The sequence below is a fragment of the Dromiciops gliroides genome, chromosome 5 (genome assembly GCF_019393635.1).
Source record: "Dromiciops gliroides isolate mDroGli1 chromosome 5, mDroGli1.pri, whole genome shotgun sequence".
NCBI lineage: Eukaryota > Metazoa > Chordata > Mammalia > Microbiotheria > Microbiotheriidae > Dromiciops > Dromiciops gliroides.
Window position 1 is genome coordinate 86952688 of NC_057865.1, and position 288358 is coordinate 87241045.

The 288358-nt window shown below is 38.4% G+C and overlaps 2 protein-coding genes across 7 annotated transcripts in view; one reads left to right on the forward strand and one right to left on the reverse strand.

Moving 5' to 3' along the window:
- The window catches only part of SHH (sonic hedgehog signaling molecule), a 12629-nt gene extending 11450 nt beyond the window's left edge, over positions 1–1179 (forward strand). Inside the window, exon 3 of the mRNA XM_043967321.1 lies at positions 308–1179. Coding sequence (XP_043823256.1) covers positions 308–1179 — 872 coding nt within the window. The remainder of the gene's footprint in view (positions 1–307) is intronic.
- A 40746-nt stretch (positions 1180–41925) lies between these two features.
- On the reverse strand, positions 41926–227524 carry RBM33 (RNA binding motif protein 33). Of its 6 annotated transcripts, none has more exons than XM_043965515.1 (19): positions 227222–227523; positions 204690–204768; positions 189396–189444; positions 187224–187300; positions 185207–185516; positions 181400–181516; positions 171386–171557; positions 168195–168403; positions 164548–164899; positions 147493–147551; positions 121714–121846; positions 120596–120939; positions 119359–119721; positions 117002–117298; positions 112490–113131; positions 81255–81464; positions 74410–74598; positions 49375–49463; positions 41926–48846 (listed from the first exon to the last, which is right to left on the reverse strand). In XM_043965515.1, exons 1-19 carry the CDS (start codon positions 227268–227270, stop codon positions 48798–48800), a joined length of 3789 nt encoding a protein of 1262 aa, XP_043821450.1. In that variant the 5' UTR covers positions 227271–227523; the 3' UTR covers positions 41926–48797. The 6 variants fall into 6 exon arrangements, with proteins under 6 accessions (XP_043821450.1, XP_043821451.1, XP_043821448.1 ...); XM_043965516.1 differs by having other exon boundaries at positions 41926–42481; positions 81255–81467; XM_043965513.1 differs by having other exon boundaries at positions 81255–81467.
- Positions 227525–288358: the final 60834 nt, after the last annotated feature.

The following is a 288358-nucleotide window of genomic DNA, read 5'->3' on the forward strand; positions in this document are numbered from 1 at the left end:
GGCAGGTAGGAGTCCCGGGGGGGGGGGGGAGGGAGGGAATGTGACACCGCCCCCCCCCCCAGTCTGAAGCAAATTCACTTTCTGGATACCTCCCTTGGTCTCCCCAGAGGATGATAAGGATTTGTTCTGGGTGTTCTGCCCCTGCCATCTCAGACTACTGGTCTGGCATCACCAGGACTCTCCGGTCCCCCGACACCACCCCATTCCTTTCTCCCTCCGCCGCCCTACCTCTCCCGCGCTGCTGCCTTCATCTCCGTACTAACCTCCTCCTTCCCCCTTTCTCTCTCCTCCCCGCTCCCACCTGCAGAGAACTCAGTGGCCGCCAAGTCGGGCGGCTGCTTCCCGGGCTCGGCCACGGTGCACCTGGAGCAGGGCGGCACGAAGCTGGTGAAGGACCTGAGCCCCGGGGATCGGGTGCTGGCTGCCGACGACCAGGGCCGCCTGCTCTACAGCGACTTCTTGGCCTTCTTGGACCGGGAGGACGGCGCCAAGAAGGTGTTCTACGTGATCGAGACCCGGGAGCCCCGCGAGCGCCTGCTGCTCACCGCCGCCCACCTGCTCTTCGTTGCCCCGCACAACGACTCGGATCCCGAGCCGCTGCCTCCGGGGGAGCCGGAGCTGCAGGCGTCGGGGCAGCCGTCGGGCTGGGCTTGGCAGAGGCCGCCGCCCGGGGTCGCGGCCGGCCGCCAGTCGCTCTTCGCCAGCCGGATCCGACCCGGACAACGGGTCTACGTGGTGGAGGAGCGAGGCGGGGACCGGAGGCTGCTGCCCGCCGCCGTGCACAGCGTGTCCCTGCGCGAAGAGGCCACGGGGGTTTACGCGCCGCTCACCGCGCAGGGCACCATCCTCATCAACCGCGTGCTGGCCTCTTGCTACGCCGTCATAGAGGAGCACAGCTGGGCGCACTGGGCGTTCGCCCCCTTCCGCCTGGCCCACGCCCTGCTGGCAGTGCTCTCCCCGGCTGGCAGGGACTGCGGCGGGGGCGGGGGCGGCCCCGGTGGGGGCGGCGGCGGCCGCCTCCTCCTCCCCGCAGCCTCGCCAGATGTGCCCGACGCTCCAGATGCCGGCACCACGACGGCAGGCATCCACTGGTACTCGCAGCTGCTCTACCAAATAGGCACCTGGCTGTTGGACAGTGACGCGCTGCACCCCCTGGGGATGGCAGTCAAGTCCAGCTGAAACAGAGGGGGATCCTGGGCGGAAGGGGGTCGGGGAGGGCAAGGGTGGGGGTAACAACAACAAAAAGAAATTATGAGAGCACGGAATGAGACTTTTAATTATAATAATAATTAATAATAATAATAATGATAATAAAGTAGGACAGTCCAAAGTAGACTTTAAGGAAATACAGACCCCGGGAAGTTTTGTTGTTGTGTTTAGTTTTTATATATATATTATATATATTTTAATTTTGTTGTGTTTTTTTGTTATTGTTTTATTTTTGTTATTATTTTTTCCTCCTCTCCTGGCTATTTATTTGTTTGGTATTTGAATAGATGTTTTAAATAATATGAACCGGACCTTCAAGAGCCTTAAATAGTTTTTTTTTCTTTGATAACTTATTATTATCATGTGAATTGTACTCACAGGGGGGAAAGATTATTTTGTGAGGCCAAGCAAAACTGCTCAGAGTCTATTTTTCTACATGTCCCTCGTGTCCTGACTTTCAGAAAGCAAAATTCTGTACTTTCCACTCCTCCTTTGCATCGCTCCTGCTTTCCAGCAAGTGTAAAGGAAGACATGCTTCGTGGGGGTCCACAAATTATATTTTTGTACGCAGAATTGTAAATTAGATTTTTTGAGAGATCAATACTTAACAGAATTACATTTTGTTTTTTTTGAAATAGTGTAAAATACGAGAATATATTATTTTAATTTAACTAGTTTCCACTGTAACAGCCATCTCCTGTATTGTCTTTTTTTTTTTTTTTTTGGTTTAATATTTGCGTTGTCAGCACCATTATGGCCACATTCTTGGAAGTCAAGACTGTTACACACACTTTTTTTTTTTTTGCAAACTGCAAGAACTTTGTTATTTTTAACTTCAAAGAATTTATTAGAAAATAATATTTTTTAAAAAAGCGCACATGGTAATGAGCCCACAAAGATGGAGCCTGTAGTTTGTACAGAGAAAAAAAAAGGATGTTTTGCATTAATAAATTGAGAAATAACTACTGTAAATTTACTAAAATGTATTTTTAAAATATTTTGTAATAGTTTTAATAGTTTTATAGAAATAAAATGTGCCATGCACAATCTGGTTAGTATATAATAACTAAGAGTTATTGTTGCAGCCCATTTTTTTTTTCTTTTTGGCTTCTTTGGGAAACCCAATGCTGAAAGGAGTCCCCTGATATTATATTTAGATGTGTTGCTTATACTGTGAATTCAGATAAACTTAAGTAGGTAACCAAATACATCAAATCAACTTGTTTAGTCTCTCTCTGGAGAAACCTCAATCTGTTTGTATTTATTTTGTGAAGTTGCTTCTACACTCCCCATGATTGGGTGAGATTTAGAGGTGGTGGTGTTTGTGGAGGGGGGTTTTCCCCTTGATAAAAACAAAACAAAAAACCCTAATTTGTCAAAGAGGAGTCAGCTCTGAAGGAACTTTCAGTGAACTTTCTCCCTTAATTTCCTTTTCTGTACTATGTAGTCAGCTCAGTTGACTCAGTCTTTGATGCCTAGAAGTAGGCCCCATGCTGTCCTTTGGATGCCAGGAAACATCTCATTGCACTTTCTCTGTCTCAGTTCTAGTGACCAGGCCCCATCATCGCCTATCTAAATCCTCAAGGCTGCATAGTTACAACCCTGCATGGAAAATGGCCTACTACTATCTAATTCTCCCAGCCAGTGTCCTTTAGAAATCTCCCAGCATTTCTGAACCAGAGGGAGAACAAATGAGCACATCCACTTCTCTGGCTGGTCTTTCTTGAAAGATTGATTCTGAAAGGGTCTGCATCTTCCCCGACTATTCTGCCATTTGTGGCAGATTCAGGAGGGATACATGCTGCTAGTCTTTCCAAGTTCTGTTGTGGACATTGATGGTGGCACAAAGCTAGCCCTTCCATCAGTCCTTTGTATATGCAATCTGACCCAAATTCTGGATGGCATGGTTCCCAAGGGGTTCTGCTGCAGACTGCTGGAAGCAGTTGGCAATGTCTCCAAAACCTCCCCAAATTTCTATTCCTGGAACATCGAGGAGGTCTTTTGCTTGGTCCTAGTTAGCTGGGCCACTGGCTCAGGGTTTGAGGTTCAGTAGGGTAGGAGGCATCATACTGACCTGCATGCCTGTTAGCAGTCAGCATCTGTCCTTTTCCATTTGCAGAGTCAGACTATGAACCTACTTGAGTCTTGGCTATGGCTACGTTAGTGGCTTATAGTAAACTTTGTCTGGTGTATGTGGCCATACCCCTTTGCCTTAGTCTCTGAGCCCTTGGTCATCTGGTCTGTGACAGGCCGTGGAGTTGGAAACTTGAGTCTACTTTATGGATGAAGCCTGTCTGTTTCTTACCTTTTTGTTTAGGGCATCTTCAGGAGTTACTCCACTTGCTCAACTTTCCATTGTCCTTCACTGTACCCCATGTTCAAAGATGAGGATAGTCGAGTGAAAAGATGTTGGATTCTGAGCTGGAAGCCCTGGATTCAAACCCTAGCACTTTCCTGTAATAGTCATGTGACTGTAGGTAGACCTTTTCTCACCTATAAAATAAGGGGGTTGTATTAGATAACCTTTGAGTTTCCTTCCAGCTCTGAATCTACCATCCTATAATGGGATTTTGTTAACCAAAGGACACCATTTTTGATCCTCTAGGCACTTTGGCCTAGAGGTGATATCTGGGGTGATAACTGATCCATGCTATGAATTAGTGTAAGAGGACTATAGGTCTTCCCTTTCTCATGGGGCCATGTTGAGAAGAGGCATTGGTTGTACAATATCCTATATATTGAATATTAAAATATCATGGGTTAGGGCTAAATTGATCAGTGGGAACAAAGGCACTGGGCTGCCCATCCACAGTGAAAACAGGCTGGAGGCTCTATCTGTAGGAGGGAGACTGTCCCCAATTCTATTTCTGTAAAGAACTATTTCCTCTTGGAGATTATCATGTTTTAAAGGCAGAGTTTACAAACCCAGATGGGGCTTCAAGATTGAAATTAATGTGACTTACACTGACTCAGGACCTGGAGTTAGGCAAAAGAGCAAAACTGAGCTGTGTACATAGACCCAGCCAAGATGCCAGACTGGCAGAAACAGGGTTCTCTGAGCTCCATCCCTCAGTTCATCTCAAAAGGCTTCAGCTTGAGACATAGCAGTGCCCACAATCTCTGAGCACAGAATTCAGATGTGCCATGTGGGCAACAGACTCTCTTAGCCAGGCCTCCCTTGGTGAAGTGTTCTGGTAGCTTGCTTCCCTTAAACATCCTTTCTATTTTCCCTCCATCTTTTAATGATACCTCTAGAGCTTGGTGTGAAGAATCACTTTTCTTCATGGGCATTGAGAGGGCTTAGCAGGAGGGAGTCATGGGGCAGAGAAGCTGGACGAAGGGGAAAGAGGCCACCAGTTGGCTTCAACATGGCGCCATCCTCAAGGTGAGACAAGGTTCTCCATGCTCATGGTTGACAATGGCAATAGCTTGTATAAAATGTATGCATAGTGGTTGCTGCCGACCTAGCGAATGATTCAATACATATCTATTCCTGTTTAAAATATGTATAAGAATGTACTTGAAGCTATTACCCTTGTGCTCTGTTGTTTGAATAATTAAAGAAATTATAGAGACTTTCTGAAATGTCTGTTATGTGGCAGAACCCCCCCACCCCATATTGTCAGTTAAAATTGTCATTTTATTTCATAAAATTCCAATGGAAAAAGAAAAGGGAAAAAATTCCCAGTGTCAAATTCAATTTCCAAATCCCTTCAATGGATGGATAATCATCTAACTGAGGTGCAAAGTTGCAGGTGACTCAGTGAATTAGAAACAAGCCTGAGACCTAAAAACTTTTTTTGTGTGTGAAGGGGGTGGGGGAAGACACAGTGGAATGGGAAGCATCCCTCTCCTGGGTAAATCCCTTTACACACTTCACAATACCCATGTGTGAAATACTGGGCTGATGTGTCAAGAAAGCCAGTTAGTTGTGAATTTTGACACGGAAGAAACAAAGAGTCTATTCATACATCAGCAGAGAGTTACTGAAGCTAACTCTTCCTTTGGGTGGGTGTGGAAAAGTCTCAGCAGGTCAGGATTCACTGTTAATGCTGAAGAAATTGTCTTTATCCTTCTGTGTAAAAACATGAGTGTCCACTTAGGCTAAGAAGCCTACAGAGGTAACCCCAAAACACCTACCATATTTTGCTTCTTCAGTAATTAACACATATATTTGAGCACCTTCCCTAATCAAGATAATCTTCTAGTCCTGAATTCCTCTGGGCCCTGCTGGGTCTTCCCTATTGGTTAGTGTCAAGCTGAAGGTGGAGCAATGTGGACCAAGGTGAAGTGGTTTGAAATACCCCTATGATGTACTTTTCCAATGAGAGTCAAAAGGAAATGCTAACCCCTACTTGAACCTTGTCATTGCTTTAAACTGGAAAGGACCCCAAGTAGTTATCTCAGGTCTATGACAACTTTTGTTGTTTAGTTGTGCCCAACTTTTCAGGTTTTCTTGGCAAAGATACTGGAGTGGTTTGCCTTTTCCTCCTCCGGCTTATTTTACAAATGAGGAACTAAGGTAAACAGGATTAAGTGACTTGCCCAAGGTCAAACAGCTAGTAAGTGTCTGAGGCCAGATTTGAATTCAGGAAGATAAGACCTCCTGACTCCAGGTCTAGCACTCTGTCCACTGCCTAGATGCCCAACTTTGACAATTCTGTCTATAATCATTTTCACCTGGTGATTTACTTAACTAGGCAAATCTGAATGTAAATTGAGTTTCGGTAAAGCAAAAGAAAACAAAACACACACAGAGAAATGGAGAGGAAATGGAAGGACTGAGTCTAGTAGAGTTGAAACCACATTGGACCTTTAGTATCTGGAAAAACTTAGAGGGAAAAATCAAGGTTTATTCTAGAGATAATTCCTACATCCTGAGCAACTAAGAAATCTGGATTAGGAAATATCTTTCTTCTCCCTCCTTCCAAATTAGGGGTGGGGAACCCAAACACTGGCTTTCATCTCAGTATATAAACAATGCTCTGATCTTTTGGAAAAGCAAGTTATCTACTATGAGTGTATCATCTTTAGGGGGATAGCACCTGTTACTGGCTAGTAAAAAATACTGTTGGTTCACATCAAATGTCTTAGGAATGTGAAATCTAGAAAGTTCACAGTGTTGTGGCAAATTTTATTCCAGAGAACACGTTAAGATTCCCCAATGCAGTAGAGACCGAATGCCTTCAAAGAGTTTTGTTTCCTAGCCAAGGGCTCAGTGTGGTGGTCAATGGGTTCCCTGTGGCTGGGAAAGCTGTTACTTGGATGAGAAAACATGGAGTTCTGCCATTGGCCATCACCCAATTCCTTCTGCAAGAGAAGGGGATAACCCAGCTGGGGAATTGCCTTTTCTAGAGGTCAGAATATCAGCTAGAAGGCCTGTAATATACTTTGGGGAATGATTTCACCACAAGTGAGACCTATGGGCATGGAGACAGACTCGGTCATCTATAGAAATAAGCCCTAGGACTGCCTGTATGTATGTGTGTATGCATGTATGTGTCTTCATGTGTGTAGGTGTTTGTAGGTGTGTGTATGTATAGATGGATGGATGGATGGATGGATGGATGGATGGATGGATGGATGGATGGATGGATGGATGGATGGATGGATGGATGCTACAAAGGTCTTGTGTATCACATTCTAGCCAGAACCTTCAAATCTCAATTACCAACAGCTCCTTACCTAGCTTCCCCAAACTGGGTGTTTTCTTTTTGCACTCAGGGCTGCCTAACCTGTTCTCTTTTGCTGCTCTATTCTGCTCAATCGCTGCCTCCATGCAGATCTTTTTGTTGTGTGAAACCCTTTTCCCCAGAGGGCATGGAATATTTATTATTACTCATTCATTCACTCATTCATTCATTCAGTTAACAACTCTGGAGCCCCTACTATATGCAATGCACTGTTCTAGGCACAGTGGAGGGAAGAGGACACAAAAGTAGATAGCTTGTATCTATTTTGCAGATGCCATACTGTGGTTTCTGGGCATCCAATACTACCCCAGGCATTGTCTGTCAAATGTGGAGGTGGCAACTGCTAAGCTATTCCGAGTGACACCTGGAACACAAGAGCACTTTGCAAGCCCTGATTGGAGCAGGGAGACTGGGACTTTTCTTTGAAGTGGGCCTGTGGGGAGGCTAAGGGATGGACTAGATACAAAATAACACCCATGTATTACTGCCTGCTAAGTGCTGTGTATGGAAGGACCTAGCATCGGCTCTCTCAGCCCTCCAAAGGGTCCCAGAGACTCTAATGACATCTCCCCCCTCTCTGCTGCTGTTGCTGCAGCTGTCAGAATCCAAACGGTTCAAACAGCCACTGGTCACAGTAGGGGAGGAAATGCCTGCTTTGGCTGGATAAGGGTTTTCCAAACCTGAGGTCCATTCCTCTCTAATCTGGATGCTTTTCCAGCAAAGCAGGTGGTAGGGATGGGTGGCAGGCTGCCATAACAGGCTCCCCTGCTACCATTTCCTCTCCAAAAAGAAAAAAGTTTCATGCAGCCAAGAATCACTCTCCAGTTAGGCAAGGTTGAAAATGATAAAGAAGTCATCCCAAGGCCATGTGGGGACTCTCTTTCCCTGAGTGGAGTCCAAGCGCCCTCTAGTGGCTATCCAGGTCATCAGCAAGCCTGCAAGGGCACTCGTCCAAGGAAAGACCTGGCCAGCGAGACGCCTGGAATGGTCAATTAGAACTTTTAGCCCTCCCTAGAAAATGCAGACTTGGGCAGATCCCTTGCATTTTTATAGAGGCAAAACTTCATTTAATTGACATTCAAGCCTCAACAAATTCAGCTCACCAGACACAGTTTGAAACCATGGTCTCCGCTGTGTACTAGACACAGGGGAAGAAAGGTACCTTCACCTGCTTGGCACAGCAGGAGTGAGGGAGAGCAGGTTGTGAGGATGCCTTCCAGGTCTTCCGCACTTCAAGTTGGCAAAAACCTTTTCCTTGTGACAACCCATCGAGGTGGATAGTGCCAAGTCTGTTGTTCCTATTTGACAAATTGAGGAAACTGAGGTTCAGAGAGGGTGACTGTTGCAAAATCACACAATTAGTAAGTGGCGAATCTGAGACTCATAGCCCAACCTTCGGGTTCCAAAACAGTATATCCCACTACACAATACCACCAACTGATCATTTATATATGAGACCATTTTTATTTCCTAATAGAACAGTCCTGTCCTAGTGCCTAACTGATCATTCTTTCTGGTTAAGATATTAAGAGTTAGGGTTTTTAAAGCCCCTGGCATCTAAGAGGGAGGACCTTTAAGCATTAGTTAATTAAGTTACTCCTAAAGAGTCTTGAGGGCATCTAGATGGTTCCATAGTGTATAGAACACTGGGTCTGGAATCAGGAAGACTCATTTTTCTGAGTTCAAATCTGCCCTCAGACACTTAGTAGCTGTGTGACCCTGGGCAAGTCATTTCACCCTGTTTGCCTCCTTTTCCTCTTCTGTAAAATGGGCTGGAGAAGGAAATAGCAAACCATCCCAGCATCTTTGCCAAGAAAATCCCAAAAAGGGAGAGTCAGATACAACTGAACAACAAAAGATTCTGACCCTGGGGAAGCTAGGTGGCGCAGTGGATAGAGCACCAGCCCTGGAGTCAGAGGACCTGAGTTCAAATCTAGCCTTAGTCACTTGACACTTGCTAGCTGTGTGATCCTAGGCAAGTCACTTAACCCCAATTGCCTCACCAAAAAAAAAAAAAATATTCTAACCCTGAGTTAGTCAGCATGGAGTCATGTAGCATAGTGCTTGGCACATAGTGTATGCTTAATAAATGCTTGTGGAAGGATTGATAGAATAAGACTCAGAACCAGAAGGGTTTGATGGGGGGAAAGGGTAGAGAGAAAAATCTGGAACATGATGGGAGTGGATTTGAGTGATAATAGGGACTGACTAGTCCTTTTGACCCTAGCACACTTAAGGGGGAGGTAGAGTCAGCCAGAAAAGATCAAATGAAATAGGAATGACTTTTACCATGTGGTACTGAATTGAGATGGGTGTATTCAAAGCTAAACCCCACCCAATAATTCTTCTATTCTCCAGCGGTGTTGTTAACCTACAGAAGCCTGGTGAAACCTAAGGATCCCATCTCAGAATACTGTTTTTAAATGTAAACAATAAAATGGAGGATTACAAAGGAAACCAAAGGTTAGCAGAAATTAAAATGTAGTGGGATTTTTCTTCCCTTTCCAAGTTCACAGACCCCTGAAATCTCTCCACGGCCCCTTAGAGGTTTGCAGATAGGAGAGGAAGGGATTATTTAATAGAGGCCAGAAGATCATAGACTAGGGAGTAATTTTTAGCTCTGTAATGCCAATCACAGTATGAATTGAATTCCCAACTAGATGGGCCATCAAGGGATTCATTAGCTCAATAACATGTAGATCTGTCAATTAATGATTTCTATATAATAAAAATAGAAGGCTTAATAATAAGCCTAAATATCTAAATCGCACAATTATTCCTGTAAAGAGGATTACAGTGGATTATAATGAATACTTGTCCTCAACCCTGCCTGGCTATGGACACATGGATTTCTCAAATCCTTGAAGAATGAGGTTTGTTCAGAGCTCTGGACTTGGAGTTAGGATGACTTGGGTTCATATCCAGCCTCCAGATGCTCATTGGCTTCCTAGCTTCAGGCCCTGGGCAGGTCACTTAACCCTTCTCTGCCTCAGTTGCCTCATCTGTAAAATGAGACAGCCCGGGTTTGTTGTGGGGATCAAACAAGATCTGGAAATATTTGCTATTGTCGTTACTGTTATTATTAAGAAGAGGAGAACTAGGACAGTTGGGGGAGGGGGTAAGGAAAGATGAGGATGCAGCTCTAAAGGTAGTGGTTATTAACTAGGACACTACCAAGAAAAGTGGGGGCTCGGGAGGGCAGGGGATTTGTATCACTCTACTGATGGGGAGATGGCCCCCATTCTAGTGCCCATCCCCACCAAATAGAAGAGACCCCAAGGAAATCTTTTAACAGTAATGACAACTAACTTCTGAGAGATGTGCCCTGCCCTCAAAGGACCAACTCTAATAAACAGGGAAGAGGAATGCAGAATTGTGTTCATTTATCACTGATATTAAGGACATAGTAACAATCAGTCATGTTTAAATGGCATGGGCTCCTTACAACAACCCTGAGAGGTAGATGAAGTAGTGTTGTTCTCCTGATTTTACAGATGAAGAAACAGTGATCCCTAGAGGTTACGGAAAAGGTGACACCATTGGCAATGGTGGAAACCCTGGAACATATTCGTTCTGACTTGAAGGCAAGAAATGGCCCCTGTGGGGCAGCTAGGTGGTACAGTGGATAAAGCACTGACCCTGGATTCAGAAGGACCTGAGTTCAAACCCAGCCTCCAGACACTTGACACTGAGTGGCTGTATGACCCTGGGCAAGCCACTTAACCCTCATTGCCCCACAAAAGAAAAGAAAAAAGAAATGGTCCCTGCTCTCCAGGAGCTCACCATATAATGGGGAAGACAATATGGAACCATGTTGGATGGAAGAGTGCCTATTGGGAAGTAAGGTTTAAGAAGATCCAGGGGGCAGCTAGGTGGCGCAGTGGATAGAGCAACAGCCGTGGAGTCAGGAGTACCTGAGTTCAAATCCAGCCTCAGACACTTAACACTTACTAGCAGTGTGACCCTGGGCAAGTCATTTAACCCCAATTTCCAAAGAAGAAGAAGCAAAAATAAAAACAAAAATAAGAAAATAATAATGGGAGGAGTTAGGAAGGGGGGAAGTTTTAGGGAAAAAGATAATGAGTTAATTTTTGGACATGTTGGGTTTAAGATATCTACAGGAGGGGGGCAGCCAGGTGGCACAGTGGATAAAGCACCGGGCCTGGATTCAGGAGGACCTGAGTTCAAATCCGGTCTCAGACACTTGACACCCACTAGCTGTGTGACCCTGGGCAAGTCACTTAACCTTCATTGCCCAACAAAAACAAAAACAAAAAACAAAAAAGATATCTACAGGAGGGACAGGTAGGTGGTGCAGTGTATAGAGCACTGGCCCTGAAGTCAGGAAGACCTGAATTCAAATCCAGCCTCAGATACTTGATACTTACTAGCTGTGTGACCCTGGGCAAGTCACTTAACCCTCATTGCCTCATAAAAAAAAAAAGATGTCTACAGTACATCCATTTGGAAATATCTAAAAGGCAGTTGGAGATGTGAAATTGTAGGTCAGAAGAGAGGTTAGGGCTGGATAAACAGATCTGAGAATCATCTGCATAGAGATGCTAATTGAATTCATGGAAGCTCATGAGATCACCAAAAGAAACAGTATAGAGGGAAAGGAAAAGAAGGCCCAGGACAGAGCTTTGGAGGACATCTCTCAGGTTGTGACCTGGAAGAAGATCCATCAAGGGAGACTGAGAAGAAGGGACCAGACTGGTGGGAGGAGAGAGAAAAAGACAGAGACAGAGAGAAAGACAGAGAAAGAGACAGAGAGACACACAGAGACAGAGAAACACATAGAGAGAGACAGAAACACAGAAAGAGACACAGAAGCACAGACAGAGAAACACACAGAGACGCAGAGACAGAGACAAAGACAGAAACACAGAAAGAGCCACAGAAACACAGAGACAGAGACAGAAAGACAGAGAGAGACAAAGAGAGAGAGAGACACAGAGACCGAGAGAGAGAGACACAGAGACCGAGAGAGAGAGAGAGAGAGAGAGAGAGAGAGAGAGAGAGAGAGAGAGAGAGAGAGAGAGAGAGAGAGAGAGAAAGAGAGAGAGCAGTTTCACAAAAGCCTTAAGGGAAGAGAGTATTAAGGAGAACAGTGTAATAAAGTGTCAAAGGCAGAAGAGAGGTCAAGAACTTTGAAAAGCCATTGGATTTGTCAAAGACAATCACTGGTAACTCTGGAGAGAGGAGTTTCTATCAAAATTGTTTGAAATTGTATAGAACCATAGATGTACAGTATGGATGTATAGATTTGTAGATGAGAGGACTAAAATTTGGAGATGTTAACCAGACAGACACAGGAACAGTGAATGAAGTCCCTTGGGCTCAGTCTCCGTTCTTGCCAACTGTGTTGTCTCTTTTCCATAACACTACGCCGCCACTAAAAATAAATAAAAATAAACTTAAGCTTACAAAAACAAACAAAATTCTTTTAAGTGGTTTAAACGATGCCCTTCATGAACTAAGCCCACTATTAGTTTGCAAACCCTTTCTTCAGAAAAAGCAGACTTTAGCCATTCCCGGATTAAATTCTCACAGATCCCAAATAAACAATGCCAATACAACTCATCTGAAGCAGGTTCCTCTACCCTAAGCACCAGTGAGGACAAACTTTGCCTTCCCATGGATATTTTATCTCTTAAGAGATAAGACCAGAAGCAGGTACAGTATGTATATGTTGTTGTTGCTCATTTGTTTCTGTTGTATCCAATTCTCCATGGGCCCATTTGGGGTTTTCTGGGAAAATTTACTGGAGTGGTTTGTCATTTCCTTCTCCAGCTCATTTGACAGTTGAGGAAACTGAAGTAAACCGGGTTACATGACTTGCCCAGGTTCACACAGCTACTAAGTGTCTGAGGGCGGATTTGAACTCAGGAACACGAGTCTTTCTGACTCCAGGTCCAACACTCTATCTACCGTGTCGCCTAGCTGCCCTCAATGTATGCATAGACTTATGTATGTGTGTATATATGTATACACACACACACAAGTGCATTAGAAAGCTACAAAACAAAGTACCGTGTGGGGTCTAAAGTCATTGCCAGGGGAGAACTGATGAGATCGCCAAGAGAAACAGTGGAGAGGAAAAAGAGAAGAGGGCCCAGGGGAGATCTGGGGGAGAGAGGGCAGAGCAGGGAAGGGTAATGATAATATTGATGATGAAAAGTAACCATGTAGCTGCAATTAATTTATCACAGACAGAGAGGTTATGAGACCGTCTCCAGGTCACACAGCAATTTGGAAGAAGGCGTTCCAAATCCCAGCCTTCCCCTGCCCCCCTACTTTCCTCCTCCCAGTTCTAATTTAAGAGTAATCAGCCCAACCTCCTAGACAGTAAAATCCAAGGGACTCATTCCCTGACTGCTTCAATAAATGCTGCCAATCAGCCCAAGACTTCCCCCCAGACACCAGAAGAAGCAGCTTGGGCCCCTGTGGTACTCATCCTGTTGCCCCCCTCCTCCCTTCTTTGAAGTACCAGAAGCCTATTTATAGATCGGCTTTCTGGTGTAAGTCCTTAAAGACCCAGAGCACTCACCCTCCCTCCCCTCTGCGCACCCACCATCCCCCCCTCCACACACACACAAAGTCTTTTTAGGTCAGAGAAATGAATTTTAAAATACTTTCATTTGGTGAGCGTGCTGGGACCCAGTGCTACAAGTTTTCTTTATCTTCTTTGGTGGTAATAAATGCCACTGATAAACAGATCTCCCAAATTGTGGGTGACAGCGGACATCCTTTATGAGATGGGAAAGGTTTGAATTCCAATTTCCTGACCCAAGCCCCCAGACATCTCTCATTGACCCATTCTGACCCTTAGGACTATTATTATATTTAGAAGAAAGAGACCGTAGGGATTGCCTAGACCAAAACCATCATTTTACACATGAGGAAACTGAGGCTAAGAAAGGTTTAAAAGGACCTGTCCAAGGTCACTAAGAAGCACATTCATGCTTTTTCACACCTGTGCTTTAGAAATGGATGGTAGAGGCCTCTTGGGCAGGGATCCCTTTTGTGTGTCCTGGATCCCTTTATCAGGTGAAGGTGAAGTCTATGCATCCCTTCTCAACATTTTTTCTTTTTTCTTTTTCTTTTTTTCTTTTCTTTTCTTTTTTTGCAGGGCAATGAGGGTTAAGTGACTTGCCCAGGGTCACACAGCTAGTAATCGTCAAGTGTCTGAGGCCAGATTTGATCCTGAATCCAGGGCCGGTGCTTTATCCACTGCACCACCTGTCTGCCCACATCAACATTGTTTTTTAAATAATTGAAGGGAAAGCTAAATTTCTGTGAGATGTCGATGAAAATAGACCCCACCTATCCGTCTGTCTGTCTAGTTATCTATTTATCTATCTACCTATTTATCTGTCTCTGACTACCTATTTATCTCTGTCTATCCATCTATCTGTCTGTCTGTGTGTATGTATGTATATTTATCTGTCTGTCTATCTATCTGTCCATCTGTCTATAAAATTATCTATTTCTCTGTCTGTCTACCTATCTACTTATCTCTATCCATATGTCTGTGTGTGTATGTATATATGTATGTATGTGTGTGTATGTATGTACAGACTGGTGGCTGCCTATCTGCCTGTCAACCCATCTATCTGGCTATCTATTTATTTCTAAGTCTATATATCCACAGACATCTCCACCCCACCCCCAATCCCATGGACCTCAGGTTAAGAACCTCTGATTTGGCATGACCCTCCCATATAACAATTGAAGAAGAGGGGGCAGTTTATAGTTCTCATAACATCTGTCTTGCAGGGGAATTTCACAGTTGGTCCTGCCTAACTTTTCTGATTGGCCCTCCCCTCTTGGGCCCCAGCCAGCTCTATCCTGGCTCTCCATAGCAGGACAACTTTCCACAAAGCAGACTGGACAAATTCCTAGGATGCCAAAGCCCTTGGCAGGTTTTCCAGGGGAGGAAAGAGTCTCCCTCCTTCCCACTCCCTAGAAAAATACAGAAAAGTGTGAATTACCCTCTCCCCACAGGTGGGGAAGGTCCTATCTGGATTTAAAGATCAATTTAAGAACATGAGTCTACAATTTCAGGACATCAGTTGCTAAGTTCTCTCTTCAAACATTTAATAAATGTGTGACCTTTACCTTCTCCCAGCCTCAGTTTCTTCATTTGTAAAATGAGGGTAATAACAAGACCTACCTCACAGGGTTGATGTGATTGTCAAATGAGATAATACCTAAAGTGCTTTACAAACCTGAAAGCAATCAACATTTATTAAGCACCTACTATGTACAAGACATTGTGCTAAGTGCTGGGAATACAAAAAGAGGCAAAAGACAGTCCCTAACCTCAAGGAGCTTACAATCTAATGAAAGCACACATGCGCACATACACACACACACACACACACACACACACTCACACACTCACAAAGGCTCTTATTTATTATTATTTAGTTAGAATAACAAGTCTTCCAAGGAGAGTAAGTACCCTACCCATACTCCACCCCCCAACCTTCTTCAACTGTATCCAAACAGTTAAGATTTTTCTCATTGTAGACAGAGCCCTTCAATCCTCAGGAGAGGAATTACAGGGATTTGCCCTCTTTCTTAAGGAATAAATACCCCAATATCATAGCTTCCTGACATATCAGTGCTGGGAAGCACCTTCGAAATCATCCACTTCGACCTCTTTTTTTAACAGATGAGGAAATTGAGGCCCAAGCCCTTTAATGAAAGAAACTTTGAGAGAGGAAGGGGGTAGAGTTGGGGAAAGACCTAACCAAGCCTGAAAATGGGTGAAGGGATACCACAATCAATCAACTAAGAAGCCTTTATTAATACTTCCCATTTGCCAGCTACCGTGCTGAGGTCTGGGAATCCAAAGATAAGTATGAGACCTTCCCTGCTCTCAAGAAGCTTCCTGGGGGAGAAAGGAATTAAACATGTTCACAGATTAGTCAATAGAAGATATAGACAAAATAAATACAAAATTGTGACATTTAAAAGGTTCAAGACAAACTATGGGTTTCTGGGTGGTTGATCGTTTTATTAATAATGCTAGCATTTTATTAATAAAAGTTGTCAATGACACTCTCGAATGGCACATCAATGGTGAGCCATGGAAGCTTCTTGAGCTGGGGAGTGATGTCCAAACTGAGTTTTACAAACATCCGTTCTAGAGCTCTGGAGAGACTAAATCCAGGGAGACCAATCAGGAGGCTACTCAAATAGAATAGCCCAGGTGAGAAGAGATGAGGGTAGGGGGAGAGAAATGGTCAGATTGAGAGAATTCCCCAATTTGAAGGAAATTAGGGGGCTCAGGAGCCACCAGAAGATAAATTTGGCTATGTCAGCATCTTCCTGAAAGTACCGGTGCTGCTTAGTAACTTGTATCTTTGGCCTTTCTCTATATCCCACAAGGCCCAGCACACAGTAGGTGATTAATAAGTGTTTATTGACTAATAGGCAAGTATGGAACATGGAAAAACATCGTGGGCACCAAAGATTCAACTTTGAGCTTCAGCTCTTATCCTTCCTTTAACCCTCTAGGCAAGTCTGGCGATCTTTCTAAACCATAATTTATCTGTAAATTAGGACTGACAACCTTTTTACTAGCTAGCTTAGGGCTTGTTGTGAGGAAATCACCAAAGGAATATCAGGTGAGTGTGATTCTTTGGTCAGGGAATCCTTTAGACACAATAGCATCTGAGCAAGCTGGTGAATACATTGTTTCTACCCACCTTGCCTTGGGAAAGGGGAGGAAAGGAGACCTACTATGGGCTAAGGTTTCTCTATGCTGCAAACTGTGGAATGAGGAAAGGCCATAGCCCCCCAAATTCCTTACTGGTCAGTGGGTCAGTCTATAAGCATTTATTTAAGCCCCTACTATGCCAGGTTACAAAGAAAAGCAAAAGACTGTCCCTGAAGGGCCAGAAACATAAAAGTGGTCCCTTGAAGCCAGAGTCTGCGGCCAAAGAGATTAATGCTAAATTGGAAGACTACGGGCATCAAGATAAATAGTGAGAATCCCCACCAGGATCCAACAGAATTTAAGAAGCAAGTGAGGAGATGTGGTCTGGGTGTTGGGCTACAAGACTTGGTAGACAGATAAGGTTGAGAGTTTATGACCCACAGATTCCACACAATTTGCATCACTTAGTGTACTGCATGCAGGTGTGTGCCTACCTTCAAAAGCAGCTGGTGATACAGTGGATAGAGCCCTGAGTCTGGAATTAGAAGTCCTGAGTTCAAATTTTGCCTCAGACACTTATTACAAAAGTATGTGACCCTGAGCATATTACTTACCCTCTGTTTGCCTGAGTTTTCCCATCTGCAAAATGGGAGTAATAATAGCAACTACCTCACGAGGTTGTTGTGAATGCAAATGAGATAAGGTTTGCAAAACAGCTCTTAGCTGATGGAGTGCCTGACACATTGGAGGTGCTATAGAAATGCTTAGTCCTGTCCCTTTATGAGTAGGTTTACAGATTCAAAGCTAGGAAGGAATTTAAAAGCCCCTAAGAGAATTGCCCAAAGTCACCCAAGCAATAAGTGGTAAAGACAGGGCTAGGGGCCAGGTCTTCTGTTGCCCAAACAGAGGAGACCTTCTAAGTTTCTTCTAAATTAGCTTCTGGGGCAGTTTAGGGGGATAGAGCACTGGCCTTGGAGTCAGGAGGACATGAATTCAAATCCAGACTCAGACACTTATTAGCTGTGTGACCCTGGGCAAGTCACTTAACCCCAATTGCCTTAAAAAAAATCCAGGTCCATCTTCAGTTGTCTTTGATGTATATCTTGCCACTGGACCCAGATGGCTCTGGAGGAGAGAATGATGATTCATGACTTTGCAGTCCTCCCTCACTAATTCACTGCAAATCATGACATCACATCCTAATGTCATAGTCCTCTTTGAGAATGAAGGGACAAATAACAACAACAAATTAGCTCTAGGTGGATAGTTCCCACTTCACCCAAGACAGTGAAGGGTCTTGAGTTCATGTTCTAGGAGAAGCGGTGGAAGGAATCAGGCTGGAGAAGGGAGGCAGTTGGCAAGTCTCTAGTAAGTCGCTTGACTTGAGGATCTGAGTTTCAATTTCAGAAACAGAACTAATTTTGATTTACCTTAGAATCCTTTTGTTCCTCGCCACCCTTCACTTCCCCCCCCACCCCCCACCGCCCAGTACAACTCTGTTCAATGGGTTTTAAGTGTATTTCCTTGTACTTTCATTTAAGATGCAGCCAGGGTGAGGTGAAAAGAGAAAAACCTTGGGTTTAGATCCCAGCTCCACCATGGCTAGCTGTGGGGTTTTAAACAAGTAGCTCTCTGGGCCTCAGTCTCCTTAGGCATCACAGAGGTGTGTGTGGTGGTGGGGTGAGGGGCAATTAGATGACTTCTGAGGTCTTTCTCGGCCTTGGACTCTGTATGGGCAATAGATAAAACATGACCTCAGGGTGATAAGGCTGGTTTTGTAACAAACTTGTTGGGTTTTAGCCAAGAGAATGCCATTCTTTAGGAGGCTTCATACCTTATTTTGTCAGTTCCTCTTTAGAAATAGTCTTCAAGGGGCGGCTAGGTGGTGCAGTGGATAAAGCACCAGTCCTGGATGCAGGAGTACCTGAGTTCAAATCCAGCCTCAGATACTTGGCACTTATTAGCTGTGTGACCCTGGGCAAGTCACTTAACCCCCACTGCCCTGCAAAAAATAGTCTTCAGAGCTGGAAGTAAGAGTTTGTGTTTCAAATTGTTTTTTCTCAGTGGATACATTTAAAAATATTTTTTAATATCTTTTGTTCTTCCAGAGAGCCTAAGTAACAAATACTTTTTTAAAACAAGGAAGGGTAGCTAAACCAATTAATAATCTGAAAAAAATCTGAATATATTCGTATATAAACATATATGTGTATATGTATATATATAATTTAATTTTTATTTTATTTTATTTTTTGCAGAGCAATGAGGTTAACCCTTATTAACACTTAACATGACTTGCCCAGGGTCACACAGCTAGTTAAGTGTCAAGTGTCTGAGGATGGATTTGAAGTCAGGTCCTCCTGAATCCAGGGCTGGTGCTTTATGCACTTAGCACACACACACACAGAGTGTGCTATACCTGTGGTCCTCCCATCTCTCAGAAGAGTTAGGGGATGGAGCAAGGTGAGGATTTGTCTTCTCAAACCTCTTCTTTGGGGTCAAGCTTGTTCTTAATAGTTTTTCAACATTCTTTTTCTATGCGTGGTGATGGTGGTTTTTCCATTTATATTATGGTAGTCATTGGGTATGCCCTTTTCTTGGCTCTACTTATTTCACTCTGCATCAGTTCATGTAAATCTTTCCCTGTTTCTCTTCCTTCATGACACATTTCTTTGATGACTTGGTTTATTGGGTCCAGGGTTTTTTTTTTTATTGTTTGTGATATGTTCTTGCCTTAGGGTCTGCACCTCTCCACTGCCCTCTGGGCAAAACTGATATTGTAATTCTTGAATACTGACAGTGTTGGCAGAATACTGATTTTTTTGTTTGTTTGTGAGGCAATTGGATTTAAGTGACTTGCCAAGAGTCACACAGCTAGTAAGTGTCAAGTGTCTGAGGCCAGATTTGAACTCAGGTCCTCCTGACTCCAGGGCCAGTGTTTTATCCACTGTGCCACCTAGCTGCCCCCAGAATACTGATTTTTAAAAGAAGGGCTTTTTGCCATTATTTTTTTCAACAGTCATGTGGGTGAGAAAACCTGGGTTCCAGCTAATAGCCATGTACTGATATTTGTCAAATTACAATAGGAACCTTGCTTTCCCCACCTGAGAAATGGGGATAATAAAGTTTTTGCTCTCTGCCTCCCGTGACTTCTGTGAGAATGAAAGGAAACAATACATGTACTGTGAAGTTTCATTTAGGATCCCTTTTCTGTTCTTTGCACATAAAAATGGACATATTTGGTTTTTATTAAGTACATAACAAGAAACAATGACAATCTTTTTCAGTTTATTATTCTACAATTTTTGTTGTTTAGTAGTTTCTTAGTTGTATCTGACTCTTCGTGACCCCTTAGGGGGGTTTTCTTGGCAAAGATACTGGAGTGGTTTGCCATTTTTTTCTCCAGCTTATTTGACAGATAAGGAAACTGAGGCAAAAAGGGTCAAGTGACTTGCTCGGGGTCACAGAGTTAGTAAGTGTCTGAGGCCAGATTTGAACTCAAGAAAAGAAGTCTTCCTGACTCCAGGCCCAGCACTCTATCCACTATGCCACCTAGCTGCCCCTCTACAGTGTTTTTAACCTTTGTATCACTCACACACACAGTAGGAACCTAATACTTATTGACTGATGACACAGCTATATCTAAGATCTTGCCCGGAGTGAGACCCTCCAGAGATTCTCCGAAGATTTTAGATGGAGTGTGAGGGAGGGGAGAACTGATGAGGCTCAAAATTCCAATTGCTCATTAGACTAATCTACCCCAAACCTCTTTAGTTTTATGTCATTAAAGTTGTTCATTTTAACTTGTGTGTGCCTATTTCTTGTTTGGTCACAAATGCTTCCCCTATCCATAGATCTTCCTTGCTCCTAGACTTTGTTTATGATACGAGCTTGGATATCCAGGTCATGCATCCATTGGGACTTACCTTCTTGGCTACCTTTTCGCTTGCTTATTGTAGTCCTTGTGGAGATTGTCCTGTTGGTTGTGCTTGCTTCACTCTGTATCAGTTCACGTAAGTCTTCATGTTTCCTGAATTCCTCATAGTAATTCTTAATGTATAATAATATTCCATTGGGGGCAGTTAGGTGGCACAGGAGATAGAGTTCTGGGCCTAGAGTCAGGAAGACTCCTCTTCTTGAGTTCAAATCAGGCCTCAGACACTTAGCAGCTGTGTGATCCTGAGCTAGTCACTTAACCCTGTTTGCCTCATTTCCTCATGGGTCAAATGAGCTGGAGAAGGAAATGGCAAACCACTTCAGTATCTTTGCACAAAGAGTAGGAAATGACTGAAACGAATGAATGGCAAATAGTATCCCATTACATTTATATGCCAGTTTATTCAGTGGGTACCCACTCTTATTGCAGTTCTTTGCTACTACAAAATGTGTTGGTTTGAACATTCTGGTATATATGAGGACAGAGTTTCTCTTGATAACACGGGTAGTAAGTCACCAAGCCACTGCTCAAAGCCTAGGTCTCCAAATACACCATTACATCGCCATGCATCCTAGAAGACTGGACATAAATCCTATCTTCTTTCCCCCTTGGGCCCAAGTTTCCTTATCTGTAATATGAGATTAATAATAGGTATAATGTCCTATTACTATTATTTCTCAAAGGACTCCAGAAAAAAATCAATGGCACAAAATGACTTGCTTCTTCATATCTCAAAGCACTCTGAAAATTAAAACATCACTCTACCAATGTAGGCTATTCATTTTTCTCATTATTTTGTTTTGCTGGGGTAGGAGACAGTCACCTGAAGCCTGAAACAACCCAACAAGACTCTGACAGGACAAATTTCTGAACATCAGTCAAGTTGGGTAAAACAGGAATCTACGCTCCTTTCTTCCTTCCCTTTATCAGGAGAAAGACAATGCATGGAGGTTGGTGTCAGGTGTTTCTGCTTCAGGGTTTTCCTTCCCAGCATCTGCTCTTAATAGGATGATAGGCAATGGAGGAAACAGTAGAATTCACACATCTGAGACAATTACACAGGGATCTGTTGGAGCCTTGGCTATCCCATTTAGAAATTGTTTGATCAAGAATTTAGAAAAAAGAAATGATTTAATTCTAAATTAAGATACAGGTGACAGTATGGACCAGACAAACCCATAGCATGCCCGAATCACAGAAGGTAGGGGAATTGTAGTTAGAGAGTAGTTAGAAACAACCACCTGATCTGTGATGTGAATGTGCTTCCACTCCCCCCACCTTCCTTGCTTTTTTTTTTTTTTTTTTTTTTTTTTTTTTTGCTACTGGGATAGGATCTAATCCTTCCAAAAGCATCAACACTTAAACAGGCATGTCACTGCTAATATCTGCCAGCTACTGTCCAATAATGGTTATTAGATTCAATCAACTGTTGTTAATTTATGATAGCTATTGTCTTCATTGGTTGCTGTTAGCACATCAAATTTCCTTTTGTAAAGAGCTGGGACAGTGATATATTTGTTTATTATTTTGTCCCTAAAGCTATTTACTAATGGTTGTTTTTTAAACACCTTTTGATGTGCTAAAGGTCCCCACTGGGGAAAGTTAGACAAAGCAACTATTACATTGAGAATATAATTGTCAATATTGACAAAGTTCATTCCTCTCTCTCTCTCTCTGGGATCTCACACAGCACTTTGTTTTATAACTTGTGTGCATTCATGTAATATTAGTGTTTTAAGGTTATCTGTAATGGTATCTTTTTATTTATGATTTCTTTAATAATAGAAAAGAATTGGAAACAAGATAAATACTCATCCATTGAAGAATAACTAAATAAGTTTTGAAATACCAATGTAATAAAATATTATCTGTGTGATGATAAATTATGAATACCTTTAATACAAAAAAACCCATGAGAAGACCTACATGAACTTAGGCAAAATGGCATGATAAGAACCATGAAAACAATATAGGTATATATATGGAGAGCAGTCAATTAATTGAATGAATAACCCAATTTCATTCAAATCAACTAGCAAAACTCATCTTTTTTTCTAATATATATATATATATATATACATATACATATATATATATATTTTTTAGTGAGGCAATTGGGGTTAAGTGACTTGCCCAGGGTCACACAGCTAGCGTTAAGTGTCTTAGGTCGGATTTGAACTCAGGTACTCCTGACTATAGAGCCGGTGCTCTATCCACTGTGCCACCTAGCTGCCCCTAATATATATAATTTTTATTGGCATTATTTGGTTTCTCTGCCATGGTCTCTTACCCCAAAAGTGTAAACTCCATGAGGGTAAGCACGGTGTCTTATCTAAACTTTAGATCTCAGGGGGCAGCTAGGTGGTGAAGTAGAAAAAGCACTGGCCTTGAATTCAGAAGGACCTGAGTTCAAATCCAGCCTCAGGCACTTTACACTTATTAGCTGTGTGACCCTGGGTGAGTCACTTAACCCTCATTGCCCTGCAAAAAAAAAAAAAAAGTAATCAACTTTAGATCTTTCAGTACCTAGCACAGTGCTCTGCATATAGTAAGTACTTAATATGCTTATCCAATGAATGAAAGATTTAATGATTAAATAACTGAATTTGTTGACCTCTGACATGTTAGCTAATTGAGTGACATTAAACACATGAATCCAGCAGGCACTAAAATATGGTGTCTATTCTCACTCAGGAAACATTCTGCTTTAATAAAAATGACAATTTGCCCAGGGATGTTAAACTAAGCTACTGGCACCCACCAGTACACCACCATGGATTTATCAGGTTAATTTGCTGTTCCCTATCCCATAGGGAGAATGGGCAGATTCATTTTGATGAGGACAGCCAAGAAGGAAAGATCCAATTCCTAAGGCAATGGCAGAACAGAGCAGGTATGGTGGGGTCTCTCAGAGCCCTTCATAATCTGCCCCAGTCCCCCACCTTTCCAGTCTTCTTTTACCTTACACTCTTCTCTCTCTCTCTCTCTCTCTCTGTTTCTCACCTTCCTGGCTTCCTTCAAATCCCAGCCAAAATCCCACTTTTTGCAGGAAACCTTTCCTCATGCCCCCCCCCTCCCTTTTTAGGAAGGGAAGGATATTTTTTTAGGTTATACATGTGAAATTATGTAAAACATTACCATATTAGATATTTTGTGCAAGAAAACTCAAATAAAAGAAAAAATTAAAGAAATGAAGTGAAAAGTAGCACACTTCAGTCTGTGTTCCATCAATATCGGTTCTTTCTCTGTAGGTGAATAGTACGCTTCATCATTAGTTCTTTGGGATTGTCTTGGATCTTTGTATTACTGAGAATAGTGGTCATTCACAGTTCTTCATCAAACAATATTGCTGTCACTATGCACAACATTCTCCTTTGCTCACTTCACTATACATCAGTTTATACAAGTCTTTCTAGGACTTTCTGAAATCATCCTGCTTGTCATTTCTTTTTTTGTTGTTTTGTTTTGGTTTTGGTTTGTGAGGCAATTGGGGTTAAGTGACTTGCCCAGGGTCACACAGCTAGTAAGTGTTAAGTGTCTGAGGTCAGATTTGAACTCAGGTACTCCTGAATCCAGGGCCAGTGCTCTATCCACTGTGCCACCTAGCTGCCCCCTGCTTGTCATTTCTTACAGCACGATAATATTCCATCACTATCACATACCACAGCTTGTTCAGCCATTGCCCAAATGATGGGCATTCCTTCGATTTCCAATTCTTAGCCACTACAAAAAGAGCTGTTACAAATATTTTTAGGGGCAACTAGGTGGCACAGTGAATAGAGCACTGACCCTAGATTCAGGAGGACCTGAGTTCAAATCTGACCTCAGACACTTGACACTTAGTAGCTGTGTGGCCCTGGGCAAGTCACTTAACCCCAATTGCCTCACCAAATATATATATATATATATACACATTTTTATACAAATAGGTTTTTTTCTCTCTTTTTTTGCGGGAGAGGGATGTCTTCAGGATGATATAGTGGGAAAATGGGGTACGAGTTGGGGTTGGGGTTCTTGGGAATTCCTCTTTAAAGAATTACACCCTCTTGCACACAAAACGTAGTTAGAACAAGGTGATAGTTTATTTAGGAGCAAGGGAAGGGAAGGGTGGGGGGAGGGAAACCATGAAAGAAATCCTTAGACTTTTCATGGGGAGATTTGGCATAAAGCACATGGCTCAGAGGTACCAAATCTCCTCGAACAGGAGACTGGAAGGTACTTTATAGAGGACTGATGGGGGTGGACCATCTGCCTGTGGAAAGTTCCTTTAATGAAGGTGGACCATCCCCCACTGGTGGTAGCTGGGGGAATTGGGTGAGGAGTGGAGGACCATCCCCCACTGGTAGTGACTAGAGGAATTGGGTGAGGGGTGGCTACGGATCCCTCTTCAGGACACAAAGGCCGAAGCCACACCCAAACTTATCTCCCCAGGATAAGGGAGACCAGAATGAAGGGTAGGAATCCCAAGCTAGCTCAGTCCGATTTGGTTCCTCTAGGCGTTATCTGTCCTCTGGTTTAGTTTCTCAAGGAGAAGATTCCTCGGTGTGCCCCAGAGAAATTCTGGAGTGCTCTGCGCCCCATGACAAGGATATAAACCTAGCAGTGGTATTGCTGAATCAAAGGGTATGTACAGTTTTATAGCCCTTTGGGCAATTCCAAATTGCTCTCCAGAATGGTTGGATCAGTTTACAACTTCACCAACAGTGGATTAGTGTCCCAGCTTTCCTACATCTCTTCCAACATCCAATTTTTTTTCCTTTTTTGTTATATTTGCCACTCCAATAGGTGTGAGGTGATAACCTCAGAGTTGTTTTCATTTGAATTTCTCTGATCAATAATGATCTAGAGCATTTTTTCATATGATTATAAATAGCTTTGATTTCTTTGTCTGAAAAATGTCTGTTCCTATCCTTTGGCCATTTATTAGTTGAGAAATGACTTGTATTTTTATAAATTTGACTCACTTGAGAAATGAGACCTTTATCAGAGATACTTGTTTCAAATTCTACTGCCTTCCCTCTGTTGATTGTTGTTGTGGTGGTGGTTGTTATTTGTCCTTTGTTTTCAAAGAAGACCAAAGACTTCATCGGGTGATGTCTTGATTCCTACATGAATTGGATTTAAGTGAGGTATAGTTGCACAAAGTCATCAGCTTCCCACTCTCTTCCAGAGTCCTCGAAGTCCAGTGGCAAAGGTCCTGATTAACTCCAATTGTATATAGCTTGTTTGTACATCCATCTCCCCCATTAGACTATGAGCTCCTTGAGGGCAGGGACTATCTTTTGCCTTAACAATGTGCCTGGTACCTAGTAGTCAGCTGATTTTGATTGCCTGCCAGTCTGGGAACAGCATCAAGGGACTGGGTACTTGTGGTGAGGGGAGGGGAGGTGAAGCTATGAACACAAAAATAGGAATTGGAGAGGGTGCTGAAAACAAACTAACATTAAACTTTTCACTTGAGTCAGCTTTGCCCTCACCCTCCATCTAGGATAAAGGTGACTAGTTGGAGGAAATCCCCTTCTTTATTCTTTTCACACACACCCCCCCAAGTCTACCCCCACCCCATCTAGCTTCCTTGAATCCACAGGACTGCAGTCAACCAAAGGAGAATACAATGGTAGAGTTGGAAGGGTCCCTTCTTAGTACCAACAGCTCATTCCAAAGGGAACAAGCCCTAAGTGAGAGCCTATTATGTGCCAGACACTATGCTAAGCACTTTTTAAATATTAGCAACAACCAACACTTATACGGTGCCTACTATGCTCCAGGTATTGTGTTAAGAGCCTCATAAGGATTAATAATAGCTTACATTTATATAGTGCCTACTGTGTTCCAGGCACTGTGTTAAGTGCTTTATAAATATTATTAATAAGAACTAACATTTATATAGGACCTACTATGCTCCAGGTACTGAAAGAAGTTTCTGACTATTATTTCATTTGATTCTATTATTATCCCTATTTTACAGATAAGGAAGGGCAGCTAGGTGGTGCAGTGGATAGAGTGCTGGGCCTCATCTTCCTGAGTTCAAATCTGGCCTCGGACACTTCATAGCTGTGTGACCTTGGGTAAACCATTTAACCATATTTGCTTCAGTTTCCTCATCTGTAAAATGAGCTGGGGAAGGAAATGGCAATATCTTTGCCGAGAAAACCCTAAATGGGGTCACGAAGAGTCAGACATGACTGGAAAACAACTGAACAGCAACAGACAAGGAAACTGAGGCACAGAGAGGTCAAGTGATTTGCCCAGGGTCACACAGCTAGGAAGTTTGGGAGGCAGGATTTGATCCTCACAATTCTGGGAGGTAAAAAAGGTTAAAAGAAATGTAGCTGAGGGGTAGCTAGGTGATGCAGTGAATAAAGCACTGGCCCTAGATTCAGGAGGACCTGAGTTCAAATTTGACCTCAGACACACTTGACACTTACTAGTTGTGTGACCTTGGGCAAGTCACTTAACCCTCACTGCACCAAAAAGAAAGAAAGAAAGAAAGAAAGAAAGAAAGAAAGAAAGAAAGAAAGAAAGAAAGAAAGAAAGAAAGAAAGAAAGAAAGAAAGAAAGAAATGTAGCCGAGGCAACTTAACCAAGGTCACACTGGCAGGAAATGGCTGAGGCAGAATTCATTTCCCAATCCAGTATTCATTTCCCAATCCAGTATTCATTTCCCAATCCAGTCTTCCTTTTGGTCTTAAATCTCCACTGAGAAAATGATCCTGCCTCTTTTTCCTTCTCAGGCTCGTCTGACCCCAGGGCTTCCCTGTGCCAGTACGTTTAATATTTAATGTTCCCTCCTCTGCCCCCAGCCCAGCCCTCCCCAGTTCTCTCCCTTCACTTTGCACTTGGTCACCCCCTTGCACTGTGTTCCGTGAAGAGGCCAGGTCTTGTCACCAGCCCCGGGGGAAGAGCTTTGGGATCCTTAGCTAAATATCTGGACCCCTCAAATAGACTTTGCTTCTTCTCAATGTCCTATTTATCCCAATGGAGAGGAAAGCTGAGATGGGCAGGTAACTCCTTCTGTTCTGCCCACCTCTGGAAGAATATCAGTCCAGAGTACTTCCTTTCTGTGAGCCTGGTGTCAAACTGGGCTCCAACAAGGGGCAGAGTATGTATCTGTGAAATGATTAGACTGTGGTTTGTCTCCCTCCCCTCCCCACTGGGCTCGAAGCCAAAGGAGGAAAACACTGTGGCTCGGCATCTAGGGCCATCCTCCCGAGTTGTGGTTCAAGGGAGGGGTAAAGTTTCACCCCAAGCCCAGAAATCCCCCCCTGCCAGCCTTCAGAGGTCCTCCTTCCACTTGGTCACTGGTCACTGCTTCAATTTCCTTCTTTGTTTCAGAGCACCATCTGCTGGAAAGATTTAAAATCATAATTTCAGAGTCCTCCTGGAAAAAGGAATCATAAAATCCCAGGATTTTAGAGCTGAACGGCCCTTCTAAATCATCTTTCCAACTTCATTTTTTCCTACATAGGATTAAACCAGAGGCCCCCAAAAGGGTGTTTTACCCAAGGTCTCATAGATGGCAAGCAACAGGGTGAGAATTCAAACTCAGATCTTCTGACTCATCTTCCAAAGCTCTGTTCCCTGCTGTGTGCCGCCTGACTCCAGCAGCTTCTCAGGGAAAACAGCCTCAAACATCAGATCCTTCTTGGTAATTCAGTCTATGGCCAGGTCAGAAGCATGGGTCACATCATTATGGTAACCTAAGGTGCTAAGCTGAGGCACCAAAGTTGCTAGTATGAAGTTAATTTGGACTCATTTCAAGAAAACGAATGTAAGCAGAAAATGATGGCTGGGTGGACAAGGGATTGGGGAGGTAGGGGTGGGGGAGGAGCAGGGGAGAGAGGGCCCAGCAACCCGGGTGAATAGAAGCCACACACACACACAAACACAAACACAAACAGGGTAGTAACTAGCAAGAAGTAAAATAGATGATATCTAAGGTCCCTTCAGATTTAAATAAAATGCAAGGACAGCTAGGTGGTACAGTGGATAGAGCACTGGCCCTGGAGTCAGAAGGACATGAGTCCAAATCTCACTTCAGCTACTTACAAGCTGCCTGACCCTGAGCAAGTCACTTAACCCCAATTGCCTTAAACATCGGGGCCATCTCCAGTCATCCTGATGTATATCTTGTCCCTGGATCCAGATGGCTCTGGAGGAGAGATCGAGGTTGCTGACCTTGCACAGCCCTCCCTCACTTAAATCCAATTCACTGAAAGTCATGACATCACCCCAATGTAATGGTCCTCTTTGAGAACTAAGGACAAACAATACAAAATAAAACCCATAAAAATGAGGTCCAGCAATATCTGGAAAAAAAACAGGAAGAAAATATTATATATTAGATGCTGCAAATGGAGAAAATATTTGCAGAAGACAAAACATTAAGGTAAAGATTTCTATTAAGGTAAAAGGTTTCTATGGCCTGTTATTATTGTCACTGATAATAATAATAACAGATAGAATTTACATAGTGCTCCAAGGTCTGCAAAGGACTCTACATATGTATTATCTCACTTGATCCTCATAATAACACTGTGAGGGTGATGCCATAATCATCCCATTTTACAAATGAGAAAACCTAGGCTGAGAGATTAAGAGACTTGCCTACATAGCCAGGAAGTGTGTTGGGCAGGATTCAAATTGAGGTCTTCCTGAGCCTAGGTCCAGAACTCTATTCACTATGGGATAGCTTCGTGAGGCACACAGAGGTTTGCCTAGAATTACAGCTAGCAAGTGTCAGGGGTGGGATTTGAACCTAGGTCTTCCTGATTCCAAGTATCTGTAGAAGATCATTGCTCTCAAGCTGGAAGGCCCCAAAGAATCCATCTAGTCCAGTTCACTTATATTATAGAAGAGGAATCTTTGTTTTTTTGTTTGTTTATTTTGTTTGTTTGCTTTTTGCAGGGCAATGAGGGTTAAGTGACTTGTCCAGGGTCACACAGCTAGTAAGTGTCAAGTGTCTGAGGCCAGATTTGAACTCAGTTCCTCCTGAATCCAGGGCAGGTGCTTTATCCACTGCTCCATCTAGCTGCACCACCCCCAGAAGAGGAATCTTAAATCATACTGTGTTACTCTGTGATTTTGATTTTGATTCCCTTGATGGCACATCCAAAAGGAGTTACTAAAGAAATCTAGAGAAGCCAGGAGGTTGCTGTAGTGAAAACGGCAATTTTCTTAGAGTCAGGACTCACAACCTCTCTGTGCCTCAGTTTCCTCATCTATAAAATGAGAGGGTTGGCTTTGATGGCCTCTTCAGTCCCTACCTGCTGGTGTTCTTATCTTGGCCAGGGATGTCAGGAAGTTCAAATCAGGCAATCAAAGCAAAAATACTTGCAAAGGACAAATGTACAGGAGGTTATTTCTTTTGAAGCTGAAGAGAAGGAGGAGGAGGAAGAGGATGTGGTCATTGTTGTCTGGGGAGCCTCACCTGGGTCAGCTTCCTCCCCTTCACCCTCAACCCCAGTGACAATACTCTCCTTTTCTGTCTCAGAGGGTACAGGTAAAATCTGTGTGGTCCCAAATGACCTAAGCTTCGTGTTAGCTCCTGGGGTCAGCTCGCCCACCTTTGGATGGTAGGCTCTCCCTTGAAGGATGGGTACCTTTGGAGAGCCTGGAAAAAATGGATGGACTCCAGGGGACTGATGACTTCAGGTGGCAACTCAGCATGATGGGAAAAGATTGTCGGTGTGGGATTCAAGAGGGCTCATTTGGCATCCCGGTCTTGTCACAGAGTTGTGAGGAGCTGGTGTGGCTGTGTACATAACAGCTTTGGCGCGCTGCTGCTCAGAGTTGATTCGAATGTTTCTTCAAATGCCTGGCTGATACAGCGAGTCACCACGAGCCAGAGACTGGTGCCATGATGTGCCAGGCATGAGCCACGACCACCTTGACCATCACTTCCCCCTAGATGTAAATGAAGACAGACCAGAAGCATCAACCCAAGAGCCTTGGGAAAGGAACTGCCTCCTAGACCACCTGTCCTGCTTCCAGGACAGCCCCTGAAGCCATCCTCCAAGGAACCAGCTCCTGTGGCGAAGGGGCCAGCCCTCCCTGCCAAATGCCAGCCAACTGCAGGCCATAAGACAGGCAAGCCAGCCTCGTTGAAGAAGCAAGGTATGCCAGAGGAGAGAAAGGAGGCAGCATGTGCCAGGCAAGTCACACCACCACTGCCAGCACCACCTTGACCATCATCTCCCCTCAGACCTTGTTGGAGAAGCCCAGGATCCCAAGAGCCTTGGGAATAGCTGCATCATCATCATCCTGGGAGGCAGCCCCTTTGGAGATGTGGTTGGGAGGCTGGTCCTTCAGGTGCTGCAGCCACAGTTATTGAAGACCCAGAGAAGGAAGTTCTTGTCACCACAGTCCTTGGAGATGGCTCAGTCTAGAAACTGACATTAGAGGAATAACACAAAAGAAGAGGCACGACCCTCTATTTGCTGCTACACCCTAAGGACCATGGGACTCTCACCTGAAACTTCCCAGGTGTGCTGTCTCCCCTACTGGACTGTGAGCTCCTGGAGAGCAGGGATGGTCTTGATTTTCTATCCGTATTCTCAGTGCTTAGCACATAGTGAGTATTTGATAAATGCTTTATTTATTCCTTCCTACCTACATTTTCTCCCTTACCATGAGACGATATCTTCATATTTCAAGAGGAAACACTGGGTTGAAGGACTTTAGAGAATATCAGGGCCGTTGAGATCATTTATTTCAACCCCTTCCCTCATTTTACAGATGATTCCAAATGCATTGCTCTCTCCACATCACCATGGTATCTCTGTAGGTTTATTTGTGAGGGGAAAGAGTCAAGTTTACAACAGGTACATGGGGTATAAGTAAATTGGGGTGCTAACAGACTATCCATCCCGTGGATGACTAAATCAGGGTGTCCTTGGAAGCTGCACCTGATAACTCCTCAGAGAGACTGGGCTGATTCAGATTTTGGTGGTGTGTTTTGTAAACATGAAAGACGCCTGATATGCCATTTCAGGAGCCCAGAGATGTCAAGAATCCAAAGTCTGCTAGCTGTGTGACCTCAGGCAAGTCACTTAACCCTCATTGCCCCACCAAAAAAAAAAAGAATCCAAAGTCTGCCCTAGCATCCCTTGGCCTTATCACAAGGCATGAGCTGATACCCTTGCCAGGACCTGGCAGCCCTCTAAAGTGTGGCCCACTCCAACCTGAAGGAGGCCTCTATCCCCAGCTCCCAGTTCTCTGGATTTATCCACTGGTGGGTCAATAATAAAAACCATTCCTACCCCTCCTCAATCCTATCTATTGGCAATAGCTGCCAATGCCAGCCTAGCCTTGGCACTCTATCCATTTTATCATAGGACTTGGGAGATATCAATTATAACTGCCTTCATCTCCAGAGAGTCAGCATGGTAGAGCAGATAGCAAGCTGACCACAAAGTCATTAAGATGATCATGTCCTCCTCCATACACTAGCTCAATGATCCTGGGCAAGGACCCTTAACAATCTGTGTTGATAGAAGATTCTTCCTTTGAGTCCCCCACGTTCTCATTTATCCATCTTAGCTTGTTTGTGCCTAGTTGTTGGCATGTGTCACCTCCCTCAGACTGTGAGCTCAGGAGCAGGGATTGTCTTTTCCCTTTCTTTGTACCCCCACGACTCAGCACAGTTTCTGGCACATAGCGGGTGCTTATAAATGTCTGTTGACTGGTACAATTGGGTCACGTATGTAGTTCCACATCCCCTTCCCCCTACCATGTTTGTAGTGGCAAACATTTGCATTTCAATAAAAGGCAGTATCTGTACTTCCATAGGCTATCACCAGTCAGTTAATAAAACCCATCACCAATCAGACTCCCACAATTTACAAACAAATCCCATTTCCTTACTTTCTGTAAGGCTGTGGATCAGATGAGGTCCAATGTCCCTGGAGCAGGCAGCAAGGTGAAGTAAAAACTGCACTGAATTTAAATCCACTGAGCTCTGAGTGTAGATTGGTGCATGTGGTTTTTTGTTGTTGTTTTTTTTCACTTTATGTTTCTTGCATTTTTTTGCAACATGGCTAACATGAAAATATGTTCTGCATGATTTCACACGGATAAGCGATATATTGCTTGCCTTTTCAATAGGTAGTAGGGAGGGACATAATACAGAACTCAAAATTTTTTAAAAAAGGAATGTTAAAAGTAAATGTTGTGTTTTTTTTTTAATTTAAATCCAGAATTGGGTTCAAATCCCCAGCCCTGCTTTTAATACCTGGGTGACCTTCCATATAAAACAAATGCTATTTGGAGATGATATGAACGAGGAGGGCCACTTCGGGAAGGGGTCCATACTCTAAAATTTAATCAACAAGCATTTGTTAAGTGCCTACTATGCACCAAACACTGAGATAAGCATTAGATTTCATTCCCAAAAGTGTTGGGAGGAAAGATTTCTACTCCCTTCTCTTGGCAATTGATTTCTCAGTCATGGTCTCCTTGCCCTCCCCAAATGGGGAGCACACTTCCACCATCTAAAGAAAGACCCATGGGGGCACTTCAAGAAGGGTGTGAGTGGGGAAGAGGATAGAGTTTAACTGGGCTGATATGGTTCGGTGATCTTCTCTCTTCCCTCATCGGCCAGGAAGGCACCAAGGCAGGTGCCAGGCAAGGATTTCGAGAGAGGCACTGCCACTCCCAGGCTGCCAAGATCATCAGGGCCCCCTGCAGCCCCATTTGCAAATCCCACCCCCCAGTATAAAGAGGCCCAACAGCTGAATGCTTCAGGGCCCCAATAAGCTGCTGGTGCCCATTCCCACACGCATTTCCTTCTCCCAAGTTGGAAAAGCTTCGTGCAAGTAGGAGGATCAGAAGGGTAAGAGGAGAGAGGCAGTGCTGGTCAGCTCCGGGAGGCATGGAGGCTGGAGGCTCACGGACTCAGCCTATGCCAAGAAACCCGAGGCAGATGGAGCCTGGCTAAAAGAGTCAGGACTTTCCTCGGAGGCCCTTCATCAGCTGCATTCACCCTGTGAGGAGGTACTTCACCTCTGTGGAGTGGAGGCAATTACTTCTCACCAATTAGGCTCAATCAGGGCACTATAAACAGCTGGTGGTATGTAGCCGTTATCCTCATTTACAACCCTGATGGCCTTTTAGCCTTCACGAGTCTGGAAGCCGACTCCAAGTTCTTCCCCTCCCCCTTGTCAATCGGGAGAATCATAAAAATGTATGAGGGCCTGGAGAAAGACAGGGTGGGGAGGCTCTGGTGGGGACAGAAGAGGGGGCCAGGAAGGGGACTGGCATCTTGAAATGAGGACAAGAGAGATCTACCACCAGCTGTTCAAAGCTCCATGATTGAGGGTCTAATTGATTGCGGGTGATTATGTCCCCACTGGGGGAAGGTGAAGTGGGCCCTCTGTCTGGGTGCCCCTGATTATGGCCTGTGGAGCCAAAGACCAAGACGGGTGACAGGTTCAATTGGATCTTAATTTTTTAATGGCTGATAGATGTGTTTTTTCAGGCTTTGAGAGCTGAGAAACATCTGGGGTGGAGTGGGAATGGGAGGGGGGAGGGAGAAAAAGAAAGAGGGAAGGAAAAAGGGAGGAGGGAGAAAGGGAGGTGAAGGGTCCGTTTGTCCCCAAGGTTTCAGCGTGACCCTGCAAAGAATGGACCTGGGAGTTGGTGCAATGGGAGGAAGATGCCCGGCTGCCCCCATGGTACCGTAGATGGGGCATTTGGCTTTGGGGAATGGTGACTCCAGTGGAAGTATGTCAGTCTTTCAAAACCCAGTGCCAACACCACCCCCTGTGGGAAGTCTCCTCAAAACACCCCAAGAAACCTTGAACGATCTCTCAGAACCTGCTCAACACTTAAATCTGTAACACTCAAGGGGTACTTACCTTAGACTGCCTCTTATGGCTAATGATTTCCTTATGTTTGTAACTGGGGGTGCTGGGTGGCCTGCATAGGTATATGTGTGTGTATACCAATATATGACACCACCTGTATGTGTACACATGCATGGATATGCATACACATAGACAGAGGTAGCTGTGCATCCACAGCCTGAGTCCAGAAGAATAAATCCCATTCAGTGGAACAAAGGACACCTTTTGCAATATAATATTGTAAAGTTTTCCAGCCCTAGTTTCCCCTATTCTGTATCCCCTCCCCAGACTGAGGCATACTTGTATTCTATATTTAAAAGCAATAGAATGTTGTACATAACGGAGTTGAAATATCATGTGCAATCATCTTTTTTAATTATATTGTGTTAAGTAAAATGCTTGTTCTAGTCCATAAATTAAAATAAAATGAAAAAAAAAAGAAGAAAAATAGTGACGACTCCTGTTTACATAGCCCTTTCCTGTTTTCAAAGCTCTTTCCTCTCAATAACTCTCTGCGGTGGGTAGTACAAGTGTGATTAACACCATTTTACAGACGAAGAAACCAAGGTTTTCAGTCTTGCCCATGGTCACACTTATTAGCTGAGAGAGATTCCAATCTTGGTCTATCGACCTCAATTCCCAATGCTCTGCCTCAGCATGTCTCTCTGAATAATCTATAGGCTCTAAATATTTCCCACAATAGCCCTAGGAGAAAGGTAGACTACAGCTCCTCCAAAGGTAAAGAACTGGAATCTCTAGGAGCAATCAAATCGCAGCCACGTGTACGTGGCCACAGCTGTTGAGTGGAGGCCCTGGACACAGAGAGATCTCTTATTTGGCCGTCCCAGGATCTCTCCACGAAAGGGCCCACCTCCAGGGGAAACAGATGACTTCTTAAACTGGGATTTAAGCCCAATGTAATACAGAGTTGTAGACTTTGGGGCTAGCCTGTATTAAATCAGAGCCACAGAAATGAGAGCTGGAAGGAGTTTTAATCCAACCCTTCATCTTACAGAGGAGGAAAATTATCTATTGGCTTGATTTGGGTTTGTTTCTGTCAAGGGTGTCTCAGGCCTTTGACTAATCCTTCACCAATTATTTATTAATTGCCTACTATGTCACGAACCCATGCTAATCACTGGAGATACAAAGACCAAAAAAAAAAAGAAGAAGAAGAAAAAGAAAAAGGAAAGAAGAAACAATCCCTAACCTTAAAAGTCACTTACATTCTAATGGGAGAGCTCACACATACATCTGTAAGTTTATACATATACTTAACATAAATACATAAATGTAATTTGAGGGGTGGGGTGAGGAAGGGGGAAGCCAGGAGCAGCTAGGCTCCAGAAAGGCTCCCTGCAGATTTCTAGATCTTTCCCACAGTACTGGGACTGGGTCATTGGCTGTAATAGTTTCCTGCCTGGACCTCTCAGTGCCCTCCCTCCGAGTTTACCTTCAATTTACCCTGCATATGTCTTGTTTGTACACGGCTGTTTGCATGTTGTCTTCTCTATTAGATCGTACACCACTTGAGGGCAGGAACTGCTACTGCCTTTATTTGTATTCCCAGTGCACAGTTACTAGCACATAGTAGGCACTTAATAAATGCTTGTTAACTTGCTGTTGACCTGCCTCTGAAATCTCAGTGAATAGATGGGAGGTGGGGAGTCTGGAACAGGGAATGGGAACCATCCTCCCCGGTCCTGCCTCATCACTGGTCCCAGAATCCAACCTCTGGATTCTCTGTGCTCCCAACCGATGCCACAGCCACCTGTTTCCCGAGTTTATCCTGAATTCTCCCTTCTCATCTCTGCCTGTTCATATCCTTCTCTGCCACCAAGGTCTACCTAACTCAGGGGCTTTCTCCATAAATCCTTTCTTTTTCTTGGCAGGCTTGCCATGATCTCTCCCTGGTCAGATTCATTGAGAATCCTTTGTCCAGCTCTCCTTCCATACAATCACATTCTTCTTGTTTGGGGCTTGTGTTTCTCCTTCCCCAGCGCCGCCCCCCCCCCACCCGGCCCACACTCTTTCATCTCTTAATACCTCTAAGACTTAGAGCAATCTAGTCCAAAATCCCTCTTTTAGTGATGGGAAACTGGGGCCCAGGGTGGCTAAATAATAATTTGACCAGGGTCACACAAGAATTGTCAGGAAAAAAAAATTGAACTCAGGTCCACTGACTCTGACTCTGACTCTGCTGTGTGAAGGGGGTGATTAATAAATATTTGTTGAATTTTTGGTGGTGAGCTCCAATACCTTTGGTCTCCAAGCTGTAGCTGATGCTCGATCCTGCTATCTTCTGACTTCCCATGGACTCTGTACCTGTCAATCCTGGGCCAGATGGTGGCAGATTCAGAACATAGTTAGTCTGGTTTTGTTTTGTTCTGGAAAATAGACTTTATTATTAGAAATATCTGTTCATTGATTGAAGAAACAAAAACAACTTGCTTGATTCATGGTTTAATAATGTTTACATTTGATTGGGGACCCAGCAAATGAAGAGTGTGGTCCAGTTTGGGGGGGGCTCTGGGTTCTCTTCAAGTCCCTGTTCCTAACCTAGGCAACTGGCCCATCAAATATGATTGAAACTTTTGATATGCTAGCCCATGCTAATGGTGCTCGAGGGGGCAGAGATGTATATGACCTGACTCCTTTTCTCAAAAAGGAGGGAGGAGCAATGGTCTGAGGGGCCAGCCATTACCTATTCTAACACAGCCATGGGAGGATCATAGGTTAGAAAGTCCAGCACCTTGGAGATACAAGGGGTCCAAACTCCTTTATTTTAAACAGGAAGAAACTGAAGGCTGGAAAGGGTACCTGATTCGCCCAACATTTCACCTATAGTCAGCATCAGTGGCAAAATTCAAACTCAGTTCCCGTGACTCCACCACACCCTCAAGTGACTCCAAAGAGAATACCTACATAGTGAATGTCTGAAACCAATAGTCATTGTAATAATATAGCAACAGAAAGAAGCAATGAACACACACCAGCAATTATTATGTGGCCCTCTTTGAGCAAAGGCTACTTTACATGAAAAGTTTTGTGGCTTTTTAAAAAAAAATTGTATGTCTGTCTCTCATGTATGTATGACTCTCAGACATTTTATGCATTTTTTGTTATTTGGAACAGAATTTTACCTTATATTATTCTCCCTGAATGTCTGTTATTGCTATATAGAAATGCCATTGATTTTGATGCATTTATTTTTAGCCTATTCCTACTAACTCTATTGCCTTTTTTTCTTCTGATTTTCTAGAGGTTTTCTAAGTAAGCCATCATCAGCAAAAAGGAATGATTTTTTTACTTCTCTTTGGGATATTTATGTCTTGTGTTGCTATCCCTAGCATTTCTAGAACTACATCAAATAGTAGCAGGCAAAGGGATGATCTTTGCTTTACTCTTCTATGTATTGGGATATCTTCTAGTGTTTCCTTATTGGAAATACTGATTTTTTTGTTTGTTTCATCTATATACTTTTTGTCATATTCCCGCACTTTATATATATATATTAGCATACACGAGTGTACTTTGTCAAAGGTTTTTTTTTAAACCATTTTAAAAAATATTTAGGTATATTTGATGTATTTTGACATATTTAGGGTGGTTTTGTTCTCAATAGGATTAATTATGTCAGTTGTTTTCCTAATGTCAAATCACTTTTGTATCCCTAGTAGAACTCTAATTTGGTCATAGTAAATAACTTTTCAGATTTATTTTTGTAACCTTTTTGCTAGAATTCTATTTAAAAATATTGCATTAGGGGGCAGCTGGGTGGTACAGTGGCTAAAGAAAGCACGGGCCCTGGATTCAGGAGGACCTGAGTTCAGATCCAGCCTCAAACACTTGACACTTACTAGCTATGTGACCCTGGGCAAGTCACTTAACCCTCATTGCCCCACAAACAAAAAAACAACAACAAAAAATACTGCGTTAATGCTCATTAGTGACACTAGGCCAGTCTCTCCCTCTCTCTCCTTTCTCTCTGTCTCTCTCTTTCCCTCCTTCCCCCCCAACCCTTCCTTCCCTAGTTTGGGTATTAAGATTATGTTTCTCTTAGAAAAGGAGTTCAGTAAAACACTGTCTTCCTCAACTTTTGAGGTAATTTGTATAGCATAGGTATCAATTGTTCTTTTAGGTGGTACAGTGGATAGGCTTGGAGTCAAGAGGACCTGAGTTCAAATCTAGCCTCAGACACTTCCTAGCTGTGTGATCCTGGGGGAAAGCACTTAACCCAGTCTGCCTCAGTTTCCTCATCTGTAAAATGAGCTGGAAAAGGAAATTTCAAACCCCTCCAGTATCTCTGCCAAGAAAACCCTACAGGGGGCTATAAAGAGTTCAGTATGTTTGAAATGACTCAACAACAACAATACTCCATCCACTATCCTCACTGCCTTCCTGGTTACCCAGAGCTTCTCACCACATTGTCCCATTCTCTTGACTTTTCCCTTTCCAACCGGCCCCTATCATGATTTGCCTTGTCACAGGCTTGATTTTTTCATGGTCCTGCTAGGCAACAGGACCCTGGAACAAAACTGAAAGAACTCTTAGAGGGGCAGCTAGGTGGCACAGTGGATAGAGCACCAGCCCTGGAGTCAGGAGTACCTGGGTTCAAATCCGGCCTCAGACACTTAACACTTACTGGCTGTGTGACCCTGGGCAAGTCACTTGACCCCAATTGCCTCACTAAAAAAAAAAAAAAGAAAGAAAGAACTCTTAGAAATTAAATGGTCCAATATACTTGTTTTACAGATGGGGAAACAGGCTCAGAGTGGTTAAGTGATTTATCCAGGGTCACACAGCTAGCAATTAGCAGCACAGCTGGACCTAGGACCCTCTCTACATTTTCTCCAATGAGTACTCAACAGTCAATAATGATTAATGTCTTATGTCTCCCAGATTACATTTCTAGTTTGATAGATGTCTCTACTGGAGATACACGATACCTTCTCAGTGTCCATTATAGTGCCTTGTGCATAGTAGGGACTCAATAAATATTGATCAGCCCAAACATTCTGGTAAGGTGTTAACAATGAGTGTGAAGGCAAAGGACAGCAGGGACTACCCACGAGCAAAGGTCAGAAACTTCCAGACCCTGCTGTCTCCCTAGTTAGAATGTAGGTTTTTTGAGGACTCACAAGAGTCCTTATGTTTGTGTCTTAAGAAAAAAAAAAATTTCATTTGCTCCTCTCACAGTAACCCTGGGAAATAGGTGCTATTGTGATCCACATTTGACAAAAGAGGAAACTGAGGAAGACAGGTTAAGTGACTCCCAGGGTCACACAATACAGAGAAGTGCTATGGACTAGGGCAGAGTCAAATTCACCTCCCCATGATCCTGTGTCTCAAACCAGATTAAAATGTCATTGGGAAATGTTTAATAAAATTATTGTTGTTTGGCCTTTGTTCTCTAAGAGGACCGTGATATTGGGGTGATGTCAGTACTTGCAGTGAATTGAAGTGAGGCTAGGCTGTGCAAAGTCACCAGCTTCAGTTTTTCCTCCAGAGCCATATGGGTCCAGTAGCAAGATATACATCAGGATGACTGGAGATGGCCCTGGATGTCTAAGGCAATTGGGGTTAAGTCACTTGCCCAGTGTCACACAGCTAGTTAGTGGCCGAGGTGAGATTTGAACTCATATCCTCCCGACTCCAGGGCCAAGTACTCTATTCACTGTGCCATCTAGCTGCCCCCTTTTAATAAAGTAAATCAAAATACAACGCGGATACTGTTAATTTGTGGTTGTCTCAGTCAATGTGCAGCCACAGGGAAGTTTCTATTTGAGTCTGATACTACTGTCCTTGGGTACCAAACCCTGCCTCCAACCACTCCAACTTTCATTGCTGGGTATATCAAACAATTCCTAGTTGCATTCTTATGGGAAAATAAGTCTTTTAAGAAGTGAGGTAGCTTGGAAGAAGACAGAGTGAAAGAGGCTGGTTGATGTCCAACAGCATGACAGTAAAAACAATGCAAGAATTGTAAAGTAAATATGCATTTCCAATAAATAAATGGTCAGTCTGATTAATTTCTGAAATAGGATTCAATAAGACTTTTCAGTAATGCAAATTGTAGTTTGATAAAAGAGAAAGTGCATTCCTCACACCTCAGAATAAGCCATTAGCTTGTTTTGTTTTGTTTTTTTGGTGAGGCAATTTGGGGTTAAGTGACTTGCCCAGGGTCACACAGCTAGTAAGTGTCAAGTGTCTGAGGCCGGATTTGAACTCAGGTACTCCTGAATCCAGGGCCGGTGCTTTATCCGCTGTGCCATCTAGCTGCCCCAGCCATTAGCTTTTTATTTGGAATCTACCCTATAACCGCTACAAGGCTTTTAAATCCCCCCCACCCCAGGCAATGAGGGTTAAGCGACTTGCTGAGGGAATACTCCAGATTTGGTGTGACTGAGGAATGACTATCATTTCCCTTTTCCTGAAAGTTAAGTCTTCCTTAATGTGGCTTTGGTCTTTCTGCCTACTATATCGCACTCAAAATGAGTTTCTATTGTCATTTTTCAACTGTGTCTGACTCTTTGTGATCCCATTTGGGGATTTCTTGGCAGAGATACTGGCATGGTTTGCTATTTTTTTTTTCCCCTTGCTCATTTGACAGATGAGGAAACTGAAGCAAACAGGGTGAAGTGATTTGCCCAGGGTCACACAGCAAGTAAGGGTCTGAGGCCTGATTTGAACTCAAGAAGATGAGTCTTTCTGACGCCTGGCACTCTGGCCAATGCACCACCTAGATGCACCAACCTTAGTCTTTATGCACTGCTCATAATGAGTTTCTAAGTTCATTATAAAACCCCCCGTATCTTTTGTCAGGAAGAAAAATCTATCCACACTTCTTGTGAAGTTGATTTTTTGAATACAAGTGTAAGATTTTTAAACCCTATTAAAATTTTACCAAGTTAAATTTTGCCCAATGCTCTCTAAACCCTAGTTCCCTAAACTCTGGGTCATGACCCCATATGGGGTCATCTAACTGAATGTGGAGGTCGTGAAAAATTTGGCAACCATAAAAAGTTATGTATACCTATTTTCTACACCTATATATCCAGGATCACATAAAAATTTCTTGAGCAAAAAAAGGGTCACAAGTGGAAAAAGTTTAAGAAGCTCTGCTCTAATCCAAGGGCTGAGGGCCAAATTTAGCCAGCTTCTCGTTTTTTGTACAGCTATAAGTAAGGTTTTTCTCTATTCTTAGCTACAGCCAGAGTTAACCCATCAAGATCTTTTTGGATTTCGTCATCTCAAGTTAGCTATCCCTTCCAGCTTGGTACCATCTGCAAATATGATAAGATATGTGAATAGAGTGAGAAAATTAATCTAAACCTTTATTTTGCCTTTTAAAAAGGAAAAAAGAAAGCTGGTCTGTATATCAGTTAATGAAGATTCACTCAAATAACTTGAAGAGTTTAGGATGAATTCAGGAAGTTGCCTGTTAGGAAAAATGACACATTGCCACCATGTATATGCAATTGAACAAATACAGAAGCATATCATTGTACGTGTTCTCAGAGCATTTTTGGTGGCAATGTAAAATAAAACAACAGAAATGAAAAAATTTCAAACTGGAAAATGAACATTTTATTTACATGCCCATCAAGTAATAACATATTTCATCATACAAACAGTTTTCATCATGAAATCACAAATGATACACAACTGTACATTATTGGCTCTCCACTGTGTTGCTTTTTACATGCATTCCTTGATAGAGTTGGTACAATGGCTAACGCAAGGTGGAGAACATAGTTTAACAAGGTGACATGATTGTTCTCAAGGGAAGACATCATTTATTTCTGTAGGCTTTGTTTGGGAGAAAACACAAAATGGAGGAACCCAGAGGAAAAGTCAGGATCATGACAAACTCGTCTCTTTATTGGTAAACTTTCAATGAATGCCCTCCCAAAAACATAAACTTCACAGTCCATATCAGAATGGTACCTCTGACGTAAATGCTCCCATATCCCCAAATACAGTAATGTACACTGTACAGACATTACAGGTTTAGGAAGGATCACAGTCAGTGAAAGTAATAGAGTAAGGTCAAATAAGCCATCACATCCAGTGGCAACAATATGGCGCACTAATCCTATCCTGAACTCAACAAGAACCAGAGCTCCTACAAAAGGAGAGGAAATAAAAACAAAGAAAATGGGTGAGTCATTATATCTTCATTTTTATACCTCAGACAACAAGGTCCTTGCTAAAGGACCAACGAACAACCCTATAGAAAAAAAGGTAAAACTGCAAAATAAGAGAATTAAAATGTTACTCCCTCTATTCGGCGACCTAGAGAAATCAATTAAGAGCAGAAACCTGTCAAAGCAATTAAGTTTAGATGAAAACACTTAAATACTGCACGTCAAAATTAAAAGCATAATTTTTGTTCAAATAAAGGGTGGACTACGTGGGTAGTGGGGGGAAATTATTTGTAACTAAAAAGAAGCAAGAATGTAGGGTGAATGTGAAGCAGGCACATGAGGCAGATAGATACAGGGTGAGGAGGAAGACAGAAAGGGGGGGCAAGGAGAATGAAAAGTCAAAGTCAAAAACAGATTTTCAGAATGGAAAGACGGACTAGCAGAGTGAAATGGCTGGCTAGTTTCAGCAAAAAAAAGTGGGAAGATGGCAGGTAGGAAAAGGAGAAGCATGAGGAGGAAGGCACCTTACCAAACTAACCCAATGAATGTTAGTGATGGAGCAAGAATGATTACAGAAAAGCCCAGAATGGAAAAAGTAAAAACAAGCGGGAATAAGTCAGAATCCTTGCCTTTTCTTTGTTGTACCTGCAAATAAAGTAGGGGAGTTACAACTCTAGAAGTAAAAATCCTCAGAGGGGGAAAAAATTAAAAATTCTGCATCCCCACCTGTGAAAAGCAAAGCTGAATTATTAATACAAGTTGCTATTTTATTTCATCTAAAAAGACAAAACAAAATCCCTAACCACCAATTATTCCTATCCCCAAGTGAATTACATACATATATATATAAATATATATATATATATACACACATATATATTCTTAAGAAATTATTAGAGTAAACTATTTGCCTAAACAAATTATGTAAAGAAAGTGAAATCCGATCACAGGAATATATCTTAATTTTTTAAAATTAAAAATAATTTTTTTAAAAAGTCATATTAAATGACTACAAAACAGGTCTGCTTATAGAACATATTCAATGTGAAGTCTACATGATGAAAACATCATCCCTCTATGGGGTGTTGAGCTTAAGTGGGCCCATCACATTTTCCAAATGTTATTTTACTCTTACACAACTTGGTAAAAATAAATATCATCAAACCAAACCAAAATACTCAATGACCCCTTTCCATTTCATTTGGTGAGATGTGAAAGGAAAATTTAAGCCCTCGACAGAAAGCTCTGGAAGGCAACCAGGTGTCCCTCCTCCTATGCTCAAGAACATAAAATACTTCCCCACCCCAAGCAAGAGCATAGAAATGGAGAGTGGATACCATAACGCATCCTCTATAAAAAGCAGAGTGAAACAAATGATCCTTCCCAACCATATTATACCCTAAGAAGGTGGTATACATGAGGATCCAATATGAATCAGTGTTTTTGTTTTGTTTTTACACAATACATGGGCTTAAGTGGCTAATGTGTGTATTTTTAAGATTAAAAATTAAATAGGTCACAAAATACCTTACAGAAAATCCTTAGGATTTAATACTGACTTAAGGTTAGATACCTTTGGCGAATTCTTTAATATGTTAAAGAACGTTCAAGGTAACATTTCATTCACATTAAAAAAGGGGGGGGGGGGGGAGTTGAGAGATCACATCAGACAGTCTTCCTCTAAAATCAACCTGTACTAGTTGCAGTTTGGTTACTGTCTTGCCCCTATATAGTATCTCTGATCCTATTTCCCCTTCCTTTTCCCATCCCCAGAAGTTCTTTTGAACTATCGAACTCAGAGGGTCCTTTTTTGTTGTTGTTGTTTTAAAGTACCAAAAACACCCTCAAGTATTCTACTGCAAGAATTTTTTTTTTTAATTGTGCTTTGATGAATAAAAGCAAGAGTTTAATCTAAAAGTATCTGAAGCTAGAACTGAAACCTCTAAGAATAAAGGAAACGCTAGGCTGCTGGAGAAGATAATACAAAAACTACTGTGGAGGAGATATCAAGGATCAAAAATTAAGCCACTTACTTTTCACTTTTAATACACAGAACTCTCTTGGACTTATTTCTTATTAACATGTAGTGGAACAGCATGGAGTGGAGGATGGGGATGGGGATGGGGGTGGGTGAGGGTGAAGTACGGGGTCAGAAAACTAGCCATAAATAAAGCTAATGAGGTTTCTAATATACTCAAAAGCATAAAAAAAAGTGCTTCAGACAGAAAAAAAATGCAATCGTTTTCCCCAGTGCTAGAAAGATAACAAATGCCCCATCTATGCCAAAGCATTCGTGAACATGGTGAGCTTACCTTCCAATTCAACAAAACAAACAAACAAACAAACAAACAAACAACAACAACAACAAAAAAAAACTAAACCAAAGTGATATGGGAAACAAACTCTGAAACCCAATCTTTGTAAGACAAGCCTTCTGGGAAACAGAACAGCCCCAAGGTTGAAACCTCATTGATAATCCAAGCTGGGCCCCAAGTATAAGCACATTATTAAAGGCTGCAGTTAGAAACACTGTAGTGGTCAGTCAGCTGGAGCCCTTTGGCACAGGCTACATAGTAAAGTTCTAATTGGGACAGAATTGAGGACACTCATTCCATTTCTGTCTGTTACTTTAAAATACCAGTCTATATAGATTTCTCAATTTCCTTGGGTGTTCTTAGTAACCTGTTTTCTAGAGGTGTGACTTTTAAAAGACCTTTTATTCTGAATGCCTAAGATTTCACAGTTTTGTAAAATTTCTTTCTCCTGATCCCTATCCCCTCTCTATGAACCTTACCCGATGCCTTAAAATACTAACACTGTTCTCATGATCAAATTTGAATGTCTAAAAAAAAAAACACACCACAATTCAGCACCATGACCAGTAGAATGACAACCTACTGTCTCAACTCAGAATTGTGGGGGGGAAATAAATAAATAAAAGCAGAACAAGATGACATTCCATCTGAGCGTCACAAAAAAAAAATGAAAACCAACATAACGAGAACAACCTTCCCCATTCTTGTGCCCATAACTGGTTGAACCCAATAAAAACCAGTTACCTATAAATTTCATAAATGGTTTGTGCCCCAAGGGGAACACTCTTGCAAGTTTCTTTCAGAAAAAAGAGTGCCCCCTTCCCTCCCCTCCCCAACAGAAGACTAACCTAAGAATTTCCCAAGGCACATGGTCAAACCAATGCTATTGAACAGGTTTGCTTATTAGAGGTAAAGAACAGCACAGGACCAAAAACCACGGCAATGCCAAAAGAAAAGGAGGAAGAGGGGAATGGTTCCACATAATCACCTAGTGTATTGACTGAATGAGATCGACTGGTCTTAAATTCCTAGTTAGTTTTAAGCTTCTGGATTTTGTGAACAAATAATACACAGGTCAGGATAAAAGTATTGACTTACTACAGTCTTTATAAAAATCGAAGATACACACAAAAACACATCCACATTTATGGAACGGTATCCATTCAACTTTGATATGACAACACAAAAAACTAACAAATAGCTAAGAGGTTGCTGAGTAATATCCATCTTGAATAACATTTTAATTTTAAAAGGTCCATATTTACAGAGTACAGTTGGATGCAGCGGCTTGCATTCTGCATCTCCCTTTAAATGCATGATAAAGAAAGAACAAAGATAATGGTTGCCACAGATCTTCCAAGAGGGTTAAGCTTAGGGGAGCTGATTTAAACGGCAAGAATGGAAACTGACATCCCTTGCTGCTAATTTGGCTTCCCTTCTCCTCTTCCTTTGTGGGAGAAACCACAACCAGGAATTAAACCTCAATTCTGTTGCTCAAGTTACTTTATATCAGGAGAACTCATGTGCACTGGTTAGGTAGTGATCCTAACAAGTATCTCAATAAAAACCCAGATTTATCCTATCAGTTATCTCGTTTTGGGGGACCTCATCCTTAAGGAATAGCTCATTTATGGCTATGTGCATAATCACCTGTACATACAAGATAGCCCCCACCTAAAATACCCAGATAATGCAAAAAGTGGACTTGAAAAAAGTACAAAATATGTCAGTGCATTTCCTATTAAGTTTTATTTTCAATGGTGACTAGAAAGAAGCCTGCTTCTACACTACTTACTAACTCGGAGAGATAGCATCCAGATTTTTTTATTTCGAAGTCAAGTTGGAAAGAAAAAAACATTTTTTTCGACTTTCAGGAAACATTAAAACTGATCAAACTGTCCCCAGGGGAATCTCACCAAGTTCCCCAAAGTTCAGTCTCTAGTTCCCATCAAAATCAAGCTCGCTAAGATATAAGCCGACCCACTAAGGTGAGTGGACCGAAAGCTTTCAAGTTGCTCCTAGCTGACGTGCGCCTGCAATTAACACAGCTCTCGGGCAGGACTGAAGGGACAGGGCTTTCTTGAGTGTGAGCATCCATTGGAAAAAGGGTGTGCCTGAGATAGGAGTTGACAGCCTGTCTCAGGCCAGTAAAGCCATGCCTATGTATGGCCTTTCATATGGAAAATTATGGTGAAAGCAGCAATGACCCCTGCCAAGGCTAGGTTTGGGGAGTGGAGGCGGCCATTCGAATCAAATGAAACCCACATTAGCTAGGGAGGCAGAGAGTTCTATCCTAAATTCCCTTTCTTTGGAGAAATCCTAATTGGATCCCATTTGGGCTAGTGAGTCCCTATGCTTAGATGCAAATTTTTAGACAGTCATTAAAAAAAGAAAACAGACTACTTTCCAGTCTCAAACGTAACATGATGTTCTTTCAGAATCAACTTTATCGAAAGATTCATCAAGGTCTGAAATACCATAATCCCAGGTTTTAGCCTTAAAAAAATTTTTTTTGGTAACTTAATTTGAAAAGTAATACAAAATCTATGCTACGAGAAAATACATGACAAAGGCTAGGTGAACTTTGTCTCCTATAAGAAAGGATACAAGGTATAAAGGACCACTCATGTGGTTGACTCATGTTTAGGGGACTCTACAGTTTGACCCTTTTGCCAGATATCTAGTGAATGCATCAAAGTACACTAAGTTTCTTTCTGAATCTCTCATGTGATAAGGCCTATCAACATGCTCAGGGAGCTTTCAGTACAAAAGCTAATTTGAAAGTCCACAAATGCCCTAGGACTCTCTGCTCCAATAGTTTAGGTACCCACTGAAATATCTATCCCAAATGATAAATATCTTTCACAAAATATGGGAGCAAAGATGGAACTAAGGCACTTTCTTATTAACCTTAACAGACTGTGCTCCTTTGGAAAGAGTAAGTTTCTCATCAAAAGGAAACAGGCCAAATTTACTTAGTAAAAGCAATCTGAGCAGGGAACCCACAGTTTGGGTTGTATTGGTTACGCCTACACAACAATCACTGACTTGCTATCTCTTTATGTGGAATTACAAAGATACGATGATAATTAGAACAGTGATCACCAGTGTTATTCCCACATAGTGTTCAACCTTGGAAAAGAAGTGGCTCATATTAGTAGCAAACCAGTTTATGAGCCTGTGAGAGAAATTTTTAAATGATTCTTTTTAAGCCAACGGGAAAATTGGAGTTACACCTATTTAACTCTGGGGGAGAGAACTGGGAGAAAGTGGACATGAAGAAAGACAGGGAAGAAAGGTTTCCATTAGGAACTGAGAGAATGTGAGGCTGGGCTTGGACTTATTTACAAGAATGAGAACCTGTCTGTTTCATTGGTACAACTCTCAACCCAATAATACCTCTTATCTCCAAGCCATTTAGGCTACACAAATACCAGATTGATCCCCCGAATTTGATCTATGTTTGTCATACACCTTCTGAGGTCTTTCTAAGAAGATACATATGTGTGTTAAAGAAAATTATTTTCTGGCCTACAATGAAGATAAGAGCAACCATTATCAAATATTCTTTGCTAGTAAAAAAAAGTCTTTAGGATGGGGAAACGTGTTAATGTTCTTTCCTCAATCCAAGTCACTGTGATCACACAGTCAGATTTTGAAGAACAAAGTCTACATGCATTGTAAGCACTTGAAAAAAAAAAAACAAAACAAAAACAAAACAAAAAACCAAAACTATAGTTCCTTGTGGCTACAACAGGACAGGGAGCAAGTGGACACCAAACTCCTAATTGCTTCTGGGTCCTCTAAGTTCCGCTTTTCTTGGCATCCAGCGTACTTTTGGCAGCTCCAGATCACACAGTTAAGCAAGATTGTAGACTGCCAAGTTCTTGGCTCCTGATGTGACTGCTCCCATCGCCTCTCCTTGGGAAAATTCCACAGTAGTTTCTATAGCATAAGGGTCGGTTACTCTTAGTGGAAATCATTCAACAATCAGTGCCACATTTATGTGGGACAAATCTATCATATGCCTGTGGAAGGTTAAAGAAATGGTCAATTGTCAGTCAACTCTGAGTATCACCAGTAAAGTCACGGAGGCCAAAGAAAGCAATATTTTAATGGTGGGCCCTGTGTTAAGAAAACTTGAGAGATACAAAAACAAAACAAAACAAAAATCCAAATGTACAAAAAGAAAAAAACAGATCCAAGAAGTGCATTTCCATATTACAAAAACAGATTTCGTACATTCATACAAAAGGTTTCACTGACTGGTTTTGGTTTTTGTTTGTTTTTGTTTTAAAACAATGGGTGCCCTGTTCCCCTCATCCCACCTTGTGCATTTAAGAAATGATGATTCAATGAACAACTCACTGTCCCTTGCCCCTCCAAAATAAATGAAAAAACAAAAACTCAAATTGATACACAGCTTTACAAGAACACATCTATTGTGCAAAGCAAGGCAATGGATACAGAGCAGATCACATAAGGGTACGAGGTCTTCCCTCCCACCCTTAAACCACGGTAACTTCAGAGGCTCCACTTAAGAATACGATGGCTACCTGTGGAACTTCTGTTGAAATGCTAAAGCATGTGCTGGCTCCTTAAACTTCGCGATGGCTTTCCGTTGCTGGGGAAGCATCTGTAAACTCTACAAGAGAAAAAGAAAGAGGGAGGGAGGGAGAGGGAGAGAGAGTCATGACATCACCATTCTCACTGACAACAATGTGATGCTCTTAAGAAAAATATCTGATGGTTTAATTTTTAAGGCTAGCAAAACACTTCAAATGCACTGTCATGCATGATCTGAACCTTGCAACAAGCCTATGGGGCAGGTGCTATTTATTATTTTCACTTTACAATTGAGGAAACCAAGAAGTTAAGTGATTTACTCAGAATCACACACACACACACACACACATACATATACATATATACATACATATATGTGTGTATGTGTGTATGTCTAGGGCAGGATCTGATCCCAGCTCTTACCAAGTTCCAAGTGTAGCTTTCTCTCCACTGTGACATGGCTGTCTCTCATCACTGCACTGTTAACATCCAATTCAGGGAAGGCATAGGTATGTATGTGTGGGTACAGAAGGAACACTCCACAACTTGTTTTGAGATAACACAGTCTACCTTTATAGGCTCACTATGCATTTTTTTTTCATGCCTCGGTGTGTGTGTGTGTGTGAGGGTGGAGAAATCTGTGAATTCATTGGTCTAGGGAACTCCCAGATAAAGGAAACTCCTTCTACTAAGTCAATATCTGTACTTTTCCCACAACTTGTACTTTGAGAGAGCTGCTTGCCTACCTACTGCATGGGGAGGGCAAAGCCCCTGCTCTGGGTCACACAGCCAGCATATGTATATTTAAGGCAGAATATGAACCCAGATCTTCTTGAATACAAGTTCAGCATTCTATTGACCATGCCACGTTGCCTTTATTGGCAGCATCTAACTCAGGATACCTATGTGTGCATAGAGGAAAAACTGTAATGCCAGTTTCGAGTCAACACAGCTGACTTTAGAGGTTCACTGTTTTTTGAATTTTGTACATGGTTAGTTCTTTTGATGAAAGGGAATGATCAACGTCTGTTTTCATTTTGTTTAATTAATAAACCAAAATATGCTGTACTAAGTAGAGCAATTCCCCCTGGTTCTCTCTCTTGCTTCCCAGGATCTGACTGTTCATTCTATGCAGAAGATTCTCCATCTAGACATCTACCTCCACTCTCTCCTGAGAACTAAATCTGGGATCAGAGAATTGAGAGCTGAAAGATAGCATAGTTCAACCCCTTCAGACAAGGAAACTATAGCCCAGAGAAATGAAATGACTTAGATTCACAAAGGCATTAAGTATTTGTTAAACGTTTCCCAATTACATGGGGGGGAGAGGGGGAGGTGCAATTGGAGTTAAGTGACTTGCCCAAGGTCACACAGCTATTGTCTGCGACCAGATTTGATCTTGGGTCCTCCTGACTCCAGGATCATGCTCTAGCCACTGTGCCACTGAGCTACCCCACTCAGTTACATTTTAATTCAGTTGGGCCTCACTTGGAATCTTGCCTTTGAATGTGGTTGGCCCCCATTTGACACCTCTGAGCTAGGCAATTCTAAGACTATAAATTGTAGAAAAGGTGCTAACCTGCATTGTTAAAAGAGGCGTTTCCTTATCTGGGGATTCATTATTGTAATGAAATCACAGGTCCAGTCTCTATCCTCTCTTTTAAGGTTTGCACAGGTGCTATTATTACCTCCATTTTGTTTTTTTTTTCCCCTGATAGAATTATTTTATTTTTTTCCAGTTAACATGCAAAACCAGTTCTCAACATTTGCTTATACAAGCTTTCCAATTTCAGATTTTTCTCCTTCCCTCCCCTCCCTCCCCCTCCCCCAGACAGCAGGTAATCTGACATAGGTTATATATATCTATATATACACACAAATAACAACATTAAACCTATTTCTGCATCAGTCATGTTACAAGAGAAGACAGAGCAATGAGGAAAAACCTCAAAATAGAAAAACAACAGCACCAAAACCAAAAGAAATAGCATGGTTCAATCAGCACCTCTACTCCACAGTTCTTTTTTTTTTTCCTGGATTTGGAGATCCACTTCTATCATGGGTCCCCTGGAACTTTTCTGTACCATTGCACTGGTGAGAAGAATATAGTCCATCACAGTAGATCAACACACAATGTTGATGATACTGTGCACAATGTTCTTCTGTATTACCTCCATTTTACAGATGGAGAAATTGGGGCTGAGAGGGTGACCTGCCCAAGGTCACAGTTAGGAAGGGTCAGAGGTAGGAACTGAATTCAGGTCTTCCTGATTCCAAGTCCAACACTCTACATACTCTGCTTTTTTTTTTTTTGCGGGGCAATGGGGGTTAAGTGACTTGCCCAGGGTCACACAGCTAGTAAGTGTCAAGTGTCTGAGGCTGGATTTGAACTCAGGTACTCCTGAATCCAGGGCCGCCCTCCCTCACTGTCACCTCCCATAACCTACTGGTGGACCATCTTGTCAATCTACTTCTTCTTTTTTTTTTTAGTGAGGCAATTGGGGTTAAGTGACTTGCCCAGGGTCACACAGCTAGTAAGTGTTGAGTGTCTGAGGCCGGATTTGAACTCAGGTACTCCTGAATCCAGGGCCGGTGCTCTATCCACTGTACCACCTAGCTGCCCCTTGTCAATCTACTTCTACACCAACCTTCCTATTAATCATTCCACTCCAAAGGACATATCTTCATTCAGGCCCTCATCATCTCTTGCATTATTATGAAAGCTTACTAAATGGTGTCCTTGCCTCAGTCTCTTACTATTCCCTGTATCTCTTCTCCCCTTGCCACCCACACCCAGTGCCTCCAACTGCCCTCCTCTCATTCTCTTCTAAACCTCATCCTTCAACCTACACTATTCTCTCCAGGCATCACTGATCTCTTGCCAAGTCTTCGTCTTTTCTCTTGACTTTCTGCAGCCTTGGACTCCAAAGCCCTCCTCTTCCTGGATTACTCTCTCTGCTCAAGGTTTTCCCATTCCTCCTCAGTCTCCTTTGCTAGTCCACCACTGCCACACCTCCTAACCATAGAAGTCTCCCTGGCTCTGCCCTGGGCTCTTTTCTCTTTATACACTCACTAGGTGATCTCTTTAACTCCCAATTATTTCTTCTTTGCAGATGAATCACCAAGCTAGATCCTCAGCCTCTCCAGTTAGTCAGGAGCCACAGATTTTTGGCCCATATGCATCTAAAATTTACTTTGTCCAAAATAGATCTCATCACATCCCCCACCTTCCCCTCTTCCAGAATTCTCTATTACTCTTGAGGGCACTACCATCTTCTCAGGTTCCCAACCTCAGTATCATCCTCAACTCCCCCCCCCCCCAACAGATCCAATCCACTGCCACATCTTGTTCTTTCTACCTTCACTACATCTTTCATACTCTCTCCCTCTCCCTTTCCCTTCTCCTCAGTCACACCACCAGTTCAGACCCTCGGAGGGATATGCTGGAGCCAGCTTGTAGTGGCTTTTGAGAGCCAATTGCTAAATTTTGGGAATAAGATGTAAATCAGCAAATGCTACAAATTTTTTGATTGTCTAGACTTAAGACAATGATAGAGAAAAGGCTAATGATGTAGACTAAACTTAGGCATGTGTCATATGTATGTTTTTTTGGGGGTGGGGGGAGAAAAAGTTGCCAGCACACCTCTGGGCCTTTATTACCTCTTGTCTGAACTACTGCAATAGCCTCCCCCCCCCCCACTACACAAATGCTAACTATTATTAGCTTTTATTATTTCATTCATAGTTCCACTGATTCAATCAATTCAATAAAGAATAATTGTTGAAAATTACTGCAAGGGGCAGCTGGTGGCACAGTGGATAAAGCACTGACCTTGGATTCAGGAGGATCTGAGTTCAAATACATCTCAGACATTTGACACTTACTAGCTGTGTGACCTTGGGCAAGTCACTTAACCCCAATTGCCTCACCAAAAAACCAACCAAACAAAAAAAACACCCCACAAACAAAAAAACCCTGCAAAATCTGAAGATTTGTAAACATCAATTTTCATGATACTTCAAAAAAATAATGAAAGTGAAAAATAGCATGTTTCAGTCTGTGTTCAATCATTATCAGTTCTTTGGAGGTGGATAGTATGCTTCCTCTTTAGTGCTTTGGGACTGTCTTGGATCATGCAATAGCCTTTTAACTGGTTTCACTGTTTCAAGTCTCTCCCTACTCCAACCCATCCTCATTCAGTTAACAAAGTGATTCAAGAAGGAAAAAAAAAAAGTTTAGGTTTAACTGTGTCATTCCCCAGCTCCCCTGGATGAGTTCCCTAATGCCTCCAAGATCAAATATCAAATCTTCTATTTTGTATTTAATGCTGGTCACCTGACCCTCCTACCTTTTCAGTCTTCTGAAACTTCATGCTCCTCCATTCCTGGAATAGCTACAATCCAGGCACACTGGCCTCTTTCGGAGTTATTCCTCCCATGTGATGCTCCATCTCCTGTCTCCTTGCTTTTGCAATAGCTTTTCTCCATGCCTGGAATGATTTCTCTCTTCACCTCTGCTTCAAGACTCAACTCAAATGTTCCCTTCTGGAGGAAGCCTTTCCTAAGTCCCTCCAGCTGCTAGGCTTTCTCCTCTGAGATTACCTTCATTTACTCTGTGCAGATATTATATGATCGCGGTTGTTTATATGTTGTCTCCTCCTATTAGAATATAAGCTCTTTGAGGGGAGGGGATGTTTTTACCTTTCTTTGCATAACCGGGCACAGAGATACTTCCTACTAAATGCTCATTCACGGCCTCTTCTCTTTCACGTCTGTGTTTCATGCAGCTGCCAAAATCAGCTTCCCAAGGCACAGGTCTAATCACTTTATTCTGCCGCTTCAAAGACACTACCTATGCCCACAGAATAAGAGGCAAACTGCCCAGGCCTCCATGGAAGATCCTCCCCAAATCAGGCTCCCACTCCCCTTGGAGTGAACAGCCAGCTTCACTGTATATCCACGTCCCCATGGCACCCTACTCTACAAGTAAACTAGAACATTAATATTTGCCGGGGTGGATGTTGATCTCATCCTATCATTTCCTACTTCTGTCCCCTTCCCCAAAACTGGAATTCAGACCCTGCTCACCTCAGCTTGTCCAATTAAATGCTCCCTCGTGCATGAAGTCTTCTCTCATCCTGGCTGAAAATGTTCTCTCCTTCCTCAAGTTTCCTTAGACTGTCCAACCTCTGCTTTTGCCTCACCTATCGTACTCTACCTTCTACTCCACTTATCTCTCCTTAGCTTCCCCCATTCCTCAAGGCTGTTTTACTTTCCCATGGTTGTATTCTCAGTGCCCAACACACTTTGGCAACTAGATACATTTATGTTGAAGGTCAAGGAGGCAGCTAGGTGGTGTCATTGAACAGAGTGCTGGGCCTGGAGCTAGCTGAAGACCTAAAATTAAATCTGGTGTCAGGCACTTACTAGCCGTGTGACTCTGGACAAGTCACTTAATCAATCACTGCCTCAGTTTCTCCATCAGTAAAATAGCATAGTATCACTTACCTCACAAGGTTGTTGTGAGGATTAAATGAGATACCTGCAAAATGCCTGACATAACAGGTGCTTAACAAGTGTTTGTTCCCATCTTCCCCCTCAACTTCCCTTCAAGTTGTTTTTTTTTTCCTTTTCTTTTTTTTTTCCCCCTTCAAGTTTTCAAGGAGATTCTGTTACATAGGGATCCTGGAATACTTGTGTTATCATCAAATAAAAATGAAGCTCAATTAAGACAGACAGAATTCAGACATAATCAGTTTTTATTCTTGCATTCTCCACTACTGAAATCACAAATATATTTTAAGGATGCAGTAGCTCGAAAGCTGCCAAAAGTATAATATTTAAAATGAAAATGATGGGCTAGAAAGTGTTTTGTGTTGTGGTGTAGGAGAAAGAGCCTTGATGAGATCAAGAAAGAGCTTGATGGGGAGTCAAGAGGTCCTGGGTTCAAGTCCTAGCCCTGACATATTTGATTATCTCAGTAAAAGAAGGAACACAGACTTCATGACTTCTGAGGACCCTTCCATTTCCATCATCACATGCTTTCTATCTAATTTCAATCTCTAGCAAATTACAGAATGCCAGGAAAAGAACACCTGCCACAACTAAGAATTCTACTGTGTTTCAGCAATGGACGGGCAGCTTCACAGAACTTGAGGAACCGTGGCCAGGAGCGAGGGGAGCTGGTCTCCAGTCCGGGTTCCGAGCCCTGACCGAATCCTTTAGCCTCACCCATCAGCCACAAAAAGGAAGGGAAAGCACCACCCAGATGACACTGATGTGGTTCTTTCGGGGTTTACAGAACACTGCACAAAAGCAAATTGTTTTGGACAGAGCCGTCCCAATCCTCCAAGGAGGAGCAGATCGTTCTTGTACCATGAGCAGCCTCTAATTGTGTGCAATGCTTTCACAATCCTTTTTTACACGACAGACTTCTGAGTTTCCCTTTCTGCTTACAGTGTCAAGATCAGAGGTTCAGCCCTAAGAGGTCTAAGTCTCCTTGTTTTAGGGATAAGGAAACTAGAGCCTGGAGAGGAGGGGTCATGGAGTCCCTTTCCACAGACTCCATGCTTTCTGACCCCGGAGGAATGACATGGAATCTGATGAATGGTCTGTGCAGGCTGATGAGAACACCTCACAGGGAAGGGATCTTTCAAGGGGAGTTGGGCGACAGTGGTAGGTAGATTTGAGGGAACATGAACTGATTAGGAAATCAGGCCCGTCCAATATGATCTAAAAATACAATACCCAACTCTACAGTGGAAAACTCACAGTATCTCTAATACCCAATACAGGATATCTATCAAAACCCCAAGCTGAGTTTTATTGTTGACCTTAATAGTCTTGTTCCTGTAGAATCAATGCAGGAAATCCATCAAGGTTCTCAGAGTAAAATGCTAATGTACTTTTGAGATTCTGCATGACCCAAAAGGAGGGCATTTGTAGTAGGCACTTAATAATGCTCACTGACAATTGGCTTCTCCATGTTCCCGCTCTCAATGAACTTTTAAAAAACCCGTTTGGGGTCCCAATGGCTCACCCATCTTTTGTGCTAAGGCGTAGCTTTGACCTTGGGTGCTGTTTGGCATGACTGAAAGACACCTATTACCCAGAAGACTGTAAGGTCCCTTGTAGGCAGGGATGGTTTCATCTTTTTCACGGTCACCTTTGCACCCCCTTGAAGAATGTAGGTGCTTAATCAAATATCTGCTGAATTGAACAATGCAGACCTGAAACCACTGGTGGTATTCAAAATTCACTGATGGTATTCAAAAGACTGGAAATGAAGAATTTAAACCAATTCCAAAGTGCAAGTGTAAAAAAAAAATGCCTTAGTCAAGAACATCGATGAAGTTTATGGCTTCTCAATGCAGAGAACGAAAGATAATCATTTAAAGTGTAAAATGTCTAAGTTCTGGTGTGTGTTTTTAAAAAGTATTAATTTAATCACACAATAGATGCATAAATGTGTTCACCTCCATGCTCTGAATAGTCTTCCAGTTTCACATGACTTACATTTTTAATATTGCATTTCTCTGCTGTTCATAAAATGCTATTAATTCAAACTTCACTGACTGGCTTCATCAGCCCAGGAAGCTCTGCTCAGTTTCACGGACACAGATTACATCTGTATTCTCTGTCTTGTAAACAGGAGCAATTACTCAAAGGAAGCCTAAGTAAAAATGTGGATGGGTTTATACAAATCCATGCCCAATACAGGAAAAACTCAAAAGGCATGCCTGAGAGACAGAGGGCCAGTCATGTGTATGTATAAAACCTTTTCCCCACAGAGCTACTTTGGAACAAATAATTTGTGGAAAGAGAGCAGGGACTCAACTCAATAAGGTGTAGAGTCATTGGCACTTTTTTTTTCAGGTCATAAATGTCAGGGGACAAGATCTTGCTTTATGCCATAAGATGGGTTCCTGAAAAGTTGGTTCCAAAACTATTTTTTTTGTAAATAGTCTTATTTTAAACACAGGTGGACAGCCTGTTAATAAAAGCAATCCTATTGTGTATCTCCCTTTAATGCAATTAATCACTACTTATTTTGCAATTTTTGAAAATTAGGATTTTCATATATCAAGTGTGCTTAAATTGAGGCACAACTGAATTGCAAAGGAGATGAGGACGGTTAAGGTAGGTCTAAAGAATCTATCAAAACATGTATATTAAAAAAAACATAAATATTACATATATTTAATCAGAAAGCACTTGGGGGAAAAGGGAGTTTTAACACAAGTCTTCAATCTTTTTGGTGGAGCCAGGGCTGGTTTTTTTGTAAAGGCTTGAAGGGAGTTGTAATGTGTAGACAAAGGGGTGGAGGTGGGATAGTCAAATGTCTTCTGACTATACTCTCCAGGCTCATCATTGCAAGCTTCAAGGAAGGGTTGGAGGAAGGAAACAGAAACAGGGAACTGGTTAGTAGCTCTATTGTGTGTGAGGCTGACCATTTTATCCCAACCAACAGGGTGAGGAATTTCGACTATAAATAAGTTTGTATATAAGACACTGTGTTCATCTAACTGTGAAGTCAGGAGTCAGGGGAGGTACAAAACAAGATGTACTGACTTTATTTTTTAAAAAATCCACTGGATTGAAACTTTGTTTTTAAAAAAAAATCTCCCTGTATTGACACCACATTTTGTGTGTTTGTTTCTTTATTTCTTTGGGGGCAAATCATAACTTTGCTGCCCTCGAGTTTATAATGGAAGAAAAAATAACTGATAGAGATATTAACTTCATAATAAACTTTATTATCACATGCCCTTGTTTAAAATTTACTGATGTAACATTTCATTTTAAAGCCTCAGCAAATGACTTGCTGAAGAAACACAAGGCTACAAATGTTTGGTCCTTTGCAAATTATTATAAAGAAGTTCACTGTACAAAAAGAAGCACATCGGGCTTTAATAACCACAGAAATCCTATCAATAACCACGACTAGAAGGGATCTAGAAATACTAAAACATTTCCCCCAAAGAACTGATTATGTATACAATTGACTTTCTTTCTCCTCTAACAGTCATTACATAGAATAAAAGTTTTAAGGTTTCTAAATTAAATAGCACTGTTAACAATTTGCAAATTGGTCATCATCCAAAAGGTAAATGGTTTCTAATTTTTCCAGAGTATGTTACTAATTAAAAAACAAAACAAAATAATGCAAGTAAGTAATGAAGGCAGAAAAGGGAACAAAGGACATTTTTAGTTTCTTCATTCATTTACTTGAAAATCAAAGTCAATAGAACACAACCAAGCTTTCCTTTTCTTCGGAAGGAATGAAAAGTTGGAAGGAGGAGTGTGTATCAGAGATCACTAAGACTAATTTACCACTAAATTATCAGGTAAAGTAAAATCAACTGTGGTGCCTTAAATAAAACAATGTGTTCTCTCTCCCTCTTTCTCTCTCACAGAAAACCTCTGCTATGGCACTCGGAGTGCTTTATTTCCAACATTAAACAGAGACAGAAGCCATATTCTCTTCTGAGGCAACTGTCCGGTTTCCCACAAATGACCATAACTCACTTCAGCGGCATTTGGACTGCTTTAACCTGAGGATGCTATTCTTCCTGGCCACCACATGAGGGCAGTGGGGAATGTGAAATTCTGTCATTTCTCATATGGGGTTAATAAATCAAATTCAAATCAATTTTACCTAGTGGGTGGGCCTCTCATCGTTACTCTCATTTTCAAGTTTTTTCTTTCATAGTTCACCTTTCTTTTTCACTTGTGTTTTAATTTTCTCTTTTTCTTCTGGCAGGATTTTTCCAATACCTCTGTTGCTCCAGGACTTAGCAGTGGCTTAGGCACATTATTGCTGCTAATGCTTTTGGGTAAACACTGGGTTCAAATGCAGCAATGGTGTTTGTTAATTTATCTTAGGCAACAACATGCAAAATTCTCAATTAAGAGGCCAACAAGAAAAAAATCTTGTCTTGTCATCTCCCATTGAATGCTGCACAGAGCTCAAAGGGCCCTTGGAGATGCTGCCCCTTGGTTCATTCTCTAATATATTAAAGCTCTTTGATGCAGGCACTAGGTGGTGTTTCACTTTTCGTATCCCCAGTGCCTTGCAAATAATAGACACTAAAGTCACCTAATAAGTGTCTGCTAACTATATGAGGAAATGGAAGCCCAGAGAGAAGTGACTTACTCAAGGTCAAGGAGCCAAGGAGTGGCAGGCTTAGGCTCAGAAGTCAGTCTCATGCCCTTTCCAATACACATCACTTTTTGAATACACATAGTATAAATATGTAATATAAAACCTGAGTTTAAACAACTGTACTTCTCTTTCTTTCTAGCAAAAAAAAAAAAAAGCAGCAAAACATTTAAACTCCTAATCACAAATTCATTTTCACTTTCTTGGGCTGACCAAGCACATACCACAAAATGAAGGCCTGTGACATTCAATAATAATCATTAAATGAAAAGGAGATAATTTAAATTATTCATTATGTAAAAGGTAAGGCTTAGATAAGACTTAACCAATTAATTCAGGCAGGGGGAAGGAGCGGAATGAGTCAAGAGAAAAAAAAAATTACACTTCCTTAAAACAGGAGGTAGAGGAGAGAGAGATACTCAAGTTTCATTTAACCAATGAAACTAATGCCAGCAGCTTTTTTTTTTTTTCCAGACGCTTTTTAAATGTTATAGCCCAGGGAGCTCTTAACTGTTCTTGAGCTTCCCCTCCAGGTCTCTCTCTTCTCCAAGTTTTTTTTTCCCCCTTTGCCAGAAAATACTCTTGATTGTAAAGCATTAATGATTTTTGGTGGGAACATAGGCAAGTACATTTGACGAGAATGCCAATGTGAAAAGAAAAATTGATTAAAGCCATTTGCTCCTAATTAGATAGCCATGTGACACTGCATGATTTTTGAGGCAAATTTTAAAGTTTGCTTATTTTAACCATGACAAATATTTTAAATGGCCCACCTTGAATAACTGAGTGGATGTGGTCAACAATGCCTTTTAGTGAAACTGAAGTTAGGACGTAAAATACTAACAAGTTCAGTTTAAAAAAAAAAAACAAAAAACCAGCAAGGCGTGCAGGCCTGCTTATGAGTATTCCAGAAGAAAAAGGATACAAATGCCTTTGAATTCAGTCCTGATTTACATTTCATTTTCCAGAGACACCACCTCTCCAGATGATTTCTGAGAGTTTATTATACTAACATAAGCAGTAAAATGCTTAAAAGTGAATGCCACTTTAGTTAGTAGCCTTTTGAATTTATATTCAATGATCCCAATTATAATCTGCACAATCATTCACTTATATGCTAAATTTCACCACTATTAGCCATGAAAATCCTCACAATCTATAATTCTGTGTAATTTCAGGATAATTTACATGCTATTAAGAGTCTAAGCTTATTCCTATATTTAGGGCAAGTTAGCCTCCTTTGCTGTAGAAATCCAATCTGTTTTTCACTTATTGCTTTTAAACGGCCACAAGAAAATTTTTACAAAAAGACTAAAGTGATTTTGATGTCTTGAACACCATTTCTTTTGCTAACACTAACACCTCACTACCTCAAGAAAACATACCTTCTTACAGGAGCAAAACTGTCTATACAGCTTAAGATTCTGTTTTAAAACTAAGTGAGCTGTACTCTAAGGTATACTTAATTTATAGAAAACCAGAGTAAGTCGTCTTCAGAATACAGAGTCTACATGGTGTACGTTTATCAGAATCCAACAGAAGTTGCTCTGCTGGGGTTCACTGGGACCAAAGGGATAGATTTATATTGTTTTTGGCAACAATCTGAGGGTAAAGAACATCTGTCTTCCCTACCACATTTTAGTTACCTCTGGCAACATTTAAGAGTGGTATAGCCCAGAGGGAAGAAAATGAGAAGCCTTAAGGAAATAGACAAAGTTAAAACAGATTCCACTTGCTTACCCCATCACTTTGGTGTCAGTTACAAAGAAAAAGGATTTTACATACCTGGGACCAGAAACTACACTAAAAGGTTTCAACTTTTTTTTTTCAATTAATAGCAAAAATTACAATTGCGATTATATACAATAAACACCTGCTTATCTAAAATGGTTGGGAAGTAGAATATTCTGGTTATAAGAATCAGCCTTGCTACAATTGAGGGGGTTAACATTTTTTTAAATCAACATACAGTAAAAAATAAACTTTAAAACTACATGAAACATAATTCAACCTCATTTTTTTTTAAGGATCAAAGGGCACTATGGTATCTTATCATCATTATGCATATCAGTTATTACTGTACAATATTGTGAGTGTGTGTGTGCATGTGCATGTGAGAACATGGTGGGGGGTGGGAGAGGGAATGAGTCTGCTTAAATGACTCTCTGGTTAAAATTTGGATAAGTTGCAGTCTATTTTCTGACTCGTACTCTCACCTTATCCATGTATCGGCACTAATTGGAAGGTAGCACTGTGGAACACTTAAAAACATATTTTATTGTAACAGTCACTAATTTAGAGCATTTCTCAAACTTTCCCCATCTGTTTCTATTACTAAGGAAACTTTCCACACCCCACTAATCTCATCAAAATAAAACTAAATTAAAAGCCTAGGAATACCATACTCTGTGCTACTCACCACCCTGAACAGCCATAAGCAGTTGTGGTTGCCTGAGGAAGATAGGAACGTGCACCATTTTGACAGAAGGAGTTGGTACCAAGAGTAGAAGGCTCTTAGACCGGGATCAGGCACAGGAGGCTGCAAGGAGCTGGTGTTCATCACCTCCCAGCAGCAGCTCCTCTTTGAAGGGATGATCCCCATTTTGAGAGACAATGATCAAGAGGAAATAAAGGATTTCTATCATTTACATGCCATTTACCATGGCAAAATTACAAAAGTAGGCTGACTTTGCAAATTAGTCACTACTTGGCCCTCTGTGAGAAATTATTTCTACTGGGAAAAAACAAACTAAACAAAAAATGTCACTGTTAAACAGCCACAAAGCTTTTGCTTGTAATCACAGGTGCAGACTTCACAAATATTCTAAAAAGAAAATTTTAAAACCTAGAGTAAAAGGGGGAAGAAGCTAATAATTACAAACAGGTATGTAAACAAATATATATTATTTGACTAGTAGGAAAAAAAAGCCTGCCCATTTTAATAGTTTTTCTTGTTTTAAAAAAAAAAGTTTGGGGGAAAAACAGAACCCTAGAATCCACCTTTGTTTTAAAAATACTTGACATAGGACAGTTTGGAACAAGCTCATTTAACATTTGTTCAATATAGTTATAAATTCTGCTCTTAGAAACTGAACTTTTTTTGTATCTTAATATTCACAAATGAAATATCTTTACCAATGGAAACAGAGCATCCCTCACTAAAAAAAAAAGTATACATTTTTTAAAAATGCAAACAAGTAGCTTGTTTTCTTACCCTCTGTGTGCATTGTTGTAATCACGTAAGAGAAGCAGGTCATTTTATCATGTTTTTATTTGTAACAACCCTTTACAACAAAGAGTGCTACAAAAACCTTAGCCATTCAGAATTTTCCAACTGTTTTGGACAGAAAACATATTTTTAAGTCAAGGTCACAAACGAATCAAATCACTGTCCAAGCAGGATTTCTGACCTTCCAAGTTCACTCTTGGATAGACAGCACCATGTTTAGCCAATAAATTCAGAGCTTTGTTTCATTATATTTCCAAACCTTTCTTGGTACTAATAAAGAAATCCCAAAGAAAATGTTATGGTGTACTAAGAAAAACTTTGAGCGAAATAATTTAAAAATCATCCACATAGGACTTTGTAAGTAAGATAAATTACACAAAGCAAACAATCTGTCCTCATGTTACCACATTTCCTCATATTTGGCTATTTACATGAGAAGTATACGCTGGTTTAGCTCACTGAGGGGATCAAACACAAAGGTTTTTTCTTCCAGAAAAAAAAGGAAAATCTGAATTTTTGAAAGTAAATGTGGAAATTGAACAGTTATCCAATCAGCTGCACTCTGCCAGTCCTCTGCCTTTGGCTGCTCTGCTCTCCCCTTCCTGAGCCATCTTCAGCTCTTTAGCTAATAACTGATCCTCACAACAACGTTAGGGTTCTTTGTCTCAACTACTGCAGGGCATTCTCCCAATGTTTTAGGCTCCAGCCTCCTGTCACAACCAATTAGGGAAAAAAGAAGAAGAAGCTATATTTAGCCACTGAAAATCTTAACACAATGACTATGAATGTGATTACTTAGACAAATACCTCAATATTGCTTAGAGTCAATTTAACACAATGCAGTGAACTCTGAACTGGGGCTACATTCATATCCTTAACATTTGTAACTCGACCTGAATTTTTACACATAAATGCCTTGTGTCTTTATTAACTATAATAGATCATTTCAAACAGTGGATAATATACTGCTGTCTTTCCTCCTGAAACTCAATTGGAAAGGGAAAGTAGGTCAGAATGACACTGGATTTGGGGGTAGCTAGAGGACAAATTTCAAAGAATAGGTGGAGAGTGAAAGGACTTCACAAGGCAGAGACAGGGAGAAGGTAAAACAATCACATCTCCACTTTGAGGGAAAGTAGTAATCTATTTGCCACTGGCGATCCTTAAAGTGGCCAAACCAAGAAGGACAGGATCTGATCAGTAGAACTTAAGGGGAAATCTGAACATAACTAATTGGGGTAGTAGTGGCTGTGAGTTAAAAAGCAACCACGGAAAACATGAATAAGCACTTAAACTTGGCTACACTTATTTTATTAAAAATTACAAACTGTGATGGAAATCCATTAGAAAACTTTTAGCTATTTTAAGATTAACAGTATTTTATTACTAAATGGTTTTAATATAGAACAATTCTACTCCAATATAATTTCAGCAAGCCTATCACCAAAAATATTTTCTACCATAATGTGAGGAAATGCAAATATTGTAAAAAAGGCATGAAAGAATGATAAGCCCTTTTTGTTTACAAGGTTGACTATAGAGAAGCAGTAATAAAATGCTAAATGTATTCAAAGTTCTCTAAGCAAAAACATTTAATACATCAACACTTGGCCTAAGGAAAGCCACTTGTTTTTGCTAGTAAATATTTTTTAAAACCCAAATAATAAATGTAAATCTAACAGCACAGAAACTGTACTTAATGAAGAAGAAAAATAATCTGAGCACAAAAGCTGAGAGAGAGAGAGAGAGAGAGAAACTGAAAGTAGAATGAACTGGGGTATATAAGGGCCTAAAAAGCCAGGCTAAGTTATGTTATTTTGTTTTTCTTCAAACTTGGACCAACTTATGTAGGCTTTCAAGTAATGAAAAATTTCCCAGTAAAGAAAAAAAAGGGGGAAGAGGGAGGAATTAAACTACACAATGTCTTTTTAAAAACTAGATATCCAAGAACATATATATATATATTTATAAATTTATATTTTTTATGTATAAACCTTTTCAACTTTTGGAAATATTTCTGAATTAGGAATTATCTTAATAGCCTGTTGCACAGTCAACTTTTGATTATATAAGAATAATCCAGTTACAGATTATTCAGGACCTTCTTTACCCCTTTGGATGCTTGCTTTCAGATGGCTTCACTGCTTATCAGCACATGGGAAGAGGAAATACAAAGTGCTGAAATTTAAGTCAGAAATTATTATTACTTGTTTGAAGTTTTGATAAAAGCTTTTTTTTTGGGGGGTGGGAGAGGAGACTAAAGATATTGGTCAAAGCTGAGGTTTGGGGATTATTGTCAATTTCAATTATTTATGCTCTCACCTATTCACCATTAGCTCAGATAATCAAGAGTTGGCTGTACTTTCCCACAGCAGTAAAAATAGCCTAGAAACTTACTTCACTAGGTTCTGTCTTTTGGATTCCAAATACAGGTGCTAGGAAAATACACACAAAATTGATTAATTCCAAGTTACTTACTTTGGAATTTAGAGTTTAACTTCCTATTTTCTTTCAGAAGATTTTTTTCTATAATAATCCCATAGTAGTTATTCATTATTAGAACACATATTGAGTTTCAACATTATTAATCTTATGTTTATAGTAAAGCACATAGTCACAAAATTTTTACTATAGTTATATTTTTTCTCCAAATAATCTCAAGAACCTCATATAAAAATTGGGTAAAAGTTGGAAGATTACTAGAACCAATTTTACCAGCCACATGAAACTTATCTATTTTTGAACATCAGTTTTCATAAAATGCACATTTCTCATTAAAACAATCCTATTTCTAAAGTTTGCCCAACATTTCGATTTTCTAATTAAACTTTTTAAAAGTAGTGTTTCATTTAATTCAGTTTCTTTCAAAGTACTCAAATGATATGTGTTCAAGCTGTAACTGGCACAGATTAGAAGGTAGCAATCCATGCTAGACTTCCAAAAGTCCTTGGAGAGTATTGCTCTGACCTGCTAGACTAGTTCTGGTTTGTTTTTGTTTTTGTTTTTTTTAAGTGAGGCAATTGGGGTTAAGTGACTTGCCCAGGGTCACACAGCTAGTTAAGTATTAAATGTCTAAGACCGGATTTGAACTCAGGTACTCCTGACTCCAGGGCCGGTGCTCTATCCACTTCGCCATCTAGCTGCCCCTCTGGTTTGGTTTGAAAGATCATTTGACACTGTGGTTTTGTTTCAATTTAACTGGGGGGGGGGGTGAGATATCACAGCATTGTTAACTGTTTTGATGGGGTTCTCATGAGAGGATAAGAGAAACAACTCTTTGGTCTGGATAGTGGCTCCATTAAGATCAAAGAGAGGTCAGTTCACAGTACCACAAGTTGGAGTAGCTCTTTCTGGGTTTGGTTTCAGTGCCATTCTCTGATTCTCTAGGAGAAGGGTAAACAGAAAAAGAGGCAGAATGAAATGTCTGCTAACCAGGCTCTGTTTGTCCCCACTTTCTCCAATACTGACTCATTTTTCTCTTACTAGGCTGAAAAAAGCTGTGCATCATTAAAATAAAATTCTGGCTTTTTTTTGGTCACGTAATTATGGAATTAAAACAAGATGTCAAAAAGAATCTTTAGCTGTCAAAGAATAAGAGTGAATGGTCATCTGATGAGTGATTTAGTGAACCTTAAACTGTCATTCTTTTTCATATAGTCTTCAAACCAGACTCCCCCCTCCCCACTCCAAGGAAGAAAGAAAACTATGATGGCAGCAACTGTTCAAATTTACTTTAATGCTTTAGAATTAAAAAGGTATAAATACATTATTTCATTTGATCAATAACTGTAAAATTGTTTTATTAACCAGCCTGTAGTCTTGAAAAAAATTCAAAGTACACTTGCCTCTCAATTTCCTATTGTTTTGAGTCAGTAAAACCCTTTCCCTCTTTTGGGGGCATTAAAAAAATATAAAGCCCTCAAATTGTCTAATTCATGACCTATCTTGGGCATCCTTAAAGAGAATTTTTTTGTTTTATATTATCTTTGAAAAATAGCCCATAAGCTGTCCAAAAATACTTGGGGACAAAGAATCCAAGAAAAGTATAGACATAGAAAGTTCCTAGTTCTTTTAACACTTCTCCTGGACTATTATAAAATAAGACTGGAAAATATTATTTATATAATTTAAATTTCTGGTTGGTTTATGAGAGATTGGTAGAACAAATTAAATATTTATTTTGAAAAGGAGAGATACTAAGACTTAAATGATTAATATAACAAAAAAAGTCAATGTGGAGTGATGAATTAATTTCAATTATATGGAAGTTAGTGTCTATTTTTATAAAATTAAGGTTAGACTTTTATATTATTCAGTTATTATTTTATTAGTCATATTCATTGTGAGAAAGTCTTTAAATACTTATCTAGTACATGATATTAATTTTTGTACCTATCTAAAATACAATGGAATGGAATTTCAATTACATGTTCATCAATAAGAGACAATGTGCTAAGACTGAACACAGTGATAGATCTTGGGATCAGAAGACTGTGGGATCTTATTCTGTCTTTTCACTTCCTTGTCTGTCCAGTGATATTATAGAAATATCTCTAAAATTTTATTATTTGTAAAAGTAGACCAAGAAAACAAAGAAGTTAGATAAAAAAATCTCAGATTCAGTGGAACTTGAAGCAGAATCAGAGTCAATAAAAACTCACCATTCTAGAATCTCCATGAATCATATCATTCAAAGCACCCTTCTGAATACAGATATGCTTTCCCATGAATATAAGGACACGTAAATTCTAACCTAGGTTCCTAAGGTAGATTTTTGTTCATTTCTTAGGGAAAAGATATCCCCTTAAAAAAAAAGTCAACCATATTCAATCCCATGTGCTACTGTAATCCTTCTGAAGTAAAACTGGAAGATATTTTTAGCCACACTTCTATAGTTATGAGCCATGTAAAAATATTAGTTTGCATTTTAAGATCCTTTAAGGTTTCTCCAGATTACACACCTGTCACCTCAGTTCTCCACAGCATAGTGGTTTGTGTCAGGTGATACGTCATAGGAGATCTTAATCTATCATTAGGATCTCCAGACACATTAAAACCCTGATCTGCTTCAAGGTCTGGTAACATGAGATGGAATCTTGCCGGCCATCTGCTATCGCAGCATCGGGCTTAAAAAGACAGGTAGAACTAACAGAGTTCCCCCTACAATTAGGGAATGTAGCTTGTTCAACATGGGAACTGCTTCCCAACATATGAAATATACTAACTCACTGTTTCTGTCTCTGTCACTCTCTCTTTTAGTACAAGTCGTGAAAAAGGGATCCAGGGCATGAAACGAAATCAGGTATAAAGAGGATGGAACTACATGAGAACAGCAGGCACTTCGAAGCATGATATTTAGACTAGCTTGATGACATTTCACTAAATGAACCTGCCATCAGGCAGCTCGAATTTTACATGTCCTGAAATCCCAAAGGTGAATGGAACTCACCAGTGATTTACCAACAGAGGCAATTCTCTGATACTTTAAAATATCTATAGGGCTCACAGCTTACTGCTTCAAGGGCACAATTTATAAGAGAACCATGCTAATCAGTATTCTGTCTGAGAAACAAGGCATTCCTACCTAACTAGACAGAACCCAATAGTTAAGTAAAAAGGCACTAAAATGAGGAAAATATGCTACATGGAGTTGCTAATACATGGACAGCCCTCTCTTCTGAAGAGCAGAGGGAAAGGAAGGGAAAGGAACAAAGAAAGACATGAGGAAAAGGGAAGGATGTTCTTTATGTGTGACAGGCTGCATCCCTCTACTAACAAAAGCCCTCAGAACTAAGCTGCTTCATACAAAGTCAGCTGTTGAAAAAACAGAACAAATCAAGCACAACAGCTGATTGCCATTTGCAGCAATATGACAAAAATACCCCCGAGAGCACAGCAGATTCTGTCTGTTCAGCCCAGCTGAACCAGGCTGGTCCTGGGCAAAGCAGGTTTTTTTGGTTTTATTTTTAAAGGCTGGCTCTCCCTATCTTGACTAGACTGGAGGTGCACCACCACTCACAGGCCTGAGCCTACAACCAATCAGCAAGGGAGCTTTCACCAGCTCCATTCCCGACGCTAGCTGAGCTGTCGCTCTTTAGGTGATCTGGGGGCTGACTGCTCCCAGGGGCTCACTGTATCAGTGCCAGGCTTCCTACAGACACCTGATTTCTGAGCTCCAGTTATAAACCAGCCTTAGCCTCCCTGTAAGCAGAGATTAGAGTAAAGTGCCACCATGCCCAGCCCAGAAGTGTTAAGAGTAGAAGAGTGTTTCCTATCCCCAGTGTATCTTGGTGGTATTTCAAGTTCTCAATACCCCATGCCTTCATGCTCCCTTTACCTTCTCTCCCCTTTCAAAAAAGTAATCCACCCTTCAAGGAGTTTACTAATACCTGGTCAATTATTTGATCAGATGATTGTAAGGCTGCTCCTTGAAGGTGGCATTGTTTTGCTTTTGTCCTTGTAGTTCCAGAATCTAGTACAAGGACAGGGACATCATAAATGCTATTTAATTAAATTAAATTTAACAAGTACCTGTGTTTTAAACATTGTGAAAATGCTTCAATCTCATTTCTTCCTGCATTTTAATTTTAGACATATGCAAGAAATAGGGAGATGTTCTAGGCAAAGTTCCAGATTCTCCTCCCCTCCCCTCCCCCCATTTCACAAGGCACAAAGGGAAACAGGGGTGGTGTACCAGAACATTCTATGTCTACCTGTCTATGGATAGCACAGTTACCTTGAGGTAGCTATCATGGTCTCAATCTTTGCCTTGCCCTGCTTACCTTCTTGCTGATGCTGCCCTCTATGCCGTTCTCCTCCACTCCCTATCCTCTGACTCAATGACCCCCACATACATATTTTCTGTTTCATTGCACATCTAACATTTTTAGTTACTATTTTATCATCTTAACTCCTTCAAAGTCACGGAATATATACCTAATGATATTTATATTATGAAACTTCTGATGAAAAAGCACGTACCTTTCTATTCATGGTGGTATTACTGTCAAATTCAACCACAAATGGCAATATGGTATTTTAGAGCAAGCTCTGGTCTTGGAATTAGTAAGACCTGAATTTATTTTATACCTCAGATAATAACTGTGTGATCTTCAGCAAATCATGACACTTCTGTGAGCCTGTTTCCTAGTCTGATGCTGTTGTTCAATCATTTCAGTTATCTGACTCTTCATAACTCCATTTAGGATTTTTTTTTTAAGTGAGGCAATTGGGGTTAAGTGACTTGCCCAGGGTCACACAGCTAGTAAGTGTTAAGTGTCTGAGGCCGGATTTGAACTCAGGTACTCCTGACTCCAGGGCCAGTGCTCTATCCACTGTGCCATCTAGCTGCCCTTCCATTTGGGATTTTACTGATGAGGAAACTGGGGCAAACAGGATTGAATGACTTGCCCAAGGTCACACAATTGATAAGTGTCTTAGGCCAGATTTGACCTCAGGTCTTTCTGACTCCAGGCCCACTACTCTATCCAGAACCTGCCCTAATCTGTAAATGGGGATAATAAACAAAAACTACTTAAAAAAACATAGAGGATCAATAAAAAATTGTGTATTAAGTGCTTACTATAAGTCAAGCATTATTCTAAGTGGTTGAGGATAAAAAGAAAGGGAAAGACAAAAGGTCCTCAGGAAGTTTACATTTTAAATGTAAATAACTAGATAGGGAGTAGAAAGGTCATCTCAGAGAGAAAGGCACTGGATGGGGTCAGGAACGGGTCAGAAAAGGCCTCTAGAAGAGGGAAGGATTTGAGCTGAGTCTTGAAGGAAGTGAGAGAAACTAAGAGGTGAAGGTAAGGAGGAGATCATTCCAGGTATGAAAAGGCAAGGAGACAGAATGTCCAGTCACAGAGGAGGAGCTGCAAGTTGGTGAGTACAACTGGATTATACAGAAGGGTGACACAGGGGCAGTGAATGTGGTAGGAAAGGTCCAGGTTATGAGGAGCTTTAGATGCCAAATGGAGGGCTTAAAATGTGACCCTGAGAGATCAAAAGAGGAAGACACCAGAGGGTGCCATAGTCTGAGGGGAAGGATAGACTGCTGTGGGATGAGACTTGAGGAAGAGAGACCCATTAGTCTGGGGGAGCAGTGAGTGACGTCTGCGTGGGCAGAGAAAGGGCTCTGGAGGAGAGGAGCTGTGATGGCCGAGGAATGGACTGAACTATGGAGAGGAGAGAGAGGAGTCAAGGACAACCTGATGCTGTGAGCGTGGGTGACTGGGAAGATGGCAGCGCCCTAAATAGTAACAGGGAAAGTAAAGAAGACAATTTGCACAACCTGATGTAATGTGAGCTAGTGCTGTTGTTCATACTAATGCTCCTTGCAGTACTGCTCAGGGAAGTTAAACATCTTAGTGTCCACAACCATATTGGTTGTCTGTGTGTACTTTAATGGAATAGTTCTCAGTTTCCCCAAGCAAGACAATGTACCCCATGAATTAAAGCTAATTATTCTGCTTACTCTATTTTTTTTTTTTTTTAGGCAATGGGGGTTAAGTGACTTGCCCATGGTCACACAGCTAGTAAGTGTCAAGTGTCTGAGGCCGGATTTGAACTCAGGTACTCCTGAATCCAGGGCCGGTGCTTTAACCACTGCGCCATCTAGCTGCCCCCTGCTTACTCTATTATTAAGATTTGTCTATTACAAACTACTTACCAAGAACAACAGTACTATCTAATTATGGTTATTTATTAACATGCAATTGCCCTAAGTGAACACTAGGCAGTGCCATAAGCCTAAGGAAACAAAATATTTACCAGGTACTGTTTTCCTTCTCAAACGACAAAGTCAGGAGAATCTCTTACTGAAAATCTGATGCTCTATGGCCTCAAAATAATCTATATTTAAATGATAGTGAATTCATGTTACACTTAATGCAGTAACCTGAAGAAGCCAAATTCTATATCTGCCATAATAATGCTAAAAGTTTGTAGCAAGCTTTTTATATTGGGAAAGCCAACATTCTGGTGTAATGGAGGGTTTTGCTTTTGGTTTTAAATCTATAAAAATCCTACACTTAAGACATTCCCCTGGGTTGATTGGCAAGAAATGAGATCACTCTTTTATTCTGAAAGGTAGGAATAACAGGCTTCAGAATAAGAACTAAATTAATCAGTCCTCAGGGATTTGGGGGGCTGTATTTAGGACCAGTCTTTCAAGTTAGTTGGGAAAAAAAATTTTAATGCAATAAATTTAGGCTAGTAACTACATTAATGTATTTTTTATTTCTTTCTCAAAAAAAAGAGGTGGGAGGTGGGGGTGTTAAATTACTAAGCATTAGCAATCTTCCTCATATATGTTCTGAAGAGTGTGGTTACATATTTTTAAAAATACAGTGTTTTCTTATTCTTTTCAGTTCAGAGAATCAGTGGATTGTGATGGAAATGGAATAGCAGTTAAAAGCAGAGTGGTGATCTCAGAAGGCAGTTAGATTACAAATATATATTCCTTCATCTACACAAAGGTTTTGTCTTGGTACAAGCCAAGAGAAACGCTAATTTTTACTGAAAAAAATATTAACTTTCCTGTAAGAGTTTTTAGTATCATAGATTCTCCCAGACTAACCTTCACAATGTCTCACTGGGGTTAAAAAACAACAACCATTTAACATTGGAACTTCAGCTGCTCATCATAAGCAGTATATTATAATAAATACTTCATTGATACTGAATCCTTGAGTAAGAAACTAAATCTCTGTCTTTGCCCAGGGTAGAATGGAACCCTTCCTTGCTTCTGCCTCTGAAAGACTCCATACTTTCCTTCAAAACTCAGTTCAGGGACCGAGTACAAAAGGTCCTTCCCAATCCTGCCAGCAGCTAGTGTCCCTTTCCCCTAAATGGCTTTTTATATATTCTGTAAATATTTATATGTGAGCACACTGTTTCCCCAACATGTAGATAAAAGAAGTTTCATCTTTGTCTTTGTACCCCAGGCCCAAGAAAGAGTGTCAGGAATAGTAGGTGAATATAAGTTTGCTGGCTAATTGACTAAAATTATCCCACTTGAACAAGGGATTCAAAGACACTACATAGAAAAGGATGAACCACCTCAGCCAGGGAACACTGGTCTGTGATGGGTAAAATAATATTCTCACAGGTCACAGGGTACTTTGTCACAACTCAAAACTATTAGACTAAGCTCCAGACCTGGCTCTAGCATTAAACTTCAAGTCCTCATCCTCCTTGTTGTCATCATCGTCATTATTGTTATTGTTGTTGCTATCATTAATTTGTGTGTGGCAATAAAGTGAGTGGATTGTGTGTGCGTGTATGTATGTATGTATGTACACGTGTATGGCAACATCAATAAAAAGTGCTCAGTTTTGTTCTTGCTAATTGGCATCAGCTATGGGACTCCTCTAGAGACAAAATAACTCTTAAATATACTCAATGGATCATGATATCTAAGCACTGGTTTTTTAAGTCTTGCTCCTGACAGTTTATTCTACTAAATGGAGTTTCCAAAGACATTTTAGTTAACAAAATAATGTAAAAACAAGTCACTCTATACGAAAGGAAAATGCAATATATGAAAGTAAGAGTATTAGTCACACTTAATGCCTGGCACAGTTTGGAAAAGGGCTTTCACCTATGCTTGTATCTTTGAGAAATGTCTTTAGGTAGATTTTTAAAAAATTGTTATAACTCACTTGCATTTTCTGCTTAGAGTGTGCTTTAACATTCATCTAGATTACCTTCCTCAGATACTTTGTAATATAATTCACATTCCATGTCCTAACTTTTACATTATTCATGCTGCTTAAAGTGGTTCCACACCCACAGATAAATGTGAAAGTGGAATGGGATGTGTGTTGGAGGACATTAACAGAAAAGGGCAGATGCACATCTATATAGGGTTTCTTTCAAGGAAAAATCCAATGGCCTGCTTATTTTTGTACCCTTATTCACATAATGGCTCCAGCAACTGAACCATGCAAGGGAATGTTGATGGCTCACTTCAAGTTTTCACTCTAACAGTGCTGGAGAAGCTTTTACAGCCAGCTCAATACAACGTTCTAAGAGTTCGAATACAAAAGGGCCTAAACTCGCTGGGAAAACTGGCATGAAACGTGGACTCCTATACATCTACAAACCTAAAAGGAGCACTTTGGGCGATACAGGGTAGACAGTGAACTACTACTTAAGAGTGTTAACAGTCTACAGAAGATTGTCATTCTTCTACTGACACTGCTGGATATTTCAACTGATTCTGAGTTAACTGCTTACTTCTCATATTTTGCTATCTGTGAAAATAACCAAAGCTCAGACCTAGTAAATCACAACCCTCTTACTTTCTCTTGTTGGCAAGTCATTAATTACAAACGTGCTGAAGAGCTTAACGTGACATTTTAGAATGGTCTTCTGTACAGAACAACTGATCTGAATTAACAAATGAAATCTTATGCCTAAATCGTGTACCTGCATTTGTATGTAATAAATGTTCCCACTGATATCTAGTGTTGCATAGTAAACCAAAAGTCTGTATTTCCTTTCTAGTGTATGATTTTAAACTGAAGTAACCAACCCATAAAGAACAGAGCACCTGATATCACAGAATTAATTTGGCTTAGGGGTATGAAAGCCTTTTGGCATATAGATGATAAACCAAGGGTGACCTACCTGAATGGGTCCTACTGACATCAGCAGGTTTTTCAGTTGGACATCAGTAGTTGATGAAGAAAGCCCTTCAACTGACACAATACAGGGCTGAGGTTTGCACTCCACCACGCGCAGGTTCTGTTTATTTGGCATCAAGCGTCCCCGGCCCATCTGGCCTGCTACTCCTCTGCCTCTCCCATGCATAATGACCTGCCAACAACAGAAAGTAAGAGTGTTGTGATTTACTAAGTCTGAGCTTTAGTTATTTTCACAGATAACAAAATATGAAAAGTAAGCAATTAACTCAGAATCAATTGAAATATACAGCAGCTGACAAAGGCAAGTGAGCTATTTCCCCTTTGGCAGCTTCCTGTCCACTGTCAGCTATCTTTCCAGAATGTTTTACCCACTAATCATCAGTGTGCAGCATTCTGGAACTGGAAGGAGCATAAGACATCACCTCTAATCCAACTTGTTTTGTAGAGGAAAAAATCGAAGCCCAGAGTCACAAAGTCAGGGTTAAAGCCCCTGGCTCTCCCCACTATTAGGATCCTCTCCATTGCAACATATTGTTGTCTGAGACACATCAACACTGATGACTAGTTTTACATTTGAGAGGTACCCTGGTTGACTTAAAAAGCAATGGTTTTAGTATCAGAAGTCATACCTAAAATTCCTAAGTAAGCGAATCATGAAACTTCTCTAAGTTTCAGTGTTCTCATCTGAAAATTGGGGATGGTGATGATAATGATACTTGCATTGACACACTGGGCTACTGCCAGGAAAGCATTATCTAACTCTTAAGCATTATATAAATGTGAGTTAATATAAGCTATTCGAATGGGAAATCAGGTCATTTAATCAGGTGCTTAAAGTCTATAAAAGTATGTATGAACGAACCATAAAGATACACCAAACTGAGTCAAGATGTGTCCAACCCATTTTGTAAATATTTTAATTGTCATGTTGAAAACTGGATTAGGAACAAGTTCTATGAATCTTAAACTGATAGGAGAACAGATGGTATTTCTAAGATTCTGGATGGGAACTCATTGGACAGAATTCCCCTAAGCCCCCAAGATTAGGCTTTCTTAACTACGGATAACTTTTTAGATATAATTCAGTTGCCCTCTTCCACTAGAAAAAGCATCATGAAATTTCAGCAAAAAAAGACTAAAACATATTTAATAGCAGTCTACTAAGAAATACAGAGATGAATGAAAAAGAAAGGCAGTGGGGAAAAATTTAAATTGAACTCTATGACCTATGTGGGTTCAAATGAGAAGTAATGATTATACAAAAACACAATATTCCTTAAAATTCTATTTTTAAAATTTATTTATTTTTGCAGGGCAATGAGGGTTAAGTGACTTTTCCAGGCTCACACAGCTAGTAATAGTCAAGGTGTCTGAGGCCAGGTTTGAACTTAGGTCCTCCTGAACCCAGGGCCGGGGTTTTATCCACTGTGCCATCTAGCTGCCCCTACTCCTTAAAATTCTAATGAAAATATTTCCTTTGAGTTATGCTTAAAGAGTAATAAGCAGATTTCAAAAGAGGTCAGAACTGTAGGTAGACAAAGGTGGAAAACAAGACTTAATGAAAATCAAATAATATTATTTTCATATGTTAGGAAATTGGTTTAATTCAATGTTTATTAGCTACATGAAATGACTATAAGATTAGCTGTGAAAAACATGAAAAAATGTAATCTTCATTGCAATATTAATAACAAGTATAATTTTCAAAAATCTGGAAAAAATAGGTATAACTATTCAACAAACAGTTGATGCTAAAAACAAAGCTCTACGGTCAATTTAAGCTTCATGATATTTATCATTTCCCTAAAAAAAAATCTGGCCTCAGATACCTACTATGTTGACCCTGTGCAAGTCACCTCAACTGACTGCCTTAGTTTCTTCAATTGTAAAATGAGGATAATAATAATGGTGCCTATTATCTACTTCCCAGGATTGCTGTGAGGATAAGATGAAATATTTGTAAAGTGTTTTGTGAACTTAAAGTACCATGTAAATGCTATTATTGTTGATATTAATAATAAACATAGCAATCAAAGGTAAAAGAAATCTGGAAAATTTTCATCTTAAAGTAGGGCCCCTCTCCTGAGGTTTACAGGTAAAAGGTGATCTCTTTATTTTAACTCATTGTGATAACATATAGATTCCATACTTCTTTGTACCTTAAACGCCTAGCCAAAGGAGCTGCTCAATAAACTGTTGTTACTGATGTTGTTTAAAAAAAACACAACAAACAACAGATGCTTCTACTAATAAAATTATTCAATTTATTCTCATCTTTCCAAACTTATTTCCAGCCCACTCTCCCTTGTTCATTAGGTTCACGATGCTCCTAATTAAAGTTAGTATCAGAGTTGACAAGCAGTAATGGACCCAAAGGGGAAGTTTTTAGTAAAATTGCCTGTGCCCTCTCCCAAAGTATTTGAAATGCGCCAAAAAGACTAATTTCCAAATATTCTGAAAAGTTTCTAGAAGTCATAGGCACAGATGAGAGGAAATAAACTGCCAGAAATTTTAAATTTAAAAATGCAACAATGAACATGTCCTTAACTATTAATATAGGTTTAGATGTACAACTTGTCTATAATTACAACTGATATTTTAGAGCACTAAGTTTTGCTATGTGCCTATGTATGTGTGTGCACATATATATACACATCTATATATGGATAACTCCAACAACACTGTGATGTAGCTACCATGGGTACTATAATGCCCGTTTTACAGATGAGGAAAGAGAAGTTTAGAGAGGTTAAATAATTGGCCCACGGTCATCCAGTTAATAAAGTGTCAGAGGTAGCTTTCAAACCCAGGTTTTCCTTGGCTCAAATGCTAGTATTCTGTCTACTATGTCACACTGTGTATTCTTTCCAATGATGAAACTTTTTAAAAATCAGGCCCAGAAGCTATTTCAATACAGTAATTCCCAATCAAATAATAGAAAAAAAAATTAGACTACAAAAAACTTCACCCTATGACAGTACTCCTCAGTCACTTATCCCTTTTGTACTCAAGGTTCCCATCAGAAACATTTTAAAAAAGGATTAATTCTACTTTTTCCTATTTCACAAAATGCTACTGAGATGGATTAAATCTGAACTCCTCAGAAGATAGCTATCATACAAAGCCAAGGTGTTTTCAATGTTAATGTTACTAATATCAAGGACTCCCACACTGGATCAAGATTTATCATGAGAGAATCTCAGAGTTGGAAGGGATGGCATCAAGTCTAAATCACAAACAGATGACATCCCCACTATCACATAGTCAACTGTTAACAGTAGACCTCAAGTCTTCATCTAACAGATGACAAAGTCTGGTACAGATGTCCTAGTTCTTCATTTGTCTCTCTTCATTTGCTTTGCTAAAAAGCTTTTCCTTGTGGTGAACCATCTCCCTTTCTGGATCTGATGAGGCACTTTATTTTGTAAGCCCTACTTCTAATGATCTCAAAGTTTAAGGAACTAAAAGATTGTAGACCTCAGCAAACACCACATAATGTGAAAAATGAGCTCTTAGCTATTTAGAAAAGTCAGCAACTTGCTAACAATGTAACACCTTCACTTAGGAGACATTACATTTAGATAATCCTTGTTTAATCAATTAGGGAACAGGCAAGAAAAATACCACTTTACCCTATCAAACATCAATATCCCCACAATCAGGGATCATGATTCTCCTTAAGCCCATTTTTAAAAGTATGTAACTATATCTAGGGCACCAAAAAGGAATATGCAGTCAGAATGTTACTTTAATTCCAAGGAAATGTCAATAGCTCTGAATAAAAGATTCAGGTTTTCATGCCATAGCCAATAAAAGTGAATCTCTGCCTGTTTCTACATCCAAATTTGACAACTTAGTTACAGGAACTTGAGAATTACAGAATTTTGGGAGTTTTGAAGGGGTTCTAAAGTAGTGCTCACTTAAGACAAGTTCCAAGCTGAGGTCCAGAGAGGGACAATACCTCACCCACAGTGTAAGGGTCAGTGCTGGCAAAGCCAGAACTAAAGTTGGCACCTACTGATGACCAGTGTGGCTGTGCAGCATTCTGATCTCTACTACATGGTGACAATTTAACTTAAGCAAAAGTTACAGTAGATGAATGGTTCTGTCTCTGCCAAAGGAGGAGAATACACTTTAATGCCATAGACTGTTGAGGAACAGCTCACAATCCTTAGTGGAAGAAAACATCAACTGAAGTTCGATCCATTTGCAAAAGCGCACATACACCTCAGCTCTGGAGACTCTCAGGGAAAGAAAGAGGCGAAGTACAAAGAGTTCCTAACAGGAGGTTGAAGGCTGAAGTTAACGCCTCATGTTGCACAGAGAATTGATCTTTAGTCACTGTGAACATCTTTAAGAAACAGACTGTACAGAAAGCTTAGAATGTAAATTAAAAGTCTGTGGGGGTGACTGAGTTGGGCTGGCCCATCAGGAAAATGATGAAGAAACCTTATCTTTGGTCGTTTTTAGGATCAAAGAATCAGATTTAGACCTGGAAGAGACTTAAGAGACCAACGAGTCCAACTCCTTAAGGAAACTGATGCTGAGAGGGCTTGTGTGACTTTTCCGGGGTCAAAGGGCAAGTTTCTAAAGAAGGATATACATCGATGCTCTGATTCCACTGCACACCCCAGTTCGTGAGATTCATCGAGTTACGGATAGTGGAGGTAACACTGGTATTGAAGAAGCATAAGAAACCTAGGTTTAAAACATCCTTCTAACATTTAACTGTGATCATGGCAGGTGAAATACTCTGAAGCCTCAGCTTCCTCAACTATAAAATGATATAAAACACCTGTCTGTAGTAGCTATCAACCAATTAATTAACAATTAGCAAGCATTTACTAAACACCTGCCATATACCTGGCACCATGCTAGGTACTGGGGCTACAACTACAGTAAGAGGCTTATGTTCTCCTGGGGAGACAGAACAACTGTTCACGAATCAATACATTTAGGGCGTGGTTTATTAACAGTTACAGGAATAAGGAAGTGACTCCATGGGGGGGAGGGGGGGAGTACTCTGGGCCTCAACAGGAGGCAGGGGTTTGAAAAAGCAGAGATAAGGAGGAAAGGCATTCTCAGCATGGGGAGCAGCCTTTCCAAAGACATGGAGGAAGGATATAAAAGGTAGTGTGTGTTATGGGTAAGAACACATAGGCCCAGGGTACTGCAATGTCAAGTACGTGAGGAAGAGGAATTGTGTAATCAATCAGCTTGGAATGGAACCTGACTGTGAAGGGCTTTAAACCCCAAAGAGAAGTTTGCATTTTATCCTCAGTGCAATGAATAATCATCAGCCTCTTAAGGAGAATGATATGGTTAGAGGCATACATTAGAAATGTCCATTTGACAGCCATGTGGAGGATGAGCTAGAGGGGGGGAGACAGCACTGTGCTCAGACTTGGGCAAGTGAGGCCCTGGCCCAGGCGGGGCCTGTGACCCAGCGTCCTCCCTGCTTTAAAGGAGAGCAAGCACCTTCTCAGAGCCCCAGTGATTCTGAGCTGCTGTCACTCAGAAACCCAACTACCCTGAGACAGACACTGCTACCAGAATTGGCTGTGGCCTGGAAGCTGACACCCCCAAATGGGTGGCTAAGAGAACACCCTAGCTATCCTGGCCATCCTGAGGCTTCTAGTCCAGACACTTGGGAATGGCCTCAGTAGCTGCCTTCTTCAATCTCACTGACGTCCGTTACCTTTCCAGAGTCCTGGAGAGGAGCTCTCTTCACCTGCTACCTGAACCTCTCATCGACCTGCCTACCAGTAGATTTCAACCCTGCAACTGATGAGGCCGACCTGAGCAAAGGAAGAATCGATCCATCCTCCTGAAGAGAATGACCCCTTCAAGCCTACTGAGCAGTTTAAAGCTCCACTCATGCCATGCCACCCCACCCCACCCCACCCCGACACGACCAAGAACCTTTACTGCACCGACTGACTAGACAATAAACAAATAGATTACTTATTATATTATTCTTCCTCATTATTATAAATCTTCACTGATAAATCAGTATATCTCACATGGGACCATGAACTTGACCATGAACTTTTATACACACACATATATATATGTATATGTGTGTGTGTGTGTGTATATATATATATATATATTTGGCAAGGCAATGAGGGGTTAAGTGACTTGCCCAGGGTCACACATCTAGTAAGTCTCAAGTTGTCTGAGGCCCCATTTGAACTCAGGTTCTCCTGAATTCAGGGCCGGTGCTTTATCCACAGCACCACCTAGCTGGCTCCCTTAGTAATATATATATATATATATATATATATATATATATATTTTTTTTTTTTTTTTGTGGGGCAATGGGGGTTAAGTGACTTGCCCAGGGTCACACAGCTAGTAAGTGTTAAGTGTCTTGAGGCCGGATTTGAACTCAGGTACTCCTGAATCCAGGGCCGGTGCTTTAACCACTGTGCCATCTAGCTGCCCCAGTAATATATTTTTGACCAAACTGTTTATTCAAACTGTTGTCAGTCAGTCCCAGCAGTATACACATACACACACACACACACACACACACACACACACACACCCCCTTGGTAATTGTGAGATCAACCTACTTTATAAGGTTGTGGGGATCAAATGAGATAATGTATAAAAAGTACTTTGCAAACCTTAACACACTATATCAAGCTCAGCTATTGTTATTTTACTGTTTTCAAAAATGAGATGAGAAATCATTGAGGTTAACTAATAGGTAAAAGGTATTTCTTAATTCTTGAAAAGCTAGTTAAAAAAAATTCTAGTTTTTATTAAATACATTCTTCACCTTTCTGACAGGGCCAACTGATACTAAAGAAAAAATGTTACCTTCTTTGCTGGGTGAATTCCTTGGATGTTTTTAACTCCTGGAGGAATAGTTGAGTGTATGTGAGCTGCAACTGGAGATTGCTGTTGTTGATGAAGTGTTGTTCCCTTTGTCAATGTGACTTTCCGTACAGGATGCTGTCTTACTTCTGGAGACTGAGGAAGACGTTGGGGCTGACCCTCTGGGTGAAAAAAGCCAACATTCTCTCCCCCCTGCTGAAATCAACAAGGTATCATGCTGTTCAGTATCTATTCAGTCAAATATCAGCTTCTGAGAGTTCTACTTGGGAGTAAAATTTTAGTAATACTTAACTTAGAATTAAAATAAGTATCAAAACAAATCTGACACTTCAATGTGTGTGTTTGAGGGGAAAGAACAGAAAATCTCCTGCCTAATTTTAAATTATAACTAGCAATTCAATTACATTTCATGACACTTTTATCTTTATATTAATTTGTCTACCAAATTTTGGGAAGGTCTGTGGATTAAAAATACACCACTTTACATCACTGAAGATCTGCTGTAGTTTAAAGAAATAACTCAGGTTCAACACAGGGACTATTTCACACATCATTTCCTACAGGTGCACTGTTTGTTAAAAAAACAGGCAGTTTACATAAATAACTTTGAATTTTCACCTCTCATTCAAACCATACTACTATGCCATAAACACTTTTAACTTATTTCACTGCTTTAAAGTGGGGTGGGGGGGAACAAGGAGATTATAACTATCTAAACATAGGTGGCACAGTGAATTGATTAAGGAAGACCTGAGTTCAAATTAGGCCTCAAACACGTGCTACTTGTGTAAGTCATTTAACTTTTGTCTGTCTCAGTTTCCTCATCTGTAAAATGAGGCAAATGGTAGTTAGTACTCACTCCCAGGATGAGGAGAAAATGAAATAATATTTTTAAAGCATTTTGTAAACCTTAAAGGACTAAATAAATGATAAGTTATCATTAGAACTACAAAATTAGCATGAATGACTGCAACACAAGCTCAAATCTTAGAAGTCTGTTATGTTTTCTTTTCAGGTAGATATGATGAAAATGTAGGCAGCTAGGTGGCTCAGCAGATTAGAGCACTGGGCTTGGGAGTCAGAAAAAACAAGTTCAAATCTGGCCTCAGACGCTAATTAGCTATTAGCTATAAGCAAGTCACTTAACACTACCTTAATCCATTGGAGAAGGAAATGGCAAACCACTTCAGTATCGTTGGTAAGAAAATACCATGGACAGCACTGGCATACTATGGTCCATGGGGTCACCAAGAATCAGATATTACTAAACAACAAAATAATGTAAATACATGTTCTTGAACTTTATTTTATTGAACAATTTTCCTAAGAGTAGAAGACTAACAGCAATGATGGCCAACAATTATGCTGCTGTTTTATAAGAACATCACCTCCATTCCTCAAGTTGATGCATTTCTGGGTTGTGCTTATAAATAAACTTAACTAACCTTGCTCTACACCATCTTTCCTTGGGGTCTAATTGAGAAGCACATACACTTCTCATTCACTGGTGCTAAATGAGAACTGCCTGGCAAGCAGCATGAAGGGCACAAAATAGACCCTTGCCTGTAGTTCCCTGAGAGTGTCAAGAGTTCCAAATCTGCAGAACAATAAAAAGCTATGGAAAAGAACTGAGAAGAGTCTGTGTGAATGGTACATGCCAAAGTAAACACTATGAAGGCCTGACTGAAGAAGGTGTGTTATCTGCAGTAGGTGCTTCTTGTTGTTGTTTTGTCCTTCGTTCTAGAAGAGGACCATGATAGATGTCATGACTTGCAGTGATGTGAATTTAAGTGAGGAAGGGCTATGCAAAGTCACCAGTCTCACTTTCTCCTCTGGAGCCATCTGAGTCCAGTGGCAAGATATAGATCAGGATGACTGGAGATGGCCCAAGATGTTTAAGGCAACTGGGGTCAAGTGACTTGCCCAGGGTCACACAGCTAGTTAGTGTTTAAGGTCAGATTTAGACTCAGATCTTCCCAACTTCAGGGTCAGTGCTCTATCCACTGCACCACCTAGCTGCCCCCTGTAGTAGGTGCTAAATAAATGCTTCAAATGATAGAATGTAAATAGCTGGAGAGCAGGGATTGTCCTTTTTGTTTTGTGCTAAGTCCTTAGCACCTAGGCTCAGTTTTGGATTGCTATATAAATATGAAAACCCAAAATGAGTACATTTAAAAGCTTCCAGATGAAATACCAGGCAACCACTTTCTCTCAGTTCTAATAGTGTATGAGATTAACAACCACCACCACCAAGCAAACAAAGGATGAATGAAAAGAGAGAATCTTCAAGTAGATGACTGAACAACAGAAAGCAAGCCTTCAAAATGAGTGAAAACTATAGATTACACTTTAAATCAAATCAATTTATATCCACTAACACCCTGTGAAGACTTAAAAGATTAAACATAGACGATTCTAGGTACCTAGAACAATCTAATAGTCATTATTTGGCACCCAGTATCTTGGGTGATATAAACTTAGAAGTGAAAACTCCTAATACAGTCAAGCCCAAGATTAATTTTCAGCTACTTCATAACTTCAAGAATAATTTAAGGCTATTCTAGAGAAAGTGAAGACAAGATGTATAAATGTAGACAAGGTACATAAAAAAGAAGAATATGAAGAGAACATTTTAAACGTGGGTAACTTCGGGTGTTGCTAAACATTCCACAGTAGTAATTCTTGATACTAAATACATAAATGATGCAATTTGTGGATTATCCATGACTGGGTTTTCAACTTCAGGGTAATTTCCTATAAATGCCCAGCTAATTTGCTCACCCAGAATCATAAACCTATGCCATAATTATTCTGGTGACATTAGATGTATGTAGTCTAAAGGAAGGGTGCAAAAGGAGCTCATTTTACATATTTTTGTTGTTCAATTGTTTCAGTTGTGTCCAACACTTTTCGATTCCATCTGGGGTTTTGAGTGGTTTACCATTTCTTTCTCTAGCTCATTTTACAGATGAAGAAACTAAGGCAAACAGGGTTAAGCGATTTGCCCAGAGTCAAACAGCCAAGTAAGTAAACTCAGGTCTTCCTAACTCAAGGCCCAGCGTTCTATCCACTACACCCCCTGCCTAGCTGCCTGAACTGCAATTTATTTTCCCTTAATTAACTCTCTATCCTAGCCAAACTGGTCTACTTGATGTTCCCTGTATGTTAACATTCCATCTGACAAACCCCTGCCCATGGATAGGCTGTCCCCCTAGGCTTGAAATGCTGTCCTTTTGCAAGTCTGCCTTGTAGAAGGCCTGGCTGCCTTCAAGACTCAGCTAAATCTAGGAGAGACCTCTCTTGATTCCCATAGTTGTTAGTTTTTCCCTATATATTTTGTGCTTACTATATCTGTGCACATATTATTTATTTATTTCCAGTAGGATACAAGCTCCTTGATGCCAGAATCTGTTTCTTTTTTTTTTTAATTTACAAAGCCCGGCACATGGTAGGTGCTTAATAAATGCTTGCTGAATTGAACTGAGTAAATTTAATAAAAGTTAAACAATCTTAAAAAATAGCAATATAGCCAGGCTACATTTAGTTAGTTTATTTATAATCTTTTGAACAAATGTGGGAGGACAAAAATTAAACTGACTGTTTAGCTACTGCTCCCCACCTGGAAGGTCAAGATCACTGGTGATAAGATTCTTGGAACTCAACTTGGGCTAACAGTGGTAGTGGTAATGGTAGGAGCAGCTGGCAGTAGCAGTGGCAACAGGAGCAGCAGAGCAGCAATAACAACAATACATGAATATAGCACTTACTGTATACCAGACAGTGTGAAGCCTTTACTAATGTTAGCTCATTTGATCCTCACAATAACCCTAGGAGGCAGGTGCTATTATTATCCCCATTTTACAGATGAGGAAATGGAGGCAAACAAGCTAAATAACTTGCTTAGGGTCACATAAACAGTAAGTGTTTATGGGCCTGGTTCAGTCTGATGACCAAGTGACTAACTAGGCTTTTGAAAAAAAGGACACGCTCTGGAGAGAAGACAAGAAGGTTTATAAGGAAGCCCCAGTTCAGGTTACTCAGATATAGAAAGTTCCTATCTTTAAGACAGATAACTAATTTTGACTTGTTATCAAAGTCTTCCATTTTACAAATTTGATCCTGGATAGACACTATCCAATTCATTCCTAATAACAAACTTCCCTATATTCAATGAATTATGTTAAATTCTACAAATACCCAGAGTCTTCTAAATCAGTCATGCAATTCATGATGAACTCTCTAGTGAGAGGTGCTATGTCTTCATAGAGAACTAGGTAAAATGAACAAAAACAAAACTGTAGTTTGAAGATACTCTCTGGTTGAACCACAAACGAGTATTTACTAAATACTGTAGACCTAAAAAGGCCAAATTCTAGTCCAAAAGTATTATAGTTATCACTATTAAAGTGATCAAAGAAATTAATGGAACACATCCAACTCTGTGCATGGGTAACAGAAAGCACATAATGTAGAAATAAGTATGACCATGAGAATGATACATAACAAATTTGATAGCTATATATTTGGGTGATTTATCTCAATTCTATTTTTTTCTTCAGTTACTTCACATGGATCTACACAGCACACATTAACAAAAAGGGGGAAACCCCAGGTAAATACTGTTTGCCTAAGCTACCATATATTAATATGTTACCATCTTAGAAATTACAAAATTTTAAAGCAATTAGTTCCAGCAGATGGCTTTTAATAAAGGATAACTGGTACACTCAACTTCATATCTAGGTTAGACATGAAACTTGGTGTAGTCTAAATCAAAGGTTAGCAATTCTGACAGCCTCAGAGCACTCAATCCCACTTTGGGGGGTTAATGCTGGCTTCACCTATCTTTCACCAGGATGGCACACAATATGAAAATATTAATCATTTCTGGTTTAGGCTGGGGCTATATAGAGGCTCTGAAGGAAAAATTCTAATTTGTTAATTTCTATCCCTTTAGATAAAATAACACAATTATGACCAGTTAGATTCTTTAAAAAAATTATATATTCCAGAATTTATTAAAAGTGTATGGAGGGGGGGCAGCTAGGTAGCGCAGTGGATAGAGCACCGGCCCTGGAGTCAGGAGTACCTGAGTTCAAATCCGGCCTCAGACACATAACACTTACTAACTGTGTGACCCTGGGCAAGTCACTTAACCCCAATTGCCTCTCTAAAAAATTTAAAAAAAAAATGTATGGAGGGGGGCAATTCCCTTACAGGTAACCAGTCTGAAATTTAAATTTAATTGTGATTTAATTTCAACATTGATAATAATCAAAAGTTACACTTAATAGTCATTTTCTCAGAGGAAATTGTGTCCCTTAAAATTACGCTGGTCAACAATATTAATCTATTCAAAGACAGAGAGAGCTAAGCCAAAAATTATAACCAGAATCAAATCAATATCTGGAAACCTGAATTAAGCAGTTTTCTGCAATGCACACTTAGAAGAGGCAAACTACAAGGAAAACAAGCTAATGTCAAACATTTCTTTAAAACAAATCTTATAAAAACAAATGTTGAAAACCATCTCTAAATGTAACTAGAAATAATAAAATATTTATATGGAAAAAAAAACAAATCAAAACCAAAAGCAACAACTTTAAGGATTCAATTCAATGCATGTTTACAGAACACCCTCTATGTGTAAAAGCATTATATTCTAATGCGTCTTAATTCAACAAGCATTTATGACATGTCTACTATGAGCAAAGAAACTGGTACGGTAGGAATAAAAAAAAGAGGGTAGGGGGACAACCAGATTGTAAACTCAGCCAAACAACTAGAATAGATACAACATATACAAAGATAAGTAAATATGAGAAAAATTTAAGAAGAAAAAAAAAACACTCAAAAGTCGGGAGACTAGGAAAGAAGGTGGCAGGCACATGAGCTGATGCTTGAAACTTAGTTGAAGAGTGAGGGAGTATATTTTGGCCATAGGGAAAAACCTGAGCAAAGGCAAGGAGGTAGGAGATGGTATGTTGAGAATGAGTTTGAAGATAAGTAGTCAGTCTGGTTGAAACATAGAATGCCCAAAGGGTTATTAACATGAAGTAAGTCCAGAAAGACTAGTGCCAAAATGAGGGTGAGGTGGTCCTAAGCTTTAGGAAGATTATTCTTATAGCCATGAGAGGACGGATCGAAGAGGGGAATGCCATGAGGCTGAGACCAATTAGAAGGCTATTTTCAAACTGTTTGTCCTTTGTTTTCAAAGAGGACCCAACTCTTAACTTGCTCAAGGCAGTTGTACAAAGTCATCAGCCTCATTCTCTCTTTCTGAGTCATCCAAGTCCAGTGGCAGGACACAAGTCAGGACATGTGGTGAGGGCCTGGAATGCAGTGGTTGACCTTGATGTCTCAGATGTGTGACCAATCTCTAAGCACTCCACAAAGCCTTCTTTGGCCGCCCTCAAATTGTTCTCCTCTGCCCGTTCTGCCTGGAAAAGTTTTCCCATACTTGGGGTAGATATCCGCCTAACTTACTCTCAGATTTGAGGCCTGTCAGTTACCCTCAACCAGGATGAGCCCATCTGCCTAGGTGGTTTACTAGGGTGTGGCTGCTGTACGTAGTCCAGCTTCTTGGAGCCACAGGTGAGAATTTTCACAATATTCCTAGTGAGAGTGAAGGGTCTAAATTAGGGTGATGTCTGTAAGTGAAGAGAAGGGCATAAGCCTTGGCAACTATACAGATATGCTGAATAAGAGAGAAGGAAGAATTAAGAATAATGCTAAGGTTTGAATGTGGATGCCTGGAAAGATGATGATGGCCTTAACACAAAGAGGAACATTTTCCTTAATGGCAGATTTAAGGGAAAGTATAATTTCTATTTGGATATGTGTTTGAGAGGCTAAGATGCCAGTTAAGAATTTTCCAAAAGGCAATAGTGATGTGGGACTGTTTTAGGAGAGAAATAAGGGCCAGATACATAGATGTGAAAGTCATCTATGTAAATAACTGAACCTATTAGAGTTGATGAGGTCACTAGGTTAGAGAAGGGAGAGAGAAAACAGAACAGGGCCCAGGAATCCAGTCATGATTAGGAGGGTAGGGGATAGGTGATGAGTGAGCAAGGGAGAATGAGGATAGCTTAAATGGATAAAGAGAAGAAATAGGCAAGGACCACATCACCAAAACCAAAGGAGAAAGGGGGCTGGTTAACCTTGTTAAAACCTACAGAGAGATTAAGGATGAAAAATGAGAAATGAGAAAAGCACATTAGATTTACCAATTAAGAGTGTTTTAATAACCTTGGAGAAGGCAGTTTTAGTCAAGTATCAGATCAGAAGCCATATTAAAATTTAATTAAGGGGGGCAGCTAGGTGGCACAGTGGATAAAGCACCTGCCCTGGATTCAGGAGGACCTGAGTTCAAATATGACTTCAGACACTTGAAACGTACTAGCTGTGTGACCCTGGGCAAGTCACTTAACCCCCATTGCCCTGCCCCCCCCCCAAATAATTAATTAAGAAGTATATGGGAGTTAGTTGAGAAAGTAGAAGTAGGAAGAAGAAATATACAGTGTTTTCTAAAAGTGTGACCAGGAAAATGAAGAGTTATAGAACCCACTTGAAGAGGTAGCAAGTTAAGTAAAGAGTAGACTCAGGAAGGTTTCTAGTCACAGTTATATTAACCCTAAGATTAAGTCAACCAGACTATCCTTCCTAAATAAATGAAGTTTTCTTGATATATGATACTTTTTCATTTATTATGAATGGCTATCAAGTTATTTCTGAAGATTAGCAAAATGTCAATTGTGTTTTGCATACATTAAGTTGTCTAACAGTAGACCTTCCAACTTTCAAATTAAATACTTGATTTTGGGACTCAGACTTTGCGTTTCACTTACTACCAGGACATTTTCAGTGTATATTAAGAGTATATTTTTCTAGTTGAATTGTTCAAAACTTGAAAATGTGAATGATGAAGTATACTTTAATACACATGGCTCAAATGTTTGTAAGTCTTCTTTATCAGTCAATACAGAATACCCAATGAACATTAAAAGAGACCTTAAGATATTAATCCTTTGTGATTTAGAATCTATATTCAAAATAAATTAACAGGTTTGTTTTGAATTCTTAATATAGGACAACAGTAAGTCTCTGTAATGTGGAAAATGTTCCAAGTTCACAGTCCTCGCAAGAGGTTATACAAGAAAACTTCATTTCACAAAATGCTATATGTCTGTACATAAATGAGAGTGGTAGTATTCCTCTTTCCCTAGGAAGAGGAAGAGAGAAGTTTATCTTTCCCTCTACTAAACCAGATTTTTCTTTCAGAAATGATGACCCTTTAATGAGCTGTGAAAATAACAGTATATCTTACGGCAGGGAAGAAGAGGTGCTATTGTTTTTAAAAGAGGAACTGACTGACTTCAGCAAGCTGATAGTATTCTTCTATCAGTTATATCATGAACAAATCTTACAAAAAGATGGTTTGTTTGCCATCAACATTAGCAGGACAAATTTATTTATAACAAATGCTTTAAATGTACAGATAAAAATGCCTATTGATAGTGTCAGCACTTCTTACAATTTGACAGATCAAATCTTATTTTCATTCTTAAACCCCATGAAGGAGTGATATCACTGACTTGCATTCAGTAGTGAGCAAATTGATTAATCCTTCTCTATAGAAATCTCAACTCTTGATTACACCTATCAGACGTTAAGCAGCATTATTCTAGAGTGACAACACTTGACAAATTCCCCAACCATTTTTCTCAGCCTTTGTGGCCCTGCTAGCTTGTATTAACCCTGATGAAAAATTAATTTTCCTTATCTTCTGCTAAACCCCAAAATCCAAATCCGCCAAACTGGCAACTCTTTCTGTAAAGGTATTATGAAAACCTCTAAAAGATTAATTGCATGTCTTCAGGTGACATTAAATTAATTTCTGTACTCATGACAGACATTTGATACTCCGTACTGAGAGGACAGATAACATTGTCAGGATACACAGAAGGACAGTGGTGTAGTGTCCCAGGGCAGCCTCTTATGAATTCTCCTTTCGATAAGGCCATATTTCACTGTCATTGGCACTGTTACTGATCTTGAAGCCCACAGACCTCACTGAACAGGTTTCTATTAACTATGACAATGCTGGTCTATCTGTGTAATCTTTATAAAGCTAATTCAAAATTCTGACAGAAATAAATTAGATGTGTGCTATATGAAGCACTTAAATTATAAAAACAAATTTATACTATTTTCTCTTTTTAAAGTACTATTTTAAGCAGGGGGAAAACAAAAGAAACAAAGCCTTTTCCTGTCTATCACTTGGGCTGATTAATCCCTTAAATGTGCTCTTTTAACAGAGGATAAGGTAAGACCATCAAAGGGCTAAAAATTATAACTCAAAGCTTGGAATATGCTCTGGAACACGTAATTTTGGAAATATCAAATACTGAATAAAATGTCTATAATACTTTCCAAAAACTGTGAAGGCTCTACTCAAAATGAATTTAGACAAGATATATAAGAGTTAATAGACAACACTTCAAAATTTTATGTGAATGGCTGAATATAGAGGCACTCTTTTCTTCTGCTCTCATAGTAAGGTTAACGGGTTGTCTTTTAAGGAAAAATATCAACTGTTGATCTCTAGGCCATGTGATTTTTGACTTATTTTGTGGTCAACAATCAACTGAAAGACATTTATTAGGCTCCTGTTACACGCTGCAGGCATTGTTCTAGGCACTGGGAATTAACAAGAAGAGAAACAGGCCCTACTCTCAAGAAGCCTACAGTCTAAAAGAGAAGACAACACGCACATGTACAGTTTCATAGAGAACGCATGAAACAGAGACACGGCAACCTTGGGGGAAAGGAGTGTGAATAACAAAGCCATCTTGTAAAAGGTGATATTTGAGCCGGTCTTGAACTCCAGGGATTCCCCTTCACAGATGAAGGTGATAAAGGAGTGAATTAAAGGCATGGGGGCAGTCAGTACAAAAGTGGAAAGTTGAAACACGGAGAGCTTTGTGTGAGGAACAACAAGAAGGCCAATCTGGCTAGAAAGCAGAGAGGTATGGATGGAAGAAATGTGCAATAAAGCTGGAAAAAAGTAGGATAAAGCAAGGTTGTAAGAGCCTTAAATACCGTTTTTTAACTTTCTTTGTATCTCCAGAGATTAGTCAAGTGTTTGGTAGTTTATACTATTCCTTAAGGTACAAAGGAGTTTGAATTGGACAGTGATTTGGTCAGATCCATGCTTTAGCAAGATTACTTTGGCAGTTCTGTGGTGTTCAGAATGGAGGGAGACAGACTGAAGCAGGGAAACCATGCAATAGTCGAGGCGAAATATAATGAGGCCTTGAACAAAGGTTGTGGCTGGGTAAGGGACGAGAAGGGGATATAGTCAAGAAATTAGACACAGGAGGTGAGTAAAAATGAGATGAAATAGGGAGGGGTAATAGGGGAAAATAGAATGAATTCTGTTTGTCACAGTGATGAGCTTACACTAATTATACATGCACAAGAAAGCATTTTCCAAAGTTCTAACTAGGTCTGAAATACAACAAAACCGAGATGATCTTTATAAAGTACAAATCACTGAGTTTCACTTCCATGAAATCAAAACCATACAATTTTCTCTTCTATATAATACAGCTTGCCAATACAGGAAGGAGACTGACTAAAAGGAAGAATCCTATGGTTCTCTGATTTGGGAGACACCTAGACACAACCTAGGCACTGGAGCTACACTATGGGACATCTCTGGTACATTGAAAATGCAGGAAAAAGTAACTCTCAGCTAGACCTTGCTTATAAAGTGAGAAGTCTATAATCCAGGGAAGTTGTCCTTAGATAAGATTTTTAAAGCAGTTAAGACAATCAGGAAGGGATGGAGTGCAAATGTGGATCCAATATTATTTTGCTAAATGATGCCCACTTCATATCACAAAACAAGTGATGCATCAGAGGGAACGCTAGGCTTCACAGCTTCTATTCTTGGCAGATTATTACTGAAGAGCAGGTATGAATATTCTCATTCTTTTATAACCTACCTTAACTCCCTAAATAGGGAGGCCATATGCCTAATTTAAAAATCTGGGCTCTTTAAGTGCTCATTAATCAAAAATTTTAACAACATTTAAATATGAAAATACTTCCTTCTCAACAAGTAAGATGCTACATCTGTATCTAATCCAAAATTCCATTACTTAGGGCCCATCTAGTATTATCAATATCCCTTCTTCCCATCTCCCTCCTGCTGCCTGCCTTTGGGCCATTTTAGCACTAATTAGCACCTTAGGTGCAGCAGGATAGTACAGTGGATAGAGAGCTGAGCCTAGAGTTGGAAAGATTCATCTTGAGTTCAAAGCTGACCTCAAGATACTACGTGACCCTAGGCAAGTCACTTAACCCTGTTTGTCTTAGTTTCCTCAGCTGAAAATGAGCTGAAGAAGGAAATGCCAAAACACTCCAGTATCTCTGCCAAGAAAACCCCAAATAAGGAGAGGGACAAGACTGAAAAAAACAACTGAATATCAACACCACCACCTCTAACAGGTAAGGGGAAAAAGAAAAGTGGCCATATTCCAATTAGTCAATTTGTGACTTTCAGCTCTGGGAAAGTTTGGCAGGGTAGGAAGCTGAAATATCAGTTAAAATGAAATTCATTTATTTTTTAATAAAACAAACAAAAACCCCTGCTCTTCTACCTCATTTCTCCTCTTTCCTGCACTTTTCATTATTATGCCATTTCTCTGCCATGCCAAACTAGGTGTCCTTTAACAACTTTCCCACTTATCACCTCTTTGTTAGAACCTTGAAGTCATACACTTCCCTAAGAGATTCTTGCTCCTCTATGTTTTCCATAAACTTTCCTCTGTGAACTAGATTTCCCAATTTAACTATCTCTGCAAAGGCACCTCACCTGGTCTGACACCTTTCTAATGCACTTATTAAATATTACTCTAATTAGAGTTTCTTTGTTGTCTCACCCTATAGAAGGAGGCATGGTGCATTTCCCAAATTTTGTGTCTCTTCCAGCACAGAATTTTACACGTAAATATTTAATAAACATTTCTCTTATTTGAATTTGCACTATTTTATCTGGTCTTTATAAAGTTTGTCCAAGAATCTTAATTTAGGCAAGTCCAGATTTAGGTAGGGTCCCAGATATCGGTTCATATCAAGGTTACTCTTAGATGGGCCCAGGAAAGCTAATCAATCATAAGTTTCAACTTGGAGGAAATACAAATCCTGGTTTTACCTCTAAATATACTTTAACTCCTAGGTTTATCTTTGATTGATGAAAAGTTTCCCATTCAGACTCAGCCCTTTTCATGGACCTTACTCATTTGGACCTGGATCTCCAAAGCTACCCTTGGAACAGTGGAAAAAAGGGACAGAGACACCCTCTAGTTAGTGGTCAACCAAATAGCTTTTTCTGGATAAACACACAGCCTTCTTTCTTGAGAGTCATTAAGCCACAGTACTACAAAATTCAGTAGCGGAGACTTCTTATTCTGTCACTCTCATCTGATCTACGGCAACTACTTGGAGAGTCTTTTCATAAACAAAGCCTTCAACTTCATTTCTGAATTATTCATGGCCGGCAGTAGATTATAAACAAATTTTATGAAGAAGAGATAAAACAGTGCAAATTCAATAAGAGAAATATTTATTAAACATTTGTGTGCAAAACCCTGTGCTCGAAGAGAAACAAAATTTGGGAAATACACCATGCTTCCATGAGGTTTACTTTCTGCAGGGTGAGACAACAAAGATAACGATGTTGTATTTTTATTTAGCTTTTAAATATTTCTCATTTACATTTTAATCTGGTTTGGACAACGCTGGGAAGTTTTGGGGGCTGCTTGCTGCTGAGGCCGTGAAGTTTGGCACTGCCTCTGGCAGTAACTGGCTGTGTGACCCTGGGCAAGTCAATTCCCTTCTCAGGGCTCCAAGACTAAATTCTAGCACTGGCATTAGGAAGAAGTTGCTCACTGGTTCCCTACACTGACAAATCTGGTTTAAAACAAAACACAGGAGCAGCTAGGTGGCACAGTGGATGAAGCACTGGCCCTGGATTCAGGAGTGCCTGAGTTCAAATCCAGCCTCAGACACTTAACACTTACTAGCTGTGTGACCCTGGGCAAGTCACTTAACCCCAACTGCCTCACTTAAAAAAAAAAAAAAACCTCAACACACAACATCAAGTCATATCTATAGGTGTCAGGAGTGAAGGAAGGACATTCCAGACTCAGGGAACAGTACAGACAATGCAAAAATACCACAGAGCTGTGTCCTAGGTCTTTCCTGTCTGTACCTTCTCTCACCTGGTGATTTGATCAGTGTTCCCAATGGTGTAAGTATCCCTACACAGGTAACCCCCAATCTATAATATCCAGCTCTGCTTTCTCTCCTGGGTGCCAATTTTGCATCATGAACTGCCTATTTAATTTTTCCAAATGAAAGTCCCAAAGGCATTTCAAACGCAGCATATCCAAAAGAGAATGTTGGCCCCAAAATCCATGCTTCTTACTCAGTCTTATTATTGTGAGGGAACCACCACTGTTTCTATCATTCAAGTTTCCAACTTCGGTGTCATCTCCAACTCCTCTTACTCCCCACATCTGTCAGTTACCAAATATTATAGCTTCTACCTCCCCAAAATGTTTTTAATCTATTCCTTTCTTCCCACTCACATAGCCCCAACCCTATTTCGGGGTCTCGTGACCTTTCACCTGGATTACTGCAAAAGTCACCTGACTGGCCTCCCTGCCTTAAGTCTCTCTCCACTCCAACCCATCCTGGACAAAGCTGCCAAAGTGTTTGTCCTAAAGCACAATCCTGACTGTGTCACTGCATACTCAATAAATTTCAATGGTTTTCTATTCCTCCGGGATCAAAAGTCTCTCCTTGTCATTTAAAACTCTTCACAACTTGGGCCCAACTAACCTTTCCAGTCTTATTATACATTGATCTCCTCCATGTCCTCTAGACACTAGGACTTTCCACCTCCTGGTCGTCTTCATGCATGGCACCCCATTCCCATCTCCATGCCTTTGCCCTGGCTATTCCCATGCCTAGAATATGCTTCCTCCTTCAGTTCCACTTTTTAGAAATCCCAGTTTCCTTCAGGACTCAACTCAAGCATTATCATCTACGTGAAGCCTTTCGTTATCCGTTCACTCTGGATCCTCTATAACTACATACGTGTGTATATATAATTTCTGCTAGGATGTAAGGTCCCTGAAGGGTCTATTCACTTTGTCTCTGTACCTCCAGCACCTAAAACAGTGCTTAGCATCTAGGAGGTGCTTAACAAATGTTTGTTATCAACTAAAGATGGAGGAAGCCTATTTCTAGGCCTATTCCAGGACCAAGACTGGCCACAACAAAAGCCTATTCTGGGGAGTACTATGAGACAATGCTAGGAAGGCAGAGGGGCAGCAGATTATGAAAGAAACTGTGAAAGTCAAACAAAGGTGTCTGAACTTTGATTAATAGGCAACAAGAAATCAATGGGGATTTTTAAGGAGGTGAATGACATGAACAGATCTATCTGTGAAGAAGAATTAGTCTGCTCTGAAGGACACAAGAGAATTAGGAGACTGCTACAAGGGTTTGCAAGGTTGGTGATGAGATCCTGTACTAGTCTGGTAGTAGCTAAAACAGAGAATGGGGCAGATGTTAGAAATATTATGATGGTTAAATAAACAAGACTGACAATTGATTGGCCATGTTAGGTGGGAGATACGAAAGAATGAACAAGGGAAATTGGAAGAATGGGAGGTTTAGGTGGAGATGTTTAATAATCGTAACTTAGGACATGTTGTTTAAGTGCTAGTGGAACATACAGACAGAAATATCCTATAGGTAGTTGAAGAGATGGGGAGCCAAGATGGCAGAGAGAAACCTGGAAGTTGGCTGAGCTCTCTTGAGTTTCCCTCAGAAACATTAAATCAAGGCTCAAAACAGATTCTGGAGCTACGGAATCTACAAAAAAGACAGAGATACAATCTTCCAACTTGAGATTAATTTAGAAGACTTCAGGAAAGGTCTGTCTCAGTTGGGCAAAAGGGGAGCACAGCACAGCATGGAGAGTATCTGGGTAAGTCAGCAGGAGGCTCCAGACCACAGAACAGATCAGCAGCTGAGGCCCCTTGGTCCTGGATCAGCAGATTGGTGGCACAGCAGGTCAGTTGTGAGGCCCCCCTCCTCCCAAGCCCCAGGCAAAAGGGCAACCTGTCAGCTTGAGAACCACCCATAGGACAGGCACTACTAGGCCAAGCCATCCCAGCACAGGGAGCAAGCCCAGAGTGGTGAGGAATCTGCAAGTCCCAAAGGCCTCAGAACAGAAAGTCAGTGACCAGGCCCCTATCTCCCCAGCACAAGAAGCTTGCAACAGTGGCCCCTGGGCCTCAGGCACAGACCTCAACTTTAAAAGTCAAAAAAAAAAAGGGAGGGGAGGGCTACAATATGAGTAAGAAACAGAAAAGGACCCTTACCATTGAGAGCTTCTATGGAAACAGTGAAGACCAAAACACAAACTCAGATGAGGACAATACTGTCAAAACACCTATATGTGAAGCCTCAAGGGGGAAGATAATTTGGTCTCAAGACCAAAAACTTTCTTGGAAGAGCTCAAAAAGGATTTTTAAAAATCAAATAAGAGACGTAGAAGAAAAAACAGGAAAGGAAATGAGAGAAATGAGAGTCATGCAAGAAATTACAAAAAAAGAGTCAACAGTTTGGAAAAGGAAGCACAAAAACTGACTGAACAATTCCTTAAAAAATACAATTGGCCAAATGGGATTTAAAAACAAACAAAAATACCTGGCCAAATGGAAAAGGTGGTGCAAAAGCTTACTGAAGAAAATAATGCCTTAAAAATGAGAATTGGGCAGATGGAAGTTAATGACTCCATGAGATAACAGTAATCAAACAGAATCAAAAGAATGAAAAAAATAGAAGCAAATGTGAAATACCACATCAGAAAGACAACTGACCTGGAAAATAAATCCAGGAGAGATAAATTAAGAATTGTTGGACTACCTGAAAGCCATGATCAAAAAAAGAGTCTAGATACCATATTCCAGTAAATTATCAAGGAGAACTGCCCTGATATCATAGAATAAGAGAATAAAAGTCATTGAAAGAATCCAATGATCACCTCCTTTAAGAGACCCCAAAAGGAAAACTCCAAGGAATATTGTAGCCAAAATTCAGAATTATCAGGGCAAGCAGAAAATACTGCAAGTAGCCAGAAAGAAACAATTTAAATATCATGGTGCCACAGTGAGGATTATACTGGATCTGGAAGCTTCAACATTAAAGGATCAGAGGGCTTGGAATGTGATATTCCAGAAGGCAAAGGCACTTGGATGGCAACCAAGTATCAACTATCCAGCAAGACTGAGCATTATTTTTCAGGGGGAAAGATGGACATTCAATGAAATAAGGGACTTTCAGGCCTTCCTGATGAAAAGACCAGAACTGAACAGAAAATCTGATCTTAAAATATAAGACTCAAGAGAAGTATAAAAAGGTAAACAAGAAAAAAAAAAGTTATTCAATAAGGTTAAACTGTTTACATCCCTACACGGGAAGATAGTACTTGTAACTCTTGAGAACTGTATCTCTATTTGGGCAGATAGAAGGAGTATAGAGTATTTGGCTCAAAGAAGAAATAACATATACATTCATTTGGATAAAGAAATTTAGCTTAGCCTTTAGGGAAGTAGAAGGGAGGATAGAAGCAGGGGAGGAAAAAGAGGCTCTGAAGAGAAGTGAGGGATGGAAATAAATAGTTGGGTATCATCTATTAAATGTGACAACTGAAAACTTAGGAATAAAGTAGGCTTCCAAGGAAAAGAGAAAATGGACAAAGAAAAACTGTATTGAGGCACCCCACTTTAAGGGGAAAGGACTTGGAAAGGATTATGAGGAACCTAAGGAGCTTTAAGAGAGGTTGGACAACCAGGAAACTTCCAAGAAAGATGAAAGGGGAAGGAAAGACATGAATAAAGGTTGTAGAGAGTTCTTTCCTGAAAGAACTTGTCAATTTAATTGCGGAGTCACTGTCAAAGCCAGGATTCAAAGATTGTAGAGAACAGGGGAAGCATATAGAGGTATGGTTAAAATATCCTGATTTGCAAGCTATAGGCCACTGCATTTGTCTTTAATTCCAGGAAAAATTCTAGATCATTAAAGAGATGTACAAATTTAGAAAGGGCAGTGGTGACTGCTAAAAGCCAGCATGGCTTAATCAAGAATAAGCCATGCCAGACAAGACTCATTTATTTTTGGCAGGATTACTACGATGATAGATCAAGGGAATGCTGCAGACAGTCTTCTAAGATCTCAGCAAATTATCTGAAAATTCTTTACACTATCCTTGTGTATAAATGGGAGATGAACTAGAAAAAAATTAAGTTAGCTGGATTTGAACCTAGTTGAATGATCCATTCCTATGTAGTGGAACACTACAGGAACCTGTCCATGCTCCTGTGTTGGTCAATGGTTTTAATAATGACTTGAACAAAAGAGATAGTGTGCTTGTCATATTAGAAAAAAAAAATGTTGAAAGGATACTTAAGATGGTGGATGACAAAACAAAGACCTTGATAGGTAAGAAAAAGAAACAGGATCTATTACGATGAAATTTAATAAGCATAAATGTAAAGTCCTGCAATGAATCAAAAATTCTACTTTACAAATTCAAGACTGAGAAGGTGTAGTTATATAAAAAATATCTTGGATTTTTTTGTGGATTGAAAGGTTAACATGAGTCAACAGTGTGAAATGGAAATTTTAAAAAATAGCATGATCTTACATTGCCTTCAAGGGTATCGTATCCAGAACATGGGAAATGATAGTCCTACTCTATTCTGCCCTGGTCCAACTACTGTGTTCCATTCCGAACACAACATTCTAGCAGGACAGCGTATGGGAGGGAACACTGACAGCTATCTTCAAGTTTTTGAAGGGGAGAGGGTTTATATGTGTTCTTAGTCCCAGAAGGTAGAACTTGGAGCAGGAGTAGAAGCTACAGAGAAACAGATTTTGGGTAAATGTAAGGGAAAACTTTCTTTTTAAGTTCAGAAATGGAATGGACTGGCCCAAAAGGTAGTGGGTTCTCCATAATCTTCATTCAAAGTCTAGATGAACATTTCTTGGGTTAATTATAAATTTAATGAGTCAATTATGAATCATAACAATTCTTATTTTCTTGGGTTAATTATAAAAGGGATTTTGCAGGTTGGACTAAATGGCCCGAGGGTTCTTTCTTCCTCAGTTCTTTGAGATCAAGGGTCATCAGGGCTGAAAAAAGGCCATTCAAGGGCAGCAGCTAGGTGGCACAGTGGATAGAGCACCAGCCCTGGATTCAGGAGGACCCGAGTTCAAATCCAGTCTCAGACACTTGACACAAGCTGTGTGTCCCTGGGCAAGTCACTTAACCCCAGGTGTGTGTGTGTGTGTGTGTGTGTGTGTGTGTGTGTGTGTATGTGTGTGTGTGTGTGTGTGTGTGTGTGTGGCAGGGGGAGGCCATTCAATTTTGTCATTAGGTCACTAGCGAACTGAGACTCAACATCATTTCAGTTTAGCCAGACTGCAAATGGTTAAGGAGTAAATGCTGAGAAAGGAGTGTATTAAACACAGAAGAGGAAAAAAAAATTAAAGTCTGATAGTGAAGGGGAAAAGGTTGCTAGACAGGAAGAAGGATTAAAGAAAACTTTTGGATTGTGAATACCTATTCATGTTTGTAGGTTGCTGGGAAGGAGACAATGACAAAGAAGAGAGTCAAAATGAATGAGAGGGGAAAAAGAAATGATAAGTGAGAATGGCTGTTAGGACAAGCTCCTGGAAGAAATGAGAAAGAATGGGATCAAATAATAGGTATGGGGAATGAGCCTTAATGATAAATAGGAATACTACTTCTGTTGTGACCTGAGGGAAATAGAAAAGGTTGGCTGATGCTGAGTTCTGAAGAGATAAAATTGTTCATTCTACCTTGTCACATACTATCACAACAAATATCATTATAGATTTTCATTACAGACAATAGCCCACTGAGCTAATACTTTGTTAAAAATCATAGAATGATGAGATTTTAGAGATTTTTAAAGATGAGAAAACTGAGGTTCAGACATTAAGTAACATGATGAATAGTCACACCACCAGTTACTGAAATAGCTTTTGACATAGTATTCTTTCTATTGATTTACTTCTGAAGTGAATACTGACCCAAAGAAGTTAGAAGCACTCCTCAACTGGTCACATCCAAAGAATTTTCAAGGGTTTTTCAATAATTTGGTAATTGCTATTGAAAACTTGTGAAGAAATGTGCCATCACCACTAAGCCTCTCAAAGAACTCATTTGAGAGTACATCTGAGAGGAACCCAAAATAGATGGGCAAAAGGGTTTAGCGACCTAAGAAGTATAGTATTTTGGGGATAGAAATGTGAGCAGGCCTTTAAAAACTTGGTCATTTGTCCTACACTTGCATCAGGGTTAGCTTTGACAAATATAAGCAGGACTTCTGTGATTCACAGTGAGGACAACCAAAGTGTTTGAGAGAAGTTTCATATTAGCAGGAAATGGTCACCAAAAGCCCCTGGCATCTGCTAGCAGAAGACTAATTAACAAAGGTACTTCAATCCACAAATTGGAATTCCTGGCTACAAAGTGAGTCTTCCAAAGACATGGGTGTGAAACTTGGCTACAAGATTCTACAGGCAGTTATCTGTTGTTCTCTTTTAAATTGGATACTGCTACACAGAGATGAGTAAGTAACCATCTTGCCAACTAAGAGATAAACCACGTCATTAATTGTTGTTATAACATAGTTCACCAAAAAAGATATTCTTCTTTATGATTTGTCCATATGTAATAATTAGCTTTCCTCCAGTTAAAGTGATGGTGCAGCAATTATCGCTCTCTCCCCACCCCACCCCATTCCATCCCCATTTGTAATAATATTGCTTTTCAAACCAAAGTTCTCTCTGGGCTCACTGCCACCAGGAACAGGAGCTATGCCCCCTACTAGTCAGCTTTCTTTTGAATAGTGGCAGCCAACAAGCATGGAGGCTAAAAAGATCTCTGACCAGCAGTAGTTGCTTAAGCATGAGAACAAAGTACAATTGAAAAGACTCAGGGGCTGGTAGGAATACTAGCATATAGACTTCAATTTGGAGGTAAAACAAAAGTAATCCTGAATGGCCAAATTATGTATTACAATGTACAATGAATGCTCAGTAGCTGCCAAAACTAATGAATCTTAATAAGGCTGTTAAGAGACAATTTGACTCCTAAGGCCACAAATACCAGTCTCAGCCAAGTTAGTTCTTATTTTTATTACTACAATATAAAGAGATGTCTTTATTTATGTGGAGAAAGAATTTACCAGAATTATCAAATTAACACGGATATGACACAGCTATAGAAAAGTCTATGGCACCTACCAAGCCATTTGAAAAGGTCTAAATATTACCTCTTAATATTCATATTAAATTCAAATCCACATTTGGAAGTGTTGGGGACATAAAGACAAAAACAAAAATAGTCCCTGACCTCAAGGAACTTAAACATTTAAAAACGGAAATTAGAAAGAAACTGCAAACTTAGGAAAAGTCTGGTTTCTTGAGAACTAAGCTAAGATTCATCAACAATATAATAAGAGATTGGGCCCAGACAGTCTTTAAAGCTCCTTCAAGCTCTAAAAAACTAATAGGATTAGCATCTTCTTTGTGTGTTGGTACTAACAAATCTTAGAAATAAAAAATAATAAATCCAACTCTTCAAAAGTCCTACTTCCTAGACAGAATAAGGAATGAAAAGAAAACTAAATCATTAAAAATCTACTAAAAACAATCAAACTCAGAAAACCTTGATACAACAGAAAAAAAGGTCAATGGCCCATTTATTTTAGGCAATTTTTGATCTAGCAAATCTGCAGTACAACAAAGAATATGAACAATCCCACTGGAGTTGAATGAAACAGAACTGAATGTGTATTAAGTAAATCTGGGGCTCACTTTTAAGTAGAAAAGGAAGGGGAAATGAAGAAGAGATGTCAGTAGAGGTTGTTACTTGATAACTTTCATTTAACCATCTACAAATGAACTAATTCTCAACACTACAGTCACATAAATGAATTGGGACCTTGGGCTTGCTGAGTTTTGACAGCTTTCAACATAAAACACAGCATCAAAATAGGACAGCTTGCTCTCCTGCTGGGGCATTCTGTACTTCTTTTTTCGCTGTGAAACTAATGGAATAAAGTAACATTTTACTTAGTTTCCTGCCAAATCATTAAAAAATTCATTACCTTGATCAGAGGAAAATAGCAAAATTCAATAATTGCTTTAATTTTTCAGAAAAAGTACAGAGAAGCATTTCAGAAAGGAAAAAATTTACTGTAGGTGAACAATTTATTCTATCTTCACTTAAAAAGATAGAAGCTATGCTTTAAGTGTTCAAGGTATACCTGTTTTAACACCACAAAAGAAAATTAAGGTAAATCAAGCTAAAATATACTAAATTGATACTAAATATTTAATATTCTTTACCCATGTTGTGTAGGTATTTAAAAGAAACCACTGACATGAAGTCACAGTTATAAAACCATCCAATTTTATTTTCAAATGATACCCATTGTAATTTATATAGGAACACAAAAGAGAGGACCCTCAGATATTGAGGACAGAACAGAGATTCAAAGAGCGCCCAGTCCAACATCCTGTTACAGCAAATGAGCCCACCGAAACAGGTCAAGTGACTTGCCCACAATCATGATTTCATCCTGAGGTGACAACTTCTTACAATAATAACATACATATGAATTCAATGACGATTTATGGTGCGATAACTTTCAGAGCTGAATTGGCACTTGGCTAACAGCAGCTGGATCTGAATCCAGGTCTGTAAATCCAGCTTCAGCGCTATGGTCCACTACACTCTGCAGTCTCTACTGTGTTAAATTTATAGCAGAAGTCATTTTTGAACCCAGATCTGATATCCAAATCCAGTACTATGCTATAAGACTTCAATTTTAATGTACTAAATTTGATGGGGAGCATTTCTATTCATTTAGTTATTTTAAAAGGGGCCATATACTAATTCTCATATAAGTTTATTCAGCTTTAAGAAAAACTAATTTACACAATAGAGATAGATCAAGGGTTGACAAAAGTATTTTACAATAGAGTTTTTAAAATTATAAATTCCTCCTATTTTAAAAATATAACAACAAAAATCAAGCTTCCCTTCTGTAACTGTCCTATATAAGAATCATTACTTGCTTGAGATTTATTAATTTTTCAAATAATGGGCTTCATTAAATTCTTATATTTAAAATTACTAAACTAAGCCCTCACTGTCCTACTAGTTGTTCTCTTTCTCTTTTTTTTTGCCCTCCCCCCTCATATAACTGTCAATAGTACTGTGAAATAGGTACTATGATCATCACCATTTTATAGATGAGGAAGCTAAAATGAGTTAAGTCACTTGCTCAGGGTCACATATCTAGTAAGCATCTAAGGCAAGAGTCAAGCCTTTCTAACTCCAAGTCCAGCTCTAGCCACCATATCAGGGGTTTCCAACCTGGGGTATGTATTACCCCAGCAAGGTAGGAGAAGCTTGCCAAGGAAGTATGAGAACTATGTGGTAAACAACTAGTAGTAGTATTAGTGACAAAATGAAAGAGAGTTATATAGAGAGCATCTGGAAAAAAATTCTTTTAGTTGGTTTATGAAATAATTATTAATGCCCCAAAATCAAGTAAAAAGAGATCAGAACATGAAATTCTTTTCATACAAAGCTAGAAAAAAGTCAATGACAATAACCCAGTGAAGATGAGCTAAATAATCTTCGCAAATAACCAGAAACTCCAAATTCATTTCCAGTCTACAAAAGGGACAAAATCTTTGATGTACCCTTAGCGAAAACATATCTTATTCTTATTAAACATGTTCACACAAGGTCTAAATTTAGACAATTTATCTCTCTGAATGAGGATTCTTAGACCTGTTCTCAATCAAATCCAAAACAAGAAACAACCTGGAAGCTAAGCAGAATATGCTATTCCTTTCAAAAACTATACAAAAAGAAACACAAAAAAACTGTTAGTAGACAACAAATAACTGAATCTCACTAATATGACTATGTTCTATTATACATTTAACAACTTTGATACTAAATGATATTATGTATTAACATTTTCTTTATAAAAATTAATCAATTCTATTTACATGCATATGCATGGTAAACTCTAAAATTTATTTCCTTTCATAATAAATAGGTGGTAAGAAAAGGTTTACTAAAAGTCCAGGGTATGTGGGGACTGAAAAAGGTTGAGAACCTCTGTACTAAAAGCCAGGTAACCCGATTTTGTGTTAAGATCTTAAATATCATATATTTAAAGCTTAAAGAGAACTAAGAGGTACAACATCCTTATTTTCATAGACAAGTAGTTACTATAACCATGATAGACAACCAACAATAATTGTCACGTAGAAGTACCGTCATCAACAGGGACTGTTCTTTCTTCACTTGGCTAGCTATCCTTTTGAGGAAACTAGTATAAAAAATGTAAATCAATATTTCTATTGATTTCTAAGTATTATAGAAGAAAGTTATAGTAAGAGGAATTTTTTCCTCCATTCATTTTCTACTTACAGTAGTAACACAAAGTCAATCCAACATGTATTTATTAAACATATAAACATTAAACACTGTGCTAAGTATTAGGCATAAACAAAAGCAAAAAAAAAAAAAAAAAGGTCCCTGACCTGAAGCTTACAATCTAATGAAGAAGATAACATGCACATACTACGTACAAAAAAATACAGACAAGATAAATTGCAAAACATCTCAAAGGTAAGACATTAATTATGGAAGAACAGGAAAGACTTCCCATAGTAGGGATTGTAGCTAAGACTTAAAGAAGACAGGATGCAGAGTTAAGGAGGAAGAACATTATAGGCATGAGTAAAACTGAGTGTCTTTTGCAAGGAACAAACAATAAGGAGACAGGGTGGGTCGGAGGAGGAATAAGGTGAAAGAAAACTAAAAAAGTGTGAGTTGGGGTCGGGTGGGAAGGGGTTGAAGGGCTTTAAAAGACAGACAATTTTCTTTTTGATTTTGGAGGTAAGCAGGAGTCAATGGAGTTGACTGAATGGGGGGGTGGAAGGAAAGGATGGCGGCCTGGGCTTTAGGAAGAGCATGCTGATCATTGAGTGAAGGAGGAACTGGAGTGGGGACAAATTTGGGGCAAGGAGAACAACCCAGAGGTTACTGCAGTAGTGATGCAAGGGGTGAGGCAATGAGAACCTCTACCAGAGTGGTCTTAGGGTCAGAGGAGAGGAGGGGGTGTATATGACAGAGGCTGTATAATCAACAAGACTTGGCAAATGATTTGATGGGGGGGGGGGGGGCGCGGCGCGACCTCGGAGCAGAGAGTAAGGAGTAAAGGATGGTACCCAGATTTCAAGCCTAGATGATTATGGAAATAGGGGTATCCACAAAAGCAAGAGAAAGAGTGGGCAGGGTTTTGGGGAAAAGATAATGAGCTCAGTTTTGTACATATTGAGGTTAAGATGTCCAATAGGCAGTTAGAGATATAAGGCTTAAAGGTCAGGGATGGATAAGTAGATCTGCATAGAGAAGATAACTGGATCCACAGAAGCTGATGAGGTCATCAAGAGAAATAGTAGAGAGAGAAAAGAGAGCCCAAGCCCAGGACAGAGCCTTGGAGGATAGCCAAGGTTAGCAGATGTAAGTTGAATGAAGATCCAGCAAAAGAGATTGAGGTAGGATGGGGAACCAAGAGAGAGCAATGCCACAAAAATCTAGAGAGAAGAGAGTATTAAGAAGAGAGTGACTAAAAGTATCAAAATTTGCAGAGAGGTCAAGGAGGATGAGGACTGAAAATAAGGCCATTAGACTTGACATAATTTATGATGATGATTAACTTTAAAACGGCTATTTCAGCTGAATGATGAGGTTAGAAGCCAGACTAAAGAGAATTGAGAGGAAAGTGGAGGCTGACTGTGGACAGCTTTTAGCCACAAAAGGGAGGATATAGGGCAAGAGCTAGCAGGGATATAGGGATTGATTAACTGAGGATGGGGTAACACATGGGCATGTTTGCAGACAGCAGGGAAGCCAGCAGACCGGAAGAGAATAAAGATTACTGAGAGAGTGGGAATGATAAAAGAGGAAATTTGCTAAAGAAGATAAGATGGAATTGGGATCACTTGTGCATGTGGCAAGGAGAAGGCCTAACTCTTCATGTGAGAAAGGAGTAAAGGAGGTGGTGTAAGAAGGCATCTTCTAAGAGATGAGCAAAACAGGAAAGTGACCCCTCAATAAATGTTCAGGGGAGAAGGTGAGGGAAGGGAATCATGGGAAATGAGGAAAAAATAAAAAGATTTGGAAAAGACTGGTGAGTGGGATAGTGAACTGGTTAGAGAGGAGAAAAATGACCAAGCCAGCAGTTTCATGATTTTCTCTGGTTTTGTTCAGTTGCACATGAAAAGGAACAGACACTGTGGATGATAGGAGTAACCCAAGACTAGAATTTAGAGGTTTGGGAGGGCAAGACTAGTGATGGGATAAAAGGAGGAGGAAATCAAGAAAAAAAGGACAATGTAGAATAGAACTTATTCACAAAAATGGTGAAGATGAGGAAGGATCAGAGTGTAGTCAGTGCAGGCCTGGCAAAAAACTGAAGGGTAGGGGCACTGTAGATCATAGTAAGTATGAAGAACACGGTTAGGGATTGGTCATAAAGCAGAGGGGGAAGTGGAGTAACCAAAGATTACAATCACGAGTTCATGAACATAGACACAGACTTATAAAGGTATCTAGGATATCTAAGGAGGTTATGTCCACTTAATTGTCCCCAAAAGATGGTAGCCTATCTTTTCAAAGGATAATATATGAATTCTATGTGATAGTTTTAAATTCATTTCTGAATAATCACCAAAAGTATAATACCAATAAGGATACTTTGTTTAAAAAGTACCTACTTTTTAACCTCCTAAACTCATCTCCTAATACCAAATTAACTAACTTGAGTACCTTCTATGAAATATCATCACAGTATCTTCATATTAAAGATTGTGTTAAAGAATAATTTGTATGTTAATAACAGAGTAGGCATAATTAAAAGGAAGAATCAAGGATGATGAAACTGTTCCCTTTTTGAGAGAAGTACTGAGGTGGTAGGGAGGGGAAGAGACAAAATGAGAGGGAGAAAAGGGTGAGATGAGAGAAAGACAGAACAAGACAAAGATAAAGGAGTTTCTTCACTAAGCTCTTCCTACATGAATGGAATCACAGGTCCTTCACAGTGATTAAACTAAGATGAATTAACATCATTACAGATAATATAACAAAAGACTCAAAAATAATATGCCTCAATAATCATTATCTGTACCACCCCCTGAAAAGCTCAATAAAATTCAAAGTTATAAATGTTGACTATGAGAGGTTAAGAAAGGACAGAAAATAAGAATTGTTATGATTCATAATTGACTCATTAAATATAGCTACATCCACAGCAATCTAATTAAGTTGTAAAATTTTCCCCATGTGGATGCCAGAGCAAGAATTCAAAGAAAATTCTGGCTCACTAAATAAGTGAAGAGTACACTTGAATTTTTTAAAAATAGTGATCATTCACCAGAGTATAATTTCTTGGCAGCTACTGTATACTAAGAAAGTTCCAAGTTTTTCCTAGACATTAAATATTGGAATAAGCAGATTCTTACATCCGAAAAACAATTCAATTACAGTTAGTAAGGGGCAAGTTCAGGCTTTGTATAGAGTGGGGAAAATAAAATTGCTTCTTTTCTTCATAGGTAAGGCTCATAAATACAAGATAAGAAATGACTAACTGTTCTAAGGGACCTAAAGGTCACAGTGAGCTGCAAGATGAATATGAAAAAATAAAGGAATGCTATTATTAAACAAGTAAGCCAGATATTTGAAATGCCCAACTATTTTGGATCAGAACCATGATGTAATCCTTCCAACAGCTTAGTACCAATCACAGGTGTACTAGAATACCAATATTAGTGTACTAGAATACTAAATCCAATCCTAGTCTCTGTGATTTGAATGCTACAGAATTTTCACATATAAGTGGACCATCAACCTTATAACATAAAAGATGATCCTTGCATACAGGTTTGCAGTCCATGGTCCGGAGAAAAGACTCAGAAATGAGCACATTTTCATTAATCACAATTATATAGTGCGATTCCTTAAAATAAACCTCAAACCATAAGATAAACTAAAAACTAAGGTCATGAAAGCAATGCCACTTGTGGCAGCTCAGAGGGACATAAAATCATTCTTTATTAAAAATTATTTTTGAAGGAATATAAAAATTAATGTATTGTCAAGGACAAATTAGATAAAATCAAATGATATGGGTAACTGGTTGTTCATAACACTACACTAAAAATCTACCTCCATAAAGATTGTTCTTTTTGGTTTTATTTTATAAACAGAATTGTACAAGTTACTTTTAGAATCCATTGTGAAAATGATCTCCAATTCTACAGTAAATGACAGCAAAATTCAAAGAGACACTCATAGTTTTTAATAAAGGAAAAGTGATGACTACTACTTAATTCCTCCAAGGTGTCTGGGATAGTGCCCTGTTTAAATAGCAAGCATTATGTTTCCCAAAAACTTTTGTGGCAAAAGATGTAGACAAAACACAGCTTTGCTCTACTTTTTAAAATTATGACCCAAATAAAATAACCCAGTAGTAACAATTATGTACAATTACATGAGCAAAAAATTGTGACAAGAACAGACAACTCTTCCCTGGAAAACCAAAAACACTAATTTTTTTTGGATTTCTTCTTATAAATTGGTCAACCCAAATGTAGAAATTGTAATTTGATTTCATCTAGCGTTCACCTGCCAAAGTACAACAAAGTCTTCCTCTCCTATTCAGAGAACTAGTATCTGATGACTGATCCCATCCTTCCTGAAAATCTCATTTTCTCTTGACTACTATGATATTGCATCAGACTTGTTCTCTTCCTACCTGTTCTTTCTCATTTTCCTTCAGTAGTTAATTTTCTTCCTTCTGCACACTAAATGTTGTCATTACCTAAAATTCTGTTTTTCATCCTCTCCTCTATTTCTACATTTCCTTGATGATCTGAGTGATGCCCAGACCTTCTATAAAGATAGCGACCAAATCTCTATTTCTAGTTGACTTCTCTGCTCAGCCAGTTCCATACTGACAGTTGTTTGAGGAACATGTCCATCTAGATATCCTCCTAGTACTTCAAATTCAACCAATCAATTCAAAGTAACTTATCATCTGTCCTTTCCCCAAACTAGGTCTTCCCCCTAACTTCCTTAATTCTGTAAAAAAACATCGGTCACGCATCAATATTTCAGTCATCTTTAACAAACACTCCCTCCCACATTTGCACCAGGCTACCATGTTCTAGAAATTAAAACCTCAGCAATGTTTCCCACATTCCCCTTTCCTTCCCATTTTCTACTAGACTGATTTATGGTCTTCTGAAGACTCTTTTCCTGGAGCCTTCTCTCCCCTTTAAAGAATCCTCCATATTTCTGTGGCCAAATTAGTTATTTAAAGCACACATCTGACCACACAATTGATCTCGATTAAAAATATTTCAATGTTTCCTTGCTACTTAATGTTGTCTAAGTTCCCCAGTATAACTAACATTCAAAATTCTTCATAATATGATTCTGAATTACATTTCTAGTCTTGCCTCCACTACTTGTCTAACAGATATTCTAAGCTAAACTCCAAGTGAACTACTAGTTCTTCCACGAATAAATAATACACATTCCTAACTCTGCTCCTCCGTGAATTATTTCCTGTATATAGCTTGCTTTTTATATATGTGTTTGCACACTGTCTCCCTCATTAGATTGCAACCTCTTTGAGGATAGTGGTTGCCTACTCCTCTTTTTCTATATGCAGTGCCTAGAACAGTGCCTGGTATACAATAGGTGCTTAATAAATATTTATTAATTAATTGCTCCTGTGAACTTGTTTTTCCTCTGCTCAGATATACTCTTTTCATTTCACTTAAGAAATTTCACTCATCTTTCCAAGACAACTGAAATAATGCCTCCTTCAGGAAAAATCACCTGAATCCATCACTCTCAAATTTAATCTCTTTCTCCCTCTGAAACACAACACTGTCCAAGCATTTGCTTTTCTCTACTTTGCTTGTATCTGCCTTGTCTTATAATTATTAGTGGAATAGCTGTTTCCCTATTAAACTGTTAAGTTCTTTGAAATCAGGGACTATTTATCTTTTTGATATGTTATCTTATACAATGCTTTGCACAAAGCAGGTACTCAGTATTTGTTAAATTAAACTATCATGCTTCTACTAGATCTGTACTCCAAAGAGATCAAAGAAAAAGGAAAAGGACCTATATGTACAAAAATACTTATAGCAGCTTTTGTTGAGGTGACAAAGAATTAGAAACTGAGGGGATGCTCAACAACTGGGGAATGGCTGAAGAAGTTGTAGCATATGACTGTGATGGAGTACTAGTGTACTATAAGAAAAGACCAGGGGTGGTTTCAGACATGGCAAGACCTATATGAACTGATGCAAAGTGAAGTGAGAAGAACCAGATCATTGTGGACAATAATGGTAATGTTGTAATATGATCAACTGTGAAAGACCTGGCTACTCTAATCAATACAATGATACAAAATAATTCCAAAGGACTCCTGATGAAAAAATGCTATCCACCTCAAGAGAGAGAGAACTGATCAATTCTGTATGAAAACTTAAGTATAATTTTCTTTTTTTATTTGGGGGAGGGATGTGGTAGGTATAAGGCTAATACAGAAATGTTTTGAATAATTTCATATAATTAATACTATATTGCTTGCCTTCTCAGTGGCTGATATAGGGGTGAGAGGAAGAGAATTTGGAACTCAAATTTTACAAAGTGTTTAAAATAAATAATATTTTTTGAAATATTAATTAAACTATCAGTGTTTTGAACCACAATCAATAAAACTGTGAACAGAATGCTGAATTTGGCTGCAAAAATTTTGCTAACATTCCATTATAACATTTTATCTTTTTTTGTTACAATACATACATTACTTTTTTGGGAAAAAAATCACATTTTCCATCTGTGGGGCCTAGAAATGAAATAGAGCTAATATCTAGAGTACTTGTAATAATAATAATAATAATTACTTTGAATCCAGTAAGGGGAAAGAGGAAGGAAATGTCAATCTAACTTCTGAATTATTTTATTAAGTGTAATGTTTGTTTTGTGTGCATTTAATTTTCTATCTGCATAGTTCAAATTTTTACAATTCAGAAAAGGTAAGAAAAACCAAAAGTTATTATTTAATAGCTTATTTAAAAAAACTTTGAGTAATCTAATTTGCTCTCTCCTATTTTTTATACTAAAAACATAATCAAGTATTTTTATTATAGAACATGACTTAGGGAGAAAAGTGCCAGAGAAAAAATTTGTTTTAGAAAATTTACTTAAACTAGATTAATAAATGCTATTACTTTTGATCTTCTAAAAGGACAACTTTAAAACACATAGGTAGGTACTTGTTATAATGTGATTTTTCATATCTAAAGGATTCTTATTTTGTGGTCATATAAATAAAGCTTCTCTAAACTACTTAACAGGAAAATAGTGAAACTAATCACTAAATACTGTTCAAAAGTTATAATGACAAATACATCATAATTGTGAAAAAGAGTATAACTTTTCCCACCTAGGCCATGATGAAATCACTTATAAATTAAAATCCATTTAATCCACAAATATTACATTCTTTCTGATTTCACTTATGTCTGTTTGTTTTTAGGAGTGAAGGGGAGAAGGAAGTTCAAGACAAGATGACCATAAGTATACTAGCCCCTTTGCAATTTGGAAGAATGCTTCACGGATTTGGGGGCTCACTGATCTGAGGATATGACAAATTAATTTTTCTTTTTGGTATATACTAGGCATATTGATATTCATTAAAACACAAAAGCAAAACAAAAGCAACCCAATGCGAATTAGGATTAATAGCAATTTTTTTTAAACCAACTAAAAGTAGGTTAGCTGATTCACATGATTATAACAGAGGCAAATTTTTCACTTAATTTTTTTTTATTTTCTTCAATAAAGTTTTCTGTGTATTTTAGAAATGTGCTAAAAGAAACCCCAAATCAAAGAGAAACACTCACAAAATTTGTAAACTTACCCCTCCTGACAACTTAATCACCCTGACTTTGGAGCTGACATGTGGCCCATCTCCACTACCACTGTTCGCCCGCTGCATGACAGTCCTTTTCACTCCAGGTTTCATTTCCTGGGGCTGGCCTTGTACTGATGCCACTCTAGTAGTCTGTGTTGGAGTTGGCAATTCATCCATGTCAGGAGGCTTTGTTTGAAGTCCTTTGTGAGATGGCTGGGGCTGAGTTTGAGGTACTGTTCTATTCTGTCTCAACTGTTTCATTGGTTTCATTGGTTGTCCTTGGTATTGCAAATTAGCACCAGCTTGTACAAAATTTGAAGTTTTGGGCTGAACATTTGAAATAGTGATGTCTTGCTTTTTTACAAGAAGTCTATTTTTTACATTTTGTCTAACTTGTGCACCAGGATAAGGTAGCAGTGGACTCCCATTAGTGGGCGAAAGTGACGTTTGTTCCTCCTGCTGTACTGGGGGCTGTGGGGTATAAGGCTGCTGTTGCTGTTGTGCAAGTCTTTCAAGTAATTCCCTCTTTCTAGCACCAGCCTGCTGCTGCCGTCGTAGTTCCTTTTGTTTCAAGATTTCTTCTCTTAAACGTTTCTGTTCTTCTATCTTTAAACGATATAACCTGGTTTCTTCATCTTCATCAGGAAACTAAATAGAGAACACACACTTTTTGTTAATCTAATAAAATGAATGTAGGCCAATCCAAACAACCAATCAGAACTACTAAGAAAACATGCCTTTCCCAAATCCTTCATTCATTATTTGTATAAAACCATTTAAAATCTGATTTTTTTCTAGGATTTATTTCCCATTTAAATATAACTTCCTTGCCTCTGGAAAGGGGAGGAACCCCAGCTAAAGCTAATTTGGGAATCTTATCAGAATATTAAAAATGAAATCATGTAAATTTCTACCCATTTAGAAGTTTCTGAAACCAATTAAAGTATTCATTTAAGTTATCAAAATATGTTTCAAATGGAAATGGCAACAATACCAAGGCAACCGGCTGTCACACACAGGTTTTATCTTGCTCTTTTCTGACAAACTAACAAAAGGTAGGGTAGTAAATGACCTGAAAGGCCCTGATTAGAACTATTGATTTTTCTTACAGAATTTTCAGGCTGATCTCAAACTCATTTGTCACACAATAATTGGTTATAATGAACAGCACAAGTCAATCTCTCTGACCTTGAACTCATGCACTCTCTTCAGAATCAAAATGTTGCCAAATGCAGTGTTGGAATATTAATGGTATATATGGAATCCCTTAATATTCTAGTCCAAGGCCTTTCTGAAATCACTATACTGTGTATCAAAGAGCCTTTTGCAACTCTCAAAAAAAGTACTAATGAGAAAATGGAACAAAATTAGAAATATTTAAAGATATTCTGATTATATATATATATATATATATATATATATATATATTTCCCATCTAGTATATACATTAAAAAACACCACCTCATCCATCCATTACCTATTTGGCAACCACACGGCCTGAAACAGTCAAGAACCAGGAAGTAAGATAAAAAAGCCTTTGTGCAAGTAAAATTAATATTTAGACAAGAAAGCTCATGCCTTTCATTCAGTAAATGTCTATTTACTCTTTCTTAAAACACAATTCTGACAAGACTAGTTAACCATTTTCCAAGTTCAGAACAGATGAAAAACAGCAAATTAAAAGGAGAGAGTAAGGTAAACCTATAAAAATGAGAGGTGACAGGAGGGCAACAGGAAAAACTATTAAAAGTTGAAAAGAAAGTGGCCTAGGGCTGTCTGGGTATATGTTGACCATCTCTACACACCTCAATGGCTCCTAAAGGAGCTATTTTGTCACTGTACTACAATAGAGTATAATAAGTTATATTAATGATACTGAGTCATCAAGAAATAGTTTAAGAAATGGAGAGTCATAGGAAAGCACAGAAGTCTAGGATAACATTTTAAAAAGACTTCCATCAGACATGCTTGTGCTCAAGGGATTAATTCTTCAGCTACCCAGAACTCATTCCTTGAAGGTTTGAGATAGTTCTGGTTACACTGCAATGAGAATTGTCAATCTGCTCTCAATTATCTATTTGTCAATCAGTCACAACAATATATTAGTTTCATTCTGCTCCCCATAATTATCAATCATTTCTGCAAGTTTTGGGAAGTTAAGCCAATGGCAATATTAACCTGAATAAAAAAACAGGAATATTAATTTTTTAAACACTACAAATAATGCTGTCTAGGAGCTATTACTCTCCTCCATTAGTGCAGATAATATTAAGATATTTTATTAAGCTATTAAGATATATATTGCCAAAACTAAAATCTGTGTTCATAGTTAAGTAACTTCTCATAATATACTAGGCAAATTCTGTTTGGTCCTGAAATTCTGCCTAACACTTATGGTTCAACACATTCATAAGAACTTCCCTAGAAAAAAGACTAAATATTGTTATGAAACTGGTAGAATTATATGTCAATATTTATTATCAAGATAAACCACATAAGAAGAGTTGGGGGGGAAAAAAGTCTAAAGGCCACTCAGGTCCTCTCTCATCATGAGCTATTACAGAAGTGATAATAACTTTTATTTATCTTAATACATTTCTTTTTTGCAGTTATACCTCTCAAAGTAGAAGTTTCCCAAACCTGTCTACTTTTTTAATCTTATAGGGAAATTTATGATTATATATGTAATTAAATTTTCTAAACCAAACTGTATTCTAAATATACTAAGGCAGCGTGGTATTTAAAGTAATCCTATGATGAAACCTTTTATCAAATTTAAGAATTATTTCTACAAAGCAAATAATAGCCAATTTATTTTGTTAATCCTGATTATTACATACTTGTTTAGCTTTACAAGCAAAATAATGCCTACTTTCTCCCATGAAGATATTATGAATATTAAACTTGACAGCTGAAGGAAAAGAGACTAAAATTAAGCACAAATAAAATATATCTAGAACAATTTAACTCTGAAAAATTTTTGGAACTGTGCTAAGTACTATAAAATTGCTCTAAGTCCTTAAAGAATTTTTTAATAAAAAAAGATGATTCTCATTCACATGTGCCAAATCACTTTCTAAATATACAAATATTATTAACTGGATATAAGATCAACAAACCTCAAAAAGCATTACAAATTGCCAAAGGTCTAGGCTAAGGCGAAATAAAAGAATTTTAGTAGTTTCCTAGAGTCTTGAATTCCAAAGATAGTGATCACTGTTCACACACCATTCTCTAAAAGGCAGTACTTAAGTGCTAGCCTTGAATTGATGTCACCAAAGATGTCTTTTGATAGAGACAGAAAATTGTGTCAGCAAGACAAATTTCAAATGACTTTTAGGATCTATTGGTCTCATTCAGATTGCCCTGGCAGTTAACTTTGCTAATGTATATATAAATGTTATTAAATGAAAAGTTAAAGATACATCAATTACCTTCCTCACCTAAAGATTAAATTCACAGGGGCAGCTAGATGGCACAGTGGATAGAGCACTGGCCTGGATTCAGGAGGACCTGAGTTCAAATCCAGCCTCAAACATTTAACACTTACTAGCTGTGTGACCCTGGACAAGTCATTTAACCCCAATTGCCTCACCAAAAAAAAAAAAAAAAGATTAAATTCACAGAATATTTCACACTGCAAATTTGTAACCTTGAGGTCATTCATCTTATATCACATTTATTCCTTTTGTACCTAGTACTTACACATTACTTAGCTACATAAATATCACCAATAACTTTTTTTAAAAACCAAATAACTAATTGGTGGCTAAAACTATGCTAGGTGTGACAATACACAAAAATAAGACATAAAGACCAACTGTACAAAAAAAGGAATCAAATAGAATATTTACCTAGAGATGAAAGGTGTGTTACCTGATATGGTAAAAAGTGATTCAAAAGAATTATAAGCTTGGAGATGGTGAAGGTGGAGAATATGTCACCAATTCCTTTCCAATTACAAGAGTCAGGAAAGAAATGTTCATGAGGGGAGGCTGGACTAGGTGGTCTCTAAGGCTCCTTCCAGTTCTCCTATCTGTGATCCTCTAACTTGAAAGAATTTCATGGGGATGTGAATAAAGTAGGGAAGTGCCCGACTGAGCACACGATGGGTTTCCAAGCATGGGGTACATACTGAAAGGAGATCTGTCTGGAGAATGGAGAGCCCAGAGGTTTAGCTCTTAGCCAGGTGTGACAGGAATGGGCAGTAGTCTCCGAATGAGTGGCACAATCAAAGCTACTGAGCTATTCACTTGGCTCTGATAGAACCACTCCTAGGTAAGTTAATTTGAAAACTGAAAACACAGAATGCAGGGAAGTAGTTAAGACAGAAATTAGTGCTAGTGACTAGTAGTAGTTTGGCTTAGCTTAGTTGGTAGATAGCCAAGAGACAAATAACAGGAAAGGAAGGGACTAACTCCACAGTCCAGGAAAAAGTGCCAGGATCTAGATGAATACATATAGATGAACAGAAGGGTTTTGGTTTGAGAGGCAGGAATGTATAAAAACCAGTCTTACCTCTGGTTCTTTTTTTACTTCTGCTTTAGCTTGAGCCACAGGGCTGACTGGTTTAACTTTCATTTCAGTCTTTCCCTGTGGGGTCCTGACACCTACAACAGATCTCGAGGTGGGTGAGGTGCGTGAGGTGCTTGTAATTGGTTTCACTTGTGCTGCAGGTGTAGAGGAGCAACGGTTGTTACTCATTTCTATAACATGGGATGGTGCTATTGGTAATTCCCGCAAATTGCTATTTCTTGGCGCAGTTGGCTGCATTTGCTGAATTGGCCGCTTGACAACGTTCTGTGAAGCTGCACTCTGTCATAAGAAAAAAGATAATTTCTAATCAGAAATAGATACTTGTGAAAAAAAACAAAAAATGTATACAAACAAGAAAACAATACTATAATCAGAGTAGATTCTCCTAACCTCCAACCCTACTGTTTACACTATAATTTACCCAAAATTCTGAAATCTCTGACCTAATGAAGCACATAAATATTTTGTAATTCTATGCTAGGGATTTCCAGCTATGCTTTAAAAACTTACGCAGTACCAGCTGACAGCTGTAGCAAGAGAGGCAATGGTAACCAAAGTGTCAGACCAGCCAGTCTAAGACACTTTTAATGATGGGCTCGGGCTCGTACTTCTACTTAAATTGAAAAAGCTAATTTGTCAGTTTTAAACATGTGATTTAAAGTTCATTTAGTATGAAAAATAAGTTGACTATCATGAGAGATGAACCTTATTGATGCATAAGGATTTTGATAAAATGTCCACTGACACTGGCCAAAAAAAAAAAAAAAAAAGCATCCAGTACACATGGTAATTTTCCAAGGAAGTTTTTTCTTAGAAGAGAAAAAACAATCCAAAGATGGGTGCCAAATACGCAGTCCATAGCGTGAGCCTACAATACTCCTGGGTATGGCCTGAACCAGATTAAAATATAATTGAGAAAAATTTTATAATATAAGCATAGATTATATTAACATGTGGTTTTCTAAGTCACTAATACAGTCTGCAGGGATGCATATGAACAGTTTAGTGGGCCCCCATTGAGACAGACACCACTGCTCTAAAGGATATACCTCAGAATGGAGACACACACACACACACACACACACACACACACACACACACACGAGAATAACCAAGGTGAGTACAGGCTATCTGAGGATAGACAGAAGGAGGAAGTCATACCTTAGCATAGGGATTATAGCTTAGGAGGAGTCATTGTGCAGTGCAAAGAGCCCTAAGTCTGGAGTAAGAGGATCTAGATATGAATCCCGTCTCTGTACTTGCTCCCTGTGAGAGACCCCTGCAAAAATCACAACCTCCCTGGGCCTTAGTTTCCCCTTCTGCAAAATGAAGTCAATTTACTCTCTAGATCTCTGATGCTAATAATGACACTAGGTCACACGAATAAAAGGAGTTTCCAGAAGACTCCTGAAGGAGATGGGAAGCTCTTTGAAATAGCAATTTTTAACCCAGGGGAACTGGAATAGTAAGATGAGGCTGTTTGTAAGTAGGGATAATTTCATTCTCTGCACTAGTATTTTCAGGACCTATCATGTAGTGGGTGCTTAAGTGCTGTTGAGCTCTGAGATCATTCAGGTTGCATGTTTTGTACACAGAACTCATAAAACCTCCTACCACTGTTTAAAAACAGCTCTGGAGCATAATACCATTCACTGAAGGGATAAAAGGGGCAACTTTTAAGGAGTAGCTGTAGATGATAAAACTACAGTGCAAGGTAGTTCAATACTTTTTAACAAGGCAACAGTAACTCTCTGCCAGATCTAAGACTAGAACCCGTCTCTGTGGAAGCCAAGTACCCTTTCCATTAAGCATACTGCTTCTCGTTCCTGACACGGGAAATCAAACAGCCTTCTCTCCTTTTCCACACTACTGGTTCATATTGCCCTTTTATTTATGAAGAAATGTTTGTCTTGTTTTGTATGCAAAGCCCAAAGTGATCTACACTTACAAGAGCAATGCAGTGAAAGCCCTCAAAGCTGTAAGCCTGAAACAAAAGTGGAGAGACCATCTGAAAAGTATGTAACGGCTTTCTTAATAGCCTTTTTGTTGGCCCTATCCCTCTGTGTTCAGCCATTCTTTAAAAAGATCTGACGCTGGAACAAGATATCATAAAAGCATTAAAAGGTACATGTGTATGTGCACGTGTTGCATTTGCACACACACACACACACACACACACACACACACACACACACACACACACACACACACACACACACACCGGGAACCGTCAGACTCCTAAACGGTGACCTAGGGACGAGAAGGGCAACACAGGTTTGTACAGCAAGGACAGCCTCACACCACGACTTAAGAGAATCCCAGTGCGGGTCTGTACTTACGTGTCTCGGGCCCTGTCGCTGAGGGCCCTGCATCCGATTGCTGTTGGGCTGGGGCTGAGTGGCCTGCATGGGAGGCCTAAATGGCGGCTGAGTCAAGGGCATCAGAGGCGGCGGCGGGACGGGAAGGTGATGGTGATGCTGATGGGGAGGCGGGGGCTGCTGAGGCTGGTGCGGGGGCTGGTGAGGGGGTGGAGGCTGATGGGGAGGCTGATGTGGGGGCTGAAGCGGGGGCTGGTGCGGGGGCTGGTGCTGATGATGCTGTGCTTGGTGCTGGGGCTGCTGTGCTTGATGCTGGGGCTGCTGCTGCTGTTGAGGCTGAGGCTGGGCTTGGTGTGGTGGTGGTAATGGAGGATGCAAGGGTCCCTTCACGATTCAATGAAAAAAAAGAAGGAAAACAGTTCAAGATCCGTATCTGCATTTATTATACTCTAATACCAATTTCTCAGGGAAAACCACTCTATTGGGGCAAACATCATTTTCAGATCGGCTATGATGACTGTAATATGCTTTCACTTATGCTAGACTATTACCTTAAAACTTAATAATAATTTATCCGTACTTTAGTATTACTATAAAAAAGTTACTTCTTTTCCAAGTAAGATAAACTTCCTTCTTCAGTATATATGCTTGTTGAATCTATAAAATGTGCTGAGAAGTTGAACTCCTAGAAATCAAACATATCTTATCTCCCTGATATTTTCATAGGGAACTTGAAGGAAAAAAAAAAGATCCTTCTGTAAGAAAGGTCCTATAAATATAGGGCATTATATCAAATTCATGATATATTTTTATCAGCAGAGGGCACTCAAGACTTTCAAATAATAGTAAGGGAACAGCATTATCAACATTTCTTGTCCAGAATACAAATATTTCCAGTATATCCTTTAGGAATGTATTTTAAAATAATAACTTCACAACCTTCCCATAATTAACTAAGAAATCATTACAATGGTGAAAGGAATACAAAAATTTCTAATTTAATTAGCAGTAAAATAAAATCTTAACATTAATTTGTTCATTTCCAAAGGAGGTCATTGATTCTGATTTTCAAATACTCATCTTCTCAAGTTAAATTATAGGGACGCAGTTCATAAGCACAGCAAATAATGTACTAATAAGACTCGGTTTTCTTACTTTTAAGCTAATCATCATTTTCTCAATGTCCACAACAAACCATATATGGCTCTAAATGCCTATACTTGCTTTAAATGAAGTCAGTTTTATTCATCTTTCATACCTGCATATTAGGCTGTGTGTGTGTAGGAAGAAATGGCTGCCCTGGGCCAGGTAAGAATGGTTGTCTGGGAGGAATGAAAGGCCGTGTATTTGCAGAGCCCGGTTGGTTGAAGTGAAGAATCCCCACTGGACCTGGAGGCTGAATGTTTGGTCTTACAGGCCTTTCTCTGGGAAATACTGGTTGCTGTCCCTGCTGATTAAATGCTGGTCCAGGCTGAGTAAAAGGCAAGGGATTCTGGGTAGGAACAGGATGACTGCTGTTAAGAATCGTGGGAGGTGGTGGTGGTGGAGGGGGACTTCGTTGCTCAAACAAAGGATGACTCGGGAACCTTGGTTCTCCTGAAACTAAATGACATTACAAGCATATTATCTTCTTGACAAAGAATATGAACTTCTTAATACCATCTTAAGATGAAACAAAACGATGTTAACTATTGACTCTATAGGGCTGAAGGTTCAACTTAGACATAAAGTTCCCCTTTCCTACCAAATCATGTCACTGAGTATTTTCTTCTTTTAAAATAATCAGTATAAACTAATTAAATTCAATTATAAAGCTTAACATATTACTCATTACTTTTCTGTTACTTTTTCTTCAAAGGTTCTATGTTGGGGGCAGCTGGGTGGTGCAGTGGATAAAACACTAGCCCTAGATTCAGGAGGACCTGAGTTCAAATCCGGCCTCAGAAACTTGACACTTACTAGCTGTGTGACCCTGGGCAAGTCACTTAACCCTTATTGCCCCGCAAAAAAAGAAAAAAAAAGTTCTAAGTTGCCTTATATACTTCCTTCTTTCTTCATCATACATTGAATGCGTATACTCCTTGAATTGAAATGAAAATTTATTTTAAAAATATAAACAAAACGAACAATTATTGGATATTTTCTAACAACTCATCCCTTTCTTGTTCAACTTACTATAAATTTCAGGTCCCAAATAAAACTTCCCTTAACTGATGCTATTGGAATATGCCTGAATATCCAGTGATAAAAAAAAAATCCAAGATGTTTGGTTGAACTGAATTAAAACAAAATATAGCTATAGGTATCAAATTTCATACTATGAATATAACTATTAGACTTATTGTATTAGCAATGTTACTTGAAACTGCATAATACCTCCTAAGAAGAAATGGTCTCTGTCCTGAGGAGGTGGTGGGGCTCTCCATTGGTCCTGGAGAGGAAGCCGTGGGGGCTGGCTGAAATTGGTAGGAACGGGCCCAGGAGTATGCTGTGGGAATTCTGGAGGAACCTAGTAAACAAATATCAACAAAAACAAAACCTAAGTTATGAAAACCCACCAGCATTTCTGAGATATTCAGACAGAATATAGTTTTTTCTCTGAAAATATTGATTTATTAGTTATTTTTCATATTCTGTATAAGCAGGCAATCAAAATGGGTAATGATGCCACATTAAATAGTATATCTAGAAGTCAATTCAATGTTTTAATATCATAGTTGCACCACAGGAATGCTATTTTGCCCAAGCTTGTTGAAATCTATGCAATTATTGACCTTCTTTCCCATTAATCCAAAAGGCTGGATGTCTACTTTAGAAAATGCTCCTGACATTTATCTTCTTAAACCATGTTATTCTTGGCCATCTATTTAGTCAACCCTAAGCTATAGAAATGAAGCAGCTTTAGTTCAAAGGGGGAAAGAAAATCAATTTGCAGAATAACAAAATTGAAAATATTTAATAAAACCATATGGATATTTTTGAAAATATATACAATTTTTAAAACCTATAAATAGCTAATATTAATATACATTATTTAATATACTTAATAGTGAATATAAAATGGTTTGATTGACAACAATAGTAAGAACATATGCATAGCCCACTTTATAGTTTACAAAGCATTTTAGACAGGTACAGTATCTCAACTGGTCCTCAACAACCTTGTGAGATAAGTATTATTATTATCATCTCATTTTAAGGATGAGAAAACTGAGTCTCAGGGTGGTTAGGTGACCCCTCCCACTGTTTACATAATTAAGCTATTAAGGATGTTATTTACAGATTGTGACTTGTATTAAGCAATTAGAACTGGAAGATTTTAGAGATTTTACAGTCCCAACTGCTTCAAAGCAGATACTGAGGGACACACTGTGTAAACAAATAAGTAAAAAATATGATCATTTCAGAAGAGAGTGAATACTAAGTGGAATAACAAGTGAAGTAAATTTTGGATAAAGCTGGGAAAAGGAAGAGGTAGGGAGGGGTAAGATTAGAGTACATTTCAGGCATTAGGACCATCTCACCCATGCTAAGAAATGGAGGAAAAAGATATAATGGCATATTTGAGGGAAAGTATGTAGGCTAGTTTGGCTGGAAGGCTGAGAATGTGAAAAGGGGTAATAGACAGGTTAGCTTAATAAAAGAAGGGCTATAAAGAATGAGCTGAGGAGTTTTCATTTTATTCCAGAAGAAACAGTAAATCACTGAAGATTACTGAACAGGCAAGTGATACGGTAAGTCTTATGCATTAAGATGGACTGAAAAAGTCAGTGTCTGGGAACGGACAAATTAGGGGGATAGTACAATAAGAGTTAATGATGGCCTGAAACAAAATGATGGTTCTGTAACTTGAGAGAAGAGAATTGGGGAAGGGGGAGATTTGGGAGAGAGAGAAAAATTGGGAATGATTGCAATTATGAACCTAGAAATTAGGTAACTGTAAAGATAGTAGTGCTCTCAACAAAAAGAGGAAAGTTTGGAGGAAGAAATGAAGAGTTTAAGTTTAGTTTGTTTGGACTACTGGATATTCAGCTGGAGATGTTCAACAGCAGTTAAGTGATGCAGAGCTAGAGCTCAAAGAGATATGGGTCAGACATATACATCTGGGAGTCATCTGCATAAAGATAACTGGACCCAAAAATCACCAAGAAGGAGTCAGGACTAAGCCTTAAGGGTCTCACAATTTAAAGAGTACAGAGTAGATGACACAATGAAGGAGACAGTTATTTCATCTTTCACCCACTACACAGGTAGAAGACCTAGGAGAGAGTACTGGCAAAACAAAACTCAGTAAAAATACAGTATCTGGGGGCAGCTAGGTGGCACAGTAGATAAAATACCAGCTCTGGATTCAGGAGGACCTGAGTTCAAATATGACCTCAGACACTTGACACTTACTAGCTGTGTGACCCCAACTGCCTCACCAAAAAAAAAAAAAAAAGACAGTATCCAGAAGGAATAGTCAAAAGTTTCAAATAATGCAAGAACAAAGTAAATTATTATGAAGAAAAGGTCACTGTATTCGGCAGTTAGAAGATCACTGGTAATCACAAAGAAGACATTTTTAGTAAGAGTGGTGAGGTCAGAAGCCAGAGTAGGAAGCCTTGAGCAGTGAATAAGAGGAGAGGAAATAGAGACACAGAGTGTAGATCTTGCATTTTTCCCCCTTAGGCTCATGACTATGAAAGGGAAGAGAGAATTAGGACAAAAACTTTGAAAGAATAGTAGAGACAAGTGAAAGTTTCTTAAGAAGAAGAGAGACCAAGCTGTGTTCACAAAGTAACAGGGAAGGAGTCAGTAGATAGGAAGAGGGTTAATATTGTGAATGGTCCAAAGGGGAAATTTAGAGAGGCAGCATAACATGGGGGAAAGAGCCCTAACTCTTTAGAGTCAGACAACCTGAGTTGGTGTCCCACTTTTAATGCTTAATCTCTTTGTGACTTTGGGCCTCAGTTTCCAATTCCTTAAAACAAAAGAACTGGACTGCATGATATCTGGAGTTTCTTCTGACTATAGCTCTATGATCCTATAAAATGGATGGGGATGGGACCAAGAGTACAAATAGAGGAAGGGTGTTGGCATCAGCAGTGAGAAGGACCTTCTCAACAGAGACTAGGGGCAAATGAAGAGAAAATGGGGGAAGATAAACCAAGGTTTGGAAGTATTAGGTTGTATGAAAAAGATGCTTATGATAGAGTGTTCTAATTTTCTCAAATTAGGAGGTGAAATTTTCTCTAGGAAGATGAAGAAGGATAGTACAGGAAACTTGAAGTGAAAATGTTTGGAAGAGCCAATGCAGCAAATGTTGTAAAAAGATTAAAGAAGAATAAAAATGGAGTAGAGAACTTTTAGTGGATCCAGTTTGTATCACTGTGCGACTTTCCTCAAAGGTATGTAATTAGCAGCAGAGAAAGTGAATAAACTAAATTCAACCAGTACATCAATTTAAAATACCATAAAGTTTAAAAATAGATAACCCACCAAGTCATTTCATGATAGCAAATAAACCAGTAGAGATGAACTTTAGTAACCAAGAATGAAATAAACTTTACAAATGAGAAGATATACTTATCTATAAACTTTTTCATGCTCTAATAAACATCTTATCATTTAACACAAATCACAATACAAATTGGAGACTGCAAAAATACCTGTACTATGCTTTGATTAGAATATAGGGGGGGGGAGGGTCGAGCTAGGTGGCACAGTGGATAAAGCACCAGCCCTGGATTCAGAAGGACCTGAGTTCAAATCTAGCCTCAGATATTTGACACTTACTAGCTGTGTGACCCTAGGCAAGTCACAATCACACTGCCCCACAAAAAAATAAAAATTTTTTAAAAAGATACACACACACACACACACACATATATATATATGTACTAGAAAAAACAAGATTACTTCATTCCCCATCATGTGCTAAATATCTATTGGGAATTTCAATGCAAGTCCAACTTGTACCTATCTATCTTCTGCCACTACTTGAAGTCTTTATTCTTTAATTGAAACTTGTAGCCCTTATAATTCATCAAGTGCATTTATATAAATGTATAGATATACATGCTTATATATATATATATATACACACACACACACACACAATAAACAATGGGAAATTTTTTCTACTTATATAACAAATAAATTTTGTAACTCATTTGTGAGTCTATGTATAGGAAAAAAGCTCACAATAATTTAATTATTTAAGTTTATATAGTGACAAATTACATAGATAATAAGTATTAAAAGTGGGATAACTGGGGCAGCTAGGTGGCACAGTGGATAGAGCACCAGCCCTGGATTCAGGAGGACCTGAGTTCAAATCCGGCCTCAGACACTTAACACTTACTAGCTGTGTGACCCTGGGCAAGTCACTTAACCCCAATTGCCTCACTAAAAAAAAAAAAAAAAAAAAAAGTGGGATAACCAACTGAAGTTGTCTGACTCTAAAAAGTCCGGGCTCTTTCCCCCATGTCATGCTACTTCTCTACATTTCCCCTTTGGACCATTTCCCCCCTACAATATTAATCCTCTTCCTATCTACTGACTCCTTACTTTGTGAATACAGCTTGGTCTCTCATCTCCTATCTCCCTCTACTATTCTCTCATTGTCCTATTTCTCTCTTTCATAGTGAAAAGCCTTAAAAAAAAAAAGCCATCCTCATTGCCTTAAGAGCAAAAATTGCTTCTTTTTTGTCTTTGTGTTGGAGGCACCTAGTACATCGGGCCTTGCACTTAATGTCTGCTTCTTGGAAAGCAAGACTTCAAACTATTTTGCACAATGTACTAATTTTCTCTAAAGTTAGACTTTTGTAGGCAACAAATTACCTTTGAAAAATCTGCAATGGCTAAGGCAGGAAATAATGTTCATGTTCGTTTCTTTCTCTCTCTCTCTCTCTCTCTCTCACACTCACACACACACACACACACACACACACACACACACACACACACGTTTGAGGTGAGCTGCCTTATATTTCTTCCAAATTATGCAATTCAATGGTCATATTATCAAATGCCCACACCTGACTAAAACAAATGGGAGAAAACTAAAAGAAAGCTCAGTAACTTCAATGTCTTTTGAATGAACTGTTTGCTAGTTTCTAAAATTTTGAATTTGTTGATCTGAAAAGTCTAGATGGATACATGCTCATCTATTTGTTTATTTAGGGTAGACGTTACATGATATTACTGGTAAGTTACCATTAATTGGATCTAGTTAAAGAGTGTTTAAGGGGGCAGCTAGGTGGCGCAGTGGATAGAGCACCAGCCCTATATTCAAGAGGACCTGAGTTCAAATACGGCCTCAGACACTTAATACTTACTAGTTGTGTGACCCTGGGCAAGTCACTTAACCCCAATTGCCTTAAAAAAAAAAGTGTTTATGTTTACTGATAGCCTGATGTAACAATGGATTGGGGTGTCTACAAGCCAGAGGCCTTTGTTCTACTCCCTCTTATTTTTTTCTAAAGTTACACCTCAAAACCCCTCAATAGCATCCTCCATTAGCAACTCCTTTGCTCTCTCTAGTCTTTGATGAAAAAGTAGCCCTTCTCTTGGCTTAGTCCAATCACCCTCTATGCTTCTGCCTTTGATTCCTTTTGCCCTCCTATTCCTTCCAAGAGCTTGTTGCTTTGATCATTGCTTCACACCCCTCCAATCTTCAATATTTGTCTACTTGTTTGTTCCCAGATTCCTATCAATCCAACAACCTTAAAACCTTTGCATGGTCCCTACTACCCTCTCGAAGTTAACATCATATATCTTTCTCCTCTGTTAAATATCCAACCTCCTAGAAAAGGCATTTATATTAGTTGTCTTTATTTTCTCTGTCCCCTTCCACATTGTACTGACTTCTAGTTTCACAACTAAACTGAAACTACTCCCTATGGTCATGGATAATCTCAACTGCTAAACAGAGCAGCCAATTTCTTAGTTCTTATTCTTCTTTATCTCTGGCATTATTTGACATTATTGATCACTTCCTCCCTCTGGTACTCTCTCCTATCTGGATTTTCACTACACTGCTCACTCCAGTTCTTCTACTTGTGTGACTCCTCCTTAGGTTCCTTTGCTGGACTATCATCTCTGCTTTAAAGGTAGGTAGATTCCACCCCCACTCAGGAAGACTCAGATGTGGGTGTGTCTGTCTCAGATCTCATCTTACAAGTGAGTGGGCACCATTATATTTGTGCATGACTTCCACATCTACACATACAGCCTTAATCTCTTCTGAAATACAGCTCAATATCACTAAATACCTATCAGAAATCTCCAAATAAATATCCTGAGGGAATCTCAAACTAGCCATGCCCAAATTGAACTTATGATCTTTCCAACAAAACCCATCAGTCCTTCAAATTTCCCTATTTTGGAGGCTATGGTATTATGGAAAGAATGCTGATTTGTAACCTGAGAACCTCAGTTCAAATCCCAGCTCTGCAACAACCATGTGTGACTTGGACAAGACACTTAACCCTCTCTGCATCTCAGGTTCTTCATTTATAATAAAAGGAGACTGGACATCATGATTCCATAGATTCCATCAAGTTCCAAAAGAATCAATCAGGGAACATTAAGTGCCTGTGTACTATGTATAAGGCACTAAGCTTAGTGCTGGGAATACAAAGAAAAAAGAAATCTTTTTTTTTTTTCCAATAAGCTTACATTCTAACGAGGGAGATGTGTAACCCTAAAAGAGAAGGCACTACCAGCTTGGGGTACAAGGAAAGCCCTCTTATGCAATGTGTGATTTGGTTCAGGTATAAAGGAAAATAGGGATTGCAAGAGGCAGGAGTGATGAAAAAGTACATTCTAGGCATGTAGATGGGAAATGGAATATCATGTTTATGAGGAATTAGCAAGGAGGTCAGTGAGGCTGGATCATAAAATACATGAAGGGCAGTAACATACCAAGAAAAGCAGACAATTGGTAAAAGGCTACACATCTGATCTTTGGGGCAAAAGAGAAGCCACTAAAGATTACTGGGGGGTGGGGTAGGGGTTGACGTGTTCAGATGGATGCTTTAAGAAAATCATTTCCAGCACTGTGTAGATGATGGAACTTCCCGGCCTCCTTCAGGTCTGTGCTGAAATTCTACCTTCTACAGGAAGCCTATTCCAAGTCCTTTGAGATTATATCCTCTCTCTGTTGATAGCACAGTGCCTGACACATGGCAAGGGCTTTATAAATATTAGCTATTATCATTATAATTTCCAATTTACTTGGGTATATCCTGTTTTATGTAGTTGCTTATATCTTGCAAACTTCCTGAAAGCAAAAACTATCTTTTACTTTTTGATATAACTTCAAAGTTTAGGACAGTGCTTGGCACATGATAGGTGCTGTACTGTCTGATATGAGTATACTGAAGAGGTGATCTAGCCTAAACTACAGTAGTGGCTATATGGAGAGAAGAGGACAGATATGTAAGATGTTGTGGCGATATCAGTGGCAAGATTTGGCAACATGTTGGCTAGATCACTACAACAGTTTCCTAATTAGCCTTTCTTGACAAATTCTACTTAAGTGCTGATTTAATTAGGGAACCAGCCCTACTTAATCAACTATAATGGTTTCCAATGAGAATAAAATATAAATTCCTCTGGTAAGTTTTTAAAGCCATTAAAAAAAAACACCCTGGTGCCAACCTATTTTTTCAACTTCACTGGAATTCATTACTTCTGCCTCATTCTACAATCCAGGCAAACTGGCCCTCAAATTGATCCTCACACAGGGGCACCCTGTCTCTGACTTCCCACAACCCATTCACCATGCCTGAAATGCACACCCTTCTTGCCTCCACCTCAGCCCTGCAGCTCAGCCACCATCTTCTGCATAAAGTATTTCCTGATCGCCTCCTCTCCCCTGCCCCGCCATCCCCACCCTCCTTCCCAAACTACCTTCTATTCAATTACTTTTTATGTATTTGTTAATTTCATATTTATAATATATTTTCTTTGAAAAGTTTTTTAAACAGTAGAAAAGAATATATCTAAGCATAACAGCAAAACACAAAAAGACTACATAAAGCTATAAATTAGAATGTTATTATACTTGCTCTTTAAAAATATATAATAAATTCCACATATTATTTTTAAAATTGTCCTGGTTGTCTGGGCTCCCATATTTAACTTTCTTCTGTTCTCTTTTTTACATTTAAAAAATGTTACAATGGCTCTCTTTTTCTTTTTTCTTTTTTTGGCTTAACTACTACTAACCTTCTTCCCCTATTCCTCTCCATGACAACAATTAAATAGAATGGGGTGGGGGTGGGGGGGCTCTAACCTTGTAACAAACAGTCAATGAAAATGAATCCATATAGCATCCATGTCCAAAGATGCATGGCTCCACATGTTGTACATAGCTCTGTGAGCAGGTGGATAACATGGTTCATCCCAAGTCTTTTGGAGACAAAGCTAGTGGTTGCTTTGAGTCAGGGCACTTAAGTTTCTTGAAGTATTTTTTCCTTTACAATGTCGTCCTTGTATAAATTGCTCTTTTGGTTCTGCTCAAATCATTGTGTCAGTTCCTACTACCCAGAATTCTCTAAAATCACCTTTTGTCATCTGTTGTAGGGCAATATTTCATTAAATTCATACCACACGATTTGTTTAGTCATTCCTTGATTGTCTTAAAGGCAAATTAAAGCACTCCCTCAGATTCTGGTTCTTAATTTTTATCCATTCCCCCTTTATATTACACCCCTACAGGCTCAAGAAGTTTGTTTTGCTTATGAATACTCCCTTCTAAGTATTATCCTATCTTTTAACCACCACCTCTCTGCCCTCCACTCCTGATGCCCACCACCAATGCCTGCTTGTTCTATTGAGCTCTGTATGTTAAACTCTCCTTTGGCTTTGACAAAGTGAAGTTTATCTGAGAAGGTGCTAGATGATGCAGTAGATAGAGCACTGGGCCCAAATGTGACCTCAGATACTTAGTAGAAGTGTAACCTTGGGCAAGTCACTTGTTTGCCTCAATTTACCTAACTGTAAGATGGGGATGATAGTAATAGCAGGTACCTCCCAGGGCTCTTGAGAGGATCAAATGAAACATTTGAAAAGGGTTTTGCACAGTTCCTGTCACACAGTAGGAGCTCTATATATGCTATTACTATCATCATCATCATTTGATGTCCACTGGACTCCATCCTCCATGGTCACATACTCTATTTTGTATGTTCTTCTTATGAACCCCAGTTATAAAAAAAAGAACGAGTCCGACATATACAAAAATATTTGTGGTGGCAAAGAATTGGAAATTGAGGGGATGCCCATCAATTAGGGAATGGTCAAACAAATGTAACAGAATATTATTGTGCTGTGAGAAATGATGAGCAGGCAGATTACACGAATTGATATTGAGTGAAATGAGTAGAACCAAGAGAACATTGTACACAATATAAACATTGTGTGATGAACAACTGTGATGGACTTAGTTCTTCTCAGCAATTCAATGATCCAAGACAAAAGATTCATGATGGAAAATACTCTCCACATTCAGAAAAAGAACTATGGAGTGTTAAGGCTAAAATTCTAGCTAAACTGTCTAAAATATCTAATGAGTGGTCGCCAATAAATTATAAGCTTTAGCAAGAGTTAGACTTTTAAGCATTTATTAAGGAGAATAAGAATTTGGTAAAGAGAGAGAAAAAGGCCTAGATTCCTATCTATTAAAGGGAGAGCACATTTCTAGCTCCCTTCTCCGCCAGAGTCCAGAGGAAAGAGCCCGAGACTGAGTGCCAGTCTCTTCCTTCCTCCTCCCACTAGCCCGCGTCACTTCCTGACTCCTGGTCTTGCCCTCAAAGACCTTCCTTTCATGGGCAGAACTCTTCTACAGTAAGTATCCAGCAGGTGGCGTTATTCCAATCGTTACAGTAGTCTGAATACAAATCAAAGCATACGATTTTCACTTTTGTTGTGATTCTTCTCTCACAACATGACTAATGTGGAAATATGTATAACATGATTGTAATGTATAACTGATATCAGATTGCTTGCTGGCTTCGGGAGGGGGGAGGGAAGGGAGAGAAGGAGAAAAATTTTGAACTCAAATGAATGTTGAAAACTATCTTTACATGTAATTGGGGAAAAAAGAAAAAGAAAAAAAAAGGAAAAGTTCCATATCTTTCTTCCTTTTACCAGGTCTTCTCTTTCCCCCTTTCAAAGTCTCAGAAAATAACCACTGTCCCACCCAAGACATCTGGTTTTTACATTTTAATTCCCTCAATACTCTTTGAAATCATTAAGCTTTTAAGGGGAAACTTTTTTCTTCTCCCCTTATTAGAATGTTACCACAACATCTTCATACAGCTCTTTTTAGCTGCTCAAGTAAGTCTACTTTAGGAAGCTTCTGGAGTCCTATGTTTTGTATTTCAAAGTTCCTTCTTTTGTCTTTTCATAAGGAATACTTGAATACTACATTAACAATCTTTTTATTCCCCTCTAGATTATGCACAACTTTGGGTTAAATTATTCTTGTTTGTAACCTTAAATCCTTTGGTTTTTGGAATGTTCTCATATGCTGGTGTTTCAATGCTACTTCTGTAGTACAATGCTAATGAAGAATCCAATATCTCCTCTCCTTCTCAGAAGCTTCTGGTCTTGCAGATGGTGGCTATTTCCTTGTCACTTTAATTGCTTCTTTCTGGATGCTTACAATATTTTTCTTTTTTGATGATGAGGTTCTAGATTTTGGCTATGCCATTCCTGATCCTCTTCAATTTGTGATTCCTTCCAGAAGACCAGTGGGTTGTTGCTATCTTTTTGTCCTCTGGTTTTAAAAAATCTGAGCATTTTTCATTCATGATTTCTTAACACATAGTGTACAGCCTTTAAAAAAAATCATTTTTTTAAAGAATCCAAAGATTACATCTCCTTAGCTTGTTTTCCAAGTCGGGTTAAAAAAAAACAACTATCTTACATTTTTCTTTTTTCTTCAAATATCTTTATTTCATTCTGATATTTTGAGTCATTTGACTTACTGATTTGTTTGGTCTATTCTGATTTTCAGGGAGTCTATTTCTCATGTAGGTGATTAATGAATGTTTGTTGCATTGGCTTGTTCTATGAATGATTTGGACAAATCAAATTTGGGAGAAGTATCTAATATGATAAATGAAGATCAAGATTCAGGTTGGAAAGCTGGAATAAAATCTGTAACCTTAAATTTCACAGGATGAAATGTAAATTTCTACATTTAGGTTCAAAAATTCAACTGTCAAAGATCAAGATAAGAAGTTGTGAACAGCAATTCATATGGACAAAATCATGAAAGCTTCAGTTAATTTCAATTTAATGATAACTATTAAAAAGGCTAATAGAGGGGCAGCTAGGTAGGGCAGTGGATAGAGCACCAGCCCTGGAGTCAGGAGTACCTGAGTTCAAATCCGGCCTCAGACACTTAACACTTACTAGCTGTGTGACCCTGGGCAAGTCACTTAACCCCAATTGCCTCACTAAAAAAAAAAAATTGCTGTTAATTAAAAGAAATAGAGAATTAAAAAAAAAACAAAAAAAAAGGCTAATAGAACATCAGGTTCCATTATACTAAAAGTAGTTTTAGATCATGGAAAATAATGGACAAACTATAACCTTGGAATAATGAGGCTGAGATGCTAGAAAGGTACTGGATAATCTAGGGTCCAGAAGACAAGATATCTGAGTTCCAGAAACAAGAATCGAACTTGATGGTGAGCCAACCACCCACCTACTGAGGCAGGAGGACTTTAGAATTTTCTTGTTTTTGAGGAAGAATGGTTTCAAGATGTGTTTGGAGACAAATAGGCAAAAGTATTCAGAATAGCCATTACAATTCTAAATTATCTGAAATAACATTAGGGGTGTGTGAGTGTGGCAGTTATGGGTGGAACTCTTACCCAAAATGACAACCTTAGGCATCAAAGCAATAGTCGTTACACTACTCAATAGCAAAAGAGCAGTTTCTAACTTGTAATAAGACTCCCTAAAATTCATCACTGAATCTAAAAAGTGAAGGAAAAAATCTAAATAAGTTTAACAAAAAAGTCCTATGCCTTACAGATTGCTTTTATAAAATGTTTATGAAAGTGGGTTAACAATTACCCAAAGTAAAATCACTAATGGAAAGACAATGGGACAGATTTTATTTACTACTCTGCATATGGACTTTTATATAAATGGATTGCAATAGATACAATAATAAAGAAAAGCCTATTTCATATAATGAAATTAAGTTCAAGTTCTATTTATGCATGTGACAAATAAACCTGCACACATCCATTTCTCTTATTTGGTAATATAGATAATAAAAATCCACAAATAATGACAAATATGTCAAGTAGTCAACAGACTCATTCAGCCTTCTCTAAATATTTTCATACTGAGGCAAATAACAAAACTGCCTGGTTTAAATGTAAACACCAAGAAGAGGTAGCAGGAAGGTAAGCAGGAAGAGATCAACTAATACTAAAACTGCCAGATGTATTTTCCTAGCTTATGAACCCAATTTATGAGAAATGCTGTCGATAAATAACTAGAACCTAGGTGTCCTGATGCCCAGTGTTGTGTTTTCACTATGCCACAGCACTAGGTTAGTGACAGACATATACTGTACAACCACATGAAGCAGGAGATAGCTGCCTGATTAGTACATCTTTTCAGGCCCCAATAAAAATTCCCAAACCTATAAAGAAGTCAAGATGACAGGTAAAGAGGTAGACATGAAACAATCAAATTTGGACCTTTTACCATATGGATGCTTTGCCACTTTTAGGCTCAGCTCCCCTCATAAAGGTACCAATAAGCAGTGAAATGGCCATAAGACAGGGAATACTAGGAAGGAGGATTAAAAAAAAAATCAATAAAGTTAAATGCTTTACTTCTGAATTAAAGAATTTCTCATTAAAAAAATCTGACAGATAAAAACTGTAGTCCTAGGAGACTTTCTAAAATCATTTAAGTATTTACAAATAAATAAAAATAAAAACAAAATCATTTTGGTAGATTTTTAAAAACAACCTTAATTTCTCTAAAATGAACAATTCGCTAGAGTGCTATATGCAGAGAATCTAGTTATGTCCCTCAGGATTTTTAACTAGGCTCTAAAAGCAAATCCTTCTTTATATGAAATATGCCACACAACCATTAATGTCTGGAGAGAGCTAAAATTTTAAAGATAATTCTTAAAATTGCCTAGCTTAGAACTCAATTTATGTAAGTTCAAAGGATACAAATTTCAGTGGTCTATTGGAATTTTAATCTGAAATCCTGGGCTACTTGGATTTTACAGCCACAGTGTATAATAAAAAGATTTACTAAAAACTTTAAAAGAGATATATTAGAATGGATAATCTAGAATAATACCTGCAGGTACATAAAAGGTGTCAATAAGATTTTTGAAAGATAATTAAGCCTAAAGAAAAACATGTGTTAGAAGTTTTTAAAGGTTCCATTGAAGGGGAAAATCTAATATATATTAAAATATGAAAGGAAGAATTTTGATGGCTTTTAAGATATTGTCAACATTATATTATTATATATTATATATGCACACCATGTATATAAAAGCGCTGAATAACTCATGGATCATCAGTACATGGAAAGATGATTTGGGAAGAGATCAACAATACCAAAATTCCAAAGGATGACATATTTATGGTCCAAAATGCAATTAAGTTCATTCAAAGAAGAGTACTTAAAAATGTCTATAGAATTTGTGAACATTCAAATAATCTCTCAGCAAATCCAGCAGTGCTTAGAAACCCAAGAAGTAATGTACTTGTGTAGCAGTCTGAGATTTTTTTATTGAAAACTAATAGTGTCCCTCTCTCAGAAATTTCATTTTGTCACTTCAGGAACAACTAGCTTTGAGAAAAAGATGAGGATGAAGAGATTTTCCCCAAATCCAACCTCAAAGTTAAGTTCAAAAAAATTTTAGTAGAATTTTTATTTACAAAGGAGAAGTCACTCAACTTTTCCCTGTTAAATTTACTTTTATCTATAATGAGAAAATCTATATTTGGGGGGACTTGAAATAAACTCTCTAATGGAAGGAACTGAAAGTTGTAAGAGAGGGTCCTATAAAATGCTAAGTATGAGATCACATGTGTCCAATATAGTGGAAGCTTTTGCACTAGGGCACCTAATGCACTAAAATGAAGTAAAAGAATTTCATAAATAATTACAATTTTCATTAAATACCTAAAGTCAAGTCCTATTCTTTAGATAAACCCAGAGCTACGTGACCTCTTAGGGAATTTAGATATCAAATAAAAGATAAATGTTATACATGTATATGCATAGGGAGGGAGGGATGCAAAGTTCAAGAGAGCATGAGAGAGGGGAGGGCAGGGGAAGAGAAGGGGAGAGGAAAAGGGAGAAAGGGAGTGTTATCCTTCAAAATACATTTGGAAGGGAGAAAACCTGGTTCAAATTATTCCAGCAGCCACAGATGAAAACAGAAAAGTAAGAAGGAATGCTAGGGAATTCAAATATATGAATTAATTTGTCTTCCTATACCACCTATAGAAAGAAAAAAAGCTGTCACAAAATATAAAACTTTTATTGGCAGTCAATCTGGGACTGCATTAAGTATCACAAAAAGAATTACAGAATAATGCCTGCTTTCTGCAAATTTACAGTCTGAAATGGTCCTAATGTGAATAGAGCACATGTATATTCTCTCTCTCTCTCTCTCTCTCCAAGTGTGTATATATATATATACATATATATATACACACACACGCATATGAATGATTTTTTACAGAATAAAAAGCTTTCAATAATTACATGAATGAATTTAAATAGTATTTATAATACAAGTATTAGTAATACAGTATAATAAGTATTTACTCTGTCTTATTTATCATCACACTGACTGACTATATCCTCAAAGAAGTGCACTTTATTAACAGTGCAGTTAGGTAACTATAAAATCAGAATGAAAATCAAAGAATAACGATGGGCATTTCAGATCCAGACTAGAAGGTCAAAGGGAATAGTTACCCGATTAACTTAGAAAGGCTTCCCAAAAGGGTATAAGATTTCAGAAGCTCATGACTAAAGAGAATGGTTTTGCAAGCTAGATGGGGAAATATACAGACATATCACCCAGGAGAAGACTTCGATGATAGTGTATGATCCTGAAGTGTTTTCAATACTCAAATGAGGAAGTTGTGTTTTATCCTAGAGGAATTAAGAAGCCACCAAAGATTCTTGGGCAAGAGAGTGAAATGGCAAGACTTTGGGACATTATTTTGGTAGTTATGGGGAAGACAGGCTTGGGAGGTGACTGTAAACAAGGAAACCAATTAAGTGGCTGTTTGTGAGAAGAGGTAATAAGGGCCTGAATTAAGGTGGTAGTTACATGAATAGAGAGAAGGAAGTGAATTCTAGAGATCTAGAGGCAGAATTAACAAGATATGGTAAATGACTAGATGTAAGGGAGAGCAGGGGAGGAAGAGTGAAGAATCAAGGATGATTCCAAGACTGGTTGCCTGGAAGGCTAGTGGTATCTTTAACAAAACCAGACAAGTTTTGAAGAGGTGTAGGTTTAGGAAGGAAAAGAAAAGTTGCATTTTTACATGCTATATTTGAGATTCCCAAAAGACATCTAAAGTTAAGATTCCCAATAGTGGAATTAGAAATCAGGAATGATATTAGAAATTCATCCATAAATCTATAACTGAATCCATACATACTGATAAAATCTTCAAGAAAGGGTATGGAGAGGAGAAGATTGCCCAGGTTATACCGATGGTTAAGTGGGAGCTGCAGGACCAGGAGCCAGGTTTTGACTCTTAGTACAGAGCTTTTTGTCATAACAAATTATTTACAAATTTACCATAGCAAACTTGTCTTTATGTTAACAATCTAAACACTAGTCAAAAATGCAATCGTTATTAACTTTTCTTATTTAATATGTGAGGCACAGCTAGATAATACCAATCATTTCTACCAAAACTACAATGCAGTTGTTTCTATAATTCATCTCATAGTCACAAATACCTCATTCAACATGACTTTTATACACCTAAGCAATCCTGCCTCCTGAAAGAACATAAGATAAGGCTACTTTAATCCTTTCAAAAAATTACACTATGGGGGGGGGGGAGGAGAGGGGGTTTATCCCTTTAAATATCCTTCCTAGTTAAGAAATTAACATTCTCTCTCATGTAATTCTTACACAAATTGTACTTTTACTTTTCTACATCTCTTGTTAATTACATGATTTTATCTGTAATAATCTATTCATAAGGTACTGATAACTTTGGTTACTCCCCCCACCAAAAAAGATGAAAACTTTGCATAAATTGCTTAGCACAAAGTTAATCTTATAATGCAAGGCATAAAGAGGATCTAACAGCTATTATATGACTTATCAGCTTTCCTGAAAGGGTCACTCTGTACACTTTCATAAAACTAATTAAATACCTTAACAATGTCATTGAAACTTCATGAATCTTTCAATAAATTACAGCCTTCCTCTACAACATGTTTTCATTTATTAATCTAACTTAAAATGCAAAGTGCTATATAAGAAACCCTTCCACAGTTAAGTAGGGCCACTAAGTTAATTCTGATTATATGGTTTAAATGCAAAGAATAATGACCACTGTAACCTAAGACACAATTAAAACTATCACTATCTGTCACAAGATGTTAATCCTCTTATTTCAACAATGACCACAGTTTTTAAAGGAAAAAAAAATCTTTACTTAAAAACCCATTTTGGAAGACATTTTACAATGGGATGGTTCTAGAAATTTAAAAATACATAGTATGCATAAACAGCACCTAGTCTTAGGCTTCATACCATGACTAAAATTGTTTGGTGGATTGACAGTTCATAAATGAGCACAATACTGACACTTCAGGTCACCAACTCTTAAAAGGGTTCCGTTAAGAAATGAAATATTACTTGATAATAGAAAAAAACTTTCTACTTAATGTACGAAAAGACATCTTTGTTTTCGTTAAGTTTCACACATTTAAACTTATCAATGATATCTTATTTCATACATGCTAGAACTGATGTTCCACGCTTAAGCAATTTTGTTAGTCAAAAATTTCTTATACAATTACAATTCAAAATATCAGATCTAATTTTATTTCTAATCACTTCACTAAAGTACAAGTTACAATTAATTCAGTATTCAGATGGCCTTAATTAAAAATACATTATTCTTTAACACTTAAACACAATAAACAGAAATATAAAAACTATTTGAGGTTTTAGAGGTTCTACTTATTTTCAGGATTATAGTAACTAAAGGTTTTCAGAAAACTCCTAGTAGGGCATTTATACTTTTACTAAGTTGATTTTATGTACATTAGATACAGCAGAAAGAGAATTTGATTTGACATAGCAGGTAATGACAAGTTCAAAATAACTTCAATTCTAAATTATGGACTAAATGAAAACATTTTTAGTAGAAGAAAAAAGTAGAAAAAACCAGAGAGGTAGCCAGCAAAGCAGTTTGTGGAGATAGACAACATTACAAGTTTGTCTTTAAATCTTATATAAGAGAAGGAATATCAATCTTTTTCAGTGCTTGAAAAGGATCAGTGGGGAAAAAAAAAAAAAAAGAAAAAAAAATTGTCTTTTAGGGGCAGCTAGATGGCGCAGTACATAAAGCACCAGCCCTGGATTGGGGAGGACCTGAGTTCAAATCCAGCCTCAGACACTTGATACTTACTGTGTGACCCTGGGCAAGTCACTTAACCCTCACTGCCCCAACCAAAAAAAAAAAAAAAGAAAAGAAAAGGATCAGTGATTTTACCTGTGTAGTCACTTTGTCCACTGATAAAAGATCACAACTTACTAACATTTCCTATTTAGGCCCTTTCTTTTCTGTTGTAAGCCCTCATCACCTCATTTCTAGACTATTGCAATAGCCTATTGGTGGATCAGCCTGCCTCAAGTCTCTTCTTAGTCCAATTTATCATCAGTTGTCAAAACAATGTTCTTAAAGTGAAGTTCTGATCTTGCCATCCCTCCTCATCTTTGCCTTCTAACATCACTGGCTTCCTTCAAGTCTCAGTTAAAATCCAATCTTCTCTAGGATACCTTTCCCAATCTCTTAACTCTAGTTCTTTCCCTTGGCTGATTTCCAATTTATTTTGAGTATAGTTCTTGGGGGTACATAGTTGTTTGCATGTTGTTTCCCACTGGTCTGAGTTCTTTCTTCAAGCTCTTAACACAGTGCCTGGAGATAGCATACATAAATTACTAGGTTCCCCCAAACCTATGCTGTGATGGCCAATCATCTGGTGATGAACCTCTCCTGACTTCACTGGGCTGGTTCTTAGGAAATAGATAAAGGTATATTGCCACAGTTACATTCAAGCTTGCTGTACCACTTAGCACTGCCTTTGAGAATCCTAAGACATTTCCATGACACAATGAGATATTAAAATTCAGATTTCATCAACATATAAAAATCCCAATAAAATGCAAATAATTATAAAATTTGGTGCTCCACCAATGAGTTCTGAAATTTGTTTCCTTCCACAATACAAAATTAAGCATCAGCTCATATAAATATCTCCACAATAGAGGTATTATGTGCATCAACTGGAGAAAGATCTATCGTAATGCACAAAAATCCTAAATCCAATCCAGAGATAATGCCAAAAACAAATGCCCACCCATGCCCCTTCCTTACTAATCCCACCCAAAATATCGTATCACTAATCATCTCCTATATGCCCTTGAATTTACCATAATTTTATACAGAATGTGACAACTTTCAAAGTATCCTTAAAAGCAATATTCCTAACACAAATCACCAAATTAAGGTCATCTGGAGGGAAAGACATACTGAGTATGATTATTTACAGTTAAAAAATATGAAACCATGTTTAACATCAGAATTTCTGCTACTTTTTAGTTTCCATAGTTTTTGCTTTAGTGGTATGTGTGCATTTGTATGTCTTTTTGATAATTTTCTGCATGGTAGCATTAACAACTTCAATGTGTTTGGAACTGTTTATGCAATTGTTATGACAGATAAGCCAATTGGATGATGATACAAAATGGAAGATACTAAAAATATTTAGTCTACTACATGACTATCTAAACCAATATTTGAAGTAAATAAAGCCAGTTTCCCATTAAAGCAGGTATGACTTTGTAGGTCAGAATTTTTCAAACAAAAAACAAAGAAAATCCAAACCCAACAACAATCACCCCAAAAAACACAAACAAACAGAACACCAAGGACAGTCAGTGTTACACTGAGAGAAGACAAAGACACTAATACATTGTGGGTTACTGTGATTCTGTCCAACCATTAAGGATATCAATTTTGGATTATGCCCAAAAAATGACAAAATTTTCACTCTTTTTATTCAGCAATCCCAGTATGGGGACAATACCCCAAGAAGAGCAAAAAGAAAAATGAAGTTCCAATATGTAAAATAATATTCACAGCAATACTCTTTATATATTAAAGAAATGAAACAAAGTTTGTGCTCATTATCTGGGGAATGGCTGAAAAGGCTATTAATATAATGGATTAATGTTGTACAATAAAACACGAGGAGTAAGAAGATTTCAGAGAAACATAGGAAGAAAATGTATAAACTGATGCAGAGAGAAACAGGCAGAACCAGGAGATGGAGATGGGGAATGAATGATTCAGATCTGACTAACATATAGAATTTCCAGATCAGGAAACTCCCTCTACTGATACAGATCAGTACCTCCTTTTCAACCTATAGTATCAGAGAATTAAAATTAAGTAGGACACTGAATGGTTAAGTGATGTGCCCAAGTTCACATCACCAGGAAGTATTAGAGCTCTTATTTAAACACAGGTCTTTCTGACCATGAGGCCAAATCTCTGTCCACTACCCTAATCTGTTTCTGGAGAACTAAAAGAATAAATACCATGACAACAATGCAAATTAAAAGATCACAGTTAAAAGGAAGATAAACAATAAGTAGTAGAAAAACCATTTCAGGTTCCAGAGAACATATAGTGAAAATTACCTCTCTTCTCACAGGAGAAGAGTGAGGGAATAGTGTATATATGATCAAATATAGTCCCTAGATTAGAGGGTTTTGCTTAATTGTTTTTCTTTGTTTCAAGAAACAGTTCAATCTAGAACGTAGGAAGGCTAAAATGACTGTGATATGAAGACAAAAGGCATAACTAAAAGGTATTCAATAAAAATGTATCATTTTATGACTACAAAATGTTTGAAAACCTCTGCTCTGGACTATGTTTACATCAGTGGTTTTTTTGCTCTGTTTTCTCTCCTTTATGGAAGATACAATTAGGAAAGAAGTAGTCGCACTTGGGCTAAAATCAACAAATTGGTATATAATGTAGGCTTAAAAAATATCCTAAATGTTATCTACTGGGGGAAAGGAAAGGAAAGCAGTGTTTATATGAAATAAATAATTATAAATAAGTAACATGACTGATATGAGTTGCATACTTAATAACAGTAATTATCTTGGTTAAAAACAAGTCATGTAATTTTCTCTATTCAGTGCAGCCAGAAATTCAAAAATCTATGAGAATTCTGATCATTACCCATATTTATGTAATAATCAATAAATACTCTGATAATACTTAACATCCTCTGGACAAAGAGTATTTTCGACAGATTTAAGAAAATCTATTACTTGTTTTATATAGCCTTAAGTATATTCACAGTGCTGTATAAATGTTTATTTAAATACAACACTGCTACTACCTACTGGGTAGGTTATACTGAGGTTTCTTTTTATGTATGAATTGGAGTAAAATGACACTGAAACCCTTCTAATTATCAAATTTTACAATCCTGTGGTGTTAAATTAAAAATTAAAACTATCATATCTTATTAAAAGTGTATAATTTTAAAACAGAACTTAAGAGTTCTAATAATAACTTTACCAGCAACTGAGTTAGTACAATATAAAATCATATATGTTTCTTGGGCTTTGGGATACTAGGGAACCAAGCTTTTTTCTGATGTTATGAATCATGGGCAAGGTATTCTAGTAAAACAGCAAGTAAAGTTAAAGGGTTACTGAATTTTAGAAACCCGTCTTATTTAATAGCTGTTACCATAGTGTTTAGCTACTGCTGTTCCTCCTGCAGATGGGAATTCATTGATATGATTAAATTTGATGGTATGATAATATATGGTAATCGTGATTAATCAGAAACTCACTAGCAAATGGAGGATGTTGGGCATTATGTCACCTGCATTTTAAACTGCATTCCTTCCATGCCAGTCTGACAATATCTGACAGCTGGAGGGATCTCATACCACATCTGCTTGCTACTACTTATAGTTCTGATAGGAAAAAATGCCCATCATTCCTTCACTGTCTTTATTGCTATAATTACTGAGCTTTGCAGACAAGTAGTGAAAACACTAAGTGTTCCAAAAGAAAGCATTTTTTCTCATTGTAGTACATCCTCAATTCACATCTGCAAAGACCATAATCTGAAAGAAATGTAATTTGATGCAGCAGTCTCATTCAAACATGATTTGCATGAAATGCCGTATAAAGCATAATCCAAGGAATGTCAATCAACGCCACCTGATACCATGTACCCTGCTAAATGAAAACAAAATACATTAAAAGCTACCTGTGATTTGCTACTGCAACAAGGTAAATAAAAAGAAAATTTCATTTAATGGTACTATTACAATAGTAATGCCATAGCCAAACAGAATAATTTAAAAATCAAAGGCACAATAGCATCATTCCTACAACTAATTTTTCAGTGTTTTAAACACACACCACTATGTAACTGTTCAGTGGCCAAATTTGCTATCTTCAACGGGGCCATATCTTTCAAAGTGTATTCAGTGGAGTGAAGAGATGATAAAATATGCTAGCCAAGATACTTTAAAACATCATCACTTAAACTCATATCAGATTTTAGTATCTGTTGCAGATTAAAGGGAATGAAAGTCTAAAAAATCAAAACTTAAAATTCTATTTTGTTAACCTTTAATATAATGAAGATATTTCTATGATGGTTTCAAGTGACAAGCTTTATATATGACGTCTGGTCAAAGGAGTAATGAATATCAGGAAAGAAGGGATTAGAAAACTAAGTTTTAACAAGAGAACATAATAGTTAATAAACTGGTTGGAAAAACCTGAACTATAAATTCATTATTTTTTTGTTAAACCTTGGAAATGAAGGCAAAACTCACATAGAAATGAAAATAGATGTTTACTAATGTAAAGGCAATTCAAAATAATTAGCAAAATATAACACTGGTCTGGGAAATGAGATTTCAAAGCCTAAGTGGCTGATATAGCACATTTTAACCCTCAGGGGTATATGCTAACTGCCTAAGCCAATCAGCCATGCTAAGAATCTGTTATTTAAATAACTGGAGTATATCTTTGTCTTCCAAAAAAGATTCCAGCTTTCTGATAGCATGATTCAAAACATTAAATGATCAACAAAAAAAGATAAGAGCATAAGGAGTAAGGAGGATGCTTCTACTCTCCTAGTACTTTTCTTTTGAGGTAAAATTCCAGGTTGTACTAGGTCCTTCTGGTCATATTTTATTTAAACATACATTTACTCAGAATAAAAGTATGTGTATAAAACAGGAAAAGATTTTAGTCTCTGAGTCCTTTTAAATGTCATAGACCCTGAACAGAATACAGGAAAGTCATAAAATTTCAGTAGAAGCACAAGGATCTGATAAGGAAAATTCCAATGATCTCTAAGAATTTATTTCTCAAATATATTTTTTTCTTTCAAACCACTTAGCAAGTATTTCTAAAGCATATTTACTCAAAATCCTTAATTTCTAATTCAAATTTTGAAATAATTCAGTTTTACATCAACCTGATTTAAACACAATCTTGTTTTGATATTCCATATTAATTAAAATAAAGTGGCAATTTTAACTTAAATAATAGCTATTCCTAAATAAATAGCCACCAATGCAAGTAAGCATAATAATACTGATGGAATAATAACTCTTACTCCCCACTTAGTAAAAAGGTTCCTAGATGGGGTCCAGAAACCTTGTTTTTCTTAGTATTCTGATAACTATATTTCAACATAAATGGTTTCCTGTATAATCCCATGTATTTTATTTTATGTATGCATTCAAAAACATTATACTGAGGAGTCCAGAGGCTTCATGAAACTGTCAAATGGATCCATGATACAAAAAAGGCTAAGAACCCCTGACTTAAGGTCTACAAATAAAGTATTTTCCTTTACAACCACCCTGACGAGAAAGCTGTAAAAATACTGTTATCGTCATATATAAATGAAAAAAAGTTAAGTGATTTACCCATGATCACACAGCAAGCAAATGTCTCAAGCAGGCTGTGAACCCAGGTACTGGGACTCCCAAGACCAGAAGTACATACATTATGTCATAATGACTCCTAAAACCTCAATTCCTCTTCTCCTTCAAATTAATATAGTAACTATTAAAAACTTATACTTATTACTAGAAGGTACTACTCATGAATAATGTGTACTGATAATTTTACAGTTATTATCAAAATAATGTTCCATATTAAAATAACCTTGGGATGTTCCCTTCTTTTAAATAGGCTACAATAATTACATACAATGGCACTTTGTGGCGAACTTCTCATAAATTATAGGAATATAGGTTAAAACTTGGAATTTCTTATGCTTTGAATTAATTTTTAAAAAATAATCATTATTAAAACAATAAATTCTAAATATATACCTATATTTAAAAGATAATTTATGTTAGTAAGAGTAAGTTTACATATATTTGCTGGACCTTAAAATTAAAAACATATGCTTGAAGACCTAAAAGATAATAAAAATAAAATGTTTCCTAATTGATTCAGTTCACTATTTTTTAACTGTAGATCAAGTCTTCTTCAGCTTTTGAGTATAGAACTATGCTTAAAACAATAGCTATGGTGATTAAAAGTAATGGAAAAATCATGTTTTTATAAGGCAAACACTTTAATTGGTCGTAAAGGCTTATTAAACATAGGCTAGCCAATTAAAAATACCAAAAAAAACCCCACCCTCTGACCAACATACCTAATTTTTATCTTTGTATAATAGAGGGTTTCTTTCTTTGTTTCTGTTTGTTTTGTGAAGTGAAACATACCAAATATTGATAATTGTGTGATGTCAATTCTCTGTAACTTCATTCCCAAGTGAGATTTAATTGTACATAACTAATTCTTTGTTTGAAGCAATGTTTTGGTTTAAATTATATCTAAGAAATCTCGTGAACTAGTTTAATTTAGTTAACAGTACAAAGAAAATAAATATAACGCAAAATGACAAACTGAAAGGAACATGAAAAAAGGGAGTTATAACCATAATAAAAGCATTTTTCTTTTCACACAATATTCTGAATGTCACTTTGTAAATGCCTTAAATATAATGAAACAGGTATCAGATATAATTACTTTATCGAAAAAGATGGGCCACACAGTTAAGTACAGCAATGGACTTTAAGACTGAAATCACGCTTGACTTTGGCTGAAGACAGAGTTTTTCATGCTTAAGAGACCAAAATTAGGAGAGACAATACCTCCTATATATTATTAAATGTCTCCAAACAGAAATTAAAGTTTATTATCATTCAATTCTTTAAATCACTGGAGGGAAACATCCTAATCCAGAAACAACTGGCATTGGTCCTGAGAATGCTTTTTTGGAAAAGAACAATTCTCAAAGTCAGAATACAACAGTCAAAGAAAAGTTAAATTTCTCACAAAATGTAAAATATTAATTGTATTGCACTCTAAGCTTTATCTGAGTTTTTTCCCTCCAAATTATCACATAAATTTATTGAAATACAGTTGGAAAAACCACAAATGAAAACTGAAAACAACTATTCTAATTTTATAGTTGTGGTAGACACATTTTTACAAAGATATTAATTACAGTATAGACTTATGTCTATTCCGTTTACAATTTCTTGTCCATTTTGAATTTTGGCTTATATCACATTATTATTGCTTTGAAGAAAATGAAATAAAGATGAAAACTAATTCAATAATACTTTGGACACAGACCTTGAGATTTTTCCATACAGAATAATGCAAAGTACTTTAAAAGTGCTCAAATTATTTCTGCTTTTCAATGAGCAAGCTTTCATTCCTATTCATCAAAAGAAATATATTCTGCAATTTAAAACAAAGAAATGCTTACTCCATAATCATATAATTCTCTGGTTTATAAAAAGATTTAATAAATTATTTGAAGCAAAAACAAATGCTTTTTTTTCTTTGCTTATTTTCATTACTTGAAACAAAAAATTTTTTACTGATTGGATGGTCAGTTTTCACTCTTCAGTATTTCACAAATAATCACCATATAAAACAATTCTCTAACTTACTAAAAGGGTTCTTGAGCAATAACGATATCTAATAAATAAGAATAATAAATAAAAATCATAATCATATTAAAATAACTCATATTTATGTAAGACTTTATGATTTAAAAAGCACTAGATAGTTAAATCCACTTTGATAATATTATAATTACAAACAGAAGTAGATCTATTTTCCTTTTCCATGGAATTTTGCAATTTATGTATTTAAAAGGTCATTATACTTTAGGAATGTTTTGTGTTCAATATAACTACATATTCTAACTTTTATAAACTCAGAATTACAACTATAATAAAAACTAAATAATGCACTGTACAACAAAACAAGGAAATATTTTTTCCAACAAACCATTTAAGTCAGAAAAATGAAAGAAGCTATGGAATAGTTCTGAAATATATTTTTTAAATGATTTTTAAATTCCATTAAATCAAGTGACTGGGCATCTTATTTTTTTGTTTCAGAAAAACAATTTGTTAAATTTCACATAAACACACACACACACACACACACACGCACACACACACACGACAACCTTTAATAATGGAAGGATCTTTGCACTTAATACAAGGAGGCAATAATAAAATCAAAATCCATATTCTTTAAAAATGCGTTTGAACTTCCCACTGGTGACTCTGATCCAACAATTTTACAGTTAAACAAAATTAATTCTGCTCTCAAAAATCCATTGACCTTAAGCTTTTAACAAACATTTTCAACTGCACAGATTATTGTCAATATTTACAAATCCTTAAAATTATATTTAGCTGGAGCCACTTTTATTTGCTATATTAATATTTCTTTGCAAATGTATGCTTATCCATATCACAGCAGAAGGACCAGCTGCTACTCACTGGGAATCTCTGGGGTCCTACAGCAGGTCTGGGCTGGCTGGGTACTGGTAACAAGGGCACTAAAAGAAGAAAAACACCTTTCATTGTGAATTTGTTTTGATTAACAATGATACCTATCTGAAAAAGGAATAATGCAATTTACCAAAACAGGTAAGAAGCTGAAGCTTAGTGCAAATTCTTGAGCCCTCCCCCACTTTTTTTTTTTTTTAAAGAAAGCCCACCAATATTTCGAATAATAAGAAGAAATTTAGATTTCATTAGCTAAACAATTATGGATTACATTTTTCTTCAGGAAATGAGTCATTTCCTGTCTATTTTTCAAATAACTATAGCTAAAAGAACCTGAAAGAATTTTCAATTCTGTAGCTCCCATTCACCCAAAATTTAAGTACAAGTAACTTTTTGTTAATTATAGAGGAAAAAGGAAATCAAACCACAATAGAAACAATTTTTATAAGGAAGTCCACTGATTAGAATGAAGTATCACGTACTTTACTCCATTTAAAATAGGCAATTTCATAAACTGGTACTAAGTGGGTTATATACTACTACATTTTTAAAAAATTCTCTGGAATAAATATTGTGCTTTTCAAAAAAAGAAAAAGATTTGTACAAAAATATTTCTAGCAGCTCTTTTTGTGGTGGCTAAGAACTGAAAATCAAAGGAATGCCCATCAATTGTGGTAGATGATGTGAGGGAATATTATTGTGCTTATAACAACTGACAAGCAGAATGATTTCAGAAAGGCCTGGAAAGACTTGTATGAACCGATGTTTAGTGAAGTGAGCAGAACCTGGAGAACACTGTGCACAGTGACAACAATATTGTTTGATGAAGAATTATGAATGACAACTATTCTCAGCAATACAATGATCCAAGACAATCCCAAAGAACTAATGATGAAGCATACTATACACCTTCAAAGAAAGACCAGATATTAATTGAACACAGGCTGATGCATGTTGTGGCTTTTTTTTTTCCACTTTATTTCATTAAATTTTTTTCTTCAAGTTTTCTTGAACAAAATGACTAATATGGTAAGGTTTTACATAATTGCACATGTATAACCTAAATGTGATTGCTTACTACCTCAGGGAGGGGGGAGGGGAAATAGGGAAGAAAGGATAGAATTTGGAACTCAAAACTTTAAATAAAAATGCTTATTATTAAAAACACATTTGTTCAGAAAATATTGTGGTTTTATAAAAACAAAACAAAATCCAACCACATGTGGAATTTTGCAAACAAGATCTACTCTAAATTTCACAAAGAAAGTGGTAGAAAATTAAGAGAAAATAAATCTGAATAAAACAATAATTGAGGGTATGTGAGGAAAAAATTTATTTTTAGATTAATAAATGACCTCTCGACCTCAGCTACTCAGGGAATTCAGCACATTAAACTATTCTTATTTAGCAACAAGATTTCATAGTTCAAACATAAAAGTGCTACTAGGCTAGTTAAACCAATATGAAAATCTGGCTCAGAAAGTCGGCTTCCTTTTAAAAAAGACAATAAGACTTCTAGAAAAAGTTTAAAGGGGCAGAGAGGTGGAATAGGGGTGGGAAAGGGAAGGAGGGCAAGAGGGTCATTCCTCCCAAACCTGAATTGTTTTTTTCCTTTCTGTTTTACCTAACTAGTTCAATAGCCTTTTACTACATGCTTACTCTACCTCAAGGCAACTAGGCAGTTCAGTGGATAAAGTGCTGAACCTGCAGTCCAAAGACTCATCTTCCTGAGTTCAAATCTGCAAATCTGACCTCAGACACTTGCAAGTCACTTGACTCTCTTTGCCTCCATTTCCTCATCTGTAAAATGAGTTGGAGAAGGAAATGGAAAACCACTCCAGTATCCTTGTCAAGAAAACCTCCAATAACGTCATGAAAAGTCTGACCCAACTGAAAACTACAGAACAACAACAAATACTCTAAGGCACTGGATTGTGCAAAAGTAAACAAAATACTGCCCATAAGGAATATGAGATCTAGTCAAAAAGAAAGAAAGCAAAGGAAGTAAATAAATTATAAAGGAACATATCAGGAAGTACAAAATTATCTGACACACACATTTATAAACACTGCTTAATCTTGCCTTGGAATCCAAAATGTTAATTCAGAGAATCAGAAATCTCAGCTAGAAAAGACCTCACAGGTCATCTGGAACAAGAATCCCTACTCCCCTAAGTCTGAGTCATCTAAGTTTGGCTTAAAAATTTTTTAGGTGGGGGTATCCAATGAAATCAACTCCATTTGGGGAAAGTTCTAATTGTTGGGAAGTTTTCTTAAACCTTAAACGTAGCTCTTTGCAGCTTCTAATTATTGACTCCTACCCCTGAGGAGGCAAGTAGAACAAATCTGATCCCTTTTCTCTAACAGCCTCTGAAATACTAATTCCTAGCAAACATTTCTAATATATCACATGACATTTATAACAGCATATGAAAGAGATTTTCCTTGGCTCATCTTTGAACTGGGCCTATCTGCCACTGACAAGGTTTACTATTTAGATCATACTATTCACAGCCAGGCATTTAGTGGGCTGAGGTCACTAAGCTTTTGTGCTGCAAGCATTATTCTGCTACATGATGAAATCATCTTAACATGACTAAATTCTAGAGAAAAATTAATAAGTTTGTTTACAGGCCTGCTTCCCCTTTTTGCCCTCTTGCATTTTCTATTTCCTTCAATAAAAATTTAGTGTACAAAACACCATGCTAAGCACCAGTTAAGATCCAAATGTGCTACTTTCAGTCATAGTGGTTAAAGAGAAGGTTAAAAAAATACAGAAATAAGGGGATAACTAGGTGTCACAGTGAATGTTCAAATCTGGCCTCAGATACTTGACACCAGCTGTGTGACTTAACCCTCGTTGCCCAGCCCCCCCCCATTTTTTTTAAAATACGGAAATAAAGTTAACATATAAATGCACAAAGAGCCACAAACAAAATGGCAACTTGACGATGGAATGAAATCATTACTGATGGAGGTGAGGGAGGACTGAGAAATAAGAGGGGGTTTCATTAAGGAGTTGGGCTTTTATTGGGTAGGAATGGGATATAGGGCATTCCTCAAAGGAAAAGGAAAATATGGGACATTTATGTGAAGTACTAGGATACCAACTTAACTGTAGTGTAATATACACTGGTTAAGGTAATTTTAAAAGACTAGAAAGGTAAAGTGAAGGGGAGGAGGTGGCAAGTTGACTCCATAGGAATCTAATTTTAAGGAAAAGTAGCATGAACTTTCCTCAGCAAGAAATATAGATCCACATAACCCATAAAGGTGTTGTTCAGTAGAGAAGAGAAGGGACCAATGCATAAGGAAGGGATGAGTCAAAACCCTGAATCAAAATCCAGGTCCTGAGCCTCCAAATCAAGTATTATTTCCACTTGACCATCCTGTGGCTCACCTAATCTACTGTGTTTCAGGTCTTCTATTTTATGCTAACCTGCCTTATTTTCCCCCAAATAGCTGCATTCCCTTCTCAGAGATTCATGTTTAAATGTAGTATCATTTAAAAGAAAAATTACTTGTCCTTATCATAAATTATCAGAATTGGAGAAAGTGATTATTGGTAAAAGCTCTGCTATCCAAAATACAGAGGAGACCAGGTGTTCTGAACAGTTGTGGGCTAATCCTTTACATGCTAAAAATTAAACTTTTTTTTAGAAAATAGAAATAATTTCACAACGTATTAAATATGTTTCCACAGATAACAACTCCTCTATGCCTTGTACAAGTTGACTACATTTTGCACTAAGCCTCCTCTAAGTCTAAAAATCAAAAGACATCAACATACCATTCCTGGATCTCACTCTGGCCACACGACTAGCCCCATCTCCTTTAACAGCCACATAAAAATCTTCACTATTGTCTTCTACACATTTCTAGCATGTAAACTGTCATTGCTAACAAGCTGCAGATGTCAGAGAAAAAGGCAACAAAGCTCAGAGGCCCAATCAATGAACAAGCAATTTATAAATGCCTATTATGAGCCAAGAACTATGCTAGGCACAGGGCATCCAAAGGGGAAAAAATTTGAAATAATCCTTGCCATCAAAAAAATATGCATTCTCTCAAGGGAGACAACATATATATCGATAAGTACATTTAGAATTTTTAAAATTCAAAACAGGGTAGTTTTAGGGAGGCACTAGCAACTGTAGGAAGAAGGAAATCAGACAAATATAAGGTCAAACTTCAACTGAGTCTTGAAGAAAGTAAAGTATTCTACAAGGTAACAGAGAAGTACATTCTAGGCATGAAGGAAATTCAGTGGAAAGGCATGGAAACAGAAAATGGATTGCAATATATCAAGAACAGCAAGAATTCCAGTCTAGCTCGGTGATAGGATGCTGCATGGGGAACCAAGCACAATGAAGATGGAAAGGCAAGTTGGGGCCCAATTATGAAGGACTTTAAAAGTCAGGACTTTATAAGCAAAAGGGTAACACTAGAGTTTACTGGACTGGAATGAAGAGTCACTGGAGGCAGAGAAAAGCCATTAGCAGGCCATTGCAAAAGTACTAAGGGCCTAAACTAAAATGCTGGCTGTTTAAGTATTTAAAAAAAAAAAAAAAGATGTATGGAAGAGGTAGAAGCAACTGATAAACGTAGATGCATCAAAATTTTGGCAACTAGCTGCACATGATGGAAGAGTTAGCAATCAAGGATAACGCTATGGTGGCAAATTCTGGTGATTAAAAACATGGTGGTTCCTTCAACAGAAACAGGTAAACTGGGCTTTCTCGTCTCATGTCCCAACAGCGATGAGTGTGGGGCATTCACAGGGACCCACGAAAGTCTGAAATAACCTCAACACTGTTATCTAGAAACAATACCACAAAAAAGGAGCAGCCTAAAAACAAAGCTGTATTTTCCTATTCATATTAGAGGTTCCTGACTGATAGTACCAGTGATACTCAATCCTACCTTTCCTTCCCAATACCTACTGGAGAGAAAAGGGAGGGAACATTAAAATCTACTATATGCCAGGCACTGTGCTAAATACTTTATAAATATTCTCTCATTTAATCCTCACAACAACCCTGAGAGAAAGGTGCAAGGGACAACAGGTCCATTTTCGGATCTTTCAGAACATGACTAAAGTAGAAAAAAATTTAACATGATTGTACTGTAGAACACATAGCAATCTGCTTACTGTCTTGGGGAGGAGGAGGAAAGGGAGAGAGGAAGAAAAATCTGGAACTCAAAATCTTACAAAAATGAATGCTGAAAACTATCTTTACATGAAATGGGGGGGGGGGAATACTGTAATGTGAAAATTTTGTTTCAAAACAAAAAAACAAAAAAAGCCCAAGGATATAAACAAAGTTAATATGCACTTCCAGGTTTACAGAGTGCTACCTTCACAACAGCTTTGTAAAGTACATAACACAAGTTTCACCCTTATTTTATAGATGAAAAAAACTGAGACTCCTTAAGTTTATTGGTCATGGTCATATGACTGAGTGATGAAATTAGGGTTAATAAAACCAACCACATTTTTTTCCATCCACTTTGCTATAGTCAAAACAAACTATTTTACAATACTGTAGATTTTCCTTCCACTTAAGAAGTCAAGTCTGTAAGACAGCTCCTGTGCCTGCACCATTTTCTGCATGAAGCCTTTTCTGATTCCTCCTAATGATAGTGCTCTTACTCCTCAACTACTTTGTAGTCAAATCAATAAGCAATTACTAAGTACTTTACTATGTTCCAAGCACTGTGCCAAGTTCTTACAATACAAAGAAAAGTAAAACAAACAAAAAATAACAGCAAAACCAATCCCTGATCTCAAGGAACTACTGGAGGAGACAACATGCAAACAACTATGTGCAAAGAAGAAAGATATATAGGCTGACTCACAGATAATGACAGAGGAAATTCGCCAGCATTAAGTTGAGTGGGGAAAAGCCTTCTTGTAAAAAATGGGATTTTTATCTGAAACCTGAAGGCAGCCAGAAGAAGTATTAGAAAGAAGAAAATTTCAGGTATGGAGAAAGGCCAATCAACATGCATGAAAATATAACTTTTTAATTAAATAAACAAATCAAAAAGCATTTATTAAGCACTCACTATGTACCAAGGACTGTGCTAGTACTACACATACCCCCCAAAAGGTAAAACAGTCCCTGCTTTCAAGGAAATTCACAATCTAATGTGGGAGACAACATGCAAACAAGTGTGTACAAACAAGACACACACAATCTAAATGGGGATAACAGAAGGAATGAACTAACATTAAGGGGGAGTAAGGCTTCTTGCAAAAGGTGACTTAAGGTGCATAATTTTAGAATTACGTCTCCTCTAACATTTAATTCTTCCATATATATTTGGGCAGGTTCAGCCTTTTCCTCTGTCCTACCCTTACGTCCTGAAATAAAGTATGTAGAAGATAACATTTGTGAATGACTCAAGTCTATTAGTATATTAGTATGAATATCAACTACTGTAATGTATTATAGATGATGAGAGTTTGGGACACTTGTATAGAGGTTGACTCAGATTATGTCGGAGAAGACAATGGTCAAAAAATATTTCCAGCCGATAATACCCCTTCTTCAAGATGAGCTCCAAACTTGTCAAACTTGTCTGGCAATAATATATATGTCCTAATGCTGATATGAGCATATATGTGGCATATTAATGTCTTTTAAAGGTTAATAAAGAGGTTACTAGAATCTTCTGCCCACAATGTAGAAATATCCTGTAATTAACATGCCTGTAGCATAGCACAAATTCTAGAGTGACTGAGATCTCAAGTATCATCCCAACACTACAGGGCTATTCTATAGTTAATATGGCTTTGGCATGACAGAGTTATAGCATTTGATACTAATGAACAAACTTTCCACTTAATTATTTTTTCCTGAGTTGCTTTTTCCCTACTATCTGGCCACTCCTCCTCAATCTGCTATCTATAGCATCATCCATGTCTCAACCCCTAACTATGGATTTCAAAAGGCCTCAGAGTCCCAGGGGCCCTCTTGTACTTTTTGTGATTTCAGCAGTTCTAATAGGTTCAGTTATCGTCTTTAAGCAGATGATTCCCAGATTTATACATCCAATCCTAGCATAATCCTTGACCTTCAATACTGTATCACCAACTATTAGACATTTCCAAATAGATTCCTCATAGGCATCGCAAAACTTCTGTTGTGCAGTCTGACTCTTTGTGACCCCATGGACCACAGCACACCAGGTCCTTCTATCCTTCACTATTTCCTGAAATCTGTCCAAGCTCATGTTCATTGCTTCCATGACACTTTCTATCCATTTTATGCTCTGCTATCCTTTTCCTTTTGCCTTCAATTTGTCCTGAGTCTTTTCTAATGAGTTCTGTCTTTTTACTTTGAACCCAATGTATTTAAGCTTCAGCTTCAGTATTTGTCCTTCCACTGAATAACTGAATTAATTTATTTAAGTATTGACTAATTTAATCTTGTTGTCCAAAGATTCTCAAAAGTTTTCTCTAATACCATAATTCAAAAGCATTGACTTGTCAGCACTCAACTTTCCTCAAAGTACAACTCTCACAGCCATATATTACTACTGGAAAAACCATAGCTTTGACTATACAGAACTTTGTTGGCAACCTTTCTTCAAATGCAAAATTATTATTGTTTCCTAACTTACATATTTCTGCTCAGGGACCCACCATCTTTCTACAACAGAGGAAGTCTTTCTTACTCTCCCTCAGTCCATACATGCCTATCAGTTGCCAAATCATGTTGATATGACAACTCGCCTTTACCCCCTTGTTATCATTCAGGCAGCCACTACTTTAATTCAGAACATCATCACCTCTTGTCTGGACTATTGCAGTGGTCTCCTATTGGGTCTCACAAGCTCGTTTCTCCTCACCAATCTATTTCCATATAGCTACCGAGGTGATGATGCTAACCAAGTCTGCGTCACTCTCAAACCCAAAAAGCTCAAGGGGCAACTCATCGCCTCCAGGATCAAATACAAACTCCTCTACTTGGCATTTTAAACTGTCACAATCCAGCTCCAGCCAGCTTCTCCAGATCTTCTCTTCATTATTCCCATACCCAACCAAACTAGTCTACTCACTACCCCAGGTTCTGTTCCTTCACAGAAGTGTCCCTGTACCTAAAAGACTGTGCGTCTTCCCATGTTCTACTTCTGAGATTCCGTTACTTTCCACTAATATGAATTGATGTAACATCAAAGAAGCAGATTCTGAAAACCAAAAAGCAAGACAACTAAAACAATGTAAATGGGAAAGAACACTAACAAAACAGAAGGCTATATAATGAAAATGACTAAGCTTGCACAGAAGAGATGAGAAAAATGTGTGTCCTTCCCTCCTTTGCAGAAGTCAGGGACTATGTGGCGTAGAAAACTGCATATGCTGTCAGAGTCAGTGGGTGTCATGATTTCATGCAAGAGCAATGGCTTTTATTTTGTTTTAAATTAAAGGGATGGCTTGCTGAGTAGAAGAAAAGGATGTATGGATGTGTATTATATGTATACATATATGTACACACATACATTAAAAAACGTATGTATATTTATGTTCAACAGAAATAAATTCTGAAAAAAGACTCTAGGCTTGTTTCAAAGTTCAACTCAAGTGCCACCTCTACTACAAAATCTTTCCTGATCCCTTATGGGTTAGTGCTCCCCTAATCACCCCATACTTCACATTTATTTAAAAAATATTTTCTATTTAATTTATGTGTAGGTGCTGTTTTCGCCCATAGAATAAAACTCCTTGAGGGCTATTTATTTCATCTCTCTATGTTTGAGCACAGTGCTTGATACACAGTTTGTGTTTAATGAAGACTGAATCAGAATTAGCTTTGGCTACTGAGGTGCAGAAAACAGTTTGCCTCCAGATTTCAGTGAGACTCTATCTTCTGTCTCTTCACTGACAACTCTTTTCTTCCTACTATAGTATATATTGCTAGCCACCCCCAGCCCTGGGGAACTCTTACTTCATTTTCTCCCTTCCCATCTCTTGACTTCTGGTGCTTCTTACCATTCTAGCTGTTTGTACAAAGAGACTGGCCTTTTATGGACACTGCCCAGTCTCAAATCTCTTTCCTTTCCATAAATTGAGTCAAAGCTCTGGCTTCTTTTAGCTGTGTTTTTTGTTAACAACTCAGGAGCCTCCTAGTGTGAGATTTTGTTGGCTAGGAGTGGAGGGAAACAAAAGATTTCTTTGTAGGGACCAGGGTTTTTCTAGATATGTAATATAGTACTGTCTATGGGTTCAGGACAAGATAAGCCTGGATGTCACAATTCAAGACCAAGATGTAGAAATATTAACTTATGCTTATTAATGCCTACTACAGATATAGTGCTATGCTAGTAAGCAGTGGAAGGGTACAAAGAATAGACAAGGCAGTGTTTCCTGCCCTCAAGAACACTGGGCCTAGTAAATACAAAGGGAGAATACAGAAAACCCACACACCAGCATTCTGCTGCAAACAACCCCTTATGAACCTTTTTCATGCATACAGACACTGGGAAAATTTTGACTAATGATGTGCAAACTCCTCATTGTTTATAGGCAAATAAGATTACAGCCAAAATATTACAGGCATCACTTACCTAATGTACAGCAATCATTCCCTAACGGTGAAGTAATAGTGTGTATGTTTTCAGATAAAAACTTTCAACTATTATTAACACACACACAAAAAAAAAACATCTAGAAGAAATCTTCAGTGTGCTCCAGAACATGTTCTCCTAAGTCTTTAAAGCTTAACTAACCAGAAAAATAACCTACTTTTCCTCTCAAGTAAGCATGCTCACTGTTCAAAACGTAATTCTTTTAAGGCACAACCACATGTAACACATTCAACTCACAATCATTTATTAAGTAATTTTTAAACGTATGGCCCTGTGTAAGGTAGACAGGAACAGAAGTGAGAAAATGCAGACAAGAGGAGTTATAAGGTCAAAAATCTGAAATTAGTTTGATCCGGATCTATAATTTCATTGGTATAGAGCACTTATGGGAAGAAAATTCCTTCTACCTAAGCAGATAGGTAACTGTTCTGAAAATAACAGACTTACAGAATGCACTGAGAGGTTGAGTGATGGTGCCAGGATCACAATTACTGTTATGTGTCAAGGGTGGGATCTAAAACCAGAAAGTCTTCATAAGAGTTAAATCATTTCTCTAGGAACTGTCCCATGTTACCTTCCCTATAAGCTAAACAAGAGTTAAAAACCTAAGAAAAACTGTTACCAAGGTGGAATTTGTTATTTATTCAGTTTCTTTTTTTTTTTTTTAGTGAGGCAATTGGGGTTAAGTGACTTGCCCAAGGTCACACAGCTAGTAAGTGTTAAGTGTCTGAGGCCGGATTTGAACTCAGGTACTCCTGAATCCAGGGCCAGTGCTCTATCCACTGAGCCACCTAGCTGCCCCTTTTATTCAGTTTCTAAAACCAGAAACGTAAAATAATTTTGTGGGGCAGAACAAAAGGGGTTAGGGTACCCCTAATAATCTCTACTGCCCAGCAGCTCCACCACTTATCCTTTCTAACTTCAAGAAAACATGCTCCCAAAGATGGGGGAAGACTGGACAGAAGGTGGCCACAGCCCTGGCAAGAGCAAAACCGTGAAGATTTGGGGGTAGGATGGTTAATAGTCACTGTTGACAATAAAGAGTAGAGGAAACAAGAGCCAGACCAGACCAGATGACCATTAAATTACAGAAGGCAAACTTCTCGGCCCTGGAGAGATACTGAAATCAGACTAAGCCTGCAGAAAATCAGCTCTGATTTATTCATGAGGGCAAAAATACTATAAAAAACTAACTGAACCATGTTCTGTGCTCAAAGTCTAGTCCCTAACCTGAAAAGATCTTGACCTTGTAACACAGAAAAGAGATGAACATAGAGGACTTTGAGGAGCAAAGTGAGTTGAAGATGCCCAGTTTTTCCTATACACATTCTCAGCTGATCCTTTGCTACTGGTCACCTACAATGCTGATAGCTTTGAGCACAATGGACTGGGTGGCAGCAAATCGATAAAAATTTTTAAGCCCCCACCATGTGGCAGGCACTGTGTGAAGCACTAGGGAAACAAAGATAGATAAATAACAATCACTACCCTCAAGGACTCACAGACTAGTACAAACAATAATGTGCAAACAAGATATAAATGGGTTAAACTAGAAATAACAAAAGCTACACAAGAAGGTTTGTAGGGCTCTAGGAAATGAACCAGTAGAGAAGAGATGAAAAATAAGTGAAAAGAGTGGGGGTGAGAGAGGGGACAATCTGCTAAAGGAAACAGAATGGAAGGGATTGGTTTTTGAACAAGTTAGCCTTGGTAAGGCATAAGACCACTTCACCATGTAAGATGAGATCAATGAGGATTTAATGGCAGAAGGCTAATGAGTGACTGGAAATAATAAGGGAGGAGAAGAGGGAACTCATGGTGAATGACTGTCATTTTTTTCTGTAAAACATGAGGCAAAACTCTCAGCTGAGAGAGTGGGGGGAGGGGAGAAGCCCTAAGAGGTTTGAGGAAGGATGAAAATGTCTGGAAAGCTGCTGTGGAGAGTGGGATAGGAAGTTGATAGGAAGTATAGTAGGCCTGCCCAGCATGTGTAGCGGACTCAGAAAAGTTGCATTTTCTCCACCTTCATTTAGCAGCATATGTGTAAGCACAAATACAGTAAATGGCAGAAGTAAGCCAAGACTGGGAGTAATCAGTGATATGATTAAGGGGGTAGAGAATTCAAGAGAGGAGGAGAGTGTAAAGGTGAACTGGTTTACCAAGGAGTCAAGAAGGGAAGAAGAGGAGAGGGTGGCTAGTGCAAGGCAGATAGCTGAGAATTGAAGGGTCAAGAGATTGGAGGTCATACTATGAATGAAGAGTAGGATTATGTAAGATAAGGCAGAGGGAGAAGCGAAAAGCCAATAAGTTATTGTTGGATGAGGGGATTTCAGAATTTCTGAGCATGGAGTGACACATTCTTCAATACACAGGAGGACAGCAAGATCTATGACCATCTTTGTGTGTGGTTCAGGTAGGGTGAAGGAGAAGCTCATGGGAGAAGAAAGTGAATGCTTTGGATATTTGAAGGAGAATCAAGACACCTGCTGAAGTCCACAGTATCAGAAGAGGAGCTGGAAAAAAGAGAAAAAATGTTAGCCAGGTATAAAACTTAATGAGGAAGGAAAGGGACTGACCTGGGCATCTGGAGACAACAGCTACCAAAATTTAAATTGGGTGGTGGACATGAATGGCATAAACATTAAAGGAAGAGAGGTTACTGACTGATGGAGGAACAGCAAGAATGCGGAAGTGTCAACGGGGAGTAAAGAGTATTTCAACTCCTCCGCCTCCAACAGTAAGCTGAGGAGAATGAGTAATGGTGAAGCCAGTACTGGAAAAGTGGCCTGAGACATGAGGTCATCAGGGGAAACCCAGGTTTCAGTAAGAGATGGCTGACAGCAAGAGTGGGAAAGGAAAATACTTTAAATGAAGAGAAATTCATTGCCTATGGAATAGGCATTCCAGAAGGGACAGTGGAAGGACTAGGTAGAGTTAGGGTGAGACTTTAGGGTAGAAGGGTTGAGGGGGATGGGATGAGGAATTGGGTAGTAGAGGGTGTTGAGTGGGGTTTAGATCATGATCTACAGGAGTTCAGAGTCCTTGGGATGTAAAGAGTAAGACCAGGTGTGAGAATGTACCACTCCTCTAGCATCAAAGGACAGCCACAACCCAGCTGGGATATTAGCCCGGAAGCAAGAGGCAAAAGATGCCTTGTGCTGGTACAGATGCAACCAGCTGATTTAGGGCAGATGGAAGATGCCTGCCCTGGCTCTGGGCAACCTTTTCTCAGAGGATGTGCCGTCTCCCACAAGAGGGCTCAGAGCCAGGTAGTCATCTTATCTCTCTACAAAAGCAAGCATCATAGGCAATGGGAATATACTAGTCTTTTCCAATGAGTATAGGAGTGAAGCAAGAATGCCTACTCTCCCCTCTATTATTTGATATAGTTCTGGAAATTCTAGCAACAATAAGACAAGAGAAAGAAATTAAAGGCATGAAGCTAGGTAAAGACGATATAAAACTATCCCTATTCCCTGATATGATTTATTTAGAAAATGCTAGACAATCAGCAAAAATACTAATTGAGATTATTAATAGCATTGACAAAGTTGTAGGCTACAAAATAAATTTTCAAAAATCAGCAGCATTTCTATGTGTAATAACAAAACAGAAGAAGTGATAATAAAAAAGGAAATCCCATTTCAAGTAACTTCAAGATGCACAAAATATCAGGGGATAAACCTCCAAAAGCACAAAAAAGACTTGCATAGCTTCAATTACAGAGTGCTCCTTAAAGAAATAAAAGATAACTTAGGTAGAAGAATACTGAATGCTCATGGCTAGGTCTTGCCAATATAATAAAAATGACAATATTACCTAAATTAATTTATACTTTTAATGTTATACCAATTATATTACAAAGTGATCCTTTATAAAATTTGCTAATAACAAAATTCATTTACAAAAAAAATCTGTAATATCAAGGGAAATTATGAAAAGTATAGGAACAAAGGAAGACTACCAATTCCAGACCACAGTCTATATTATAAAGCAGGAATCATCAAAACCATCTAGTACTGGTTAAAGAACAGAGAGACAGATTAATGAAACAGTATAACAAGGGAGATTCAAAAACAATAGAAATTAATAAACTAGTGTGTGATAAAGTGGAAAATATAAATTACCTAGGAAAACTCCTTATTTGATTAAAAGTGGTGGAAAAATGAGAAAAAAAAAAAGTCTGGTGGAATTTAGGCTTAGGTCAATGTTTTAATTAAATATATAAACAATTACAGGTATTCTGTGCTACAGATCTCAAGTTACCCAAATGACATGAGTAGAAGAATGGAACAGGGGCTACATTGAGATTATTTTTTGGTATCATTAATAGATTAAAAAAAAAAGAGGTCTATGGAATCTCAAGATGAAAGCAAGAATGGAACTTACACTTTATGGTATATACAGTTAAGAGAAAATTGGGACAAGCTACATAGATAACTATTTAAGTATGTACAGTGTCCTAGAAGACAGGGGCTAAGGAAGAGAAAGGCTAACACCAATCAATCAATAAACATTTATTAAGCACCTACTATTGTGCTAGACACTGTGCTAAGCTTTGGAGATACAAAAAGTAGTAAAAGACAGTCCCCTCTTCACATAGCTTACAACTAATGGAGAACAACTTGCAAACAAATGTATACAAAAAAAACTATTATAAAGGATAAATATGAATTAATTTAAAGAAGGAAGGCACCATAATTAAGAGAAACTGAGGAAGGCTTCTTGTAAAAGATTGGATCTTAGCTGGAACTCAAAGGAAGACAGGGAAGTCAGGTGATGGAGATGAGGATGGAGGCATGAAAGACAGCCAGACAAAAATAGCATGGAGCGAAGAAATAAGAGTGTCCCGTTTGTGGCACAACCAGGAAACCAGTATCGCTGGAATGAAGAGTATGTGGTGGCGAGTATTTCTGCAGATATCTGTGATGTAACAATAATGACAAGGAAGAAATGAGGGAATATGAAGGATATCTGTGACAGCATTCTACTATTATACTGTTATGTTATATTATGTGTATCTATAATCAGTGCTGCTGCATTTGTTTTTTGGTTTTTGGTTTTTTTTGCGGGGCAATGGGGGTTAAGTGACTTGCCTAGGGTCACACAGCTAGTAAGTGTCATGTGTCTGAGGCTGGATTTGAACTCAGGTACTCCTGAATCCAAGGCCCGTGCTTTATCCACTGCGCCACCTACCTGCCCCGTGCTGCTGCATTTGTAATGAAATGTATTTAAGTGTTCTCAATCACATATAATACTGTACATGTAACAAATATAGGGTAGAATATAATGGATAAATAAATGGATTTGCAATGCACTTAATATTTATCACTTATTTTTGTGCTTATAATATTCAATAATCATTTTGGTTCAACACGAGAATCCTACCCAGACATCTGTCATCTTCCTCTTGTCAACAAATAATTAAAGTACAATTATTTAAAAGGATCAAATTGAGGGGCAGCTGGGTGGCGCAGTGGATAGAGCACCAGCCTTGGAGTCAGGAGGACCTGAGTTCAAATCCGGCCTCAGACACTTAACACTTATTAGCTGTGTGACCCTGTCCAAGTCACTTAACCCCAATTGCCTCACTTTAAAAAGAAAAAAAAAAAGGATCAAATTGTAATGCTATAACCTCCAAAAAGGTTTTAAGAATTCAACTTGATAATGGCCCAGGAAAACCAGCTTGTAAGATACTTGGCATTAAATTCTAACTGATTCAAAGATGGCACATACTGTCTGTGTGACCACATGCAAGTTATTTAACTTTTCAGTGCCCCATATAGCAAAGATGACAATTTGCAGATCTGCAGTGGAATGATCAAATTAACTCAAGCCTAATCAATCTTATCCCATCCTCAAGTATACAAAAAGTCCATTTGTCTATCTGAAGAACAGCAGCAAGAGCACAAGAAAAAGATATATGCTGGTAGGATTCTACAATTGGGGCATTAAGTTTAAAAAAGAACTGAAAATGGCTATTTTTGTTATCAGCCCATGATCAGGGTTTACTGTTTTAACCTGTATTATACAATGGTGAGATGGGCTAGAAAATATTTTACAAGCCGATAAAACAATTAACTGACTCATAAAAGACTTTTTAAAATACTTGTCAGAAGCATGCACTATTTCTTGAATAGCTGAGCTTTAGAAATCTTTTTCTCCATTGGATTAATGTAAAAACTTGTGTCTAACCAACTGTCAGTTTACTTGCCATGCCCTCAACCATTTAGCTACTTGCCTTTTTTAAAACAAGAAAATATACAACATTAACAGATACAGACAATAAGTAAAATTAATACGACAAATTAGATTTAATGCAGTTCCACAGTTACAAAAGCAATTGAAAGTAGCATCATGTTAAACAGTCCTTCTTTAAGCCATCCATTTCATCTGAAACAAAAGCCAGGCTCTGCTGGATATAAATTTTAATTCTTTCCAAGGGGTAAAAAAGCAAAAATCTGCTTTAAAATGGTTTCATTTTGGTCACTATCTTCCCTCTCACATTCTATTACTGGTTAGAAACTTGTCAGAATCACTTAACTTGTTCCCTGTGTGTCTATGCCAGTGCCAATGTGGATGATCTGTATGCCCTAAAAGCCCTCACAGCTACTATATCCACAAGAGCTAACAAAAATTCTTTTGAAGAACAGGAAAACCCTACTTCTAACTGAAATAACATTCTGCACGGCAAGAGACTAGTAACTCCTTAATCCAAAGTAAAATGTTAACTAGCTGGTTCAATCTCACAAGATAGTCTTCTGCCACAGGTTGTAGGTGAGCCTCCTAAACAAACGGATGTTGATTCTGATAAAGACCATATGAAGGGCAGGGACCATTTTTCATTCTTGTCATTGCATCTCCAGTGCCTTAAGCATAGTAGATAGTCAATAAATGCTCACTGAATCTCATATGAAAGGCAGGCTTACAAATTTTTTTCGATTAATTACATATCGCAACAAAATGTTTTTCCCTAAGCTTTGGTATCCACAATCACTCACATACAGTTATTGGAAAATGAGCTTTGTCTCTAAAAATCAGAATCAACATGGTCTACATGGCAAACTATGTGGCCATTAAAAGCCTAAAATTCACTGTTAAAAGCAGAGCACTAACACTTCTAACATGAAATTAGTCAAACATAATTATGCATTTTTAGCAATTCTCTGAAAACATACTTTAAAAGTGATAGTAAAGCCAGCTAATCACTAAAAAAAGAGCTACATTTTTTAAAAATGCATCATTTACATTTGAAAATAAAAGGTACCCCATGCTAAAAGGCCTATATGAGGCTCAGAGAACAGAAAATTAACTGTAACCTCAGAGGAGTTTTTGGTCACAATCATAAGTTCAGGAAATGAAAAATAGTGAAATGTCCATCAGATACACAGTTATCTATTTACTTTACTGCCCCTCCCCCCTTCAAGAAAAGATAATTCCAAAAGGAGTTACCTTGCACAGGGGTTACTACTGTTCCTTTGAAATGTGGATTTATATGTATGTTCTTCGGTTGTTGAGGGGTCACTGGTGGGGGGGTCATCATTATCCTGGGTGTTTCCATCTGGGGTGGCATATGCATTCCTTGAGGAGGAGAAGGATGGTGCGGATGCTGTAAGGGTAGCAGAGGCTGTAGCTGTTGCTGCTGGAATAGACTTCTAATAGGTTGCTGTTGAGGAGGTGGTGGCGGAGGTGGTGGAGGTGGAGGTTGTGGTTGTGGTTGTGGTTGTGGTTGTGGTTGTGGCTGTGGTTGTGGTTGTGGCTGTGGTTGTGGCTGAGGTGGTTGGATTAACCTCGGTGAGTGAGTCTGAAAACCAAAGTAAGAAATAAATCCAAACAAGTCAAAAATAATTTTAGGGCAAAAACTTAAGGAATTCTGATTAAATTTAAAGTGCTATCACTTAGAAAATGGACAATTTCTGAAATCTAACTCAAGTAAACCCATTCATGGTGAAGGGGTGGGATTATTGGTTTAACATGAAGAAAACCCTCACTATGGGGATTTAAAAGACAAGCAGTAGTCTCTTAGCACTCTGTTGAACACAGATGAGACCAAAACTAGCGAATGACCAACTGGCTAAATACCCCAAGCCACCCACGACGGTTATCCCATTGGCACTTCCCAAAACAATCCTGTGTTAGCATCTCTGGAGTCAAAGGAACCACATCAGGCACAGTGCACAATCAGAGTTTAATTCACTGCAGACTACACAGTTCCAAGGTCTCAAGTTTGCAACATCTTGCTCAAACACAGGATGTGGGTACAAGAGTTTTTATCAGAAATCGACCCAATTTGCTACTTCTCCCTGATGTTACAGAAATTTAATTCTAGACACTGGGTTTTGTTTTTTAAATGTGTTCACATTCTCTCATTCTAACAAAATGAGACAGGTTGAACAAGTATTATAGACAAGGAAACTGAGGTACAAAGAAGTTAAAGTCACTGTTCCCAACATTGGCCAGTAAACCATATAACCAGCATTGTCCAAACTCCTCACTCTCAGACTAGGGTTTTCTGCACCAAATTATACTACTGCTGTTTGTTTGGATTTTTTAATATATACTAAAAAAAAATAAAGGGAAACACTTGGGGGGGGGGGTGAGGGGAAGTGTTTGGAAATTGGGAATGGCAACAGACCAAAAAGAGATGGTCTAGAGATTTTCACATTAGAGGAGATTAACAACAATGCAATCTTATACAAATCATTAGAAATTCTGGATGTTATCATTAATCTTCCATTATCCTCAAAATGAATTCCTCATGCTAAAACAATAAATATCTTATTTTGGTTTTTTAGAGTTTTCACATTGTATGAATACTCAAAATTTAGAAAAAGGAAGTATACTGGGAGGAAAAAAAATTTATTTAACTTCAGTTTAACTTAAGCCCTAGAAAATGCAATGACTAAAAAAAATCCAAAAGTAGCAGTACTGCCTAAAAAATGTAGACATTAAAAATGCTTTGGCTTCCATCCTTGTTTCAAAACACAGGGAGAATAAAGTAATATTCAAGTACATGTCTAAATCCTAGATCTATATGAAAAATTAGTTTTAATGCTTACACCAGTAACCAACTATCATTATCCTCCCCTACACAATAAACTACAATGGTTCCCCTTTACCCCCAGGATCCAATATAAAATCCTCGGTTTGGCATTCAGTCTTTTACCACAATTCCCCTTCTTATTTTTTGAGACTTCTTACAATTTCCTCCACTCCACACATTTTATAATGCAACTACACTGGCCTACTTGCTGCTCCTCCTCCATGACACTCCATCTCCTGGCATCACACCTTTGCAGTGTCTGGTCCCCATGCATCCAATGGTTTCCCTCTAGACTTGTACCTTCTAGGGTTCCTGGTTCCCTTCAAGCAATAGCTCAAATCCAGCCTTCTGCAGACCTTTCCCCACCACTTCCAGCCCCCCCACATTTCCCACCCCCCACTTCTAGAGCCTGAGATTTATTACATATACGGTATATCCCCTATTAGTATGTGAACTCCTAGAGGACAGGATCAGTAGTTTTGCCTTTCTTTGTACCTTGTCCCACACCAGGCACTTATGGCAATGCAGGTCACCTAAGTAAGTACTTAATAAATATTTACTGAGTAACTGCTTGATAATAACAACCTGGACCCAGTTTACAAATAATTAAATTAAAGCCCGAAGAAATTAAGTGACTTATTCAAAGTTAACCAGCTAGAGTGTCAAACTAGACTCTACATTTCTCAAACAAATTATTCTATATAATAGAAAGAAGAAAAAACCAAAACCAAAAGTAGACGTGTGTGCATGTGTGCATGTGTGCATGTGTGCGTGTGATTGAGAGAGAGAGAGAGAGAGAGAGAGAGACTAACAGGCTACAGAATGTTTTTTCCTCTAAAACTATAGTATTTAATGTTGAGAATTTGAACTAATACTTATAAAATATATAATATTTTATTATGTCTTTACATCCATTAGTCTCAATTCTCTATGAAATAGGCAAAACCTTATTTTATATGTAAAGAACCTGCTACAGAGGTTTTCCTTTAGTCCAAGGTCAATTAAGAGTAGAAGAGTTTGGTTTTTCTATCATACCACATTGCCTCAATGTATCACACCTTTAGAGTAATTCTAACAGTATCAACTTTGTCTTATCTAAACTTCAGATCTGGGCAACAGGATTTTGCAACAAAGTAAGTACTTAATACTTTCACTGACTGGAGTTACAATGAAACCATTACTTTTGTAATAACTCAATTTCAATTGACAGCAGGCTTACACACTTATGACTTAGGGAGTCTGAATTGCTTCCCAAACCCAAAAGTGAAAGCCCATCAAGATAACATTAAACATCATAAGCACAACAATATATATAATTCTTGAAAAATTAAAAACAAACGGCATTTAATGATACTTTTTCTGAAAGACAAATAAGACCAAATATAACCAGGGATAACTACCATGTCAGAAAATTTCCTTTAGTTGGTCCTATTTATAAAATTGCTTTTCCCCAAATGTAGTTGTCTGTTACTCTTGACAGTAAGGTTGCTTTTCATTTAAATTCTAACTATTCTTTAGAAAAAAAATTATTAAAATGTTGCCTCCAAGTTCTCTAAATATCAGTGTTTCAAAACTATGAGGTTTTGAAATAAGTACAATATTTTGTGAGGTCATATTGCTGGAACTGTAGGTAAAAGTGTTTAAAAAGCAAAAATATGCAAATAAAGACCATTTTACATAATAAAATTGGCTACCACAATAAAAAACCAAGAATATTCAGAAGCCATTTACACAATACATTATTAAATACTTATTAATCAATAAAACAGTTTTAGTGGGAAAATGTGCTATTTAAAGGGACAATGTAGATACTTTTGTAATCTAAGTATTGGACTTTTACTGGATTTTTTAAAAACAGATTTCTCTTGTACCAAAAAATCAAATAAAGTAAAACATTTCCCACTTTGCATGGTATTTTAGGATCTCATGCCTTATTGCTTATATCCATTAGCTCCATCTTCTTAAATTCAGCTATCAATGAACTCAGATGTACACAAAAATCACTATTTTCCTTTAAGGTATCGCTCTACTACAATCAAAGAACCTCAAAAGTTACCACGGCGGGAGGCTGTGTAGGTAGAAGAGCAGGCCTGTGATCTTTCATCCTTCCTCTCTCACTGTTCTCTCTCCTCTGCTCTCCCGTTCCACGAGACGTCAGAGAGCCTCCTCTCCTTCCTCCTCGCCTGGAGCCATATCGTCCCTGTTTATGCTGCCGTTCCCTTTCTTCAAATTCAAGCAAAGCAGCTTTGGCTTCGGCTGAAAGTTCTAGATGAAAAGATGCAAACATGTGAGCTATCTTCTAAAGGACTGAACTGGAACCAAGGGGAGAAGATGAGAAAGGAATGAGTAGGTGATCACTGTGGAAGAAGACTTCAATATCCTCAGTACAATTAAGCTGGTATTGAAAACTGCCATAGACTTTGGTCACTCTTTGGTTACCTTTCAGTGTTGATTCTTTTCAGAAGGCAAACTGGGCCATCTTGTGCCTCAATTTTGACCTAGCCTTTAACTACTGCATGGGCAACGCCTTAGAAAACTGAGACCTGAGAAAGACCTTAGTTTTAAAAGGCCAAGGTCTCCCACTGCATCCTGGGCCATGAGCAGTGATCCTGACCTATGTCTTGACACTGGACTATGATGACTCTGGAGGGAGACTGAGGTTGATGACTGCACAGCTCTGCCTCCCTTAAATCCAATTCATTTGCAAATTAAGATACCTTGCTGGTGTCATTGGTCCTCTTCGAGAATGAAGAACGCACAACAACTTTTTAGTGACAAATTAAAAATTGCTACTTAAGAGACAATACACTTTGGTGAAAATGTTCCATAGCTCTTCATCACTATGGTGAAAAGGGTCCTAGATTTAGGAACCAAAAGGCCTGAGTTTAAATCTCTGCTCTGCCACCATAAGCTGGGTAAGTCACTAAAGCTCTATGAACCTCAGTTTCTTCTGTAAAATGTAGACAAAATAAGGTCACAGATTATAAGAAATCGCGTTACAAACCACAAACTGTGGTATAAATGTATTTACTATCAACATCAGCAACCTAAGTAAAATTCAATCGTTTCAACTTTGAAATACTTAAGCATTCTGAGCAATTTAATGACCAGCAGACTCCAGAATGAAGCATATCTCTCTCCTCTTAAAAAGAAGGTATGAGGGGGCAGCTAGGTGGTGCAGTGGATAGAACACTGACCCTGGATTCAGGAGGACCTGAGTTCAAATCTGACCTCAGACACTTAACACGTACTAGCTGTGTGACCTTGGGTAAGTCACTTAACCCCAACTGCCTCACCAAAAAAAATAAAAAATTAACTAAATCAAAAAAAAAATTTTAAATAAAAAAAAAGAAGGTATGAGACTGCAGGTAAAGAATGAAGTAGAGATTTTCAGATATGATCATTACAACAAAAATAAGGTTTATTTGATTATACTTTGGTCCCAAGTGGGGGCAGTGAGAACAGAGGATCAGGGGAAAATTGTGCCAGTAATTTTATTTTTTAAAAAGGTATCAATGAAACTTTTACAATTATACAGAAGAAAGCAAAAAGAAGTTCAGAAAAGGTCACGGAAAGAAGAGCAATGTTAGGAACACCATGTATAATTTGTATTTCTAAAAATAAGATATATGTAAGACTCACAATTGCATATATAATTCTGGTTCTCTAACCTTTTGAAAGGTTGAAAGTATGGTTGATGATTTTCTAGTTTCTAATAAAAAAGTCTTTTTGAAGAGAAGTTTAATTATTAATCTTTTCTCATAGTACAGAAAAAAAGATGAGGTTCAGTTTGCTTTGAAGAATGGTACTTGCAGGGCAGCTAGGTGGCACAGTGGATAAAGTACTGGCCCTGGATTCAGGAGAAACTGAGTTCAAATTCAGCTTCAGACACTTGACACTTACTAGTTATGTGACCCTGGGAAGTCACTTAACCCCCACTGCCCCACCCAAAAAAAAAAATGGTACTTGTTAGCATCTAATTACTCTCCCATTTTTAAAAAATTAAAAAGAATAGGGGATTTAATTTATAGAATTAGACAAATACAATTCTTATGGAAGTGGAAAGGGGCCTAGCATCTAAGGAAAAATCATGAAGGGAAAAAAAGTACAAATAAAGGGGGAAAGTATTATTTTCATAATTCATACTATATTATAAAGTAGTGATCATCAAAATTATTTGGAAGGGATTTAAAAAACAAAAAGAGGCCACCAGGGAAAGAAACAGCATAATCAAGATCCAGAAAGAAACACAGTGTCTAGTGTCTAAAAAGCCAAGAGAAAAAACTGCAGGAAGAATTCCAATTCCCCAGTTCATAAGAAGAGCTAGGCAAGCAGCAATGTATAGAAAGTATCTAACACTATATACACAATAAACACAAAACAAGAAAGTGACCCAAATATAAAAGGTCCCTTTATGGGGGGAAATTCAAGAAAACAGAAAGGGCTACCTTTCAGAGCCAAGATTAGAGGGAGGATTCCTAACCAAATAATGCATACAGGAGATCACAAAAGAAACAAACTTAAATTGGAATTACATAAAATTAAAGGAAACTTTTCATACACACAAAAAACAATGCAACTGAAAGAAAATAAAGTGTCAAGATGATAGAGGGGAAAGGGAATTTCCTTAAAAGTGTTTTTGTGGGTCCTCATTACTTAAACTGCAGAAAATATATCCAGAGACTAGTCTTAAAAATATTTCATCTATTTAAAACAGTATAGAATTTTATTAAAATCTTAACTAAAGAACTGGTTCATATACACAGTTTATGCAGTGAATCAGCAATTATTTTTCTAGTAACTCTAAGTGTCAAGATTAATTTCACTATCCCTAGTAATAAAATGGTTTCAAATGACATCTTTAATCAGCAAGTAAGAATGCTTTCCTCCAATTGAGACAAGCTGTCACAAAGGTCACCAAAATGTGACAGGATGGAAATTACATTTGTAACTTCAACTGAAATGTTAATTTCACTTTAAAATGTTTTCTGAACTATGTCCAGATTTTAAAGAAAAGGAATGTGCAACAGTGCTATCCACTTTTTTAAATATTCCAATGCATGTAAATTATGTTTACTAAACATATATAACTTGTTTAGCAAAAGAAAATAACTGCAAACTTTACATGACATTGCTAGGTCTTTTGCAAGCTAGCAAAAGCTAGCACTTAGTACATAGCACTTGACCCATGTTAAGTCATTTATTCCTCATAACAATCTTGGAAGAAAGGGAGGCAGTAAATGTTACCCAAAGTTTCTGGAATGTTTCTTCTCTCTCTAGGTACATCTGAGAGCCTAATGACTGTTCCTTCTTTCCGTTCAGTTTTGAAACGCTGTCGTCCAGATTCTTCATCATCTTCCTCCTCTTCATCAGATTCCTCTTTAATTTCTTTTTGGAGTTCCAGAGTTTCAATAGCTCCCTATATTACAAATAGAAAATTTAAAAAAAAAAATCAAGAAATTAATATCATTTCACATTAAAAAGTTTAAGATCTCAAAAGGTAATAAAAGTTTGTGTAGGGGCAGCTAGGTGGCACAGTGGACAAAGCACAGGCCCTGGATTCAGAACCTGAGTTCAAATCCAACTTCAGACACTTGACACTTACTAGCTATGTGATCCTGGGCAAGTCACTTAACCCTCACTGCCCCACCCCACACACACAAAATTGTCTTTTATGAAGGGCACAAGCTGGAAAACGCCCTATTTTTATCGCCACATGTTCAAAATGGAATCTAGTGTAGGAAAGCAGTCTCTAAAACCTTAAAAGTGAGCTTTTTGAGAAAAAAGGTCACCAAGCAATACACTTGTTATCAATTTTCTGTTAACAGAAGTTACACCTGGCTACCCTTCTGAAAAGACTGTTGTTCTCTGAAAAGTAGATTTATAATGTCACCCCTACTGAAGTCCTAAAGCTCAGTTTAAGGTACACAGAGAACAAAACTGAATCTCAATAATTCTTTTTAACGCTATAATTGAGGCATACTGTTATCCTGTATCCCTCCCCTGAATAACAGCATTCCCATAATTTCCCTGATATTCCAAGGCCTCTATCACCTCCCTATCTCAATCTTCTCTAATTACCAGGTTTCTCCAGACTAAATGAAGAGTTTCCGTGTGTGCATGTGCATGCACAAATCCAACAAAGATGCAACATCATGGTAAGGATGCAAGTGAACCAAGCTTATCAAAGGCTATGCTAGTGAAATTCAAGCTCATGGGGATTCTGCCAAGCTGCAAAAGCTTCAAACATGGATATGGGTTCAAATGTCACCTCTCAGGCTTACTCTCTATGTGACCTTGGGCCGGACATTTACCTTCTCTGTACGCCAAGTTCCTCACTTACAGACGAGGAGGTTGGATTGCAGTTTTTGAGGTGCCTTCTCTGACCATATGGGCCTAGTAATTAATCAATCAATCAAGAAGCACTTATATAAAACTGCCCAATGCTGGGGGCACAAAGAAAGAAATTAAACAATCACAACCCCCAAGGAACTATTCTATCAGAGGAAACAATAAGCACATGTAAGCTTATATGAAAAAAAAAAATGTAGCACAGGCAGACCGAAGTTTTAGAAAAATCATTTTGGCAACCATGTATATGGTTAGATTAGTGGACAGACTAGAGTAAGGAGGGACCTGAGGCAGGGAAACCAATTGGAAGGGTACTGCAATAGTCCAGCTGATAGGTGATATAAAGAGTCTGTGAAGGAGGGTAAGGTAGTGGTTGTGTAAATGGAAAGGGGACAGATGAAGAGAAGAAAACAGCAAATCATTGATGAAAAGAACAAACTGGACATGGTTGAGGAGAAATTACCAGGACAATCTGAGAAAAGAATTCATTATTCACCACTCCCTGGACACAGTTCCAAATCTACTAATTGTATTCACATCGACTTCTGGTACAATGGAAGGGGCTCACTGGATTTAGACTCAAGAGGACCTTTCTTTGCTACATATTATTGGTATGACTGTAGACAAGTCACTAAACCTTTCAGGACTTCAGTAAAAGAAACTAAATTAGATGATTTCTAAATGTATTATCTATAGCACTCCAACTTGTTTGCAGGAATATCTCAAAAGGCTTTGGCTATCTTTCTATCCCCACTGCCTAGGACATAGTAGCTGCTTAATGATTTATTGAAATGAATGAATAATTATAAAGAATGCATGCTATCTCTTAATGATTACTGCTTCCAATTCAAAGTTTTCTCGAATCAACTATTTGATAATGTATTTTACACTGTATTTTGTCATGAAATGGCTAGCCTAGCAAAGTTCAGGAAGGTTCACTAAAAGAAGCCAAATCCCTAGAAAATGATTTTTTTTTTCAGGCACAGAAACTCATGAAGATTATCTACTAGTAAGTAGGCACAGGATTCATGACCAGGTCTGCAGGGCAGACTGAGGAGGGGACCCATACCTAAGGGTACTGTTCAAGCAGTCTCCAGGGTCATAAAAGGAGTCTAATTAGAGAGGACCTAAGAGTACTTCTTTTGCCTTGATGATCTTAAACACAGGGGAAGAGGAATAGCCTTGTCTCAGGTAGAGAAGAGAAAGGATGGAGAAAATTATCTCACAACTAAGGTGGGCAAGCAGAAGGGTACATTTGGGGGGGAGGGGGGAAGGGCAATGAGGGTTAAGTGACTTGCCCAGGGTCACACAGCTAGTAAGTGTCAAGTGTCTGAGGCTGGATTTGAACTTAGGTCCTCCTGACTCCAGGGCCAGTGCTCTATCCACTGCACCACCTAGCCACCCTCAGCAGAAATATAGATAAACCAGGCAGAAGGGTAGGAGCAGCAGCTGACACCTGAACCTTTCTCTCGTTTGAAATGATCAAAGGACAGAAGAATACACACACAGAGTTGGATACAGAAATACATACCACACAGGCCAACAGGAGGGCAAAGGAAGAAAGGGGGGAGAGATAACAAGGATAAATTAAGGGAAAGATTAGTCCTAAGCAAAACAATCTCTAAGGAAAAAAAAATAATAGCAGTTCTTTTTGTGATGGCAAAGAACTGGAAAGTGGAGAGTTGGCTATAAACTGAAGAATGGTTAAATGAATTATAAAATTAAATGTGATGGAATACTGTTGTGTTGTAAGAAATTATGGAGGAGATGGTTTTGGAGAAACATAGGAAGACCTGAACTGATACAGAGTGAAGTGAGCAGAACCAGGAGAACAATTTATCATAAAGACAAACTTTGAAAGACAAGAATCCTAATCACTGTAATGGCCAACCACAATTCCAGAGGACTTTTGATAAAATATTCTACCAACCTCCTAACAAATAGATAAAGGAATCAAAGTGCAAACTGAGACTTTTTTTTCTAATGGACCTGGACAAAATGGGAATTTTTGTTGCTTGACTATATGTACAACATGAGATTGAGGGGGGGGGGGTCTTTCACAGTGGGGTGTATATAAGGAGAGGGGGATAGAAAATAAGAGAGATGAAGAGTTTTGCTGATTGAAAAAAAATTAATTAAAACAACAAAAACAACAGTTTCTTGAGTCATTACTCCCATAAAAATTTTCTTCAAATTCTTCAGATTCCAAAAGTTAAATTATTTGTATTTAACAGTTCTGATTATTACAGATTCAATTGATGACCAAATTATAAAAGATTTTAAAGTTCATTCAATTTAGAGTTTGAGATTTGATTGAAATTTTATTTTCTTCTACCAACAATTTCTCAGAAATATTTCTTAAATGAATACTTCCAATTCAAATTTTATTTATTTAAATTTAGTCCCTTTTTAGGTGTTTTGTTCAATTATGTTAACATTAATAAGAAACACTTCTAAAATCCCCTTTTGCATCACAATAAGTTTTGCTGCATCAACACCACACAACACATCTCAGTACTGTGATATGGCAAATGAATTATCACAACTGGAGCAAACATTCACAAGAATAACATTCCTATAATTTTGTTCTCCTAGTTTGGAAGACACAAACATACTATATGTATTCATTTTAAGAAATAAAACATTTAGAAACTAATCAAACTGTTTCCTCTATAGCTGTCTTTTATATAAGCACTGACAAATGATTCCATTGCCAATTTAAAATTCTTCCCCTTTAAAAAAAAAAACTCATTGTTCATAAAATGTAGGCAAAAAAGGGATATCTCAGATATATCACTAACACAAATCAGTTTTTAACTTGTATTTTTTCCTCTCTCATGCTTTTTCCTCTATGAAAGGTCAACTTTCCTAAGATCAAAAATAACCTAAAGCACCTCCAAACACTATCTATTGTAGCTACAGATAGAGAAAATAGACAAATGTACACTGTATATTAAATATAAATTTAATCATAACATCTCAAATAGTAATACATTTAGGTAAATATGTTGCTCATTCATCTCAAAGAATTAGTTTCACTTTTACCCTGAAATAATTAAATTGTGCCCCCCCCCCAATCAAAAAAACAAAAAACTCTTCCATAAGAACCAGTACACAATCCAAAGAAGTTAATATGAATTAAAACTTTTGAAAAGCTGACATCCTTATGGTCAAACTGCTAATTAAAACCAAAAGCAAGGAGGTATGGTAGCTGTGAAAAGAATACTGAATGTGAAACCAGTAAACCTAGATTTGATTCTCAACTACAAATTTTTGTTAAACTCAACTAGACTCTCACCAATGCATGGCAATCCTTTTACTTATTTCTCAAGATCCTTACTCATCTTTTCTTCCTTCTCTATAGCCCAAGTGGAAAAAGTGGTCTTCCTTCTTGCTAAAGGAGGTACCCATATGGCACAGTGAATAGTGTTGGACCTAGAAGGAATAAGACCTGACTTCGAATCTTGCCTCATACATAAGTGGTGACCCTGGGATAATCTTTTAACCTCTGCAACCTTAGTAGTAATAGTCCTTACCTCTCAGGGTTGTTGTGAGGATAAAATAAGATTGTAAAGCATTTTTCAAACCTTAAAGTGCTATATAAATGTTATTTAGGGGCAACTAGATAGCAGCAGGTAGAATGTTAGGTCTGGAGTCAGGGAGACCAGAGTCCAAATTTGGTCTCAGATACTTACCGGCTATGTGAACTTAGGCAAGTCATTTAACCTATCATTTCTTAAAGCACAATAGTATTCTATTACATTTATATACCACAACTTGTTCAGCCATTCCCTGATTGATGGGCATTTCCTCCACTTCCAATTCCTTGCCCGCACAAAGAAAGCTGCTATAAATATCTTTGTACATGTGGGTCCTTTTCCTTTTTCCATGATCTCCTTGGGATACAAATCTCAGACACTTAACACTTACTAGCTAGATGGCACAGTGGATAGAGAGCACTGGCCCTGGATTCAGGAGGACCTGAGTTCAAATCCAGCCTCAGACGCTTAACAATTACTAGCTGTGTGACCCTAGGCAAGTCACTTAACCCCAATTGCCTCACCAAAAAAAAAAGAAAGAAAGAAATGATGAGCTGGCAGATTTCAGAAAAACCTAGAAAGACTTAAGTGAACTAATGCTGAGTGAAGTGAGGAGAACCAGGAGAACATTGTACACAGTAACAGCAACACTGTCTGATGATCAGCTATGACAGACTTGGCTCTTCTCAGTAGTGCAATGATCTAAAACAATTTCAAAGAATTCATGATGGAAAATGTTCTCCACATCCAGAAGAAAGAACTGTGGGTTCTAAATACAGATTGAACCATACTGTTTCTACTTTTTGGTTGTTTTTTTTTCTTTTTTTTAGGTTTTTCCCTTGTGTTCTGATCCTTCTTTCACAAGATGACTAATGCAGAAATATGTTCAATGTGATTGTATATATGTAAACTATATCAGACTGCTTTCTGTCTTGGGAAGGGGGAAGGAAAGGGAGGGAGGAAGAAAAATTTGGAACTAAAAATCTTATGAAAACAAATATTGAAAACTATCTTTACATGTAACTGGAAAATAATAAAATACTTTCACGATTAAAAAATGAGGGTAATAATACCACCTACCTTCCAAGGGTTACTATGAGGATAAAATGAGATGTTATTTGTAAAGTGCTTTGCAAATCTTAAAGTGTCCTAGCTAGTCATTATCGCTGTTGCTATCACCACCTTTCCCTCTTGAGTTTTCCCCTGTCTAAATACACAAACAGGCATAAACCTGTTCTTGATGTTGCCATGCTCTTCGAGCTATCTCCTATTCATCACCAAAACATTAGTCAAAGTCATCAATACTCAATACAGTCATTGACATTCCCTGCATTCAGAATAATCCATTGCTGAACACGAGATCACTGTCACGTAACACCCAGGAGACTCCCAACCATGCCCAGGGAACATAATGTCATGGCCTCACTAGTACGCAGATATGATAGTGCTGTGGTGTAAGAGGCCTTCCATGGGTGTTATATGTTCCATACATGTGAAGCCTATTCATGTATTTCCTTGGTAATTGGTCACAGATTCTGGACTACAACTCAGGATTCCTCTGAATGAGTCAGAAGCTGCCAGCTTTTTTTTTTAAAAGAACCAAGCTTCTTTAAACCTTACTCACAACAACACTAAATGAAAGAAAGTAACAGAGTGAATGCTAATGCATAGACTTAAAATAGCCAAACTATGATTCTAGCAAGAGACATTTAGATATTTCAATTGGTCTTCAGATGAGGCTATACAAACATTTATTAAAAGGGCTACACTAAGACAAAAAAATAAATTGTTTCCAACTAAAAAGAGAGATGTCCTGGAAAGGATAGGAAATGGCAAACTGGTGCTACATTTTGATAAAAAAAAAAAAAAGGGAAAATAAGCTTTAAGAGAATAATAGTTTTAAAATTTTCATATCAGAATGAATATAACCTTCTTGGAGTATGGGAACTCTTCCACTTTTGCCACTGTATCCCCAGAACCCAGCCTATTACAGAGTACATAGTAGGAACTTAATAAATGCTTGTTGTTTGATTTTTAGGAAAACCCACTAAAGGTGGTCAACACCTAAGGTTTCTTAAAAATAATTTAATTGTTTAAATTAACTTCTAAATATGATACTTGAAGCTTTCTAGGTGATAACCCTAAAAGGGTTGAGAACTGCTGCTTAAACCATGAAAGTCAAGTCTAAAAGGAAAGAGAACTCACCCAAATCTAACAAAACGCAAATTCTATTTTTCAATTTTCCAATCTGCAGAATGGAATTTCATTTACCTAAGCGCTTCTTCCAAAACCGAAATTAGGAAAGATGAAAAGTAAAGCTGAAGGTACATGAAAAGCATAAAGAAAAAGCACTACTTTCTTCCACCTTATTACAGCCCCTTCAAAAGCTTAAAGAAGGGGCAGCTAGGTGGCGCAGTGGATAGAGCACTGGTCCTGGAGTCAGGAGTACCTGAGTTCAAATCTGGCCTCAGACACTTAACACTTACTAGCTGTGTGACCCTAGGCAAGTCACTTAACCCCAATTGCCTCACTAAAAAAAAAAAAAAAAGTTATATTTCTCTGTACATATATATACACACATACACACACCACACATACACACATTAGGCTATATTCATATATATATATATGAATGTAGCTTAGTCCTGTGATTTCAGTAGTATAGGATGCAAGTCCAATGCAAGTCAGCACCTTCTCTGCAACTTTACAGTCTCCAGAGTTACCTAAAGCCCTACAATATTAAGTTACTTGAGCAGAATCACAAAAGAAATGTGTCAAGCTGCTCTAGAACTCAGGACCTCCAAGCTTTGAGGTCAGCTGTCTCTTGCTCCCTCCCTCTCCCTCAAATACAGCAGCACTCAATAATGGTATGTTGATTGATTCTTAATACAAGCAAGTTATATTGCTAGTGCCTGAAATTCTAAGTTAGATTCCATGCTTCAGAAAAGTAATAAGAAGAGCATCAATGACTACTAAAACTATTCAAAGAAACCATGGTCACTTGTTTGGGTAGACCACAAAGGATGAATTATCAGTGTTACATGACAGGCATTCGGGTATATATACAAAAGAACTGTAGACACCAAAAGTGCAAATTATTGCACAGCAGTAAGACTACTCTTAAAGATGAGGGTCAATCTAATACCAAAGTCCAACCACCCTAAACCAGAACCAAACAATAAGTACACATGAACCATAAAAAGCATTTTGTGTTTCTTTTCTGTTACCAAAAGTACCTAGAATGATTATGAACATTCATTCATTCATTTAAAATAGATCAAGTATCTATTACTCTTCTAACATTAGAAAAAAGTACCACAAATCAATGATAGCTATGGAAAAGTAGAATGTAAGCGCCTTTGTATTTTCATCATCCAGCCAAAGGGCCTTGCATGGTGCAGGCACTTAATGGCTGCTAACCTGTAATGGAATTTGTGGTGTGGCTGGGTGATCCACAAACACCTAACCACAACTGCAACACAAACTAGTAGATGAAAAGTGCTTGAGGTAGAAAATTAAGAATAGAGGTAGAGAGAGCACTGCTAGGGGCAGTCACAAAAGAGACAATTAAGACAACTTGGTAGGTAGGGGTGGGAAGTTGTCAGGGATTGAGGAAAGGCTTCCAGAAAGTGAAAGCTTTTGAGCTAGGTTTGTTAAAGGGGTAAAAACTGAAATAAAGCTATGTATGCAAATGTACTTGTGGGCAGTCCCACACCTCTCTACTGAAGAAAGAAACGTTCATTATCTACTAATAGGAATTAAGAGGACCAAAAAATAATTAACATAGTAATGCATCAACATTTTCCTGTGCTTGTCCTTTTCTAACCATATACAAATATAAATATTCTCTAAGTTGATCATGTTCTTCTTACAATTCTGTCCTTTTCCTTTCATTGAAGAGTTTATCAAAATCACAGAGCATCCTAATAAAGCACTTAGCTCTGGTGTGCTGCTTGTGAATACAATGCCATAAAAAATATGGTATCCTTCTATATTATAACACAGCCTTTCTACTATAATATATACTCTAATACAACACCACTCAGACTTCTGACACCAATGATCGGCGTGCCTTTACTATAATGCACTGGTGCTTCATTACCATCCTCTCAGCATGAATGGGGAATAGAAACCATGCCTTCAAGGGCACTGGTGGCTGCTTTGCCATGGATAACAAATCCTTAATTTTTGTTGTCAGTTCATTTTCTCCAGGTGATGAAACATAATTCCCTTCTTTTGGTACAAAGGTGGGGAACTATGGGTAAGGAATGTTGCGTATGCTTTCATACTTTCTTGACTTGTCTGGTTTTGCTTAACTGTTTTTGTTATAAGAAAGGGTTCATTTTGGGGTTCTAGGTTAATCAGGTAGGGTAAATATAGAGAAATGAAGTGTGGTGTCAAAAATAAAAGACATTCAACTTAAATAAAAGCAAATTGTACACTAGAAGCATCATGGCATAATGGACAGGGCCTACAGTCAGAAAGACCTGGGTTCAAGTGCTCTCTAACACATTAACTACATGGTCACAGTTGGTCATTTAACCCCTTCAATGCTGCCGGACAATTCTCTAAAACTACAAAATGCAGAGAGGTGGCTGACTACAGATTGGAGGAGAATGAGAGGAAAAAAGAGACAAACTGAAAGAAACACATCCATTCCCTATCCTGTTTGATGTCAGAACTTAAAAAGGGGGCAGCTGTCCAAATTCTTTGCATAAGGAGTCACCTAAGCTGTGGATCAATGTTATTTAATGTACCTGCCTGAATTAAATCACTCTGGTTTGGGGTATATGATTCTACCTGAAAAGACAGAAAGGCTCAGTGATAAATGAATAGGCTAAATATCCAATCAATGGATATTTCTGGATGGCTTTGATCAAAAAAGACTTATGGCTTTAGCAAGCTAGATAAATTATCTATGATCTTATGATCATATGAGGCTAAAAAATAATTCTGTGGCTTTTTCCCTCTCTCAAGAAAAAAGTTCCAGGGATACTGAAGAGGTTAGTATCCATTTAGCCAATGTTTCACACCATCTACAACTACAGGATCACTATTAATATAACAATGACCCTGAATAATCAATAAAAGATTAAATGATGCTTAGTATACTTTAAGAAGGCAGTGAAATTATATGCCAAGTTTTAAAAGTTATTTAGGTTTTATAAAAGTTGAGTAAAATAATTAACTCTCAGTTTTCAAAAGGTTAGCCATCAGAACTTATTTCTGGAAGGCTCCACAGAAAACTAAGATTTTTTTAACTGTTATTTGGTTGCTGTTGGTTTTTTTCCCCTAATCCTAAACAGAAGTTTTTACTTAAAATCTGAACAATGAGCAACTCTTTGACCTTCTTAAAAGATGAATAAAATACCTCTTCAGATTCAGGAGCGGCTTGGGAATCAGCCATCTCCTCTAATTCATCTTCAGCCACATAGTCTTGCTCTTGCATTCCTTGCGGCCCACCATAAGACTGCATGTATTCTTCATCCTAATAGCCATTAAAGAGAAAAGTTTTTCTCACGCATCTTTTTTTTTTTTAACACGTTATCATCATGAATCATGCTGTCATTCCAGTAAATTTTTCTGGGAATAATGTACCTAGAGCCAGGTTCAAACAATGTAAATGTGACGCCAAATGGGTAGTAAATGAGAGGTATAGCATGATGCCTAAACACTAAGTTCTGCAATAATGTTATAGCTTTTATATCTAGAATACCCTGTTTAACAACTCATGCTTGTTCTTCCTTTCTAATGCTAAGGGAAAGAGTCAGTTCTTTCTGTTCAAATAGAAGCTGAGTGCTATCAGAGAGAAATGAAGAAAACATTACATCTAGAAGTCAACTTTCAATTTCCTGTATAAATATAATCCATCTACAAATTCAATCATTAAAAGCCTACTATGTGCAAGACTTTATGCCTATTTTAGCCATTAGTTTTAATTCACATTCCCACATTTTTTTTTAAAAATCAGAACTGATAATTATAGAAACAAAGGGACAGATTTTACTTGTACTCTTTTCTATATGCCCTTTCCCACTCCCCAGGGCAGCGAATCTCTTTGGTGTCCTTAGCCACTCTTCAATGAACAGTAAAATGACATAAAGGTAGATAACAGGAGAGGAAAAGTAAACAATCTAAACAATATATTAACTAGACAATCAGTCCTTGAATAACCGAGCATTAGCTGTATCTTATACTGGTCATAGTCTTGTTTCTTCAACATCAAAAATAAATGTATTTAATGTAACAAAATTCCTCCTATATTCCAAGACTGCTTTACAATTTTTCAGTTTCCTTTTCACTTTTTAGAAAATACTAACCTCATACAATTAAACACAATGGATACCACAAGATGTTATTCAAGACAAATGCTATTTGAGGACTTCAACCAAATTCCAGAGCACGACAAGCCAAAACATAAAGGAATATAAGTTCAATGAGCTGGGCACCCCACAAATACAATACAATAAAATTAAAATTCAATACTCTCTACCTCTAAAATTTCATACACAGTTCATTTTTTCCTGAAATACCATGCTAATATTAAGAGGTCCTAAATAACATTTTATATGCAAAAGATCAGAAAACCTAACCACCATGCCCCATTTACTAATAAATGTAATTAATACAGTTATCCCACACTAAACAGAAATCCTAAGTTATAAGTCACTAAATGACTCTGATTAATAGTATACCCAAACTTTTGGAAATTTGGATGATCTTGGGACTCCATCTTGTCCTAAATGCTTAATGCCAAGGTGCTGCTTCTGATTTTATGGCCAAATACCAGCACTTCGTAAATTCTAAAATGTAGTAAGTACTTACTTCAGTAAGTAAAATCAATACTATTGTTGCCATGCAAACGATACCTAATAAGAGCATCATTTATTTTTTTTTAATTATTAATTTTCTTCATTACTATATGATAGCACTTCACATACACCCTTCCCCAACCAGGATATTTCCATTGCCAAGCAATTATTGCACATTTTTCACTCTAACTTTGGTGTACTGCTATAAACTCCTGTGCCAAAAAAAAAGGAATAAACTATGGCAAGTGTCAGAAAATCCATTAAAAAAAATTACAGTGTACATAAAATTAAAATCAAAGTGTTAGGGTACTAGACTAGTGAAAGAATCAGCTAAATTGCTTGACGCTTCAAAATTTAGTATTTTACATACGAACTTATGACAATTTTATTGCCAAGACTACAGATCTTATGCTAAAAGTCAACAGAATTCACTTTACAAAAATTCCTTTTCCAACAAACTGCTGCAATGCAGCTGAGAAAGTTGTACTCAATTTGAAAATTATCTTTTCCTGAAGAGAATTATAAAATTTTAGAGCTGAAAATGTACCTCAGAGATCACCTACAGGGGTTCTTAACCTAGGGTATGTGGAAAGATTTCAGGGATAGGGGAGTCAGTGAATTTGGTTGGGGGAAAAAACGGCATTTTTATTTTCACTAACCTCTAATTGACATTTAGTATTTCCTTCAATTTTGAATGTAAGAAACAAACAATAGTCTGAGAAGGCAGCTACAGGCTGGGGGGTGGGAGGGGGGGACACAATAAAGGTTCTGGTTAAGAATCATTGATCTAGTATAAACTCCCTGATTTTACAAAGAAACTAAATCACACAGTCACTAAATAAAAATATTTTAGCATATTTAAAAGATCTGAGAGTTAAAATCATAGCTCTCTTCCCTCTCCCTTTTAAGAAAACAATTTAAAAGGATGCACTTCACAAAGTACTTTGTACACTCCTACCATGGTTTCTAAACTTTGGTTCAGGAGCTGTGACTACAGGTCCAGGAAAAAATTCAAGGTTAGCTTCCTTTAGGTACTCAGAGAAGGGAAAAGGTGTCTTTATGATGGCAGTAAAGAAAGGTGGCCAATGATGGAAGAGGAGTAAGCCATAAGGAAAGCTGACCAGTTAGGAGTTTTAAGAAAAGGATTGGAGGGCAAAGAGGGGAAAAGAACCAATCATCACAAAATGAAAAAGAGCTCCAGATGTCAAGAAAATGATACTGCAGATCATCCCACCACCCCCTCCACTCCCAAATGGCAATCCTACTTCCTCTCCCTCTACTTCATCATTCCTCATTCATCTATGTCAACCTCTGAATCATTTTCTGAAACAACCAACTTCACTATCCCCATTACCAATGCTCCATCATCTTTTCCCTTTCTCACCGTATCTTCCCTTCCTCATTGCACAACCAGCTAACATTTCGGGATTTCATCATTAAGACAACCATTATATAAAGACAGACAGACCTTAATATATGCAGATGTTCACATGGAGAGTCAAAACATTAACCACAATTATTCAAAATATATAGGCTATACCACCTTCAACCATAACTTCTTTTAAAACTCAGGTTTTACCTAAACAATTCTAATTCAATACTATCTGAAGACAAAGTAATGGACTACATGACCACTTGTGCAATACCTACAATAGGTAAGATTCTATTACAAATATGATCATTGTTTTTCACATTAAACTTCATATAACTGTTTATTTAGACATGTCTCCCTTATAACCTCGATAAGATATGTGAAAATCACTTAACTTCATTGATATTAACAGGAAAAAAACAGAAGTATTTATTTTCCCAAAATTAAAACCAACACAATCTCTGCCAACTTGATTACAGATAACAAATTATGTGTGTGACATTTTCTAAACTAACCTCCAATCTCTTTATTCTATTTTAGACAGTTCTCAGTTACAAAAAAAGATGAATGAGCAGGACATCAATCACTTTGGAATATTAGCACCTTAAAGATGTCTTTAGCAGGTCAATAATCTTTTCACCTTCGAAGGACTTTATCAGATCTTGTCTAAAGCCTGGATAAAAGCTTTTGCATTAAGTACTTCTAACAATTGGCAGTGTATCTCCACCACACAAAGCTGTTTTCTTCCTCGTGGACACAATCCTCAAGGTCATGATTCTCAGCAGCTTTCCAGCATGACAAAGAAGCATTACCTACCGCCAAACAAGCTGTCAACACAAACTTTGTCATAGCCTAGATAAAGAAACTGGCAGACAGTGATAATAGGTCTAATTTCCCTCTCTCCCAAGGGAAGTAAATAGATTTCAAATCAGTCTAAAAAGCTATGCAAGGAAAGAAATGTTATCTTTGGAAGTACAAAAGAAAAAAGACTCACTGGAAATTCATCTAGAGGTTCATTGATTTCAATGTCTAGCACTTCATCATTGTCAATTTCTTCCTCCCCCTGGTCTTCCACATATTCTATTTGGTCTTCTGTCAACTCAGCATCATGGCCTTCATACTGTTCTTCAGTATAGTCTTGAGGGTACAATTCAGATCCATCAGATTTGTGATAAATCATTTCATCCTCTCCTTGTTCATATTCCGATTCATGTTCTATAGACTGATCATTAGTATTGTCGGAGAGTTCGAATGACGTAACCATTCCAGATGTAGTATTAAGACTAATTGTGACACCCTGAGAACTAGAGTGGACAAACATACATAAAATGAACCACATAATTAGACTTTAACACAAAAAGCTTAGCAATTATTTACTACAAAGATTTAAGCCATACCTAGTGAGAATTTAATATAATGAATAGGCAAATGATTAATACTTCCTTAAGCAATGACCTAAAATGAAGTTTCATATATTGTATGATTCATTTCAATAAACCCATCTCTGTCGGTCGGTGGTCTGTGTCTGTCTCTCTCTTACATCAGCTGCAGGCTATTTGATCAAGATAATCAAATAAACCAGATGGTCTCACAGATACCTATGGCAAAAATCCTTAGTGGTAGCTGGAAAAACTAAATGTAATTTCAACTTTTCAGAATACAAAGGAAGGAAAATTGCTAAAACTAAATCTGTTTTCAGGTATTCTGAAATTAAAAACTATATACAGTATTCTATTAAAAGAAGTATTTTTCTTTTAAATACTTCTGACTATAATTTTTTAAATGTAAGATTTACATAGTAACTAATTCTTATAATATATCTATTATTACAAGTTTTTAAGTGTTTTAGAATTTACCTGTAATAAAAATGATTTCTGAGCATGTCCAAGGTTAAAAATAAAGATAATCGGGGGCAGCTAGGTGGTGCAGTGGATAAAGCACTGGCCCTGGAGTCAGGAGGACCTGAGTTCAAATCCAGCCTCAGACACTTGACACTTACTAGCTGGGTGACCCTGGACAAGTCACTTAACCCCCACTGCCCCACAAAAACAAACAAACAAAAATAAAGATAATCTTCAACCCAGAAAATCAGTTCAATTTGCTCAACATTGTAATAACAGAATTATTACAAACATAAAATAAACATTTTATGCAAAGAATCATAAAAGATAAGCATTAAGTAATTAAGAAAGGAGAAAAAAGTCAAATTCAAAGAAATCCTATAACTAAGTTAATACTTTAAAAATATGAATAATTTTAATTCCACATAATGACTTGATATATCATATAAACGATGAATATTCTGAAATCAAAGAAATTCAGAAAAAAGCTGACTTGTAAAAAAAAACATTAAAATTCAAGCAAAAAAATTAAATAACAAATATCTACTGGACTATATCAGTTAAGTATGGTTTAAAGTACATTCAAGATGACAAAAGTGAACAAAAATACACCGCACCATAAAAGATGCCAGATTTACTTTTCTATATTAGTGACCGTCAAATTCTTTTCCAAAGATTTTACCCTTAAAAAATTAACAAAAAAGCAGTAAAATAGCAATTATTCGTTTTACTAAAGCCTACTAATAATTCAATTTCTCACAAACACCTAGAAAGTATTTCAACAAATAAACTAAAATGGTAAACAAAGACATTAAAAAAGAACCATCACAGGTCACTACCCACAATTTATATCAAATGGTTATGACAACAGTATCTTACATGTATTTTCAAAAATGTCATATATTTGTTGATCTTCACTCAATATCCCAAATAAAGTAATTCAACACGAAATTTTCATTTTTTTAAAAAATCTATTTTAGATATACTATATAGAGATAAATATACAGACTATAAGAGAATATAATCACAAAAAATATTCATTTAAACAAATCATCAGAATGAACTCAAGCATAGTTTTAAGTATACAGTGTAAGTATACATACAAACACATGTACTGTTTTCTTTATTCAAGTAAAATGAAAATGTAAAAAAGTGAGTATAATAAAATACCTGAAATTTAGTTCATCTTCATTATCACTCTGCAAAAGATCATCATTCAGTTCTTCATCTGACAAATCTGACTGATTCTGGATAAAAAAAATTTTTTTAAATTAACATTTATCCTTCCTATAAAGAAAGGATATTACAAAAATTACCAATTTATAGTTACATTATTCTCAACTTTTTGCAATTAAAATATGTCACCCAGGTATACAAATCACAGAATAATGATTTATAATTGAGCCTATTAAGTCCAATACTTTCATTTTAAAGATGAGGAAATGAGACCTTCATTTCCACTTAAATAACTTAAATAACGAGTGCTTGAATATATAAACCTAGAACCTCTGATATCAGATCCAGCACACTTTCCACGGCACTAAAAAACCTCTATATAGTATATCAGCTAATTGCCGAGACAAATTTCTAGGTTCCAGAGGAAAACATTAAGTTGGAATTCAAACCTCCTAAACAAATCATTATATAAGAAGCTATATATAAATCATTGTATAAGAAACTGCCTACTTGCTTGGGATACAAAGACAAAATGAAAACAGTTCTTGCCCTTATTAAGTTTTCATTTCTACTTAAGATATTAAGCACATAAACAAATACACATGCACAACCTAATTTGAAGGGTGGAAGGGGAGATTGGAAAAGGGAGGGGAAAATAGGGAGATTAGGAAAGCATTCAGGAAGTTGTAGTTCATAGTTGAGCCTAGCCTACTAAAAGGAAGTTAAAGGAAAAGTACATTTCAGGATTGTTGAGAGGCAACCGTACAAAATGGAGCTGAAAAGACTGGATTTGGGGTGTATTAAGTATCTGGTTGAATTGTTTCTACTTTATCCTAAAAAGAGACAGTAACACAATGTTTTGGAATAGGAAAATGGGATTGTCAGATATGCCTTTAACAAGAATATTTTGGTAGCATTGTGGAAGATGGATTATAGATGGGAAAAACTTGAAACAGAAATCAATTAGGAAGCTATTAAATAGTCCAGCTAAGAGCAGGTCTGAACTAGGATAAGGGGTGTATAACTGGAAATGGTTCCAAAGATGTTATACAAGTAGAAGACAAGACTCAGCAAATGGCTATTATAAGTCAGTGACTCAATAGTTTTGTAACATTTCTAACATTTAGGAGTTTTTCCCTCATTATCTATTGCCTTCTTCCACTTGTATTAGAATGATTTCCTGTCAAAATTTTTAGATAAATCATAAAAGGGATTGTTTGTGAATATTTAGAAAAAGCAATGTTCACCCAAGGCCAACATAGGTTCATCAGGAACAAATCATGCAAGATTACACTAATTTTATTTTTTGACAAGGTAACTACATTGATAAGGGATATATCTTAGGTACTGAAGAAACCCATCAAATCATTGACAACATATAGAGGGTGAAGGAGAAGAAAAAAGACAAAGATAAAAAAGAATTGAAGTTGTGAATGTGAATAACTGTGAAGATGACAGTTCCTTCAAAAGAAACAGGAAGAAAAGAAATATTTCTGTTTTGGGATCCCAAACATTGACTTTAGGAAAATACAGTAAACCGTTCAAGATGAAGGAACAAGCAGGATTTACAAGAAGGATCAGGGTTCATTTGAGAGTTAAATGTGCAAAGCTGGACATAGTATGTCTACTCATTCACCCAGTTCCAAACCTATATGCTAATCACACATGAAGATAAATAGAGCCATTTTGCCCAAAAGTATGGTATAGTAAAAGATATTGTCAAATATTTTTCTGGGGTTTTTCAACATCTAAGGAATATCCCTTACTATTCTCATAACTTTGTCAAAAAATGAAATTAGTTAATACTCCAAATTTAGTTTTACATATAGCTTTTCATGAAGACATGATTTATATGCATTATTACAGTAAAGGGGTTTGGTTTTGTTTGGGAAAAAGGGAGTTCAATTCTGTGATTTCATCAGGGTAGGGAGCTCCCAGTGACTAAAGTCTCATCAACAAATTAGGTAATTGTTCTGCAACTCAAAGCATTAAGTTGTCTATGACACAGAAGAGATCAATGACTTGCCCAGAGTCACATAGGTAGAATGGAGCAGAAATCCCTTCCTGATTCCAAGGGCAAACTTCTATCCTTATAACACACTTATTCTCACTATTTAAGAGTTAAACTTCAAGGACTCATTTGCAAAAAGAACGCTTGTTTCTTACCTTTTTGCCAGACAGCAAATCTTCTCCAAGCAAATCATCTTCAAGTTCACTAGGGAAAAGGAGCAAGTCATTATCTACTTCAATAATAAAACATCTTAAGACACTGTAGTTTCTAGTATATAAACCAGCATTACATAGTAAGACTTTACCACTGGCTCTGGTTATACAAAATTTCTGGTTTTACAATGTTAATTTCTATATATTTGCAGATTTTCTTCCCTTGCCTTTCTCTTCTCCAATAATGAGTACAGGTATAGGTAGGCGCATATATGAGTATGTGTATATAAATATATACACACACCTACATACACAAATACATATGTATAAGTGTCTCTGTATATATACATACCTCTACATATACCTACATATATGCATGTGTATAAAGTCTTTGGGGTGTATATGTACCCTAATACACATAAAAAATGCTGACTGACTTGTTGACATACATATAAAACGTACATTCCCACATTTTACGATAGGTTACATTATAGTACAATACAAAGAGAAATGAGCCAGGAATCCATTTTCCTCCTAGTCCTGGCTCTGTGTTATAAAGTAAGTTTAGATTGATTTATTAAGCACCTATTATGTGAAAAGCACTGCCCTAGGAGCTGGAGAAGGGGGGTTAGAAGAAAATGTCTCTGGAGTAATAAGACTGGGAACAAATCCCACCTCTGATGCTTATTATTTGTGTGATGATCTTAAGCAAGTCTTTAATCTCCCTGGGCCTTCGGCCTTCTCATCTGTCAACTGAGGGAGTTGGACTAAATGAGTTCTGAGGTCCCTTCCACCTCTCGCTCTCAGATCCACGATTCTATTCTTCAAAGGTCATAGATGCTAACCCACCCTACATGGAGTTTGCAAACTAGTAGTTGTTTCAGACATGTGTAAAATAGAATTAAGCAAGTACTATTGGGTTCCTAATACATACAAGGCACTGAAATAGATGAAGATATCAAGATAAGAGAAAAACAGACTCTCCTCAGAGTTTAAAATTCTAGGGGGGGGGGGGGGCGCGATTAGGGGAGATGCCCTTCACAAAAGATGATATTTGAGCAGATAAGTAAATACAGATAATTTGAGGATGTAGAGGGTACTAACTAGAGGATTAGGAAAGGCTTCCTATAGGAAGTGACATATGAGTTTCAAAAGTCTTGAAGAAAGATAACAATTCTAAGTGTTAGAGGTATGAAAGAAGTGCATGGCAGGTGTGGCTTTCACAGGCCGTGGAATAGTGAACTCAGGGAGAGCATGAAGGCCAACTGAGTTGGAATAGAGTCTAGAAGAAGAGCAGCATTAAATAAATAGGAAAAAGTAGAAGAACGTCACTCTAAAAAGGCTTCAAATTCCAAATTGTACAGTATTCTCTCTTAAGCACCAGTTTCCTCTTCTAAGAGGGAAAGAACCTCAAACAGTTGTGGTGAGGTTCTTAATCAGAAAATGTATCCAAAGCACTGTGCTATCATTACCACCACCACCACCATCATCTTAGAAGCAGCTAGGAGCCACTGAAGATGTGAAAAAGGGAACAACAGATCAGACCCCTGCTGTGCAAAGGTTATTTTGGCAGTTATATGTATAGAAGATGTTTGGGGAGGAGAATGACTGAAAACAGAGACCAATTTAATAAGGAAGAAAGTTAGTACAGTACTGCTACAGAACAGGTCAAGAGAATAAAGAATCATATCTGACTTAGGAGCAAGGAATCAGATAAGGCTTTATAAAGGAGGCAGAATCTTATCTAGGTCTTGAAGAATGAGTAACCATAGAGAAAGCACAACATTACATGAACTGCACTGTGTGAAGGAAAGAAAGCAGGAGACATAAAGTAGTTGGGAATTAGTTTTGCTGGGCTATGCATGTTTATAGTAAGGAATTTATTTTTAGTTTGTTTTGCTGTTCAATGAAGGAGAATGGAAGGCAGCAGGAGAAGCAAACTATCAAGAAAAAAAATTTGTAATGTTGGTGATATGAGACTGAAGATTAAAAGAAAGATAAAGACTAAATATATATATATATATATGAGAACTATTTGCATAGGGATGATAATCAAACCTGTGGGAGCTAAAGAGATCACTGAGAGAGAATGTGTATAAAAGAGGTGGCCCAGGGCAGGGCCACAATTAGGGGAGGCTAATGTGAACAACAAGCCAGAAGAACACAGAAGAAGTAGACAAGCAGGAGGAGACCAATGCATTAAAACCCAGACAGAAGAGAGTATCCAGAAAAAGAGAGAGGGTGGCAGCAGTGTCAAATGCTGCAGAGAGCACAAAAAGAATGAGGAGAAAAAGCCATAGGACTTAGCGATTAAGAGATCAATTAGAACTTTGAAAAGAACTGAATGAAGAGATGAGAAGTCAGACTGCAAAGGATTGAGATGTGAGAGAAGAGGATGCAGAAAGCAGCAAGTATACACACTCTGGAGTTTAGCAGAGAAAGAGATGAGAGACAGGAATGAAAGCTTATGGGGATAGTAGGATCTTATGAGGACTTTTTAAGAAATGGAGGATATGAACTGAAGTGAGCAGAACCAAAAGAACAGTGTACACAGTAACAGCAATATTCTAAGGATGATCAACCGCAAAAGACTACTCTCATCAAGTTAATTCCAAGAGACCCATGAAAAATGCTATCCACCTCCAGAGAGAGAACTGAAGTCTTGAGTGCTGATTGAAGCATACTTTTAAAATTTTATTTTTCTTAAGAGTGTGTGTGTGTGTGTGTTTTTTTTCTTTTGCAACATAGCTAATATAAGGAAATGTTTTGCATGGCTTCACAAGCATAACCTATATCATATTTCTTGCCTTCTCAAGGGGAGGGAAAGAGATGGCAAGGAGAAAATTTGGAACTCAAAATATTTTAAAATGAATGTTTAAAAATTTGCATGTAATTTGGAAATATTGACAAAACCAAAATATATTAAAAATGAAAAATAATGGAGGAGAAAGGAATGTTTATAGGGAACAGAGAAGAAAATAACAACAAAATTGAAAATGAGATAAAAGGGAATTGAGGGCAGTATGCTTGAAGGTGAGAATGTGGGGTTACATGTGGAGGGACAGGCCTTGGTAAGAAGGACCTCTTTATGACACTAAATTAAAGCAGAGGATAGTGAGATGTAAAGGGGTTTTGAGATGTAGGACGAAAAAAAAAGATCTCAACATACAAGGCTTTTATTTTTTCAGTACCGGACAGAACAAGTTTACAAGGCAAATTCCTTAGCTGAGAAGATGGGGAGAAGGCATGGGTTATTTGAGGAGAACAAAGACAATCTGGAATAGCCCTCTTGGGAAGTAAGACAGAATCAATTAAGGAGAAGTAGAAATTAGGATTGCCTTGCTGTAAGGATTGAGATTAACGAAATTGAAGAATTCGAGATTTGGAAAGATGGAAAGTATGGTGGAAACAAGGGTTTCCTGATTAATGGCTAATGAATCACTGGAGTGAAAGAAAACAGGGTCAAAGGTCACTGTACAGAAGCAAATGGCTATTATACTCAGGGAACAGTGGTTCATGAATGCAATGAAATATTATTGTACCAGATGAAACAAAGTAGATGAAGAATTCAGAAAACATATGGGAATCTTTTTAAAGAAAAGAAAACTGTACATAATGACAGTGTAAATGCGGGGTGGGGGGAAAAGAAGAGGGATAGCTCCCAAACTAAAAATGTGGCATTATAATGACTAAGTATATCCCTGAAGAGATTTAAAAAAATATACACCTCCCTCTCTTCACTGGTCAAATGAGTCAGTCGGTCAACAAGCATTTATTAAGCAGTTACTATGTGATACACTTTGTGCTCATTAATAAGCACTGGGAATATAAAGAAAAGCAAAAACATGGCCCCTGCACTCAAAAGGGAGACTAGAGACAACATGCAAATGATTACATACCTACAAAATAAACACAATATAAATTGAGGGAAGGCACTAGAAATGCCAGGAACAACCTCTTACAGAAGGTGGAATTTAAGCTGAGTCTGATGGAGGTAGAGGTAAGAAGGAAGAATATTCCAGGAATGGGAGATAGCAAGTGAAAAGACTCTAAAATCAAGAAATAGAGTGCCGGGGCAGCTAGGTGGCGCAGTGGATAGAGCACCTTCTCTGGATTCAGGAGGACCTGAGTTCAAATCGGGCCTCAGACACTTGACATTTACTAGCTGTGTGACCCTGGGCAATTCACTTAACCCCAATTGCCTCACTGAAAAAAAAAAAAGAAAAGAAATAGAGTGCCAATGTGTAAGGAACAAGCTGGCCAGTAATCATATAGTATGTGAATGGAGTAAAGTTTAAGAAGGCAGAAAAAGAGGAAGGGGTCAGGCTATGAAGAGCTTTAAATGCTAGATGGGACTTTTATATTTAATCCTAAAGGTAATTCATCAGAATCTGAGATGGGGAGAGACATGGTCAGACCTCTATTTTAGGAAAATCTTTGTCAGCTAAGTGGAAGATAAATTGAAGTGGACAAAGACTTGAGACAGAGAAACGAACCAAAAAGTTATTTTAATAGTCCAGGCATGAGATGTTAAGGGCCGGCACCAGAGTGCTGGTTCTGTGAGTAGAAAAGGGATATTGTGATGTTAGAAATGACAACAGCTGACAACAAATTGGATATGTAGGGTGAGTACAAGCGAAGAATAGAAGATGATGCCTATAGCGGTGATGGAAGAATGGTGGTGCCCTCCAGAGCAACAGGAAAGTTGTCAAGTGGGGAGATTTTGTGTGTGTGTGTGTGTGTGTGTGTGTGTGTGTGTGTGTGTGTGTGTGTGTGTGTGTGTGTGGCAATTGGGGTTAAGTGACTTGCCCAGAGTCACACAGCTAGTGTCAAGTGTCTGAGGCCGGATTTGAACTCAGGTACTCCTGACTCCAGGGCCAGTGCTCTATCCACTGCGCCATCTAGCTGCCCCCAAGTGGGGAGCTTTTATCGAGAAAAATAATGAGTTCAAATTTGGATATGCTGAGTTTAAAATGTCTACAGGGGGGCAGCTAGGTGGAGCAGTGGATAAAACACCAGCCGTGGATTCAGGAGTACCTGAGTTCAAATCCGGCCTCAGACACTTGACACTTACTAGCTGTGTGACCCTGGGCAAGTCACTTAATCCCCATTGCCCCGCAAAAAAAAAAAAAAAAGTCTACAGGCCAGTCAGGATGAAATGTTCAAAAAACAACAGATAATGAGAGACCAGAAGTCAGTAGAGAGGTTAGAGCTGTATAAGTGTGAAGATCGTCTACACAGGGATGATAACTGAAATCACAGGAACTAATCAGATCACCAGACGGATTTGGCACAGAGGCTTGGGGTAAACCCAAGTATGGCCAGCATGACCTGGATGAAGTATTCAGAAAAGGAGACCGGGAAAGAACAATTAGAAAGATAGGAGAACCAGCACACAATAGTGTCACGGAAGCCTAGGGAGGAGAGAGTATCAATGAGAAAAGAGTAATTAACAGTGACAAAAGCTATAAAGAGGTCAACAAGGATAAGAATTGAGAAAAGGGTATTGAATTTGCTATTTTTCCCCTCTTGTACCTAACACAGTACCTCACACACAGTAGGCTAAATAAATGACTGTTAAATTGAAGAAAAACAATAACTAAAGTTATTTAAGAATTTAGAAATCTAACAGGATCACGTTTTATTAGTATGTCTTCTATTTCAAAGGCAAAATTTCCTGACTGCATAAAGCAGTGCTTCCCAATCTAGAATATATTCCCAACAGGTAAAAAGATCTCAATTCTCAATCCCTGAGTATTGCACTTTCCACAGCAAGTAGGTGAAGAGGGACTTAGGGTGGGAAGAGCACAAAGAAGGTTCAGATTCTTGCCTTTCTCTACAAATAGTAAAAACTAAGGATTTAGATGCCTTGGAAGTTCATACGACTTGAGTTCCATTTGCAATAAAAATGTAAAACATTATGAAACAGGGGAGTTAGGTGGTGCAGTGGACAGAGCAACAGCCTGGGAGTCAAAAGGACCTGAGTTCAAATCCAACCTCAGACACTTGAGAGCAAAGATGATCTGAAGTAGCTCTCTTGGTCCCTGGACAAGTCACTTAACCTCAAACCCACCCCCCGCCAAAAAAAAAAATTATGAAATAAAATTGATTAGTGAAAGTGTTTGAAGAAGTTATATTTAACATTTATTTTAATGTCAACATGATGCTTTTGAGACATAATATATCTCTGTTGCTCAACAAGGTTGACTTCACACTTAGAGGAGCTGTGATTTCTTCAGAGCAAAGATGCAAATTTAGGCTTGAAGTAACATCCTAACAAAGAGAGCTAACCAAACTAGTATAGGATTCTTTGGGAAACACACTGTGTCACAAATATGAAATCTCTCTCACACTCCAATATTGTGATCACTCTGTGCCTTAGGAGAATGCCTTCCTGAACGGCTATAGCTGAAAACATTCTTTACCCAGTGGCCAACTCTTGGTGGATAAGCCTCTCCAAACCTAAGTAGCTTGGTCCTCTGCTAAAATAATCCACCATCAGGCCCATATATGGAAGAATTTCAGGCATAATAGGATCTGCTAGAGCTAATACTTTACTGACAACTTTCAAATCCAAGGTCACCTCCATGTAAAAATAATACTTCAATGTAAGACATTAGTATAGGTAATTTTAGATATATGCAATAGTTTTTGAATATATTTTTAATTTCCCCTAGATTAGATTTTCAAGTTCAAATACTGTATCCACCCCTTCTGGAGGTGAGGCAGAAGGATGAGCTACAGTCTCCTTCCCTAATGACCTCACAATTTGGGGAAGTCATACCTTTATTTTTATCTCTTCCTACTGCTTTCTCTTCTTAATGTATTTTGGTCTTTCCTCCACAACAACATAAAAAGAAGTTTAATACACAATATAAAATAGGAGGGAGGTTTTGTTGTCATGCTTGTGGTTGAGATTAGATAGCTAAAACATAGCCAGCTCCTGACTAGGAACCAGGAAAGCAATAGTGGGCAGGGAACAAGAGCCGCTTATATGCCCATTGAGGTACAAATAGTCTACATAGTTGTGGAAGTGATACCAAAAAGTTCAATGGAAATGATTGTTTTAAGATACAAAAATAATAATAATGCTTTCAGTGCTCCCCAAAGATCTCTGGTACTGGGCTAGGGAATCCATTACCCTAGCAGAATAAACAGCAGGAGCTCTTCTATATCCCTCTGAAATCTGAAAATCTTTACTTAAAGCAGTCACTACAGTGAGTATCAGTCACTGCTGGGCCTCGGAGTCAAAAGACATGAATTCTAGTCCCTTTTCTGCCCGTAAATAATTATGTGAGTACAAGCCATAACTTAACTTCTCTAGGCTGCAGTTACATCTGTGAAACGATGATGCCCTCACTATCTCAAAGAGTTATTGTAAAAATGAAATGAAAATATGTCAAGTGTTTTGAGTTACTATTATTATTACTGTTCAATGCTGACACCACTAAAGCCAATCCATGGGAGGTAGAGGGGCTGAACTTAATCCAATTCAACAAGCATTATTTAAGAGGCTAGTACATTCAAAGCACTGTGCTAGGAAGGGGATTACAAAGACAAAATAAAACAACAAAAAATCCAGTACCTGCCTCCATAAAGTTCAGATTTTATTGAGGGTCTAACATTTAAACGGAAGAGGGGGAATCAGAACATGCTTACTGGAAGAGTTGACACATGAGCCGAGTGCTGAATAAAGGCACAGATTTTATGAGATGGAGGAAAGGAGGAGGTGCATTCTAGGCTATGGGGGCAAGCCTATGCAAATACACAAAGACAAGACATGGAACACACCAAGTTCAAGGAAAAGGAAGCAGTCTAATATGAGTGATGTAAAACAAGTCTGGCAAGGCACGTTAGAGGCTAACCATGAAGAGCTTTCTATGGCAATGATAAGAATTTGTATCTTATCCTAGAGGCAAAAGAGCCCCACTGAAAACCAAGCAGTAGAGTGGCATGGTGAACCTGTGCTTTACAAAAATTATTTTGACAGCAATCTGGAAGACTGGGGAGGAGAGAGAATTGATACAAGGAATTCAATCTGTAGACTATTAAAATAGTCTAGACAAAAGGTGATGAGGCTTTAAATTAGAAAGAAGCTGTGAAAATGGAGAGGAGGGGATGAACACAAAATACACTGCAGAGGAATGGTATCTGATTGGCTAAGCAGAGGGTGCAGAGAAGGAAACTTCCTGAAGAAAAGTGGCGATAGCCCTTGTATTCTTCTCTGGTCAGATCACACATGGAATACTATGCTCTCAGCACCAAATTTTAAGAATGACATTGGTAAGCCTGAGATCATCCACAGGAAGTAAGTAGGATGGTGCATGGTCTTGAGTAAATGTCACGAGGACTGGCTGAAGGAAGCAGAGATCTTTGGCTTGAAGAAAAGACTAAGAAAGGACCAGAATAGCTTTCTTCAAAGATTTATGAAATGCTGCAATACGGAAAAGGGATCAAACTTGTTCTTCGTGGCCCCAGAAGGAAGAAGCAGGGGCAAAGACTAGAAGTTGCAAAGACGCAAATTTAGGCTTGATGTAACTGGGCGGGCTTCTTTCAGAAATACTGAGTTGTCCCTTATTGGAGGTCTTCAGACAGAGCTTTGATAACTACTTGTTGAATTGGTGATAAATGGAATTCCTATTCAGGAATGAGTTGGACTAGAGAATTACTGAAATCTTTTCCCAATGTCTGACAGAGCAAAGACTTCATTATTTGATTCAGCCTTTAGCAGATTTCCAAGGAAAAGACAGGCATAAAAGTTATACTCTGTGTAATTTAAAATTCTAAATGTGGGTCCTAATCTGTTCCCCCAGTTTTGGGGAAAACTGACTAAAATCAATGATAAAACGAGTTTAGGTTTTTTAAGTGTTTATTGGAAGACAGAAAGAGAAAGATTGAGAACAGAATTCCTACAGCGTGGCAATCCTATCTTTCCTCAATTCCCCTGTGAAGTCCTCTGGAGTCTCTCTCCTCCACCACAGTAAAGTCAGGAACCCAAAGAGACAGCGCTCTCTGCACAGGCTCTCCTTCCTCCTTCCTGTCCCCTCCCAGAAATGGGAGGTTCTTCAAGCTGGTTGGTTGACTGGGCTGGAAGTTCAAAGTTTGTTAGCTTTTGAGAACCATGTTTTCTTAAGTACTCCCAAGTACCCGGCAGATGTGCTTAGAATCTAGTCAACTAGAAGTCAGCCAGTAATCCAGTCAAATCAACCAGTAATCACTCAGGTGGGCTCCTGAGTATCTGCCAAATCTCATCTATCACATTCCATTATCTTAACAACTCAGCAATCAAAAGCCTAAAAGAATTCTACAAAAAATATAAATCAGTTGTACAAAAGGCATTCTATTATCAAAGAATACAAGTCTTTTTAAAATCTAGTGCTAATCTAGTGTGTTGAGAAATTGATATATTTCTTCCATTTTACATTACATTATTAGCTATTACTCAATGGAGGCATAAAATTTAACATAGAAAAAATACATTAAATCTAAAGAACAAACAAGTTCTGGAAAAGAAATTAACTTATCAAGGAAGATTTAGCACATCATCATTAAACTGCAGGTTTTAGACAGTTTGGAGCCCAGACCTAAGATATTGTAACGATTGGAATAACGCCACCTGCTGGATACTAACTGTAGAAGAGTTCTGCCCATGAAGCGAAGGTCTTTGAGGGCAAGACCAGGAGTCTTGTCTTTGGTATCAGGAAGTGACGCGGACTAGTGGGAGGAGGAAGGAAGAGACTGGCGCTCAGTCTCGCGCTCTTTCCTGAGGACGCTGGCGGAGAAGGGAGCTAGAAATGTGCTCTCCCTTTAATAGATAGGAATCTAGACCTTTCTCTCTCTCTTTACCAAATTCTTATTCTCCTTAATAAATGCTTAAAGTCTAACTCTTGCTAAAGCTTATAATTTATTGGCGACCACTCATTAGATATTTTAGACAGACTAGCTAGAATTTTAGCCCTTAACAGATGGCTGACCACGAAGAGGAAAGCTAACCCTCAGTCTTCTTCTGATCTGCTGGTTGGGTAAGAAATTTCCCCTCCCTCTCCCTTTAACTGCTAAGTACTGGTGTACTGGCTGTGGTTTTCCTTTGAATTTTTTCGAATGGACCTTTTAAACTCCCTAATTATCCTATTTTTGATTTTGGTCTGTTTAACCAGACAAATGGGAGATAAGATCATGTTAATGCTTTGTTTTTGTGGATTTTCTATTTTTCTTTTTATTTTTGTTAAAAGAGCCAGCAACTTACTCACACAAGGAAATATCTCTCCCTCTCCCAACCATGCTTTTTCAGAGAAATCTGAAGAGATTCCTGCAGCTTTTCCCAATTCTAACACTAATTGTTGCTCTAATTTTGCATGCCTGGAGGCAATGACCCACCCTCTAGAAGTTTTTAATCCCCTAGCACCTGGAGGCAAAGTGGGGGAAGAGGAATCCAGGCCTGAGTTCAAAATCAAGTCTGATTCAAATTGTGCTGGTCCCTCCCCTCCTCTCCAGACCCCACCCTCTACTCCCCCCATGGCCAAGCCCTTTGCTTCCCCTGCCCGGGAAGTCCAAAGATCTAATGCGCATGCTCAACTTTCTCTAACTACATTTGCAGCTTCAGGCTCAGCCCTTCCCCAGCCTGGCTGTGCTTCTGAGACAACCTTAGAAAACCCTTTAAATTCCAGATATGCTCGTTTTGTTCATAATTTTGCTAACCTGCTTTTGTCTTTAATTAGTAATCTTATAAAGCATTTGTATGGTGAAAAGACTGACAGACAATATAGAGGGGTTAAAGAAGAAAAACTTAAGCTGAATAAGAATGACAATCATCAACATAGTTCAAGACTCTGCTTCTTTTGGCATGGAAGGGTATATATTTTACAGAAATGTAGAAGTAAGCAGCAAGGTATTGATATGAGTATTGGGGATTTTAGATATCGGAATCAAAAGTGTTCTGAATTCACTCAGAGTAATTGTATCAGTTCAGAGGTTACATAGGATTTCTATGCTATTACATCTACATTTTGAAATTAATGGTAATGGGTTTATTTTCATAGAGATTTTCATGCTTTTGAGATTGTGTCTTATACTTAGTTTTTAAAACAAGGAGAATATTTGTAAAAGCTTTTTATAGTCATGTGATCAAGTTTATATTTTATAATACTCTTATTGATATTAAGTTCATATTCATTTAGATTTCCTTAGTTTGAATTTCACTGTATTTTATTGTTCCATGTGTATTCTATTCATTTGTCTATCTAATTTTGAAACATTGCAAGATGGTTTTGATTTCATAATACAATGTTAATTCTAGGAGTATTGTGCTCCCATGTTCTGAGTTGTTTGTTTTTGTTATTTTTTTTTCTCAACTGATTATTTGATCAAACTCTTTAAAGCATTTCCCTGGCAAATTGTTTGCCATGGCAAGTGTAAATTGATTCTAGAAGTATTATTTTTGATAAGCACATTCCAAAAAAAAAAAAAGGGGGGGGAACATTTGTAAAAGTTTTCTTTTTTTTTCAAAAAAAGTTTTCTTTGAGATTCTGTTGTGCTTTAACTTGTATTTAAATATGTTCTGATTTTTCACAAAAGTAATTGTATACTAAGTAAAAAAAAGGGGTATTATTTGAAATTGTTGCATAATTATATATTGTGTTCTGAGTCAAGATGTATTCACATTTTTTGCAATCATTTATTATCCTCAATTTTTAAATCCATATGAGACTTGGATTATGGGAACTTATCATTTAAGACACTAATTACCTTTATTCTGAGTTATCAGATGCCAGTTGGCCAAGGTGCCATCCAATCACAAGAGGAATACATGCAAGAGCAGACACTGAACTGTCACATGAGGGGAGACATGCATGAAGTCAAGGTATGGCCGAGAGAACGGCTTTTGACAAATGTTGAGGTTGGATTCTCTTGGTTTAATATTTTATTTTATTTTTCCCCACAATATTGTACAGATGGCTGGAAGTATTCATCCCACCCATCTCACTTCTACACCTGGCTTCTATGCTCCCTCCTATATGCCTGATGCCATGGACATCTGAATCCCATGGATCTGATTAAGTCTGACTCAGTTTCCTCCAATATGTTCGGTGGCATGGACGTATATTCCATCCACCTATTTTAAGCCTGGCATACTGTATGGGCAGTACATATTGCTCAAGTGTGGGAATGCTCATATCCCATCATTTCTCTGTTCTTTTATGGTAACCCCCATAATTATCTCAGGTGTCATGATAAATACAGTGTTGAATTTGGCCTTGACACCTGTTACCAATTATATTAGATTTTTTAATTTCTCATAATGGCATGAGGATAATTAGGCAGATGATGCAAAAAGTGATGAAACAAAGATAAAAATTATTTTTAATAATTAATATCGTAGCAATTGTCTTCTCAATTACCCTCCATAAGGGGGGGACTATAGTAATATTATAATTTTAAAGAATGGTTCAATTTTTGTTTTATTATATGTTTCATGTGTAACAACTAAGATTCTGAATTCCCTTAGACATGTTTTTGAGAACTTTCATTGTTTGATTTGATTATTGACAAAGCTATTTTAAAGTTGTGTTAAGCTCAATTTTGTAGGAAATTTTCCTGGCTGATTACCAGCATCCACACATCAACCCCTGAAAAGACTTCCATTCCACGACTACACCTAGAGGACATCTGAGAAAAGACTTTCAGAGACTTTAAATGAACAGTTTTGATTTGTTGTTTTTGTTGTTTTTTTTCTCTTTCTGTTATAATATACACCATCTGTAACATGTATTCTCTGCAGAGGCCCTCCCTTTGCAAGACTAATGTCAAAGCGTCGGTTCATGAGGACAAAAAAAAAATCGCCCCTCTGGACAAAACTTTCCTTTCTTCCTTTTCTATATTGTTGTTCACATATTATTAGTTAGCAATAGTTATTATATTCTTTTTACTGTTCCGTCAAGGAAACATTTTGTTTCTTGAGGAACAACAGGGGGGACTGTAACGATTGGAATAACGCCACCTGCTGGATACTAACTGTAGAAGAGTTCTGCCCATGAAGCGAAGGTCTTTGAGGGCAAGACCAGGAGTCTTGTCTTTGGTATCAGGAAGTGACGCGGACTAGTGGGAGGAGGAAGGAAGAGACTGGCGCTCAGTCTCGCGCTCTTTCCTGAGGACGCTGGCGGAGAAGGGAGCTAGAAATGTGCTCTCCCTTTAATAGATAGGAATCTAGACCTTTCTCTCTCTCTTTACCAAATTCTTATTCTCCTTAATAAATGCTTAAAGTCTAACTCTTGCTAAAGCTTATAATTTATTGGCGACCACTCATTAGATATTTTAGACAGACTAGCTAGAATTTTAGCCCTTAACAATATGGAAAACTTCCTGTCTGGATACCCCTTCCACCAATGCATTAACAACTCTTGTAACTCAGTCTTGAAGTTATTGTAGGCACTAAGAAGTGTCTTGTCTATAGTTACAGAATTCCTACATCACAGACATAGTCATTTAACCAGGTCTTCCTAACTCCAAGGTCAACCCTTTAACCACTATGATATGCTGCCTTCCATTTTTAAGTTACTACAAAAAACATGTATTGTTTTCAATAATGACATATATGTATATGTATTATATATAACATATATAATCGTGTGTGTGTGTGTGTGTGTGTGTGTGTGTGTGTGTGTGTGTGTGTGTGTGAGAGAGAGAGAGAGAGACAGAGACAGAGACCAACTGCTGATTATGAAACCAAATAACCCAGTCAACAGTTTCAACATTAAAAACTTCACTGTAGGGCAGTTAGGTGGCACAGTGGATAAAGCACCAGAGTTCAAATCCAGCCTCAGACACTTGACACTAGCTGTGTGACCCTGGGCAAGTCACTTAACCCTCATTTCCCTGCCAAAAAAAAAACCCAAAACTTCACTGTTTACCTAAGATGTGCATATTAATATGGTATTAAGTAATTTTGTATCTCACTGTAAAGTGTTTATTTTGTAAATAATATTAAGCAATTTTCCTTAAGCACAAATCTAACAACCATGTGACTCTCCCACTCAATCAATTCCAGTGGCTTCCTATGGCCTCTAGGACAAAATATAAACTCCTCTTTTGAGCTTTTAAAACCTTACACAACCTAGTCCCAACTTATATTTCCAGACTCACTGTGTATTACTACCAACTCCTATGCTCTATGACCAGCTAAATTGGTCCTTTTGCTATTCTTCTCACATAACACTCCATTTCTGGCCTCCATGCCTTTGCTGTGGTCATCCCCCAATGACTGTAATGCACTTTCTCCTTACCTCAGCCTCACAGATTCCCTTTCTTCCTTTAAGGTGCAGATTAAGCACCAACTTTTGCATGAAGCACTTCCATACCCCCCCCCCCCAATCCACTAGTGCCCTCCCTCTCAAACTACTTTGACTTTAACTACTTAGTATCTATTTATTCACTGTATAGCACATATAGATTTGTGATAAAATAATGGGATTTGGCAGACCCATGGGGCTCCACCTGAAGACTGATTTAGAATTGATTGAATTGGGTGAAACTGAGAAACTGAGAACCTACTTAAGAATGATTAAATTGAGACCACACCTGGATGGCCCTGAGTAGGGTGTTGTTCTCAGAGGCTGTGGACTACACCATCAACAGGAGACCATTCTCAACCAATCAGCTTGAAGGAACTCCCCCTTTAGGGAGGGAGACAGAAAGTAGGAAGCAGAGGCTGGCTCACTGGATCTCTCTCTTTTCCTCCAGGATTTTGGCATGGTGGTGGCAGGGGCAGAACAGAGTAGATCTACTCCACGTGTTCTCTATAGAAACGTGGATAGCTAAATAAAGGTGGTTTTCTCAACTTCTCTCTCTTCACTAACTTCTAATATACTATAATAAATCCTTAAAAGCCTAAACTCTTGCTGAATTTATCAGTAATCTTAGCCAGTTTCCCAAAAAAAACTGGGGGGGTGGGGGAGAGGTTAGGACCTACATTAGATTTTAAACATTACATATTTATATATGTATTGTATAGTACATATATATTTATGTGTGTGTATGTATATATATATATATATATATATACACACACACACATACACATTTATATTTATTGAATGCCCCATTATATGCACATCTTGTCACTTCTGTTCACTAAAATAGTATTACACAAACATAAAGAACTATAGAGAAAATATTAACATGTAAATTACCAGCACTTCATTTGTATGTGAGCTACTCTTAAGCATCAGAGTACAAAATGCCAGTCTAGGGGCCATAAAACTGATCAATATATAGCAGCTGAATATGAAAAATGTTAAGTACCTGTCCCAGTCTTCATCCCCAGTTCTTCTTCTCCAAGACCGTTCTGCACCAGGCTTATCAAACTGATCAAAGTCATCATCTGCAAAGAAAACGTCATTAAAAATAGTTCTTACTAGAATAGACATATAATGCAAAAAAAAAATTGTAATACAAATAATTAAGAATCCTGGAAATTGATATAAAAATTTATTATGAACTCTCTACTTTTCAGTCTAATATGCACAAATATAAGTTTGTTTGTTTTTTAAGTAATGGGCAATGACTAAGGCACCTGGTCCTATGACAGGAAAACAATTCTTTATTAGGTTTGTGATGTTTAAAATCTAATGTGTGTCCTTACCTGCCCCCCCCCCAGTTTTTATTTTGGGGGGGGGGGGACTAGCTAAGATTTACTGATAAATTCAGCAAGAGTTTAGGCTTTTAAGCATTTATTAAAGAGTAAAGATAATACATGGTGTACAGTAAAGCAAGAAAAGCCTATCTCCTTTCCTCTCTCTCTGCCACCAACCCAAAGTCCCGGAACGAAAAGTTGCCTGAGGAACAGGAAGCAGGGTAGTCCCCACATACAGTTCCAAGCTAATTGGCTGGTCCATTGATTGACATGACTTCCAGGTGGTCTATGAAAAGACATAACTCCTGGATGCCAGGCAGCTTCTAGATGCTAGTCATGCTAGTCACATGCTTTCTTTTCAGGGGGGCATCACCCTGGTTCTCACAATGTCTTTCTCAGCAGGGGGTGGCACCCTGATTCTCACAGGTACCAATGGGTATAGGAAAATACCAGTAAGTGTAGGCACTGGCTAGAGAAAAGCATGGTTTTGTAAGGAAAAACTTAGGAAAAAAAATCATAGGAAAATAATAGAGCACAATGAAAAGAACATCATACTTAAGGCCATAAAACCCAGGTTTAAGTCCCAGCTTAACTAGATATCAGTTATGTGACCTATTTCTCACCTCTGAGCCTCAATTCCTCATCTACAAAATATAGATAATACTACATATATGACCTTTCTCAGTTATTAGGAGGATCAAATGAAAATATAGAGTACTTTGTAAACTTTTCTAAATAATGAATAAAACTGATACTCTATTTATAGACCTTTGCAACATTTATAACTTGTAATTAAATTTTTAAGTCAATTATTAAAGATCCACTAAAAGAAAACATAATAGGAAATTTTAAATCCATACTGCTTAGAAAATAGTTTTTATGTACGAGACTAGCAGCAAACACTCTTCCCCAAGGGGGTCTCAGGGCAGTATAGCTAAGATAGGAGTCTGACCAAGGAATAAACAAAAATACCTTGGGCTTGTCAATAATGTAGGCTGAACTTGAGACAAGACATAATCAAGTTCTATACTTTCTATTATTTCATAATGCCAAAGAGATTAAGGAAGTAAACAAGTATTTATTAAGTGCCTAGTATGTGTCAGGTGCTTTACAAATATCTCATTTGATCCACACAACTCTGGGAAGTAGGTGCTATTTATCCCCATTTTTAACAGATGAAGAAAGTGAGTGAAACAGAAGTTAAATGAATTGCCCAATGTCACACAGGTGGTAAGTGTCTGAGGCCAGATGTGAATTGGGGTCTTCCTGATTCCAGGTCCAACATTCAATCCACTGAACTAGCTGGATTAAGTAACTGGAATCCATGGATGAAAGGTGCTCAAGAACAACAAAGCTTCACTTGGGCTCAAGAGAAGTAGTAATGGCCACAGAATGATGATGACAGTGATGGTGGTGGTGATGATATCTCCAAGATTATTCTGAAGTGAATCTTATTTTCTAAATGCACACTATTACCAAAATTTTGCTTATTCAATCTTTCCATCCTATCTACTTGGGTTTTTCTCTGCTGCATACAAAACATACCCAACAAGAAGCAAACAAAAGATGGAATCCAGGGTCTCTGATTCAAAATCTGGGGCTTTTCCCACCATTCTAAACTGGCTCACTTCACTTCTATTCAAGATGCAATTTCTTCATCTTCAACTCTTGACTTGTAAATATGTTAGACTGGTGGCAAAAGACAAATGTATTCTAGAATTCTCTCTACTTATACCCTCCAAAATGAAAATGAATACACCCATGAAGGCAAGGTACCCCCACCCCAGGTTATTTGTACAGAATACCAAGCTTATAAGAAATTCCAAACTGATATTCATTCAATCACAGCAATAAGACCTGACTCCTGTTTGAAAAAAAAAATTACACAGCCTGAAAAGATACAGAACTGGGTTTTTTTTTCTACAATGTCATGAGGTCTTTGTTATTCAAGTATCACTAGATAAACTGAATTTAAAAAGATAGCCAGATTTCTCTCCTTTCAGTCATTTTGACAAAGAAGCTTTCTCTCTCAACCATAAAAAAAGCTATTCCAACATTTTCAAATTGTCTTTGAAGGTAGCATGTAAACAAGAGGTAATGTGAGATTATTCTAAATTCAAACTGGTGACCATCCAATCCATTGGAGCCTTAATTCTTGATAGCTATATTTTGATAGTAGATTGAAGAGCTCAAAAAGAACAGCAAGGAAGGTCTTTCAAAAAAAGGCTTTGAGGGGGCAGCTAGGTGGCGCAGTAGATAAAGCACCGGCCCTGGACTCAGGAGGACCTGAGTTCAAATCCGGCCTCAGACACTTGACACTTACTAGCTGTGTGACTCTGGGCAAGTCACTTAACCCTCACTGCCCTGCAAAAAACAAAACAAAACAAAACAAAACAAAACTTTGGAAAATCTTCCTAGTTTGACCTGCTTTTAGGATTTTGTTTAAAGGGTATAGAATCATACTAAGAAGGTGAATATATGTTTGGACCACTCACTCAAAGGAATAGTATAAAAGAATTCCTAAATCTGGCCCTACCTGGTCTTCTCATACAACACAGGTGTTTCTGTTTGGTTAGCCTTGTTTTTACTATTTCAGCAAAACAAAATCACATCTAACTTGTGCATTCAAACACCTTCAGTGAACAAAAATCAACAGTCCAGTTCTATAGTATCTTTTTCCACACTAAGCATCATCTAAAGTATCTGAAAAAAAGATTCCTAAGTATCTATGAAAAGACTAGCTGAGGAGCAAACAACTTTTGACACTTTTCTATTCCCAATCATATGTATACTTCTATTTCTATCCCTGTTCATTTTCCCATAGTCCATTCTTTTTCCTCTGCTTTTGAGATCTGTGTGTCACAGATTTTCCAGGAGGGCACAAGGACACTGCTTAACCACACTGGCAATCAAGATTAAAGAGACTGCTGACCTCTGAGCTAAATGGAGGCTCTAAGGATGAAAGAGCTGGCTTTGAGGGGAGGAAAAATAGAAAAGAAAACCACCAAGAAATACGATCAATATAACTGCCAAGACAAAGGTCATCGAGGATGTAGCAAAGGATACAAACAGCAACTGTATGTGACTACCTAAAGATGAACTGCTGTTTTCACTTTTAGAAAAAGAAAAAGGGGATTGAGAGGGAGTGGCGGTAGGATTTAGATTTTGATGGAAATATTAAAATATCCAAAATGTTGCAAAAATTGTTCAAAATTTAAAAAGCATTAAAAGAATGGTTGACAACTATTGTTAAATTTATCTCTGACAAGGGTGTGAGTTAGTAAAAATAGCCACCAAAAACAAAGTAGTAGATACTTTTTATAATGCTAATATTAGGGGATAAGAAACAGTCACATTATAGGCTTGTGATGTTATATTATCAGGTATTCATATATTTTACACACACACAATGATTTACCAAACACCTCACTGAATTCATGATATAAAGCATGTGCTTTATATGGGATTCTAATGTACTATAGAGATATATAACCTGTGAATTCCAGACAGGATTTCAAGAAGGATTTTCATATGCTATAAATAAGGCTGAACTAAGGTTTTTTTCAAATAGAGTGTAAATATGTAGAACTCATAACCCCAAATAGTATACCAAGTTAAAAAAAATCTTCAAGAAAAGTTTAGATAAATTGATAGGCAAGAGGAGGAGGGGACAGAACTATGATTCCATAGGCTTAGGGAACTCCTGGTACAAGTTTAAGATAAATAAATTAATGGAAACTGGAGCAATTTGGTAGCTGTCAAACAAAAGGACTCTGCTTCTATCCTGGTCTATCACACCCATCATTTCAGGGGAGCAACCCTTTTGAAGAAGGAGACAGCCATCTCTGCGACCACCAATACCCCCATCACTGCTAACAAGGAAAGCCCATGAGCCCTATGGATAATTAGTGACCCTGGGACCACCAGTCCCTCTAATCCAGCCATCCTCTTGATGAGCAATCTTTGTGAAGAAAATGCAACTGGAAGCTGCTTCTGCAGATGCTAGAGCACCCCACTACCCTTCCCTCAATAACCAAAGCTGCAGAAGAAACAGAAAAGAAAGTTCTCACCAACAAAGTCCTTTCCTAGGCACCATCAAATGATTCAACATCAGAAACTGATCTGATTTTAAAACTGGAAGTGCCATTAAAGGAGATGCATTATTCTTTTGCTGCCGTACCACAGAGATCACAGGACCTTTCCATCTAACTTGTAGCTTGTGAGCTCCTTGGGGATACATTGTCTTGCTTCTTCTAATTGTAAACCAAGTATTTAGCAGTGTTTTCCATGTACCAAGTGCTTAATAATTCTTTTTCATTTATCCTCATACAAAATATTTCTTAGTAATACTATATGACACAAAACACTACACTAGAATAACCAATGATCTACAGCATTTATATTTCGGCTAATCAATGGTATCATTTCATCTCTTTCATCAGTATGGTATAGTGGAAAGAAAACTGAATTGAGTGTCAGAGGATATGCGTTCAAATGCCAGTTCTATTTGTCACTAGTTATGTGTGATCCTGGACTTGTCACTTAATCTCTCTGGGCTTTAGTTTCCTCATTTAGAATATAACAATACTGAATTAGATTGTCTCTAATTTCAACAAAGATCGACAGATTTTGATGCTACTCAACCATGAAGTAATGGTCTCCAGATTGGAGATAATGCTATATACCACTATACCTCAGAAATCCCTTAACTACCTAAAAACCCAGGAGTTAGAAATAAAATTGAATGTCATCTAGTACAAACTCTTCATTCTACAAGAAAGGAACCCAAACTTCTCTTCATGCATTATAGATGAAAATAGGATGAGGATATTAAGTGTACTAAAGTTGCTATCTAAAGTGAATTTTCTGAGCTAAGGGGAAAAAAATGCAGAAAGGATCCCTTTATTATGTTACTTAAAAAGAGACTTTAATTCTCCTGTCACCAGGTGGACCACCTCCAAACAAATCTGTGATTACCTGGACAAAATCGACCTTAAATATATATTTTCCAGAATGTTAGCTTGTTAATTTGATGATAGATAAATCATTATAAAATATAAATCATTAATGATACTTTCCCAAAAGACCCTAGGTACTCATTTTCAAAATTTCTTAGGGATGAGTTCATTCATTCAACCATTAAGTGCCTATTATGTTGTACTGAGGATACTGGCCCAAAAATGTCATAAATTAGGCTGAACTAAGATTTTTATCACATAGCACAGTGGATAAAGCACCAACCCTAAGGGTCAGCTAGGTGGCGCAGTGGATAAAGCACCAGCCCTGGATTCAGGAGGACCTGAGTTCAAATCCAGCCTCAGACACTTGACACTTACTAGCTGTATGACCTTGGGCAAGTCACTTAACCCTCATTGCCCCACAAAAACAAACAAACAAAAAAGCCACATTCCCCGCCCTCAAGGAGTTTAAAATCCAAGGAGTACGGGGTGGGGGTGGTAAATGAAAGGGTTTTAACATATATAAGAAAACAACATATACAAAGTAATTTGAGTTAGGGAACTAACAACCATAAGAATGAGGTGTAAAAGGCAAAAATTCTAGCTAGTCTGTCTAAAATATCTAATGAGTGGTCGCCAATAAATTATAAGCTTTAGCAAGAGTTAGGCTTTTAAGCATTTATTAAGGAGAATAAGAATTTGGTAAAGAGAGAGAGAAGGCCTACATTCATCTATCTATTAAAGGGAGAGAGCATTTCTAGATCCACTCTCCTCCAGAGTCCATAGGAAAGAGAGTGAGTCAGAGCGCCAGCCTCCCCCTTCTTCCTCCCACAAGTAAAGACGCCAAAGAAAAGACTCATAGTCTTGCTCTCAGAGACCTTCACTTCATGGGGAGCTTTTCTACAGTAAATCTCCAGCAGGTGGCGTCATTCCAACCGTTACAGAGGAAAGACCCTAAGTAAAAAGAGGCACTTGAACTGAGCTCCTTCTCTGAAGGAAGTTGAAAAAAGAATCCAGAGATGAAAGGCAGTCTGTGATTTGGCTAAAACATAGAGCCTGTGAATTGGAGTAACACAGAAAGTGTGTGACTAGAGGCAGATTGGTGAAAGATTCCAAAAAGAGGAATTTGTACTTGGCCTAGAGTCAACAGAGGGTCACTGGAGCTTTTTAAGCAAGGCTCTGTATGGTTAATGAATCAGAGAAGGGAGAGACTGGAAGCAGGCAGAAGGTTTGTAGGTTCCTGCAAAAGTAAACTCACTTTTGACGTTTAAGGGAAACAAGTAAGGATCACAGTATACTGTAAGTTCCATAAGGGCAGGAACAATTTCCTTTTTCCCCCAGCACTTAGCACAGTGGTTTGCACAAAGGAGGCAACATAGAAATGTTTGTTCAATTGAAAGGACAGTTCAGCTATCCTAAGTATTTCTATTTCTATAAATATAAATACCCCTCAACCCACGCCCTGCATATTTTGTGGACGTTCACAATACAATTAGTAACTTCCCCTAAATTGTTTTGCTAATGTTTTTGCTAATGGGTTCCTAAGTCTAAAGCTTACAGGAAAACAAATTTCAAGGTGTGTTATACCCAAAATGAATTGCTTCAAGCAGAGTATTAAACTAGATCATAACTAAAACTCCTTCAAACACTATATTATATGATTCAACTATAAAACTGCAACTGAGCAAGGAATTACTCTTGAAAAAAACCAAGTAGAGTCAAGATAGAGAAAGGATGCTGCAAACAATAGTGACACACATCACCACCCACATTTGTCCCGATTCTCTGGGAGCAGAACACACCTGTCTATGGACTATAAGCCTGAGCCATCAAGTTGTTTATACAGATGCCAATTGTCACATGTGATTTAAAAAGTGAAAGAGAACCCCTGATTATGCCTCACTATTGGTAAAATAAAGACATGCACTCCATCCCTGCTCTGTCCATAAATGAAGTTTTGATACTATAGGTATGTGACCAATTCTCCACAACAGAGGTACAATACACAACCTGGAAAATGACAAGATTTACAAATTTTCACTATATACAGAAGAGGAAAAAAACTGGAAAAGGAGATCAAAGTGATCCAAGTTTACAGTGAAGAGGAAAAAGCCTTGAACTTTAGGTTTTAGATTCTAGTTATGCCCTGGAATCTCTAACAGGCCATATAACTCCTATGTACCAGTTTTAAAACCCTTTAAGAAAAAGATATGATATAATGATATCAAATGCTGATCAAAAAGCATGATATCTCTTAAGTACAGTCAAATCTAAGGCAAAGTTACTTCAGTGCATCTGACTGATGTTGCTGTTGGTCCTTTATTCTCTTTTCTTTTCTTTTTTCCAGGGCAATGACTTGCCCAGAGTCACACAGCTAGTTAAGTGTCAAGTGTCTGAGGCTGGATTTGAACTCAGGTCCTCCTGAAACCAAGGCCAGTGCTTTATCCACTGCACCACCTAGCTGCCCCAGTCCTTCATTCTCAAAGAAGACCATGACATCAATGCAGTGGATAGTGCTGGCCCTGGAGTCAAGAAGACCTAAATTCAAATCTCACCTCAGACACTTACTAGCAAGTCACTTAATCCCAACTGCCTTAAACCATCCAGGGCCATCTCCAATCATCTTGATGTATATCTTGCTATTGGACCCTGATGACTCTGGAGGAGAGAGAGGTTGGTGACCTTCCATAGACCTCCCTCACTTAAATCCAACTCAGTAAAAGTTATGACATCACCCTGATGTCATGGCCCTCTTTAAGAGCAAAAGACAAGGGGGCAGCTGGGTGGCACAGTGGATAAAGCAATGGCCCTGGATTTAGGAGGACCTGAGTTCAAATCCAGCCTCAGACACTTGACACTTACTAGCTGTGTGACCCTGGGCAAGTCACTTAACCCCCATTGCCTGACCAAAAAAAAAAAAAAAAGCAAAGGGCAAACAACAACCACCTGAATCTAATTGATATGAGCACAGCCTTCTCACACCTGTGTGACTTTTTTTTCCATGATGTGTAAACCCTTTCCCAAGACTTTCTCCTTGCTTTTCACCTTAAGTGAATACTAAGGAGGAATATGGGTTGTCCAATGATTACTCCTCCTTCATACAGGACAGACTCACTTCTTTTCTCTGGTCATAAAGCCCTCCAATGACATGCTTATGCCACTTCTCTTGTGCTATTCTTTGTAATATGTTGTAACCTATTTAATCTATGTGCCTCTCCACTGCACTAAGGGTAAAATATAACTTCAATTCTTAAGGGATTATAGTATTCCATGAATCAGAACCATACAGTCTCACTAAAAAGAGTAGTGATTTTTATTTTTATTTATTTATTGAGAATAGTGATTTTTAAAAGATGGACCCTTGTTTCAGGGAAAAATGTTAGGTCAATAAAAATACCGCATCCAAAGGTAACCCCACCTGGTCTCCTCCCCCTGCTCAATTCTGAGTCTAGCTTAGCTCACTATATATCTGGAGTGTCTGCCTAAAACGGATTCTTTGTACACTTGGTTTTTCCTGTGAGGATAGTTAAACAAAGCTTCTGATTGATAACAGATCTCATCTAGGAAATTCTTCAGTGTTCCAAGGCGTCATATAATGAACATAATACAATCCATAATCAGGGGTGTTTGGAGTAACTAACCATCAATGGGGAAATTCCACTTTAATTTAGACTCTGCATTGGACTCAACTCCACAAGTAGAGAAAACACCTTTGACAAATAAATGTCTCCCTGTTTAATTCTTTACTTAAGTGTCAAAGTTCTCTCTGATGTTCTATTTTTAAGGAATCATGCATGATTTTAACATATATATATATATATATATATATATATATATATGAAAGACAAATCGCTGGTTAAGAGCCTTTTAAGGAAGTATTAACAAATGTTTCCCAAAAAAAGTCAACCAACAGTAACTGCAGTGGAATCTTGTATGCTTTATATCCTTCAATTAACTGTATAACTATAAAAATGTGGTTTGTTATAGAATATTAACCATTCCCTTTACAAACCTTTATTAATATACTTCAGGGGGCAGCTAGATGGTGCAGTGGATAGAACACCGGCCCTGGAATCAGGAGTACCTGAGTTCAAATCCAGCCTCAGACACTTAACACTTACTAGCTGTGTGACCCTGGGCAAGTCACTTAACCCCAACTGCCTCACTAAAAAACAAACAAACAAATATACTTCAGAAGTTTCTCAAAGATTGTGTAGAGCTGGGACAGTGGGGATATGGGTCCAAGAGCTATTTATATTTTCTTGGATAATTTTCTTTGGCAATGATAAATCCCATGATTTTTTCCAAGCATTAATTACCCTCTCCTTTTTCCTATATTTCAAAATCGAGCTCTCAATTCCCTTAAAGCTGTCTTGTCTCCACAGAGTATCCTTGGTCTAATGTAGCTGCTCTTCCCATCTTGGTTTTCTTTATTACTATTTCTACTTCTTGCTGCAGCACATCCAGGACTGTGAAGTCAAGAGTCTCGATAAGAGTGGCTCTGCTACCACTGATGGGTAAATGAATGTTATAAAGATCTTCATCATTCTTTTCAACTTTAAAAAATCTGTTCAATGTCATCCTAGCAAATTTAGAATAAATACGCAGATAGTAGTTGAATTTATTTTAGATTTATATGTGATCAATGTAACAAGAACAAAAGGATGGGTTTTTTTCCCTTTTTGGGCAAAAAAAAAAAGAGGATCAGAAAAGGGATAGAACCTTTGATTGGGGATGGATAAGATAAATGACAACAGAGAGGAGGTAAAACAACTCATTTCCTATTTAACTTCTACTTTTTCTGCCAAAGAGAATGACCTTTTCCCTGGAAACTGCAAAACCAAAATGATATACGGGTAGTAGATACCAAAAAATAAAGAACTAATAAAAGAGCACTTAACTACGCTGGATGAATTCAAGTCAATTGGCCCAGACAAATCACATCCTCAGGTATTGACAGATGTTACTGCTGAGCACTGTCAATAATATTTGAAAGACTGGGGCAGCTAGGTGGTGCAGTGGATAAAAAGCACTGGCCCTGGATGCAGGAGGACCTGAGTTCAAATCCAGCCTCAGACACTTGACACTAGCTGTGTGACCCTGGGCAAGTCACTTGACCCCAACTGCCTCACCAAAAAAAAATTAAATTAAATTAAAAACCCAAAATATTTGAAAGACCATGGGAAGTAAGAGAGCTACCACAAGTCTGGAGAAAGGGAAATATATCAATTTTCAAAAAAGAGAAAAGAACAAAGTCTTTAACTATAAGCCACTGAGTATGACTTCAATATCTGGGGAAATTCTAAATAAGAGAGATGTCAAACATCTAAAAAGGAAAGCAACAATTACAAAGAGGCAGCAAGGCTTCATGAATAGGGCAGATTGGTAAATGAGGGGAAAGCTGTAGACATATTTTATCAAGGTTTTGAAAAAGTATCTTGTAGACATAAATTTGAGGATGTGGTCGGTAAGGGAATTCTTTTTGCCTCACTACAGTTATTTGTTACAAGGACTTGGTTTTTCTTTTTTTTTTTTAATGGGGGGGGGTGAGAGTGGAAAAATGCTTAATTAAGCTTTAAGTAAATTTTTTAATTACCCAAAAATGTTAATATGGAGAAGACAGAAAGATAAGGATCCGATGATATGAACAGATGGATTCAGAACTGGCTGACAGACCGACTCAAAAATGAGTTGAATGGTTTTCTATGTCAATGTGGCAGTAGATCTCCAGTGGAGTATCCCTAAAGATCTGTGATTTACCCTGTGCTATATAAAAATGTTATCAATATTTTGAATAGAGGCACAGGGTATGCCCTTCAAATATGCAAACACCACAAAGGTAGGAGAATAGCTCACATGGGGGATGAAAAAGCTAAGGACCCCAAAAAGGATCCTGACAAGCAAGAGCAGGGGTCAACATACTAAAGCTTGCAGCCAGTGAGGGAAAGCTGGCTCTTGAGCAGGGCACTGGCCAAGAGCTAAGAATGATTTTTGCATCTTTAAATAAAGTTTGATAGTATTTTAAAGTGTAAAAAGCATTGTAATGCTAGACTATCTTGAGTTCATGTCATATAAGGACCAGTTGGAAAAACTGGGAATGTTGAATCTGGAGAAAAACTTCAGGAGGGATATGATAGCTGTCTTCAAGTGTTTGCAAGACTTTCAAATGGACAGAGATTAGACTAGCTCCATTTGGCAGAAACAGAAACAATGAGCAGAAGTTGTACACATGGCAATTTAGTGTTAATGTCAGAAAAACTTCCTAACAATTAGAGGTGTCTAAAAGTGGAACGGGCTGCCTTGAGAGGTAGGGGATTCCCCCTTCTTTGAGGTCTTCAAGCAGAGGTTATATGACCACTTGTCAGAAATAGAGTAGGGATTGTTTACATATGGGTTGGTCTACATGGCCACCAAGGTTGCTTCCAACTGTCCCATTGAGTGCTAATAAAAACAGGAATGTATGGACAACAAATAAAATTCTATTAAGTAGAATTATGCACAAGCATAGAATTCACATTCAAACAATGTTCAAAATATGTAACACATTACACACACACATACACATGTTTTTAAAGAAGCTCATCAATTCAGTATCAAAAAAGTAGGGTCTGCATCACCAAGAATTGAAAGATGTGAGAGTGCAGTGGTCAAAGGAGGTCTATGAAGGTTCTGATAAAAGACATAACTTGGATACATTGATGACTTTCCTTCCTAGGAAATAAAGTCATTCTAGAAATCATTTCACTTTATTTTCATAATATGCCTGTGAGATAGGGAGGAACAAGCCTTATTACACATGGAAAAACAGAAACTAAGTCACATGTTCCAGGAACACATAGGCAGTGGTAGAAGCCAAACCCCATGAACCTTAACAGATAAGCTGGTACGGTAGAAACAGAACTGGATTAGATCTGAAGAGTCAGTCACAGCTGAATCCCAGAGATGTGGCAATAAGGCAGTCACTTAACTTTCCTGAGGCTCAGATTCTTCATCTTACTATAAAATAGAAATGATAATACTCTTACCATCTACCTTACAGGATCACTGTGAGAAGCAAACAAGAATGAAAGAAAAAGCATGTGTTAAAGCTTATGTAGATAGCTTTTCATAACCCACAGTCATGTAAATATAAGCTTTTATTATGTACATCCAGATTTTAAGCTTCACTCAATATTAATGATCAAAATATTATCCCTGTTGTTACATCTTTTAAGGAACCTTATAAAATTTTGACATATACATTAGAGACACCTTGTTAGCAAATAGCCTCAAAGGGCATATTCTGCTCTATTGAATCAAATGCTTTTTTATCATCAACAAGCAATAATTATAGTAGGATTTTTGTATATTCCCTAAGTCTTTCAGTCAGTCATATGATGGGATGGGACGGGGTGGCCTCTGCACAGCTAGAGTGAATATCCACATTGAAGATATCACAAATCCATTTAAGTCATTTTATTTTATCTATATAAGGACTCAATGAAATTCAACATGTATTAATGCCTAATAGGTGAATGGCACTGTGCTAAGTGGAAGAAAGGGAAGTAAAAAACAAAAAACCCTGGCCTCAAGCTTACCTTTATCTTCTACTGAGGGTTACAACATGAATACAGATAAATAAAAAAGAGAAATTTGAGAAAGGAAAATGAGCACTAATGACTTGGGGAAAGGCAGTTTAGGAAAGGTTTTATTAAGGAATTAGTGACTCCTGAGTCATTAAAGAAGATAAAGATTCTGGGAGGCAAAAGTGAGGAAGCAACTAGGTGACACAATAGACATAAGTACTAGACTGGGATTCAAGACAATCTGAGTTCAAACATGGCCTCAGACACTTAGTAGCTGTGTGAAGCTGAGCAAGTCACTTAACAGTCATCTGCTTCAATTTCCTCATTTGTAAAATAAGGCTAATAATAGTACCTACATCCCAAAGTTGTTTGCAACTCTTTATTAAAGTGATATGTAAATGCTAGCTGATATTATTATTAGGAGGAGGAGGGAGAAGAGGAGGTGGTGGTGGTCGTGCTAATACTAGTGCTACAGTAAAGCCATCCATAAAGGTCAGATAGCAGGAAGAACCACCATTGGGGGCATTATCCCGACTTGCCTTCTCCCTTTGCCCAGGCTGCTTAACTACTCACAGACCTTGAATGAAATGGGGAGTCAACAACTCTATTGCTTCTAATAAGATGGAGGATGATCAGGATTCCTTCCTATCCATGCTGCCACCACCTCCTAAAATCCTCCAAGCCTTCTGTCTGCCCTGTTTTAATGCTCTGTCATCCCGACTTCCTGACCAGACCTCTGAGTCTTGCCATAAAGTTCACCACTGCATCCTCAAAACTTCCAGGCCTTTCCATCTGCACTGCAGCTAAACCTCCCTTTAGCTACTCCTAGATGGACTCCTAGAATGGGAACTCCTTGAGATCAGGGCACTTAGCAGAGTGCTTGGCATATGGTTAGCACTTAACAAAAGCTTTTGCATTCATTTATTCACTCATTCATTCCTATTTACATAAGATAGGTACAATGTGGGTTAAATTTGTTTTTGTGGATTGGTTTAGGAAACTAACTATGCCACTGCTGCCCTACATTTATTCCTCAAGTGAGATAATATATGTAAAGCATTAAGGAAACCTTAAAGCACCATATAATGTTAACTATTATCAGGTATCCTACCACTTCCAAAGACAACATAAAGCTGTTTTTGAATTGGGAACATATAGGGGGGGAAATCACTCCTAAATTGGGAACTATGTGTACCAAGGACAGCTATTTAATTGGCTTCAAAATGACTTTTTCTAAATATTTTCCTATTCCTTATTCTTCATATATTGAGCAAAACCCGATGAAAACTGGGTCACACATTTTCACATTGACATTAATATATTAACATTATACTAAATCATCATTTTAAAACCTGTCACCATCTAAAACAAGTGTTGCACTTAGGTTCTTCCACAACATATGACATCCCTAGAAGTTACACTCCCCCACTTATCTCTGAACTCTAACAACCTAATAATTTTGTTGCTAAACAGAACATCTTTAACATCAATAGTTTTAAATGAGATCTATGTTAACAGATCAAGGGCTATAAAAATGATTCTTCTGAAAAGGAAAAGGACCCACATGTACAAAAATATTTATAGCTGCTCTTTTTGTGGTGGCAAGGAATTGGACATTGAGGGGTTGCCCATCAACTGGGGAATGGCTGAACAAGTTGTGGTATATGAATGTAATGGGATTCTATTGTGCTGTAAGAAACAATGAGCAGGAGGAGTTCAGAGAAACCTGGAAGGACTTGCATGAAACTGATGATGAGTGAGGTCAGCAGAACCAGAAGAACATTGTACACAGTATCATCAACATTGTGTGTTGATCTACTGTGATGGACTAGATTCTTCTCACCAATGCAATGGTACAGAAGAGTTCCAGGGGTCCCATGACAGAAGGGGATCTCCAAATCCAGAAAAAAAAAAAAAAAACAACAACAACTGTGGAGTAGAGGTGCTGATTGAACCATACTATTTCTTTTGCTTTTGGTGCTGTTGTTTTTCTATTTTTGAGGTTTTTCCTCATTGCTCTGATTCTTCTCTTATAACACGACTAATGCAGAAATGTGTTTAATGTTATTATGTATATATATAACCAACCTATATCGGATTACCTGCTGTCTAGGGGAGGGGGGGAGGGAGGGAGGGAGGGAGAAAAATCTGAAATTGGAAAGCTTGTATAAACAAATGTTGAGAACTATTTTTACATGTAACTGGAAAAAAATAAAATACTTTTATCAGAAAAAAAAGACTCTTCTGAACATGAAGTTCCGTTCCCCTACCCCCAAAATAGGTAAGAATAAAAGTAAAATATTACATACTCCAGGATTCATTCTGAGAATGCAACTCTGTAGTAACTGTGCTTTTCCACAGCAAACTATTGATTGCTTTAATAGAAATGAAAGATAACATGTAGAAGAATTAAAATGTGGGTTCTTGTGCCACGTTTGTCAGAAAATGTTTATCTGCAACCAATGATATAGCCATAGCTGGATTATGGAGACCTCATCTTTAAAACAGTCCAAACTTGAATCAGTTTTATATACTTTTTATAACAAAAACTGGTTTTCAGTTGTAAGTAGCAAGTGAAGAACACAAAAACCTCAAGAACATTAAAAAAATTAGTAGAAGTATGGAGCAATGGAAAAATTTTGATGAAAGAGAAGAAGTGATTTTGAATACTGGTTTACCTAGTTACTAGCTACATAGCTTTGGACAACAACTGCTTTCACCATTTACTAAGTACCTCCTGTGTGTAAGGGCTGGAAGTGACATTGTTTAGGTGAGGCACAATCTCTGCCCTCATGAATCATACAGTTTAAGAAAGAAGATATGGGACAAACATAAATAGAAGAGATACACATTATTACATGGCAAATCTAACAGCAAATCAAAATGCTAAGAGGGACTGGAAGAAGGATATTGGGAAGCCAGAGATGGAAATCAAGGAAAGTTTCAACCAATCTATAAATATTTATTAAATGCCTGATCTGTTCCAGGTACTATACAAATAAGCCCTGGGGATATAAAGACAAAGAATGAAACAATTTCTATTTTCAAGTCTTCAACAGCTGGGTAGAAAATCAATAAGTGGCCCAGTAATAGTATTAGAGGTCATAAAAAAAGGGAGAAGGACCCACATGTACAAAACCATAGCAGCTCTCTTTGTGGGGGCAAAGAAATGGAAATCAGAGGGAATGTTCATCAAATGGGGAATGGCTGAACAAGTTGTGGTACGTGAATGGAATGGAATACTATTGTGCCATAAGAGATGATGAGCAGGCAGATTTCAGAAAAACCTGGAAAGACTTAAATGATGCTGAGTGAAGTGAGCAGAACCAGGAGAACATCGTACACAGAAACAGCAACACTGTGTTATAATCAACTGTAATAGACTTAGCTCTTCTCAGCAATACAATGATCCAAGACAATTCATAATGGAAAATGCTCTCCACATCCAGAAAAAAGAACCGTGGAAACTGAATATAGATTGAACCACTGTTTCTCCTTTTTTTCTTTTTTAAGGTTTCCCCCTTTTGTTCTGATTCTTCCTTCACAACATGACTAATGCAGAACTATGTTTAATGTGAGATTACACATAGAAATACTATATCAGATTGCTTTCTGTCCTGGGGAGGGGGGAAGGAAAGGAGGGAGAAAAATTTGGAACTAAAAATCTTATGAAAACAAATGTTGAAAACTATCTTTACATGCAACTGGAAAATAATAAAATACTTTTATGATTTAAAAAAAAAGAAAATCAATAAGTGAAGATGACAAATGGAGGAATCCTGGCACAGACAGTAGTTATATGAACAAAGGGCATGTTTAAGAATGAAGAAAAAAACAATCTGGATAGAATGTAGAGTATATGGCAAGGGAGTATGCTAGTTCCAAAAGCAAACTAGGCCTTGAATGTTAGACAGAGGATTTTGAACTTTACATGACAGGAAAATAAAGAACCACTACAGACTGTTGAGCAGAGGAATAACTTAACTACATCTATACATAAAAAAGATTATTCTGTCAATAGTATGAGGGTGGATTAGAGATCATTTACTACCTTTATGACCTTGGGCAAATCACTTAACCTCTCTGTACTCAGTTTCCACATCTTGAAATAAGCATGTTAGATTAAATGACCTCTAATGTGATTTCCAGCATTAAATCTAATCGCCTATGACCTTACCTGTATGAAAACCTAGGGAAAAGTGGCAGTGCCAAGAGCTGATAAAGAGCTATTTCAAAACCAGTGTTTGGAAAACCTTCAAAAATAAGCTGTTTGTTGAAAAACTCCCTTTTTGACAAAAACTACTAGGAAAATTTGAAAAAGATTCCTCAGAAATTAGGTCTGGATCAACATCTCACACAACATATTACAATAGGCTTCAAAATGATATTTAAATATAAAAGGTTGACATTATTTTAAACATTAGATCAGATCATGTACCTTTCACAGTTATAGCAAGGAGGAAAGTCCTTAACCAAATAGGAAATAGAGGCAATTCATAAAAGAAATAATAAATAATTCTGATTACAAGAAATTGAAAATTGTTTTGTTGTTGATCAGTTGTTTTCTGTTGTGACCCACTCTTTGTGAGTCCATGTGGGAATTTATTGGAAGAGGTACTGGAGTGGTTTGCCATTTCCTTCTCTAGCATATTCAATAAATGAGGAAATTGAGGCAAACAGGGTTAAATGACTTGCTCAGGGTAACAAAGCTAGGAAGTATAGGAGGCCAGATTTGAACTCAGGAAGATAAGGCTTCCTGACTCCAGGCCCTGTGCTCTATCCACTGTACCACCTACCTGCACCAGTAAAGGTACACAGTTAGTATAAAAAGATTTTACACTAATAAAATCTGTGCAACTAGACTAAGAGAAACTAAAATCTTTGCATTAAATATATCTGGTAAGAGTTTGAAATCAAAGCTATAGAACTCAAATATATAAGATCAAAAGCCATTCACCAATGGATAAGTAGCCAAAGGATATGAACAATAGTTTACAAAATAAGAACTACAAATTCACAAACATGAAATTGCTAATCCAAATCACAATAAGAAACAAGTAAATCTAAACAACCTTGAGATTTTCCCGTTCCCAAGAAAATGAAGATGACAAAAATTGAAAATAGTCAATGTTGGAGGAAATATAGAAAGACAGACATTAATACACTGCTGGAGGAGCTGTGGGTTGGTCTTACCATTCTAGAATGCCATTTGAAACCTAAGAAAGCGACTAAAATAACCATATTCTTTGTCCCAGAGATCTCACTGTTGGGCATCTACCCCCAAGGAACTCAAAGATAGAAAAGCTCTATATCAACCAAAATATTAACACTTTTTGTGGTGGCAAGGAACTGGAAACAAAGTAGATGCCCATCAAGTGGTAAATAGCTAAACAAATTGGGATAAAGGAAGACAGGGTAATATTAAGTATGTAAGAAGAAATATGAAAAATTCTGAGGCACAGATCTATATGAAATGATGCCAAGTGAAGTAAGGGCAAAGAAAATAATATACACAACTGTACAAATATAAAAAGAACCTCCCCCTTTCCTCCACAAAACTGATAACTGTGTAAATCATATTAACCAAGCTTGACCCACAGAGATGAGAAAATACATCCCACTTCTCTTCCTCCAACTGTTTTTCCACATCTTTCTTTTTAAATCTTTGTTAGAAAGGATAGCTTACTGGACAGGGAAGGGGAAGAATCAATTCAGAAAAGAATATGAAATAAAAGAGTTTTACTTTTAAAGAGGTTAGTTAGGGGGCAGCTAGGTAGCACAGTGGATAAAGAACCAACCCTGGATTCAGGAGGACCTGAATTCAAGTCTGGCTTCAGACACTTGACACTAGCTGTGTGACCCTGGGCAAGTCACTTAACCCTCATTGCCCTGCAAAAAATAAAATTAAATAAAGAGGCTATTTAAAGAGCCAACAACAGTGGGAAAAGAGAAAAGGAGACACATGTAAGAGACAATTACCTCATGTGTAAAATGAGGGGATGGTCCCTTCCAGTTATAAGTGATCCTTTGTTAAATAATCTTTAGTTAAAACTCTTTAACATAATCTTAACACAGCTCATAATATACAAACAAAACTCAGCTACTACTTTTTAAAAGCGCAATTCATACTTTTCTAAGTCAAACTACCTATTCTCCCAAGTTATTATCTGTGGTCTGTTGTATCAGTTAAGACTTAACTCTGGGGCAGCTAGGTGGCACAGTGGATAAAGCACTGGCCCTGGATTCTGGAAGACATGAGTTCAAATCCAGCTTCAGACACTTGACACTTACTAGCTGTGTGACCCTGGGCAAGTCACTTAACCCTCATTGCGGGGGGGGGGGGGGGGGGGGGGGGGGGGGGGGGGGGGGGAGAACGGGACGACTCTTAACTCTGTCAAGACTAAGTATTTCCTTCATACTACTATAGGAAAAAATAGTCCTTAACTTACATCTGTGTTTAGCATAACATAGTACTTGAGAATTTAAAAATAAAATCAAAAGCAGATGAAAAATCAAAATTCAGTCTTGGGTTTCAACCACTTATCTCCAAGACTCCTAAAAAATGTCCTTTTTATACCTTCTTAGTTTTTCATGGTCTGTCTTTGGCATTTCTGACATCACAACTAAAGACATTACTAAATGCCATTCATTTTCTTTTAACCCTGTTACTCTAAATAAATAAGCAAGCCTCACTTTGTTACTGTCCTCATGAAGTGCTCGCTAGAAGCTAGCTACTTTTCTCATTCAATTTAACAAACGTTAAGCACTAATTAACACAAGGTACAAACTACACATCTAAAAGTAGAAAAAACACTGCTTTGTACTCTGCAATCTAGTTCATTTCAAAATTATGAGATTTTGGAGAGGTGTATAATTATTCTATGAAACTCAAAGATGTTTTTACTCCACTATATCACAGATACATGAATTAATTCATTGCAGTAGGCATTGCCTCCATTAACCCAAAAAACCAACCTTTTCTATTTTAGTAGAACATCTTTAGGAATTATGATAGTCAAAAAATTCATTACCCAGAAACCAACCTGATGAAGAACTTCTCTGCCTTTATTCTACAATACCCTGGGAGAGCTTTAGGATTATTTGTCCCTAATGTGATCTTCCCAATCAACTGTGATCTTAGAAAACAAAGAAATAAGTTTGTAGGAAATAAGTTTGTTAACACTGTGTCTAAAGTAAAAACAAACACTTTTGCTTTATACTTGTACCGTAATAGCACAACTCTAGAGAACGGTCACCTCCCTTAAGGACGAAACAGAGCAGAGCTTTAGTGGAGTACTGGGTAACAAAGATTGAGACTCTGGATATGAAGGGGAAAAAATTTGGAAAAGATCTGATTGCAGTAATTTAATGAGTTGTAATTTTAAGACTTATATGAACTTGTGCAAAGTGAAGTGTGCAGAACCAGGAGAATATTTTACACAGTTAACAGCAATATTATGAAGATGATCAACTGTGAAAGACTTAGCAACTCTGATCAATACAATGATCCAAAACAATTCCAAAAGACACATGATGAAAAATGCTATCCACCTTCAGGGAGAGAACTGATGAACTCTGAATATATATTGAAGCATACTTGTTTTAACTTTTTTTCTTGCTTTTTTTTTGGGTCTGTGTTGTCTTTTGCAACATAGTTAATATGGAAAATGTTTTGCAAGCCTTCATATGTATAATCAATATCAAATTGTTTTGCCTTCTCAAGGAGCAGGGAGGGATGGGCAGGAGAGAAAAAATTTAGAAATCAAGATTTTTTCAAATGATTGTTACAAATTTTTTACGTGATTGGGAAATATTTAATGACATACATAAAAATATGTTTTTACAAAAGAGTTGTCCCTAAGAGAATGCTGAAATTCATACTGAATGGAATACCTATGAGCCAAGTGCATGGGCTTTGTGAAACCCATTTTAACAGGGAAGAGGCCTTTCTTTTGTTTCCTTATTACCACAGGATCTTAGGTCAAGAACTGGAAGGGACCTTGGAGGCCAGCTAGTTTAAGCCCTCATTTTAGAGATAAGGAAATTTGGAGGAAGGTTATATTAGTCATAGAGATAGGAAATAGAAGAGGTAAGATTTTAATATAGTTGCTCTGTGTCCAGATCACAATGCTTTCCCTTAAACCACATTACTTACTTCAAGTTCTCAAAGTCCTGAATACTTGAGTTCACTAGGTAAGTTAATCTCTAGTTAAATGAAGTATAAACTATTACTTAAATGTAGGAATTTCCCTGATTCATCACTATTTCAATAGAAGAAAATGCCAAGTGTAAGATAAATCTACATTTTTTTAAAAAGTCCTTAAAGAGCCCAACATTCACACAGCATTGACAGACATCCACAGAAAAGAAAGAGGAAAATAAATACAAATGCCCAAACACCTGTAAAACTAATTTTTTTGGTGATTTTTTCAAAAGGCAGTTTGGGATATGAGAGAAGTCATACTTATTTTCAAGACCTACTATAGATTAACTCAAATATTGAATCATATGATTTTATACTTAAAAGAAAATCAGTAAATCAAAAGAGACCAAAAATACCACCATTTATTTCTATATTCACCTTTTTAAAATTGCAATATAAAATTTATTGTAGATTAAACTGAGCCAAGAATTTCTAGGAGACTACTGGAATGTAAATTAATGATTACTACTAATTAATACGAGTTCTAAAGGAACTTTTTTCAATCAGTCCTCTCCAAACTGCTTCGTTTAGTGTACTGTTTTTCCATTTCTCAAATTCTTTTTGAAAAAGAAAAATTCTTTTTTAAAGATATTAACTTTCTACTCGGAATTTGGGGGGGGGGGAAGAACTTCGGCCAAACTGTTCAAAAGCTAATTTTATCTTTAGACTTCTGTTTTATGAGAAAACATCTTGCTGTGTTAATAAAAAGAGAACCTAAGAGGTAAAACTGACAAATTCCCAATCAAGATGCTCCCCTCCCATCCCCCATTAAGACTGCACAGGCAACTAAATATAAGGGGGAGATCCGCTTCTATTCAAGAATCTGACAAGGTAAAAATACAAAAAGGACCTGCACTTTTTAAAAGTTCTCACTTTTTCAAAAACATTAATACAACACCTTCAGCATTCCTCAAGAACAACCCACGTTGCTGCCTGTGGAGTTGGGGTTGTCTTTTCCTTTTCTTTCCTTTTTTTAAGCAAATTTTAAAGTTCGTCCTCTGTGTGCAAGGTTTCCCAAGGCTGTCAATTGAAATGACACTTGACACAGTTGTCGATCTGCCAAGCGACTAGTATAGTAAGTGCACTCCTCAAGATGACATTTTGGGCCTACAGAATCGGGGGGGGGGGAGGAAGAGCGGGGTTCTCCACCGGGCTACTCTGCTACAGACTTAGCAACTCATCCCCCAAATCGAAATGACACTTGGGAGTCAGATGCACAAGTTCAGGGCCAAATCAGGAACGGAGGGAGGGGGCCTGAGGGGCGGGATAAGGAGGAGCCGCTTCTCCTCCCCCGGAGTGACAATAGGGGATGCAGATGGCTGGCTCAGGGGGCCCGGAGAGGCTGGACGGAGGCAAAGAGCCAAAGGGCCCGCTCGGCCCCCGAACTCCGCAGCTCCCTCATGCCTCTGCCTTCCGCTGCCCCAGCCACCATTCTCCGGCCTCCCCCTGGCCCCAAGCGAGGCGACTTCACTCACCTCCGGCTCCGGTTCCCGCTCCTCCGCCCGCACCCAGGGCAGCCGCCATGGTGACTCCCGAGCTCGGCTCTCGGCCTCACCCCCACCAAACCAGCTGGCGGGGAGAAGAGGCCTGATCCCGGGCCGAGGGGAGGGTGAAAAGTGGGAAAGGGACCACCCGAGGACCGGGGCAGGGTGGGAGGGGGAGGAGAGAGGAGAGGCCGGGGCGGTTCGTTGTCCACACCGGCCCCTTCTCCTCCGCAGGAAGAAAACAACAAACTATCCCAACATGGCCGCCGACTGCGCTCCCTCCGCCGCCGCGGTGCACTCCGGGATGGTGGCGGACCGCAGGGTCCAGTCCCCGGGTTGGCTCTTGTAAGCACGTGCTTCCGAGCGTGAGACGAGAATCGCAGCCGACTCGATGCGCACGCGCGAGGGTCGATGAAAGATGCGCGCGCCGGTCTCGCCCGCAGACAAAAATCAGATTTCTCCGGGAGAGAGAGTGGGTTTGGTGGCAAAGGAGAGGCCGAGGGACTCCGCCTTAGATCCGAGGCTGTCCAAACGTCCGGGAAACTGGAGGCGTCCCCGAAGGCCGAATACAGCCCTGGCCCCACCCTCAGTGTTGGCAGAGTCTATCGTAATCCGCTTTGCGGCTTTTGCCTCTGTGCTTTACGGCGGGCACGTTGCTAATGGTGATGGAAAGTTGGGTGGCCCCTGCAGTCGGGGTGAGGACGGGAAGTCAGACTTCTCGTTTGCCCTTGGTTGGTACTTTGCGGGAGCGAATCAGAGGGTACTGCTGTCCCTTCGTCGGCTCTTCCCAGGGTACCGGGTGACGTGCCTTCTGCCCTCTGGTAGCTTACGGTCTGACCCTTGGTGACCTCCCAGTCGCGCGTAGAAACACCGTCTCTGGTCTGTTTGCCGACCCGCCCTGGGACGGGGTACGTTGTGAAGTTAGAACTGGGAATCCATTGGGGGTTATGAAGCGTCCGAACAGTTTTATCAGTTCGGTGTTCCTTTTATAGACAAGAGGCAATCGTTACCGAATGAAGGAGCAAGAGCCAAACTGATCGACTGATTGTCTAACATTTACAGGGCACTTACTACACACCAGACACAGTGCTAAATGCTTTACAATTATCTCACGATCCTCACAAAAACTCTGAATGGTAGGTGCTGCTAGTATCCCCATGTTACCGATGTAGAAACCGAGGCAAACAGGTGAATTGACTTGCCCAGGGTCACACAGCTCGTCAGTTTCTGGAACTTGATCTCGTCTTCCTGTCTCCAAACTCGGCATAACTTCCTTAACCAGTAAACATTTAGTGCTATGTGCTAGCTCTGTGCTAAATTAATGACAAATATTTAACATTGGTAAGATAGACTTTCTTTAGGTAGGCTTTCTGAGTTGCCTCACAACAAAACCTAGGACGTTGGGGCAGCTAGGTGGCACAGTGGATAAAGCACCGGCCCTGGATTCAGGAGTACCTGAGTTCAAATCCGACCTCAGACACTTGACACCTTACTAGCTGTGGGACCCTGGGCAAGTCACTTAACACTCATTGCCCCGCAAAAACAAACAAACAAACAAACAAAAAAAAAAAAACCCTAGGACGTGCCAGAATTTGCACTCTACTAGAATAGTTTGTTTTCGAAAACCAAGGATCATCTCCACGGCACAAAATGACCTCAGAACGGGACCATAGTATATACCTTTGCCTAACAAAAATCAACATTAGGGAAAGAATTTGGGCTAACTTGGAATCCTAATTAGAATAATTAGAAAGACAGACAAACCAACATACTGTTGATGAAATTATGATGGTCTCTTTGGAATTAGACTAGAAAAGTCGCTTAACTATAAATACCCTTTGATCCAATGAGAACAGAAAAGGGCCCCACGTACATAAAAGTACTTGCTTCATTGTTTTTTGTGGTAGCAAAGAACTGGAAATAAATTAGGTGCCCATCCATTCTCAAATGGCTGTCAGTTTTATTAAACAAATGGAATAGTATTGCACAGAAAAAAAAAATTCTAAGAATTTATAAATATGAAGAATTCAGGAAAACTTTCGAGGACTTAAATGACCTGAAAAAAAGTTAAAGCAGGAGGATGAGTTGAAGAAAAATAGAATTCCCCTCATTGCCCCCGCAAAAAAAAAAAAGAAAAGAAAAGAATTGAAAGACATCAGAACTCTACAATCAGCTCTTAAGGGGAAGGAACAAAGGGGGCAAGTGTTAAGTGTAAATGTTAATGTTTAGCGCCTACTTTGTGTTTTTGCACTGTGCTAAGCACTTTTGATTCTCCTACAACAACCCTGGGAGGTGGGTGCCATTATTATCTCCACTTTACAGATGAGGAAACAGACAGAGGTGAAGTGACTTGCCCAAGGACACACAGCTAGTAAGTGTCCAAGACAGGGTTTAAACTCAGGTCTTCCTGACTTCAAGCCCAGAACTCTTATCCCGTGTACCACCCTATTGCCTTTGCTCTGAATTCCTGAGACTGTTTCCTAACCTCAGCTATTTTCTACCCTGCTGCTACTACATAGGTCTCCCTCTCCCTAACTCTCCTTTTTGGCATCTTACTCTGAGAACTATAATCAAATTAACACTTTGATTACCCTACTGTCCTCTCACAAGAACTATGATTTCCTTGATAAAAACAACTCTCACTGACACCACTCTTATATGTGTTGTCTTCCTCTGTTAGAAGGTAAGCTCTTTAAAAGCAGGGAATATTTCATTTTTGTATTGGTATGCACAACAATTGACATATAGTTAACCTTTAATTTTCTTTTCAAAATTCATTAAGCCCAAATACATTTACTAATTGAGACATCAGTGAACTAACTGTTGGTGAAACATATCTCCTTTTCTCTTGGTGGAGAGTTGATATACTCAGATTCAAAATGAAGCAAACAGGGGCAGCTAGGTGGTGCAGTGGAGTGGATAAAGCACTGGCCTTGGATTCAGGAGGACCCGAGTTCAAATTCAGCCTCAGACACTTGACACTAGCTGTGTGACCCTGAGCAAGTCACTTAACTCAGATTGCCTCAAACATCTGGGGCCATCTCCAGTCATCCTGATTAGATAGATAGATAGATAGATAGATAGATAGATAGATAGATAGATAGATAGATAGATAGATAGATAGATAGATATCTTACCACTGTACCCAGATGGCTCTGGAGGAGTGAAGCTGGTGATTTTGCACAGCCCTCCCTCACTTAAATCCAATTCATTTCAAGTCATGACATCACTTTCTTGATGCCATGGTTCTCTTCAAGAACTAAGGACAAACAACAATAGTGTGCCACGAATTGTATGAAGCAAACCTCAATGCATGCCTTTCTACATGAGTTTATTTCTCTTGGCTTGCTTATTTACTTGTTTACAAAATTGGATTTTATGTTCTCTGTATTTTTTTTTTTGCAGGGCAATGGGGGTTAAGTGACTTGCCCAGGGTCACACAGCTAGTAAGTGTCAAGTGTCTGAGACCAGATTTGAACTCAGGTCCTCCTGAATCCAGGGTCATTGCTTTATCCACTGCACCACCTAGCCTCCCCTGTTCTCTGTAATTTTAAAAGGGAATGTATTAAAATGTTTTATATTTCTCTCAAAAACCCCAACCAAGCTGTTTTTTACTCTTACAGATATCGATTAATTTTTTTCTATAAGGTTAACAGCCCTCAGGAAAACATTAATCACCTCTGCATGGAGTTTCTTAAAACAGGAATAACATGAATGTGATTACAACTCCAGCACTACACCCTAGGGAGCAACATGTAGAATATATTATAGAAGGGTGGTGGATGCTCTGGAAGATTGAAATAGGCCACCAACAAGCAGGTGGCAACAATCTAGTCTGAAAATCACCAGATATACAAATTCACCAACGAACTAATCTCTCAACAAGATTCCTTAGAGTCTTTGCCTTTGGTCCTACCTGAATTTTTCATCAAGACAATATTTTCTTCCCCTGAAAACAATTCCATAACTCATGCCTATTTTGGAGTAATAAATTGGGATAACCAGCCATGTCTGTTAATATAACCTGAAGTATAAGGCATCTGGCCCAAGATGATTTTTTTGTTGTTGTCAAATATCTGCCTTTCTTTTATGTTTTTGTAGGGAGGAGGAGATTTATTTGTGAGGGCATTCTGAATGTTTCCTTCAGGCAGAAGCTGAGATGCTGAGATGGAAAACTAGAGAGTTATTATAGCTAGGATGGGGGAAGGTGGCATTAGTAAATAAGGGTGCAACCATTGTGAAATTATACTGATTGGTGCCAAGAGTCAGAATTGGAAGATTAAGCAAACCAAAGCATTCTACTAAGGGGACAAAACAGACTGCTCACAACCAAAGCAGTCTTGTTGACATCATCAGGCAAGCAAGAAACATGGTATTCCCAAGGGATAACAAAAGGCAAAGTCCAGAATACAGGTCAGCCAGTTCTATTCATGAGGGTGATGAGCAGCCAAGTGGTGAGGCCTGAAATTTGGGCAAAGATCTCTAATCCTAGGAACTTTACTTCCTATCTTCCTCTTTTCCATTTATAACATATGAAAACAGTCCAGGGAAAGTACAACAGGATCCCACACTCAGGCAGGCACACAATACACACACACACACATATACACACACCCCACACCACACCACACGAGAGAAAAGTCATCAAAAGATTGAAATGCTCTGGAGGTTTGCCTGGCCTAGAGTGTGGGTAGTGAGTAGATATGCTGTGCAGACATGAGGAGTAACAAGAATACCTTCCTGCTACTGTCATGTTATAGGAAGCAAGAAGCCAAGAATGGCCTTGGAGGGGTGGGGGTGGGGAACCTGTCTCTGTCAAAGTAGTGTTTGTATTTGAGACTATAAGAGTCTAAGGTTTTGTATCTTTTGTGTGAAACTAATGTTGGCTTGTTCTAATCCATTTTCTTTTTTTTTTTTTAAGTGAGGCAATTGGGGTTAAGTGACTTGCCCAGGGTCACACAGCTAGTAAAATCCATTTTCTTTTAATAAAACTTCTCTAATTTTCTAAACTACATGCTTTCAAATAGAAAGTATGAAGACAATCTAAATGCATACTCTTTGTCCAGTGTCCACCATCACTATTAAACCCTCGAATCATTGAATGGACATAAAAGACAAAGAATTTATAAATAACAATAGCCTATGGGGGACCAAATAAGGGAATTGAAAGAGGTACATAGAAAGTCAGCAAAGGTGTTTATTCCTTTATTAAACTCTTATTGTGCTAAGAAAAGACCTCCAAGAAGATATCTGCAGCTTATGGACTAATATCTATTATAAAGAGTGAAGTAACAGAGAAATTCTATAAAGAACTTAATGAATTTAATAGGCTCTGGGGAGAATAAAAATTTTTTGGAAAATACATTTCAGGATAAAGAAATGAAAAGGGTTAAAGAATTAATTATATGCCATACTGAAGGCCTAAAATGTGTGCACACGGCTGCTGTCTTCAAGAAGAGAGTTGGAGAGATTGGAACTGGATTGTTTCAAGCAAAACTAACTGCAGATATGTAGTACTTTATATGTGTAGGGTCGTATATACATGTGTGTATGTATGCACATGTATAGGGTCCTATATACATATGTGTATGTATGCACATGTATATAAATAGGACTGAATGGTGGTTATGAACTGAAATGTTAATTGCCTGAACTCAAAAGAGGATTATAGAATAGATTAGAAAATAAATCTGAAAGTTCACTGCATAAAAGAAAAACCAGACGCAAAGATTCAACATAAATTGAAACAAAGGCTGAATTTGTTGTGCTTTAACTGAATACAAAGTTCAAAGTGATGATCATAATTTCAGGCTAAAGCAAAAGAAACTGCTATCGAGAGACAAAAAGGAAAAGCACATTCTGCCAAAAGTCAACAAATAATAAAACTATCAATATTAAATATAGATACATTCAATAGCACATCATGTAAGTTTTTTTTTTTCAAAAAAGCAAATTAAAGTACAAAAAGACCTAGGCAGTAAGACAAATATGGTTTCATTCAACATCCCTCTGTCTGATCTAACAATAAAAGGTTTTAAAAGTATTACATTCTGAACAAAGTGTTGATATAGCCTTAACTTTACCCCAACCCCCAACATGGGCTTGGTCTTCCTATGAAGGACAACCCTGTGACATTTTTTACACATAGGGAGACATGATTTCTGATTGTTGGAGAGATTTCTAGAAGAAAAGAGGAGATGGGGGAGAAGAACAAAGACAGGTTTTGAATGGCACATGGGAGGCCTATGAGGCCACAGGCACATGTCTCTCTAAGCTTCTTTCCCATTAGTCTCTGCAACAGGAGTCTCATCTCCTTATATACATACAACTTCATAAAAACAAAAATCAAAACAAAAGGGGACAGCTAAGTGGCACAGTGGATAAAGCACCATCCCTGGATTCAGGAGGACCTGAGTTCAAATCCAGCCTCAGACACTTGATACTAACTAGCTGTATGACCCTGGGCAAGTCACTTAACCCTCATTGCCTCGCCCCAAAACAAACAAACAAACACACAACTTCATAGAGCCATTCTTCAGATAATCACCAGGCCTTTTGGAGGGTATGGGACTACAATTGAAAGACAATGTCATAAACCTTTAAAGATTATTGAATAAAAGAGAATATATACCTTTTCAAAAATGCCTTTATAAAAACTGATCACAATCTAGGGTATGAAGAACTTTTATTATAAAAAGGTAGAATAGAAGTAATCCTAAATATATCCTTTACAGACTATAACATGATTAAAAAACACTAATAAAGGAAATACGAAGTAAAGACATAGAGAGTAAATAATAAATATGTTGTCATAAGTGGATCAAAGAACAAAGCATGTAAACTATGTTAAAATTATCTATAATTAATAGTATTTATTTAGTACTTGTTATGTGTTAAACACTGTGAAAAGTACTGGGGATGCAAAGGAACAGTTTCTGCCTTTAAGAGATTTCTATTCTCTCAGGGGAAATAACATGTAAACCTCTAAAGCTATAAAAAATATAATCAGGGGCGGCTAGGTGGCACAGTGGATAGAGCACCAGCCCTGGATTCAGGAGGACCTGAGTTCAAATCTGGCTTCAGACACTTAACACTTGCTAGCTGTGTGACCCTGGGCAAGTCACTTAACCCCAATTGCCTCACTTAAATATATATATAATCAAAATAAATAAATAAAAGATAGTTTTGAGAGGGAGGGTACCAGCATCTAGGAGAATTTAAAAGACCGTGCAGAAAGCAGTAATCTAGCTGAAATAGGTAATTCTAAGTTGGAGGTTAAAAAAAAAATCCTACTGCATTCTGGACATGGGGGACAGCCAGTACAAAGTCATGGAGATGGAAAGTGGAATATCATGTAAAGAACAGCAAGAAGGCTGGGTTGACTGGACCTTAGAGGGAAAAAAGGAGAGTAATAAGGCTGAAAAGATAGGGTGAAGACAGGTTGAAAAAGACTTTAAATGACAAGGACGTTTATATTATCCTAGGGATATTGAGCAGGGGAATGACATGATCAGACCTGAGATTAAGGAAAATCACTTTGGAAGAAGCTGTGTGAAGGATGAAATTGAAGTCAGAGTGGTTTGAGGAACAGAGACCAATTAGGAGGCTCTTGCAACAGACCACAGGACTTTTCAAGGTGAGAAAGTAGCCCAGTTTTGTGTGGAAGTCCTAGAGCCAAGAGAGAAAGGAAGGATTGCTGATCTGGACCCACCCTTAAAGGAAGAAGAAAGAAGACACATCAGAAAAAGAAAATCATAGATCAATGTCACTAATGAAAATGGATGCAAAAATATTAAGTGAAATATTTGAAGAAACTACAGCAATATATTCAAAATATTCACTATAATGATGTTGAATTTATATCAGTATGCAAGATTGGTTCAAAAATAGAAAATGAGAAATATAAATTAGTAAGAGTAATAATACATTATTTCAGAGTTAATTAAAAGGATAGGTAGTCATTACACTGGTAAAGTTGACAAAAAAAAAAGGAATATGAGAGGCTGGATAAATAGGTATATTAATTCACTGTTGGTAGAACTGTGAACTAGTCCAGGCATTCTGGAAAGCACTTTGGAACTATTCTTGAAAAAGGCTTTTTTTTTTTTTTTTTGGTGGGGCAATGAGGGTTAAGTGACTTGCCCAGGGTCCCACAGCTAGTAAGTGTCACGTGTCTGAGGCCAGATTTGAACTCAGGTACTTCTGAATCCAGGGCCGGTGCTTTAACCACTGCACCACCTAGCTGCCCCTATTGAAAAAGGCTTTTAATTGTGCACACCCTTTGACTTAGCAATACTATTACAATAAAATTATTACAATACAATTACTAGAAATTTTTTAAAAACAAAAAAGGACCCACATATACAAAAAGATAGCAGCTCTTTTTTGTGGATTTTGTGAATTAGAAACTGAAGTGGTACCCATCAATTGGGAAATGGCTGAACAAACTATGATTTATGAATGAAATGGAATATTATTGTTCTGTACAAAATAATGAAGAAAATTGTTTCAGAAAAATCTAGGAGGGTATGTATGAATTGATGCAAAGTGAAGTGAGCAGAACCAAGGAAATAATATACCAACCACAATTCCAGTGGACTCATGATGAACTGTACTACCCACCTCCATATAGAAAGCCAATAATCAAAGTGGAGAGAGAGACAGAGACAGAGAATACGGATCTGAAAATAAAATAAAATTGAATGTTTTTTTTTAAAAAAAGGTAGTATTCCCTGGATTAAAATTTTACAAGGGAAATCATTCCAAAAGGATTGATTTCTCAAAAATAAAATTCTGAACCCATAATTCTGATGAAAAGGAGGTATATAAATAGTGATTTTTTTTCACATAATTCCAACTTTTTTTCTTAAAAACTTTGACCAATTCACAGATCTACCACCATCCATTGGCCTACCTTTCCATAGTCCCTCTAACATGAACTATTTCTATACTCCTTTCCTTGTGTAGAATTTGCATTGCATATCTGTCATTTGGGACTTCTATGCTGCTCTTTATTTATACTGGATATTTCAGATGTATATATCTTTTCTTCCCCAACTATGCATGATATAATTAATAAAGCAGATCTCTCAAGAAAGATGGATGTTAAGTGCTAAGTGTTATTAGACTATAAATCTGATTTGTACAACGGCACAGCTAGGTGGATGGGATTATATATTCTTGGAGGGTGTGTACATAATGCTTGGGGTGACCAGGAATGTCACTCCAGCTTCTCTTTTGGCAATTTTAATCCATATCTTACCCTGTTGAGTAGGTATATCTGTTCTCGAGTTTGTCAATTGCCAACCCTAACACAAATGTCTCCTATTTTGGAACAGAAAGAGGTGAGTTTGCACTTGTAGGGGAAATCCGCATATAGGGTCTGGCATCAGAAGACCTGAATTTGAATCCTGACTCTGTGACTTGCTCCCTGTGTGACCTTATGGAAGTTACTTAACTTCTTCTAGCCTCATCTATAAAATGAAGGAGTTAAACTTAGTGTCCACTTATTCGATAAATCTTTTGACAACGAGCAGAGTTTGTCCATGAGGATGATGAGCTACTTCATGGTGACTTAGCTTAAAAGCCCACAGATGCTCCCACCTAACATAACAACAAATCAATACAGGCTCTTCACTATTTCTAGAGATTCTTTCTCTTGACGTGTCTCATTTCTTGTCCTACTGATTCATCTTTAGCCTGCAATATTAATTCTTGGTTGTCCCTTTGGGTCCCAGTGTTGCCCAGTTTTCTGAACTTTTGCTCCATTATACAAATACGCCTTTTTGCTTCTATTAATTTCAGACTTTCAGCTGACTGGTTACCAACCTCTTTGCTACTGACAAGTCCCTAGTTTCTTCCCTTTCCCCAATCAGCTGGGGTTGGGACAACATTTAAAGTATTTTGCAAATTATAAAAGGCTATATAAGACATAGCAAATACACTTGGGTCAGTCAGCTGGTAATTTTGTAGTATGGGTGCTGAGAATTTGGGCCCTAGGTGTTTGGGATGTGGTAGAGTGTGAGAAATGGGAAACAAATGAGAAGGCATATTCTTCAGTCTACTTCAGAATTGAGTCCAGGAGAAAGAACCTTCTCATCTTTCTCTTTTTATATCTACTTGCAGTATCTCTGTGCCTTAATACACAGCCAATAAAGGTTTCATATGGAACCCTTACAAAATACACAATTTAGTAATTACATTCAGAAGGTATCATATGACTTTTAGCTCTAACTTCTCCAACAATTTTTTCAATTTTATATTTTCCATTTTTCTTGTCTTCTAGATTTGTCCAACTCTGAGACATTAAAGTCTCTTGGTATTACTGTGTTACTATCTATATCTTCTTGCAATTCAGTTTATTTTTTCTTTATGAATTTAGATGCTATAGTGTTTTGAGCATAGAAGCTTCATATTAATATTGATTTGTTGTCTATGGTTTCCTTCAGAATAATGTGGGTTCCTTGTTTATCTTGCTTTATATTGTGTGAGACAGGAGTTCGTGCCAGGATGACCTTGGAGCCAGGATTGTGGGTAGGGGATGGTGCAGCCATACAGCTCACCATGGAAGCCCTGAGAAGCCAGGGTGCCTGAGACTCAAACCCAAGGGAGTTTTGCACTTGAAACAGGTACTGTGCTCTATGGGAACCAAGCGATGAATCTAATCCTTTTTCCCTCCCCAGAGACTGAGGGAAGTGGAGGGAGTTGAGGGTAGGAAGCAAAGGGGGGAATTATGCTTCCCACCAGTTGGGGGAGTAAGTTTGTATATTTATGACCATACCTCTGGAAATAGGTGACCAAATGGAAATAGAGTACAAGGGACCACCCCCTACTATTGAGGGAACACCATTAGTGGGGGCTGGAGCCATTTGTAGGGAGCCTCAATGCCCCTAGCCCCCAGAGGGTACCAGAGAACCCTGGGGGAGGGGAAAATGTGAGCCCAGTCCTTCAGGTGGTAGGAGACAGGGTGGTCAGTGTTAGGTTTATAACTTCCTCATTTCACAGTGCCTTGAATATGCTCCAGGCTCATTCCTAATATAGTACTTAGGCATCTAGGGGATGCTATGTCTAGAGTTAGGAAGACCTGAATTTTGACTCCTGCCTCAGACACTTACTACACTTCACCTATGTCTCTCTCAGTTTTTTCACCTGTAAAATGGGGATAATAATAGCACCTCCCTCCCAGGGTTGTTGTGAGGATCCAAATGAGATCATAGAAGCACCTGGCATACAGTAGGTATCTAATAAATGCTTTTTCCTTCCTCCCTACTTTAAGACTTGCAAAATGTTTTGCATCTATTGTCTCATTTGATTCTCACAACTCTTTGAAATAGATACTCCTTATGGTACAACATCTGCTCAAAATTATATCTCAGGAGCTCATCAATATTTCTTTTGCCAGACCAACCAGAGTCCATACTAGTTCAAAGCCAAACACTTAATAAAAAGGCACAGAAAAATAACATAACAAAGACAATCCCACACAATCAACAGAAAATTGAACACATGTATAGATATCCATGACCAGGAAACACTTATGGAGAAGGGAATACACATAGAGAGGCCCAAGAATATGGATAACCCAGACAATTCATTATCTAGGGATTTATTCCCAAAGGAACTATTCTCTGCCTGAAGCTACTGCTCACTCACCCACAAAGTCACCTATATCTTCTGCTTTGAGCATCAAAGCCATGTCTCTGCTGCCACCTCCTGGTAATCTGGTGAATTGCAGTTGCTATATACAGCCTTTTCTTCATGGGTAAAGTGTCTCAGGTCTTTTAGCTGGTAGCCCCATGGGCTACCTCAGCTCTTATAATTCAGAACTAGTCAGACAGAAAAGTCTTAAAGCATTACATTTACATATATGTTTTTTTAATTATTATTTAAATATTTAAATTATTGTGGCTACTGTGCTTTCTAAAATTGATCTAGATCTAGATCTAGATCTATGGCTATTGCACCCGTTTGGGCAGTAAGCATTTATTAATTAATATCATATATACCAGTAAAGAATTGACTGACTCATGCAGTCTCTCAGAGAGACAGCATGTGGTCTCCAGGAGAGTTCAGAAGCCCTACAATACCTATTGTGTCCTAAGAGGAGAGCTTGCACCAAGAGACAGCATTCCGAGCCAAAGGAGTGGGTCCAAGTATGCCTAGAACATCAAAATAACTCTCTCAGTGTCGAGGCTTTTTATCCTCTTTTGATAGAGGCCGGCCCCATACATTGATCAAAGCTAATTGGTTAGCATCATTCAACTCCATTGTTTGACATGATCTGAGGGTGGTCCAAATTAAAATTAACTCCATGAGTGACATAAGGGGGTATGTGCAAAAAGACTCTCCCCTAAATTGCTCAAGGCAAAGTCCATTATCTAGGTGTGGTTTAATCCCAACAGTCCTTATAGGAGCTAAACAAAAGAATCAATCTCCAGCTCTATTGTGCCTTTAGGCTAGTCCCAAAACAAGATTCCTTAAAGTTCTTCAAAAACTGGAATGGAGGGAAGAAAGGATTGAAACTGGGTCCCCCCAAGAAACTCATTGTTAATAATTATCTTCTCACACATTTTTAGTTGACTTTCTTCTGCCTCAGTTGCTACTCCCTGTATGGTCTACTGTTTAAAGTAGGTAAGAAAAAAAAAGTTGACCATTGTGAGAAATGATTTTTAATAGCCAGTAAATTGGGGGGGGGGGCAGAGATTCAGAGAGGCAGAGCTCTCTCCTCCTAAAGTCATACTTTAAACCAATTTAAAAAAAAAAAAATTCAATCACTGATAATGGGATCGAATTGACTCTCCTCATCTTGGTGAAACCCCATCCAGCCTTTCAAGGAGTTTAATCTAGAGTGGGGAAGCCCATTGTGTGCTACTCAAACTTAGGTGAAGACAGATTCTTTTGTCTAGATAGGCCAATGCTGCAGTGGTCTGAGTAGAAATAATGCCTCTGTCCAGAGGTCACTCAGTCCAGCCATTGAAAACATATACATTCTTTGAATTGATAGCCTAAATCTGTGGGTGGTCTGGTATAGAGTTACTTTCCCTATCCAAAAAATACTCATCCCTTTATTTTAATAAAACCCACCTCCAATCACATTAACCAATTAGATTTGACTGCTATTTGATGAAACACCTATTGTTTTCTTTTTTTGTTTTGTTTTTTTTGCGGGGCAATGGGGGTTAAGTGACTTGCCCAGGGTCACACAGCTAGTAAGTGTCAAGTGTCTGAGGCCGAATTTGAACTCAGGTACTCCTGAATCCAGGGCCGGTGCTTTATCCATTGCGCCACCTAGCCGCCCCCCAACACCTATTGTTTTGAAGGGTATATAAACTGTGAATCCACCACTGTGATTGTCTTTGGTCTAAGAGAGACAACCAAATGACCATCCTTTTATTAATAACCTGCTGGCCTTATTAATAAAATTATTAAATTACCCAAAAACTATGTCTCTTTTAATCATCATACCTTCATGTTCCTGGCCCATGAAGATCTTCCAAGAGCTTTATTTTCTATGACTGAAAGTGGATAGGTGGGGTTGATAACCTTTTTGTTTTCTTGTCTTCCTCCTTACCTACAAAATGAGGGAAATTGAATAAGATGACTTCTAAGGTACCTGCAGCGCTCTCTCTCTCTCTCTCTCTCTCTCTCTCTCTCTCTCTCTCTATGTCTCTGTCTGTCTGTCTCTGTCTGCCTGTCTCTGTCTGTCTCTGTCCTTGTCTCTGTCTGTCTGCCTGTCTCTGTCTGTCTCTGTCTCTTTCTATCTCTCTGTCTCTGTCTCTTTCTCTTTCTCTCTCTTTCTCCGATCCTTTGTTTCAGGCCAGAAACATACTCAGGTATGTTATTTTATCCATGCTAAAATAAAAAACAAGACCTGTTCTTGAACTTGCTGTTCCCTCAAGCTATCATCCTTCATTGTCAAATTTGTAGAAAGAGTAGTCTGTCCTCACAGCCTCCACATTCTTTTCATTCACTCCTCATCCCTTTTGTAATGTGGCTTCTGTGCCCTCTGCTATATTAAAGCTGCTCTCCCCAAAATAAACAATGACCGACTTTTTACTGGAACCAATGACCTTAAAGAGGATTTGTCCTCATATTCCTTGACCTTTCTACAGCACTTAAAACTAGTAAGCTCTGCCCTCTCTTTGACACTTTTATTTTTTAGTTCTTGGCATCCATGGTATTGTTCTTTATTGGTTTTCTTTCTTAAAAAAAAATCAACTCTTATTTGAGTATTCCTTTCTTTTTAAATTTTGAGTCCTAAATTCTCTCCCTCCCTCCCACCCATACCCCACTCACTGAGAAGGCAAGCAAAAATATACCAATTATATATGTGAAATCATTCACAACATATTTCCATATCAGCCATATCACAAAAAAAGAAAGCGAAAGAAGTTATCTATCAGTTTGTACTCAGAGTTCATCAGTTCTCTCTCTGGAGGTAGATGGCATTTTTTCATCACAAGTCCTTTGGAATTATTTTGGATTATTATCTATAATCCAAGGATTATTGTAACCAAGTCTTTCACAATTGATCATCATTACAACATTGCTGTTACTGTACACAAATGATCTGCTTCTCACTTCACTTTGCATCTGTTCATATGTCTTCCCATCTTTTTTTTTTCTGAAGTCATCCCCCTCATCATAGATCTCTATTGGTTTTGGGCCTATCTCTGTGCTGTTCCTGTGTTCCAGGGAGATTGGGGACCTCTGTGGTACTAGTCTATGTCTGTCTATAGTTGACTAGAAGCTGATCGAGTTATGGTGGCAGGGGCTGCTAAAGAGGACTGGTCCAAGGCTAGGTCATTTAGACTAATATCTGAGAGCATGGATCTAAGCCCATCTCTACTATTGCTCCCCAGACATTTCCTTCATTCATGATCAAGGCATTGCTGCATAAGGTGTAGTTATATGTATTTATCTAAGTGCTTGAGCCTTCATATCTCTGGTCTAAAGCTATGTGGAATGAGTTTGCTGTCCAGGTTCCCTTTCTCTTCTAGACATAGTACATTTAATTAAGCCCCATTCCACTTTCCTGATTGTGTAGGTATCAATCCTCCTCTATCCCTCCTCAGGTATCACTCATTCATCAGTTCCAGACATCTGATCTTAGTCATTATTTACTTACTCTTTGTCACAATATTATGAATATATATTAGCATAGTCCTTTGCCTTGTTGCTTATAATAATTAGGGTCTGTGCTTCAGTTATGTCTTCTTTTAATGGGCACTATTGCTTCTCTCCAGTGAATCAGAAACAGGTTGTATCTCCCTCCTAAATCCTTCTGATAGCATGCTTGATTTTGTATATTCTTAAAACAAAATGACCAAAGTTGTAAATACTACTGAGGGATGGGCTTTCTACTTGTCATGCTTGAGCCTAATCTACCCCCTGGCTGTGACAGTTAAAAATATGAGAGACAGGGGGCAGTGGATAGAGCATTGGCCCTGGATTCAGGAGGACCTGAGTTCAAATCCAGCCTCAGACACTTGACACTTACTAGCTGTGTGACCCTAGGCAAGTCACTTAAGCCTCATTGCCCTGCAAAAAAAAAAAAAAATATGAGAGACATAGTATCTGGATAACTTAATCATTTTATTAATAAGGCTGGCATGTTATCAGTAAAATGATGTCTATGGCCATCTCTCTCAGACCAAAGACCCCTAGTGGTGGTGGGGTTACAGATTATATGCCCTTCAAAGAGGTGGTATTACTTAGGGTTGCCTAATAACTTCTGATTGGTCAACTTAATTTGGAGGTAGGCTATATTAAAATAAAGGGCTGATAGCAGACCCCTCCAAATATAGGGTTAACTATTAATCTTCACCCCAGACCAAATTTTCATTGCCCTAACAAGAATTTAGAAGATTTCTAAAAGTTTATAACCATGACCAGGGCCAAGGAGAGCATCTTAACTTATAGATTTTTGGGGGAGGCCCAGGCAATGAGGGTTAAGTGACTTGCCCAGGGTCACACAGCTAGTGTCAAGTGTCTGAGGCTGGATTTGAACTCAGGTCCTCCTGAATCCATGGTCAGTGCTTTATTCACTGTGCCGCCTAGCTGCCCCCTAATTTATAGATTTTTAACCCTAAGGAGAGTTGACTTCATTTTATCAAGAAGGACTTTCGAATGGGTGGAGGGAGTCAGGATTATATTTCCAAGATATTAATTACAAAAACCATTTCTCACATGGCCTTAGCCATAGACATTTTAGCCTCTTGGCCATTGTAACATCTGTCATTAAGAAAAACCATTCAGGGAAGGAAATGGTACTGTCAAATGTTAATTGATTATCAATATAAATATAATTCATAATCATCACAGTTGCTATAACTCGGTGATCTATGGAAGAGTCAGAATTGATCCCAGAGTTAGGCAGAACAAGAACTTTGGGTTATATAGTAGATGAAGTTTACTCTTAGTAAGCTTCAATCTCCTCTTTCTCTATACTTTTATCCTCTCCACAGCCTTTCAAGTTCCTAATACTAAGATTCCCCACCCTGTACCTCTATCAAAGTGCCATTTTAGGAAAGTATCTGCTAATCATAATAGGTTAATAACAATCGACAGCACTAAATGTGTTGCTTCTCAAAGGTGTATTGGATTTTGACCTTATGAATAAATTGTGTTTTAAGTGTTAACTTAAAAATTAGTTGACTGAATTACAGAATTCATTTTTCATGGTAACAGATGTAAATCATGGTTAGATTGTCAGGCCATCCACCAAAAGCTTTGTTTAACTCATCATGCATAGCACTATGAAAGTTTGACTATAAAACTCATTTTACATAGCTAAGTTTTCCAAATTTATAAAAGTTTGCCCATTAAAGCACCACATCTTAAAGATTTAAACATTTTGGATGAGGATCATTCTAAAATGCATTACGTACTTCTTTGTCATCTTCAATTGAGTATATTGAATATAAATTTAAACTTCTTTTGGGTTACAGCCCCAAGTCAATGCAACATTTACAGATCCTGTTGAGTTGTATAGGACCAATTGTAGCCCCAGACTACAATACTTTTTAGATTTGTGTGTCTTTTTAGCAAAGCTTTTCTGTTTCCTTTCTTATTCCCAGTTGTTATTTCTTGCTATTATCTCTGTACCTTGCTATGCTTGCATCTCTCTACTGTCAAATTTGCTGCTTCAAATTTTCTGTGAGTGTAGAAACCAGCCCCATTCTCCAAATATTAAAATGACATGGAAAATTGTAATTTCTCTTAGTGAGGACCTGAGGACTTAGAAAGAGAGAACAGAGGCTTTTATTTTGCTAGGCTGAGTTTGAGGTCATGTAGGTACGTACATATGTTCTGAAGGGAGGGAGAAATTCAAAACTAGAGGTCCAAGGATGTGGTTCTAAGTAGAGGTGGTATTTAAGTCATGTAAGTGAGCTCCTTGAAGAAGAGAGTACAGAGGAGAAAGAACAGAAAACTGAGGGCTGGATCCTTGGGAGAGAGATGTGATTAATGGGTCAGTACATAAATTATGTCTTGGCAAAGGCAAACATTCTGATAAAGCAATAATACCTTTTTTATTTAAATAGTACCATTCTCCTCTCCCACCCTGAAACTGGAGTTTAGGGCGCTACTTTTGCCAATATGTCCTCATTTATCTACACATGGCTATCTATAGGATAGGAAAGAGTCGGAGGCTCAGTTTACAGATAAAGAAGCTGAGACACAGAGACATTAATAACTTACTCGATAGTGTTCTGTGCTATGACTTCCTTACAACTTGAACAGTACAGTACTCAATTTCTTTGGTCTCTGTGGGGCCCCTAAGATGCAGAGCAAGGAAAGGACACAAATTTTCAAAGCTTTTCCTTAGAATGTAGGGCTGGCAGGGGCAGCTAGGTGGCGTAGTAGATAAAGCATCGGCCCTGTTTTCAGGAGGACCTGAGTTCAAATTTGACCTGAGATACTTGATACTTACTAGCTGCATGACCCTGGGCAACTCACTTAACCCTCATTGCCCTGGGGAAAAAAAAAAAAAGAATGTAGGGCTGGCTATATCGACATCTCAGCCCACAGTATTCAGATGGAGCAGAAATCTGCACTGTGACAAACAAATTTTAGCCTCAGAAGCATTATAGGAACTTTTCTATGATTCTTTGGAGGACTTCTAACAACTTATCTAAAAATAAATGTACTTCACATTTTTCTTTTTTATCTTACTTTGTACTTTGGAGCTGACAGAGTCACTTTCAGTCATAACTAGTTTTGATATTTCTGTGTGAATCCTTAGCCTATTTTTAGTTATTAAAAAAGGCCTTATTTCTTATAAATATATTAAAATTATATGCTTGTATCATACATATTAATAAGAGTAAAATGATGAATACAAATTATTTTTAGAAGTTGGGGTTTTATTTTAATTATGTACTTCATAACAGTGGTGTCACATATCTTAACCATCTACTAAATAAATGCTTGTCGGAATAGATTGGAATTTAGACCACTCCACAGCATTATGGAAATCCAAGTTCACTGGAATTTCAACTGAATTTAAAGACTCAACTAGTGGAATTCAACGAATCCTTATTAAGCACCAACTTTGTGCTAGGCACCATATTATGTTAAGCCCTAACACAGTCCAGACTAGGTCATTCCCATCCTCAGATAGCTCCAGTGGCTCTCCATTACCTCTAGAATAAAATATAAACTGTTCCATTTTGGCATTTAAAGCTCTAACCAGTCTTTCAAAGCTGAGTACACATTACTACCTCTCACATACTCTATGCTCCAGCTAAACTGGCTTATTTGCTATTCCCTATGCACTGCATTTCCTTTCCTAACTCTGTTTTCACAGGCTGTCCGCCCCTGACTGGAACACACTCCTTCCTCGACACCCCCAGCTTCCTTCGAGGGTCACCTCTGTGTTAAGATAATGGATTTAGCAGATACTCAGGGACCCACCTGGAGATTTAAACTGACTGAATTAGATAAATCGACTGACTGTTGACCACTTACTAGATTGCAAGCACATCTGGCGTAGTGACAGGACTTCACAGGGAAGTTTAGGAAAGCTAGGATTGCCAAGTTATAGGAATTCTGTTCTCAATCTTTCTCTTTCTTTTACTATCTTTCAATAAATCCTTAAAAAAACCTAAATTCGTTATTAGTGATTTTAGTCAGTTTCCCCCCAAACTGGGGGGACAGATTAGAACCCACTTTTAGAATTTTAAATTACACACTTCCTATATTAAGTTTTTCTTGATCTTCCCGCTTAGAGTTACTACTGCCTCCCCTCCCCCAATTATTTATTTTGTATTTATTTATATGCAAATACATGATTTCCCCATTAGAGTACAAGCCCCTTGAAGGGCAGGACTACATCATTTTTATCTCTGTCCCTAGTGCCTAGCATTGTAGATGCTTAATTATTGATTGCATGAATAAATGAATGAAATTAATCATGATAAGGTCATCATCTCTCTTTTTCAAACAGAAAGCTAAAGCTGCTAATCATAGCAAATTATGTTATCAAGTTATCAGCATAATCTTAGATAGCGTATATAAGAAACATGCACTTGCTAATGATACTATATCATACTACCATGATGAATTGTGAAAAATTCATCTTTTTTGAATTAATGACCCTTTATTATTTATTGTGGTATTTATACTGGTTAAGATGTTGTTTCTAATCACGTCCCAGAAACACATTTGTAAACTGTTCATCTATGCGACAGAGCTTGCCAGGAACACAGATGGTGTGCCTGTTGGCTCTTCCAGGCTTATGGCCCCCTTTCATTTTTTTTTTTTTTGGTTCATAAAAGGAAAACAGTGGGGGAAGTCATAAGAATTGAGGGGAGTTTAGGGAGAAAACTCATAGATGAGAAGTACTCCTATGCAATGCTCACTCTGCCTGTGGGGTACCTACCTCTCTTATGATGTTCAGTATTGTCGATAATTGTCAAAAAGCTCCAGGGGAATATTATGAATAACATTACAAATAGTAGTAAAAATAGCATCAGCTTTGGGAATTGTCTCCAAAAAGTAAAATAATATACCTGAAAGCTGAAAGTTCCAAAGAACTTCATGAACTACAGCTAATCCTTTTATCTGCATAACTCTCCATAAGATGCCCAAAGCACTTAGCATCTATCTTTGGGTATTTCCTCCAAGTAACTTGTTGGCTTCTGAATATGAGGAGGAATGATGGAGGAAATCTTACCCTCACCCCAGATCTGCTAATGTGAGGCAACTCCCAAGGAACTGGGCATGTGTGTTCTGGCTCCATGAGGAGAAATATATATATATCTCCTTATTGGTTCCCTTGGTTCCTGACACGGTGTGCTGTGCTATCTGGCAACTGAGCCAGGAGTTACTCACTCACTAGGATTAAAAGGTGAAGCCAACATTTCCAACCTTTTCTTTTCTTTCAGACATAAGGTTTATACTCTAATAGCTTTCCCTTGGACTTCTTAGGGGGAAGGAAAGGGTCAGGATCACTCCAGGATTAAACCTGATCCACTTGGATTCAGAGCTGAGTCCCCTTGCCCCAGCCCAAGCCACGGGTGACACAACAATGAATTAGACCTTATTTCTTGCCTGTGACAGCCTATGTTACCTGGATAGAGCACTTCACATCTTTACCAAGCTGTGTTGTTGTTGTTGTTGAGAAATATCTGACTCTCTATGACCCTGTGGACCATAGCACGCCAATAATATCTATGGGGTTTTCTTGGCAAAGATACTGGAATAGTTTGCCATTTCCTTCTTCAGTGGATTAAGGCAAACAGAGGTTAAGTGACTTGCCCAGGGTCACACAAGTTAGTAAGTGTCTGAGGTCACATTTGAATTCAGGTGTTCCCAACTCCAGCCCCAGCACTCTATCCACTGAGCTATCTAGCTGGCTCCCGGTACATAATAGGCACTATATAAATGCCGACTATTATTATTTTGAAATGACAAAAGAAAGTGTTGTAAGGCTGAGTACAAACAGAAGGGTGATGTTCTTTGTGGAGAATTTTTTAAAGTGAGCTAGAGATTAAGAATCAATTAGCAAAACAACAACAACAACAAAAGAATCTATTAGCATTTATTCATCACCCAAAGAGAGAAAAGATAATGTGTCTAGTAGAAAGGAGTGGGATAGGAATATCATGCTCTATCATGGAAATAGGGACAGGGCCTGCAATTTCATGGGTAAAAGGAGCTCCCAGGTGATCAGATGCCCCTTCACCAGTGCAGATCAGCACTCTCTCAGACTGAGAGTTTTTTGTTAATTAGAGCCCTGAGATGTGACGACCAGCTGCCAAAGAGGGTCATACAGTCAGTTTATATCAGAGGCAGGACTTGAAAACCCAGGTCTTCCTGCCCCTGAGGCCAGCTCTCCCTCCACTAGGCTCTATCGCCTCTCACTTTCGTGGTAGATGGTGGCATTCTGTGCCTCAAACTATATAGAATCACCGGAAAAGTACTGCTGTTAAAAAGAGGGAGAAGCTTGGAGTCAAAAAGTACATGTTGCCTTTTCCTCAGTCACCCAGCTTCCGTTCTCCTGTTTAATTTGGGACCTCAGGCAGACTCCTTCAGACTCAGTGACATCCATCCTTGAGGCTCTCCTCAGGGTGAATCGAGCTTGGGCTGTCGGCCATATTCCAGGGAATCCCGCTTTCCGACAAGGTCCTCTTGTGAAGCTGCCCCCTAGACTTTTAGTGCCAACGCGTCGTTCAGACCAAAGGTTCTTAAACCGGGGTCGAGACCCTACATGGGGTCACGTCCCTGAATGTGGGGAGTGCCAAAGACTCGGGAGCGTTTGATTTGTACACCTGTTTTATATACCTGAATTTCTTGGGAGGTAAGGAGTCGCGAGTGGAGAAGGGTTAAGAAGCCCCGTTGTAGACTCTTCTCAGAAGGGAAGCAAACTTTCAGGCCAGGCTTCCACACAGACCAATCGCGAATAACTGGGGAGAGGGGCACAGCGGCTGTGGGAAGATAGATCCTAATCCCTCACTCCCTCGGTTGTCGTTATCATCCTAGTGTGGTCAATATTCTCTGGCTTCACCTTCCCTAGGAAAGCTCCTCTGCTCTAACCAGGAAAGACATTCAGGAAGAACATCAGTGGTAAACTCCCCGTGGGCCACATACAAGAGCACATTTGGCTCCCTTATGCTACATGACTGCCCCTGCTGCTACCATCTCTTAAGGAGGGGAAGGCCGTTCTCAGGTCTCTGGTCTCTGACCTTTGCCAAGAAAGAGGAAAAAAAGAAAGGCGAGTGCCAACCAGTAACTTGCTATTACCACCTCGTGGCAGCAATGCAGTTATGTGGCATGAGGAAATGCCACCCTCCTCCATGAACAGCTGTTGCCATCTCTCCGGAAGATAAGTAGACCAGAAAAGGTAAGGGGAAATGTATTAAGCGGGTCTATCATCTCACTTTAATAGGACAGAGAAAAAAAAAGATAGTTTCTCCACAAAAGGCCATCCTTAGAGTCAGGACCAACCAACAGATTTTATTGGCCCGGCCCCAGTCAGTGAGACTTGATCTGAAGTTGTCTTTTGCCCTCTTCGCTAAGTGTGAATAGGCATATCCACAGCTTCTATATGAAGATGCTTTCAGAAATCCCCAAATATTTCTGTAAAATGGAGAACTCTTGACCTACCCACTGCAACTGGATGATCATATAAATGATGACAAATTAATAACAGCAATTACAAATCAGTCCATGCAGTCCTGTTGCCTTTACTAGAGTTTTTAAATGTGCTTGTAGTCATCTAGCATTGATGACAAAGGGTCATTCTTCAGCTTATGTTTGAACTCACTATCAGTCAATCAACAATCATTCATTAAGTGGTTTTCTGTGGGCCTGGCAGGGTGCTAGGCACTAAGACCCACTTTTGAATAGCTCTTTTTGTTAAGAGATTTGTACTTCTGTTTTGATTTTCCTTATCTAAGAGCTGACCTTTGAGGCCTGAGTTGGAGACCTGCCTCTGAGGCAAACTGGCTGTGTGATCCTGGGTGCCTTACTTAAATTCTCAGTGCTATCGGCAACTCCAGTAGTGCATTGGTAGAGAGAGTTTCCTCACCTGGAAGTTCCCAATACTGATTTAATCACCAGTCTAATCTCTATTGTAGTCATTGTAATTGTTGTTCTTATTCCTTTTACCTTCCTTTTGCATCACTGAGTCTTTGTATTCTTCCTGTTATTTTCACAGCACATTCTTATTAAATTGAATTACCTCCTTCCTTCGGTGGGGTCTCTGATCTCATTAATGTGGACCCTCCCATTAAAGATGCAGATTCAGACCCATACAAACAAACCTAGGTGAGTTTACTTTGGAGCACCTAAGAGTTACCTTTCAGTCCACCCCTATTGTGGATCAAGTAGCCTTTCAAATTTACATCCCCTTCAGATATGAATATTTTTTGGTCCAGACCCAGAATTTCACTGGCATAGAGAATACTGGCTATAGAAACTCCCTGTTCTGATTTGAATCATCAACTGGACAATAATTGATAGTCATTGAGAAATGCCCAAGGCTACTGTAAGGTGACTTGTCTGTGGTCACACAAACCATTGAGTATAATGGATTTAGAAGTAGTATAATAATGAAAACAAATTTTTAAAAACAGCCTGCTTTTTACAGTTTATTACTTCAAGTAAGTTAGAAATGCCTTTTTTAAAAAAAGGAATAAGCAGCATCCCATTGGAAACTGGAAATTTCATTGAATTAGAGAGAAACAGCGGGCAGCTAGGTGGCACGGCGGATAAAGCACCGGCCCTGGATTCAGGAGGACCTGAGTTCAAATCCAGCCTCAGACACTTGACACTAGCTCTATGACCTTGGGCTAGTCACTTAACCCCAATTGCCTGACCTCCCCCCCAAAAAAGCATTAGAGGGAAACGGGTTTGTATTTAAGTTGGGTAGACCCTCCTGGTGGACTAATAATACTAGCATTTAGCAAGTACTAGGCACTGTGCTAAGTACTTTTATTTTTACAAATACCTTCTCATTGGATCTTCATAACAACCCCAAGAGGGGGTTGCTACTTTTATCCCTGTTTTATTGTGGAAGAAACTGAGGCAAACAGAGGTTGCACAACTCCTGGGGTCACACAGCTAGTAAGTGTCTGACTGTCTCCAGATCCAGCTCTCTAGCCATTGGGCCACCTGGGTGCACCAGCTGAACTTGTGAGAGTACAAGGATGAAAGTCACACAGGATGGGCAGGCAGGGACGGATTAAGAAGAGCTGCTTTGGGATCATGGATCCACTGCAGTGGTGGAAGAATCAAGATAAAGAAAACCCAGCTGTTTAAAGTGGTGTTGGTTAATCACAGTAAAAATTCTGACCTATCATTGTATCTCAACATGGAAATCTCATTTCTACATTTATCTAAGGGACAAAATGAACGTTTATCGAATTGCTTCTATACTGAGTGATACACGAGACACCTCCTCTCTCTACATCAGCTTCCTCATCTGAATAATAAGGGGACTGGACCAAATGAGCTCTGGTTATCTCTCTCAGCACCTTGGGAATCAACCACAAGAAGGCAGCTAGGCAGGTGAACTGTGGGAATGGCAAAGAATCAGCTCCTGCTGCCAGGAGAGGGTACCAGCATCTCTCTCATTATAAAGCTGCTGGTGGTCAGCGTATAAAAGCTAGGAGATGGTGGGCTTCTTGTCAGGGGTTATAAGCTGGCCTATGGGCTGTAGTTCCAGAATTGATTGTAGTGGGAGGGAGAATGACAAGTGAGACCTCTTAGACACCTGTTATTTATGAATGCCTTCTCTTGTATGTCTCTGTTCTCGTGCATCGGAGATGTAGGCTTGGGAAAGGCTTCTGTACTGAGGAAAGGCCAGAGACAGTACTATGTGCTTTACAGTTATCCTCCACACAACAACCCTGGGAGGCAGGTGCTATTTTTACTTCCATTTTACAGTTGAAGAAAATGAGGTAGAGAGGTGAAATGACTTGCCCCAGGTCACCAGCTGGGAAGTGTCTGAGGCCAAATTGAATTCAGATTTTCCTGACTCTCCACTGAGCCACGGTTCCCCTACTGAGCTAGGATTCATGCTGCCTTGTGTCTTAGGCCCCATAGAAGAGTCTATGAGAATAGTAGTAATGAATTTCACGAGGTTAATAGCACTCGAAGCTTCAGGAAACTCTTCAGAGTTCTTTTCTCCTCCGTCAGACGTGTTCATGTCCAAGTGCGTGAGATGCCTGCCCTTGGGGCTTAGGTGACCCACGCTGTGCTGCAGTGCTCTCAGATCAGGCATCTCTGGCACAGCTGATCCAACTGGAACGATCAGTGCACGATCCAAAGCATTATGGGCTAAAAGGGCAAAAGAGCCTATGTGCAGAGAGTCCCAAAGGAGCTGTTGCAGGGCAGGAAGAAAGGCAAGAGGGAAGCGTGAAGGAGAATGAATGGGCAAGCAGAATCCTCATGAGGACTTGGAAAGAATGTCTGAATAATTAGGATATTTTAGGTTCTGAAATTAATTTAAATGTAAATAGTTCCTAAGAAAGGCTAGTTGGTTGTATTGATAGCCAGTGTTAAGTTTTAAATTAAACATTTAATTAAGAAAGAGAAAGAGAAGTGCTGGCAGTGCCATCGTGATCTGATATGGGGCTTTATTGTTACCTTGTCTATCAGGGACAGGGTTGTGAAAGGCGAGTCTGGGAGAAATGGAAAACACCACATTTCCTCTTTTCTGCGTTTGTAGAGGCCGGGGACCAAGGGATGGATGACACGTGCTGGCCTCAGTTGGGGTCTGGATTGAGTCAGATCATTGGTTATTTCAGTTTAGGAGGCAGATTCAGATTTAAGCTGGGGCCTGGATTTTACCCATCCTTATGTTTTTAGTAGGATAATCTCTGCTTGCTCTGACCCAGATTTTCCAATAAAGTGAATGGTCAGGTGGACATTTGCGTAGGATTCTTTGCAACTGCCTCAGTGTTTGGGGATTAAATGACCCATATTTGGGCCATTCTTCCTGTAATGCCTCATGCCACATAAAACACAGTTTGATAAGTTCTCCTCTGGTCATGGTTGACTTTAAGTTTTCCCTTATTCCAATCCATGAGTAGCTTTCCTCATGGGGAATCCTGGGGAATAATCTCTATCCTAATATCATCCATGACATGCCAAATTTTCCATACCACACAACAAAGCCCCACAAAACCAAGAATAGGAATAAAAAAATTCATTAAATTCAAACTGACCAAGTATCCACGTGATCTTTTCCACTTCCCTGATTAGTGAAACTAAAGCTAGAAAAGGGATACTTAGGAAGTTTAAAAGATCCATTTGAAAATTTAAAACAAAAACAGCCGATACTTAGCAGTATTTTCCAATTTAAGGGGACAGGGTAAGGGAAATCTTACCCAACCGGAAGATCAGAAGATGGAGATTCAGCTTTCCTCTTCGTGGTCAGCCAAACTGTGTAATTTAGAATTCTAAATGTGGGTTCTAATCTGTCCCCCCAGTTTTAGGGGAAAACTGACTAAAATCACTGATAAATGAGTTTAGGTTTTTTTAAGGGTTTATTGAAAGATAGTAAAAGAAAGAGAAAGATTGAGAACAGATTTCTTATAGCCTTGAAATCCTTGTCTTCCTAAACCTCTCACTTCTGAAGTTCCCTGCCACCAAGCCGATGTCTCCCACCAAAAGAGGAAGAACTCTCTCACCAGTGTCCACTTCCTCCTTCCTGTTCCCCTCACAGAAGTGGGAGGTTCTTCAAGCTGATTGGCTAGCGTCATTCAAATTCATTGCTTCTGAGAACAATACCTTCTTAAGTCCTCTCTTAAGTACCAGCCAGATGTGCTTCCAATCTAGTAAAGCAGTCTGCAGTCAGTTGCCTTATTCCCAATTCAATCAGTTTAGATCAATCTCCAGGTGGGCCCCTGAGTATCTGCTAAATCTCATCATCTACCACATTCCATTATCTTGACACAGGAGTTAGTTCTACATGTAGCACATGGCTTAGCAGAAGGAGGGAAGTGGCTTGTTAGCTGCCTGGTAGTAGCTGTTCACTTGCCAACAATAGAGAGGCTAAGGGCTTATTAATTGATTAGCTAGTATTTCTTCTTTTAAGTTTTATTTTATTTTTTTCCAATTGCATATAAAGATATTTTTTTGAGTTCCAAATTTTTCTCCAACCCACCCTTCCCTGCCTGCTCCCAAGACCAGCAAGAAATCTGATATAGGATATACATTACAGTAATGTTAAACATATTTCCACATTAATCATGTTGTAAGAGAAGGGTCAGAACAACAACAACAAAACTGCAAGAAAGAATAAACAAGAACAATAAAGAAAAAGCAGCAACAAAAGTGAAAATCGTATGCTTCAATTTGTATTCAGATTCCTCAGTTCTTTTTCTGGATGTGGAGAGCATTTTCCACCATCAGTCTTTTGATATTGTCTTGAATCATTGTATTGCTGAGAAGAGTTAAGTCTATCACAGTTGATCATCACACAATGTTGTTGATACTGTGTACAATGTTCTCTTGGGTCTGCTCATTTCACTCTTAGCTAGTATTTCTTGATTACCCACCATCCTAGGATATGACTAGGTACCACTCAAGGTACCATGAAGGATAAGAAGTTTAAACTATGTAGTCAGGGAAATAATATTAAAACAAATCAAGCAATGATATTAAAATAAGTCAAGTGGCAACTAATATAAAACAATGTATGACTAAGGGCTCAATTGTCTGGAGAGATAATGAAACTTTCAGGAGTTCAGGAAGAGTGCTCAGTAATAAGTAGAAAAGTTATGGAGGGCTTTCTAAAGGAGGCAGAGGTGGAAGGGAGAGAAGAAACTCTGGAAGAGGGGAGCATGATGAAAAGGCATAGAAGAGACTTCTCATAGAACAAATGAGAGAGTAGAAAACAGCCACTTTAATTTCTAAGCATTCAAATTGAAATCATGTAACTGAACGGATATGACCTAGCTGTGATCTAATTTTATTGATCAGATTCCTAGTTTGAGCTGATAAACTGCTTATGAGATTTTTTTGGGGTAGGGGGAGGAAGAGGTCTAATGTTAAAACTGTAGATGATTAGAAAGGTAATTGTTGAAATAACTCAAGCTAATACTTCAAAGAAGTCTTGATAAAAGTTGCTTATGACCATGGATTCAAGTGTTTTGGTGAACAGGGGCATAGAAGAGACCTGGAAATCCCTGTATGTGTCACTTAGTGTCCCCATGTATTAGTTCCTCACCTATATTCCCCTCTTGGTGGCTTTCTTTTGTTATTAAATTCACCTACTTCAGTAATAACATCACCTCACTTTTGTGGTTTTCAAAGTCCTTTACCATATTGAAGTAACAACTAAGGTGAGCTTGTATTTTTAGTCACATATGCCTATATGGATATTCATTCATGCTTATGTATTACATAAATGACAGCCCCAAAATTAGATGATAGACAACCACTTGCTAGAGGCATTGTAGAGGAGATTCCTACAACCAGCCAGGAGTTGTTCCAAGGACAGAGAACTGAATGTTAAGAGAAGCAGAGGGAGGGATATACCTGGAACTCAGAAACAAAGTGAAATGAAATGGGTGGGACTCATTAAATAATTTGATTTCATCTTATGTCCGTGTGTCTGTGTATGTGTATTTTCAGCAAAATAAAGTAATCCCCACTCGGGACAGAGAGCCTACTGGATCAAAGGAAGATATCTGGAGATCCCAGGCAAAGTAAAACAAGGCGGGGTGGGGAGGGGGCAGCTAGGTGGCACAGTGGATAGAACACCAGCCCTGGAGTCAGGAGGACCTGACTTCAAATCCAGCCTCAGACACTTAACACTTACTAGCTGTGTGACCCTGGGCAAGTCACTTAACCCCAATTGCCCCACCAAAAAAAACAAAAAACAAAAAAACCAAGGTGGCTAAAACTCACCTGGCATCTAGTGCACTTTCTCCCCACATTATCTGTTACACCTCTGCACCACTTTCTTTCTTTTTTTTTGTGGGGCAGTGAGGGTTAAGTGACTTGCCCAGGGTCACACAGCTAGTAAGTGCCAAGTGTCTGAGGCCGAATTTGAACTCAGGTCCTCCTGAATCCAGGGCTGTTGCTTTATCCACTGTGCCACCAAGCTGCCCCCTGGACCACTTTCTTAACATGGACTCACACTAATGGACTCACATTAACAATCAACCAGTAGACTCAGCAGTTAGCAATCATTATGTTAGTAGTTAGTAAAGTTATGTCAGTAAACTTTACTAAAGTAGTTAGCAGTTAGTAAAGTTACTAAAGCTATTTACTCAGATGGCATAGAAAGAAGAGTAGTTATAAAACATTACCCTCATAAAACTGGAACTCATGGCCCCACAAATATAAAATGTTCATTGGAGGAATGGGCTCAGCCTTGCAGAAGCATAGATCTAAGACAGATATGTAGGATACACATGTGGCAAAGGGAACTCATAACTCATAACTCCTGATCTTGTAGGGCCTGGACATGCTTTCTTTGTTGAGTACTCATGAAAGTCTCCTTAGATGCCATGTCTCACTCTTTTCCATGGTCCAATTCTCTTTTCTGCAGTCATGGGTACACTCCTATAAGCTGTTTCCTTCACTGGATGGCTGCTTTTCTTAATCTGTATCTGGCTGGAATATATGTATGTGCTTCTTGCTAAATGAAGTGTCTCCTACTGGGTGGGGCTCGGGGGAAAGAGAAAGCCCCTTCTTGCTTCCTGCAGAGATCTCTTCTCAGGCAGCCCCCTGTAGCTTACTCTAGGTCTGCTGAGATTCATCCAGGGCTTAATCGTATAAAGTCCCCAGAATCATGGCTAATTTATTTTCTTTGCCAATCACATTGTTCTCTTCTTGACCCAGAGAGGTGCTTAATAAATGCTTGTTGTTTGATTTATTGTAAATAGGTAGTTTGCCACATTAGTTAAGCACAAGGTTTAGCTAAAAGGGCTCCTAAAAAGAAAGCAAGAGACTATGTTTTTGTTTTTTGCAGGGCAATGAGGGTTAAGTGACTTGCCCAGGGTCACACAGCTAGTAAGTGTCAAGTGTCTGAGGCCGGATTTGAACTCAGGTACTCCTGAATCCAGGGCCGGTGCTTTACCACTGCGCCATCTCGCTGCCCCAGGCAAGAGACTATGAATCTTGATTCAAGCAAATATGGAGAGAAAGGAGAATTTTGCAGTGACCTGAAAAGAACAAGTTATATTTGTGTTTCTACTATGTAATGCCTATGTAAGTAAGGAGATCAGGAAAGGTTTACTGCAGAAGGTGGTATTTGACCTGAATCTTATAGGAAATAAGAGAAGCCAGTAGACAGAGGTAAGAAAGGAGTATTCCAGGAACAGGGTAGAGAGTACAAAGACATTGAATCCATATAGGGAGTATCAGGCATGAGAAATAGCAAATAGGCTAGTGTCACTGGACTGTACAGAAATTGAAGGGGTAGACTGTAAGAACCTTTGGAAAATAGGAAGAGACCATATTGTAAAGTGTTTTAAATGGCAAACAGGATTTTATATTTGCTCCTGTAGGTAATAGGTAACCACAGAAATCTGTTGATTAAGGTGGTGACCTGTTGAAGCCCATGCTTTTAGGAAGATCACTTTAGCTGCTGAGTTTGGAGAGAGATTGAGATGGGGAAGCCAATCAGCAAACAATTAAAATAGTCTAGGCATGAAGTGATAACAGTGTTCCAATGTGGCAGCTGTTAGTGGAAAGAAGGGAAAGTAAATGAGAGATGTTGTGAAGATAGAAATGACAAAGACTTGGTAATAAAAACGATATGTGGAGTAAGTGTGAGAAAGAAGTGGAGGATCACACTGAAGTTGTGAACCTGAGTTACTGAGAAGATGATGGTGTCCTCCATTGGACATTGGGAGAGAGGAGGGTTCTTCAGGGGAAAAGATAATGAATTCTGTTTTAGTCACATTAATTTTAAGATGCTTATAGGATATCAAGTTCAAGAAGTCCAAAAGGCAGTTGGTGATACGAGATTAAAGTTCAGGAAAGAAGGTAGGACTGTATGTATAGATCTGGGAATCATTGGTATAGATATAATAATTGAACCCATGGGAACTGGTGAGATCTCCAACCATCATAATGTAGAGGGAGAAGGAAAGAAAGCCCAGGGCAGAGCCTTGGGAAACAGACATAGTTAGATACCCATGAATAAAGAACCAGCAAAGGAGACTGAAGAGCAGTTAGAAAAAGAGGAACAATGTCACAAAAACCTAAAGAGGTGAAAGCATCCCAGAAAAGAGGCTAAATGACTGTGGTAAAGGTTGCAGAGAAGCCAAGAAGGATGAGCATTGAGAAAAGGCCCTTAGTTTTAGCAATTAAGAGATCATTGGTGACTTGGAGAGAGCAGTTTCAATTGAATGATGAAATTGAAAGCCAGATTACAGATGATTTAGAAAAGAGTAAGAGGAAAGGAAGTAGAGGCAGAGGACAGACGTCCCTCCCAAGGAGCTTAGGAGAGAAGAGGAGGTCAAATATATAATAGCTAGGTTGTCAGTTGCTATAGTCAATGAAGAACTAGAAGCTTGTTACATAGAAAAGTAGAATATATTTATGTCTCTGGAACAAACAGTTTTGCTTAATTACATTTACCTTCTTCAGTCAATTTGCACCCCCAAGATATCAGTACTTGGCCCTGTGCTGCTTAACACTTTTATCAGTGACTTGGATATAGGCCTAGATGGTACGCTTATCAAGTTTTCAGATAACATAAACCTGGAGGAAAAGCTAACACGTTGGAAAACAGTCAGGATCCAAACATATCTTAACAGTCTACAGAGTTGGACCAAAATCTAGTAAGATTAAACTTAATAAAGGCAAATGTAATCTCTCAAGAGGTAGTTGTGCATCTGCAATGGCAGAGGGAATTTGCCCCTCAGCATTTATCTCTAGCAGTGCCCTAGGCAGTTCTCTAGATATTTTATATTCCTAACAAGTTGCCCATCTACTTCATTGGAAGGAGCTCCTTCCTACACTGAAAGTTCATTACACTGATAAAATCACAGGTCTGAACCCTCATCTCCCACTCACTTCACAAAAATAGGTTCAAAAAAGTCAATTTTACAAATATAAGATGGGGGAGACATAGCTAGACAGGACAATAGTTTGCCTGGAAAAGATCTAGATGTCTTAGTAGGCAACAAACTCAATGTGAGTCAGCACTATGATATGGCAGCTGAGAAAGCTAATGCAATCTTAGGCTACCTTAAAAAGGCATAGAAACTAGGGAGAAGGCAATGATAGCAGTTGGTGAAGTGGTATACTGATTCAACCATTCTGTAGAGCAATTGAAACTATGCCCAAAGGGCTATAAAACTGTGCACATACCCTTTGACCAAGCAATACCACTACTAGGTCTGTATCCCAAAGAAATTTTTTAAAAAGGAAAAAGACCTATATGTACAAAAATACTTACAACAATTCTTTTCAAGGTGGCAGAGAACTAGAAATCGAGAGGATGCCCATCCACTGGGGAATGGCTATATGTGAGTGTGATGAAATACTATTGTGCTAGAAGAAATTATGAGCAGGATGCTCTCAGAAAAACCTGGAAAGGCATGAACTAAAGCAAAATGAAATGAGAAGAACCAGAAGAAGATTGTATATAGTAACAGCAATATTGTATAATGACCAACTGTGAATTGATTAGCTATTTTGAGCAATACAATGGTCCAAGAAAATTCTGAAAGATTTATGATGAAAAATTATATCCATCTCCAGAAAAAGAATTGATGGACTTTGAATCCATATCAAAGCATACTTGTTCTTTATTTTTCTTGGGGTTTTTTGTCTGTGTTTTCCTTCACAGCATGAATAATATGGAAATATGTTTTGCATGACTGCACATGGATAAACTATATCAAATTTTTTGCCTTCTCAATGGGGAAGGGGGAAAGAGAGAATTTGAAACTAAAAATTTTTAAACAAATGTTAAAAATTGTTTTTACATGTAATTGGAGAGAAAATAATTTTTGGTGGGGACAGGGCAATGAGGGTTAAGTGACTTGCCCAGGGTCACACAGCTAGTGAGTTGTCAAGTGTCTGAGGCCAGATTTGAACTCAGGTCCTCCTGAATCCAGGGCCGGTGCTTTATCTACTGCGCCACCTAGCTGCCCCCAAATAAAATATTTTTTAAAGAAGGTAATAATAATACTGCTGTACTCTGCTCTGACATACCACTTTAGAGTATTGTGTTCCATTCTGGGCATCCCATTTTAGGAAAGATTACCTGGAGAGTATCGAGAGGAGGACCATTGGATGGTGAAGGGGTTTATATCAGCCATATGCAGGTTGGTTGAAAGAAATGTGAATGTTTAGCCTAGAGAGGAGAAGAATTAGGAGGACATCTTAGCCTTCTTTAAGCTTTTGTTTTGTTTTGTTTTGTTTTTTAGTGAGGCATTTGGGGTTAAGTGACTTGCCCAGGGTCACACAGCTAGTAAGTGTTAAGTGTCTGAGGCAGGATTTGAACTTAGGTACTCCTGACTTCAGGGCCAGTGCTCTATCCACTGCGCCACCTAGCTGCCCCTTCTTTAAGCTTTTGAAGGGGCTGTAATAAGGTGGAAGAATTCAATTTATTCCACTTGGTACCAGGGAGTAGAACTCAGAGCAATGGGTAGAAATTGCAAATTTAGGTTTAATGTTAGCAAAATTTCTTAGAACTTTAAAAAGAACAGAATGGGTTGCTTTGGAAAGTAGTGAGTTCCCCTTCACCAAAGGTCTTTAGACAAAGGTTTTATAATCACTTGTCAGGTAGGCTATAGGGGGGCTTTCTTTCTTTCTTATATATGATAATGGTTGGAGATACCAGTTCCCATGGGTTCAGTTATATTTAAACTAATAATTCCCAGATCTATGTATTCAGCTCTAACCTCTTTTCTGAATTCTAATCATATATAAGATATAGAGAGAGTATATGGAAAATAATCTCAAAGGGAAGGTGAGAGATTCTGGAGGTGGGGGGAGGAGGCAGTTGGGAAAGGCCTTCCATAGAAGTTGCAAAGTGAACTGAGCATTGAAGGAAGCAAAAAGAAGAAGCTAAGAGGTGTGGGTGAGAAGGGAGAGCATTCAGGCATGGCAGACAGTGCAAAGGCACTGGGTTGGGAAGAAGAGAATTCATGTCAGAGAAATTGCAAAAAAGAATATATTCTAGGAAGGTGGCAAAATAAAGCAGAAAATTACCTGGCTCTCCCAAATTTCCCCACAAATAATTTAAAATAATACCTTAAAGTCAACTTCAGAGTGGTAGAAATAAATAACAACAGGGTTAAAGCAGTTGTCCAGCTTAAGACAACTTGGGAGGATGTTATGAAAGACCTGAGATCCCCGGGTGGCATTGTGGCCTCACTGAAGTGCAAACACCTCCAGGACCAAATGAACAAACCGAATCAACAAACACGTCCCTGGAGGCAGCTGTGTTAGCAGTCTCAGCTTCAGGCACTCTAGCCCCATGGACAGTGAGGGGGTCAGGCAGCTGATCAGGAGAAAGTTTCAGGGCTCTTCATTGTCTGGCACTGGTTGTGGGGCCCAGGTGTACAGATGCTGTGACTGACTGTAGACAAGGAGGAGCAAGCACATGCTGATGGTACAGTTGCATAGTGGCCCTGATGGTTATGGTCACTCTCAGGAGAGTGGGATCCCTGGTTTTGGTTCCAGAACAGAGGGATGAGCCAAAGTTTGCAGCCACTGGAAGAATAGCAGGGAGTAGGAGTGTTTGCAGTAACAGTGTTGCCAGGGGCACTCACTGGTCATGGCTCACAGGCAGAGAGTAGTACCTGAGGTCAGCCCCCTGGATAGAGCTCAGAAAATAACAGCATAAAACCCTGAAGCCTGAGACTCCACACCTCAGGACTACAGCATGACTTTAATATAAACTTAACAGTCAAGAAATAGGCTGCTGAAAAAAACATGAGTAAGCAAAAGAGAAAATATAAAAACACAGTTAGCTACTATGGTGATAGAGAAGATTAAGGTTCAAACTCAGAAGACTATGAAGTCAATACGGTTACTTCTAAAACTTTAAAGAAAAATGTAAAATAGCCACAAGGTCAAAAAGAATTATTGAAAGAGCTTAAAAGGGACTTTAAAATCAAATAACACCGGCCTCAGACACTTGACACTTACTGGATGTGTGAGCCTGGCCAAGTCACTTAATCCTCATTGCCCCATTTAAAAAAAATCAAATAAGAGAGGTTGAGGGAAAAATTAGGAGGGGAAAAAGAATGTAAGAAAATCAAAAACTTTGGAAAAGAAAGTCAACCAATCGGAAAAAGATCTAAAAACTTATGGAAGAAAGTAACTCCTTAAAAATTAGAATTGGGAAGGGGGGGGGGCAGCTAGGTGGCACATTGGATAAAGCACCAGCCCGGGATTCAGGAGGACACAAGTACAAATCTGGCCTCAGACACTTGACACTTACTAGCTGTGTGACCCTGGGCAAATCATTTAACCATCATTACTCCACCCCCCAAAAAATGTTATCATTACTGGGGTAGTTTGAAAGAGTGTACATAAATAGAAGGCTTGGGGTTAAGTTAATTATGATGAGACAATCCTAAAAAATAAAATTGGTTGGAGGTAAAATGGAGCAATTTTCTCATACAAATGAGGCATGAATGGAAGAACTGTTATAGTGGAGGGTAAGAGAGGGTAGAGGGCTGGTAGTACCAGTTGGTAGTGCTGATAGAGAACCTTATTCTCATCAGAACTGAGTTAAAGAGGGAATAATATATACACTCAGAAGGGTATAAAAATCTTAATGTACAGAGAAATAGGAGATACAGGAGATAGGATAAGGGAGGGACTCTTAGAAGGAATCTAGATTAGGGAGGCAGTGATCAGAAGTAAATTAGATATCTGTGAAAGGATAGGATAAAAAGAGAGGGAGAGAGGGATAAACAATGAGGAAAAAGAGGAGAGAGGGAAATACACAACTCGTAATTATAACTTTGAATGTGAATGGGAAAAACTCACCCATAAAACAGAAAAGGGTAGCAGAATGGATTAAAAAAAACAGAATCTGACAATATGTTGTTTACAAGAAATGCATTTAAAAATGAGAGACACAAGGGCAGCTAGGTGGTGCAGTAGATAGAGCACTGGCCCTGGATTCAGGAGGACCTGAGTTCAAATTTGGCCTCAGACACAACTTACTAGCTGTGTGACCCTGGGTAAGTCACTTAACCCCAATTGCCTCACCAAAAAAAAAAAATACTCTGAACTTGGAGCAGCTAGGTGGCACAGTGGATAAAGTACTAGCCCTGCATTCAGGAGAACCTGAGTTCAAATCTGGCCTCAGACACTTGACACTCACTAGCTATGTGACCCTGGGCAAGTCACTTAACCCTCATTGCCCTGCAAAAAAAAACCAAACCCACAAACAAACAAAAATGAGAGACATATATAGTAAAAATAAAGGGCTAGTGTAGAATTTATTATACTTCAACTGAAGTTAAAAAAAAAACAGGGGTAGCAATTGTGATGTCAGACAAAGTTAAAGTTAAAATAGATTTAATTAAAAGAGATAAACTGGGAAACTACATTATGCCAAAAAAGATACCGTAGATAGTGAAGTAATATCAGTATTAAATTTATATGTACCAAATGCTATAGCATCCACATTTTAAAAGGAAAAGCGAAAATGAATTATAGGTAGAAATAGATGGCAAAACTATAGGGGGGACTTCAACCTTCTCTCAGAACTAGATAAATCTAACCAAAAAATAAATAAGAAAAGCCAAGAAGATGAATGGAATCATAGATAACTAGATGTGATAGCTTTCTGGAGAGAACTGAATGAGAATAAAAAGGAATATACCTTTTTCTCAGCAGTACATTGTACCTTTACAAAAATTGACCAAATATTAGAGTATAAAAACTTCATAGTTCAATGTAGAAAAGTCAAAGTATCCAATTCATGCTTTTCAGATAATAATACAATAAAATTATATTTAATAAGGGATCATTAAAACACATTAAAATTAATTGGAGACTAAATAACCTATCTTAAAGAAGGAGTGGGTTGAAGAAAAAGTCATAGAAGTAATACTTTTGTTAAAGGAAATGACAATAATGTAATGACAAACTCTTTTTATGAAACAAATATGGTGCTGATACCTAAACCAGGTAAAACAAAAACAGAGAAAGAAAATTATAGACCAATTTCACTAGTGAATATGGATGCAAAAAAATCTAAATAAAATACTAGCTAGGAGACTACAACAATATATCACAAAACTTATACATTGTGACCAAGTAGAAATTAAACCTGGAATTCAGGGGTGGTTTAATATAAGGAAAACTATTGACATATTCGATTATATCAAGAACAAAAGTAACAAAAATCATGAGATTATGTCAATAGATTCAGAAAAAGCTTTTGACAAAATATAACATTCATATTTAAAACCCTTGAAAGCATAGGTATAAATGGATTTTCCCCTAAAATAATAAGAAGCATCTAACCTAAAACCATCAGCAAGCATTATTTGTAACAGAGATAAGCCAGAAACCTTACCAATAAGATCAGAAGTGAAACAAGAATGCCCATTATTACCAATATTATTCAATATTGTATTAGAAATGTTAGCAGTAGCAATAAGAGAAGAAAAATAAATGGAACTATTCAGAATGGGCAGTTAGGTAATAAAACTCTCTTTTGTAGGTGATATGATGATATATTCAGAAAATCCTAGAGATTCAACCAAAAAGCTAGTTGATATGCCCAAAAGTCTATAAAACTTTGAACCAGCAATACCACTGCTGGGTTTATATCCCATTTCTTTGCTTATTGTAAATTCTCCTTTTAAAAATTTTTGATACTGTTAATCTGTTTTTCTTCTTTCCTTTTAATTGAATTAAGTAATGGTTGACTTATTTAAGAAAAAACTAACATCTAATTTTATTTATTAATTGATTTTATTTTTGTTTCGATTTCATTGGTCTCAAATGATTTGGGTTTTCTTTACTATAATATTATGTTGTTGTTGTTGTTTTAAGTAGTTGGTTTTCCAGTTCTTTTAATACATGCCCAATTTATTGGTCTGTTCTTTTTTTTCTTTTTGTGATGAACATGTTTAAAGATTTAAATTTTCCACCAAGGACTACTTTGGTTGCATCCCCAAAGTTTTGGTATATTGTCTGTTTTAATTTTCTTTCATGAAATTATCTATTATTTATATAATTTTGTTCTTTAACCCACTACCTTTTTTTTTTTAGTATTAAATCATTTAGTTTCCATTTAAGTTTAAATGCTTTCTTTTTTTTTTTTTTTTGGTGGGGCAATAGGGGCCAAGTGACTTGCCCAGGGTCACACAGCCACCAAGTGTAAAGTGTCTGAGGCCGAATTTGAACTCAGGTACTCCTGAATCCAGGGCTGGTGCTTCATCCACTGCGCCACCCAGCTGCCCCCAATGCTTTCTTTAAATGTCCATTATTTGATCATAAATTTTATTGTGATTAGTAAATGAGTGTTTAGGATTAATATTTTTGCTTTTCTACATTTTTTCTATATTTTTCCATATTTGTTTATGAGGTTTTTATGGTTTGGAACATAATTAGTTTTTAATTTTTTTTTTTTTTGCGGGGCCATGAAGGTTAAGTGACTTGGCCAGGGTCACACAGCTAGTAAGTGTCAAGTGTCGGAAGTCAGATTTGAACTCAGGTCTTCCTGAATCCAGGGCCGGTGCTCTATCCACTGTGCCACCTAGCTGCCCCAAAGGTGTCACACATAGCTAAGAAATAAGGACTTTCCTTTCTATTACCATTCATTAATCATGAGGTATTTATCATATCTAACTTTCTAAAATTTTATTCAGGTCTTTAATTTCTTTCTTGTTTATCTTTTTATTACATTGGTCTAGTTCTGAAAGGGATATGTTGAAGTCCCCAACTATCATAATTGTTGCTGCCAGTTTCTCCCCATAATCCAGTGCTTTAATGTACATATATTAAAAATTAATATTATTTAATAATATATTGACTTAAGCATAATATAGTTACCCTTATGCACCCTCACCTTTGTCTTTTACTTTTGCTGACTTCCTTTAAGTTTCTGTTCAAATCCTACCTTCTTTAGAGAGCCTTTCCCAGGATTCTACCTGTTCTTTTCCTCTCCACTTAGCTTATCTTCCATGCAATTCGTGTATATCTTGTAAACTCTTTGTTAATTGCATGTTGTCTCCCCCATTAGAATGTGAGCTTCTTGAAGGGAGAGGATGTTTTTAACTTTGTATCTCAAGCACTTAGCATAGTGCCTGGCACATAGTAAGTATTTAATAAATGCTTGTTAAGTGACTGGCTGAACCTATTTATCACTTTTAATCATTTTAATTAATTTATTTTATTGTTGCCTTGTCTGAGATCATAACTGCTATCCTTGCCTTTTAAAATTTGCCTAAAACATAATACTTTTTTTCCGACTTTGAATGTTTAATTCTAAGTGAATCTTTATGTTTCAAGTGTATCTTGCAAATAGCATTAGTTAGATTCTGCTTCTTAATTCATTCTTCTACCGTCCTCAATTTTATGGGTGAGTTCATGCCATTCACATTCATAGCTGTGACTATTTTCCTTCATATTCTCTTATTCTTTTTTAAAAAATCTCTTCCCCTATTACAATGACATATAGAAGCCAAGTTTTATTTATTTATTTTAAAATTTATTTATTTTTTTACAAGCCAAGTTTTATACAGACAAGTGATTTATTCAGCAGGGCATACAGTTGCAAAACAAATTGGGCCCAAGCTCTTGGTAGCACAAGAAGCCCCAAACCCTGGTTTCCCCTTAGTTAATATACAATTTGGAGTAAGTGAAAAGCAGGATATAGGGATTAAGACATCTGGTTTCTTATTGGTTCAGGGGATAAGGAGACACTCAAGTAAGGGCTAAAGGGGTATTCTTATGATTAGGTGATAGTGAGTAGGGGGAGTAAATGTGTGCAGTCTCCAAAATCAGTTGACTTACATGGAGTTGAAACTTAACTTCACAAAATGGTGGATAAAAGAATGGAGTTACTTGTTATTTTTAGTGTTAACACTTCCCCCCCCCCCATCCTCCTCTTTGCAAAGAAGGCAGAAAAAAAAATCTAATCAACACTAGTATTTTGTAATTGAAACACTGTTTCTACTCTTTTGTCCCTTTTCTCTTCTCTAAGCTTAGATACCTCTAATTATTAGGCTTTCTTTCTTTAAAATCTCCATGTCATCTCAACCATACATGTAATGTCAAGGAGCAGGAAACAAGTTGAACAGTTCTGGTCATATTTCTCCTGTGGGAGATGGGGTGGGATGGGGGGGGGGGACAAGACTGGTAGATGAAATAAGGTGAAAACAGCTTCTCTTTTACTTTTTAGGGTTTTGTTTTGTTACCTGGAATAATCTGATGTCTTTTTGTAGCATCATTCCTTCTCATCAAATAATTGCCTATAGGTTTGATTATTCTCTAATTCTTTTTCTTTAGGACCACAGCTGTACCATTTTTTTTTACCCTGTCAGCCTGTTTAGAGTGCAGAGAATATTGTTAGACTTGAAAGCTGTAGAAGGCAATTCCCAGCCTAAGATTTTTCCATTTACATATTTATGTTTGCAACAATAGAGTAAATACTTTGTAAATAAATCTTATTATCTTTGAAGCTCTCCTTACAGGATGATAGAAACAGATGGTTATTAAGCAGTTTCAGGTATTTCCCTACCTTTAACAGTGATCTGGACACACATTTTCAAAATTCCATGTTGTTAACAGAGTATTCAACCCTCAGGCCCAGTGCCCTACTTAAATATGAAAATGTACGGGGGAAAAATGAAGTCTTCATAATGAAGGTTGAAGAGGGATAGTTTCTGGAATTTTAATAAACATTTTAAATAAAAATCTAATAAGCAGTGAGAGGGAAGAGGGAAGGAGAGATGTGGAGAGGCATTCCATAGACCAAGCCTAAGTTGCCATGGTACAGTTTATGGGAGGGAGTAAGATAAACATACTCAACAATGCCAAAGGCATCATTACACACATTTTTGTGGAAGAGGGGGAGGGGGAGTAACGTCTTTCCTCTTCCACTCCCCCATCATTCCCAGGGCTGGGGTGTAGGTATACTGTGCAGGAGGTCCCGTTTCCCCAGGCATGCAGCCCCCAAAGTGGATATTGCCTTATGGGGCAGGGGAGGAAAAGGGGAAGGAATATCATAGAAGCATCCTTCCACCTGGGTCATAGCATGGGACAGGTTTGTAAATGGGAGAATTGAACTCTCACCCCTCAGTGCAGTGCTTTGCCACCTTTACAAACAACCTCTTCACCTGATGTCTTCCTTATCTATCTTCCCTTGTTGGAAACCATCCATTCCTCAGGAAAGGCAAATATTGTTGTTTCTGTCTGTGGTTTTTTTATGTAGTATACAGATTATCATTCTTTCTAGGGGCCTTAGCAGTTTCCTAGATCCAGCTGTCCTCATGCCCCAACAGACTTGACAGTGGGCATCAATGGGCTCCTTTCCAGAGTTGTAACATGCGCCACAAAACATGCCATGAAGCATGCGGCACAAAAAGATGTCTTCATATCAACGTTTTAAAATTAATTAAACTGAGGAGGAGGAATGGAGAGACCTCAGACTGTGGAACAAAAGGCTTCTTGGTGAGGGGGAGACCCATGCCACATTGATTTAGGATTTCTGTCTTGGGCCAGAAATCCTAAGATTGTTGCTAGAGAGGCTGCTGCTAGGAGAGAGAACAAGGCAGGTGGCCTGAGAAGGCCCTCACCAGGGGTGGTGTGACCAGGAAAAATGGGGATGGCTCCTATTTTTTCTAATTACTCCAGTTAACTCTGGCTAGCTCTGTTATTTCTACTTCATAAAGGAATGCAAAGGCTTTCAGCCGTCCACTAAATTTTGGAAGCCTGGCAGAAAGTCCAACTTGCTCTGCCCTAGTTATGGCTTTGTCCTTTCTCCTAAAACTCTACAGCTGGAAACTAGCAGGAGGTACATGAGCCCCGCTGACTCAGAAACCATCACAGAAGAATAGGCAGTACTAATTCTTCTGCTGACACTGGGGAAAGTGCAGAACTGGGGGCCTTCTACCTGAAAATGGGGAAATACATTTTTTCAGTTTTTCTTACTCATTTTGAAAGACCTGTGATTTCACAGGTGAATGTATTGCCTTCATTGAAATAGATAGCAACCCCTCCACTCCTTAAGCAGCAATCCTAATGAATGACCGTAGCCAAAAAAAAATGCATCAGCTGCTGGCTCCCTTTTAGGTGATAAACCACTGTGAATGTAGATGAGTGGGGAGTACTTGCCAGAGCTTATGTTCCATTGTCATTGTCTTTGAGAAATCAGGGTCACCTCCATGTTAGAACTGGACAATGTAGTAGGAGTGTAGTGGAGAAGTATTTCTCTTATTGAGCAGAATGTAAGTTTGCACTTTTCTATGAAAGGCAGAATGTTAATCAGGGAAGTTCCCTGATCATCTTCATGAGCTCACAGGAAGGGGAGCATTTGTTTGGGGCTTTGAAAGCATCTCCCCATGGGGAGTGTGGCTAAGCCTCTTGGCACCTCATGGAGGTTGGATCTCAGGAACTGGGGATGAATTGGCCAACTGATATTGTGAAATCAGAGCCACCTCATTGTGTAATGCCTAAAGAAGGAAGATGGTGGGCTCTTTTTCCTTTTCCTCCCCTCTGAGCACATCAGAAACCAAGTGTAGACTTTGGTCCCTGGTGGAACATGCGCACTTTGGTATAAATGTTAACCTTGAGATTAAACAACTGTTTTCCCCTTAGCCCCAAAGAAGGGTAGCCTATTAAAGGCAGCCAAGGAAATAGTGGATTGTTGAGAGTTCTTGGACTTTAAGGCCCTGGACCCTGTCCTGGAGAAGCAATGGCAGAAACATACAAGCTCTCCACCATGTGGCAGCTAAGGAGCTGGAATGGGGCCTGAGTGGCAGGAATTCCTAAACCCTACCTCCTAGAGAGAAGAGGAGGCAAGGAAGTATAGCCCTGAAATCCAGCTTTCTGGGAAGAGAATGGGAATTCCTGAACCCCCCATTCCTGGAGTAGTCCCCCAAAGCTGGAAGAATTGCAGTGGAGTCCAAGCTCTGACATGTGGGAAAAAAAGACTCTACAATCTGTCTTTGCTATGATTGTGAGATAGCTGAATTCTCAAGGTGTGATAGGAAGGGGTTTGCCTCTCTCTAGCAATATTTGGCTCACATCTCTAGTCCAGAAGAAGTCCAAGTCCTCTGGGCAGTACCATAAGGCTGAATGCTTGTATGGGTCTTTGGCTTGAGAGGGGACTTACCAGAATGTCTGGGGTTGCTCTCTAGAAGCACCAAATTCTTTTCATTAATGAGACCCCAGTCTACAGGGACTGTGGTCTAAGAAAATTGTAGGGCCCTAAGGAAAGGTGCAAATCAATGGAAAGGCAGGACAATTGTATTGATTATTCACTATTAACTGCTATGAATCCTTGAAATAGTTTGGTCTAACTACAGATTCTTCATCTGCATAAAGAGAGAGTAGGATTGTAGTCCTAAAGAGAGTAGATCTTTTGGGTCTCTTACTACTCCAAAATTCTGATTCTGGGACCCTCTGTCAGAGTTTTCACTTTGAGTTACTTTTCTTGTGCTTAAGTTACTGTGTGTGTGTGTGTGTGTGTTTAAAGCTTATCATTTATTTATAGCATTCTTTTCTTTTTAAATTTTGAATTCCAAATCCTCTCTCTCTCTCCCACCCCTTTCCCCATTCACTGAGAAGGCAAGCAATATGATATAAATTATACATGCAAATCATGCAAAACATATTTCCATATTAGCCATATTTCCAAAAAAAGCAAGAAGAGTATTGTTACTTGTTCATTAGTGTCTGAGCTAGAGCTAGAGCTAGAGCTAGAATTGACCTCTCCAAGCTTCCAGTTCAGGGTTCTCTTCTATGTTTCATAGCCTCACAATATTGTCTTTTGATGTTTTGAAAACATCTCCACCAATATTAAGACATGATATTAAATATGCAAGAACAGAAGATAGAAAGATTAGAGCAAATAACCATCAGAAATGTGATAATGATTTTCAAAGATTTATTGGTCAACAGACTGTTTCATAGATTTTGTGAAAGCAATTGTAAATGTCCTAAAGTATCATCAATCAATCAACATTTGTTAAGTGTCTACTATAGGTCAGGCATTGTGCTAAGTGCTAGAGGTATAAAGACAAAAGACAGTGCCTGCCCCCAAGATGCTCACAGTCTACTAGGAGAGACTATAAACAAGCAAATGCCTGGAAAGCAAGCTATTTACTAAGAGGGGGAAGGCACTAGAATTAAAAAGGGCTAGGAAAGGCTTTCTGTAGAATATGGGATTTTAGTTAGGACTTAAAGGATACCAAGAAAGCCAATAATTGGAGATGAGGAGGGAGAGCATTCCAGGCATGGGGGACAGCCAGAGAAAATGCCCAGAGCCAAGAGATGGAGTGTCTTGTTTGTGGAACAGCCAAGAGGATGATATCACTGGATTTAAGAGTAGGAGTCAAGGAGTAAAGTATAAGAAAAATGGAAAGGTGGGAGGAAACTAGATTATGAAGGCCATTGAATGCTAAACAGAGGGTTTTATATTTGATCCTGGTGTCAATGGGAGACCCCTGGAGTTTATTGAGTGGGGGTGGGAGGTAGGGTGACAGATTGGACCTGCATTTTAGGAAAGTCACTCTAGTAGCTGAATAGAGAAGGGATGGGAGTGGGGAGAGACTTGAGGCAGGCAGACCCACCAGCAGGCTGTTACAATAATTAAGGGATGAGGTGATAAGGGCCTGTGCCAGTGTCACACTAGTGTCAGCATATTTGAGAGATATTGCAAAGTGAAATTGACAGGCCTTGGCAACAGATTGGAAATGGCAGGTGAGATACTGAGAGGTTGAGAATGATTTCCATGTTGTGAGCCTAAAGTACTGAGAGGATGGTATTTCTCTCTTTAGTAATAGGGAAGCTATGAGGGGACAGGGGGACAAGGTTTGGGGGAGGGGGATGAGTTCTGTTTCAGATATGTTCGGTTTAAGATGTCCACCGGACATGCAGTCAGAGAAGTCTAAAAGACAGTTGGATATGCACAATGGAGGTCAGCAGAGAGGTTGGGGCAGGAAAGGTTGATTTAAGAATCATCAGCATAGAGGTGGTAAGTAAATCCATGGGAGCTGCTTAGATCACCAAGTGAATAAGTATATATGGAGAAGAAAAGATAGCCTAGGATAGATACCTGAGGGACACTGATGGTTAGAGGATGTGATCTTTTTTTTTAAAGTGATAAACATTTTTATTTATAGTTTTGAGTTCCAATTTTTATCCCTCCTTCTCTCTCTCCTCACTCCTCCCTGAGGCAGTAAGCAATCAGATATAGATTATACATGAACAATTGTGTAAAACATTACCATATTAGTCATTTTGTACAAAAAAAAACTTTTTAAAAAATTAAAGAACGCAAAAAATAGCGTGCTTCAGTCTGAGCTCCATCTATATAAGTTCTTTCTTTGGAGGTGGATAGTATGTTTCACCAATAGTCCTGTGGGATTGTCTTGGATCATTGTATTGCTGAGAATAGTCAAGTCATTCGCAATTCTTCAACAAACAACATTGTTGTCTCTTTGCACAACGTTATCTTGGTTCTGCTCACTTCACTATTCATCAGGTGATACATGCCTTTCTGAAATCATCCTGCATGTCACTTCTTATAACACAATAATATTCCATCGCCATCATATACAACAGCTTGTTCAACCATTCCCCAACTGATGGGCATTCCTTTGATTTCCAATTCTTAGCCACTACAAAAAGAGATGCTACAAATATCTTTGTACAAATAGGTCTTTTTCTCTTTTGGGGAGAGGATGTGATCTTGAGGAGGATCCAACAAAGGAGACAGAGAAGGAGTGGTCAGATAGGTAGGAGGAAAACCAGGATAGAGTAGTATCCCAAAATCCTAGCTAGGAGAGAGTATTTCCCCCATATTCTTCTCCCTTCCCAGAGAGCCATCCATTATAACAAAGGTTTTTTTTTTTAAAGAGGAAGAAAAAAAAATACAACAAAAGCAATCAACACAAAGAAAAAAACTGATGTTATTTGCAATATTCCACACCAATAGATCCTCCCTACCCCTTACCTCTGCAGAATAGGGGAGGGGAGATAGCTTCCCATATCTCTCCTTTGAGATTTATAATTTCACAATATTCAGTTTGGGTTGTTTTGTGGTTGTTGTTCTTTCCATGTATTGTAGTTGTTGTATATATTGTTTTCCTGCCTCTGCTCACCGTGCATCATAGCAATCTTTCCATTATTCTCTATATTCGTCATTTCTTACAGTACAGTAATATTCCTTTATATTTGCATACCACAATTTGTTGTGCTATTCATCAACCAGTGAGTACCTACCTTATTTCTAGTTCTTTGCCACCACTGAAGGTGATGCTATAAGTATTTTGTTGTATGTGGAGCCCCATAAAATCTTAAAGGGACTGATCAAGGAAATGTCTCAAGGTCCTCTTTGCAATAGGTGTGGGAAACTATAGACAGGAATTTCACAGGATGAGATGGCACGGATGGATTCCGATCTGCACTAATGAACAAGTATCCAAATCATCAAGATTTATAGATGTGTTGAAATATTAGCTAGTCATAATGATCAGCCAAAATTCCAAAGGACTAATGATGAAACATGCTACCCACCTCTTACTAGAGAAATGAGAGACTCAGAGTACAGAATGATACATTTGGGGGATACGGCCAATGCAGAAGTTTGTTTTGCTTGACTATACATGTTTGTAACAGGTTTTGTTTTTTATTTTGTTCTCAATTGAGGGTAGGGAGCAAAGATAAGAAGGCAGATTTTTGCTGATTTAAAAAGTTAATATAATTTTTTAAAAGAAATATTAGTTAGCTATTAACTATTAACTAAGAAATACCCACACCTGTATCCAACCCTATGTACACTGGTATATGAGTTTAACTCATATCCAGCTTACAAAATAAAAGTAACCCTCCATGGAACATAAAGGCAATTTAAGAAAACTTAAATGGAAATGCATTGTACAAGGCTCTTTCTTAATTAGAGCCTCACTGGCTGGTGAAAAGGCATATAGGAGCAGAGGTGAGGAGCAGGCCCAGCCCCTGGGAAGCTCTGGGAGCAGAAATGTTTGTTGCAACATTGTCAGGAGTGCCTCTCACAAGAGAATCATCTCCCTGGGACTTTGTGGAGAGTCAACCTGGGGTTTGCACACACTTACCCCGAGGGGCTCCCCTAGTACTGCTCAATTCCACAGAATTTTAATCAGATTTGAACTTACTCTTACAATCCCATATGAATCCTCTAATACACAGGCAATTTTAACACATGATTATAATGACTGGTCATTGCTGATGAGTCAAATGTCAATTTATAGTATCTACTGACAGACAGGAGCATGGTTGTTATCTGGAGTCAGGAAAATGTGGGATCAGTCCCACCTATGTCACACAATGGCAGTGTGACCCTGAATAAGTACCTTAACTTCTCAGTGCCTCAGGCAACTTTCCAAGACTGTGAGTGAGACTGGTTACTGATCTGCATTGGTAGGAAATTCCTTATGCCTGTGAAATCACAGGTCTAAAATCTAGGAACTCCCCACCCTCCAGAAAAAAAGAAGTATCCACCACTATGTGGAGGATTTATTCTTCTTATTAAATTTATTGTTCATATTGCATATTTCCTTATGAGGTAATTGAATCTTATTGAATGCAACTTAGCATAAAGAGTTTCTCAGTTTCTATGACCACCCCAAACATACCCATGAGCCCCTGAAATAGGACATGAAGGAGAGAGCAGTCTTTTCCCCTTTCCCTCACCCTCCCAAGACGACAGTAACATCATTTCAGGAAATACCCGAGAAAGAACAATGGGCACATATATTGTGAATAATTTCCTTAACCTCCCTCCTCCCCTATTAGGAGATAAAACAAGATAATTTAATGAATGTCCTTGGTTAGTTAAAATTGAGCCCTGGTTCTCATTATCTAAAAGTCAGTACTTGGAAAACAGAGCAAAATCAGGAAATTATGTGGGTCCAATTCCCAGGGATCCCACACAGTAGCTTTATCTCCCATTATCCCTTTGCCATCAGTTTCAGCAGAAAGCATAGTTTTACATCTCAATTGCTTCTTCCTTGCCTGATAGGTTGGAAATGTAGATTAGGGCAAAGAGCCTAAACCTGGGAGTTAGGAGACCTGGATTCTGTCTAGGCCCAACCTTGCAAGTAATTAATTAAGATTCTGAGGGCCTTCAGTTTTCTCATCTGTCAAATGGGGATAATACTTTTTCTTCATACTTCTCAAGATTGTTACACCAAACGAAATGAAATCTTTTTTAAAAGTAGTTTTATAAAATCATCTTATCATTCCTAAAATGATCCCCACCACCCTAATAAAGCTCTCTTTTATAAATAAGGAAGCATAGTCAGATAAATTGAACTAATATATTGGCTATTTCTGATAAGAGATGCCTCATTCTATACTTATTTTCTATCACCTCTCTACCATCAGTTCCTTTAGGTCAAGATAATATTGATCAGAGTTCTGATGACTTTCAACATTGTTTTCTTTTGTATTGTTATGGGCACTGATTAAAGTGTCCTCCTGATTCTGTTTACTTGGCTCTGCATCAGTTCATACAAGTCTTCCAAAATTTATCTGACTTCTTTATATTAGTCATTTCTTTTGGTCCAATAATATTAAATTACATTGATCTATTACTGTTTATTCAACCATTTCCCAACTGATAGATACTTATTTCCCTCTCAATTCTTCACAACCATAAAAAGTGCTGCTATACTCTTTTTTTTTTTCTATAAATTGGACCTTTCCTTCTATCATTTTCTTCCTGAAGCTAGTGAGGGAAAGCAGGGAGCAGTAAATCCCCAAGAGTGGTATCACTGAATCAAAGGTTATATAGAGTTTAGTGATTTTTTTTCTAGAATGGTTTCAAATTGTTTTGTAGAATGGTGGCACCAATTGCCAACACCAGGTTGCTAATAGAAGTCAAAACGCTATACAACTTATTGTTATTAATCATGTATAAGAGGGCAGGCATGCTGTTCAGAAGAGAGAGAGTAATACATGGACAGTACTGTCAACTTGATGTCTTTACTGACAAAGGGAAAAATGTATTTCCATCAATCTTTGAGTTGTCTCTTGATTGTTTAAATAAGGGGAAACAAAGTTCTTTGACCTTTGAATTCTTCAATTACAATGCCAAGCTTCTGAGACAATTAAGACATAAATCTTGTTTGGATAGCATCTTATTCTCAAACCTATGATTGATGCCCTAGCAGAAAACATGGTAGTAACGTCACAAAGGAACAAATCTATCTCCGGAGAACTAGGAGGTAGTGGATGAAATAATGGAAAGAGCACTGAAGTTAAAGTTAGAGGATCTGAGTTCAAATGCTAGCTCTACTATTTAAGAACCTGCATGGCCCTGGGCAAATCACTTTATATCTCTAGACCACAGTTCCTTCATTTGTAAATAAAATGAAAGATTTGGACTGAATGGTTTTTTTTTTCTCTTAATAGAATTTTATTTTCCAAAATATATGTAAAAACAAATTTTAACATCGATTTTTTAAAACTTTGTGTTCCAACTTCTCTTCCTCCCTCCATTCCCACCCAGACTGAATGGTTTTTAATGCCCCTTCCAGCTCTACATATCCTTTGGTGAATTCATTAAGGGTATTTTTTTAAAATATAGAATTCAGTATGAGAGTTTGCATAGAGGGAATGAAGCAGTATCCCACTAGAAGAGGAAAGAATATTGTCTTTCACTTTATGTATCCTGGAAAATGTCATGACACTAACTTCCCCAAACCCCTTTCTTAAAATTCTACTTTAATTCCTTTCCTAGTCATTGTTCTGTTTACAATTTTGGTAATGACACCTGCTGGTTATGGGGAGCACTACACTTTTATACTTGAGCTGCTTAGGGGAAGGTGGGCCATTTTCTGAGCCCTGAAAGAAGAGGAAGTAGGGAAGAGTTGTAATTGAGGAATTTGAGCTTGTTGGTTCTCACTTCTGGCTGATATGATATGCAATTTTTAGATATAAACTACCAGGGGAAAGTCTATTAATTTGATAAGTAATTGAATAAGTGGCACCAAACATGATAAATTCATAATTTGGAAAGTCATCTCTAAACATTGCTATACTTTTTACCATAAAGAGAAAAAAATTTCTTTCTCGCACATCTATTGTTTCCATTACTTCTTTTTTTTTCTTTTTTTTTTTTTTTTTTTTGCAGGGCAATGAGGGTTAAGTGACTTGCCCAGGGTCACACAGCTAGTTAAATGTCAAGTGTCTGAGGCTAGATTTGAACTCAGGTCCTCCTGAATCCAAGGCCAGTGCTTTATCCACTGTGCCACCTAGCTGCCCCTCCATTACTTCTTAACAGAGGGGTAAGTAGTTTATATTCCATAGGACTTAATATCAAACACAGTGTACTTTCTCTGTGTCCCCATTTATTCATAGATTCATAGCTTGTTAGACCTGGGAGAAACATTAGAGATGATCTAGTCAGTGGTTCTCAAACCTTTTGGTCTTAAGACCCCTTTACACTCTTAAAAATTATTAAAGACCCTCCCAAAGAGCTTAGGATATGGGGTATATCTATTGATAATTACCATATTAGAAATTAAAATGTCTTTGTATTATTATGAAAATAGCTTTGACCTCACAAATGCCCTGAAAGGGTCTCAGAGAGACCCAGGGCTACCCAAAGCACACTTGAAGAACTGTGGATCTAGTCCAGTCTCCTTGTTTTAGAGATGAGGCCTAGAGAGGTGAATGAGTTGACATGGTCATATATCTAGTTGGTGGGAAGCTGGGAGCCAAATAATCTCTTGATTTCTAGTAATAGTAAATGAGGAATGGGGGTGGAGACAAACAGGTAAAATCACTTTGCCAGTATACTACATCTTAGCAAAATAAAATGGCTAAGACCCAAAGTTACCAAAATTCCCCAGGGCTAGGAGTTAAGAGACTTGAGTTCTATCTAGGTCTGGCTTTGCAACTAATTAATTATATGATCCTAATCAAATTAAGATTCTGAGGTATTTCTATCTGTATTAAAAATGATTGTTCACTCAAAAAAATGAGTCACTGTGTGGTTTCTTAAAGAACAGCTTCTTTAGTTCACTTAAAACGTGACTCAATTTACAACTCTTTCAGGATCACCTCTATGTATAAAGCCGAGGATATTAAAGCTACTTTGAAATCTCAGATAAAAGGAATGGCAATGTATAACTGTGAAATATCACAATCCTCTACCTTCCTTTTATGCTTCCAGAAAATTTTTACATGGGTTAACCTCCTTAAGAAAAGGAGGGATAGAAGAAATCCTCACCCTACAATTCACTTCCTATCAGAAACATGACTCATCAACATTCATACTTTATAATTTGTGCAAGATACACATTTTTCTTTTGCCCTCCAGTCAGAATGAGTGGTTTTTCAATACATATCCTGCTGTGAGAGTATTAGGGCTGATCTCCGGGAGCAGAACAAACCCCTTTAAACCATTTTAGCAATTCAATATGCATGGCACAGCTAAGGTCTGTGAACTAGCTAATGTTCTTCAAGGATCAGCAAATTAGAAGATTGTGCCTGTATTGACAGGTAAGGCCTCAGCCTCATGGTTTGTTTATATCATAGAGGACTGTTTCTTTTGAGATGCTGTACCTCACAGAGGTGTTAAAAATGTGGACATACCCACTCACAAATTAGCTTGGGAACAAAAAGAATAGACATAAGCAAAATGTATCACTCTACCAGCTTCATTACATGGTTTACGTATTTTTGACCAATGAAGAGTTCCAAAATGAGGGCTTCAGCCCACAAATAACTAAGCCAGACATTAGATTGAAGACAGAGATACCAGCCAAGGCATAATCTAACTTGTTGATAGTGATGGGCATTTGTTGTTGCACAGTTGTAAAGTTGGTGCACATAGAAACCAACTTCCCTACTAGAATCTTGATTGGCAACCATTACTGTTACTGGTTTGGATCTAAATGAGAGCTGAGATTTAAAGATGTATATAGCTCATGGGATAAAGTGTAGTTTTGTGTAAATAGGACTCAGGACATAGTTATGGGGCAGATACAAATATTATAACTCTGTGTTTAAGGGAGGACTTCCATCTAGGACCTGGGCATCTCTAAGTAGAACAAAACCCCCAAATGCCCAGCATGGTTACCAGTTTGATAGCACCCTGTCAAATCATGAACAAATTAACCCCAAATCTGCAATTGGCAAAACACACTTAAAGAAAATGTGTATGTAGCAGAACAGCAATGGTAAGTAATTCGATATAGGTTACATATGTGAAATCATGTAAAATATATTTCCATATTAGTCATGTTGTGAAAGTAGAGATAGCCCAGAAGTAAAAAACCATGAAAAAGAAAATGAAATTGCATGCCTTGATCTATATTCAGACACCATCAGTTCTTTCTCTGGATGTGGATAGAATTTTTTCATGATGAGTCCTTTGAAATGTCTTGGATCCTTGTATTTCTGAGAATAGCTAAGTCATTCATAGTTAATCATCATACAGTATTCTGTCCAATGTTCTCCTGGTTCTACTCACTCTGCATAAGTCCATGTAAGTCTTTCAAGGTTTTTCTGAAATCCACCTGCTCATCATTTCTTATAGCACAGTAACATTCCATTACATTCATATGCCATGACTTATGTGATCATTCCCCAATTGATGGTTATTATCTCAATTTCCAGATCTTTGTCAGAACAAAAAGAGCTGCTATATATATTTTTGTACAAATAGGTCCTTTTCCCTTTAAAAAAAATCTTTGGGATATAGACCTAGTAGTGGTATTGCTGGATCAAAGGGTTGTTGTTGTTGATGTTGTCATTTGTCCTACATTCTTTTTTTTTTTTTTTGGTGAGGCAGTTAGGGTTAAGTGACTTGCCTAGGGTCACACAGCTAGTAGGTGTTAAGTGTCTGAGGCCAGATTTGAACTCAGGTCCTCCTGACTCCAGGGCCAGTGCTCTATCTACTGCACCACCTAGCTGCCCTGTCCTTCATTCTTAAAGAGGACCATGATATCAGGAGGTGATATTATGACTTGTAGTGAATTGGATTTGAGGCAGGTCTGTGCAAAGTCAACAGCCTCACTCTCTTCTGCAGAGCCATCTGGGTCCAGTGGCAAGATATAGATCAGGACACCTAGAGATGGCCCCAAATTCATTGGGAGACCTAGGCCTTTTTAAGCTAAGGTCTATCCCAGGATCAAAGGGTATGCACAGTTTGATTGCCCTTTGGGTGTAGTTACAAACTGATCTTCAGAATGGTTTGATCAGTTCACAATTCCACTAACAATGCATTAGTGTCCCAATTTTCGCATATCTCTTCCAAGGAATAGATGATATACTTACCAAAACTCTAGATAACACAAACTGGGAGCCATTCATGGTGTGATGTTTAAAATCTATATTGTGTGATTGCCTTAAATAAAAAAGCTTCAACACCAGTCTTTGGGCATTAAACATTTATTAAAGCATACAGATATTCACAAGGAGTTAAGAAAGTTAAGAAAAAGAAGTCCTACCTAGCCTAGAGTTCCAGCCTGGTTGGGTTCTTCCTCAAGTCCTCCTCCACGAGCCTGCTTTAATCAGGAACTCCCTCTCAAAGTGATTGTGGAAGCTTTTTATAGGTCTTGAACAGAGGCAGTCCTTACACACTGCTTCAAGCTGATTGGGTGGTGTCCTTCAAATCCATTGGTTCACTTAACTTGAAGGTGTTCTCAAGTTAAGTTCACAGTCTAGCTTCTGAGAACCATACCTTCTTAAGGGCTAGCCAGGTGTGATTACAATCTAGTTAACTTTTGTGTGTTTTTTTTTGTTTGTTTGGTTTTTTTGCGGGGCAATGGGGGTTAAGTGACTTGCCCACGGTCACACAGCTAGTAAGTGTCAAGTGTCTGAGGCCGGATTTGAACTCAGGTACTCCTGAATCCAGGGCCAGTGCTTTATCCACTGAGCCACCTAGCTGCCCCCTCTAGTTAACTTTTAAGTAGACTAATCAGCAGTCAATCACTCTCACTTGATACAATCAGTTTAGATTAATCTCCAGGTGGGTCTTTGAGTATCTGCAAAATCCCATTATTTTATCACAATGGCTAACACCCTGGAGGACAGTCAGGATTCAGAAAGATATTGACAGGCTAAAACATCTTCAGTTCGATAAGATGAAATTTAATAGGAATAAATGTAAAAGCTGGGTGACCAGCATAAATCATTTGTTTCCTTGTCCTGGGCAACTCCCTAAGACTATAAATTGCACAAGTGTTGATCTTCACTGGCAGAGGATATTCATTGTGAGCTTATTACACACATGAAATTTCAGGTTTCATTAAAAAAGAAAAAAACCCGAGGTTTTCCTCTCTTACTCCTGGGTTCCAAAACTCAGCTTTACAAGTACAAGATAGGAGAAGAGTGACTGGACAGCAGTTCATCTGAGAGATCTGAGCATTTCAGTTCACTGAAGTCTCACTATGATAGGAGATGGGCTATAGAATCCAAGAAAGCGGATGCAATCTTAGGCTAAGAGTCTGGGAATGAGTTGGTAGTAACCCTGCTCGACTCTGCCCTGGTCAGACCACATCTCAGGCATAGTGTTCAGTTCTGGAGTCCACATTTTAGAAAAGACGTTAAGAATATCCAGAGGAGGACAACCAAGTTGACAAAAGGCTTCAAGATCATGCCGTATGCAAACTGGTTAAAGGAGATGGGAATGTTTAATTGAGAGAAGACCTAGAGTCAACGTGATCATTTTCTCCAAATGTAAATGAAAGGCTGTTGTGTGAAAGAGGGATTCCGCTTATGTTGCTTGAGTTCAGACCGCAAAACTCAGAAGTGGGTATAAGTTGCAAAGATGCAGATTTAGGTTGGATGCCAGGAAAAACTTGCTAACTATTAGACCTATCCAAAATAGAATGGACCACCTTGAGAGGTAATGAATTCTTTAAACAAGCCTTGGTGGCTGTTTCTTGAGTAAGTTCAAGAGAGGGTTGGGCTAAAAATGGCACTTTCAACTCTGAGAGTCTGTGATTCAGTGAAACTGCAAATTTATTAGTTTCTGGAAAGTTCGCATACCACATCCACTTTCACGACTCACTAGTGAATTGTTCCCAGAAGAACAGACATTTCTTTCATTTGTTCCTGAATAACATAATTTTACATACACTTAAGAGCTAAGATATTTATTCTGTGAAGGAAGTTGAATTTAGTCCTAGAACAGTGGCTTGTACAGAGTAGGCATTCAATAAATAAATAAATAAATTTGCTAAATTCAATTAAATTACATAAAAAGGAAGCTTGATTAAAACAGTCTGATCAGAAGAAATGGACTTTTATAAATGATAACTTCCTTTCAGTGGGATACATTGTGTGAAAATATATTGTTAAAATCATAATTTGTTAGGATCCTCAAACTTTAATAATGTCTAATTCTGATATAAAATATATGAAAGGGAGCAAAGATTGATTAAAATATGCAAATTGGTTCAAAGACTTTCTGAAAAACTAAGTGCTTTTCATATCTGGGGACACCTGACAATAACACAAAAACAAACTTCAGACATCTGAGCCCCAGTGCTCTAGGGAATTGGGTAATCATCAAATGATTAGGTGAGGTAGATAGTGGAAAGGAAATCCAACTAGAACAGTTAAATTCACAGAAACATTTCCAAATAGATATGGGGAGATAAAACATTCAAGTAATAGAATAATAAGCCCAGATTTAAGTTTGCGTATTGAGGATAGAGGTGGGGATCTAGTCATATGGGCAAGGTTCTAAGCAAAGAGAAGCTTGTATTCCTAAACTTGGTTTGTTTATTGAAAAAAGAAAAGAAAGCTTCTTTTTTTGTATCACCTTCATTTCTAAATAAGGCATTCTTTGAAATGAAGACCTGAAATACAAAAAAAATAATTCAACTTAACCAACCAAAGCATCAACTTAGTTTTACATTAAATGATCTATTATATTGTCTCCATCCTTTTCTAGAGTTAAATTTGGTTCTATTTTTTATTTTATTTTCTTTATTGCAATTTACATTCTTTTCATTTAACGAACACTGGGAAAAGAAAAAAGATAACATTTCCATATACAAATGAATGCTGTGCCCATGTAAGTTATATATTTTCACATGGGTTGCATAAATGAAGCTCAGGGGAGACATTAATAGATGCTATCTGAGGGTTGGACTGCCCCTGTGGAGAGGAGAAGAGCCAACATGGTAGCTGAAGAAGGACAAGTAAACTTCTATGTTGAATGTTCCTTTTTCCAGATTCTATGGCCATCAGACTGGAATTATTTCTACATGCTTCCTTGAATATTACTCATTTAGGGATACAATAAGTTAAAAATAAAAGCCATTCCCTGGCCATTATTACTTAAAAGGAAGAAGGTTACTCTCAGCTTTACATCCAAAGATTCATCTTCTTCCCACCAAATTCTGGTTACACAAAAGATCATCACAAATAGTGAATAGCTAGTATAACCATTTATCTAAGTATATAGCAAACAGAAATTGGAGACAGTATACAGATTAGCAGATATCAGAAAATACAGAAGGGTGAATAAGCTCTTTATTTGGGAGTGAGATGAGATCTCAGTTCAATCAAGCTAGAGGTCCTAATCTCACTAACAAGGGAAGCTGAAAATCAGGGACATAGTAAAGAATTGGCTTCCCCTAAATATCTGCAGCACTCAAAGTCTGTCCCCTCTCCTTGTCAGGAATCCATTTTAAAGAGAGTCTGGTACCTCTCATGTCCTTTCTAGAAGAATGCCTCTTCTTGCTAAAGCTCTCACACCAACTGTAGCCATAATTCAAGAAGAATGCACCACATCAGGATATTCTCAGCCAGTTCAGAGAGTATCGTGCAAAATGTTCCAGACTTAGCTAGGAAACCAGGCTAAATTAAGTAGAACAGAAAAAAGGAGGTTATATGTAAAATCATTAATTTCTTACATACTTCTTTTTTTGTTTTTGTTTTTTTTGGGGGAGGCAATTCATGTTAAGTGACTTGCCCAGGGTCACACAGCTAGTAAGTTTCAAGTGTCGGAGGCCGGATTTAAACTCAGGTCCTCCTGACTCCAAGGCCAATGCTCTATCCACTGTGCCACCTAGCTGCCCCTTGCATACTTCTTATTTATTTATTTGTTTGTTTGTTTGTTTACTTATTTATTATTTATTAAGCCCTAACCTTGCTCTTGAACTCTGCTCTGACCTCACCACTTGCCTCCTGGATATCTCAAATTCAAAGCTATCTGAAACTCAGAATATCCCAAGTTTAACTCATTATCTTTTCCTCCAACCCCACCCCCTCCTATATTCCCTAATACTGTTGCTGACACTATCCTCCCAGTTACCCAGTCTCATAATGGATGTATCATCCTTGATACACTTAACCCAGATACCCAAGCAGTTGCCAAGTCCTGTTTTTACCTTCATATACTGACACTGCCACAACCCTGGTGTAGACCCTTGTTACTTCTTTTTTTGTTGTTTAGAATTTTATTTTCCAAATTACATGTAAAAGCAAATTTTGACATCAATTTTTTAAAACTTTGTGTTCCAACTTCTCTTCCTCCCTCCCTTCCCATCCCCCACCCCAAGAACTCAAGCAATTCAATGTAAGTTATACATGAGTAGTCATGGAAAACATCTCTGCATTAGGTAGGTTGTGAGAAAAAACAGATAAAAACAAGACTTGCCCTTTATTTTTTCATTCAATTGGATTTGCTTTACTGTGTCTTGATTTCTCATAAGGTCACTAGCTTCCATTTGTTCAATCCTAATTCTTAGGCAATTCTTTTCTTCAGACAACTTTTTTATCTCCTTTTCCATTTGACTTTTCAAGCTGTTGACTTTTTTCTCATGACTTTCCTGCATTGCTCTCATTTCTCTTTCCATTCTTTCCTCCCTCTCTCTAAATCTTCCTTCTATCTCTCCTACTTTCTCTTCAAAGAGAGCTTCCATGGCCTGAGACCAGTTCATATTTTTCTTGGAAGCTTTGGATGTAGGGGCCCTTAGGTTGTTATTTTCTTCTGAGGGTACACCTTGATCTTCCTTGTTGCTGAAGAAACTTTCTATAGTTCTAAACTTTCTTTGCTTGCTCATCTTACCGTCTTTTACTTGACTTTTAACTCCCCACTGGGGGGCCCTGCTTCTAGGCTACACTACTGTCCCCAGCTTCAGAGGGTCCCAGGTGGGAGGGCAGGTTTTTCTTTTGCCTGGCCTGTTCTCTGGTCTGAAGATAACCTCAAGTCTACTTACTAAACAACCAACCAGCAAAGCTTTCTGTGGTGTGGTTCTTAGCTTCAAAGAGCCTATGTCCCTCCCCAACCTGGGCCTCCCACCTCTCAGGATTTTTCCCTGGTTCCCTACCGGGGAGGGACAGCTGAATTCCTCCCTAGGTCCCACTGATACCCCTGCACTCCCCCCCCCCCCGCCCCAGCCATCTGTTCAGCCCTCTCACCCAACCACAAGCTCAGTTCCAGAAGACGTTGGTGCTACAGCTGATTTGGAGGCTCAGGGGTTAAGTTTCTCTGGTGTGGCGTGCCTGAGGTCTCTGTTGGCACAATCACAGGGTTGGACTTTACCAGTAGCTCAGCATGGCCCTCTTTAATCTGTCCATGGCTAGAAAATAATATCAGCCTGTATTTTTGTGGGGTTTTCTGCTCCAGGGGTTCTTTTATTACTGTTTTGGGGGTAATTGTATCAGGAGTCTGTACATTTAATGTATTTCCCCCGCCATCTTGGCCCTGCCCCCCCCCACTTCTTTTTAAGAAATACTAAATTCAATATATTAATTTCAAGGCTGTCTTGCTTCTTTGTATTTCCTTTTGAACCTCCTTCTATTCTCTTCTGTGCTTTTAAAAAATACTCCAACCAAAAAAAAATACTCCAAACACTCTTTTCTTCCCTTTTTTGGGGTTGAGGAGCAACACTATCACTAGCTTCTCTCTCTCCATTTAGTTTTTCCCCCTTTCCTCCTAGTAAAGAAAGAAAAACATAATGCTCATTAAAAATAAACATGGTCAAGATATACATGGATAGATAGGGCTTTTATTAAGTGCTTCTTATGTATCAAATATTGTTTTAAGTGCTAGGAATACACATACGAGCAAAAAGAATGAAAGCCCTTACCCTCAAGGAGCTTGAATTCTAGTGGGGAAAAACAACATATAAAAGGAGCTGTTGGGGATGGGGAGATGAAGCTCAGAAGTAGTCTGGAATGTTATGATCTGGTCCAGGTGTGAGGGGAACATGGCTGTCAGGTGTGCTTTTTCAAATGTAGGTATGGGGAAGAACTCATCATTAAAAGAAAGAATTCCTAGGGGTGGAATTCATGCCATTCTGATAAACAATCATGGTTCCTTTGAAGTGGTGGCTGGTTATTGCATTGGTCAGAGTTCTCAAGTCTTTTAAATTTGCTCTTCTATACAGTATTGTTATTTTATAAAATATTCTTCTGATTCTTCTCACTTCACTCAGCATCAGTACATGCAAGTCTTCCTAGATTTCTCTGAAACATTCCCTCTCATAATTTCTTATGGTGCAATAATATTCTGTTACATTCATATACTCCCTTATGTTCAGGGTATTCCCTTTGTTTCCAGTTCTTTGCATCAACAAAAATAGCTACTATAAATGTTTTTGTACATATGGATCCTTTTTCTCTTTCTTTGAACTCTTTAAAGTATAAGTCTACTCTGTCAAAAACTATATATAGTTTAATAACTTGGGAGGACATGGTTCCAAACTGCTTTCCACATTGGCTAGACTAATTCACATCCCCAGCAACAGTGCACCAGTGTACCTGTCTTTCCACAGCTCTTCAAACAAATATAAAAATTGTTCTTTTTTGTTCTCTTTGCTAAACTGATCAGTGTAAAGTAGAATTTCAGAATTGTTTTAATTTGCATTTTTCTAGTTATTAATAATTTGGAGGCTTTTTTTCTTATAACAGTTGACACTTTGGATTTCTTTTGAGAACTATTTATTTATATCTTTTGACTATCTACTGGAGAATGGATGCCATTTTTATATGTAGAAATAGGAAACCTTCAAATGTTGACAACATAAAAGAAATTGTTTTCTGTATACTAAGACTTTGGGGAGTCACCCTGTATTTTAACCAGTTATTTGTATATTTTATGTAGCAGACCTTTATTGCAGAAATTTGCTACAAAGATTTTGCCCAGTTGTCTCTTTCCTTTCTCATTTTAACTGCATTGATTTGGTTTGTGCACAAACTTTTAAAGTTTTATGCAATCAAAATTGTTCATTTTATCTTCTATGATCCTGTCTATACTTTGTCTGGTCATGAATGCCTCCCCAATATATAGCTGCGAAGGATTTTCTTTATTGTTCCTCTAATTTTATTTTATTATGGTATAACCTTTCATATCTAGGTCATGTATTTACATAGATCAAGATCTTGGTCTAAATTTTATTTCTGCCAGGCTGCTTTCCAAATAGTGAATTTTTACTCCAGTGTTTCATTTATCAAATATGTTACTATTGCTATAGGCCTTAATCTCTTCCATTGATTGGCTTTTCTGTTTTTAAGCAAGTATCAAATTGTTTTTTATGATTAATGCCTTATAATACAGCTTGAGTTTAGTTTTGTGTTATTGTTCTTAACCTTTACAATGTTTATATTTTTCTTATTTCCATTTACTTCATCCTTCATCAGTTTATGCAAGTCTCCCCATGCTTCTCTGAATTCTTTACATTTATTATTTCTTACAGGATATTAATATTCCATTATATTTGTGTGTATAACAAAACTGCTTCTATCAACCTTTTGATATGTAGGGGACCTTTATGTTTTTACCTTCTTGGGGTCATTGTACCTATTTCTCTTAGTTATGCTTACTTTTGCCTAACAGTGAGGTCCTTAAGTCAAAAGGTATGGACACATAAGTCATTGTTTTTAAATAGAATTCCAAATTGCTTCAAAAAATGGTTGAACCAATTCACAGTTGTAGTATCATTTTGGTATTCTACCAACATCATTTTGGTATTCCTGTCTTTTTGTAGTCCCTCCAATATTATTTCCATCTTTCCATTAGAAATAACATTACAAGGGGCAGCTAGGTGG

Bases quoted from the DNA above. Each gene is read 5' to 3' on its own strand.
- RBM33 (XM_043965513.1), bottom strand. From the start codon at position 227,270: ATGGCGGCTGCCCTGGGTGCGGGCGGAGGAGCGGGAACCGGAGCCGGA. The intron at 113,132-117,001 runs GTAAGACTGGTT...TTCTCTATTTAG, and splicing joins AAGTAAAAAAAGAACCAGAG to TTTCCTGATGAAGATGAAGA. The intron at 48,847-49,374 runs GTAGCCATCGTA...AACCTTCCACAG, and splicing joins TTTCAACAGAAGTTCCACAG to GCATATGATAGATTTGTCCC.